Here is a 288358-nt window from a genome sequence, read left to right on the forward strand (position 1 = left end):
TATATATATATATATATATATATATATTTTGAATCTTGAATTGAGAAACTACTTAGGTACTAAGTATTACCATTAGGAATTTCACACTATTTCCTTTAGTCTTCATGCTAATCTCTTTTTAGACATCTAATATATTGTCTTATACTGCATTTTACATTGCCATATTTGTGCCTTTTTCCTCAAGATTACAAGTTCTTCAAGGTCAAGTAAAATATGAAATATTTCATTGTATTAAGTCACAAGGCTAAAGGATGAAGAAAGAAGGATGAGAAGGAAAATTGCCATAAAGAGTCCCTCCTAGATATAAAGTGGTATCTTGCTTTATTTTCACAATAGTCTCTGGTGATTTATCATACCATCCCCATTATGTAGATGGTAAACTGAGGCTCAGAGAGATTAGACTAAGAAAGCATAGAATTTGAACTCAATTTAGTCACTAATTAAATACTGCAGGGTGAGGAGAACATTAACCTGACATTTGAGATGAGAGTGGATTGGTAAACTTGACACTTAGGCTTTTTTTAGGGGGAAGGGATGGGGAGACTACTAATTAATCACCCACTTCTGTTTGCAGAAATAGGACATCCATTAGCTCATCATTCCTGGTCTCTTTCTATTCTCTCATAGAATATCCTTTCTTTGGGAGTGATGAGTGATTCACTTGATTGATGGGAAGAACTGAGTCTGCTCAGTAATCTTTTTCTCTTTTTCTTCAGGAGCTAGCTGCTTGCAGGAAGCATGCATTCTGCTTTGCTTCTTTGCTCTATCCGTTTTGTAGAGGCAGGTCCACCTCATAAGGGGTTGCTGGTGGGGTTCAGCGCTGCTTGTGAACAGGTGCACTCATCTAATTCTGGGGCTCTGTCTCATGAAAGTCATTGTTGACATAATGCCTACATCATATTCGCCACTATCAGCTTCATTAGCAAAAGTAACATTTTCATTTCCTTGTCTGTCTTTTCTTAATTGGTAGAAAAAACAGGAGCAAGTGAAACAGGAGTGTTCTTTAAATCTATCCCTTAAAACAGTGGTTCTCTAAGTGTAGTCTGGGACCAGCAGCTTTAGGAGCACCTGTGAACTGTGCAGTAGAAATACAAGTGCTCTTGCCCCATCCCAGACAAACTATCTGTGCTTTAGCCATCCTCCAAGTGTGTGAGAAGCTCTGCTATGGACAACGCCTTGGGTTTGGTCTCTTTCAACTCTGACACAGTAGGCAATGGTGATGTTCTTTTCTTTTTTTAATGTTTTTATTTATTTTTGAGAGAAAGAGCACGAGTCGGGAAGGGGCAGAGAGACCCAAACACGCAGAATCCAAAGCAGGCTTCAGGCTCTGAGCTGTCAGTGCAGATCCCAACGTGGGGCTTGAACCCATGAACGGCGAGATCATAACCTGGGCTGAAGTCGGTTGCTTAACTGACTGAGTCACCTAGGCACCCTGTGTTGTTTTTTTCCTATGCAGCTCCAGGCAACAGAGTCTGAGTCTAAGCTCAGGCATGAGTCGGTACAGGATGATTGCTAAGCAGACATGGATGGCACAGATTGACAAACGACTGTGGCTAGAGACATGCCATCTATCAGTTTTTCCTTCCAAGCTTTGATCAGAGTGGTTTCCGGATTTTCTTGTGCGTTGTTTCATTGTCTCATTCTTCTCTGTTGCTGTAGCACTTCGCTGTCTATCTAAAAGGCTGGGAGGCTTTCCCTTTCTTTCTATTTTACAGATAGCTGAAGAATAAGAAGATTATTATCTTTCCATTGTCATCCCTGAATAAACTGCCAGAAGAGGAGGAGGGAGGAGCACTTGATCAGGGGAAGGGGTGTCCACCTGTCTTCCTGAAAATTTACAGCTGAATTCAGCTGGGAACAGCATAGTCCAAGGCAGGGGTTCTCAAAGTGTGGACCCCAACCATCGGTATCATCTGGGCATTTATTAGAAATGCAAATTCTTGGCCCTAGCCCACAACTCTGAATCATAAACTCAGGAAAAGGATCCAGCAGTCTGAGTTTGAACAAGCCTGTAACGCACATTAATGTGTGAAAACCATAGTGGGGGCCTTGAGACTCATAGTGTGGTCTGGCACAATAGCAGAGGCGCAACCCGGGAGCATGTTAGAAGTTCAGATCTCAGGCCTCATGCCAAACCTATTGACCTATTCACAATCTGCATTTTAACAAAATCCTCAGGTGATTGGTTAGCACATTAAAGTTTTAGAAGCACCGGCATTGAGTCGAGGCTAATGCCATATCAGGGAAGAGAAGTGAACGGGATTTCAATGAGGTTTTTAGCCCAAAGTACAAACATGTAAGTTACTATCTAAGAAGTGAGGAAATGCATGAAAAAGTGGACAGAGGTTGCTGTGTGGAAATCTAAAAGTCCGAGGCACATATTTCAGTCTGGTTGCTCTCATGATCTCAGGCTGACTCATTGGTTAATCCCCCTTGTAACTTGCTTGGGCCTAGACAACCGCCACGGACTTAACTGTATCTTATTTCACTACAGGAACCTGCACTAGCCACCTTTTTAGATCTGCAATAAATTCCCAACCAAGCTTCTTTTGGAATTCTTCTCACAGCAGGGCAGCACCCCCACCCCCCACTGCCGATGTCCACAGAAGGTCATTTCTCAGCCCAAACAGGTAGCGGCCTGGGATCAATAAGGACCAAATCACCACTGAGCATTTAAACAGGTGGCTGGAGTGTGAATAAGTAGTTGGAGAAATTGTAAAAAGGTCAGGTAGCAAGTACTAGCTTTGTAACTAGCAAAAGTGCCTGTACAAATTTGGCATTTCACAGAACCTGCAGGCTGAGTTTGATTAGTTATTAAAATTATGGTCAGCCGGTGGGGAGAATCATGATAATTGGTACAGGTCATAGACAGTCAAAAGTGTCTCTCCCAGTGGGATGAAACCTATTAAAATTTGTTATTTAAATCTCTTTGCCATTTCCACATTCTGCTCACATGCAAAATGACTTGTCCCAATCTTGGTCTCCAAGGAAGAATGCAAAGGATTCCATTGTTCTTTGTTTGGTGCTAATTAACATTTTCAAGAGGATTGACTTAGATGCAGCTCTGTATACCCCAAAGCAATCACTCCATTCAACTTCCAGATCATAGCTTTATCTCATTAAAGAATTAGCTTTTAATATTCAGAATGCTTAGATTATTTCAACTGGTGTTTCCAAAACTTGTAATTACACACACATTATCCACAGCCTTATGTAGGCCACCAGGACTGAGGGGAGAAAGGCTTTTGGGAGAGGGCTATCCCTCCCTTTTAGTTTTGTGCTTTGGAATAATGCAACCTCAGTTCCTGAGAGCCAGCTAGACAACATGGACTGATTTGGTAGAATTTGGTAGAATTGGCATCTACCCCAATGATGCATCTAACCCAGAAAGTATTGGGATCACCTGGGGAGGTGTTAAAACTAAAGATGCCTGCTCCTCTCCCGAATACTCATTTATATAGTCTGAAGTAGAGTCCAGTCACCATTTTTTTTTAAACAGCTTCCAAAATTCTGGTGTCATTGCACAAATTACCTTCCTCTTCTCCACTCAGCCTTCCACAAACTTTGCTTTCATCACATCTTTGTTTGGACTGCTTGACTCTTTATCTTCCTAAATGGTCCTATTTTTCTTACAAACTGTCCCAGCTGCTCTACCCATTCCATTTTTTCATGTATTTTAAACATCTTTTTTTTTACAAAAGCGTATTTGATACAAAACATGGGAAAGCACAAAGGAAAATTCTAAAGAAAAATAACAGCCCTACCACTCAAGGATAATTATGGACACTATTTTTTTGTGTATGTGTATCTCTACACATTTTCTTTACCAAAATTTATCATGCTAAATATATTCCTTTGAACCTGAAATATTTTCCCTGGCACATTATTTAGAGTGCCCATGACAAATGATTCTTTTACCACAAGCATTTTTGAATGATCAGGGATGTACCATCATTGTATGCACCATAAATTAGTATACTAATCACTTGGTTTTTGGAGTTTTTGTGTTTTCAATATTTTTGCCATGAAAAGCAGTGTTGAGATGAATCTTTTTGTTTACATAGCGATGTTAACCTTGTCATTTTTCATGACTACTGATGGGGTAGTGGTCCTGAGGCACAGAGGACCTTGGTAAAAACAAATAAAGTAGTCCATTCTTTCTGGAAGCTGAGTCTTCATGAAAGACATGGTTTGCATGTCAAGGTTTTCCGCTCAGACTGGAAAATTCTCATTGACTTACTGGAGAATTTTGGATGCTTAAGGTACCTTTTCTCACAGGCTGTACTAAGTGAAAGTGTTCTGCAAGCACTTTCTGTTTGTTTACAGCAGTGATTCCCAAACCGTCTTGGTGCCGGGCCAGATTTTTAGTTGTTTCATTTTGTTTTACTTCCAATTTTTCATGGATATATACTTTCATAAAATAGTATAAAAATGAATTTCTAGAAAAATGAAATAAAAATGACATACAAAAAACAAGGCCCATTTTTTTTATTACTAGATTCAAGAGTCATAAAATTTCTTTGACAAATTGCCATAAATATTTTAAGGGCTTACTCACAAACTGTACAGTCAGTTTCATAGCAGGCTAGTAACTAACTTTACAGCTCCTCACTGATGGATCACAATTTGAGTGGCACCAGTTTAGAGCAAGTTCTCAAGGAGATGCATTAGCTAAATTAAATAACCCAGTGTTTGAATGGGGAAAAAGTTCCCTAGCAAAGTTGTTGTAGAAACGGAAAGTCAAAGTAATATTTTTGGTAACAGTAAAATAACCAAGGTAGACTGTAGTAGTCACGAACAATACTAGACACACACTTGGCTCATAAGTTCATGCACTATAGTTGGAATGATCCAGAGAAGAGAGCATTACTGCATGAGATAGCATGTAAACCCACGAAGAGTCCATATTTTTCCAAAAATGTGCTATTTCTTGACCTAGCAATGGTTTTACAGGTTTTTTCCTTAGAACTATTAAACATACTCATAAGCTTACGCTGTTCTATATACTTTATAATTACAAATGCTTTACATTTGCCTGTATGCTAATGTGTGCTGTGGGCTATCTGTGACAAATGCTTCTCTATCAGCACAACTGAATGCAGCTAAGTAACGGAAAATGTACCCTGTAGGTGACGTTGGTAACTTCACATTCAAAAAGTACAGTGTTTATGTCTCAGATTCCTTGTGATGGCCCTTAAATAAAAGATCTCATATTTACCACCTTTACAAAGAATAAACAACTGATAAAACAAAGCCAGACTAAAGACTTATTTTTACTAGTGAAGAACATAGTTTATTATTCTTAAAGGAAAGCTGTCAGGTAAGATGCATCCTAGAGGAATAATACTGTGAATGTGTGACTTACATCTAAATGCCTGAGACTGGGGATGAGAAAGGACAGTCTTACTGACTCTCCCTCCATCTCTGTTATTTATGTTTCAGTTGCTTGAGAGAAAGAGGGGACACTCCTTTACTCAACCTTTACTCTCAGATGGCCAAGAAAATTATTCAGAACTCTATGGTATATATGCATGCCTCATATATATGTTGTGATTAGCCCAGGAAATCCCTTTTATGTTTCGACTTGCATTTCGGGGACAATGTGCCACTGGTGAGTTAAGCTTTGCTTTTCTGATTTTTACTCATTTTAGGCTTAAATGATGAAGGGGCATGAGGTAGCTGGAGAAGGATAATAGCACCTTGCTCCTTATGATACTCATTTCCATTTTCATTTTCATCTTGTCCCTGGAAAATGCCTTGAGCACTTTGCTTTGACTCCTTATCTAAAGTTTTAAACCACAATGTGTCTCCTGGCTCCTTTGGAATCTGCTCATCAAATACAAAGGAAGACAGATGTGCTGGACATTTGTTCTAGCATTATTCTCCAGCCCACCTTCCACAGCCCTCTGGAAGACTTTCTCCTTTTCTCTGCAACCAGAATGGGCTCCAGACACATTAAGTCCAGACACAACAAGTCCTGGAGGCTTCTCTCTTCTGAGGAGAGATTGTTCATGCCTGAACTCTGTAGCTATGGGCAGGTCACTTGCCCATTTAGGGCTTCATTCCCTCATTTCTTTGACTGATTTTTTAAATTCCCTTTTAAAATTGCTAAAATATATATTGATTTTTCTGCCCTAGGAGCAGAGGAAGGAGGGGGGAAAAGACTGATAATGGGGTCAGAGCAAATGAATGAGTGAATTAAATGCACTTGGCTCAGCAAAAACAGAACCCAGTGGATGAAGCCAAAGAGGACTCCGCTCTTTGAGCCCCGGGGACATCTATTGAGCTATGTGTCACCGTAGTTATTTTTATTGGCATTTCACAAGACATTTGGGTAAAGGATCAGAACAAGAGAAAATAGGAGGAGAGAGAGGGAAAGAGGAAAGGAAATGGAGAGTGGGGAAGAGAGGCAGTTGTCCAATTTTCTTTGGTCAGTTTCCTTCTGGTGTAAAACAAGAGTCAGAAATAAAAGATAAAATGAAGACATAACACAAGATGACAAAAAAGTAGTCAAAGAAGTGACAGCAGGCACATCATCAGGGGCTTTCTTCTCTCCTGCTAGTCACCATTAGGAAGGCTACAGTGCTTATAAATCAAGGGTTGCAACTCAAGTGCTTCGAAAATCCAGTGACTAATACATTAATCTCCCCTTATTCACAATTTCACTTTCTTTGTTTTCACTCACCCCCTTCAACTGTGGTCTGGAAGCAGGTGATCCTTCAGGAAGTTAATGGTAGCCTAACCCCACATCACAGTGCTGGGGCCATTCCCCTCACTGCATGTCATTATGTAGGCATTTTATCATCTCACAGCATCACGAGAAGGATGAGCACAGGACAGCATTTTGAGAGTACTTTCACACCATTTTTATTACAGCTTATTGTTATAATGGATTGATTTTATTATTGTTGTTATCTCTTTCTGAATTTATAAAGTAAACTTTATCCTAGATATATATAGAAAGGAAGAAAACAGTATATACAGGGTTTAGTACTATCTGTGGTTGCAGGCATCCACAGGCATCCGTCTTGGAACAGATCCCTTGTAGGTAAACGGGGGGGGAGGGTGGCTACTGTATAAATAAATGAATCTCCTGCATCCTGACATAAGAAGGAATGATAGGAATTGTGTGAACAAAAGAGCATATTTCCCACGTGAAGGGGCAGTTACCACTCGGCTCCAGGGGGCTCCCGCATTGGTAAGTCAATGAGCCCAGTGTTGCCAGCTGTTGTGATATTTCAAGAGAAACCACATATCAGGATTTGTGTTTAAAATGTTCGGATTTTCAAAACATTCTTTAGTTGCTGTGGACATGTGTGTTTGTCCCTACTCCTAAGGAAAAAAGGAAAGAAGTCAAGAAATGGAAATTAACTCTCACATTAATTCTCGTTCGGTATAGTCAATAGTGCTTATATTATTTTCATGTTTTTCATATATGGACATTTTGCTCTTGGAGATTTAGAAATTCCTGAAGGGCAATCACCATGCCATCCATTTCTTTATGCTCTGTATGCATTCACCTACACAGACTAGAGTTCAGGTTTCATTAAAAAATGCCATGGAGCACCTGGGTGGCTCAGTCGGTTGAGAATCCGACTCTTGATTTTAGTTCAGGTCATGGTCTCCCAGTTTGGGGGATTGAGTCCCACACTGAGCTATATGCTGACAGTGTAGAGCCTGCTTAGGATTCTCTCTCTTCCTCTCTTTCTCTGCTCATTCCCTGCTCATACATATTCTCACACTCTCTCTCTCTCTCAAAATAAATAAGCAAACATTTTTTTTAAAAAATCGATGACTTAATTAAAATAACCTGGTAATGCCTTTCTTCTCTTTTTCTCCCTCTAGTGGAACAAAAAATCTGTTATTACATAGTTTATGTGGCCGTCTTTTGTCATCAAAGTAGAAAATGATGGTATGAAACAAATTTATTCTCCAAGTGTTTCTTTTAAAAACACTGGTTCCCAAGTCCCTAATTAAAGGCTTCAACATTTCAGAAGCGATTTCCAACATACCCCAAAAAGGAAGAGTAATGAGGTTCCATGAGCCAATTCAATTTCTGAAATTTACCTTAATATTATGATATTCCTGATAAGGAGTCAGCAAATGTCTTCTGTAAAGGTCTAGAGAGTGACTATTTTAGGTTTTGTGGCTCTGTGGATGAGCTACTCCACTCTGCTTTTATAGCACAAAAGCAGCCACAGACAAAATACAAACTGATGAGAGTAACTCTGTTCCAATATAACTTTATAGAAACAGGCAGCAGGCAGAATTTGGCCAGTAGGCCATACTTTGCCCACCCTCCCCCATAGGGAAAATCTTTTCTTAACCTTCATTCTCTGAATAACTGCTTCCATTTCAAATTTATTTCCCAGTGTAGACAGTTTCTTTATTTAACATCCTCTCCTGCTCCTGCTTAGAACTGCCCCCTTCCTGATAATCCTGTGCCAGTCTTAGGTCCAGTCATCCCTACCTCTGATATCTGCAAATCATGACTCTTTCCAATGACAAGTTCAACTACAATTCAGTTTTCACTGATTTTATCTCTCATTTGATTGTTGAAAATAGTTTCCAAATTGGTCTTTCTGTATCCTACCATGCCTCCAGTATAGTCTACTTAGATATACTGATTTTTTTTTTTACTCTGGAAGCTATAATTTTGTCACTCCTTGTTCAGACATCTTCTATGACTCTCTGTTGGTCACAGAAATAAGCTTCAGACTCCTCAGTAAGACATGCCTGCCATCAGAATTTTCTAGCTATGTACACATCCAATCATTGATCTTATATATCCTATACTCAGCCAATCCAGAATCTTTACACTGTTCTGTGCTTTGGTTGTGCTAATCCTTGTATGGATCCCAAACTCAGATAATTCTCAGTTTGCTTTAAGACCAGTTCAAATGCCACCATCTTCAGGAAGTGTCTTAGGTTCTTCTCCACCAGAGCTATCCTTTCTTTCATCTATATTCTAAAACTTTGTGCCTTAAAATGCTTATTACCCTCAGTCTTAAACTACATGGGGACAAGACCAAGAACCCATCACCACAAGAAACAAGACTTGAATCAGCAATCCTACTCATAGAGGACATCATTATCGAAAGCTAATATTTATCAACTGCCTTCTATTGGCACTATAAAACTTGGTGTTTTACATATTTATAAGTCTTCAATCATTTAATCCTTACAACCACATATTTTACAGTTGAGCAAACCAAGTATATTGTATAATGTTTATTTTATGGATAAGGAAGCAGTCACAGAGTTTCATGGCTACTTGGTTGCAGAGGATACCAAACTCAAAAGGGCAGCTTGGGAGCCTGAACTTTAGATTCTTCATTCAACCATCTCTCAAAAGATTTTTACAGGATATACATTTTACAGAATTTGAAATATATACTGCTGTTTTTGAATAGTGATTGTAATAATTGTATCTATGCCTTAGTGGCATCTCCTTGGTCAGAATTATGATGTAGAGTAAAACCTTGGTCTGTGAGTGTTCTCTAAGATAAGCAAAATTTCTAATAAATTTTAACTTGGAAAATGAGCGATGTCTTGCAATATGAGTAGTCCATGATGCTGAACGTCACACGATCACAAGTGAGCCAATGGCTCCTTTCTCTCTCTCTCTCTCTCATTGAGAAATTGTGGGTGACTATCTCCCATGCTCAGATGTTCTGTCTCAGGCCACAGTGTTTGGCAGAAATCAGTGATTTTTCAGAATGTTGGAAGGTGCCCACAACTGGCACTAGTGTATTTTTTGTCACTTCAAAGCACCAATGGACAGTCCTTGCTTTTCCATACAAGAGTGAGCTTAGGAATGCTTTGCTTCATTCTAGGTCAGGCTTCCTGCAGATATATACCCTTTCCTCTGAGCCTTATACTGTATTTAATGAAACTGGCAGTATGACAACAGTTTATTAATACTGTACTGTGTCAACTTCCGTTGGTGATAGTGAAAGCTATCCTACACAATAACCCTCTTCTCTCATGTCTCCCTCACACCAGCCACAAAGGTTTTCAAAGGTAAGTGCAGGTTAATTTATTTTTCTGTATATTTGTATTTTATTATTTGTATTATATTACAGTATCAGTGTACAGTATCATGTGTCATACGGTAATCATGTTTATATGAATATTTTTGGGTTGTGGAACGAATCATCTGAGTTTCCATGATTTCTTACGGGGAAATCTGCTTTGATATACAGGTGCTTTGGATTAAAAGCATGTCTCTGGAATGAATTATGCTCATAAAACAAGGTTTTACTGTATTTGATATGGGGTACATTTGTTCTGAAACAAAACCCTCAGGAATAGAATTTTTGTTGAAAACTACAATCTGTTCTATAGTGTTCTCCTTGATTATTCTAAAATAGTTATGTTTTTTCAAGATTTAAAAAATCCCATCTAACTGGCCTTTACTTTTATTAAACTTTACAAGTTAAATTACGTTTTTTCCATTTTCATCCAAACTTCAGGTTTGGATATGATTTTTTTATATTAAAGCAAAGCCCATTTAATATTAAAGCAAAGGTCCTCTCCGATTCATCTATAAACTTACATATAGTTTGTTCTCTTCATGGAGAGGGTGGGAAATCACTAGTAAGTATCATAGAACCCATCTATAAATAAAAGTTGGGTTTTGCCATGTTTCTAAACACAGATCTGCTGAGTGTTTTGGGCAATATTAACTTACCTACATTGATGTATCATGCCTTGATATAGAGACCACAAAAGCAAGTTCAAAAAAACAATTAAAAACCCTAGTATATATATATATATATATATATATATATATATATATACATATACACACATATTATACACACATATTATACACACATATATGTACACATATTTATATACATATATAGACACATGTATTTATATATATAATATATATATACACACATGTAGTTATATATATATAAATATATATATAAATATGTATATAATATATACATATTTATATATATATATAAAATCTTGGAGAGTCATCACATCTGCCTTGATCTGTATGTCACTGGACTGGGTAAGGTGGATTCCAGGTATCTCTTCTGTGTCCACAATATCTTTCCTTTTGATGGTGACTAGATCTTTCTTTTCCCTTTTGTCTTGGGCTGTTGATGCCTCAGACTCTTCCTTAATGCTTCGGTAGGTACAGAGAAGAGTCCAGAATGAATAGTGGGTGAGGACCAGACACTGATAAGGAGTGCATCATCAGTTTCTTAGGGCTGCTGTCACAAAGGAACATAGACTGGTGGATGAAAACAATAGTTTATTCTCTCACGATTATGGTAGACAGATAACTAAAATCAAGGTATTGGCAAGGTCATTCTCTCTTCAGGCCTCTAGGGGAGGATCATTCTTTGCTTCTTCTACTTCCTTGTGGCCTCAGGTGTCGCTTGGCTTGTGGTAGGATCACTCCTATCTCTGTCTTCACATGACCATCTCCTCCCCATGTGTCTCTGCCTCACATAGTGTTCTCCTCCTTCCACAGGAATGCTAGTCAGATTTCATTAGGGCACACCCTAATGACCTCACTGAACTTGACTGCATCTGCAAAGACTATATTTCCCAGTAGGATCTTATTCACAGGAATTAGGATTTCAACATACCACTGTGTGTGTGTGTGTGTGTGGCGGGGGGCGGTATTAAACTTAACATATAACAAAGGGTCAGACTCCTCTCCCTTTCTTCCTGCCCCCATAGGCCAACATGAGGAAGACAAAGAGGGTAGACTATCCTCCAGGAATTTTAAGCAAAAAACCCTAGTCTTTACAACTCCTTCCTCCTTGACACTGTCTCTTTCAGAACCAATCCTGCTCTCTATTTCTCTCTCAGCCTCTGCTTATTGCCCAGAAACCACCCTGAACTGCAAGAATAGTTATGGAAAATATTCATGTTATCCTTATTCTTTCTGATAACCAGATACTCCTCTATTATGCTAGGATGAGTATGGAAGTTCCTCAAAAAATTAAAAATAGATCTACCTTATGACCCAGCAACAGCACTGCTAGGAATTTACTCAAGGGATACAGGAGTGCTGATGCATAGGGGCACTTGTACCCCAAAGTTTACAGCAGCACTTTCAACAATAGCCAAATTATGGAAAGAGCCTACATGTCCACCAGCTGATGAATGGATAAAGAAATTGTGGTTTATATACACAATGAAATACTACATGGCAAATGAGAAAGAATGAAATATGGCCTTTGTAGCAACGTGGATGGAACTGGAGAGTGTGATGCTAAGTGAAATAAGTCATACAGAGAAAGACAGATACCATATGTTTTCACTCTTATGTGGATCCTGAGAAACTTCACAGAAGTCCATGGGGGAGGGGAAGAAAAAAAAGAGGTAGAGAGGGAGAGAGCCAAAGCATAAGAGATGCTTAAAAACTGAGAACAACTGAGGGGATGATGGGGGGTGGGAGGGAAAGGAGGGTGGGTGATGGGTATTGAGGAGGGCACCTTTTGGGATGAGCGCTGGGTGTTGTATGGAAATCAATTTGACAATAAATTTCATATTAAAAAAATTGGCCTGTAAAATCAGAGCTCTGTGTGTGTGCATGTATGTATGCATGCTGTCTGCATATATGCATGTACAATATTTTAAAAACCCTGTATGAAATACACCTTGCAGAACTACCATTATTAAAAATATCAGAAAATACAGAAGAGCTTATTGGTTGTCAAATGTTGTTAGATGAACAATTAAAATTTTTCTGAGTATTATAAAAAAACTGGTTACTGGTGTCTGGAAAGTAGCTTCTGTTGGTACAGAGGAGTACAAGCTTTGCCATCCAGGAAAACTAGGTTCTTATCCAAATCCTTTATTTATAAGCTCAGCATTTCTTGCCTATTTGAACTTCAAGTTCTTTATAACATAAAAATGCAGATAAAATTATCTTCTGGAATTATTGTAATGACAAAAATGCCGCAATATATAAAGTGCCTAATACCTAAGCATTCCTTAGCAAATTAACTTTTTAATTTGGAACTCTGAACAAATTTCCCAAATTCAAATGATGCCAGATAACCAGATTCTATAGTGTCATGAAGTCTATAGTGCAAGTGCAGTGTATGCTAAAGAAACCAATCCATGAAGGGAATGGATGCCACATTTAAACAATTGACCTAGTACGGAATTTTTGGAAAACAACCTGATCACTCCTTTGATAAGGGTTCTAATTAATTTAAGGCAAGACCTTTGCAAAGCCTGCCTCTGCCTCCAACATCATGCTTTCAGAATATGTTGTATTTTCCTTAGCTTTATCATTTGGATTATTTGGGTGTTGCCATTCTATCATTCTATATGCATTTCTAGATGCATTCTACCTCAGAATGAAAAATACATTTATTAAATGGCAGAGGGTAACTCAAAGAATCAGAAGAGCTGTGGCACAGCCTGATCATAGAAAAGATGGGAACATGCTATCTCAGAAGAGCCAAGCAGCAAGAGCAGATATACATCTAATTCATGATGAATGAATAACCTGGTGCCATATGAGGTATAATTTTGAGAAGAGATGCTATGTTTGAGCTAGCACTTCCCACCACTTGTCCTGGGCATGTAGAGCCCTTAGTTGGAGAGTCTCAATAGGACTGCGTGCACTGGAGAAGTTCCCCAAAGGACAAGCTGTTGTTACTAGAGAAAATTAAACGAATGTCTAGCAAGTAAAACTGACATATGTCTAGTGTGTTGTCATTTTAAGAGGAGATTTACCTTGACTTTCAATTGTCATTCATATGATTAATTAAATGCATTACCCGAATCAATGATGGCTTACCTTGCTCCTAAAAGGACTTAGAAAAAGGAGGACCAGGTAGTGAAAGCGATGTTAGGAAAGAAAGACTCCTCCAGCTAAATCTCTCGAAGAATTTCTCCTGTGAAAAGTCCTTTATTTTGATTAGCATTTATTTCCCTAACATGTAAAAAACCTGTTCTAGCATGCCAACTATTTGTCAGATTGTTGATGGAGGATTAAGTTACTTTGGTATTTTCATCCTGCTGGCAAAACGATATGATGAACCTCATCCTAGCAACAGGGAAGTAACTGGAGACAGGTAGGAGGGGAGGATGTGTCCTCTAAGTACAGTACTCTGGGAGATCCCTGTCCTGTGTTAGGGAGGTGAGGGCTGCAGGGATGGGCTCCTGGACTTCCACAAGTCACCCTGAGCATCTCACACAGAGAAGGAAGACTGAGAAGAGGAGAGGGAACGCAAGAGTGGAGAGCTTCCAGGGCAAGTATCATAAGTAGTAACGAGTCTGTGCCCCTCCAACAGAGGTCACAGATGTGCGGTTCACAGGCAGAGCATCCGCTGAAAGAGCAGGCAGTTACCTGTCCTTCCTTTCCATCTTAGTCCAGCTTAAATGTTCTATCCTACATTTCTATCATTTTCATTTTACAGACAGGGAAACTGAGATTCAAAAAAATAATAAAATAAAATAACTCTCTTATAAGTCCATACAGCTAAGCAGTAGTTGAACAGGAAGTCTAGAGCAGAAACGTTTAGCCCCCAGAGTTCCCCTTTTGACCCTGTGCTATATGGCCACACTGTTTCCCAGTCTTAATTTTCCCCACCTAGGGGTGAAACAGTTTGTCCCTTATTAAGATATTTAAGCAATCAGCTGAGAAGCTGTATGTCCTGGAGACTGGACCATAGTAATGGGGGGGGGGGGACAGTGGGTAAAAAGCTTCCTAGCCTTCCTCCAATCACCCAGGCAGGCAGCATGCTCATGGACTAGAGAGGTCTTTAGCTATAATTGCGGTTTTAATTCTGACTATGTACCAAGCACTGTGAGGGGTGCTTTTACATATTTTATCTCATTCTATCCTCACAAAAGCTTTGTCAGGCAAGTAAGACATGTGCATCACACAGCCAGGAAGCAGGCTAAAGTGTCTCTCCCAAGGTCACATAGCTAGTCCTTGACAGGGCTGAGAATATAACCCATGTCACTTGATTCCCAGTCTCACACTTTTGCACTGTCCCTGTGCTATCCTTTGGGACGCTGATAATTGCAAGTCACTATGTGACCTTCTTGGATGCCAGCCTTCTGAAATAAGAACACACAGATCTCCGGATTTCCTGAGATGGGAATAATGAGGCCTCCTATTGATTCTATCGCTCCACTGTTTTCTCCTTGAAGTCTTACAGATTTCCCTTTCCATCAAGCTTTCTTTACAAATAGGGCTTAGGAAAGGCTGGAGGGATGTTTATCTGTCAGACAGATTTCTCTCCTGCAGAAATGTTAGCCTTTTCACACACCACTGCATCCTGCCTTAAAAATGTGTTGTAAACTGAGAGATGTCTTCTGGGACCAGAATGATGGAAGAGACACCTTCAGTCAGAAACAAGTTCAGGCCACAGCTCAAGAACCCTCTATTTAGCTCAGGTGAGGGCAAAATCTTAGTGAATTTTTTCCTGCTTTATGGAAACTTGTCTGATTAAATTCCAACAAACCGAGTTAAATAAGCTGGTAATAATTAATATCTAGCATACTGTAAGTACCTATCCTAGTCATTGCTATAAGCAGAAAATAAAAAATACTCTTTTGTTTTACATTTTTAAGGTTGTAACAATTGCTAAAGATCATAACCATTTCTTCTCTACTACACATCTATTGCTTTTGTTAATCAATGTAGATGGTGACAATTATAGAGGTTACATTCATATAGGTTTCCATGTTCTATGTAATACTTAACACAGTTACTGTGCATTTCTGAGAGTTTCAGCAAACACTTATTGATTGAAGGACTGATGTAGTAGATAGTTATCCACCCTAGGGTTATCGCTAAAATAATCCCAAAATTCTGGGAGAGTCTCTCATGGCCTGTTTGTAAACCATGAAAAAAGTCTAAGTGATCAGAATACAGATGTATTGCACTAAAACGTTTAGGCTTTAGTTTCTAAGTTTGTACCATGTAGCACATAGCCAAAAAAAATAAAAATAAAAGGAAAGTTGGATATTTTTATTTTTAGACAGAGAGTGAGTGGGGGAGGGGCAGAAAGAGAGGGAGACACAGAATCCGAAGCAGGCTCAGGTCCCGAGCTGTCAGCACAAAGCCTGACATGGATCAAACTCACTAAATGTGAGATCATAACCTGAGCTGGAAGTCAGATCCTTAACTGACTGAGCCACCTAGGTGCTCCTGGATCACTTTTTACAAACAAATTAAGTCCCAATTCTGTCTAAGTAAGTGAAGGGGAAATTAATCTTGACCCAAATTATCAGTACTGACTCTTTTTCAGAAATTTATTTTCTAAATAATTACCATAAAATTTCCTGATTTTAATGAACTTTGTCATTCATGAAATCCAACATTCAATTTATCTTTCTAAATAGTATCCAATTATTTGGCATCATTAAGATATGTTCAACTAGTTATTCAAACCTTTGCCTGGATGTTCATGCATTTTCTCCATTCATTTATCAGATGCTTACCAAGGAGCAAGAATAAGTTAGGAACCATGCTAGGCAGTGGGGACATAGGACAAACAAGATGGGTTTTGTACTTGAGAAATTTACTTTTTAGGCTGACACAAAGGTAGATTTATCATAAGAGTATGTAACTGGGAAGAGGCATGAGCATGTTTGCAGTTTAGGAGGAGAAAACCAATAGAGGGTGACGTGTGATATTGCCTAGAAAGGGGCAGTTGAAAATGCAAAATCCCAGAGGAAATAGAAGAAGGTGGAGTCCTGAGAGTACATGAAGGGGGCTTGGACTGGACCCGAGACCCATCTTCCAACACAAGTAGGGAGAACAATATGAGTAACAGAAATCTAGAGAGGTTTGGGGAGGTAACGATAGCTGTGAGAGTAAACCAGGAGAAATTGCCCCTTGAAAGTTCCAAAGGCCCCTAATAATTGCTAATTGCTCTAGTTAATGACTTTGTATTTATCTTAGAAAAAAAATTGACTGTAATTTATGAACAATATTGTGTGCTCTTGTTCTCACAATTCAGGTTTTCATTTGACACCTCAAATCCTGAAGATGGTAGTTACCGTGGAAGCTTATGAAGAGACCCAGGATATTGCCCGCCTTTGATGGTGATGCCTGGTTATAAGCAAACCCTCTGTCACTCTTGCGAAAAAGCTGATTTGCTTGCACGTTAAAAAAGAATAAATCTCATAAGCAGAGGGGATGGAACCGATATGGTAATAATCATTATGGTTTATTATCGCTTAAAATAGAGAAATAAGGAGAGTGGCACCTGTCTCAAAGATTTTATATTGGACTCCTGAAACTTCTGGACCCTTGGCTTATTTTAAGGAAACCAAAATAGGGCTACCTAGCAGAAAATATTCATGTCTGCCTTTTTGCAAGCACTGGAAACTCTATGGTCCCAAAGCATGGAAATGTTCTAAAAAGTGGTGTCATTATTAAATAGCTCTATATTTTTCTGGGCCAGAAGCCTTGTTCTTCTTTTTTCTTTTGTTGTTGTGTTATTTTTGGATAACTGTAAAATAATACAAGGATGTTGCTTTTTATGGCAGAACTATGTCTCCCCAAAATTCCTATGTCAAAGCCCTGGCCCCAATTCCTTAGAATGTGACTATATAGGAGACAGCATCTTTAAAGAGATCTTTAATTAAAAATGAAGGCTGTTACAGTACCTCTAACCCAGTCTGGCTGGTGTTTTGTATGAGGATGAGATAACCAGGGATAGCTGTGCAGAGTAAAGGCCACATGAGGACCAGGGAGGGAACTGCCACCTGCTTGGCCAAGGAAGGGGGTCCTCACAAGAAACCAGACCTGCCGACACATTGATCTTGGTCTTCCATCTAGAGAACTGTAGAACATAAACTCTGGTAGTTTAAGCCTCCCAGCCTGTGGTATCTTGTTTATAGAGGTGGTGGCAAAGTAATGCATATACAGTGCCACAAAGATTAGTTATTTCTAACTGCTCCAAATACAGCAAAAATTCATAAGTACACTATCGTAATCTTCTTAGATATTTCCTGTGATAATTCTTCCTGGATCTGGGAACAAGTGGCTTAAGAAACCAATGTTACTAGAAGTGTGGTACCACAATGCCTTGTCCATTTTGTCTCAAGGAAAATTATTTCTATAGTTCTTCCTATGGAAGGAATGGAAGCAACTGAAATCTTTCTCTGTCCATGATTATGTCTGCTACTTATAATATTCTATTTGAAAACAGCAAAGTCAAGCCTTTCTGGCCCAAATGATAAAATAAGTTTGATAGTGGATATTATCACTACAAACATCTACAAATATAGGGGGTGCCTGGGTGGCTCAGTCGGTTGAGCATCTGACTCTGATCTCAGCTCAGGTCGTGATCCCACAGTTTATTAGATTGATCTGGCATTGGGGTTCTGCGCTGAGAGTACAGAGCCTGCTTGGGATTTCTCTCTCCCTCTATCCTTCCCCTCCCCTGCTCACACCTCACATCACCTCACTCTCTGTCTTTCCCTTTCTCTCAAAATAACTAAACAAACTTAAAAATAGATAGATAGATAGATAGATAGATAATAGATAAAGTAGGTAGGTAGGTAGTAGATATTAAGAGAGGGTCAGAGGGGCGCCTGGGTGGCGCAGTCGGTTAAGCGTCCACTTCAGCCAGGTCACGATCTCGCGGTCCGTGAGTTCGAGCCCCTCATCAGGCTCTGGGCTGATGGCTCAGAGCCTGGAGCCTGTTTCCGATTCTGTGTCTCCTTCTCTCTCTGCCCCTCCCCCATTCACGCTCTGTCTCTCTCTGTCCCCAAAAATAAATAAAAACGTTGAAAAAAAAAAATTTAAAGAAGAGGGTCAGAGAACCATCCTGCCATTTCTGGAGAAGGAGTGGACCAAGTCGTATTTACAAGGCTCTACCATCGATGAACATTTTGACTATCTGTCCCTTCTGAGGCTAGAAGTTCCTGAGCATTTAAAACAAAAGAATAAAACCTCTCTAGCAAAAGGCTGAGAAACCAGGGCTGGAAATAGATTCTCTTGTTTTGATATTATAATGGGTAGGAAATAAAGAGGTCTTGTTTTTCATTGATTTCTGTCTCTTCATATTAGTTCTAAACATTTTGAAAAAGAACCAGTTAATCATTTGGTCCTGGAAAAAAAAAAAGAACATCATCACCAGTGTTAGCCAAAGATCTCAAAATAAGTAGGATATCTAATCAACTACTGACTGATATTGAGGGAAGATGGAATAGCACAGCATCTGCAGAAGAACAGATAATGTTGGAGATGTCTGCTCTGAAGAAAAAGAGATGGGGCCAGAAAAGAAGTAACAAATCTGTGCAAAGGTATCCAGGGTGCAACTGAAGTTGGGAGCAAAACTTGTAGGGACTCAGAACCAGGCTTAAGACTTCATACCATCCCTGTTACTCCACCCACAGCCTACCTTCAAGCGATCACCAAGACCTGCATTTCTAGTACCTCTCAAATGTGTGGTCTCTGCTTTCTTTCTGCCTCTGCCTAGTTCACACCATCTTCTCCTTTATATGGGGGCAGTGTTATGGGGGTAAGAACCGGAGTTCATATCCTGACTGTAACACTTATTGGTTGTGTGACTTGAGCAGTTATTTAAACTTCCTAACAAGTTTTTTCTTATTTGTGCTTATTTTAACATTTTTATAATGTTTAATTATTTTGAGGGAGAAAGAGGGACAGAGCAACAAGCAGGGGCCGGGCAGAGAGAGGAGGGAGACACAGACTCTGAAGCAGGCTCCAGACTCTGAGCTGTCAGCACAGAGCCTGACACAGATTTGAACTCACAACTGTGAGATCGTGGCCTAAGCAGAAGTCAGATGCTTAACCACTGAGCACCTAGGTGCCCCAATGTTAACATATTAATGTGATTTTTTTTTTTTAAATTTTTTTTCAACGTTTTTATTGATTTTTGGGGACAGAGACAGAGCATGAACGGGGGAGGGGCAGAGAGAGAGAGGGAGACACAGAATCGAAACAGGCTCCAGGCTCCAAGCCATCAGCCCAGAGCCTGACGCGGGGCTCGAACTCACAGACCGTGAATCGTGACCTGGCTGAAGTCGGACCGCTTTAACGACGCGCCACCCAGGCGCCCCCATATTAATGTGATATTAATAGAACCTACCTTATGGCATTATTTCAAACATTAAGTGGAATTTGTGTAAAATTGTTGGTATATAATAAGAGAAAACTATTAGCTATCATTATTCACTTTCATATAGGACTATACTGAAAAACAAACAAAACAAGAAATGTTAAGTTATTCTTCCCTCAAGCCTTGTTCCCTTTTCAATCTATAGTATACTGTAGCCAGAATGAGCTTTCTAAAATACAAATGATACTGAGTCAGTCCTTCTGCTGAAAAAACTGTTAAATGGTTCATATCACATTAACATAAATAGCAAAGTCCTTAGCGACATTAATGAAATCCTTCTTCATGTGGCCCCAGCTTACATCTCTAATATGATCTTCCTCGATTTCACTCTCCCTCATTCCCTCTACTCTGTTCTGGAGCCATATTAATCCATCTGATTCATCAAATCTGTTATGTTCTTCCTTCCTTTTGGGATTCTACACTGCCACCTGCCACTGACTTTGCCTAGACTTCTCCCTCTTTCTCTCCCATTTCCTTACGCTTGGACTCAGTTTAAAGACCACTTCTTCAAGGTAGGCTTTCCTGACCTCAATAATAGGTCAATTGTCCCTCTTATGGATCATTGCCCACTACTTCCCTTCTCATTGCATGTCCTATGCTATGGTCTGTTTGTCTCAATTGGAATGTAAACTGAGAAGGTCTAGAACTAAGCTCTCTGGCATTAAAAGGTTTTAGCACTGTGAGGCACTCAACCATGAGAGCTTATCATCAAGAAGATCAGCCCTACAGAACTGTAACAAAAAGTATTTCTCAGGACCAAGTTCTTCTTGAACTTGGAATTTAATTGAAGTTAATCAATCCTAATAAGTGATATTAACATACCTCCAACAAGAAAATGTCAACTGGGTGCAGGGGGTAGTTTAGTACAAAATATGGACAAATCAGTCACAAAGGCAGAATACAATGTCCAGGGCAATAATGTCACAACTTATGAACCTGACAGGTTTATTTGACAAGTGTACCCTCATAGCAGAGATGGATGCACTAGGATATTAAAATCCCTCTCTAATTTCTTGTGATATAACATTATGTTCATTGAAGCACACTTCTAATTTTAATTTGACTCTCCAATTTAGATTCACCAGGAAGGCTACATGTGCATCAATCAGCTAAAAACTCTCTGGCTGACTCTTTACTTCTGCTGCTCATAGCAAATTGAATTAAAAAAAAAAAGTTGGTATGGTAAGTAATATTGATAAGAGTCTCTCATGATTTGGTTAAAAAGAGACTATCTCAGGGCACCTGGGTGGCTCAGCTGGTTAAGCATCTGATTCTTGATTTCAGCCCAGGCCCTGATCTTACATTTCATGAGATGCAGCTCCGAGTTGGACTCTGCACTGACAGCAAGAAGCCTGCATGGGATTTTCTCTCTCCCTGTTCCTCTGCCCCTCCCACACTCATGCTCTCTTTCTCAAAAATAATAATAAGCATTTTTTTTAAAAAGAGACCATCTCTAAATTAGAAAGAAAAGGAAAGGAAAAGATGAAAGGAAAGGAAAGAAGGAAAGGAAAGGAAAGGAAAGGAAAAGAGAGAAAAGAGAAGAAAGGGAAACGAAAGGAAAAGAAAGTGAAAAGAAAGATAACAGAAAGAAAAGAAACGAAAAGAACAGAAAAGAAAAGAAAAGAAAAGAAAAGAAAAGGGGAAATAAAGCCTGGCTGGCTCCGTCCGTACAACATGTGACTCATGATCTTGGGGTCATGAGTTTGAGCCCCACAGTGGACACAGAGATTACTTAAAAAAAATTTAGGGGCTTTTGGGTGTCTCAGTCAGTTAAGCGTCTGATTTCTGCTCAGGTCATGATCTCCACGGTGAGTTCGAGCCCTGCATTGGGCTCTCTGCTGTCAGCACAGAGCCTGGTTCAGATCCTTTGTCCCCTTTCTCTCTGCCCTTTCCCCACTGGTTCTCTCTCTTGATCTCAAAATAAATAAACTTTAAAAACTTTTAAATAAAAATAAATAAAAAAATAAAAAGATACCATCTCTGAAGGACGGAACAAGTCTGGATGCCATTCCAAAATTAATGTCATGGATCCACTAAATTAGATGGAACCTTGGAAATGTGTAGCCACACAAAAGGACTGCCCTTTCTTGAGGTCCTCTTAGAGTGAGTGGTCAGTGTTTGTCTGTGGTCTTGCTCTCTGTGGTTGTGTTGTTTTATTTAATGGATAACAGTTCCATTATCTACCATCCACTGTAAAACCACACAATTAATTAATAAAACAGAAATGTTTCTGGACTAGGACTTTAGATCAATGCCTATTAAAGTGGCAAAATTGCTTTTTCCAAAGTCCTTTATGCTTTTTTAGTGTGATTGACTTTTCACATCCAGCTTTTGTTTTCTTTCTTTTCCTGTTTGAACAGCTAGGTTGCATTATACTTTTATTATGCCTCTATTCTACCTGAGAACAATTAAAAATCATTTTCAGAGCTTTATTTCTCATTGTATGAGTTGTGAGCATTTCTGATAGAGAAAATTACTTTAAAATAACGCTATTTTTCTGAAAATTTCTGTCCTATTGGCAAGTAGGTAGAAATTCAAATGATGTGACAGTGGGGAGAAACTACTTTCTTCCTACACTCCACTGATTGTTCTGGTCCATTTCTAAGGGATTGCTTTCTTTCAGGTTACCCTTCTTTGACTACACTTGCTATTCAAACTCATTTATAACTTTAAGTTATAAAGAAGACCAACAGAATTGGTAAATCCTCCTATTACTTGAGGATTTGCCCCTACATTTCGAAATGCGGATTAAAAGTTGCCTCAACTCTATATGTTTGGTTCTCAACGATGAATATGTACTATAATCACCTGGAAAGCTTGGAATACCCAGATTTCTAGACTCTGTCACTAGAAAATTCTGACCAGTAGGTCTGGGGGTGGGGCTAGAAACTAGCATTTGTTAAAATTCCAGGTGGCTCTGATGCTGCACTTCTGGAGACTGACCACACTTTGGGCCTTTACTTTTATTTCTGATGGAAAGGACTTTAGCCAAAGGCCAGAAACAGTGCCTAGTCTCCCTCTTAGTTCTGGTAAGTTTCTGGGTTCATTGCATCCTGGAGGTGAAAGCCATACATAATTGGGCTGGTGGTGGGCACAACCCACAAAGATGCTCAGAAGTTTATGGGATACATTTTACCAAGACACATTTCATTTTTAGTGGTAAAGTTCTAGCTGCTACTCATAACCTACAAAATGGGTTATTCTTTCTGCAGATTTCCTTGGAGCCTTCATCTGGGTCTATTCAGTAAGCAGTACTGCCCACCTTCTGATTTTCAATTGAAAATGTATATACTTAAGGTTTTCCTTTTTGTTGATTTGTTAGGTACTCAGCAAGTATTTATTTTAAGATCTTTTCTTCATGAATTTGTTTTCTTCCCTTGGATCTCTTATTTTCAATGTTGCTTGTTGTTTCCTGTTTGCACATTTCTATATGAAGTTCTTGTACTATAATCACAGCCCCTCAGTCTTTTATCAACTCTGGCCCAAGGAAACCTCCCTTCCTTTATGAGTCTGGAGTCATGTGCCAAAAAAAATATACCAAAGATTACTAATGTTTCTTGTGAGTGGGCGGTTTCAAAGATTATTTCTCAACGAGGCTCAAACCCCAGTGAATAGTCTTTTTTGTAAAACTCATTTTAAAAAATACCTTGTCCACCTAACAGAGATTTGTCCTCAAAAACCCGTCCACCCCCCATATTTGATATTTCTAGAACCTAAAACTATTGAATGAAAAGCTGTTTGTGTATTTTCCTTCAGATGGAAAAATAGACCATTGGAGGTTTGTTGGAAGCAGAGAACTTAATCTAATCAACCACGTGATTTTTGCCTCATAGAGAAAGGTCAAAAGCTGGCTCAAGGTTATATGTCTTAGTGTCAGAAGCTGGGACTCTTTCCAAACACAGCCTACTTCTCTGGACAGACCTGGCTCACAAGAGTGACAATATTATCTCTGGACCATTTCTGTTTCCAAAGGAATGCAATGCTGCAATTGACAAGCCCTGGTTCATGTTCCCACCCCTGGGATCAGGTCAAGGTTTCTGACCTGACCTGGGAAGTCATGCCCTTTGAAAAAACCTAGGCTTATAATAAAGTCACTCTCCTAGATTCATATAACTAGAAAAAGGCACAGTTTGGAGACTCAGATGAGGTTGTGACTCCAGAGCCTGGAGTGTTCAGTCCTCCACTGCCCTAAGTTTAGAATTAAGGTAAGACATAAAAAGATGATCTTTGAGGGAAAGTGATGACTTTCTCCATCTTTTCCTCACAACTCCTCTGACATAATGAGGTCTTCATTATCCTTCTCCCTGCCTGCCTCCCATTCAGTCACCCTTCCACCTGAGTAAGACTAGGGAAAGATTGTCCAGTGCTAAGACTATTCCATACTGTGTTCTCAGACTTTAGAGGAATGGAAAAGAGTCAAAGGTGAAGACTAAGGATGAAAACCTGACCCTTATTTGTACAATTTCCATTTCTCTATTAGTACAAACTAGTTCTTGATCATGAGCAAATTTATCCCAGTGTCTTAATTTTAGCCTCTGGCATTGGATATTAGTCCTGCCTCACAGGATTATATGAAAATTAAGTGAATTGTGATGACAATGATAGACAGATAGAAGACACTCAGTAAAGAGTGACTCTCAGGGTGCCTGGGTGGTTCAGTCGGTTAAACATCCAACTTTGGCTCAGGTCATGATCTCACTGTTCATGAGTTCGAACCCCATGTTGGGCTCTGTGCTGACAGCTCAGAGCCTGAAGCCTGCTTCAGATTCTGTGTCTCCTTCTCTCTCTGCTCCTCTTCCACTCATACTCTGTCTCTCTCTCTCAAAATTAATGTTAAATTAAAAAAAAAAAAAAGAATGACTCTCACTGCAAAAATTTTTATTATTGGCATTATCACCTCAAAAAAAGGTGGTCAGAGTGACAGATCTTATCTTCCCTACTTAGAACTACCTCTGTCCCCTACTTGTAGTAGTCCTTTACTACACAAATCTCAAATAATTTGGACTAAAAAAGCTGACTGAATTTGTGTAGCCATCAGGGAATAACATGTTGGTTTTCCTAAGAGTGAATATTTGAAATCATCCATTAAGGAAAAATAACCCTGCCCCGTGCCCATTTGCAAGGCCAGCAGTGGACAGTGGTTTGGGGACTTGGGCACCATGTTGGCACAGGGACCCAGGCTGCCAATTAACATATCCCAGGGCTCCTTTTATTTTTATCCTTTAAAAACAACCTGCTGGATCATACATGACATCCAATCCTGCCTTATTAACTAGAAACTAAATGAGCATTCAAGAAATTTAATTGAAAGCGATACTCAGAATGCTAATAAGCCTCTGGTCAGGAGGGAGATTGATGTTCCCAGCTGCAAACCCAGCCTGGAGGAAGAGTCTCTGAAGATCTTGTCACCAGAGGCAGACTAAGCTTCTATTTGCTGCCACAGCCTTCCTCACAGGCTCACTTTCACCGCTCCTCCCAGCTGTCTACCTGCTACCCAAATTCCTACTTAATCAGTCTCCCCCAGAGAGGCCCTCTACCTACTGGCTCCATACCACGTCAAGCACGAGGCCAACAGTGTACTTTTGTTGGTAAAAATGAAAAAAAAGTTCCTCTGAGTGAGATTGTTAAGCAAATAGACAGGATGATGCTAGGAAAATGAGGGTGCAAACATTTGAATCCCTTCCTTCTCCATGCATAAAACCTAGAAAAACCACATATGTCCTCGTCTCTAAGAAAGAGCATTTTTCTGGAAACACACTTCAAGATAGACTGCGCGATTCAAACCGTGTGTGTATGTTAAAAAGAGGGTTTCCATTCCCAGCAATTAATAATATTAGAGGATCCTAATCACACTTTGGCCTTTAAGCACATCTTTTCATGATAAATTCCAGGAACAAGAATATTCTTGAATTTTTATTTTTCCTTCATAATTCAAAACACAGCTGACCTGCTTAAATCTTAAAGGTATTCAGAAATGTAAATGTAAATATATATTCATAGTCAGTACATTTTTGCTCTTCTATAATTGAAACAAAAAATCAAAGCAAAAATAAAGCAAAGTAAATTTCCCAATAGTTACAAAACAAATATTTCAGCACAGACAAAAATGGAGATAATGATGAAACAGAAGTACTGATTGGGAGGCCATGCTATTAGGTCTCACTTAAAATGTTTATTCCCAGTGGCTTTTGGAAACTTGCATTTAGCCGACAAAGAGGCACTGAAAGTATCACTCCGATAACAGATAAAAGTGTGAATCATATGAAAAGTTGAGGAGGTGAGTATTTCAAAGTATAAACGCTCCCCATAGCTGCTTGCCTTGGCCTGAACATTGATTTAATGAATCACAGCCTCATCTGAGGCACTTGACTGACTACTTTAGCTTTTCTCAAATGAATTGCAAGACTTTGCTGAAACCACTTCTGTTCAATTACGCACTGGACCCTCTTACAAGATAAAAAGAAGCTTTTATATTCGTATTTGTCGTTTTAGTTTAGGAGAGCAAAGGAAGTGTACTATGAGCACATACTCTGGGGAATGACTGATCTTGATCAAATTTCATCTCTAACACTGACTAACTGGGCAAACAAATCTTGGAAACAGTTTTCTTCTTCCTTATAAAAGGGATACTAGTATCTATTCCAGAAGACTATTTTAAGAGGTAGAGTATATACATAAAAACATCTAGTACAGTGGATCTGGTACATAGGAATGCTCAGTAAATGTTAGCCACATGTATCATTTCCATTATCAGATCAAATGCTTTAGATGCCATGAAGAGGAGTCAAGACTTTCCTCCATAGGAGATGTAGAGCAACTGAAGGAGCAGGTGCATCATCAGATGTAGCCTTTGAATCATGGAAACTGTGTGGAAGGTGGATGTAAGAGGGACTAGGCGTGGAGGCAGGAAGATCAAATAGGAGACTGCTTTACAGCTCCCGCTTGGTCAGGGTTGACCTCACAAATCAAAGTACTAGCTAAGCACACCAGAGGGAAGCTTTCACAATTGGGTGATAGAGGAAAAAGCAAGCAAAGAAGAGCCATAGCAGAGGAACAGACTTGCTCAGTCAGTTATGGTTGTCTGCACTCTCAAAATTGTGCTTTCAAATACTGGCAAAACAAGAGGAAATAGTCTATTCAAATCTTCCCACTGAAAAAGATAAAAACTTGCACATAGCCAAATTAAAAATTAAAAATTGATGTCATTCCAATGCTTAATTCGAAATAGCAAGATCTCTTTGGGAAGCTGTCAGCTTTGACAGCAACATCTTTTGTTTATAAGACTGTATTGGTAGGCCCTTGTTAGTTTTCCCAAAGCATCTTCACAGTAAATCTGCAAGATAAGTAGGGCAGACACTAGAGAAGAATTACAGATGAATGTATACTCTGGGAAGAGTCATTGGAGACAATCTAGTCTAACTTCTTCTATTATATGCATGAGGATATTGGAGCACAGGAAAAAAGCAGTGACTTCTTCACCTATGCATTGTCAGGACGCAAAAGATTATGCTATGTAACATATAAACCCCAACATCTCAGGGGTTAGCCTTTAAAATTTTTGCCTATACAAATCTGTTACAATTTGGACAGCTCACCAGGGCAGTGCTGTTCTAAGTCATGATTTTCTTCTAGACATGACTTTATAGACTTGTACAGTTTCCATTCTGGTAAGCTCATCATATTTTTGCCCTTTTAGAAACACTGTGCCAGATGAAGAGAGCTCATGAGTTGCCAGGGCTAGTCAGACAGACCCAGCTTAGAAATGACACGTGTAAATTCTGCCCATAGTCTATGCCAAACTAGTAACAAGGGTCTGGAAAATGCAGGTATGGTCGTGTGTCCAGAAAGTAGAGGAGAATCAGATATAGGTGGACATCAGTAATCTCTACCACAGAGTGGTCCAAAACTCAGTTTCCTTCTGGTGGCCTCTTTCTAATAGTATGTGGCTTCTGGGAATTATCCCTCACGGCAACAGGTGCTGGAAACTGGAGAAGACTAATTGGAAATTTTCAGAAACTCTAATGTTATCTTAACTCTAAATACATTTTTTTTTCCTCATAGATTTGAGGGAAATAACTTGTTTAACTTCATTCATTCAGAATATAACTGACTATCTTAAAAAAGAATTATTGAGTTTCCAGGGGATGGAATCTTTATTTTTTCCTTTTAATGCTTACAACAAGCTACTGAGATTTGCTATTGTTAGCCCCAGTGTAGATCAGAATTTTTTGGCGGCAAATAACAGAAAATAAAAGATTACCTCAAGTTAAAAAAAAAAAAAAAAAAAAACCTAAAAGGAGAAATTATATTGAAGAGGCCCAGGGCTAATGGAGACTCAAATGGGAAAAGTCTTAGGGAAACCAAACTTCCGACAAATGCAATTGGGTTTTATTCAAAATTTGCTGCTGCTTGCTCAGGAGCTGTCCTGTCTTCCGCAAGCAACTCTCAGCTTCTCTGAAGCAGTCTGTCTGGTTCTGTTTCTCTACAGGCCTGTCCTACATCCTCTGTCACTACCCACCTTTTTCTGCTTTTAGTTTCTTAGTGCTTTATCACTGCTCCTTGTAAATACCTCAAAATCATTCAGCAGGAGTCTCTGTTTCTTGGCCACCTGAATTATGGGTAGTCCCCCTCCTACTAACTGGCCTGGTCTCTTAACATTCCAGTTGCAAACTTCAAAATACTGTATACCTGGTTTATTCTAACGAACCAGGCCTTGTAATTCTATGTCATCAGCCCACTTAAGGATCAGCTGCTCTTGGATCCGGCACCCAACTAAGCACAAACCTATGCACCTGTGTCTTGGTCAAGAAGTTGGAGGGGCGCCTCAGTCAGTGAAGCGTCCAACTTTAGCTCAGGTCATGATCTCACAGTCTGTGAGTTTGAGCCATCGCGTCGGGCTCTGTGCTGACAGCTCAGAGCCTGAAGCCTGCTTCAGAGTCTGCATCTCCCTCTCTCTCTGCCCCTCCCCTGCCCATGCTCTGTCTCTCTCTGTCCTCAAAATAAATAAAACCATTAAAAAATTTAAAAAAAGAAGTTGGAGAAGCAGTGGTCACGGACACTTTGGGCAGGAGCAAGGACAGGAAGCTACCTACAGAAAGTGGAGTGGGCAGGCAGATAGTAATTGATACACCTAATCTTATGCAAGGTCACTGCTATGGTCTAAATATTTATGTGCCCCCTTACTACCACCAAATTCATATGCTAAAAACCTAATCTCCCAGAAATGATCCATAGAGTAATTAGGGCCTTTAGGAGGTGAGTAGGTTATGAGCATGGAGCCCCCTTGAATGGAATTTGTGGTCTTAAAAAGAGATTCCAGAGAGCTCTCCAGCCCCTTCCACCCTTGAGGACACCATGAGAAGTCTGGAGCAAGAACAGAGCCTAACCTAACAATGCTTACACCCTGATCGTGGACTCTCAGCCTCCAGAACTATGAACAATAAATTTCTGTTGTTTATAAGCCCACCCATTTCTGTGGTGTTTTGTTATATTAGACCAAATGGGCTGACTCACAATGCTACTAAATGTCGTGTGAGGTTTAAATGCAAAATTGCCTGTCACTCAGGATCAAACTGAATGAGGAAAGCTTAGGAGCAATACATATGCTGGGACTTAGTCTCTCCTCTTATTACCTCTTACCCTAGATCCTCAACCCTTAAACCAGTTACATGTCTAGCTAAATAGACACCTCAGAAAAGTAAAGTGTTTTGCCAAAGCTGAAAAAGTATTTTAGTGCACATTTAGAGATACTCCTAATTGAATCACCAAACACCAAGTCTGAATGACTAGATAAAAATATTTCCAGACTGGAACTTTGAATTTGGTCTCTTGGGCACACTCACCAATTTGAATCTGCCCAAGTGGGAGCACTACTTTGGTTTCAGGGCAAGAATTAATTTATATTCTTATTTCAAAATTTGTGAATGTGTGTCACTAACAATTCTGATGATTAAACTTTGTCACAAAATCCTAAGTGACATTACACAAAACACTTAGCCCCTTTGCACCTCAGTTTGTGCAACACTAAAATAAGAGGAACTGTATTTTTTTATTATTTTTTAAAAAAAAATTTTTTTTTCAACGTTTATTTGTTTTTGGGACGGAGAGAGACAGAGCATGAACGGGGGAGGGGCAGAGAGAGAGGGAAACACAGAATCGGAAACAGGCTCCAGGCTCTGAGCCATCAGCCCAGAGCCCGACGTGGGGCTCGAACTCACGGACCGCGAGATCCTGACCTGGCTGAAGTCGGACGCTTAACGACTGCGCCACCCAGGCGCCCCAAAAGGAACTGTATTAAATTACCTCCTAGGGTCCTTACAGATATAAAATTCTATGACTAGCTCACCTTACAAATTTAACATGCAAACGTCTACATCTACTGATTACAACCCGAGGCAAGATCATTTTCCTCAATGCTCATCTTAAATAGCACCCAAGAATCCTTGAAGAGATTTTCTTTTTCACTAAACTGCAGCACTGTCCAGTAGAACTCTCTGTGGCGATGGATAGGGTCTATATCTGCCTAATACAATGGCCTCTGGTCACATGTGACTATTGAGCAGTTCAAATTCAGCTAGTACAACAGAAAAACTGAATTTTTACTTTTACTTAAATTTAAAAATGTAGACAGCCATATGTGGCTAGTGGCTACCACATTGAACAATGTAGGACTGGAGGAGTGTATAATGTGAATGACAAAAGGGAAGTTAAGAGGTAATGATACTATTTTGATGTATAAATTAATATTTGAAAACCAGTCGGGCTTCCAATTTCACATGGAATTGTAGACTCCTTTTTTTTTTCTTAGATTTTAGGTAACAATCTATTCTGCGATGATACAGACCTTTCAGAAGCAGGGAAAGAGATTGATGATTTCTCAAGCTGTAGCTCTCTGTGTCAGAAGAGTGACTAATTCACCTAGATAAATATCAACACTTTCTTGAAAAAAAAAAAAAAAAGTAGCAATGGTCTCTTACAATATGTCTCATCAGAGATTTAAGATATTTACATAAGGTTCTTTGCCAAAGACAGTAGCAGGACAAAAGTGTAGATATAAAAGTCTTTAGCAACTTACTGGATTTGAAATTTGGAGCCCTGAATTTCAGTTTTATCTTTGTCATCAATGACTATTTTCTTTAATTCTTTTTTAAGAGAGCAAGAGGGAGAGGGGCAGAGAGAGAGGGAATGAAAGAATCTTAAGCCGGTTCCATGCTCAGCACACAGACCACCAAGGGGCTCGATACCACGAGCCTGAGATCATGACCTGAGCTGAAATCAAGAATCGAACACTCGGCCACCTGAGGTACTCAGGCACCCCAATGACTATTTTCTTTTATGCTAAATTACCAATTAATGTAAAATTCACCATGAATTTAAAAGCAGCTTTGGGGGAAGAAAGGTAGTGGTAGAGGAAAGACACCAGGTTTTCCAGCTAACTGACTGTAGCCTTCATTAAAGAGGCTACTACCTAAATTTCAGTAGCAACATTTAAGAGTATAAAATGTCTCCACAGGTACAATCTAACAAATCTCATAAATGATTTTGTCATTTGTGGGTCTGTAAAGCGCCATAAGGGAAAGCTGATTTTTTATTCTCCAAACTTAGATTAACTTCTTCAACCTCTTTAGAAGGGATGGTATAAGTGAGCAATAACAAGATTCCATCTTCATTTCCTATTTGTTGAAACTCTTACTTTCATTTATTTTTCTCTGATGGAATTATATATTTCTAAAAATTAAATTAAAAAGCTTTTCTTGAATACCAGCAAGACACTTTTGACAGATGTTCCATGCCTAAGTGATACTCTTTTATGACACATGGATCAATCACAAAACAGTCTGAGCTCTCTCAGATTTACTCAGATTTACGCCGAAGGATCAAGCACTTTCCACTGCCTTTGAGGGCTTCGCACAGCATGCGGCATGCTATCTACTTCACGTGCAATAACTTCTCATTGCAAATGGTCTCCCAATGAACATTTTTAGAGAAATCTTAGTGGTAAGTTAAGAGTATAAAATAAGTTAAGATTCTAATTGTTTGTGGTGATACCAGGAAAATTAACAGTGTGGATGATTGGATGGGCTTCCATGCATGGTTGATTCACAGAGACCCAAGCAGTCATGACTGTCACAAATCACTTTCTCTGTTTCTCAGCTGTCAAGTGGTTGTTGTGTTTTCAAATGTGTGTGTGTCTTATATTTGAATAAATATGGTAGTCATTATTTTAGGCAAGTCTCTTTAATTAACTGAGTCATCCATAAAATGGGATACATGAGGCCAATTTACCACTCTTTCCCAAAGAGTAGATCTTTATACTTCTAAAATACTATGATTTTTAGAGACCTTATGAATTGTCCACTTCAAAGATAAACTAGTTTAGGACATAGTCAAGATGACTGTCTTATTTTCATACAGTAAGACATTGTTTAAACAGAATGCTGAAGAAGAAGGATCTCCTAGTTAACTAAAATTACTACATAACTGAGGTGTGGACCATACCTCTCCCTGCTTGTATTATGTATGTAAGGCCTACTTCCTATTAACTGTTTGGTGTAAGGATAAATATTAGTTGTACAAGGGAAGACAACCTAGGATATTATGATCATTATTTTGGGGTTTAGATATGGAAGATTAAGAAAGAAATGATATAGTGTGTTAGCAGGACACATCCGAGGTCCATGTCTTCATGTTGACTGTACTTATTGTTTATACCAAAGAACAACAAACTTTGTCCACCAAGTGACACATAACCAAAACACTGGTTATGTCAAGCACACTTTGGTGTATAAGTCTAAGCAAGCTAGTTGTAACTCCAAATTCTTTTCTTAAACATTTTGTAGATCAACTGAGTGATAGGAGCAAATTTTTAGTAAGAGCATTAAGTGCTTTTATTATTTTTTTTAAAAAGATAATCATTTTCACTGGGAATTTTACTATTATCAGCACACTGTTTTTGATGTGTCTCCAGTCCAGTGTGAAAATCAGACATCTACACCATTTATTTAGCAACCTGTAACATGTTATTTTCTGTTTTCATCATTTGTATTTATCATGTCTATGATCATACTGTAAAATGGAATATTCTCTTAAATTCATTGTGTGTACTGAGTACTTAACGATATATGTGGATAGTGATATATTAATAATCATCTGTCAATATACCAGCCATATATATATATATATATATATATATATACATGTATACACATTCACATACATGTATGTGTATACATATGCATGTGTATCTGTATATGTACACATACACATGTATACATATATACACACATGTATACCAGCCTGTGTATGTGTTTGTGTGTTCAATGCTTTTGTATCACAATAAAGTAATTACTGAATTAACAATTCTTATTAGTTGCATTCTGATTAACAATAACCTTGCTCTACCAATCAGCTTTCATTCTAATTAAAAAAATAAATTAATGTTTATTTATTTTTGAGAGGCAGAGTGAGAGTGGGGGAGGGGCAGAGAGAAAGGGAGACACAGAATTTGAAGCACACTCCAGGCTCTGAGCTGTCAGCACAGAGCCCAATGCAGGGCTCGAACCAAGAACCACAAGATCATGACCTGAGCTGAAGTCAGAGGCTCAACCAACTGAGCCACCCAGGTTCCCTATCTTTCATTCTAATTTTTAACATGCCTTTTTTTTTTTATACTAGGAGTTTTAATATAAAGCTAGTGGTACATAGGTTCTAACATTTTTCAGATTATTCATAGTTAAAGGTCTTAAAAATGTTGTTGGCAGAATAAAATATTTGTCTTTCATGAGACTTGCAAAATTATTTCAAAGAAATATGGAAAAGAATATCTTAAACATATCAGTATTAGTTTTTTTTTTTTTCACTTTCAACCAAGGAGGATGGTCCTTTCATATTCTAACCTCTTCAATGAATAAAGCATTAATTTTCCTCCCACTGACAACTAGGCCATTAAGAGATTATACAACGTTCAAAAGAAAGTTGGGGAAGATTATTTATTATCAATACAAATTGAATTACTGAGAATTTTCCACTAGAGGACATTTTCTTCTCAATTGTTACCATCAGTTTGGTGCTTAATTACTCTCCTACTTTCAAGTGGGATCAGTGACTCTTACAATTCCTTTTATAGAGCACATTTTCTGCTCAGGGACAACAGAAAGATTTATAGTCCCATATATGTTTTTCTTTTCTGCTATCAAATCTCTACATGGTCCTCAGACCTCAGGTAGAGGCTAGAAGATGTACTATAATACTAATGCATTCATATTTTTTTTAATTGAAAGGCTGTTTAACAAATGACTTATCTATTCAGGGAGACTGTTACCATTATGGAATAAGATCAATTTTTTTTCTCTTTTTTATTCTTAGTTGTTATAATCTTGTTTGTGCCTTTCTTAGTTCTTACTTCCAAATTATTGCTGATGGCACATAGAGAGTAAAAGCTTAACATTTCAGAACACTCAGAATTCATTTTCTTTATTAGTGTAGTATAAAACAAGAAATAGAGGCTCATTCAGATTGCATCAACTAATAGAGATAATATCATCTCCAAATAATGGAGATTTACATCATCTAGGTCTCACAGAAACCCAAAGAAAACCTTAAAAATATCCTTAGAAAGCTAAACCCCAAAGAGGCTTGAATTTTACAGAACCTAGAACATAGTTCAGGAAATTTCAAGGAGCCAAGCAAGGCCTCTGGGCACCGAGACAGCTCATAACTTCATTCTTAAGGGCATTGTTTTGGTTTTTCTTTGATGCTCAACCATCAACATGCCAGAATTCCTCTGGTCTTTTCTGCTTCTCTCTGTGCCAGCATTGGGTATCATGAAGTCAAAGGGCCATCTCTGATATCATCACCTCTTACTGGGGTATCAGGGCTACATGATCCAGAACTTGATTATCTATTTCCTAGGTAATATGAAGTATAGAATTGTGAAGTGTTGCTTTGAAATTAATTTCTGTATTTTAGGAATTAGATTATATTTTTCTCCCAAAAAAACTTTGGCTACCACTACACTGCTGAGGATACTAGTATCCTAGGAATGCTTATCATATCCATAGATTTTGGAAGATTTTAGAAAATTCCTGGGAATGTTCCACATCACCTCTCCCCAACACACACACACACACACACACACACACACACACACACAGACACACACACCCCACAGAGTCAGAAACACACAAAAGTTACAGTTTTAACTTTAGCACCTAGCCCTACCATTTTTCTTTTTGAAAATTATGGGCACTAAACAAATGCCTATTGCTTGAAGGGATGATAGTTTGAATGATTTTATCTTGGATTATACAACCTTAGAAGGGGGATAGCATGCTGCCTTAAATAATTTGTATTGTTCAGTCCAGTGCCAAGTATAACCTGAAAATTAATAAAGTTCCTGATGACTAAGGTGGGAAACTATATAGATGTTTCTGTGTTACAAAAGGCCTTTAGATGAATTAGCATTGACTTCATGTGGTCTGTCTGGGAGACATATTTGTAGCCTTAAAACACTTTAATGGTTCAACCTAGCTATTCTACTTATAAGAATTCATCTTGTAAATAATCCTAGAATCAAAAATACATCAGCATTTTATTATAAAATTGTTTATAATTGTAAAAAAATGAAAGCATTCAAAATATCTCGTTAAATCTTATTGTGCTATAGACATAAATATATACCATGTGGATATTGAAAAATTTTTAATAAAAAACCCCATAAAACTCTTAATGACATGTTTAAAAAACTTGGAATTAAGATATAGTAGGAAACCATTTAGAAATTATATATGGGGGCTCCTGGGTGGCTCAGTTGGTTAAGCATCTGACTAAGCTCAGGTCATGATCTCATGGTTCATGAGTTCCGGCCCTGCATCAGGTTCTGTGCTGCTACGGCAGAGCTTGCTTTGGTTCCTCTGTCTCCCTCTCTCTCTCTGCCCCTTCTTGGTCATTCTCATTCTCTCTGCCTCTCAAAAATACACTAAAAAAATTAAAAAAGTAAATGTGTATGTAGTGTGTATATAAAAACACAGAGAGAAGTTTAAGAAGATATATAAAACATATTAATAATGGATATTTCTAGTGAATAAGATTATGGTTGACATACATCTTCTTCATGGTTTTCTAAATTTCTCAAAACTTCTCTGATAAATATGTAATGCTTTTATGATAAATGAGAGAAATAAGTATAATTTTATCTTTTATATAAAGTATAATACTAACACCTTATTATTAAAAGATGCCATGTGTTTTAAATGTTAACTTATAGTTAACTTATGTTAACTTTATGTGCCCCTGAGGTCACACCACATCACAGAAAAGAAAGACCTCGTACTCTGAAGTCAAGTTTTCCTGTGAACAGGTCCTTATTCTGTCTCATTCCTCACATGTGACTTGAGAGGATCACTTGAGTTTATTCACTTTATTTATTTTTTCTTATTTTTTAAATTTTTTTAACCTTTATTTATTTTTGAGACAGAGAGAGACAGAGCATGAATGGGGGAGGGTCAGAGAGAGGGAGACACAGAATCTGAAACAGGCTCTGGGCTCTGAGCTGGCAGCACAGAGGCCAATGCGGGGCTTGAACTCACGGACTGTGAGATCATGACCTGAGCTGAAGTCAGACGCTTAACTGACTGAGCCACCCAGGCACCCCATGTTTATTGACTTTAAAATGGGATCACAACATTAGCTTTTCTATATTACTCATAGAATTTCTATGAGTAATAAAAAGAGTTAATAAATACATTAAACCAACTTGCAAAACTAGTATGCAGTAGCCATTCAGTAAATGTAGATGACAATGATGATTATAATTTGGTTTTGCTTTTCATCACTCAATGGAATATTGCATATTTTCAAAGAAAACATTTTGGGACCTTTGAAAGAAGCAGTCCTGCATATATGGAGTAAGAAATTCCAAATCAAGTAAAGAAAGCATAGCATGCTAATTAAATTATAACTTCATGCTAGCTTGATTTTTCTAACCCTCAAGTGTTTTATTTAAAATATAAATAAAGAGCAAAACATTTCACTCTTCTCAGATTTGTTCACTCATCCTATGAGAGATATCTCAAAAGATTAAAAAAATGTGGGCAATTTTAAAGTACAAGCAAAGGGTCAGGCTGGTTCTTCTATTAATAAATATCACAAGGCATTTACTATGTTCCAGGCACTCACCAATTTAAGCACTTTGCAAACAAGCCTTCATTTTACCCTTACAACATTCTTATGCTAGATTCTATCATCATCTTCACTTTCAAGGTGAGGAATCTGATACACAGAAATGTTCAGTAAGTTCCCCCAGGTCACACAACTGATAAAGGGCAACCTAAAAGCAAGCCTAGGCAGTTTGAATCCTGAACCCATGCTTTCCAACTCCCAGCTCTCCTGAATCAACACTTCTGTGCATTCTTCTTGTACCTTGATTTGAAGATTTCCCCTAAAGCTTCTACTGGATTTCTATGGAATTCTTTGCTAGTGGGCCGAGCATGGGTGTATATAATACCTACTCACTACAATATAAACTCCCTGGAGACAGAACTATTTCCTGCCATGTTTATTGTCACACAGCACAAAGTACAGTGTCTGGAAGAGAGGATACTCACATATTGATGAGTAAATGGACAAATGGATTGATAATAATCCAAATTTGTTTTCCCCTAATTTTAATCTTTTTTTTAATCCTGCTTTCTTTGGAAGTATGTGAGGCCCAACAGGTAAATTTAAAGCACAAATCATAGTGCCTAGACCTTTTTTTTTTCTCTATATGCCTTGGAGGACTTGTGCCTTCATGATATGAAAAGAAAGCAAAATCCATATCCCCAATGTGTGGGCTCCACCTCAGTTGGAAGAAATTTATCTTCTAGAACAGTCCTTGTGTACATCTCTACTATGTAATGAATTCCTCATCTACACTATTTTCTTCTTCTTCTTCTTCTTCTACTTTTAAAATTTTTGTTGAATATCTAAAGTCTCTTTATTAAGTTAGAGTCTTGTTTGGGAAAGGATGGGCCTCAGAGACCAGGATGAAATCTGAAGAAGGGAAGTTGGCAAGCCAGCAGTGAGGCCATCAAGGTACCTGCGAGTGACTCACGAATAGAGCATAATGTATAAATTTGTCAAATCACTATGTTGTACACCTGAAACTAATGTAACTTGTATATCGATTATATGTAAATAAAAAATTAAAAATAATAAAAGAAAGAAAGGAAAGCTGAGTTATATAGAAGGAGGGGCTGGAGTTGACCTGGGGAGTTGGTGAGATGGCTTGAAGTGTATTATGGGAAAGAGTCTAGGTGAGACATGTTCCAGTACACTGATTATTTCTTATCTATGCTTTTATTCTACATAGCATCTAGACAGTACTTGGGACTAGTAGGTGCTCCAGAAATATTTTATCTTTAAAGGCAAAAGGCCAAAATGACTTTCATAAAAACAAGGGATGTATTCTATAGCAGAAGTTGGTTAACTTTTTCATAAAGGGACATTTTTGCTTTGCAGGCCACATTGCCTCTGCTGTAACTAAACTTTGCCTTTGTAACATGAAAGCAGCTGTAGACAAAAAGCAACTAAGTCCTAATACAACTTTATTTATAAAAACAGGGTGTGGGCTAGATTTGGCCCACAGGCCATAATGGTTTGCTAACTTCTGTTCTTTACTAAGCCCCACACTGTAGTTTTCTCTTTGCATTCTTCCTACATACCAAAGGGTAGATTAGGCAGGAGAGAGAATGAATTTATCTATAAAACTGTTCCCATTACTAGAAAACCTCAAGAGAATGTGTCCTCCTGAAAATATGTCAAATGCTTCATTTGCATATGCAAAGACAATACGAGGGTTTATTTTATATATCTTTCCCTGCATGAAATCTTTTCCTAAATTCATCTCAATTTTCCTTTAAAACTCTTCATCCTTCCAAACGTTTAAAAGATAATAAATAAAAAATTCCTATTAAAGATAATGTGCTTTCAGGGATCTCTCTGCAAAGAGGAAATGAAGGAAAATATTCTTATTAGGACCTATCACCATCATATAGATTGATCTCTGATTCACCAATTATAAATTGGGAGTTTGCTTTATCAATCAACTCCATCACTTTTCTTATAATATCCCTTTAGGATATTGGAAATAAAACTACTCCTTGGCAATTTCTTAAGGCAAAGGGGAAAAAGTATCTATATAGAAAAAAATCTTTGCTGGAAATAAAATTAGAGGCAGATGCAAAGCACCATGCAACTAAGTGGTAAAGTGTATTTCAATAATAATCACCTTTTTACTTCTAATCTAAACAATGTATTAATTAGCACCCAACCAGAGAAATAGAAACTTGTATTTAAATGAGGAAATGCGGGGATTCTGGGAAGATGGCGGCGTAGGAGGACGCTGGGCTCACCGCGCGTCCTGCTGATCACTTAGATTCCACCTACACCTGCCTAAATAACCCAGAAAACCGCCAGAGGATTAGCAGAACGGAGTCACCGGACCCAAGTGCAGACGAGAGGCCCACGGAAGAGGGTAGGAAGGGCGGCGAGGCGGTGCGCGCTCCACGGACTGGCGGGAGGGAGCCGGGGCGGAAGGGCGGCTCGCCAGCCAAGCAGAACCCCCGAGTCCGGCTTGCAAAAGCGGAGGGGCCTGACGGACTGTGTTCAGACAGCAAGCGCGACTTAGCGTCTGGGAGGTCATAAGTTAACAGCTCTGCTCAGAAAGCGGGAAGGCTGGAGGACAAAGGGAGGGAGAGCTGCGGAGCCCCCGGACGACAGAGCTCAGTTTGGTGGGGAACAAAGGCGCTCGCCAGCGCCATCTCCCCCGCCCATCCCCCAGCCAAAATCCCAAAGGGAACTGGTTCCGGCCGGGGAAATTGCTCGCTCCGCGCAAACACCCAACTCTGTGCTTCTGCGGAGCCAAACCTCCGGCAGCGGATTTGACTCCCTCCGGCTGCCACAGGGCCCCTCCTGAAGTGGATCACCTAAGGAGAAGCGAGCTAAGCCTGCCCCCCCCCACTGCCGCCGTGCACCTTGCCTTCCCACCCCAGCTAATACGCCAGATCCCCAGCATCACAAGCCTGGCAGTGTGCAAGTAGCCCAGACGGGCCACGCCACCCCACAGGGAATCCCGCCCCTAGGAGAGGGGAAGAGAAGGCACACACCAGTCTGACTGTGGCCCCAGCGGTGGGCTGGGGGCAGACATCAGGACTGACTGCGGCCCCGCCCACCAACTCCAGTTATACACCACAGCACAGGGGAAGTGCCCTGCAGGTCCTCACCACACCAGGGACTATCCAAAATGACCAAGCGGAAGAATTCCCCTCAGAAGAATCTCCAGGAAATAACAACAGCTAATGAGCTGATCAAAAAGGATTTAAATAATATAACAGAAAGTGAATTTAGAATAATAGTCATAAAATTAATCGCTGGGCTTGAAAACAGTATACAGGACAGCAGAGAATCTCTTGCTACAGAGATCAAGGGACTAAGGAACAGTCACGAGGAGCTGAAAAACTCTTTAAAGGAAATGCAAAACAAAATGCAAACCACCACGGCTCGGATGGAAGAGGCAGAGGAGAGAATAGGTGAACTAGAAGATAAAGTTATGGAAAAAGAGGAAGCTGAGAAAAAGAGAGATAAAAAAATCCAGGAGTATGAGGGGAAAATTAGAGAACTAAGTGATACACTAAAAAGAAATAATATACGCATAATTGGTATCCCAGAGGAGGAAGAGAGAGGGAAAGGTGCTGAAGGGGTACTTGAAGAAATCATAGCTGAGAACTTCCCTGAACTGGGGAAGGAAAAAGGCATTGAAATCCAAGAGGCACAGAGAACTCCCTTCAGACGTAACTTGAATCGATCTTCTGCACGACATATCATAGTGAAACTGGCAAAATACAAGGATAAAGAGAAAATTCTGAAAGCAGCAAGGGGTAAACGTGCCCTCACATATAAAGGGAGACCTATAAGACTCGTGACTGATCTCTCTTTTGAAACTTGGCAGGCCAGAAAGAATTGGCACGAGATTTTCAGTGTGCTAGACAGAAAAATATGCAGCCGAGAATCCTTTATCCAGCAAGTCTGTCATTTAGAATAGAAGGAGAGATAAAGGTCTTCCCAAACAAACAAAAACTGAAGGAATTCGTCACCACTAAACCAGCCCTACAAGAGATCCTAAGGGGGACCCTGTGAGACAAAGTACCAGAGACATCACTACAAGCATAAAACATACAGACATTACAATGACTCTAAACCCGTATCTTTCTATAATAACACTGAATGTAAATGGATTAAATGCGCCAACCAAAAGACATAGGGTATCAGAATGGATAAAAAAACAAGACCCATCTATTTGCTGTCTACAAGAGACTCATTTTAGACCTGAGGACACCTTTAGATTCAGAGTGAGGGGATGGAGAACTATTTATCATGCTACTGGAAGCCAAAAGAAAGCTGGAGTAGCCATACTTATATCAGACAAACTAGACTTTAAATTAAAGGCTGTAACAAGAGATGAAGAAGGACATTATATAATAGTTACAGGGTCTATCCATCAGGAAGAGCTAACAATTATAAATGTCTATGCGCCGAATACCGGAGCCCCCAAATATATAAAACAATTACTCATAAACAGAAGCAACCTTATTGATAAGAATGTGGTAATTGCAGGGGACTTTAACACCCCACTTACAGAAAAGGATAGATCATCTAGACACACGGTCAGTAAAGAAACAAGGGCCCTGAATGAGACATTGGATCAGATGGACTTGACAGATATATTTAGAACTCTGCATCCCAAAGCAACAGAATATACTTTCTTCTCGAGTGCACATGGAACATTCTCCAAGATAGATCATATACTGGGTCACAAAACAGCCCTTCATAAGTATAAAAGAATTGAAATTATACCATGCATACTTTCAGACCACAATGCTGTGAAGCTTGAAATCAACCACAGGAAAAAGTTTGGAAAGCCTCCAAAAGCATGGAGGTTAAAGAACACCCTACTAACGAATGAGTGGGTCAACCAGGCAATTAGAGAAGAAATCAAAAAATATATGGAAACAAACGAAAATGAAAATACAACAATCCAAACGCTTTGGGACGCAGCGAAGGCAGTCCTGAGAGGGAAATACATTGCAATCCAGGCCTATCTCAAGAAACAAGAAAAATCCCAAATACAGAATCTAACAGCACACCTAAAGGAAATAGAAGCAGAACAGCAAAGGCAGCCTAAACCCAGCAGAAGAAGAGAAATAATAAAGATCAGAGCAGAAATAAACAATATAGAATCTAAAAAAACTGTAGAGCAGATCAACGAAAACAAGAGTTGGTTTTTTGAAAAAATAAACAAAATTGACAAACCTCTAGCCAGGCTTCTCAAAAAGAAAAGGGAGATGACCCAAATAGATAAAATCATGAATGAAAATGGAATTATTACAACAAATCCCTCAGAGATACAAACAATTATCAGGGAATACTATGAAAAATTATATGCCAACAAATTGGACAACCTGGAAGAAATGGACACATTCCTGAACACCCACACTCTTCCAAAACTCAATCAGGAGGAAATAGAAAGCTTGAACAGACCTATAACCAGCGAAGAAATTGAATCGGTTATCAAAAATCTCCCAACAAATAAGAGTCCAGGACCAGATGGCTTCCCAGGGGAGTTCTACCAGACGTTTAAAGCAGAGATAATACCTGTCCTTCTCAAGCTATTCCAAGAAATAGAAAGGGAAGGAAAACTTCCAGACTCATTCTATGAAGCCAGTATTACTTTGATTCCTAAACCAGACAGAGACCCAGTAAAAAAAGAGAACTACAGGCCAATATCCCTGATGAATATGGATGCAAAAATTCTCAATAAGATACTAGCAAATCGAATTCAACAGCATATAAAAAGAATTATTCACCATGATCAAGTGGGATTCATTCCTGGGCTGCAGGGCTGGTTCAACATTTGCAAATCAATCAACGTGATACATCACATTAATAAAAGAAAAGATAAGAACCATATGATCCTGTCAATCGATGCAGAAAAGGCCTTTGACAAAATCCAGCACCCTTTCTTAATAAAAACCCTTGAGAAAGTCGGCATAGAAGGAACATACTTAAAGATCATAAAAGCCATATATGAAAAGCCCACAGCTAACATCATCCTCAACGGGGAAAAACTGAGAGCTTTTTCCCTGAGATCAGGAACACGACAGGGATGCCCACTCTCACCGCTGTTGTTTAACATAGTGCTGGAAGTTCTAGCATCAGCAATCAGACAACAAAAGGAAATCAAAGGCATCAAAATTGGCAAAGATGAAGTCAAGCTTTCGCTTTTTGCAGACGACATGATATTATACATGGAAAATCCGATAGACTCCACCAAAAGTCTGCTAGAACTGATACATGAATTCAGCAAAGTTGCAGGATACAAAATCAATGTACAGAAATCAGTTGCATTCTTATACACTAACAATGAAGCAACAGAAAGATAAATAAAGAAAATGATCCCATTCACAATTGCACCAAGAAGCATAAAATACCTAGGAATAAATCTAACCAAAGATGTAAAGGATCTGTATGCTGAAAACTATAGAAAGCTTATGAAGGTAATTGAAGAAGATTTAAAGAAATGGAAAGACATTCCCTGCTCATGGATTGGAAAAATAAATATTGTCAAAATGTCAATACTACCCAAAGCTATCTACACATTCAATGCAATCCCAATCAAAATTGCACCAGCATTCTTCTCGAAATTAGAACAAGCAATCCTAAAATTCATATGGAACCACAAAAGGCCCCGAATAGCCAAAGGAATTTTGAAGAAGAAGACCAAAGCAGGAGGCATCACAATCCCAGACTTGAGCCTCTACTACAAAGCTGTCATCATCAAGACAGCATGGTATTGGCACAAAAACAGACACACAGACCAATGGAATAGAATAGAAACCCCAGAACTAGACCCACAAACGTATGGCCAACTCATCTTTGACAAAGCAGGAAAGAACATCCAATGGAAAAAGACAGCCTCTTTAACAAATGGTGCTGGGAGAACTGGACAGCAACATGCAGAAGGTTGAAACTAGACCACTTTCTCACACCATTTACAAAAATAAACTCAAAATGGATAAAGGACCTAAATGTGAGACAGGAAACCATCAGAACCTTAGAGGAGAAAGCAGGAAAAGACCTCTCTGACCTCAGCCGTAGCAATCTCTTACTCCACACATCCCCAAAGGCAAGGGAATTAAAAGCAAAAGTGAATTACTGGGACCTTATGAAGATAAAAAGCTTCTGCACAGCAAAGGAAACAACCAACAAAACTAAAAGGCAACCAACGGAATGGGAAAAGATATTTGCAAATGACATATCGGACAAAGGGCTAGTATCTAAAATCTATAAAGAGCTCACCAAACTCCACACCCGAAAAACAAATAACCCAGTGAAGAAATGGGCAGAAAACATGAATAGACACTTCTCTAAAGAAGACATCCAGATGGCCAACAGGCACATGAAAAGATGTTCAGCGTCGCTCCTTATCAGGGAAATACAAATCAAAACCACACTCAGATATCACCTCACGCCAGTCAGAGTGGCCAAAATGAACAAATCAGGAGACTATAGATGCTGGAGAGGATGTGGAGAAACGGGAACCCTCTTGCACTGTTGGTGGGAATGCAAATTGGTGCAGCCGCTCTGGAAAGCAGTGTGGAGGTTCCTCAGAAAATTAAAAATAGACCTACCCTATGACCCAGCAATAGCACTGCTAGGAATTTATCCAAGGGATACAGGAGTACTGATGCATAGGAGCACTTGTACCCCAATGTTCATAGCAGCACTCTCAACAATAGCCAAATTATGGAAAGAGCCTAAATGTCCATCAACTGATGAATGGATAAAGAAATTGTGGTATATATACACAATGGAATACTACGTGGCAATGAGAAAAAATGAAATATGGCCTTTTGTAGCAACGTGGATGGAACTGGAGAGTGTAATGCTAAGTGAAATAAGCCATACAGAGAAAGACAGATACCATATGGTTTCACTCTTATGTGGATCCTGAGAAACTTAACAGGAACCCATGGGGGAGGGGAAGGAAAAAAAAAAAAAAAAGAGGTTAGAGTGGGAGAGAGCCAAAGCATAAGAGACTGTTAAAAACTGAGAACAAACTGAGGGTTGATGGGGGGTGGGAGGGAGGGGAGGGTGGGTGATGGGTATTGAGGAGGGCACCTTTTGGGATGAGCACTGGGTGTTGTATGGAAACCAATTTGTCAATAAATTTCATATTAAAAAAAATAAACATAAAACTAATGTTTTTAAAAAATAAATAAATAAAAATAAAAATGTGATGTACACACAAAATAAATAAATAAATAAATAAATAAATGAGGAAATGCAAGGCAGGAGATTGTGTACATATGTAATTAAGGAATTGACAAGCTAAAGAGGAAAGAGGCCATGTTACTAGAACCCAAAGGAATCAGGATGGCCCTGATGCAAGAGGTGGGTCACTGAGAAGCAGCCAGTGCTGAGCTTCCCCCAAGGCTTAGAGAGGAGAAATAGTCCTGGTTTCTCCCTTCGTGTCTCCCACCAATGCCTCCTGTTGGTTGACTCCATTGTAAAGAAGCTGACAAAACAGCCTGGGAAACAGCCCAAAGGGTTAGCTCCTTATGATAAGGGGCTAAGCAGAGAAAGAGGAAAGAAATGAATGTAAGGGTAACATGTCTGGAACAGTACAAAAAGAAAAAGGTGAGAGGGTAACTTCGAACAGACACATTGACATTGACTACAAAGTCCATGAGACTTGAGAAACCACATGCTCTTGACCTGTACAGAGGGGTCCCTCAGTAAATATTTACTGACTAAATGAGTTAGAGAGGAATGCTGCTAAGAATTTTCACCCGACACGGCATTAGCTTCAAATTCTCCCTGCTCCATTTTCTTGCCTTTCCTTCCTCCCTCCCTTTTTACACCACAACCACCCAGCTGTTCAGCTGAGCCATACTTGCAATTAAACTAAAAATATTGTTCATCTGAGGCACTGTCTCCTTGAAAAGTGAGGTGCTTAGTTTTCTGTCTCTGTAGTGTCCATTAGCAAGTGTCAGTGGTGGGGCTGGAGGAGGAACACTGGAGGTGGACACAGGGAACTATCACGTGCAAGGTCTGTGGATCCACTGCTCTGGCCTTTGCTCTTGGGCAACAGAGGAGTGCATTAAGCTGGGCTCTCAATTTCTGACCTACCCTGGGCTGCCAACCCATGGTTCTATATTCCAGCTACTGAAAGGACTCACAGTGCTCTCATGACCCATTTTTTTTTTCCCAGAGAGGTCCTCAAGCAAAACTACTGGATTCCCAAGCAGTGCAGGAGTTCTGTTAAACAAGTAGCCCCCAAAACTTGTAAATTGTATTTTCTTTTTTTTTGTAATGTTTTTATTTATTTTTGAGACAGAGAGAGACAGAGCATGAGCAGGGGAGGGGCAGAGAGAGAGGGAGACACAGAATCCGAAACAAGCTCCAGGCTCCAAGCTGTCAGCACAGAGCCCGACATGGGGCTCGAACTCACGGACCATGAGATCATGACCCTAGCCAAAGTTGGTCGTCTAACTGACTGAGCCACCCAGGTGCCCCTATAAATTGTATTTTCTTTGCAATGAAACATATTTGAGTTTATACTCCCAAAATACGTACATTTAAAAGACTATTGTCTCAAGACACATCAGAGACCCAAGATGAGGGTCACAACTAACAGCTGTGGATATAAATTCATGATATAAATAGTGCGTGACTAAAAATTTAGAATTTTGTTAGCTAACTGCTTTTCAGATCTAATTAGATCACCCTGATTTTACCTTTTAAGAGTCAATGCTAAGAGTGGAAGTACCAGCTCTTCCTATTTATTCTACATACTCATGCATTTTTAATACTATCTTCAAATAGCAATATTTCAAGGCTCTTGTTCATTTGGTAAGGGTCATTTTAGTTAAAAGTAAAAAATATTAATAACACTACTTAATGGGGCTCCTGTGTAGAACAATGGGTTACAGTACATGGAAAGCAAATAGATTAATAAAGGCCTGATTGTCAGCCCCTCATCAGTGTAGAACCTCTTTCCCTACTCAGGATGACACCCCCATGACATGGGCATACCCATGTGACCCACAGATCCAGTGAGGGTTATAGTGTTAATCTATATACTCAGTATGAAGAAATCTTTATTCCTTTATTACTTCCTTAAACAGAATTATAAAAATATTTTCTCTTTCTGTATTCAAGAAAAAGAAAAAAAATGATTAAATGGACCAGCAAACAGACTGAAGTATGATTAAAATTATATCGCTTTCCCCTAGAAGGAGAACTATGAGGCACTTTATAGTCCATACACTAAGCAGGTGGAAAGACTTGTGTTGTATCTGAAGAGCGAGGTTGGCCCAGGTGAGCAGGGCTTAGTGTAATGGTTCCATTCTCCACTAGATGGCGCTGCTTAGCTTACTGGGATGAATTGTTGTGGCACCTATAGGTATGTAGGCGCACGTGTGGGAGGGGTGAATATGGCGTCACCCAGCTACCCAGTCTCTAGTATCGGAACTCTGTTCTCCCTGGTCAGCAATCATGCACCTTTGTCTCCAGCTTCCATCTACTCCCCGCTTTTACACTGTCCATAACCAAGCCGTTAGGTTGCCAGGCAGCATCTCCCTCTTGAGTTTTAGCTCAGATGCGGCAGTGTTTCCCAACCCCTCACTTCTGAGGAACTGTGGCTTTGACCGAGAGTTTTGGGGGGAGGGTCTTGCTGAGCAATGGCCAAGTGCCCGCCTGCCCCCAGGAACATTCGGGAGACTGCGCTGTTGCCAATTCTCAGAGACTGCAGCTGGGTGCCAGCCCACTCCATAAAAAGTTCACGCGATAGCATTTCAGGGTTTATGGAAAAAATCACAACACGCATCTGGCTACAGGCTTCCCCCTTAAAGTCCTTGTTCCAGCAGCAGCGAATGTGGTTGCTCTCCAGGGCCCACTGGGAACTTCGCCTGTGGCGTGGTCCCAGAGCCTCTACTAAATGTCCCTCAGCAGGGGAACTGCCTCTCCCTGTGTGGCCCAAGGACCCTGTGGACCTCGCTTTCTGCTTCTGCAGATTCACCCTTCCTACCAGAGCACCACCAAGTATTGAGCTGTGGAGTTTCAGACTTTGCACTCCCCCTGTTTATAGAGTCTTAACGGAATTTAAACCCTATCCTTTCTCCTTTCTCCCTTTTTTGTTCAGTCCCTTGCATACTCTCTCTTTTCTCCCCAGCTTCTTTTGGGTGGGGGAGATGCTTTCTGTACTCTCCCCCCTTGTCTGTACTCTCTCCACAAGCAAAAACAGCTCTCTGCCGTCATGGCTTCTTTCTCCCCCACTTTACCTCTCCACACCACGTACCTGCTGAATTCTCTGGTTCAGGTTATGCAGATTATTTTGTTATTCGTCAAAACAGTTTTCTATGCATGCAAGATGGCTTAGTGTTGATCTGGCTATATTTCCAAGATGGGAGATGCAAAAAACAAACAAACAAACAAACAAAAAAACCCAACAAAAAACAACTTCCATGCTGTTCCACCATCTTGGCTTCTCCCTGTGACCTAGAACTTTCACTGATAGTTAAGATGATAGGAACCTTATGAGATTAGTCTGCACAAAGTTTAAAATATAACCTGTGTGTTAGTGTGCACCAGTCTATAAATTGACCTAACAGAGATGTTCTCTCCTTTCTCTTTGCATTAGATATTCGTGTCTAGCCTTGGAACCAATACAGACATTTTGCTACTATGAGAGAAGGCAGACTAAGGATAAAGCTAACACAAGGACCTAAGAGAATAAAATAGAAAAAGAGCTGCCACCTTGATCGAACCACACCTGAAGAATGAAACTTTCAGTCTTTTCAATAACTAGAGCATAAGAACCCTTATTATTTAAGTCTGTTTATCACTTGCCACTAAAAATATCCTAGCTAGTGTAACCTTTTATCTCTCTGATCCTCTCTGTTTCTTTTTTTTTTTTTTGTCACTTATAAATTCAGTAGTTACTAAGTCATTGTTGTATTGTAGGTCTTTGTGCTTCCTGGTTTGTTGGTTTTTTTGTTTTGTTTTGTTTTGTTTTGAAGTGTGTTATTCCCAAAGTTTGCCAAAATTTTCTTAGTATAAACATAACAAAATATATCGGTGTTTCCATTTTCTTTTGCCAAATGATACACTTTTTGATGATAAAGGAAAGTAAAATAGAAAGACAAAATTGAGTTATTAATTGTCGATAGAAAAGTTAAGACAGAACACAATTCTTCTATAGAAGAAGAATATATTGTGCTTTTTTTTCCTCAGAAAGTTATAAACATGAGGTTTAGAACCTCCTCCCCTAACATGATGAACTTAACATATGTTTATAGTCCCCTAAACATAACAAAGCTATTTATAAGGTATTGGGAAGAAAGATTAGGTCAGGATTGAAATACTTCCATTCTTGGATGCCTGGGTGGCTCAGTAGGTTGGGCATCTGACTTTTTCTCAGGTCATGACCTCACAGTTTGTGAGTTCAAGCCCCCCGTCAGGCTCTGTGCTGGCAGCTCAGAGCCTGGAGTCTGATTTGGATTCTGTGCTCCTCCTCTCTTTGTCCCTCCCATGCTCATGCTCTGTCTCTGTCTCTCAATAATAAATAAATGTTAAAAAAATTTAAATAGTTCCATTCTGCTGACAAAGTCACAGTCCTCTGGCTGGGTTCATGAAAGGATCTAGTTCAACTTGTCTTTTGATTTTGTGTCATTTTGTAATTGCTATTTGAAGTAATCCCTGATATTGGTGTGTTTGAGTTGCCTTGGTTTAAACACCAGAAATGTATTATCTCACAATTCTGAAGAATGGAAGTCCAAGATCAAGGTGCTAACAGGGCTTGTTCCTGCTGAGACCTCCCTCCTTGGCTTGCAGATGGCCACCTTCTCGCTGTGTTCACATGGACTTTTCTCTTAGTATGTACATTCCTGCTGTCTCTGCTTCTTCTTCAAAGGACACCAGTCCTATTGAATTAACAACTTCCCCCCGCCCTTTATGAGCTCATTCAACCTTAAGTACCTCCTTACAAGCCCTATCTCCAAGTGTATTCACATTGTCGATTAGGGCTTCAATGTATGAATTTGAGAAAGGACAGACTTTAGCACATAGCACCCCTCTTTTTTATTGTTAACTCTACCTCTTTGTCTTTCAGCCATATAATTTTGCAATCATCCTATGCATCTGTGCACACTTATCTAAAAGGAAAAGGAGGTATTTTAAAACCAATTTACAAAAGAATATTACCATTAACTGAGGGACATTGATGCTCCAAAGTTTTAGTCATAATGACCCTGCAAAATTTGAAATCAGTCAGCATCCTATTTTGAGACAGGCATTATTTGTTTAGTTTATTTATTCAGATCCAGTTTGCCCCAGTCAATCAAAGTACCCAACACACATAAACACACTGTCCATAGAAGATTAGGCTAAAATCTACAGAGCTCCATCACACCACATCTTTATCGCTGTTTCTCTACTTAAGATCATGTTTCTAAGGCCTGAAATAATTATTCCAGCTCTGCCCTTTAAAATCCTTCCCTTACTGTACAACTCACACTGAGACCTACTTCCTCTCCTAACCCTTCTGCTATTCCAGGCTACACTCATCCTCTCCATCTTCGACTCATTATTACCTGCACAATTATAGCTCAGTGTCTAATCCCATATTTGCTTGTTTTGTATTTATGGGCCTGAATTCTTTCTCTAATACATCATTCTGAGTGTCACCCTATTCCTAAATCTCATCACACCATTAAAAGACCAAGCCTTCCCTTGCTGCCTACATGGTCCTAAGCACTGTGTGGAGAGCTGACTAAAGACTCAGAAAAACTTGGGGTGTATTCCCACTTTGGAACAGCAGGAGGCAAAAGGCCTAAATCCCTTCTTTGGTATCTCCCACTCCAGGTCTTTCCCCTTATGGCTGTTCCCCAGATATTATGTAACTGCTCTGATTAACAGCACAGACACTGTGTTCGAGTCAATTTTCCCTCTTGCCATTGTAAACAATAAAGATTCAGAATTGAAAACGCTCCTATTAACCTAGCATCTAAGCAAGCAGCTCTTCTAATTTAAACATTTCTATTTTATGGAGCCAGACAAATATGCTTTATTAACAATATTGTCTAGAGGACTTTAGATTCAGGTATATTTATTATACTTATAAAACCAGTCACCGTTTCCATTTCCCATGGACATCAAGCTAAACTTTGTATGAACTTTAACAACGAATGAAAATTGATTAAAATCGTACATGCAGAATTATTTTTTTCCCAAGGATAGCTAACAATTTTCTAAATAAACTTGACCTTTTCACTTCCATTCATTTTAATATAAAGGTAAATGGAAATCACATTCAAACAAGTATATCAATCCACTTGGGCAAGCCTAGAAGCAAACTTATGTCTGTGAAAACAAAAAGTAATTTAGTCTTTTTATTAAGATGTATTGTAAAATCACAGTTGTGATCTAATGCAGATTTAGTAGCTTTGTACACCTATCTATGGTTTTTTGTTTTGTTTTGTTTTCTCATTTTTTATCTTTTAATGGTTTATTTGTTTGTTTCTCCAGAATGAGGAACATAGCTCTTCAGGAGAAAGAGATTTAGATATCCTTTCTTTGGGGAATAAATATTAAAAAAATAATAATAATAAGTAATTATTTACTATAAAGCCTCCATATAAATAAAATCATCTAACTTCAAATGTTAGCTCACTAATTAGTGCTTTTCAAAAGTGATTTCACATGGATAACCCACTTTAACCTCCAGAAAAGCTCATCAGTTTGCCATCCCCTTCCCCATCCTACTTACCGTACTCACTCCAGTGCAGAGACACCTAAATATAGGTCAGAGACAATATGGGCCCCAAACTGCTCAAAGAACAAAGGTAGTGGAGATTATGGCAAGAGCACAGATACAAGAGACTCTGTCTTTGTTGCACAATATCTTCCAGAGGCTTCCTTTGGATTCACTTCTTTCCTTTCCAGCCCTGCAGTTGGTTGATCTGGGGCTGCCACCCATTTTAGAGCTAGATCCTGCTATTAAGAAGGAGGAAGAATCCAGGATGGGTCCAAAGAGGTAAGGGATATATCAGTCTTGTAAGGCCTCTTGCATGCCAGAAGAGGTCCTGTGACTCCCATGTGAGTAGGCCACACCATCAATGTTTAATATGACAAGGAAATATAAGGCCAGGTTTCCAGCTAGCAATTAAATGGATATTTGCCTCGAAGTGGCCTCATGGACCAGGGAGAAGGAGCCAAGCATATGAGGAAATGGGGTAGGATTTAATCATTTCAAGATCAAGGGCAAACATCTTGAATCATATAAAAATGCTTATTGTACTATTTTCTAAGCTGAGGTTCAGAGAAGTTAAATGACTTCTCCGGTATCACATAATAAAATAAGTGTCATCTCAATAAAGAGCACAAATGGAGACACCTGGGTGGCTCAGTCGGTTAAGCATCCATCTCCCAGTTTAGGTTCAGGTCATGGTTTCACAGTTTCATGGGTTCAAGCCCCACATTGAGCTCTGTGCTGACAGTGCAGACACTGCTTGGGATTTTCTCTCTCCCTTTCTCTTTTCCCCTCCCTGCTCATGCTGTCTCTGTCTCTCTCAAAAATATATAGATAAACTTAAAAAATTAATAAGAAAAGAAAAGATCACAAATGTTAATTGTTCCTGCAGGGTACTTTCCAGGGTACCTCACAGTAACCTTCGAGCTGTGATGAGAACTTCTAGAATCTACAGTTTTCTGTCATTTGTGACAGCCTCTGGTACCTGTGCCCTATATGCAGGGCCATACCCAGATAATGATGGCCACCTATTGCTGCTGGACCAGGAAGATGTGGACAACAGAGACATTCACCGTGATTCTTTCCTGACACCTGGAAGTGGCTCACACTGTTTCACCCTCCTAAAAGATCTGCCCACATCACCTTAACCTAACAAAATCCTTCCTTCACTTCAAAACTTATATCCTCATTGATGGTTTCTCTGACCTTGCTCTCATAGTTGGAATGATGCTGGCGTGGTGCAGTAAGTTTTCACTAAATAACTAGCTACCAAGTACCACAAATTGGGATACGTTCAAAATACAACAATGTATGATTCTTAGTTACCCTCAAGCAACTTACAGTCTAGTGAAGTTGATTGGCAAAGAAATTGACAGTCACATCATACCACAGTAAAGTCACTCATAAAATTTCAGAGGAGGGGCTTCCTCAAAGAGAATAAATCTTGAGCTCAAATCCTCTCCCCCAAGTGCCTACATTTATAATTATTCATCCAATAGAATAATTAATCACTTTCAATCCAGAGATATCTCTCTAGGCTTTGCTGAATTGCTATTTAAATTTCTCATTTGTATTTAACTTTTCACATTATCTTCTTAGATGACCTCAAATAGCCATTCCAACTCTGAGATTTTATAATACTATATTTTACCATCTTGACAGTGCTGTAAATTCCCACAAGGCAGAGGCTTCTTTCCATAACTGCCTTGGCTTTTCCAACAAACACACAGCATCAATTCCTGGGATGTAGCTAACACTCTGCTTTCCTGTTTTGTTTTGTTTTGTTTTTACTGAAAAAATGTATGCATGCACATAGGAGTCAAGAAAACTATTGTTCAAGAGTGGCTCTAACAATTACAGATTATGCTTTTTTTAGAAAATTTGGTCATCTTTTATAAACCTGCATTTCCCACATTTAAAATGAAAATAACAAATCCTACATTGCAGGATTGTTGTAAACATTTTTTTTAATTCATAATAAACTATCTAGCTCTCTGCCTGGTCTACAGAAATCCTAAAGCATGATCTTTAACTTATCTCAAGCATTTAACTATAGTCAGAGAGACCTGAATTCAAATACTGTCTCCTCTAGCTACAGATAGTATGACAGTGGGCAAATTATATACCCTCTGTAAACCTAAACATTTTCTTTGATAAAATGGAAACAATAATGATAGAATCCACTTGCTGATGTTTTTGTAAAGATGCAATGAAATGATTTTTGTAGAACACTTAGCAAAGTGCCAAACACATAGAAAACACTCAATAGATGTCAACTTTTAAGATTCTTTTCTGTTAACTAGATTTAGGGACATAATGTGTGAACTCCCAAGATATAATATGGAATCACATCTTTTATCCAAAGATCCATTTTGGACACATTGTCCTGGAGGTACCTAAGTCCTAACTGAAGAGTAGGACAAGTCTCTCAAGTGGGGTACCTGGGTGGCTCAGTCGGTTAAGCATCTGATTTTGGCTCAGGTCATGATCTCAGAGTTCATGGGTTCAAGCCCTGTGTCAAGTTCTGTGCTGACAGCTGGAGCCTGGAGCCTGCTATGGATTCTGAATCTTGCTCTTTCTCTACCCCTCCCCTGCTCATGCTCTGTCTGTCTCTCTCTCAAAAACAAATATTAAAAAATTTTTTTTAAAAGTCAACAGCAGTAATATTGCACCATAACAAAAAAATAATATTGAAAATATTGCACCAAACATTTTCGACTGCTGCTTCACTGACAACTAAACCTACCAATGGTTGTGTGTTCACTAAGCAAGGGCTTAACAAGCTAAGAAGGCTAATGAATGTAAAGATGAAGAGGAAAGACACAAATCCTGTGTTTTTATTGCTCATGGTCTCCCTAAGGAGTGAGACATACAAAGAGAATACCAATATGTACTGATAGTTACAGGGCACTTAGGGTACAGAAGAGAGGGATAAGCTCTGTTCAGAAACAAAGCACAATAAAAACAAAAAAGAAGAAGCTCCACTTGAGATGATGCACTTGAAGTCAGTCTTGAAGGCAGAGTGAGGGTTTACCAGGCAGAACAGGTGGAAGAGGAAATGACATGCTTATAGAACCTAAGACCACAAAATGGTCCAAGAAGGCAAAGGGAAATGTTGGAATTGTTTTTGTGTTGGTCCTATGGATGTAAATTGGAGAGACACTAGAAGAGAAGAAATAGCCAACTTATCTAGGAACTCCACCTAAATTTCAGTGACTCCTGGTATTTTTGGAATTACAAATGTATTTCAATTTACAGTGAGTGTTATGCATCCTCTCTTTGGGAAGACACACACACACACACACACACACACACACACACACACTTCTATAAAATATCCTGAATACTGGACAAGGTGGGAAGTATAGTCTACAGCCAGGAAAACATTTTTTTTAGTCTGTTATAAAAGCACATTGAGTATCAATGGGATGAAATAGTAATGGGTATAGGGACTAGTTCTCCAAAATCAATCAATCATTTTTTGTTTTGTTTCTTTTTCCTGGGAGACTGGCCCAGTTCTCATTTCAACAGCTACAACTCCTCCATAGAACACAAAAGCGCTTTGAGAGAAAATTACTCAATCTTTGGGTTTACAGATAAGACATGTGGCTCCACTTTAAGATAATCATCAAAATCCTACCCTTTGGCCACAGTTATTGATTCAGGGGAGGGCATGAGACACATGTTTGACCAAGTGATTTACTGAAAAGTTTTTCTGAAGGCTTCCAGGAAATAAGCATCCTGGCTTTTCTGGGAGGGTTTCCAGAAACAAATTGCACAATCTCTCTCTTTTCCTCTATATGGTTAAGGACATAGTATTTCCAGGGGTTACTGCCAGCCATATTCTGTGAATGTGATAGGAAGTCAAGCTTTACAATTAAGCTGGTACCATGGAAAGAAGAATGAAGAGGTTGAAAGAAACATGGCTTTTATTGATACTTTTGAGTCCCATAATCAATATAGCACTGATATCCACCTACCACTGGGCCCTTTTGATGGTAGCCACTAAGTCCCTTATGTGGTTAAATGAAACTGAATTAGATTTTGATTGGTTGTATCCAACAGTATCCTAAACAATACTTTGCCAAAAACAAAACAAAAAAAGATAGATACTCTATTTGCCCATACAGAACCCAACGCAGTGCTTCCTTTGCACTCTGCCTTGTCCCTCTCTCTTTTGGTGCTTCTGCTCTGCCCACACTGCAGGATCTCAACTCTCAGTACTTAATTCCATCTGTCTCAACAGAGATGGGAGTGTATTAGGAGGGTTTTATGCCCTGCATTTATTCAGCTGTTTAATTTGTTTGTCTTAATAAACAAACCTTCCTCCTGCTAACACTAACATTCTCTTAAAACTCAACTTTATAAACTTCCAACTAGTAGATAAACAAGTCCTAGAGATCGATATGTAACATAGTAATTATAATCAACAACACTGTATTATAAACTTCAAAGTTGCTAGGAGACTAAGTCTTAATTGTTCTCAACAGGCACAAATAATAATTATGTGACATGATAAAAGTGTTAATAACACTACTATAGTAATAATAATATGTAAGTGCATCAAACCATCACATGGTATATCTTAAATCTATGCGATGTTATATATCAATAACATCCCAATTAAAAAAAAAACACAACTCTAGGGTTTACAATATTAATGATCTCTGCCTCTTTGCTCACTCATCAAAAACTGAGAAGTTTTTCTTCTTCATACTTAGATCTGAATCAAGAATCCCAGTGGAAAGTGAAAAATTCTCTCATAGGGATATGGAGATGGGGAGGAAAACATTCTACCATAATAATGTTTGCAATTTTTTCAGAGTCCCCCAAATGCCAAGGAACTTGTAAGAATCCCTATGTTTAAGCTAGAAATACTTGCATTACGTGTTGAGGAACTACTGAAGGAGTTTAAGGAAAGATACACCACAACCATATTTGTGTTTTTCAAAGATATCCATGGAGGAATGTTGCTAAAATACGTTCAAGTAGAACTCTCCCACATACGACATTTTATTTTTGTGCCTGGAAATTGACTTATCATTATTCATTCTTGTGAAAGACTTGTCTCCTCCCCATCCTTCTCCCTCTCATTCTCCCTCTCCCTTCCCCTCTATGTCTCCATGTTCATGCACCTTGGCCCATTCCTTCATAGTACCATCAACATGCATATAAAAGTTTCTTCTGAGTTTGACTACACCTGTGAGACAATTCGGTGGAGTATTGTAGATATATCACCACTTAAAGGTTTATACTTTTATCTGCTCATACTTAGAGCAGCCTGCATAGTAATAGGATCATACTACTAAAGTGGATCATAAGGTCCAGCTTATCCACTTGTTTAAAAATGACAAGCTATTTGTCTACAAAGAAGCACAATGCCTAGCAAGTAAGATCTAGGATCATTGAATACATCACGAGAGCATTTAAAAGTAGGAATTGCCTATTTCTAACCAATGGAACTTATATTTATGGCAGTGTAACATTAAACCATAGCCAAAAGATAGTAATCAGAAAATATGGCATAGAAGGGACATCCCTGACTTACCTAGACAGTATTCAGAATATGTTAGGACTCTCTTGCCTTCATTCATTGGAATGCACCAAGTTCACCTTTTATAAAAATGTTTGTTTATTTTTTGAGGGGGGAGGCAGAGGATTCAAACCGGGCACTGTGCCAACAATAGCAAGCCCAATGCAGGGCTTGACTCTCAGTCACCAAGAGATCATGACCTGAGATGAAGTTGGACAGTTAACCAACTGAGCCACCCAGGCACCTGGGAATGTACCGTGCTCACCTTTCTAAGTGCATGCTGGAAACATGCAGGAGCTAGTTACGCAGTTACACTTGTTTTCTGAGATTCATTCAGACCATAGGTCACTCCAAAGGGTCTTGATCTCAACTTTCCAAGTTTCCCTTCAACTTTTCTAAGGTCTCCTGCCTGATTGAGTTTTGTTCTCCTGACATAGTTTAATCAAGTCTTCTACAGAGGCTGTTACTTACTTTATGACTTTATATGTTGTGTGTATAGCAAGAAGCAGCCGATCCCTCAATCTCTCTGTATTACTTATTGCTGCATAGTAAACTACCTCAAAAAGTAATGACTAAAAATACAACATTTATTTCACACACTTTCTGAGGTCAGGTATTTGAAAGAGGGTCAGCTGGGTGGTTCTGGCTTAGAGTCTCTCATGATGTTGCCATCAAGGTATTGAATGGAGCTGTAGTCATTGAAGGTTTGCCTGGGGCTAGAGGATCCACTTCCAAGACAGTTCACTCACATAGCTCTTGGTACAAGACCTTAGTTCCTTTACACATGGGCTTCTTTTTTATGATATACTAGCTGGCTTCCTTCAGAGAGACCAACGAAGGATTATCAGAGAGAAAGAGAGGGGAGACAAGAGCAGGGGGTGGGGGAGCTACAGTGTCTCCAATACCTAATCTTTGAAGTAACATACCATCACTTCTATCATATTCTTTTGACTACACAGACCAACTTTAATCCAATACTTTAACACAGGGACCAATTTAATACAATAATACATACTGAGGGGAATATATAAAAATGTAGTCACCAGAAAACGGGATCATCAAGTGTTTTCTGGGAGCGTGACAGCCATATACCTTCAGTGGGTTCAGAAATCCTACTGCACAGGCCACCCAATTCCCTGATCCAATTCCCATTGCCCTGTGAGTTAAGGGGGAATGGAAATCTCTACCAGGTATTTTTCTTTCAATAATATCAAAATATACACGAAGAATGCATCCATATTTTCTGAAAACCATGGTGGAGTTGAGTACCAAAAAACCCAATCTTTATAAGAGGCAAAGCTGTGAACTTTCAATTGTGTTATACCAGTAGATAAAAAGCAGAATTGTAATTATGAAACCATTTATTTATAATACAAATGACACATCAAAATGCATTAAAAATGTAAGATGATCTATTCTTGAGATATGAAAGAAAGAATGACCGGGGCACCTAGGTGGCTCACTGGGTTAAGCATCCAACTCATGGTTTCGGTTCAGGTCAGGATCTTGCGGTTCATGAGTTTGAGTCTTGCATGGGGCTCTGCACTGCCAGTGCAGAGCCTGCTTAGGATTCTTTCTTTCTGCCTCTCCCCTGCTCTCTCCCTCTCTCAAAATAAGTAAACTTAAAAAAAAAATGACTAACTTATTTCTTTCTCTATTTTGGTATTTTTCAAATTTAAAATAATACATTTTTGTAATAAAATTAAATAAATAAAAAATAAAAGACTAAGTGGATAAAGGAGCTTTCTTTAAACTATAAATATACTATCATTAGGCCCATATGATAAAAAATTTGTTAGTATCCAGGATTCCTAACCATAAGATATATGAAGAGTGGGAGGAAAAAAGGAATAGTGAGGTATAATACCTTTAAAAAATAATGAAAGCTAGAAGATGAAACACATTTAAAAAAAGAATTGTTTATCTGGAAAAGAAAGTAAAAGAATCATAGAAGTGTGCATTAACAGAAAGAGGTGACAGTTTGACACCTTCTAAGCTGGATACTCAAGCAGACTAAGGTTTTGTGAAACCATAAATGGAGCTTTGATTAGATGCCTAAGACCATCATGTTAGACTGAACCCAAGAGGAATAGTGATACATCTTCAAAGAAAAGAAACAAGGCTCAAATGTTGACTGAGGACCCACATCCAGGCTCAGGTGAGAGATTTTGACTGAATTTAGTATCTGCAACACTCAGAACTTTGCATAGAATAAAGTCCATCTTTGGTAAAAGTCTATGATTCTTGTTCACTAGTTTACTTTCATTTCTCAGGGAAAACAACCAGTTTTGCTAAAGAAAGCTTTGGTTGGCTCCTGGGTACCAGTGGTGAAGCTGAGTGGTAACTCTTGAGTGTTTTATGTCTGATCATTAGGATAATGGTGACTATGTTAATGATTAAGAGCAAAGTCACAAAGTTTGACTCACTCTGCAGGACTATAATTGAATATTTTAGAAGCACATTACACCTACCCTCATGTTAAAAATGCCCCACTTTTAGGTTTCAGTATGAAATCTAGATGTGATTTTATAAAGTGAAATTATAAATACCTAAATAATGGTGAAGATGTAAAAACTAAACCAAAATCTGTAAGATAGAACTATATTTCTACCTATAAAATAGAAGTATATTTTGAAAAGGTCTGCCACTGCCTCTCCTGAAGGGGTTAGAATGTGACTTCTGGTTCATAGACAGCAAAGAGGTATATTGAGATTGAACTTACTGAAAAATTGTTGCTGGTTCAATTCTACTAGTGTCTTTGAAGTCTTATTCATAATATGAGCTCTTCTACCTGCATAACTTACCATAAACTTACTTAGATTGTTTTATTTCTACTAACTAACCTTAGTATCTTGCTTTTCTGACAAAGGTTTTCAACTAACCATCACTCAGTTGGGCAGTTACTGATATGCACCAAAGAATCTCTACTAGGGCTGACTAGTTTAGGCCCAGTATGGCAGCTTAGAAGGGTCATTTCTGGTGGCTTTTCTGCATATCAGTTATAACCGAGATATTGTATCTACACAAAGGCAGCTCAACTATACTCACTTGAAAGAGACATCAACCAAGGATCTGACCCATTACCTGAAGAGGTGGTTGGGGAAGATGGGGCATGCTGTCTTCATAATGTTGGTCTAGATAAATTTTGTTTTCCCAATAGCTCCATAATTGAAAGAAAGCAGGAATGTCATTTCTGAGTTCCAACAATGTGGAAGACATCTTTATACATGCTTGACTTTCATTATATTACTTGATCCTTAAAACCCTGTGTGCTATTAGTATGACCATGTATTTTTCCCTGAAGAAATTAATGCTCATAAATTAGTAACATAATAAATATGCCATAATCCAAACCCAAGCTTGCCAGCCCCCGAAGTTCATTCTTCCCTCATGACACCATGCTGTTTGTTCAAGCCAAGTAGCTTTGCCTCTCCTCTGATGACTTTTTGATTTGCCTCTCCAACTTGGCTTATGGTACACACATGCACACACACACATACACACACACACACATACACTGTTTATTAGTTAGCTAAGCATTATTTTTTTTTTAGTACCTGTTATTTGATTCTTTGCCAACGAACCACAAAACAAACTGTTTGACTGAATTTTTCATATTGCATCTAGTTTGCTAAATGATAAGGGACATGTAGTAATAAAATAATGTCCCAGAGGACATTTTCACATTTTACTTGCTGTTTCTCTTTTAAAATTTCCATCATTAAAAGTGCCAAACAGCTACAGGCTCTAGATATAATAGCCTCAGCTGCAAATAAAAGAACCATCTTTATGGATGGAAGGTGTGAAAAGGACTATTACATCAGTCTCTCAGCTACTCTCCCACAGAACGCTGTAGTATGTTCAAATAAATGAGGGCAGCAGTTAATAAACTGGTCTTTTAAGATTGCATAAGAATTTCCATATCTGGATTTCATATCATTTTAGAGGCAAGTAAGTGTTAATTTATTTTTTCTTTTCCCCTAATTTTTCATATGGACAAATTTAGGCACAGAGGAGGTAATGAACTTGGCAGAGGGTCAGGAGAAAGACACTGATGGAAAATGGGCACATACTACAGGATGCTGATTTTAGTGCTTCTCTCTTGCATTTCTCCTAATGGAAGCACAGCCAGCCTGTTACACTTTTATTTTATGGTTCACTGAACAGCCGCAATAACAAATTTTAAATACCTATCAAATGTCATAAAATGTCATTTAATATTGTTCTTGGTTTGTAAAGGGAAAATGAAAACTGATAAAGTTCATGTGTATTTTGTGCTGGTTCAATACCCTAAATACCATACTATGAGACTTTCAACAAATATATAGTCAATTTTAGTAATATGGTAATATTAAATAAGAGTGTGCTACATTTTTTCAAGAGAAAGCAGTCATATTAAAAAGGGTTCTTTTAATGATGCTCTAAACAATGTCTGTGGCTGCAACATGGCATAGGTTCAGTTGATAATAAAAATTGCCTTTGAACAGAGTACTCTAAATTTTTACAAGACTCCAATTCTCCTGTGCAATTATGGAATTTGAAATGTAATTCTCCCTGGAACCATAAAAGAATTAGACCAGAGAAACGCTGTTAAGAATAAGGCAAGATAAAAAGGAACTGCTTCAAAGATCCTTTTTATTTTGCTATTTCTTGGTGTCATGTTGTATTCCAAGTCACCATGTTGTTATGGAAAAAGACAACGAGAAAATCCACTTTAGGCAATTGAACATTTCTAAAATGTTGACTCAGGGATTTTCCCCCCTCTGGCTAATTACATATTAATTCACTATGGTCAGCTGTCTGTGAAATACACAAGGAATTTCCAGAGGGATAGGTGATCAGACAATGTATGACTGTGTACCAAATGTTTATTATGAACCCAGCACTGTGCTAGGCACTAGAGTCATACAAACGGTGTATAAGCTAGTCATACAGACGGTGTATAAGAACTGAGAATTGCTAATTCAAACTTGATTTCTATTATCTATTTCACATCCAATTAATTACTTAGTCCCATGGATTCCACATCCTTAATAATCTCTCATATATGCCCATTCTAGAACATCTCTAGTACCATTATCAACAACTATCAAAGTAAGTCCCTAGCTACAAGTCTCCAACGTTGTCCACTTTAGTTCACATTTATTTTTTTTTAATTTTAATTTAGAGAGAGAGAGAGAGAGAGCACAAGTTAGGGGAGAGGCACAGAGGCAGAGAATCTTAAGCAGTCTACATGCTCAATGCAGAGTCCAAAACAGGACTCAATCCCAAGATCTTGGGATCATGACCTGAGCCAAAATCAAGAGTTGGATACTCACTGCCTGAGCCACGCTGGTGCCCCTATGCTTTAATTTATTCTGAGGAATATTTTGGAAATAATGTGGCGATGATAACCTTCCTGCACTTCTAACTATTTCAGAGTCTTTATATTTGAAAAAAAAATTAATGTTTATTTTTGAGAGAGAGAGAGAGGGGGAGGGGTAGAGAGAGAGGGGAGACACAGAATCCAAAGCAGGCTCCAGGCTCTGACCTGTCAGCACAGCACATGGAGCTCAAATCCACAGTGAGATCATGACCTGAGCCGAAGTCGGAGGCTCAACCAATTGAGCCACCTAGGTGCCCCAGATCCCTTTTCTATATAAACTCTTAGCTTAGGTACTTATGTCTGATACTGTACCCAATGGTTATGTGGTCTTTCATGAGACATGTTATATCTTTAAAGATGATGATCATGTTTTACTCATCTTTTAGATTATTTTTTTAAGTTTATTTACTTTGAGAGCAAGAAAGTATGTGTATGTGTGTGGCAGAGGGACTGAGAGAGAAGGAGAGAGAGAATCCTAAGCTGACTCTGCTCTTGCCAGCACAGAGCCTGATGCAGGACTTGAACTCACAGACTGCGAGTTCATGACCTGAGCTGAAATCAAGAGTCAGATGATTAACCAATTGAGCCACGTAGGCATCATCTTCTAGATTTTTGACTTAAAATGACTCTGGTACATGGTTGTCAATTCGACAAAGGGATATTTATGGAATAAATGAATAAACTCAAAATAGAACATACATTAATTCCATCCTATTTATTCTTCACTCTAAATTATACCCAATGGTATCTGATTTTGTAGTATTGATTTCTAACATTTTTAAACTAAATGTTATGCTTCAACTATTAATCATATGTTTAATAATCCTGTGCTTCATCAACTATGAGATAAGACATCATAAATGGTAAGACATATTCCCTCCACAAAGATGTTAAAATTTTGGGGAGTGGAGAGAATGTGTGTATTAAATCAATGAAATAAAATTTCTTGAGGTTTTTCCATGTGCTTAGTCTGTGCTGTTTTATTTTATACTCATAATTCTTTTAATCCTCACAACAATCCTACGAGAAGGGCACTTTATTATTTTCATTTTAAAACATTTTTATTTTGGGGCGCCTGGGTGGCGCAGTCGGTTGAGCGTCCGACTTCAGCCAGGTCACGATCTCGCGGTCCGGGAGTTCGAGCCCCGCGTCAGGCTCTGGGCTGATGGCTCGGAGCCTGGAGCCTGTTTCCGATTCTGTGTCTCCCTCTCTCTCTGCCCCTCCCCTGTTCATGCTCTGTCTCTCTCTGTCTCAAAAATAAATAAACATTACAAAAAAATTAAAAAAAAAATTTATTTTTATTTATTTTTACTTAAGAGAGAGAGAGAGAGAGAGAGAGAGAGAGAGAGACAGAGAGAGGGAGAGCATGAGCGAGTGAGAAGGGCAGAGAGAGAGGGAGAATCTTAAGCAGGCTTTACACTCAGTGGAGAGCCTAACATGGGGCTAGATGTCACGACCCTGGGATCATGACATGAGCTGAAATCCAGAGTTGGACACTCAAACAACTGAGCCACCCAGGTCCCCCATTTTCATTTTAAAAAGTAGTAAGATTAGTTCAAAGCAACGTAGGTAATTTTCCCAAGGTTACACAAATTGTAAGTGGCAATGCTAGGATTTAAGTCTCTATCTTAATCCGAATGTATGTTCTACTGTCTGAAACATTCATGATATTCCTTTATTTAACTCATCACTAAGAGGAAACCAAAAATGGATGTATATATATATATATTACTAACCTTCACTCTATATTTTCTGGATATATCATACACAGACACACATGTAGAAACACAAATAGAGAATTTCTAAACAATGTGGGAGATATCTTTCTTTAAATATTATCTATTAAGAAATAAAATTAGCTTTGCATGTAAATTATAATATACATCTTGAAGAAAATAGATAACTCAGGAATTTAAAAAACAAAACAAACAAACAAACAAAAGCACTGAGAAATGAGTAGTATTCTGCACTGTTAATGACATCCCACACTTAAGGGCAGGTGCCTCCACACAAATGTCATCTTATTACAAATACATTATATACATATTTTACATTTTAAGATGAGAGTAGAAAATAAGTCTACCCAAATACTGAAGTGTGAATAATGCAAAAAAAATAAAATTCTAAATTTTATCATGCTGCAGGGGAATTGAATCAATAAGATGTTGAAATCAATATCATGGATTATGAAAATAATTTAACTCTTCTGGCTTGCTTTTAAGGGGTTTCAGGAGATCCAGGATCTCTGACATTAGAAAAAAGTACATACCTGAATCATTTTTGTCCTTTCTGACTGCTAACTGTTCCCCATTCTTCTATAAACACAAATGCACACGGGTAACACAAGTGTGCATGCACACATACACACATTTTCCATGCCCAATTACGGTTATCCATGTCTTAGTGTCAATCCTCTGGAAAACTACAGTTGAAGATAAACTTTGTCCAACTCATTTCTTTTTTATCAAAGTCCCCAGATGTTCAATGCTACTGTGCTATACCTGGCCAACCAAGACTCCTTTGTCCCTCCCCCTTCCCAAAGTTTGCTTTCTACCCGAAAACCACCATACAATTGATGGATTCAGAGTCCATTCTTGCATGGCTGCTCTCTCCTAGAGATAACTAGATCATCTCCCTGAACTGATAATATTTCAACAAAATATTCCTTTCAGTCACTTTTTATTTTTAACCAAGGATAAAGCTGGGCCAAGTCAAAATTATAAGGAAAACAAACTGCATCTTCGAAATCCAAAAATTTTAGACCTGATCCTTTATTCTTGTTCAGTAGAACCTCCTTTCTCTTCTCATCATTTAATAGCTTTCTTAGTCTCCCCAGAACTTTTTCAAAACTGGATCTCATATACATACATATTTTAGCAAAACAAACAGGGTAAAATATAACAGTTGAGTTGATGCCTACAGCTTTTTCAGCAAAGATACTCTGGGTTTAATTTACTAGAATATGTTCTTGATGAGGCAGGATCACCAAGTAGGTTTCTAATATAGGGAAGAATACATAAGAATATAGGTACTACTATAATTCTGTTTATTTACTTTCGTTGATAATGGTAACTATTAATACAGCATCCTTTATTAAACAGCCCAGAAATTACTTCCCTTATGAATCCTACCTAATTCCTCCTTTCTGACCCATGGCATCTTGTGCCCTTCTCTGTCATGGATCTTTTATTCCTACATATGCTTACCACAATTCACCTGGATTGTGGATTCCTCATATGCAGAGACTAGAGCTGGTTCACTTCTATACGCCAAGAATGCAAGAGAGGCTCATCATTAGTCTCCCTTTTCCCCCAGCTTTCCACACTAATCCAGTCATTTAGCCTCTTGGTGCCCAAGCAGAAGGGAAAACACTATTTTTTAGCACAGAATCTTCTGGGAAGTTTTTCCAACCAAGCACAGGCTTGATGTTTTTGTCATATTTCCTGCAAGAAGGTATGGCCTTCTCCACCTCCTTGGATGAATCACTACTGTCTGAGTCACTAGACAGAGCAGCAATAAGGAATATGTTCTAATCCTCAGGTGCATCTAGGTAGGAAAAATAGAGGAGAATCATTGCTCTGACACCTTAGAATCACATGTAAGTCTTTTAATGGACTGTGCCTCTGTGACTTTCCCCATGCTAAGCCCCATCCTCTTATCCATTTGACTAATTCCTACCAGCCCTTCACACTGAAGATCAATGATGACCTCTTCCATGAAGACTTCTAAGATCTCATTTTGCTTATTGATACATATTTCTCAGGATTCTACAAGTATCCTCCATTTACAGCCATTACAACACATGATCTGTTTACTCTAATTGTTCATTTTATTCTCTGTTCCACCCACTAAATTATAAGCACCTTGAGTTGGAGTACCATGTTTTTAATATTTCTATCACAACACCCTATCATAGTATAACAAGCAAATAATATTCATATAATAAATGATTACTGATAGATGAATAAAAGGGTGAATTAAATTCAACCTTGAACTGGGTACTGTAGAAAATAAAATAGAATTGCATAACATGTTCTTCCCTGTGAATTTCTTTGAGGTGATATGACTCACACATGGGAATAGAGAGTGGCATAATATATTATACTATAAAGTGCTAAATTTATCATCTTTGGGTGTTCAAGGGGAGAAAAAATGTTTTTGATAGAATTAGAAGAAATTGTTTTGTTATCGAAAAAAATGCCTTAATGGGAATAGGAAACTGTGACAGGTTAGAATTAATAGACAAGGAAGATCATTCTGCAAAGATGGGAGACTGCATATTCCCAGGTGTTTGTAGGAATGACTTAGTATCTGTGCAATAGAGCCATGCCAAAAAAAAAAAAAAAAAAGGCAGAAGTTTGGGACATGGCAATAGTCAGAGAAATGGGAAAGGTCTGATCCCTCATTATCACTTTCTGGCATATAAAAGAGATAATAATTCCTTCAACTGAAATACCCAGTTCTCAGGGATTCCTACTAGGATTTTGAGGCAGATGCTGGGTTGAATCTCTTAAAATGTATTTTATCAGAATGGGCAAAACTTATAGACTAATATTAAAGATAAAATGTTCAAAGTCAAGGTTTGGGTTTAAAAATTAACACTGAACAAGAATCCAGTCTTTGGTTTTTAAACAAAGGAGATATGTCCAAATAAAAAATACCCAAATCAAGTGGACAATATGGTTTATAAGTAATTGAATTACCAAAGAAATCCTATATGTTTCAAAGACAGACCTGTTAATATTTAACTTCTAAGTTAATAACTACCTCCTGTGACCATACCAAAAAAGGCCTGCCATGGAAGTACAGTTTCCAAGTAGTTTTTCCTAAAGTTCTCAGGTGTGGCCAAAAAGAATAATCTTCAGAAGTACTACAGAGGACATATGTGGAAGACATAAAGGATGACCAGTCATGCAACTGGAAGGGCTGGAGCCAGTCAACGGTTCCTCCTCACTGTCCAATAATATACCATATTTCCATCAAACAGGGACAAAGGTATGGAGATTACTGTTTCCCTTCCCTACATGGGAATATTGACTCATGTTTTACTGTTTGTTTCTTCACCAACACTGTGTAACAGGTATCTGAGGAATGGTTAAATATAGGTATTTTGCTTATATATTGCAAAATAATGAGTGTCCATCTATATATTGTTCAAATAATACACATTACAGACACACCTCAAATTTAGGGCAAGTTGCAGTAGTTGGACATAACTTTGAGTTCTCTACACTTTGAAAGAGTGAATGCACGTGTGACATATGAATTACATCAGATAGGGAAGCTTTGGAATGTTTTTTGGAGGGAGAGTGTGTGTTATATATTTAGCAAACAAGTACTTGACTACAGTAGCTACATTCTTTCCCTGCTCATGCCCTTCTAGGAATGGCATAACAAAGGAATAAAAAGCCCACACAGGTGGACATGTAATTTAAGACAAAATAATTCAAGGCCCAATGCTATCTACCATAAGGATGAGGCTAATGTTAAGACATGTGACTCAAGTAGGGCCAATCAGAGTTAGCATCTTAGTTTTTCTGCTGGGGCTAACAGGGTAAATTCTATCTTTTGGAATCATGGAAAGTGAGAATTGAAAGGAACTTAGAAGCAAAGATAAGAAATAGAGAGAAGGAGTAAATCCTTGGGTTATTATGTTCTCATTTTTAGTTCTTTCAGTCTATGGGTCTATCCTTGTTTTGGCATTCTTTGATTTTGTGAGGTACTATAGGTTTATTAATAAATTACTATATCTTGTTTTGTTGCTGCTTTAAAAAGTCCAAACAATAGAGAACATTACAAACGTATCTCAAACCGTTTAAAGCAGGCATTACTGGGGCGCCTGGGTGGCTTGGTCGGTTAAGCTTCCAACTTCGGCTCAGGTCATGATCTCACACTCTGTGAGTTTGCTCCCCATGTCAGGCCTGGAGCCTGCTTTGGATTCTGTGTGTCCCTCTCTCTCTGCCCCTCCCCTGTTCACACTCTGTGAGTGTCTCTCTCTCTCTCTCTCTCTCAAAAATAAGTACATATTTTAAAAATTTAAAAAATAAAACAGATGTTATTATTTTTATCTGCAAAATGGATAAGGAAATTGATAATCAGTAAAGGCAGATAATTCTTCCAAAGTCACTTGGCTCAGGAGTTTTAGAATTGGGAAGTAAGATCTTTCTATTATAGAAAGAACAAGAATGACATGATCCTCTCAACAGATGCAGAGAAAACATGTGACAAAATACAACACCGTTTCTTGATAAAAACCCTCAAGAGCCGTAGGATCACACCTCAAGATCATAAAAGCCATATATGAAGACCCACCACTAATATCATCCTCAATGGGGAAAAACTGAGAGCTTTCCCCCTAAGGTCAGGAACAAGACAGGGATGTCCACTCTTGCCACTGTTATTCAACATAGTATTGGAAGTCCTAGTCTCAGCAGTCAGACAACACAAAGGAATGAAAAGCATCCAAATCGCCCAGGAGGAAGTCAAACTTTCACTCTGTGCAGACGACATGATACTCTGTATGGAAAACCCAAAATATTCTGCCAAAAAACTGCTATAACTGATCCATGAATTCAGCAAAGTCACAGGATATAAAATTAATGCACAGAAATCAGTTGCATTTCTATACATCAATAATAAAGCAACAGAAAGAGAAATCAAGGAATCCATCCCATTTAAAATCGCACCAAAACCATAAAATACCTAGGAATAAACCTAACCAAAGAGGTGAAAAATGTGTACAATGGAAACTATGGAAAGTTTATGAAAGAAATTGAAGAAGACACACGCAAAAAAAATGGAAAAGAATATTCCATGCTCCTGAATTGGAAGAACATATATTGTTAAAATGTTGATACTACTCAAAGCAATCTGCATAATCAATGCAATCCCTAACAAAATAACACAATTCTTTTTAATTTTAATTTTTTTTAAATTTTTTTATATATGAGGGGAGGAGAGTGGCGGAGAGAGAGGAAGACACAGAATCTGAAGCAGGCTCCAGGCTGTGAGCTGTCAGCACAGAGCCCAACGTGGGGCTTAAAACCACAGACGGCGAGATCATGACCTGAGCCGAAGTTGGATACTTAACTGACTATGCCACCCAGGCACCCCAACACCAGAATTCTTCACAGAACTAGAACAAAGTATCCTAAAATTTCTGTGGAACCTGAAAACACCCCGAATACCAAAGCAATCCTTAAAAAGACAACCAAAGCTTGAGGTATCACAATCCCAGACTTTAAGATGTATTATAAAACTGTAATCATCAATATACAGTGTGGTACTGGCACAAAAACAGACACGCAGATCAATGGAACAGACAGAATAGTGAACCCAGAAATAGATCCAGAAACGTATAGGCAACTAACCTTTGACAAAGCAGGAAAGAATATCCAATGGAATAAAAACAGTCTCATCAGCAAATGGTGCTGGGAAAAGTGGACAGAGACATGCAGAAAAATGAACCTGGACCACTTTCTTACACCATACACAAAAATAAGCTCAAAGTGGATGAAAGACCTGAACATAAGATAGGAAGTCATCAAAATCCTAGAGGAGAAAGCAGGCAGAAACCTCTTTGAACTCGGCCACAGCAACTTCTTATTCAACACACCTCCGAGGCAAGGGAAACCGAAGTAAAAATGAACTAATGAGACCTCATCAAAATAAAAAGCTTCTGCACAGAGAAGGAAACAATCAGCAAAAACAAAAAGCAACCAACAGGGTGAGAGAAGATATCTGTAAATGACATATCAGATAAAGGGTTAGTATCCAAAATCTGTAAAGAACTTATCAAACTCAACACCCAAAAAACAAATAATCCAGTGAAGGAATGGGCAAAAGACATGAATAGACACTTCTCCAAAGAAGACATCCAGATGGCCAACTGACACATGAAAAAATGCTCAACATCATTCATCGTCAGGGAAATACAAATCAAAACTACAATGAGATACCAACTCACACCAGTCAGAATGGCTAACGTTAATAACTCAGGCAATGGCAGCTGTTGGCGAGGATGCGGAGAAAGAGGATCTTTTTTCCACTGCTGGTGGGAATACCAACTGGTGCAACCACTCTGGAAAACAGTATGGAGGTTCCCCAAAAAGTTAAAAATAGGATTACCCTACGTCCCAGCAATTGCACTACTCTGTATTTATCCAAGGGGTACAGGTGTGCTGTTTTCAAACAGTCCATGCACCTCAATGTTTATAGCAGCACTATTGACAATAGCCAAAGTATGGGAAGAGCCCAAATATCCATCAATGGATGAATGGGTAAAGAAGATGTGGTATATGTATATATATATAATGGAGTATTACTTGGCAATCAAAAAGAAGGAAATCTTGTGAATTGCAACTATGTGGATGGAACTAGAGGGCATTGTGCTAAACAAAATTAGTTAGAGAAAGACAAATATCCTATGACTTCACTCGTATGAGGAATTTAAGATACAAAACAGATGAACATAAGGGAAGGGAAGCAAAAATAATATAAAAACAAGGAGGGGGACAAAACATAAGAGGCTCAAATACAGAGAACAAACAGAGGGTTGCTGGAGGGGTTATGGGAGGGAGGATGGGTTACATGGGTAAGGAGCATTAAGGAAGACACTTGTTGGGATAAGCACTGGGTGTTATACATAGGGGATGAATCACTGGAATCTACTCCTGAAATCATTGGTGCACTATATGCTAACTAACTTGGATGTAAATTAAAAAATAAATTAATTAAAACAAAGAATTTAGTTGTAGACTTAAAATTACTTTCATACCACCACTTAGAAAATTTTCAGGGATGTAAATATGTCAAAAAATGTATGATTTACTGAAAAATAGAGTAAAAGAAAAAGGATATTTACTTTACCAATATATGGTTCTTGCATGGGCAGAAAATTATCACGTTTCTTTGAATTTTGAAATTTTCTATTTATTAATAACATGACTTAAGAAACATTATAAAAACATGCTTAATAAAAATATAGTCCCTAATTGCTTAAAATTTATGATGGTAACTGCAGTAAAAATATCTCTAAAGAAAACAAAAACAAAAACATGCCCTTTTATTTTTATTTATTTTTTTAACGTTTATTTATTTTTGAGACAGAGAGAGACAGAGCATGAATGGGGGAGGGTCAGAGAGAGAGGGAGACACAGAATCTGAAACAGGCTCCAGGCTCTGAGCTGTCAGCTCAGAGCCCGACGTGGGGCTCAAACTCAGGGACCACGAGATCATGACCTGAGCCGAAGTTGGACGCTTAACCGACTGAGCCACCCAGGAGCCCTCAAAATATGCCCTTTTAATACACTCACCAGGAAATTCTTGGTGACCTTGATAGGTACACTGCTTTGTAAGGAGAGGTTCACTAGTTAAGAATTCAATCACAGTCAGCCATGACCACTGACTGGGTTTCTGTGGGCTTCCTTAGGTAGAGTCTGATCCATTTTACAAAAATATTAAGCATGTTAAGAACATAGCAGAAATTAGCAAAAACTATGCCTACACACATGAAGCCAATATGTTAGCACAGATTTCTCATGATGGAAGAGATGGTAAGTCCTCTTTGATTCACCTACTGAAAAGGATAATCATTTTCTATCCAACACCCCCTTTCCTTTGTGGAACAGGTAACCTAGTGTCTGAAGCAAGCTGAACTCCACCAGCAAAATGTGGTGAACAGGAGAAGAGAAACACAGGACCCAGCTGCTGGCAGCTGGGTAAGACCAAAGGCTTGCTGGATGTTTGATATCCTCTAGTGCAGTCAAGATTCCTACCCAATCAGAGCCCTTTAGCAAAGTACTGAGGAAGGCAGCCACCCTGGTGTGTGAACATTGTGAAAGCAGCCCAGGAGGAAAGAAAGAAAACACTTTCATGTGCTGACCTCATCCTATTTTTCCCCTTTTGTCTTTGCTTTAGCCTCTGCCTTTTATATTTCTCTCTGTACTACAGGATCCACTTCTTTCTAAACTTTGAACACCATATGAACATGTCACATGGAGAGCCATAGTGAAGTACAGGTAGAGTGAAATCAATGCCCTGAACTTTCATTTCTCATAAAGTGGTCAGAGGGTGAAAAGGAAAGTCCCTGAGAGCTCTCTCTCTATGTAACTGCCAGGAAGGTCCACTTGACTTTTAACTCCCACAGGACTCAGCTCAGGGTTACCTGAGAAATAAAATACATTAAAACCAACTTAAGCTGGGAATAGACTAAGAAAAAATCTTCCCTACTCCAAATGCTATTAATAATTTATAGGGTTCTGGGACAAGGATTCTCTGCCCAGGATGGTCAGAGGAGATCTGGGGCAGCGGAACCTTTGAACCTATTATCACGGCTACAAGTAGCTTTCCTACACAAATATGAGCATTTTGTATTTGTGTCATGACACAGAAATACTAGCGCTGGTCACCTCTCACCTAGGCAGTGGGTTTGAACATTTCATGAGGGGACTTTGGGAAGTAAGAGAATCTCTGAGGTCCAGGAGAATAAATATTGAAAGATGGGATGTCACTGCTACAGGGGGCTGGTGTTTTGGACTCTCTGCAGGCCAAGGTAGTAGCAGCAGAGAGTCTAAGATAGGAGAAAACCTGCATTCTCATGAAAGAGCAGGATGAAGTCAGTTAAGCAGGGACCACATTAGAACTTCACTCATACTCACTGTCCCTATTACAGTCTTAATAGTGATGCAGGAAGGAACAAAAACGTTCTTTAAAAGACACAGAGTGTTGAACAGTTCATGCCTAGAGAAGGATGGACCTGTATATGGATTCTATATCCATCAGTTGTTAAATAGCTACATGATAACAAAGACCACTCTGGTTTTGCCTACCCATATATTCTTAGTGCTCAGCACAGTACTTGCCACACAATAGGCACTAAATAAATATTTGCCAATTAAAGAAAATACATACAAAGGAAAAAATAAAATAGGAAGAATTCATCTTACGTTGAGTCATTTACTTGAAATCTCATAATCTCGGTGTCCTCATCTGCAACAGGGGGGAAACTACGCACCTCAGTAAGGAGGGTCTAAGAGGATTCATGGAGAAAGAATATATATAATTGTACTTAGTACCATGTTTAGTCCATAAGACACACTTGGTAAATGCTAGCTATTGCAGTGATAAACAAAGCTTTAGACATACAGTACCCTTTAGCTTTCCAAACGGAAACCCTGACTAAAGAATGAAAACATGAGTCATACATAATCTGGAGAGCGAAGGTGGTTTTACTACAGGATGAACAGAGATAGCGTGTAATATATAAATGCCCTTTGTACTTGTTCCACAAGTAACATAAATATCCCCTGGGAAGATGGTATCATAAAGAAGGCTAAAATTTCCCAACTTAAATTTTATATAGACTTTTACTTAGTGAGGGAAAAAGTATGCCCAATTTTAAGGGCATGTCCAATACTATTTGAAAGCAGAATAATAATAATAATAATAATAATAATAATAATAATAGAATAACTACAACAACAATCTGACAATTGCAATTTAGAATTGACTGCTGGGTAAAAACATCTAGAACTGTGGGCTTAGGCAAAGTACAAGAAAATAATCTTCTACAATTAAATAGTTGAGAGTGGTTACCACATCCTGGAAGTATTATCAGATATAAAAGAAAAAAAATGGAAGGATCAAAAGTAAACTCAAATATCATGAACCACAGAATGTCAGGGTTGAATGAGTCTCTAAAACCATGTCTCCAATTTCCAGCTGGCACCTGAATCATGAGAAGATGAATGCCAGTCCAAAGTCTTTTTTTAAGTTTATTTTTTTGAGAGAGAGACAGAGAGAGAGGGAGAGATAATAGGGGAGGAGCAGAGAGAGAGGCAGAGAGAGAATCTGCACTGTCAATGTGGAGCCCAATGTGCGGCTCCAACCCACAAACCGTGAGATCATGACCTTGACCCAAAGCCAAGAGTCAAATGCTTAAATGACAGAGCCACCCAAGTGCCCCCAGTCTGAAGTCTTTCAGGATGATTTGGATTTGGCTAGATGGAAGAACAGGTCTAAAAGTATCTTACTTTTCAGAGAAAGACAAGGAAAGAGAGCAAGAGTAAAAAAGAGAGAAAGAAAGAACTAATTTAAGAGTTCCGCTGACTGTTCTAGGAAATGCTGTCAATTATACCATGCTGGAAATGAGTACAACAAGACCTAGGACTTGAATCTTAGTTTTCAGCACTCCTACTGAAGAAATGGGGCTGGGTCATAGAGAAATGCTTTACGTCATCTCTTCTAAGTTTTGCCACTGGGCAAAAACCAGGTCAGGTGTTTGCTAAATTTGCCAGACTGTCCATAGTTGGAAATAATGTAATCTTCCCTAAGCACCATAGTGCTATTTATCTGTTCTTATGATTTCAACATAATGCCACGGCTCTGTCTCACAACACAGATTGTAACAGGGACATAAAATAAAGCAAATTAATTGTTTCTCATGATAATAATGTTAGATGACAAAGAAATAAAAATAGGCTATCTTCTTTCCAAAGCATTTTAAAACCCTAACATTGAGTCATGCTCAGTCTACTCTGATCTAGCATAGACTTCACAAAATGTATTCTTTCAGAGCATTTGTTGTTGTTATTAATGCACAGATATTCCCTGCTGTTGCATAACAGTCAGCCCATGCAGAGCCTCCCTTTTTCCCACTGGAGGCAATTCTTTTAAAGGGACTTTCAGAAATCAGGAATACAGTCAGAACAATAAGCATCTCTGAACTAGATCTTACTTAATGAAAAGTAATTGTTATTTTGTTCCTCATGCCAACTTATCTGGTCCCCATGAAATAGATAGGTATTATTTTAGGAGAAGAAAATATCAAGAACAGATGAGAATGTCCATAAGAAAAAGCAAATGAAATCTGCAAGTGATTACAGAGTGACAGATTTCCCATTACACTCCAGATTCTTGGTGTCGAAGAATCAAAATGGAGCAAGAGAGTCATTGGGAATGTGGGACTGATCTATACATTAGACTGTAATGGACTTTGCACTAGGCAGTCTGATGGTGTTTTCCAAAAAGCTGTAATAGAGCAATTCGAAGAATGCAAAATGCTTGGCTGATATGACTGAACCCTGGAAAGACTTCCATTACTATGTAGCAGTCAAAATTCATCTCCTCTCCAAGTTCCTTTAATGTAAGGGCCATGTCTTAGTCATATCTGCTTTTCTGGGACTTAGCACAGTGTCTGGTCTATCGTTTAATGAAAATGTAGTTGACTGGCCCCAAAATGTATGTTTGAATTGCCTTTGTAAACAATATCTAAGGGAATGGATTTAACAAATTAAAAAAATCAGTTTGCTTTATTTTTTTCAGGGCTATATTCATCAGTATTTCATATTTTGTACCTTATACTTAAAAAGAATTATTTCACTGCATTCAAATAATACCAAATGTATTTTGGTTTGCACTAATGTTTTTACACACATTTTTATTCAACTGACCACTTATTCTAAGAAATGAAGAAATGCATCATTAGCTTTTAAAAAGAAAGACAAAATATTGAATTCTTAAAAGCTAAGGATTTCAAGAATAAAATTAGACTTCTAAGACAGAGTATATAATGTGGAACGAGAGTGGGTATTTCAATCTTCAATTTCAAGCCATTATTTCAATCTTTTCACAAACCTTTTATAACACAGGACCCAGGTGTACAAAACGGGATGAGATAGTTTTGATGGCAAACACACAGGAGATCAAAAAGGTCAGAAAGTAACTGTAGGCTGGAGTGATCACAAAATTATGGAAACCATGAAATAATGTATGAATTTCCCAAAAGAGACATCAGTGACAAAAATATTGAAAGTTCTTATTAAAACCTGCATGTTATCACTCTCCCTCATTTTAGATGTAGATGCTAATATTCATAATATTCATGATATTTTTTTGCCTGGACACTGATGTTACAGTATTTAGAAGATGTCCTCAAATATAAGCCTCAAGAGAAAGTTCCATAAAATATAAAGTACAGATGTGCCAACAGATGTGTTCTAGGTGAGTGGGCAAATGGATGTCCATCAATTACATCCTATTTTAAATAGGAGAGTTATTTTTCAAAAATACCTGTGGAGAATCCTGTCATGACTGCAGAGTCACTTCCTATATCGTACCACTTGTCAACATATTTCAATATGTTGGGCTTACTTGGCTAGGGGTAATCTACACTAACGCTCCAGCTCTTGTTCCGTGACAGACACTATAACAGAAATTAACTTCTCAATTCTTAAAAAAAAAAAAAAAAGGATTGTACAATATGAGAGTGTGAAGCATTCTTGCAATCAGCTAGAGAGCCTGAAGGCGGGATTTCGTAATCCTTCTTAAAAATGTATTCTAGCAGATGTATCTCCAAAAAGCAATTTACGATGCATTATCTAAAGTCCTCCTATTGTCCTAAACATTACTGGAAGTAAGACTGACAGCTTCCTCTTCTTCACTCCCACAAACTCAGAAATAAAATATACATAGGCACACACACACACACACACACACACACCCCTTCATCAACTCAGTAGTAGTTAGGTAGTTAATTTCTGCAATACTAGCTAATAATCTACAATCATGAACTATACTACCTATGACATATTGCAGGGGTCATGGGACAAATGTGGCCAACCATCTGTTTTTTGTAAATAAAGCCTTACTGCAGTAAAGCTATGCTCACCTGTTGATATATTGTCTATGCTATTACAATGGCAGAATTGAGCTGATGCCACCATGACCATATGAGTCATAGAGTCTAAAATATTTGCTATCTTTTCCTTACAGCTAGTTTGTTAACTCATAACCTATAGTATAAGTGTCATAATGCATCAGGAATTTATGATAACTTATAGACATAAAAACTGAGTATTTCTTCATTAAAATGATACAAAAAAAGTTCTGTAGTAGGAACACCTAGGGTTTGTTTTCAATCTAATTTTGGCAAAGTTGCAGCAATTATCTCTTAATACTATACCACCAATTACATACAGCGTTTTGCCATAGCAGAGTAAATCATGTCTATTCACATTTCAGTGTGTCAGGTATGGGAAGTTTCTTTTCTGTGTGTGTATGTATATTTATAATATATAGTCACAACTACTTAGTCAACTATTTCTAATTTACAGATAAGTAAAAAGAGGCCCAGATGGTTAATAAAAATTACCTGTTGACACGCAACTAGAATGTGGGGAATTGTGATTTGAATCCAGATCCTCTAGCTTTAAAATCTAAGTTATTCCTAGTAACAGAATAAAGACTTTCTTATTTTTTTAATTAATTAATTATTATTATTTTTTTTTAGCTTCTAGGACGTTAATTGGGCAAAATGCAGAGGCAACTCACAACCTAGATTTACTCACTGACCCAAGAGTCTTCTAATATTTAGTTCTAAATAAATACTATAATATGAACAAGAAGAGTCTAAAACATAGCAGTTAGTACCATTACAATAACAGCCAGGCCTTTTAGAGAACAATTACTCTATTATCATCCTAGGTAGAAAAGGAATAATTCCACAGACCATTTATGGTTCTCCCTGGAAGTGTTCTCTGCACTGGAAGCCAAGATGTTTTTTCACATTGTAACAACAGATCTCAGCTCCGCCTCTCTGTATTTCAATTCCTGCTCCAAGCAAATAAAATTTAGAATTCTCATTTGAGGTGTTCACAAATAAAATGCTTTGAAACGACTGCCCGGCATTAGAGTTTCATGAACCACTGGGGTGTAATCAGACCTTGTTTGAAAACCACATTCCAGCTCTGTGTACAATATTACCATGGCCACTGCTACTCAGGAAATCTATGCTCTAAACCAAAATGAGGGTCTCAGATTGTTGGAGGACAGAAATGGGTTTCTAATCATCAACAACCTGCTGAGAAAAGACTTCTTTTACAGAGATGCGTCCATGTGCCGATCCAAATGAAAATATAAGGAATTGCCTAAATGATTACTTTTATCCTGAAGAGTTCATTTCCTTAGAAATCATATCATCATGATAAATTTGAGAGTAAATATAGATAAGAAAAGGCAATTACCATTTTACTAATGTCTAGCCCAAATTATGGAAAGTTTGCTAGTAATGTTTAATCAATTTTCTGCATGGGTATTTAATAGTTATTAAGTCCACCAATATTTATTGAGCTTACTGAGTGCTCATCATGTGTGATGCCTGGAGATTCAAATATTAAAAAAAAATAGATGCTGCCCTCAAGGGCTTCTGTAAATAATAATTACAATATAGGAGCAGAAATGAAATAAAGACATGGGGGAAGAGAAGAGAGAAGAAAGAACCATTCGCTAGCAAACATGCAGACCTGATGAGCCAACATCTTCAGTTGGCAAAGGAGAAGAATCCAGAGTTAGTACAGCTCCAAATTTTTCCCATGGCTATAACATAGAACTCGTATGGGAATATAGGACTAGTGTGAAAACAATTTTCAGGAAGAATGAAACAGAATGACAATAACAACAAAAAAGTAAAAATTCACTCAGATATTTGGAAATTGGATCTAATCCAGAAATAGTAAGGCAAGCACAGGCTTTATAATATATTCATGATTTTATCATAAATGAGAAGTTAGTCATCACCAAAACGAGTTTTTTTTTCTTTTCTAATTTTCCTGCCTACTAGTTGGAAGTGAAAAAGGATTCCCCTTCATTGTAATTAAGCCAATTGTTTAATTCTTAGTCTCAAGCAGAAGGGCTTAGTAAGTAAAATGATAACTGACTGTAGCAAAAACCTAATCAATATAATGTGATTCATTCATCATGGCATGGTTTATTACAAATGCGAAGATACAGGAAGTGAAACACTCCATATCTTTTATTTTAGGAAGCTTTCACTTTCACTTTATAAATCACATGTAAAAATACTGGTGGCTGGGTGTGCCTTCTGCAAAATGTTACTTTATCTTCCTCACATAAATAACCACCCTCATGAATCTCAATCAGGCTAGAGTTATTGCAATGATCATCAGATTAAACATGCCTTCATTTGTTCCAAAATAAAAACAGATCTATTTTGCCACAATATATTACAAATTCATCTAATGTACTCCAAATTCTTATCTGCAGTTTATATAGAAATAAACATGATACTCCTTTAACTATATTGATTTACTAAGAAGACAAACACTGCCATTGTCATTTAGCAGCTGTTAATGGCAGGCATGTTTTTAACACCTTTATTTTTAGTTTCTTCATCTATACAATGTAGGGGATAATTTAGTAGCTTGTGATAACTGAGTGGCATAATCTGTGCATGAGGTCACTAGCATAATATGCAGTGCAGAATAGGAGATCAATAAAAGTTATTTTTCTATTAGAAGAAACGCCATAAGATCCATGCCAACCCTCAAGTAACTTAGCATTTATTTCCTTGGTTTCACTCATCCAAAAATAAAGATGGAGGTCAATCGTCATTTTCTGCAGAAGAAACTCAAATCCAGTTAGTATAAAAAGACTTGAATACAGAGGGAGGTGCTACCCAAATGTGCAATAACAATTCCATATTTTACTTTTTTAAATGTATGCCAGAATGATGTTAATAATTAATAGTCTTGCCTAGACAACTATTTTCAAGATCAATATGTAGCATGTGATAAAGTTCAAACACCCATTTTTGATCATTACCAAACAACAGGTTGAGAGGTCAGCTGAGGGGGTGGTAGGAGGCAGAGAAGCCAGGACAAGATTATATTGTTCAGTTAGATGACAGACTGTAAGACTCTAAGATAGCTGATTGGAACCAGATGAAGATAAATATAAACTCCAGTCCTGCCATTCAAACTGTGTGGCCTAGGGTGAAGGACTATTTTTCTCTAAGCCTCAGTTAAATGGGTATAATAAACAAAGTTATGTCTTTGATGTTTGATATTTAAAGTGTTCTGTCCTGGAAGGTTCAGAATACCTAGTAAATATATTTTTCAAGTGTATTTAATTATGAGAAGATTATAATGGGTCAATATCAAGAGAATGGTCCATTTTGTTGGATCTAGTCCTATGAGACAGATGTATACAGAGATAGTCTTGGAACCTTTTTACTCAAATTTTGGTCCAATTTAAAAGAAGTGGCAAAAGCTGCAAAACTTGTTGGGAATGCTGAATCTTAGGTCTCATTTCAGTCATAAGAATTGGAAACGTAACAGAAATTTTAGCAAGATTTTCAGGTAATTTGGATGCACAATGAACTTGTAGAAGCACTGATCTAGAGATGCTTTTAATGGTAATTGTTCCATGAGTGATGGCTATGACACAGTGTGTGTGTGTGTGTGTGTGTGTGTGTGTGTGTGTAAATAATTATGTATAAAATGTCATATACCCAGCGCACCAGTATTTGATTAGTTGCAGTGAAATCCTTTATAACTAGCAATTCTCACCATAAAACAGGTAAAATTGGCATGCTAAGTAGTTTTAGTTGTTATCTGCAGAAGTAGCCAATGTCTTACAGAGAAGTAAAAATGTTTGATGATATTAATCAGAAAATAAAAAGTAAAAATTAAAATTATTGAGCATTGCCATTCCATAGGATAAGATTAACTATCTCTCTTTTTTGTTTATTTATTTTGAGAGACAGAGAGAGCAGAGGAGGGGCAGAGAGAGAGGGAGAGAGAATCCCAGGCAGGCTTCATGCTGTCAGAGCAGAGCCCAATGTGGGGCTCAAATTCATGAACTGTGAGATCACAACACCAGCCCAAACCAAGAGTTGGGTGCTTAACTAACTGAGCCACCCAGTCACCCCTAATCTCTTTATATACCATTTCTTGTCTTTGAAGGTCAGCACTGTCTTAAAGGGCTCTCCAAGACAACTTATATCACAGTCACAGAGGCCAATTAAAAGTGCTAATTCTCAGATACCAAATCCCCAAATATGGTTAATCAGAATTCGTAGGAACTGAGAGTCAGAAGATGAGTTTCTTAGGATTAAGACTCTCAATCTAGAAGACTCTCAAATGACTCTCTTAGGATTAAGAGTCAGAACATGAGTTCATACTCATGTTTTCTCTTTTAGAAGGATGGTTAAAAAATATTAATGACTGGGGCCGAACTTCAAAAATTCTAATTTAATTTATTTGAGTGTGGGTTGCATACTTGGCATTTTTTAAAAGCTCCCCAGGCAATTCTAATGTGAAGCCAATATTACAAACTCCTTGTTTTCAATAGAGCTAATCCTCATGATTAGTATGAAGAATATCTCCATCAAGTTGTCCCCTCCTGACTGTGAACTGTAAACCCTGACACTAGGTTAGAAGGACAGATTGCACGGTAGGATCACAGCATATGCGTGGCTCTTTATATCCAAACATTTATTAGTCACAATCTTAAAGTCCTGATATTGGTCAGGACTCATAATACAAAAATATTTGCCATATAACTGATGATTTATCAAATCAACCCCTATTCAAACAGTTCTCCTGGCTACCACTGAGTTATCTCTTCCCATTTTGTTATTCAAAAAAAATGTATCCGATGTTTAAAATCCATGTGCAACTGGGTCAGATTATGGAACTTCACATTTCTGCAAATGATCTGGGATTTCACATAAGTGATGTTGAAGAACCACATGCAAAGCCATTGGCAAATAATTTTCCAACAGAGATAGATCAGTTAGCAGGAAGAGATCTGGGAAGCTGATATGGGAGGATCATAAAAAGACAGTTTCAAAGAGAATTACTTGAATTTCAAAAGATTAGGTGAGGTCCTGGGGAAAACTGCTGATGTACCAAAGATTTATATAAAAAGGACCCTGCTTGGGGCGCCTGGGTGGCACAGTCGGTTAAGCGTCCGACTTCAGCCAGGTCACGATCTCACGGTCCGTGAGTTCGAGCCCCGCGTCAGGCTCTGGGCTGATGGCTCAGAGCCTGGAGCCTGCTTCCGATTCTGTGTCTCCCTCTCTCTCTGCCCCTCCCCCGTTCATGCTCTGTCTCTCTCTGTCTTAAAAATAAATAAACGTTGGGAAAAAAAAATTAAAAAGGACCCTGCTTATGAACATGGTGCAGAAATCATCCCGAGTGAAGGATTCTGCTAACTTTAAACTTAGAAAAATATGCTGAAACATTTTTTTTTAGTTTCCAATAATCATACACAGTTGCTACTATAACCTAAAGTTGATAATAAACTAAAATTAATTGCTTTAAAAAAATTTAGTTCCATCTTTTCTAGAAGAAATTTCAAAGAGCACACTATACAATATGTGGTCTGAAATCTGATATTGCATTTTACTCGATCAACTGTCCTTGAAAATAACAACTTTTCTATAGTTTTATTTCCTCCATGGTATCTATCACAACAAGAGATATCTAAAGTCCAGAATCACTGCCAGAACAAAGCCATTTAAAAATTTATTACCTGCCAGGATGGGATCTTCTTTGCCAATACCAGCATGACTTGTTTATTTAAGAAAATAACAAAGTTGAAAAGCTACACTGCACAGATGGATCCTGTTACATACACTTGTTTATTGTAAAAGAAGATTTTTAGTCAAAACCTTAAAATACTTTTCCCTTTGCTCTGAGAATTTCACTTGTGGTAAAATACAATAATCTAAAATATATTACGTCATTCAATGGGGCATTGTTAATTGTGGTAAAAATGAGAAATCCATGTAAATGTACCATATTACGAACGCTTCAGTGAAGTAAACACATTCAGTTAATTGAATATTCTAAATCTATAAAAAATAATGTTATGAAGAGTTTACAAACATCAGAGAATACTTATGTTTTAATGATAGGTGAAATGAAAAGGATATACATTATCTTTTCAGTATAGTTTTAATTGAATTATAAAAACACACACATAACAAAAAACGCAACAGTGTATGTAAAACTTTTAATAGTATAGTGAGTCAGGATCATAAAAGTCATTTTTCTTCCACTTAAAATTTCCTTACATACTTCTAATTTTTATTTATTTATTTATTTTTTTATTTTTTATTTTTTTAATTAAAAAAAATTTTTAATGTTTTTATTTATTTTTGAGACAGAGAGAGACAGAGTATGAGCAGGAGAGGGGCAGAGAGAGAGGGAGACACAGAATCCGAAGCAGGCTCCAGGCTCTGAGCTGTCAGCACAGAGCCCGACACGGGGCTCGAACACACGGACCGTCAGATCATGACCTGAGCCAAAGCCGGACACTTAACCGACTGAGCCACCCAGGCGCCCCAATTTTTATTTATTTTTTAAAGAGACAAAGACAGAGCGTGAGCAGGGGAGGGGCAGAGAGAGAGGGAAACCCAGAATCTGAAGCAAGCTCCAGGCTGTGAGCTGTCAGCAGAGAGCCCAAAATCGGGCTTGAACTCAACGAATCAAACCACAAACTCATGACCTGAGCCAAAGTCAGACGCTTAACTGACCAAGCCACCAAGGCGACCCTCAAATTTTTTAACATATTCCATGAAATACTTCAATTATTAGAAAAATAAAATTAAAAAACTTGCAATTTAAAGTTCACACTAATGCAAAACACTTTTTCTCAGTTTTATAAGTTTAACTAATTCATTAGGATTCTTTGTTTCCTGACAGATTACAGTGGAATATAACTGCCATTCAAGAAATTCAAGTTCAAGTATTCATAGGTTCTAGTACTGACATGCAGTAAATTCACTAATGAACTTGCTTTTAATTAATATTTTTAAAAATATGATCTAAATTTTTTATAGCTAAATGAATGCATTTGATAGAATAGAAAAAATGTTACTTGTACGAAAATCAATGTTTTTAATATGACACTGGAAAAAAAATAACAAAAATAGAAACTAAACCACTAGTCACCAAATCTTCCCTATTGGACAAGTACTGAGTGGCAAATGCATGGCCTCAGTTTTTTCCTAGCACAGTCAGTTACCGTTATCTATCAAACTGAATCTACATGTGAATTACAAACTATTTGCCCATCCTATACACTATATGCAGCTATGGAAGGGGAACAGATTTAAAATCAACAACACGCTTCAGACTTGCAGGCTAGGTTGGGGGTAGAGAGGATGTGTTGACAGACACAGGAACTTACAAGGTGTAATATGTCAAGCAAATTAAGTGGCATACTGAGAAAGAGAATGTTACATCTATCTTCTTACCCTTTGTACCCACCTAATATAATACTTAAATCACAGTACTAAGCCAGTAGCAGATGGCTAATAATTCACTGAACAGCAGGTAATACAATAGAAAGATGTTATTGGAACTGGGAGGACCCTAGAACACAGGGGAGGGCTGATATCATTCTTTTTGACATCACTGTTGGGAATATCCCAGTACTAGGAATAAATGTAATTAAGAAAGAATCTGCATATGGAGAAAAGGTCTCAATATTTTTTGTGAGAGTATGGACTGGTAGATATTTCACAGAGCATTTAACAACAAGCACTAATAAATTATTTGTGGAGAGCTGCTATAAATTACAAGAAGTAACACATGCAGTTCCCAGAATCAAACAATCTCCCACAAATCCCCATGATAATTTTTGTGTTAGAAGAAAAAGAGTACAAAAAGTGTAACAAGAAAGGTCAACTGGGAAAGATATGGGTTCTCACTAGCTTACAAATTGAGTCTTCCAGAAAGCAATCAGCATGACATCCTCCCCATTTCTTTGCCTCATATTTCATCTGTTATCTCCTGAAGCTGGGAAGGAGCCTGTGATTTCAAATTTTACAAATGGAACATAATCAGAAAGTGTTGACATAAATATGCAATCACAGAGTATCAACACAAACAATTCAGTCACGCAAAGAACAGTTACCTAATTTATCCATCCAAACCCTCTTTGTAGGGAGAATGGGAGAGAGAGGTAAGAAGGGAGAAAAAGACAGACAGAGGAAACTTATATTCCAGAAAGAAAACATGATAATTCTATCATTTCCATTAACACTGTTTCTCTTTGAATGCTTTTTTGGTCTGTTTTTAAGTGTGACCTTGAATCCCAATAAATAGAAAATTCATAAATACAGATTTATATAAATTATATTCAAAAAATAAGATATCTATTTGGAAAATATAAGCTTGAATGCTTTTCACTCATCATACACAAAAATACACAACAATAGAGGGGTATCAGCAAGGCGGCCAAACAAGATGTCCCCCTCATGCATACCCTATGAGCAACAATAACGTGGCATTCATCCACAGATAAAAATGACTTCCTGGGTTTTAAGAGCCAGGTAGGAGAATGTGGAACCCAAGTGAAGGTCAAAACTGAGGAGAACCATTATGAGAAGGCAGATTTGCTCCCAGGTGGCTGACATGCCAAGTAAATTCGCAGCTACATATTCAGAAACAGTTCTATTTCCCTAAGGACTTCACCACACCATTATTTGTCTTGGTCCTGTCACTAGCACCACATGCCAAGGGACCTGGGAGGAGTTACCTCACTCATGTGTGTGTTGGGTAAAAGACGTTCAAGATTTGGTCACAGTTTTAGACCCTGAAGTGGCTCATGAATGAGCTTCAGCTCCTCTTGACCACAGTCTTGGAGCCCCTGGAGGTAAAGCTGCCAAATTTAGTCAGATCATAGATTCTGCAAGGGCCCTGTAACTGGGCTCCAAACTATCTCTGCCACAGTGTGTGAACAGTCCTTTTAATACAGTAACCTATGCCACTGGAGATCTTGAAAGGGCCCTATACTTGGTTCCCCTCACAACCAAAGTCTGACAGTAGACCTGCCAATCCAGGGACCCAGCAGGAGACAATCCCGTTTGCAATCCCAGAGATCCTGAAGGGGCTTAGAGTCAACTCAAGCCCCTCCAAGCCAACATTTATCAAAATCACTTAAAATGATAAACACCTACATTTAGGGAAAAAAAGGAAGATCTGAAATCAATAACCTAACTTTATACCTCAAGATATAGAAAAAATATAATCTAATCCCAAAGTAGCATAAGGAAGGATATAATAGAGATTAGAGAAGAAATAAATGATAAGACTGAAGAGACAACAGAAAAAAAAATCAATAAAACAAAGAGTTGGGGTTTTGTTTGTTTGTTTTGAAAAAAATAAACAAAATTGACTAACTTTTGGCTGTACCAAAAAAGAAGAGAGGAGACTCAAATAGATAAAATCAGAAATGAGAGAGAAGATATCACAGCTGAGAGGGCAGAAATACAAAGAATTACAAGATGTTATCATAATTATGAACAACAAAACTAAAAGAAATGGATAAATTCCTAGAAACATACAAACTCCATGACTGAACCTTGAAGAAGTATAAAAAATGAACAGATCCATAAAAACTAAGGAGAATGAAGCAGTTTTCAAAAAATTCCCAAAAAGAGGGGTGCCTGGGTGGCTCAGTCAGTTAAGCATCCGACTTCAGCTCAGGTCGTGATCTCGTGGTCCGTGAGTTTGAGCCCCGCGTCGGGCTCTGTGCTGACAGCTCAGAGACTGGAGCCTGTTTCAGACTCTGTGTTTCCCTCTCTCTGACCCTCCCCCATTCATGCTCTGTCTCTCTCTGTCTCAAAAATAAATAAACATTAAAAAAAATCCCAAAAAGAAAAGCCCAGGACCCAGATGGTTTCATGGGTGAATTCTACCAAACACTTAAACTCATGCCAATCCTTCTTAAACTCTTCCGAAATACTGGAGAGGATTAAACACTTCTAAGCTCATTTTACAAGGGCAACATTACCCTAATACCAAAGACATTTAAAGATTACAAACAAAGAAAACTACAGGCCAATATTCCTGATGAATATAAATGCAAAAATTCTTAACAAATACCAGTAACCTGGAAAGAACCTAAATGTCCATCAACTGATGAATGGATAAAGACATTGTAGTTTATATACACAATGGAATACTACTTGGCAATGAGAAAGAATGAAACATGGCCTTTTGTAGCAATGTGGATGGAGCTGGAGAGTGTTATGCTAAGTGAAATAAGTCATACAGAGAAAGACAGATACCTTATGTTTTCACTCTTATATGGATCCTGAAAAACTTAACAGAAGACCATGGGGGAGGGGAAGGAAAAAAAAAAGTTAGAGAGGGAGAGAGCCAAACCATAAGAGACTCTTAAAAACTGAGAATAAACTGAGGGTTGATGGGGGGTGGGAGGGAGAGGAGGGTGGGTGATGGGCATTGAGGAGGGCACCTGTTGGAAGGAGCACTGGGTGTTGTATGGAAACCAATTTGACAATAAAGCTCATATTAAAAAATAAAAATAAAAAAAATAAAAACAAAAAACAAATACTAGTAACCTGAATTCAGTAACACATTACAAAGATCATACACCACAATCAAGTGGGATTTATTACTGGGATTCAAAAACAGTTCAACATACACTAATTAATAGACATGACACACCACATTAATAGAATGAGGGATAAAAATCATATCATTCTCTCAAGAGATGCAGAAAAAATTTTTGACAGAATTTAACATCCTTCCGTGGTAAAATATCTCCATCAATTGGGTATAGAAAGAACATATTTCAATGTAAAAAAGGCCATAAATGAAGAACCCACAGCTAACAATGTACTCAACAGTGAAAAGTTGGAAGTTTTCCTCAAAAATCAGGAATAAGACAAGGGTGCCCACTTTCATCTCTCCCATTTAACACAGGATTGGAAGTCCTAACCAGAGCAACAGGACAATAACAAGAAATAATAGGCATCCAGACAGGAAAAAGAGTAAAATTGTCTCCGAATGCATATGATATGATCTCATGCAAAGATAATACTAAAGGCTCCACCATAAAACTATTACAACAATAAATGAATTCAGTAAATTTTCAGTATACAAAATCTGTTTTATTACTCTATACTAACAACAAACTACCTGAAAGAGAGAGAAAAAATACAATAATATTAAAACTATAAAATACTTATTAGGAATGCATTTAACCAAGGACGTGAAAGATGGGTACACTGAACCTGTAAGACAATGATGAAGAAATTAAAGAAGACAAAGATAAATGAAGAGCAATCCTGTGTCCATGGATCAGAAGATTTAAAATGTTTAAATTTTACATACTACCCAAAGTAATCTACAAATTCAGTGCAATCCCCATTAAAATCCCAAAGTCATTTTTCACAGAAAATAATCCTAAAATTTGTATGGAGTTAGAAAAGACCCTGAACAGTCAAAGCAATCTGGAGAAAGAAGAACAAAGCTGGGAACATCACAATTCTTGATTTCAAAGTATATTACAAAACTATAGTAATCCAACCAGTACATACAGTAGTGGCACAGAAAACGATACATAGACCAATGAAACAGAATTCAAGAGTCCAGAAGTGTACCCATACACATGTGGTCAACTAATATTTGACAAGAGAACCAATAATACTCACTCAATTGGGGAAAGGATATTTTCAATAAATGATGTTGGGAAACTGAATATCCCCATACGAAAGAACAAAATTGGACTCTTTTCTCACACCACCCTCAAAAATTAACATGAAATAGATTAAAGATTTAATTTAAGACTAGAAGAAAACATAGAGAAAATCTCCTTGATAATTGTTTGGATATGGCACCAAAAGCACAGATAACAAAAGCAAAATTAAACAAGTGGAACTACATAAAACTAAGAAGCTTCTATGCAAGAAAGGAAAGAATCAATAAAATAAAAAGCAGCCTGTGAAGTAAAAGAAAATATTTGCAAACCGTGTATAAGGTAAATGGTTAATGTTGAAAACACATAAAGAACTCATATAACTCAATTGCAAAAAGATTAATAATCACATTGAAAATGGGCAGAGGACTTGAATAGACATTTTTCAAAAGATAATAAAAATACGGCCAAAATGTTCATAAAAAGGTGTTCAATATCACTAATCCTCAGAGAAATGCAGATCAAAACCACAATGAGACACCTCAAACCTGCTAGAATGACTTCTATAAAAAGAGAAGAAATAACAAGTGCTGGTGAGGATGCAGAGAAAGAAAACGCTTGTGCATGTTGATGAAAATGTAATTTCATGGTTGCTATGAAAAACAATATGGAGATTCCTCAAAAAGTAAAAAATAGAACACCATATGATCTAGAAATCCCATTCTCTATCTATCCATGTATTCTAGGTGTATCTGAAGGATATGAAATCACTATCTCAAAGAGATGTCTGCACCCTAATGTTCACTGCAGTATTATTCACAATAGCCAAGACCTGGAAACAGTCTAAGTCCATCAATGGATGAGTTAGTAAAGAAAATATGAAATATATAGAGAGATGTAAAGAGATAAATATAATGGAATATTAATCAGCTATAAAAAAAGGAAATGAAGTCATTCAAAACAACCATGAGATGGACTGTGAGAGCATTATGTTAAGCAAGATAAGTGAGATAGACAAAGACAAAAAGCTGAACTCATAGAAAACAGAAAATAAAATTGTGATTGCCAGGGGCCAGCAGGTAGAGCAAATGGGAAGATATTGGTCAAAGGGGATGAAACTCCAATTATAAGATGAGTAAGTTCTGGGGATCTAATGTACAGCATGATGACTATAGTTCACCATTACTGTATTATATAGTTAGAAGTTACTAAGAGAGAAGATCTTAAACTGTTGTCACTACAAAAAATGTAATTATGTAAGATGATGGATGTATTCACTGACTTTATTGTGGTAATCAATTTTGCAGTGTATATATGTATCAAATAATCACACTGTATACTTTAAAGTTATACAATGTTATGTGTTAATTATATTTTAATATAACTGGTATATTTTTAATATAAAAAAATAATTTCCAGAAATAAATTAATGATCAAACTTTCTAAAATATATACACATACACACACACCAAAAATTCTCTAAATGAGAATTAAAGGAAATTATAGAAAAATACATGTATACCTTTAAGAATAAACAAAAATTTTAAATTCAGAAGCAATATCCATACTAGAAAATGTAAATAAATGTGCATGATAAAAAAAATATGGTTAAAATTTAAGTGAGAGACAGTTGAACATATTTTCAGTTATCTATACAAGATCTTAAAAAGTAAAATTCTTATGAACAAAATTGTTCAATTTCAAAAAGCAAAGAATATAAATGGTCTTATTATAGAATATGAAATAAAAATTACCAATGAAATATGCAAAGATATTCAACTTTTCCAGTAACCCAAACGTGAAAAACGTCTACAAAAGACATCTTTCTTTTGTGTGTTTTTATCTATCAGAATGTCAAATATACAAGTTTATTAAAAACATTTTTGGGGGCGCCTGGGTGGCGCAGTCGGTTAAGCGTCCGACTTCAGCCAGGTCACGATCTCGCGGTCCGGGAGTTCGAGCCCCGCGTCGGGCTCTGGGCTGATGGCTCAGAGCCTGGAGCCTGTTTCCGATTCTGTGTCTCCCTCTCTCTCTGCCCCTCCCCCGTTCATGCTCTGTCTCTCTCTGTCCCAAAAAAAATAAATAAATAAACGTTGAAAAAAAAAATTAAAAAAAAAAAAACATTTTTGGCAAATAAGAATTTATAGAAATAGCCAATTCTCATATTGTGATGGTAAAAATATAAATTAATATAGGCAATATGGAAGACAATTTGGTAGTGTCTACAAATTTTAAATTATGTACCTCCTGTGTCACTGAAATTACACTTCTACATATCTACCCTAGAAAACCATGAGACATGTGTCCAGAAGCCAGAAATAAAAAAATATTCACTTTGCCAAGAAAAAAACAGCAAAATAAGTTATTAAATGATAAAAATAACCCCAATGCCTGCTAATGGAGGAATAGCTGAATAACCTAAACTAATGAACTAAATAAATATTACAGTGGTTAATACTATGTAGCTGTTGAAATGATCAGATTTATATGTGTACCAATATTCTAACACTCCAAGATCTATTGTTTAGTGCAGAAAACAAGCTACTGAAAATTCTTGCATAATAATTCAATTCATGTAAAAATTAAAAAAAAATAAGGGCTCCTGGGTGACTCAGTCTGTTAAGCATCCGACTTTAGCACAGGTCATAAGATCTCACAGTTCGTGGGTTCAAGCCCTGCATTGGGCTCTGTGGACTCTGTGCTGACAGCTCGGAGCCTGGAGACTGCTTCAGATTCTTTGTCTCCCTCTCCCTCTCCCCTGCTTGCCCTTGGTCTCTGTCTGTCTCTCAAATAAAACAAACAAACAAATATTACAAAAATTAAAAAAATAAGACGAAAATAAAAACATGTCATACTATGTATTTTCTGTAAGTGAATAGGTATTTGAAAGGATTCATATTAACTGATAATAATTAATACCTCTTAAGAGGATAGCTTAAAGGTAGTGACCAAATAGGTTATCAGTCTTAATTGTAGTGTTTGATTTTTTTTTTTGCCAAGATAATGTATCTATTAGTACTAAATAAATTAACTACAAATTTGAGTATCAACTTCGTGACAGGCACTAAACTAGCCTTTGTTGAATAAATGGATGGAAGGAAGGAAAATGTTAGGCACGGAAAGAGGGAGAAAGAATGGAAGGAAAAAAGGATGTATGTGTGTAGTAAGTGGAGGCCCAGGCAAAGGTTTTGGACCTTTGGATCATACAATAGATGGGGACATATCAAAGGTTTTTCTATATTGGGGAACTACATGATCAACATTGTCCTGTGGGAGGCCAGCTGTCTGCAAGATGGGGAAGCATGGAGAGAGAGAGGAAAGGGACAGAAGTTCAGTCCTGAAAATGTAGGGATGAGTGATGACAGAGATTTAAGCAAGCTCAAATGCTTATGAAGAGTAGCAAGTAGAGAGGGAGCAGCTGATTCCAACAAAGGAGAAACATAATAGTGCAGGGCTCTATACTCCAGGGAAGTGCAGGAAAGAAGATCCTGAAAAGAGTGAAGATACTATCCTTACGCAGAAGAGAGGACACATCCTCCCTCATAGCAAGTGAAAAGAATGAACAGAAGGAAATGGAGATGCAAGGCACTGATGATGATGCAGTGGCAGGAACACAGAGCAGTATGTGTGCAGCCATGTGATTTTCCCCCGCAGGGCTTTGCAGGCTAGGTGCAGGTAGGAGATAACAAGATCTTGGACTCATCTTGGGGATGTGCCACGTGGGTACAAATATAGTCATATTTCAGAGATCCCCATATGGGACAGGAGTAAAATAAAAAGCCCCAAAGTCTGAAAAGTATATGGGAGTGAAGTAAAGAGGAAGAGCAAAGGATGGGGTGAAAGAAGTTTTTCTCTCTCATGCTTTTTTGTTTTTGTTTTTTTAAAGCAGTTATTTAATGGGAATGTTCTACATTCTGGGCATTGTTCTAAGGCTGAGGTGACTTAAAGAAAAGGCAGAAAAAAATTCTTATTCTTATGGACCTTATGATGTAGTGGGAGGCACAGAGATAAATGTGTAAACTAAATATGTAAACAAGAAAAAACCATGTTTTCATAGGACTAAAACTATGTAGGAAATAAAAGCTACTTGCTGGAAAGAGTGGTTAGTGAGTATTTTAACAGAACTCTGAGAAGAACGCATTTGAGCAAAAATCTAAATAATGCAAAAGAGGCAGCCAAGCAAAGATCTAAGAGAAATGTTTCAGGCGGAAGGAAAAAAAAATAGTACAAAAGCCTGAGGCTGGACTAAGCTTGGCCTCTTCAAAGAAAGGATATAGAAAAATTCCTGTAACTAGAGTATAGTGATTAAAGGGGAGGGATAGGAAATAGGATCTAAGAGGTCAGTAGGGAACAAATTGTACAGGGCTTTCAAAGAGTATAGATAATGTCCTATTGGCAACAGGAAGCCAATGGAGAGTTATAAGAAGGTGGTGATAGGATCTGATTTAGTCTCTAAGAAAAGCAGAGGAGCAAAAGTCAAGCTGGTAGCCAAATAAGAGAATACTGAGAGGTCCAGGTGTGATAAAATGGCAGCCAGAATGACTATGATAGTGGTAAAAGTGGCAAGTGGTGTTTGGATGCAGGGTAAGTTTTGGAAACAACACCAATAGGACTTGCTTATGCATCTGATATGAAGAAACAAGGCAAATAATTGAGAAAAAGATATAATTCAGTAGAGAGGTGGAAGGACAGGAAGTTAAGTAGAATGTGCAAATGTAAAATAATAGAAGTATCTGTTACATGAGAAAGAAAATTTCAACATGTTGTCATTGAGGAGGGTGATTAGTCTGAAATAATGATGAAGGCCATTGTTTAAGAGGTCAAACTGAAAGAGTGGGTTCTGTGATGAGATATCACATGGGGTGGTAGCAGGGCTTGGCATGAATAAAGGCAATAATTGAGAAGCTAAAATATTTAATGAATTGAGGGAAGAGGTAGGAGAGTGGTAGTTACCAGATGATAAAAGCCCCAGATAAGCAAAACTTCTTATATAGAGGTGAAAATTAATGAGTTATGTGTAGGAATGGGGAGTGGGTTTTATTCAAATCCTTACACAAGGTATATAGCATTGGGAAATCAGAAATCTTAGTGTAAGAAAGTACAGAGAAAGTGAGTCAGGCCAGAGAGAAATCACGTGGTCAGGGAAGCAGCTGAGAATACAACATTGGTTTTCACTGAATCTCTCAGTGGCAAGCAGTACTGAAATTCAGAGGGAGTCTAATGTGGACCCTGAGAAACTTAACAGAAGACCATGGGGGAGGGGAAGGGGGGGAAAAAGTTACAGAGAAGGAAGAAGGCAAACCATAAGAGACTCTTAAAAACTAAGAATAAAGTGATTGTTGAAGGGGGATGGAAGGGAGGGGAAAGTGGGTGATGGGCATTGAGGAGGGCACCTGTTGGGATGAGCACTGGGTGTCATATGGAAACCAATTTGACAATACATTTGATATTTAAAAAAATAAATAAACTTGGAAAAAAAATAAATTCAGAGTGAGAAAAATAGGATGCGAATTTGGTAGAGCATGTGGGTAGGTGAACACGCCAGTGGGTGGATGGTCCTAGAGATTTGTATCTTGCAGTGTGACTGAGAGTAACAGGGATAAAACAACAGTAAGTTTATCTGGCTATGATATTTACAAAACAATGTGAAGTCAGCTCTTAAGCAGATGAAAGTGCTTTTGCAAGAATGAAAAATGTCGTGAAAGTTATCCAAGGGATTGGTTTTTCTGAACCTATCCAAAAACCAGGGGCATCCATAGCGAGCCTGGAACTTAGGAACAGAGGAGCAGTGGCTGGGTGGGCAGGTTGCACTTGAGGGATGAATTCTGAGGCATGATGAACAATATGGTATAGTCATATAGTCACAGCTAGCAAAAGAGGGACATTTATAATGTAAATAGGGAAAGAGAATGTAAGGACAGCAAAAAAGAGAGTCCTGGAGGATAGCAAATTTGTTATCATGAAGAGGGGAGAATCTAAGCATGGAAGACCACCATCACTCTAAGGAAGGGAGAAGTTGGTAAAGGAACATAAAAAAATGAGATCTATGCACAAAGAGGTGTTGAGGAAAACAACAGTTTCAAAATGAGATACTTGGCAGAATCTGCTATTTCATCAAGGTCCTAATACTTTAGTATCACTAACTATTACATTTACAGAAGGTAAATGCACACCTTATGAAAGTCCCAAATGGCTAGTGCCTTGGGTAACCTCCTTTACTTTTGTTCCAGAGAAAGATGGAACATGCTTGTTTTGGCTTCAGATCCACACGGACTCCCTTATTCTGCTAAGTTAAAAAGAATGAGTCATGGTGGCATGCATGGCCAACACAAGGCAAAATGAGAAGAAATTTGAGACTATATTACACTGAAATCACTAATACCCCCAACTCCATACAAGTGACCTGGGATGGGGCCCAGGCCCTAGTAATTTTTAAATGTTTATAGTTTAAAAATTCTAATGGAGAGCCAGGGTTGGGAATGACTGACATATACGGAAAGAAATATTTCCAATTCTTTCTTACATAATCATAACAGTGCCATTAGGAAAACTGACAAGATAAGACCAAGAAAGAAAATTATAAACATCTCCAAATGCAAAATTCCAAGCAAAATATTAGCAAATCAGTTTTAATAGCATATTAAAGTTTCAATGAAATGTAACCAACAGAGGTACATTCCAAATTTGATTAGAAATGTGATTACTACTCCCTAAAAACAGTAAAGGGAAAAGTATATGGAAAATTGTAATAAATGCCTAATAAATTTTTAAAAATAATGTAAGAAACTAGGAGCTAATGGATTATGTACCTTGATAAACACATATAAACACATCTTACCAGCTGATACATATCCTGTTTACTGGTGAAATCCTAAAAGCCTTGCCATCAAAGTCAGGTTTAAGATACTGTTATTTGTGGGGCACCTGGGTGGCTCAGTTGGTTTAATGTGCAACTTTGGCTCAGGTTATGATCTCATGGCTCGTGAGTTCGAGTCCCACCTTGGACTCTGTGCTGACAGCTTGGAGCCTGGAGCCTGCTTCAGATTCTGTGTCTCCCTCTCTCTCTGCCCCTTCTCCGTGCATGTGCTCTCTCTCTCTCAAAAATAAATAGATGTTAAAAAAAATGTTTAATATACAAAATACCCTATCTTTGTGGTACATAAATAATAGCAGTTTAGAAATGAAATTTTAAAAATATCCCATTCATAATATCAACAGTAAAAAAAAAATCTTGAAAATGCCTTTACTGGATCCTGGGAAAATGGCGGCATAGGAGGACGCTGGGCTCACCGCGGGTCCTGCTGATCACTTAGATTCCACCTACACCTGCCTAAATAACCCAGAAAACCACCAGAAGACTAGCAGAACAGAGTCTCCGGAGCCAAGCACAGACGAGAGGCCCACGGAAGAGGGTAGGAAGGGCGGTGAGGCGGTGTGCACTCCACGGACTGGCAGGAGGGAGCCGGGGCAGAGGGGCGGCCTGCTGGCCAAGCGAGTCTGGCTTGCAAAAGCGGAGGGGCCGGACGGAGTGTGTTCCAACAGCAAGCGGGACTTGACATCTGGAAGGTTATAAGCTAACAGCTCTGCTCGGAGAACGGGAGGGCTGGAGGACAACGGGAGGGAGAGTTGTTGAGCCCCGGACGACAGAGCTCAGCTTGGCGGGGAACAAAGGTGCTCACCAGCGCCATCTCCCTCGCCCATCCCCCAGCCAAAATCCCAAAGGGAACCAGTTCCTGCCAGGGAACTTGCTTGCACCACGCAAACACCCAATGCTGTGCTTCTGCGGATCCATCCCTCCGGGCGGGTCTGACTCCTTCCCGGTGCCTCCCTCCCGGTGCCACAGGGCCCCTCCCGAAGCGGATCTCCAAAGGAAAAGTGAGCTGAGCCTGCCCCTCCCGCCCCTGTGCACCTTGCCGATCCACCCCAGCTACTACCCCAGATCCCCAGCACCACAAGCCTGGCAGTGTGCAAGTAGCCCAGAGGGGCCACGCCACCCCACAGTGAATCCTGCTCCTAGGAGAGGGGAAGAGAAGGCACACACCAGTCTGACTGTGGCCCCAGCGGTGGGCTGGGGCAGACATCAGGTCTGACTGCGGCCCCGCCCACCAATGCAAGTTATTCAAGATAGCACAAGGGAAGTGCCCCGCAGTCCAGCACCACTCCAGGGACTATCCAAAATGACGAAACGGAAGAATTCCCCTCAAAAAACATCCAGGAAATAACAACAGCTAATGAACTGATCAAAAAGGATTTAAACAATATAACAAAAGGGAATTTAGAATAATAGTCATAAAATTAATCGCTGGGCTTGAAAACAGTATAAAGGACAGCAGAGAATCTCTTGCTACAGAGATCAAGGGACTAAGGAACAGCCAGGAGGAGCTAAAAAATGCTATCATTGAGTTGCAAAATAAAATGGAGACAAATACGGCTCGGATTGAAGAGGCAGAGGAGAGAATAGGTGAACTAGAAGATAAAATTATGGAAAAAGAAGAAGCTGAGAAAAAGAGAGATAAAAAAATCCAGGAGTATGAGGGGAAAATTAGAGAACTAAGTGATGCACTAAAGAGAAATAACATACGCATAATTGGTATTCCAGAGAAGGAAGAGAGAGGGAAAGGTGCTGAAGGTGAAATTGAAGAAATCATAGCTGAGAACTTCCCAGATCTGGGGAAGGAAAAAGGCATTGAAATCCAAGAGGCACAGAGAACTTCCTTCAGACGTAACTTGAATCAATCTTCTGCACAACATATCATAGTGAAACTGGCAAAATACAAAGATAAAGAGAAAATTCTGAAAGCAGCTAGAGATAAACGTGCTCTAACGTATAAAGGGAGACCTATAAGACTCGTGACCGATCTCTCTACTGAAACTTGGCAGGCCAGAAAGGAATGGCAGGAGATCTTCAATGTGATGAACAGAAAAAATATGCAGCCGAGAATCCTTTATCCAGCAAGTCTGTCATTTAGAATAGAAGGAGAGATAAAGGTCTTCCCAAACAAACAAAAACTGAAGGAATTCGTCACCACTAAACCAGCCCTACAAGAGATCCTAAGGGGGATCCTGTGAGACAAAGTACCAGAGACATCGCCACAAGCAAGAAACCTACAGACATCACAATGACTCTAAACCCATATCTTTCTATAATAACACTGAGTGTAAATGGACTAAATGCTCCAACCAAAAGACATAGGGTATCAGAATGGATAAAAAAAAAAAAAAAAAGACCCATCTATTTGCTGTCTACAAGAGATTAATTTTAGACCTGAGGACACCTTCAGATTGAGAGTGAGTGGATGGAGAACTATTTATCATGCCACTGGAAGTCAAAAGAAAGATGGAGTAGCCATACTTATATCAGACAAACTAGACTTTCAATTAAAGGCTGTAACAAGAGATGAAGAAGGGCATTATATAATAATCACAGGGTCTATCCATCAGGAAGAGCTAACAATTATAAATGTCTATGCACCAAATACAGAAGCCCCTAAATATATAAAACAATTACTCACAAACATAAGCAACCTTATTGATAGGAATGTGGTAATTGCAGGGGACTTTAACACTACACTAACAGAAATGGATAGATCATCTAGACACAGGGTCAATAAAGAAACAAGGGCCCTGAATGATACATTGGATCAGATGGACTTGACAGATATATTTAGAACTCTGCATCCCAAAGCAACAGAATATACTTTCTTCTCGAGTGCACATGGAACATTCTCCAAGATAGATCACATACTGGGTCACAAAACAGCCCTTCATAAGTATACAAGATTTGAAATCATACCATGCATACTTTCAGACGACAATGCTATGAAGCTTGAAATCAACGACAGGAAAAAGTCTGGAAAACCTCCAAAAGCATGGAGGTTAAAGAACACCCTACTAAAGAATGAATGGGCCAGCCAGGCAATTAGAGAAGAAATTAAAAAATATATGGAAACAAATGAAAATGAAAATACAAGAATCCAAACGCTTTGGGATGCAGCGAAGGCAGTCCTGAGAGGAAAATATATTGCAATCCAGGCCTATCTCAAGAAACAAGAAAAATCCCAAATACAAAATCTAACAGCACACCTAAAGGAAATAGAAGCAGAACAGCAAAGATAGCCTAAACCCAGCAGAAGAAGAGAAATAATAAAGATCAGAGCAGAAATAAACAATATAGAATCTAAAAAAACTGTAGAGCACATCAACGAAACCAAGAGTTGGTTTTTTGAAAAAATAAACAAAATTGACAAACCTCTAGCCAGGCTTCTCAAAAAGAAAAGGGAGACGACCCAAATAGATAAAATCATGAATGAAAATGGAATTATTACAACCAATCCCTCAGAGATACAAGCAATTATCAGGGAATACTATGAAAAATTATATGCCTACAAACTGGACAACCTGGAAGAAATGGACAAATTCCTAAACACCCACACGCCTCCAAAACTCAATCAGGAGGAAATAGAAAGCTTGAACAGACCCATAACCAGTGAAGAAATTGAATCAGTCATCAAAAATCTCCCAACAAATAAGAGTCCAGGACCAGATGGCTTCCCAGGGGAGTTCTAACAGACGTTTAAAGCAGAGATAATACCTATCCTTCTTAAGCTATTCCAAAAAATAGAAAGGGAAGGAAAACTTCCAGACTCATTCTATGAAGCCAGTATTACTTTGATTCCTAAACCAGACAGAGACCCAGTAAAAAAAGAGAATTACATGGGGCGCCTGGGTGGCGCAGTCGGTTAAGCGTCCGACTTCAGCCAGGTCACGATCTCGCGGTCCGTGAGTTCGAGCCCCGCGGCAGGCTCTGGGCTGATGGCTCAGAGCCTGGAGCCTGTTTCCATTCTGTGTCTCCCTCTCTCTCTGCCCCTCCCCCCGTTCATGCCCTGTCTCTCTCTGTCCCAAAAATAAATAAACGTTGAATAAAAAAAAAAAAAAAAAAAAGAGAATTACAGGCCAATATCCCTGATGAATATGGATGCAAATTCTCAATAAGATACTGGCAAATCGAATTCAACAGCATATAAAAAGAATTATTTACCATGATAAAGTGGGGTTCATTCCTGGGATGCAGGGCTGGTTCAACATTTGCAAATCAATCAATGTGATACATCACATTAATAAAAGAAAAGATAAGAACCATATGATCCTGTCAATCGATGCAGAAAAGGCCGTTGACAAAATTCAGCAAATTTCTTAATAAAAACCCTCCAGAAAGTCGGGATAGAAGGAACATACTTAAAGATCATAAAAGCCATTTGTGAAAAGCCCACAGCTAACATCATCCTCAATGGGGAAAAACGGAGAGCTTTTTCCCTGAGATCAGGAACACAACAGGGATGCCCACTCTCACCGCTGTTGTTTAACATAGTGCTGGAAGTTCTAGCATCAGCAATCAGACAACAAAAGGAAATCAAAGGCATCAAAATTGGCAAAGATGAAGTCAAGCTTTCGCTTTTTGCAGATGACATGATATTATACATGGAAAATCGGATAGACTCCACCAGAAGTCTGCTAGAACTGATACATGAATTTAGCAAAGTTGCAGGATATAAAGTCAATGTACAGAAATCAGTTGCATTCTTATAAACTAATAATGAAGCAACAGAAAGACAAATAAAGAAACTTATCCTATTCACAATTGCACCAAGAAGCATAAAATACCTAGGAATAAATCTAACCAAAGATGTAAAAGATCTGTATGCTGAAAACTATAGAAAGCTTATGAAGGAAATTGAAGAAGATATAAAGAAATGGAAAAACATTCCATGCTCATGGAGTGGAAGAATAAATATTGTCAAAATGTCAATACTACCCAAAGCTATCTACACATTCAATGCAATCCCAATCAAAATTGCACCAGCATTCTTCTCAAAACTAGAACAAGCATTCCTAAAATTCATATGGAACCACAAAAGGCCCTGAAGAGCCAAAGTAATTTTGAAGAAGAAGACCAAAAAAGGAGGCATCACAATCCCAGACTTTAGTCTCTACTACAAAGCTGTAATCATCAAGACAGCATGGTATTGGCACAAAAACAGACACATAGACCAATGGAATAGAATAGAAACCCCAGAACTAGACCCACAAATTATGGCCAACTAATCTTTGACAAAGCAGGAAAGAATATCCAATGGAAAAAAGACAGTCTCTTTAACAAATGGTGCTGGGAGAACTGGACAGCAACATGCAGAAGGTTGAAACTAGACCACTTTTTCACACCACACACAAAAACTCAAAATGGATAAAGGACCTGAATGTGAGACAGGAAACCATCAAAACCTTAGAGGAGAAACCAGGAAAAGACCTCTCTGACCTCAGCCGTAGCAATTTCTTATTTGACACATCCCCAAAGGCAAGGGAATTAAAAGCAAAACTGAACTACTGGGACCTTATGAAGATTAAAAAGCTTCTGCACAGCAAAGGAAACAACCAACAAAACTAAAAGGCAACCAATAGAACGGGAAAAGATATTTGCAAATGACATATCGGACAAAGGGCTAGTATCCAAAATTTATAAAGAGCTCACCAAACTCCACACCCGAAAAACAAATAATCCAGTGAACAAATGGGCAGAAAACATGAATAGACACTTCTCTAAAGAAGACATCTGGATGGCCAACAGGCACATGAAAAGATGCTCAACGTTGCTCCTCATCAGGGAAATACAAATCAAAACCACACTCAGATATCACCTCACCCCAGTCAGAGTGGCCAAAATGAACAAATCAGGAGACTATAGATGCTGGAGAGGATGTGGAGAAACGGGAATCCTCTTGCACTGTTGGTGGGAATGCAAATTGGTGCAGCCACTCTGGAAAACATTGTGGAGATTCCTCAGATAATTAAAAATAGACCTACCCTATGACCCAGCAAGAGCACTGCTAGGAATTTACCCAAGGGATACAGGAGTACTGATGCATAGGGGCACTTGTACCCCAATGTTTATAGCAGCACTCTCAACAATAGCCAAATTATGGAAAGAGCCTAAATGTCCATCAACTGATGAATGGATAAATAAATTATGGTTTATATACACAATGGAGTACTACGTGGCAATGAGAAAGAATGATATATGGCCCTTTGTAGCAACATGGATGGAACTGGAGAGTGTGATGCTAAGTGAAATAAGCCATACAGAGAAAGACAGATACCCTATGGTTTCACTCTTATGTGGATCCTGAGAAACTTAACAGAAACCCATGGGGGAGGGGAAGGAAAAAAAAAAGAGGTTAGAGTGGAAGAGAGCCAAAGCATAAGAGACTCTTATAAACTGAGAACAAACTGAGGGTTAATAGGGGGGTGGGAGGGAGGGGAGGGTGGGTGATGGGTATTGAGGAGGGCACCTTTTGGGATAAGCACTGGGTGTTGTATGGAAACCAATTTGACAATAAACTTCATATATTGAAAAAAAAAAAAAAGAACAACCCATAAGTTTAACTCTGCTTCAATCAATAAATATTCAACAACTAGTAAAAAAAAAAAAAGAAATGCCTTTACTAAAAATATACAAGACTTATATGAATAAAGTTACAAGACTGTGGAAGCAAGAAGAAAAGTTTAAAAAACTGGTGAAATGCACATTCCATTTTGTATCATGTCAGTTTTCTATAAACCAATTAGTAAATTTAGTGTAAGCTCAGTGAAAATTTCAATGAGTATACATCTGTGTGTCTCTCTGTGTTTAAATTGCAATGTGTCAAAATATTTTTTAATGTTTATTTATTCTGGGAGAGACAGTGAGAGCTTGAGTTGGGGAGAGGCAGAGAGGGAGACAGAGAATCCCAAGCAGGCTCTGAACTGAAAGGTTCTGCTCTCCCTCATGTGGGGCCCTAACTCATGAACCGTGAGTTCATGACCCAAGCAGAAATCAAGAGCACACACACACATACACACAGAATAATGAAAAATAACTTATCCTAAATGATATTAAAACATATAACAAAACAACCAAAATTACAACAAGATCTTGTCGATGCAAGACTAGAATAACCACTGGAAACATTTTTTGGAAGTTTAAATATACCCAGGACACAATGATAATCAGAATACAGGAAAACAAGTATTTCAAATGGACAAGCGAAAGATGGATTATTCAAAAAGTGTTATTGGGATAACTTCCAGCCATTACGTAATAAGCCAGTGCTCCCTCACTTCACCAAAATAAATTCCACACGATCTATGATTTAAATATAAAAATATGTATAAAATATTGGAAAATGTGAGGAAAGGTGTGTGTGATATAAATCTTAAAACAAAATATTGACAGATTTCACCACATAAAATTTTTAAATGGCACAGTAAAAAGCACCACAGAAAATGTTAAGGGAAAACAAAAATGTAAACGTTATATGGAACAAACTGACATAATGATATATTTTTAAAAAGATGCCTTACAACCCAATAGAAAGACAAGCAAAAAATATGAACATAAGATGTAGGGAAAAAATTGAGAAGTAATAAATATATGTGGAGATAATCACCTTCATTAATTATCAAGTAATGCAAATTTAAAGTTTTTTTCATATATCAAACTTGAAGATATTCCAGAGATGATTTGTAAACCATTTTTTTGATATACAGAGAAAAGATGATTTTTATTTTGCAGAAAATATAAATTAGCCTAACCTCTCTGGAGAATAATTTAGTCATATTTAGCCAAATTTAAAGCACTTCGAACTCTAAGACTTTATCATATATAATTATCCATGTATGAAAACAATATGTGTGTGCCTACATATGTAATAGAGTGTGTATGTACATACATATACAAAAACATATATATACACACATATATACATGCACTTACAAATGTCCATTGATGCATTGTTTGTGAAAGCCAAAAGTGAGAGAAGACTGATTTAGTCTTCTTTGACTCATCCATACTATGGAATATTATATAAAAATAAGAGACGAAATAGATCTCTCTGCATTCAATGGAAAGATACCCATGGCATATTTGTTAGTCTGAAATACATTCTGCAGAACAGTATGCACAGCATGATCTGATTTATGTCCTAATTAATATTTACATGTGTTCTCCTTGATATACAGCTATTTTAAACTTCAATATGGTTAGGATTTTTTTAAGGACATATATTGATTTTAAAATGAGCTAGCAACAGAAATAGATTAAAAGGTGTTTCTTAACTTTGTCCCCAAAACACAGTCTAAATGGACTACTGTTATCAAAAGATTACAATGTACTAATAGACATTACACATTTAAACGTATATTGCATGGTTCAGATGGCATCTGTAGGGGCTTCAATGTCTTAAGTCAAACTAGTTTTTGCTGTGTAAGTCACTGACAATAGTACTGAAATGGATGATTGGGCAAGAGAAAATGTGTACGTACACAGAGGAAAAAAAATGAGTAAAATTATGATAGCTTCTATATTCTTTTTTTCTTTCTTCCTAACCTCTTTTATTTCTCTTTACTTCTGTCTCCCTTCCAATATTTATTGCATACCTACTATAAAAGTCAAGCCATGTGAAATAATTGACCTAACTGTTTTTGATGTATAACAAAATCCATTCCCTATGATTTGATCTCATAAATTTTAGTCAATCTCCATTATATTCCTATATGGTGAACATTATTACCCACATTTCTCTTTCTCCCTCTCTCTCTCTCTCTCTCATACACACACACACACACGCATACATACATGTGTATGCACACACATACACACACACACCATTGAGAAAGTTACTTAAGCTTCAAATAATTTATTTTGTATTTTATTAATATACTGAGTTTATTTCACATGTATATTTTTGTCTCCCCACTTCCATTTGTCTGACCACCACTGCTATCATAACATTCCACACATATTTAAAACCAAGCAAAGTAAAGCTCCATTTTGAAAAACTAAACAGACATTTTGGACAACACATTTTTGGCAATGGGACCTGGATAATAATTATCAGACATGGTATGGAAAGTTGACACTTTGCATTAGCATATCAACTGCTACATAAATGAAATAAGATGGGAAATTTTAACAAACTAAATAAAATATTTCCTTTAAGAGAGTTCCTTCACTGCCAGTGACCTTGAATAGCCTCACTGGTCAGTCATCCAGAAGCAACTCTCCACACAATTGATGAACTTGGCTTCCAGGTTAGGAAGACAGCCACCTTTTACTATATTTGCTTACATGTTTGTTTTACTGTCTTCTACAGAACTAAGTTCTTTTGGTGTCTTGGGAATGTTTTTGCTGTTTTTTGAAGGATTCTTCACCTTTTGATCTTAGTGTTAACGGTTTTGCATCTTTTTCATTCTGGTTTGATTTTTGTGCATTTTTTGGCTTGAGTATTACATATAGTATCGCATATACATTTGTTTGCTGAAGTTTTTGCTTCACTTCCTCCTTATCAAAATCATCATCTTCAATATCTTCATCAACATTATCAACTCCAAGTTTTGCTTTTTTCTGTGGAAACTTGCTACCACTTCCAGAAGCGGGTCATTTTCCAGATGTACTTAGGGGGTTCACATGACTCAGCATCTTCCTCTACAGCTACTGAGTCCTGTTCGCTAATATGCATAGACCCCAAACCATACTTAGCCATAAGACCACAGGTGGTGGTGTTTCAGAGCCCCAAGACAAACCAGTGACTGTACCAACATTTTCAAAGTTGTCAGTGAAGTACAATTGGACTGCCTTCACAATTCATTGCCCGTGCTTCCACAATGTACAATTCATCCTCTGCATAAACCCCTAAACTGATTGTTTTTAAAGAAAACTTGTGTTCATTTTCATCATTTCCCACTTTAAAGTCAGCTTTTAGTTCACAACAGTTCTTGGGGCTGGAAGTCCAAGATTGGGATGCCATCAGTGGGGGACCCTCCTGCAGGGTGTAGATGTCTCATTGTATCCTCACATGGTAAAAGAGGCTTATATTACAAAGAGTGTAAATTTCTTGCATAAGAATACACAAGTCAGTGCAAGAGCCCACATTAGAAAGAGAAGCTTGTGTGACACCAAATGACAATATTTTATCTTATTTAATGATGTGTTTATGTCATGAATGGTTTGCATTTCTTTGTATTATTGCAGATTATCACTATGTTGTTTTGTTTTAATCATTCACTCATTCTTTGTTCACTCACCATTTATTGAAAACTTTCTGATGGTATGCCAGTAAATGTTTAGTCACATGCTCTCTGGGGAAAAACTCTTTCCCTACCTAATTCTGTATTAGAAATACTCCCACCACGCCTAATGTCAAACTACCAATGCAACACCAAACAGCCTGAACAGTTCTTTAAAGCCTAACAATCAGCTCTTACACACTAGCACGAGGGAGACCCAGCATTCCACATATCACTTTCCATATACCACTATATTCCATATACCACTTTGTTTGGCATTAGGGAAAAAAGAGAAATAATGTGATTTCTGTCTCTGCATAATCCAGGATCTAGAAAAAGAAACCGATAATCAACAACACAAATGATAAATTTTAGAAAAATAGAATATTTTCAAGTCTGTTGTCTTCCTGACTTTTTCATCTTTTCAATGAGTATTTATAATAATGTTTCCAGTTGAAAGTTATTTTGATCCCTCTCAAAACTATAATATAGGTAATTAAAATTTACCCTAGAGTTTAGCCAGAAAAATATTGTAAATCAAATCTACTTCAAAGCCTTTTATTCATTTCATTTCCAGTGAGTAAAAATTCCTTAATGTTATTTCACCTTGTATATCCTCCCTAATGTGACTTTTACTAGCTCTATAATGAATTAGAAGAGAACTAAATAGTAGTAACTACCCATGCTACATGGGATAATTACTGTAATCACACCATCATGATTCTCTATATTGATGTATTTTTCCTTCAACACACCCAGAAAATTATTTACTTCGAAGATGATGAATGACTTACAACAACAATTCAGACAGGTATTATGATGATAGGTAATAGGGTAAACACAATTTTCCCTTGAAATAGAAACACAACATATTCTGTACGTTAGCATGTGTAGATTCTGTGTTTAAAGATACTCTACATTTTGCAGACATCAAATGGGGGCTCTGATTAGGATAAGCCTCATGACATTGACAAAGAGAGATGTTTTAAACGTGGTTTCTTCCTGAAACACACTATGTTCTTCACAATTAAAAAAAAAAAAAGAAACAACAGTTCATTTTTTTGTGTGTGAGAAAGCCTGTTTCACTTAGCAAAAATGTTCATGGCTTAAAGGCAGCCTAAGTGACAAATTACTAAGTAATTTTAAATGTGTCATTTTAACTACTTGAACTGAATTGTTTTCTTGTGTAGGTAAGTATGTTGAAAAAATAAAGTAGTTTATAAAACCTTTCACCTGAAAACTCTTTTCATTATTATAGTGTCAGCAATTCAACACTGAGTCTGATACTCTGTAATGTGAAAGAGACAAAGTTTCTGCAGAAAGATATAACTCATTCATTGATATAAGACCATCTTCCCAGCCACAATACCAAAGATCCTTTTAGAGCAGCATGTTGCTACAGATAGATATGTACACCAATTACTATAGGCTGAACAACTGGTGGTCTTAAACATACTTGTACTACTGGTTTTTAAAAATTACACGAATTCTGCTTGCATATAGCTTTATTTAAAGCCATCACAGTAATTAGAATGGTTTTTGGTACTGTTTTTGTCTCAAGCTAGAGTTATTTGGAGTTCAACTGTCACACTGAAATCTACAAAATTTTTGACTTATACATTAATTAGAATTTTAAAAATGGTAATCATTAACGATGGTCAGTAGGACAATTATGACCAGAAAGTGAATGCAATCTTGACATTTTTTTTTTTCAACAAGCACATCTTGAGCTATTTACTCTATTTTAAATCACACTAAGTGGTTGTTAAAATACAAAGAATAAGACTTGGCCCTGTCCTAGACAGAGACTTACAGAATACAGAAACATAAACAGGTACATATGAGAGAACATGATGACAATTCATTACATGTAACTACAAGTTGAGGTCAAAACATGGGAGAGTGAGTAGGAAATGAAAAGCATGACTTTTGAAACTTCAAACAAGATTTCTCCTATCAGAGAGGTGTAGAATGGTCCTCCAATACAGAAATGAAAGGTCAACAAATATTCTCCCTGTTGTTAAAGGCTATGGTTCTCAGTTTGGGGCACAGATACGTAACTGACCATTTCTGCGATGGGTCATATTCTTTCAATCTTCATTATATGTAATTTCACATGGGTTGAGTTATTTGTATAATCTATTAAATAGTATTAAAACAATAAGTTTCTCTTCTGTGAACCTGTCATTTACTGTCACACATATTAAAAAAGCTGTGCTCCATAACAAAATACATCAGCTCTGCCCATACCAATAACTAGTGGTGAGACTCATGAGCAAGCATCACATTTTGCTGAGTTTGGGTTTAATTTTGAAGTATTTGACTCACATTGTTATTCTTTTTTTTTTTTTTTTTTAATTTTTTTTTTTTTCAACATTTATTTTTGGGACAGAGAGAGACAGAGCATGAACGGGGGAGGGGCAGAGAGAGAGGGAGACACAGAATCGGAAACAGGCTCCAGGCTCTGAGCCATCAGCCCAGAGCCCAACGCGGGGCTCGAACTCACAGACCGCGAGATCGTGACCTGGCTGAAGTCGGACGCTCAACCGACTGCGCCACCCAGGCGCCCCTGACTCACATTGTTATTCTTATGATATCCAACAATTACAAAAGCATGAAAGATATTTTAAGAACATATAGGAAGAACATAATTATTATGGAAATGAAAGTTGAGATAATTAAATTTGAAAATAGTGAATTGACAAATATTTTACATACATATACCAGATAAATTATTTGTAAGTGGCAGTCAGAAGGTCAGGTGGTGACTCATACTTAGGCTAACCATGTGTCCTAGTTTCTCTGGGACAAGTCCAATTTACAAGTGTTGCCTTGATGCCTTTCTGATTTGGCATCTGTTCCAGAATTTTCGTTCTTAAACAATGCCATTTTATTTTAAATAGTTGAATTCAAATGACCTAGTGTAGGTCTGGGAGTTCTCCACTTTGTACTGTGAGTTTCTGTGATCTCTCTTAGCACATGGGACACTTAGGTTCACGGAACAGAGTTCTTGCTTTAACTGGTGGTTAAATTTAAAGATAAACAGGATCCATACCTTACTTCTTTCCCAATCCTTCTAAATGCACCACAACTTTAATTTAACTCTTTAAGCCAGAGCATGGCGGGCTTTTTCTGATAAAATGAGACACACTCAGAAATGCTTCAAATCTCCTGGGGAAGAAGCAGAGGAATTTGATACTACCCCCTGAGGACCCACTTGGGGCACCATTTGCTTCCACCAGGGCCATAGCCAGTCCCACAGTCCTAAAAAGTTCAAGCCACCCAAGGTATTAGTCAGCAAGACCAATGGAAAATGTAGGAAATATTGGAAGTGTATATGTGAAATCTGAGTGGGAAACAGAAGAAGCCCTGCCTTAGCAAGAGATACAGTATTCTGATGTGTGGTGCCACAACTGTTGTTTCCTCATTTTGTGGCATAAAATAATCATTTTATTTCTTTATTTCACAATAATCCACTTTAGGAGAAATAAATGAAAAATGACATGAAATAATGAAATAAATGAAAAATTACAGTTTAACGATGAGATTTCTGCTTCTCAAGAAAGTTGATAATGTAACTTGCACAAAATATATGTCATTAGTGATTATCCCCCATAATAATTGTAACAATATCACTGATCATACTAAAACTGGGGAACTCAAGTCTACTTAAAAACACCTCAATGGCCTTCAAATACTATACTTAATTTAAGATAACTATACTGGAAAAAAAAAGATTTAATACATGCAGCAACAAAAGACATATTTATATACCATTCTATGCAAAGTGACTTTTTATTTAGATCAAATTATTCTTCTTCTAAATTCATCTTGCTCACTTTTACTTCCAAGTTTTCATGTACAAGAATAAAATACAAAGTGATAGCTGCTAATTTATTGGCTTGAATAAAAGAACTTTGGAAACAGTTAAATGAATCTAGTTTTACATCAGTGTTGCTAGACTCATCAAACAGAAAGTTAATTTCAATAGTAGTTCCATTTTTTTCCTTTCAATTCATGAAATTGAAGTAGAACTTTACAAAGTTTATTGTTTGTACTAGGATTTTCTAGAGAGACATAAACAAAAGTACCAAAAGTATATATGAATATATATGTGTGTGTATCTGCGCGCGCGCACACACACACACACACACACACACATTCATGTATAAAGAGAGAGAGATTTATTTTAAGAAACTGACTCATAATTAGGAGTGAGTTTAGCGTATATAAAAAAGTATGCTCTCAAATAAAAATATTATGGTCTACAAAGAGCGTCAAATGAGGATCTCAATAATTTCAAAGTTATTAACCATAAAATGCAATTTTGAAGATTACATGTTTGAAGACTTCATATTTTTATGAAAAATAATTTAAATAAGACCATATTGCAAGTGAATATACATTCTTCAGAAATATACAAGCAATGAGGTTTGAAACAGATACAAATAACAATTGATTAAAGTATGAAAATGTGTACCAAGAATAATTAAGCTGCATATGCTATAGTTTTACTATCCAGATAATAAATACAAAGGAAGATTAATTTTGCTTTAATAAAATGTATATGCTGCTTTTATATTTTGAAAGAATTTTATTTCTGAAAATACATTTCGAGTTATACAGGTCTACAAAATCAATAAATCCATTGTATTAATCAATCAATCAATATTGTGATAATTGGGGCATTTAATTATTTTAATATCCTTTTTACTTTTACAAATGCCCCATTTGGTTGATGAATGATACAGCCACATATTATGTGAAGAATTCTACCTCTACACTAAAAGTCGCTAGTGATCGACTATGCTAAATGACAAAATAAATTAAAAAAAACGAAGAAAGATATTCAAGTTTCTGGCTCCAGGATTGTTAATTATATACAATGTCTTAGTAGTCAGCTGATAATTCAGGAAAAGTTTGGAAATTAATTTCAGAATAAGCACAAGGGCTGAATTGCTGCTTGAACTTTTGCTGACCATAAATATATTTTTGTTGGTATTCTTATTAATAGTTTTTAGTTTTTTATGAAAAGATACTTCCAAGTACCTCAAAGGCTTTACCTGCTTTTACTCTAGCAACCCTGTAAAGTAGGTACTACTTTTATTCACCTTTAGAGATAAGGAAAACAAGAGGCTTGGCAGCAATTCTAAGGTGAGAGGCCTGGGAACATGTGATGCAGCCCAGATGTGCATTCTCTCTATGTGCTCCTTGGAAGTAACACAACAGAGTGACTGGTGAGCAGTGAATGGGTAGCATCTTTTGCCAAAGATAAACTTTTCAATGTTAGAAGGATACAAGATGGTAAACAACATAAATCCTTAAGCAGGAAAAAAACTGTGCATAGCTTTAAAACACCATGGGACCTGCAGGCTTACCCTACTCTTCATCACGTTGAAAGAACTTTAAATTGAACTTACCTTTTTTTTTAATTTATTTTTTTAATTTACATCCAAGTTGGCATATAGTGCAATAATGATTTCAGGAGTAGATTTCTTAATGCCCCTTACCCATTTAGCCCACTCCCCCTCCCACAAGCCTTCCAGCAGCGCTTTGTTTGTTCTCCACATTTAGGAGTCTCTTACATTTTGTCCCCCTCCCCATTTTTATATTATTTTCGCTTCTCTTTCCTTATTGAACTTGTCTTTTGAGAACTAGCTGTGTCTCTGAGTATAAGTGTGTCTACAATATACTGTTCCGTTTTTAGGCATTTCATGTAGGATGGAAAGGATTTTGAGGTGGTTTTTCCCTCTGCTACCTAGACTCATCCAAACTGGAGAGCTAACGAAATTTCCATGTGGGGAAAGGCAAGCTCATGGCCAACATTTCTATGTTAGATTACTAAATTCCCATTGCACCACCTCCCATTGGGCAAGAGGTAATGTGTCTTTCTCTCAAACCTCAAATTACTGATTATAGGGCACAATTATCAGTGTATAGTTACTGAATATTTTTAAAACTCACAACATTATTTGATAAGAATTTTTGCCCAAGTTTTAGCATGTAGAACATCCTCTGGCAAAGCCATCAGAATGTTTCAGATTTGTACTTACCCCACTTCTACAAGGCGCTCCTGATTAAACTTAGATTGCATTCTTATTAGCACTCACACAATTTAGTCCTTTGTAAAAATGTACGTTTCTATTTGCACTCTTCTTTTCTGAAGTCTTATCTCCTCTCTAGCAGCATTTACTCAATATCCCTTGAGCACGCTTTGAGCAATAATAGTACACAGAGTGGGATTTGCCAAGCATGAATATTCCATAAGGATCACAAGGATTCTGTAGTTCACTGACTCCATTGTCTTTGAAGGCAAAATTCAACATGAACACGGAATTCTGTTCTTCCTTTGCAGAGCTAAACAATAGTAGTATCCACATATTTTGAGGGTAATTTATATTCAGTGAAAAATTATTATTCATATAGGCTCAAAGTTTCCTTACTCATTTGCATTTCTTCCTTCCCTAGATTCTCAAAGCATGTTGAAGGAAGGAGTCTACCTTTCAGGTTACACCCACTAGAAAGATGTCAACAAGATAAAGAGGAAATTAATTCATAAATGACTTTAATTTAAAAATAAGGCAATTACTATTATTTGGACTGGGATATAGTTGGACAGTAGGACCGGATTTTATTCACCTTTGTTCCCAGTATATAAACACAACACCTAATATGTAACATTTGTTTGATAAATGAACATTTGTTGAGAGAAGAAAACGGGGGTGGTCAAACTGTGGCCACTGAACTAAATCTGGCCATCCCTTATTTTGCAAGGTCCCCGAACACACTAATGATCATGCACTTACATAATGTCTATGGCTACTTTCATGCTGCAAAGACTTCCTGGCCTGTAAAGCTAAAACAAATTACTATCTGGCCCTTTAAAAAAATGTTTCCTGGAGCACCTGGGTGGCTCAGTGGTTAAGCGTCTGATTTCAGCTCAGGTCATGATCTCATGATTCACGAGTTCAAGCCCCACACTGGGCTCTGTGCTGACAGCTCAGAGACTGGAGCCTGATTCAAAAATAACTCCTGTGTGTCTCCTTCTGTCTCTGCCCCTCCCCTACTCATGCTGTCTCTCTCTCTCTCTCAAAAATAAACAAACATTTAAAAAAAAAGTTTCCTAACGCCTGCATAGGAGAATGCTTGAAAAATTCCAAAAAAAAAAAAAAATCACTAGTCATCTTTTATATGCTGTAATTTTTGGTAGTTACAATGGAATCATATATAAAATTTAGTACTTTACTTTTTATTTACTATATCATACACCTCTTTTCCATCATGGCCCCAGTTCATATTCTGTTGCAAAGATATGTTGTATAACTATTCCTCCCTGGCCCCAGTTTTCATGGGGGCGGGTAGATAAGGAGACTCATACATATAAACTGTAAGGTGCTTCCAAGTCCGGTTCTCTGGTTCTGTCTCCCTTCCACAGCTGTACATGTGACTTTAAAAGTTAAAATTAGGCTCATTTATTTATGGGGCACCTGGGTGGCTCAGTAGGTTGAGCGTCTGACTTCGGCTCAGGTCATAATCTCACCGTTCATGACTTCGAGCCCCATGTCAGGCTCGATGCTAACAGCTCAAAGTCTGGAGCCCGCTTCAGATTCTGTGTCTCCCTCTCTCTCTGCACTTCTCCCACTCATGTTCTCTCTCTCTCAAAAATAAATAAACCTTAAAAAAAAGTATTCTCATTTAATTCTAACATATCTGAGGGCAGTGGAGAGACCAGATTCTAAACTCTCCTCTTATAGTCAAAACTGGAAGCCTCTGGGTCTTTGATGAACACCCATCATATGGCTCCTATTCGGAGGTCTAAATATTCATGTTTTCATACTCAAAAATAAATAAATGAATAAAGAGTTTCCCACCTCTGCTAAAAGGAGATGACGACCCATTTTCTTCCTAGGTATTCTTTTTCATAGAAGCCAAATTATGTCAACTTTAGAAATAAAATATAATAGAAAATCACTATGTATGTGGCTTTTCCTGATTTTTACACTTTTAATCTGCTCACTGGAATGTTTATTTAAATGGAATATTAATTTTATAGTCATGTATTCATTCATCCACTTGTTAAAAAAAAAGCTAGGGGCACATGAGTGGCTCAAGTGGTTAAGCGTCCAACTCTTGGTTTTAGCTCAGGTCATGATCTTGCAGTTTGTGAATTTGAGCCCTGCCTTGGGCTCTGCACTGATGGTGGGGAACCTGCTTGGGGTTCTCTCTTTCTCCTTTTCTCTCTGTCTTCTGCTTATGCTGTCTCTCAAAATAAGTAAATAAAGTTTAAAAAAAAAGAAAAAAAGAAGCTAAATGCCTAATATATGTCTACTATTAGGTGATGCATTGGAGACAGAAATACAATTATGATAAATATCATACCGATGAAGTTCTTGGTGATGAGTTGAATTCTAAATCCTGAAGATAAAAGATAAGTCCCACCAATTAGTATTATATTTAAACCAAAACTCAGTATCATACAGGCCTAAAAATTTTTAGTCTTAGTTTAAATATAATACTGGTTCTGACCTGATCAGCTGTATATTATGATCTCCAATTATGTTCAAGTTTAATGATAGGTAGAGTCTCTGGTGGCCAGAACCATGAGGTTACTAGTCTAATTGGGTTGCTAAAGCAAAAATAACTCCCATAGACCCCATGACTGCCCCCAGGTTTAAAATTACATTGCTGAATAAATACAATGCAATGATTGATGTATGCGGGGGCAGCTGGGCCCCATCACTTCTCCAATGCGTAGTCTGTACAAGCCCATTGGAACAAGCACATTTTCTTGGGATCACAAGGCTTATATTTCTAGGAATTGTTGCACACCAAAATGCCAGGGCCTCTAATATCTATACAGATTCCAAACAAATTCCTCTAATCAGGAAACAGGAGAAATTTTCTGTAAGGTCTGTCTTAAACAAGTTAATCCTGTCATTCTAAAAGACAGCTGTCTTTCTTTCTTTGACAGATGTGAAGAAGCCACGAGTCACTTCTACCTTTGCTCAGAAAGCAAGAAAATGGCAACAGAGACAGGACTTTGCATCTGGGGAAGAATCTTGTGTTTTATCTCTTGTGGCAGTTGTGGGCAGCATCACAATCAAAACGATGATGAGGAAGATAAAAGGGTACATGAAAATCATAAGCTCATATCTCTTTGGGCTGAGATAAAGTGTGAGTGAGGAGAGGGAAGGACAGAGACATAGAGAGGCTGCTCTTGGTCAGGCTGTTAGGCGGGGGCTCATGAGAAACACACTTGTTGTCCTATCTCAAACAGTAGGACAACCACCTTCTTAACTTTGTGTTGGTTTCCGTAGTTAGTGGAGTCCACTCATTAGACTAGGTCCAAAAGGGTAAGGCATACAGCAACATTCGAACACTCCATGAAGCATATATTTTCTCTTGACCACTATGTCATGAAATATGGTGCTTATGAAATTATGGGAAGCCTATGCTATGTCACAGGAGTCTAGACTGCCTCTATAGCATCCATAGCATCCTTTGTCTGCCCTATGCTACTGTTCCTCTTCATCCCCCTGATTGTGGCTGGGACTACAAATGCTGCCAGTAAGATGACCATTCCCTAATCAGTTGTACCTTTGAGTCTCTCAAAGTTGTTATGACCCTTCTACTACCTCTACATTTATCCATATACTTCTTTAGTGAGAGAGAAGAAAAGGAGTTTAGAATTTCACTTCCATGGACTGCCTGAGCTCCACAGATCAGCTCTGAAAGAGCTAGCTACAGGTGCAAAAAATGTAATCAAAATATAGTTTAACATGCTCTGGGTTGGCCAACCACGAGAATCTCAAACTTGGTACCCTAAGTTTAAAATATTCAAACTGCAGATTCAACAGTAGAATTTTATATAATTGCTCCCTGGATATTTGCAGATGATACAGACTAATGTTCCTTCCCCCAAATTGCCTCTCTTACCTATCTTTAAACTCTCATTAATAATAACAACTATTATTCATCAAGTGCTTATAATGTTAAGGATACTGTTCTAAGGGCTTTACATGTATTAACTCATTCCTCAGGGGAAGGTCCTCTTATCATTCCCATTCTACCTTTTATGGCATGCAATCTGCAAAGAGATTAAGTAAACTGTTCAAGGTCACAGAGCTAGTTAAGTAGCAGGGCTGGGTAAATCCAGGTAGTGTGACTCTGGAGAGCCCAAGCTCTTAATGATTAAGCTCCTTTGTTAACCTCTGGGCTCATTATGCAGCGGGAATCTTCATTACTTTGTCATTATTTCATTGAGGAAGAGATGTTTTCATGGTGTTGCTGGACCACACATAGCAAAAATCTTACTACTGCCCACATTTTCATAAAGTACCATAACACTATTGAGCAACCAAATGCCAAGGAGTCCCTAGTGAGTTATAAATGCCCTGCATCTCTCTCATATTTTTAATGTATCAGTCAACAATTGATTTATACTACATTTGGGCAGAAAAATAAAATATATACATAGAAGAAACTGGGGGCCCTGAGTTATTTAGCTAATGAATGTAGGTAAGGTAAGATGTGAGAAGAAGACTAAAGATAGAGAAATGCAATGTGTTGACTTTATTGTCTGAATCCTTCCAGAGACACTGCTTCTTTTCCATTTTACCATACAAATTATGTAATAATACCCCCCATACTATTATATTACAAAATTTAGTTTCTTTTTCATTGATGCATTCATGACAATAACGCATATGCCTCAATTTGTGGAGTAATTGTCATGTATATTATGTACACGTATTACGATTTCTCAAGCAAAATCAAATTTGCTATAGGAAACTCCATTTACCTTGTTTCTGCCTCCATTTACCTGAGACTGCCACCAATATAGCACCCAGTATAGCAGCAGACCTAAAAAGAAAGCAAAACCAAGCAGCCCCACGTTCTTTCTAGAGTCCCCAGTAGTTAATCATATTCTGACACAAATCTACTGGAGAAGTTTTAAATGCCAAGTCAAGCATGACTAGACATCAAAGATTATAAACTTTCTTTTTTTTTTGGGGGGGGGGAATCCATATTAACATGGAAGAGTGGAAGCCATTTATATTATTTTAGAATTCTAGAACACTCATCTGACTTAAATATTTTTTTTTCTTTGAAAGAAAAGATGAATGGGCATATATCACTTTGGGCAGAATTCTCCAGAAAGTATAATCTACAAGTACAGCATTTATCTGAAACTCTATTTTATTTTAAAGGTCGTGGCTGTATAATTCTGGCTTTAGCAAGCAGAAATATTTTTCAAAAATGTGGTCTAATTTTATTGTTCATCTTTAAATATTCATTTCATATTTGATGGACTAGAAATTTGAAATTCAAATTACTGCCTTTCCCTTTATTCTTAGCAAAATCATCTAATAATAAGAGTTGCAGTTCATTTATAAGAAATACAAATAAAATAAGCTTTATAATTTAACAAGAGCTAATTAAAATTATTTGAAAGCCTGTGCTTACAAGTGAGTAAACTGTAAATTCTAGTTGCATAACTCAGATTTTTTACAAGTGATTTTAAGGAAATTGTTCATCTACTAAGTCATTGACTCAAGAAAGCTGAAAGGGATCTCCTACAAAACTCTCATGTAACTGATGAGGTCTGGAGAGTTTCCTTAGCAAGTACAAGGTAACTTTCCAATAAGTAACAAAGTCAAGAATTAAATTAAGGTCTACTGTCTCCAAGTCTTTTGACCTTTCTAAGAAGCATTTGGTTAAGTCATACTAGAAACTAAGTAAATGTTTCTAAGATTTCATGTCCAAGATCTAGCCAGAGTACCTTGTCTCAAAACCAAGTTCAGGGACCTTGTCTCAAACACAAATCAGGTGACAGTGGGTCACCTATAGGGTCAATGCTTTTTAGTAAGACACAATATTCACACGAATCTCCCTTTTTAGAAGATCTAACTAGAGGTCAATGACAAAGCCTAATTATTCTAAAAAAATCAAAACACAAAAAAACAGTGTCATAATTTTCTCCAGATGACACATGTAGGTGTTAATATTAAGTACATTCGATATGAAATCTCTTAACATAAATGTCCATTTACTGAAGATAGTGGTCAGGCAGGAAAGATGACATAGCCTACTCATGCCCTTCCCCTTTTCTTCACTCCTGTTATCAGTTCCCTAGAGGGCCTACCCTAATCCAGTGTAGCCTCATTTTTGCTTAAATGCATCTGAAAAATTCCTGTTTTCAAATAAAGTGGCAGTTACTGTACTGAGGATTAGCACTTACACACATCTTTTGGGGGGACACATATTATTAATACACTACAACTCCCAAATACATTATTTTCACTTTTAATAAAGGAAGCACTCCTACATGAAACAATGAATGGACGCTTGGATGACTGTTTTCTGAACCAACCATAAATGTTTGGCCAACTCATAAAAAATAAAAATAGAGTATCTGGATTTGATACCAAATGCTATTTTCAGGTTGATATGGGCATTTTTTAAAACTCAGAAATGATGGGGGGCGCCTGGGTGGCGCAGTCGGTTAAGCGTCCGACATCAGCCAGGTCACGATCTTGCGGTCCGTGAGTTCGAGCCCCGCGTCGGGCTCTGGGCTGATGGCTCGGAGCCTGGAGCCTGTTTCCGATTCTGTGTCTCCCTCTCTCTCTGCCCCTCCCCCGTTCATGCTCTGTCTCTCTCTGTCCCAAAAATAAATAAAAAACGTTGAAAAAAAATTAAAAAAAAAAAACTCAGAAATGATGGGACTCCTGGGTGGCTCAGTTGGTTGAGCGTCTGACCCTTGATTTCAGCTAGGACATGATCTCGTGATTTGTGAGCTTGAGTCCAGCACCAGGCTCTGCACTGACAATGTGGGGCCCGCTTGGGATCCTTTCCCCTCCTCTCTCTCTGTCTCTCTCTCTCTCAAAAAATAAGTAAATAAATAATCTTAAAAAAAACCAGAAGAATAACTCAGCAATGGGGCACCATCCCTAACATGTCAGGCCATGCACATCCAGTACAGAGATCAGTCAATAGTTCCAGGTGAGTAGGTCTGTCCATCACCCTTATTACAATTCATTGGAACATTCATTTTTGAATTTTGTGTTTTAACTTTTTACTTGCTAAAGCACTATAAACTATCCATAGTCTCCTCTTATATCTATTTATAGAAGAGGGACACTGAGACCCTCCAGCTATACACATTCCCTGGGCGAAAGCATCCGAACATGTCTGACACAAATCAGTGTTTGCTCATTTTCTAGAAGATTTAATAATTTCACCCAAGAGTAGGTATGAACACAGGGCATATGTGACACAAACTATGGGATACACATCTGGAGAGTGATGCTCATGTCTTTATACCTGTGATAAAAGCCTGCTTATTTCACTTTTTGTGAGCGATTTGCCATCATTTATGTGATTATCATATTAATATGATAGACTCTAACTTCTTCAAGGGGAGAAGTTGAAACCTGATCCATCTTAATAAGCTTTATAGCAACTAGTATAATGTTTTGCACATAACACAGGTTTAAATAATATTTACAGAGTAGTTATAAATGTATAAGCTTTTAAGCCCAAACTAATTACACATGAATAAATTTGTGCTTGAATTTCATAAAACACAAAGAAGCTGAACCCATTTTTCACATGCTAATACATCTGATGAAGGCATTTCTTAATGAGTTGGTCGCACATATCATGCACAAAGAAATTTTATCAAATTTTAGTAACGTGTTATTTGGCAAAAATAAATACATTGAATAATAATTACACCTTGCCTTCTCACGATGAGTTATCCTTAAACTATGTATAAAGACCACAATTATTTTTAGTTTATGACATTAACTTACAGAGAAAAGTTTTAAAAATTGAAAATAACTTGTATATAGATCTGACAGGCTGATTTATTTGAACAAGTGTTTAAAACTCCAATAATAGCAACTAATGACTAACATGGTAATATTGTAAGTTATCAAATTGAATTATGACTAGTTAGAAATAGGTGCACTGAAAAGTTTCCATTTAAAACATAATTGGAGGAAAATGCCTATTTCTGGCCAAAGTTAAGTTAAAAGCTGACAAAAATCCTTAAAAAAAATTTTTTTTAATGCCAGTTAATGACCACGGAGAAAGAAAGAAAAGAAAGAGCATGGAAATAGAAATGGAATTGAGTAGAGTACAAATTTTCTTACAAAATTTAAGGTGTTAGGACCTATGAAGAATTACTAGGAAATTGAACCTACACATTAATCTTCCAAGTTTGGAGGCTGGCAGGGCCATCTGGTACCAACTCCACTGGCTCATCAGATCCCTGAAAGGTCCAGTTTACAATCTTCCCATATGCACAGTCCTGGTTCCCAAGCTTTTCCACCAAGAGTTTGAGGCAAAAATGATGCTTATATACTCGTTTTTATCTTTTTTGTTTTTTGTTTGTTTGTTTTTGCTTGGTTTGGTTTTTGCTTTTTTTTTTTTTTTTTTTTTTTTTTGCTTTTTGTTTTTTTCTTAATTTGGTTTGACCACTTAGACCGAAAGACTTTGTTTTTAAGTCTTTAATCCATTTATTTTTGGAGGGTGTCATTCTATTCTTAAAGTACAAATATAATTAAGCTTTCCTGAGATAGCTTGTATGTTCTTCTTCTCTAATATAATTGTCTACTTTCTCATCTACTCCTTCCCACTATTCTTCTACATAAGTCTCCTGCAGTACACACACCCCCACACAAACACATTCCATAATTTTAAACAGAAATGTTGCCTTACTTGCTACATATCCTTATCACCATGCACAACACCACATAACAGGTGTTCCATTATATTTGGTTTCCTTTCTCCTTTTATAGGTTATGGGAACATACAGATTGCAGGTATTTACTACAAGATGGTTCACTTTAATAATATCAGTGATAAGCAATTTATGTGAACTTTATTTTTCCTTTCCCTGTTGTCTTTTATCTTCTTTTCTTCTGTAAATCACTCTTTCCCCTGCTCTAAAAATGAGTCCCTTTCTTTCTTTCCTTTTATTGATCTTGTTCCAAAAATTTTTGGACAAACTCATTACCTAAGTTTTAACAATGGACACATCCCAAAGGTCAGGAAGAAAATGAGTATTTCTAAGACCCCAAATCAAATTTTATAGTTATCAGATAACTTGGCCAAAGTTTTCACAATTAAAATTTTTGACTAGTTCAATGAATTCAAATACTGAGAATGTTTGCCCAAAATTACTCATTTTGAGAAGAACTTCAAAGACTTCACTAACACTGAATCACAACATATCTAATTATTCCTTCAAACAAAATATACTCTCTATATCAATGCACCTTTATGAAGCCCACATAAACATACAATATTATGTCTTTAAACTTAATAATCAGGACCTCAGAATTTAATTGGAAGTCTTAAGTTTTGTTTCTGACCACCAAATTTTAACAAGCTTCTCTCCTTAACAGAATTATGTCCCTCTTTCAGCAGAGTCAGAAATAATGGAATTGTTCACTAAAAATAATGAGATGCCTTTGTAATGAGTAAGTCCTGATCTATAGCTTCTGTCTGTAAAACAGCTTTTAAATGGAAAAAAAAAATAGATCCTATGGAGGTCTCACCTTGGGCTATACAAGGTAACCTCAAAACCACACTTAATTATGTCAACTGCACATTTTAAGAACAATCTTACCAAAAAGCAGATTGACTAAGAAGTTACTTTTGATACTCAAATGGATCTAGGGGAGAAAGACAAATAGAAAACAAGCAAGAGGACACTATCACTGTTTTTGCTTTCATGAGCCATCATAACACTTTTCTCTTTCTTTAAAAGAAAATTAAATGTTTATTTATATTTGAGAGAGACACAGAACAAAGGCAGGGGAGGCACAGAGAGAGAGGGAGACAGAATCTGAAGCAGCCTCCAAGTTCTGAGCTGTCAGCATAGAGATAATGTGGGGCTCGAAGTCACAAACTGTGAGATCTTGACCTGAGCTGAAGATGGATGTTCAACCAACTGGACCACCCAGGTACCCCAATAATGCTTTTTTCTTAAATAATTTATTCTGATGGAAAATGGAGCACTAGTCAGTGAAGGGTTAATCTCATTTCTCAACCCACCAGACACTTGTACTTTTCAAACTTCTAAACACACTTTTCTTGCTTTAACTGCTTCTTTCATGCTGTGAAAATGGAACATAATTTTTTACTGAAGCCATACAGAATTTTATCAAGCAATTTCTTTAAACACCATGCATTTTTTTTTCAAGGGCTAGCACAATATAGCAGTAACTAACTTTCCTATTATTTCCAACCATACTGGTTGCCTCAGCCATTCAACATCTTGTTCTTTGTTTGAACCCTTCTTATCCAAAGTCATTAATGACAAGTAATATCACTTTGTTAATAACAATCACAATAATAGCTCCTATGTAAATGTTGATTATGTCCCAGTCATGGTATGCACCTAAAATACATTGTCTTTCTTATTCAGTATTTATAAAAACCCTATGAGGTACATATTTTGTGTATGAGGCATTAGGGGTTCAAGAATATTAATCACATATCTAAGATACAACACAAAGTTAGTGACTAGAGAGTCAGGTCAGATTGTGAGGAAGTTGGGAAAAAATGGACCACAATTGATACTATTTTTGAATTACACATCTATTTCTTAAAATATAGGGCTCATATCTTACACCTTATTTTACGATTTTTTAACTTATAAACTTATTCAAGTCTTGGGGTGCCTGGGAGGCTCAGTCGGTTAAGCGTCCGGCTTCAGCTCAGGTCATTATCCCATGATTCGTGGGTTTGAGCCCCGCATCAGGCTCTATGCTGACAGCTCAAGAGCCTGGACCCTGTTTCAGATTCTGCGACTCCCTCTTTCTCTGACCCTCCCCCACTCATGCTCTGTTTTTGTCTGTTTCAAAAATAAACAAACATTAACAAAATTTTCTTAAAGTAAATAAAAATAATAAACTTATTCAAGGTCTCACACAACACCTCAGTCCATATGCTTCTCCCCCTTTAACTATGCCTGACTTCAGCGTGATTGGCCAAGTAGGTTTAGTGCCTCCATAACCCATTCCTGGCAATGCAGTGCTGCCATATCACCCAAATCTTCTCAAGAGAAAAATTCATTTTCTTAGGTAAAATAATTCTGATTTTTAAAAATCGGAAAAAATTTTCAGAGGCACATGTGCAGGTCAGACCTGGCTCAGAGGTTGTCAGCTTATATCCTCTGCTTTGCATTCTGCTCGAATACTTGAGGACTGCAAGATTTCTCAATCGTCTTCTCTATGGTTTAAGCCCCTGGCTTCCACAGGCCATTAGAATTTAAGTCTGCTCTTTCCTTCCTTCCTTGTACTCCATTTTTAAGTGATTACAAATCGTTCTCATTGGCAGATAGATTCTCCTTCTTTCCAAGCCTTGGCACTGAATATTCAAGACAATAATGGGAGTGAACTGTTATACAACTGGGTGAGTCATTTAGCCTCATGTAGCTTGTCTGTATCTACGTAGGCTACTTACCTACCTGAGGACCCAAGTAGGAGCAGGAACATTTAGAATCTTAAATCAAACGCAGTTTACTTGTATGTGGAGAAGTGGTGGGTCTTTGTTGGAATGGCAGTTGGGGTGGTAACGGCAGGGAAAAAATGGGCCATGTCAGAACTATTTATTTGTTTTTTATTAATTTCCTAAAATTACTTGAGAGGTGAATACTGATATTCCACAGTGAAACTGAACAACAGTGGGAAGACGTACTATATCACCACTAATAACATCAACCAGACTATGGGAAATAGACTTGGAAATCTGTGGATTCCCCTAGGACATTTAGTATCTTTCTCGCTGCCTATTTTATGAGAGAAAAAGTAACACAGGGAGGCTGGTGTAAGGCATTCCCACAGAGAATATTCTTTTAAATCTCTAGAATTTTATTTAGTCCATGGAGGTCTGAAGACTTTGGCTACAACCCTACACACAAGCACAAAACTGCTCACTGACCCAACCGCAGAGAATCCCCTTAGCTTCAGGCCTTTACAAGAAGCTTTAAAGCTTCTTTGGCTTTAAAGTTAGGATAGAAGTAAAGAAAGTCTCTGTCTTATTGAAGGGCTGCTGACAACCTGTTGTCAGCAGAAGCCCCTTGGGAGGACACAAAAGATGCATGGAAACAAAGTCTAAACAAAATGACCTTTTAGGAGGGCCAGGGAACTTTTCTTTTTTTTCACCTTTCCTGCTCACCACCCTGCTATTAGGAAGTGTATTCATTTTCTAGGCCTTCTATGACAGATTACCACAAAATGGTGACTTAAAAACAACAGAAATGTATTCTGTCACAATTTTGGGGGGCGGAAGCCTTCAATCAAGGTGTCTAAAGGAACAGCTTCCTCCAGAAGCTCTAGGGAGATTTTGGTCCTTGCCTCTTCCACCTTCTGGTGGTGCCAGGCATTCCTTCCTTATGAGTTATCACTCCAGTCTCTGCCTATCTCTTCACCTGACCTTCTCCTCTGTGTCTTCAGCTCTTCTCTTATGAGGGCACTTAGAATTGGATATAGGATGCACCACATAATCGAGGATAATCTCATCTCAAGATCCCTAAATAAAGTACATCTGCGAAGACCTTTTTTTTCCAAATAAGGTCATATTCACAAGTTCCAAAATGTGGAAATATCTTCTGGGAGACCACCATTCAAACCATCAATCGTAGAGAATACACACACACACACACACACACACACACACACACTCTCTCTCTCTCTCCTCTCTCTCTCTCTCTCTTTCTTCTTCTTCTTCTTCTTCTTCTTCTTCTTCTTCTTCTTCTTCTTCTTCTTCTTCTTCTTCTTCTTCTTCTCCGTTTCCCTCTCTCTCTAATGAGAGAAAAGAGGGAAGGCACCCATAGGCAGCAGCATGGATTCTGGATCAGTGACATAAAGAGGTTCCCTCACTCTATTCACATATTGACCATATTTCTGAGTACAATAGATTTAGGCTGAATCTGGAGATGGGAATTATCCTCTTCACCCTAAACATCTGTGAGAAAATGGGTCTTGCTTAGAATCTCTAAGGAATTACATTTTTTCAAATGCTTACTGTGAAAAAATGGATTAGGGAAAACATGCTTGGCATTTACAGAACATAAAATCTGACAGGCACTATCAATTAGACATCCACTATAGCACACCTTCAGATAGGTGTTTTGCAAATAAAAGTCAACGCAACTCAGAAAGCTGAAATATGTGCAGAGCGTGTGGTTTCAATGATTAAATGAATCTAATGCACCTGCTGCTTAGACAATCTCTGCTCATCAACTTGGTCCCCAAACACATTCTATGGGACTAATTTAATGCTAGCTACTGGGAATAAAGCAAAATCCTATTGTTTGCAATGGAAATTACCTTCTCAACTAAGACAACTAAGAAGATGGAGAAAGCCTATGGGCTTTAACAATCTCTCTCTCTAGGGCTTTCTTAAGACGTGTCACTAGAAGCTGCATTTGCCTTTTTGCTCACATACCTGCCTACTTAATGAGGTAGAAATGACATACTTAGTCTGGGACAGTTTCAGAAAAATTGAATGCTTTCTCCCAAAATTCACTTAAAATCTCAACCTATGGCTTTCAAATAGTTTCCTATGCAGGGAAATCTCCCAGCACACTCCCTTCCTTCCCACTTGGGAATTCTGAAAGCATCCCATAGGATGTGGGTCCTCCAGTCTTGTTTTACTTTCCCAGTCTCATCTGTCCATCTGTCTTTCTCATCCCTTGTTTGCCCCGACCCTGTTTTTTCATAGAGGCCTAAATTCTTCCCTAATAAGTGTGCTTCCTGGGCTGTAATCAGCTACAAGCTTGTTAGAACAGCAGCACCTCAAATACCATCCCAAATTTACTATCTGCATCTTAACTGTAAATACATCAAAGTGTGTGATGTACTCTCTAAGTCACACTTGCTTGCTAAGTTATAGCAGTTGCTTTGTTTTGGTCTGGCCTCCCAGCAAGTATCTTTCATGTTCAAAACTCCACTTCTTTATCCACTACAAGTATAGAGCAGTGGTGTTTAACCCTAGCTGCACATTAAAATTACCCGAGGAGTTGTGGTTGTTGATATTTTTTATTGTCATCAGAAAAGCCCCACCCCTCAGAGATCTTAATATAATTTGTATGGGATGGAGCACAGGTACAGTCTTTTTTGTTGTTGCCGTTTAACTTTCAGAAGGAAATTCTAATATAAAATAACATTTGAAAACACTGTTACAGGATAGTGGTTTAAAGTGTGTTTCCTGAGTTAGTAGTGTCAACATCACCCAAACTTGCTGGAAATGCAAATTCTTTGCCTCCCTCCAAGGTTTTCTGAACCAGAAATTCTAGAGGTAGGCCCAATAAGCTGTGTTGTGACAAGCTCTCCAAGTGATTTTGATGAGTTTTAAAGTTTGAGAAACACTGCCATCAAGTAACTCTTTCCACTTGCTCAAAATTCTGTGGAAGGCATGTAAATGAATAAAGTTTGGGGTTTACTCTGGAATAACAAAAATTTGCTTGGAGGAAACATTGAGTATAGACAGATGCAAACATGACACATACTTTCAGAGAGAGCCCTGTAATTCTAGTCAGAATGTGACTAAATACAAGCAAAGTGCATGTTAACAGGAAAAACAAAACAAAACTACTATTCCCAAGTGGAAGGATTTCTATGGAAAGAGTTAATTTAGGCAGGTAACACAGTATAAATAATAGGAGATAAAGGACATTTAGGCAATTAGGTTGATTTATTACGAGATATACCATACATACATACATACATACATACATAAGTAAGTGGTAGTCAAACTATGGAGGAATTTGAATGTCACTCTAAGTCACTGAGGTGTTTCTAAAAAAAATACCAGGAAAATATTTATTGTATGAGTTGCAGTTAGCTCAATAAAAAGGAAGGAAGAGGACAGAGAAATTTTCAGGCACTGAAAAGAGCATGTACAAAGGCCCTGAGACAGAAAAAGCCATGGTGTCTTCAATAGAATCTCATATCAGAGATCACAAAGTAGTCATTCAAAATGCAAGGTCTTAGTGCTCATCTGTATGGGTGATGTGAAGCTGATATTGCAGAGGACAGATTGATAGGAATTGTGACCTTGAAAATGTAATTTAATTCTAAAAGACTCCCTTCCTGGTTATACTTAATAAAATTCTCCCATCTATTAAGGTCTCCTTTATCTCTCATCCATCTTTCTAATTTCTTTATCTTAATGTAAACTAAGGGGATGCTCTGAATAACTAAAAAGTTGAAGGTAGGGAAATTTTTGTGATACAACACAACCTTGAAGGTTGCCATAGTAATAAAATGTTGAAAAGTAAATTTAATGATGGCTGCATGGCATTCTTCATTTGTAACTATAGCTTCTTTCTTGGACGACTATCATTTAGTATCACATCCTGGGCTGATTCCCAATGCCTTAAAAAGTAAAATGAAATGCAGTGGGTACTTGATGATTTTGGATGCTTCATAGATATTTTTGCTTTTTTGGGTAACAGAACTCCAAATTTTCCTTACCATACAGTCCTGACAGCATACTCTATCTACCAAAACCTTCTTTCTGGATCTCAATTATGTGCTCTTAAATGGAACTTCAAGAATAGAGCATGGAACTAAGGTCTGGGCAATTAGAATTCTACACTTCCTTGCTCACAGAGACTTAGTTTGAATGCCCCCAGAACACTAGATTGTAGAACTTAATGAGTTTATTTTAAATTTTTTTTCTGGAAAAGGAAAATAACTTGACCAAGAACATTTTAAAAAAAATGTTCCACATTAAAAAAAAATGTTGTCCTGTCAGCTATCATAATATCATATATACAGCAATTAAAATAGTGATATTGGTTAAGTAATAATCAAATAGATTAATGGAATAGCAGAGAGAACCCAGAAATAGAATCAGACATGTGGAATTTACATTTGTAAGAACATCACTTAAAAATTAGTAAGGAAAACAAAAATAGTTTTAGAAAAATGGAGGATTTCATAAATAATGTTAGAAAATTTGGCTATTTGGGAAAATAAGTGTTAGAACCTTACTATATAGCAGCCCAAAAGTAAACTCTAGATAGTCTAAAATGCTAAATGGAAAAATCTCACAATTTCTTTTAAATTATTGTTGCATACTACAATCATCTGGTGATCTTAAAAAAAATCTCAGATCCATTTAAGTAAGTATCTGTGAGAGTGGAACTCAAGTATTCTTAAAATTTCTCTGGTTTCCAATATGTATCAAAGTTTGAGAACCATTGCTGGTTAATAAAGAAATGTATTCCTCAGCTTTCTAGTAGTCAAAGCAAAGAATAGGTTAAAAGTAACTGGCAAAGTTTCATTTAAAAAAAAAAAAAAGGCCAAGGGGCACCTGGCTGGATCAGTCCACAGAGAGTGTGACTCTTGATCTCAGGGCTGTAAGTTCAAGCCCCAGGTTGGGTGTAGAAATTACTTAAAAATAAAATCTTAAAAAAAAAAAAACAAATCATTAAGATTTCCCAGTTTTCTTGGTGAAAAATAAGAAGAAATGTCATCATTTAAAAACTTAATAAATTAACAGTGCGTTCTATAAACCTGTTAAATTAACAGTGGCTTTATACAACTAGTATAAACTAGTTAGGCTTTTCTACCTTTAAAACTAGTTAGAAGGATCCTAATTGTCTGGCCATATAGTAATCAAGACAAGGATTGAAGAAAACTCGGCAAATTTATCCTCTGTAAACAGCCTGAGTAGTTATCAATTTGGATAAACAGTGACTTCACCGTCATCAAAAATAGTTAATTTCAAGTTAGGTATAAGTACTGCTCTAGTCATTAATTCTCCATATCATTTAGTACTGGGTATGCCTGACACCACAGTCTTAATGCAGAGTTTTGGATTTGAAACATCTAGACCAATTCTCCTTCCTAGCACTGTAGATCATATAACCCTTTCACCCTGAGTTTAGACATAACTTCTGAATCTATCATAAGCTCCGGGCTGTCACTATCAAATAATTATAATTGGCATATAAATTGAAATGCACCTACAGAAAATTTTCTGCTTCATTGTGACACAAGGAGGAACCCTTAGATGGTTAATACAGCAGGAAGTGATACTAGAAATATGGCTGAACCCTTAAAACTGGGAAAGGACGCTGGGGTGAAGATGGTGCAACAGGTGTTGATAATTGAGATCTAAAACCAAGGTTCCAGAAGGAAGAAATCAGGTGTCAAGAACTGTAAAGAGTCTGATATTTACCAGTCAGAAATTTACAAATTAGCTAGCTAGTCTCATAGATACTCAAAGAAGATAGGAGATTCCTGGATCAGAGACAAAGGACTCTGTTACTGAGAGCACAGGAGAGAGCATGAGGTTTGCCTTTGTCAAATCAATTGCCCTTGTCTTTCAAGTGCCATGGGGAGAGTTGGTAGGAATCATGTGGAGCTGGGCCTGGGGGTTGCTGTGCACACAGATTTATGCCATAGCTGAGGAACCCTTAGATTATAAAACACTCAGTCTATGAAGGGGGCTGGAAGCATACCTGTCCAACTTTTATCCTTTTATCATATGGTCTTCTGCCCTGGAGGGAGAGAATAATACCTCTATCTTCTAAGGTTATCTGCTACACAAATGTTCTTAGAAAGGTAGTCCAAGGAAACACCAAAAAAGTGAAGAAAAACCATGATATCTTAAGGGAGAGTTTGGGGTGTACTTGGTGTCTGATGGCAGCAGCTCCCTTTATTGATGCAAGATCATGGTCTGGTTTTGGCCACCTGGCTGGTTTAAACAAGACGTCTAAGGTAAACAGGCGGGCGGACATTGCTATCATCATAGGTACCCAAGATATTGTGTTTGCAGAAGTGGATCTGTGAGCAGGAGAGCAGTGTTTGATTTCCCAGCCTGTCTGCTTCCTTTGTGGAGCATGGCTATCACTGGAAAGGGACTCTGTGTGTGTATATGTGCATGTGTGTGTGCATGAACACTTAGCTGTCAGGCTAAGTATATATAGTGTATATACAGGCTTATATACAAACTTAGTACAGGCTAAGTATATATAGCTGTCAGTATATATAGTGCATATACTAGAAAAAGAGAAATTATAATAAATTAACCACCTTCTGGCCCCTAGTACACCCCCCTCCTCCCGCCCCCCTCCCCCCAAAGAAATACCATGGCAAATTCCTTCAGCAGGAGGAACAAGGGATAGCAGAAAGGACCTCAGAATACGAAAGGAATAAGAGGAGACAAAAAAAAATTAATCATAGTAAACACAATTAGCAGCCCACATTATATCTCAGTTTTACAAGGCTGATGTCTAATGAATTGGGTTTCCACTTAGAGAAATACTGTGTGAATTTAGGATGCAATAGGAATTTACACTATTAATATAATATCCTTACCGTACAGACTTAAGTCTCTGAAGGTAAAAACAAAGGTAAAGCATTACATGTTTTTACCTACTGCACATGAAATTCAATAGATTTGCTTCCCAAATATACTTCAATTTTCCTTTATGGATTTCATTACAGGTGTACAACCTACTAAGAACATAGCCAAAGGATATCATTATTATCTGATGCCTTACAACTCCAATTAAATTAGTCACTTTAAGAATGTTGAAGCCATTGGGGAAATTCCCTGACACTAAATGGCTCTGACATTTTCAGCAGTCTTGGTTTGTTCAGCACAGAGAACAGCTGGAGAGGTAAGGGTACAAGATGTGCTGATTGCAAGTCAAAGAACTTGAGGAATGTCTAAATTAAACACACTCACTTTCCGCTTACTTTGAGGGACAGCCAATAGGAAATGGGCCCCCTGAGACAGGGAAAGCAGTAGCAAAGATGAAATAGAAAGTTGGACACCTGGAGCCATCCCATAAGCTTCCCACAGACTTTCTCCTCATTCACAGCTGCCCTGATTGGGTAGTATGTTCAGCTTGCTTGCCCCAGGATGCTACTGAATATGTATCATGAGGTAATAATCACAGATAATTGAAAGATGTCATGCCATGCAACACAGTGTAGAGAATATCATCTGTGACTAATTGGTTAGAGGGTCTTAGACAAAGCTCTCTTCTGCTTTGAGTCTCACTTGTCTCCTTCATGAAATTAGGCACTCACTACATCTATGATATTTAAAATGCCTTTCTGTAAAGTGGTACAAGTCCAAGGAGAAGCTTTAAGGATAACCTGGTGAAGGGTAAGAGAATAGGTTGAAGAGAAAGACCAAGAAACCAGGTTTCACCTTTCCCTTCAGCCAGCTCAGATGGTATCATTTTACATATTTAATATACCTATAAATTTTAATTTTAGGTAAATATCCTATGCCAAAAAGAATTTAATAAAACTGGAATAAAAAGCTCTCTGCTCCCACCATTAATAATCATTTAGTTTTTCAAAATTTTATCCTAGTGATAAACCAACAACAACCCCCCCCACTCTCCCTCCCCGCCCCCCACACACATGCACACACACTGGAGGCCTTAAGTCTTCAAGGAGTCATAGTTTCATACAATAAAGGAAAACTCCCTTGGGAAACCCAACAAGACTCAGTCAGAGATTCAGATATAGAACCCTGAAAGGGAGTCCACTTGATGCCTCCTGGGAAATAATATATAGGCTTTAGGTGGAAATGAATAGTGTTTTAGTGTGGTCTCCTTGTTCGTTTACCTCTTGGGAAGGGAATTTAGCAGTAGATAATGCGGTGATAGAGCCATATCTAAGACAGAGCCCGTTAGATTAATTTGCTCTTGGGGAGCTCTTCTGAATTACAGAAGCAGTGAGACAGATGAGAGTGTGTCTGGACAAAAGTTCCCAAGACAGTCTGCTTTCAGGAGTTTCATCACTAAAGCAAAGCAGGTGAAACGTCTCTCATCATTTTTGTACTTCAGCCACTTTGACCCCCTCTAATGTTTTCGATGCTCATGTTAGTTCAATGCTTTCTCCATTCATTTCTTTTTTCATCCATTTGCAAAAAGACGGGAGGATGGGAAAACTGCCTGGTGTCACTAGAGAGTTCTGTGCCACTAAGGGCTGGCTTGATATGTCACTGCCCACACATGACTTTGAATGAGTGCAAAACCAGCATTCTCACTCTTTCTTCAGAGTTTCTGAGAAGGCCTGGATTTGGAGTTAAGAAGATATTTTGATTTGTTCCACAGCATAAAATCTAGAAATATTGAAGATTCTTCAGGTAAGGAAAGAATTTCCGTATTAAAAACTCTGCCCCAGTGAACTTTAGTGGGAAGATCAGTGTATAAAGGCACACATTACAGGGTAGAATCTTCTGTTCCTTATGCCATGAACTTGAACTCAGACCCAAAATGTTGTGACTGTGTGTCCCAAATGTCAAAGACAACCTCAAAATCAACCTGGAAACATTCTAATTGGCTTTTGCTGAGAGAAAAAATGGATCCAAAATAAGCTAGTCACCTTATGAGAGAGGTATGATATACTGTCAATTCTCATGATATAACCTGAGTGAGAACCACTGATGGAGAAAATTCCCAAGAAATATATTTCCATGAAAAAATTTCTTAAAAATCTATGTCCTGTCACCTCATATAGTCTTCAGCTGTCTTGGCTTGTGCATTAGACTAATTCATTTTTAGGGCTTACCTCAGGAGACTTAATTTAGCTGTGAAAATAATAGATGGGTAACAAAAACAAGTATACTATATAGGGAGCAATAAACTGTCTCAGTAGAGTTTTCAACCAGAAATATTTTGGAACAATTCACTTACAAGAATAAAGAATGTACCCTGCCACATTCAAAGCCAGGTTAGTACACCTGTTAGATGAAGTGAGTATCTTGGACTCCTTCATGTCACTCAACACATTTAAAGTACTTCTTAATGACTTAATTTGGCAAGGTAGGGTCTGCATCTCATTTTGAATACTTTACCCCAAGAGTTTGTACAGCATATGTTAGGGCCTTAATTTGCATTTATGACAACTGGATTTCACCAAGAGAAAATAGAAGGTGGAAGGGGAGCTTTGTATATTTTTATATCTATACTTAGAGAATCAGTAAGCAACTGACTTGTATTTCCATTCACTCAGTCAGGAATCAGGAAGAACTACCATTGTCACCCTACGTTAGGCAGGGAATTTAATTTGTGTTGCTTAATGAAAACTGTTGCCAATAAATATTGACAATAAATGAAGAAGATAGGCAATTTTTTGAGTCTAGCATTGAGACTAATCAACAGGACATTCCAAAAGGCTGAAACTGAGAGCCTGCCTTTACATTAAAACCAACCTCACAACTTTTGAGAAATACTGATTTCAGAGCCCTTCACCCAGAGACCTTGATATGGTCAAGTAACAGTAATTCACTGACTTAGCCCTATTGACAATGAGAATTAATCACCAGTGCCACTTCATGGAACTTGAGATTATAAGTGATGAGGTTTAACAATCAGGAGACAAGAACCTCTTTCACAGGGAGGTATTTAGAAATACACAGTTGGTAGCAAATCACATACACACATACATACATATATGTGATTAAAAACTATATACACACATGATCATGTGGTTATGTATTTTGGGAAAAATTCTGTTACTGATGTAAGTAGAACATACTGTATGAGTAAGTTTAGAAGAAATGAATTTGATTAGTAAAATATAAGCAAATTAGTGAGAAGGGCAAAGAGTATGGATCATCAAAAAAAAAAAAAAAAAAAAAAAGAGAGAGAGAGAGAGAAATAAACCAGAACCCAGATGGAACTTAACCAAGAACAACACAGGGTATGCATATTACTCAGCACTACAGAAACCACTCCTGGTTTCTCTGACTATAGTGAGTCTGGCTCAAAGTAATAATATTACCTGAGAAGAGTCACAAGCCAATGAATAAAAAACTAATCAGGTTAGAAATAATGATGGTCTGGTGAACTTCACCTTAGAGGAGGGTTTGCGATCGGGTTTTGGAAGGCTTAGGCAGAAGGTAAAGTACAAGCTACACCTTGGATCATAACTAAAAAGCTTTATCTGCATCCTGCATTCTTAAGAGATCCATGAGAATGGTTAGCAGCATGCCCTGTTCTTACACTGCCAAAGTACCAGGATGAATGAACTAAATGTTCAACGGCATTGTCTATTTGTTCTATTAGGTGACAGTGATATATGGGACAGAGGATAATGCCTTTGTCAATGGGGGACTGTGTGAGCTTGCTCCTGGAGTGAACTCGTGCCCCTGGCTACCACCTAGGAGTCTGGAAACCCCTCCATAAAGGTAACTAGGAAATCAGGACTGAAACTGTTAGAATAACAATGTGACTGGAACACTACACATTCCAAGAGTTTTGTGTCCTAGAACCAGCATGGTGTTTGGAAAAATGACTGTGGTAAGACTGAAAGCCTTTGAATTTATACTACAACTTCTGTCTTCACACTCAGTGTTATACAGGAACAAGTATACTATCCATGTGAGGCTACCAGTGATCCATGGGCCCACTGTCAACAAAGAATGTGAGAGAGAAATAAAGAATATAAAAACATGATAAGCTAATTGCACTTGTTTCCAAAGGTGATCCAAGCAGGTTCTCTGCTTGGGTTCATGAGATCAGGGTTGTTTCCAGTTTTACTTATACAAACAAACATCTACAACAAAGTCATGATGGTTTCAATCTGTGTTAAGCAGATGTTTGCTTAAGAAACACACTTGAAGTGAGAAAGGGTGTTTTTCTGAGCTAGATGGAATTCCTAATGGTGAGGCTTTTACTTCCTCACTGTGCTCTCCTGGTGATTTGTTCCTGTTGCTCTCATGACAGCCATTTATTTTACTGTGGTTTCCATAGCTGCTGACATACCTACAGCCTGAGGGCATGTGCACTGTCTTAACTCACCCATCTGCGATGTCTGCCAGGAGCAATGCTGGCACCTAGTAGCTGCTTAATGATGTAAAGAGGATGTGTTTGAAAATACAACCCTACTTAGTTCTTGGTTTAATTTTGTTTTGCTTATTTCCACTCATAGGAGGGAATTGCAGTCTAGATAAAAAACAAACAAACAAACAAAAGAAACAAAACTTGAATTGCAGTCTAGACAAAAGAACCTGGGCTTAAAGTCAACACGTCTGGATTTGAATCTCAGTATAGTTCAGGAACTTGAGAAAGACACTTAATTTCTTTGATTTTGAGTTTCCTCTCTTGTAACACAGGGATGATTCTAACTCTATGCTAGCATCTTATCTTGATAAGAAAAGAGTTCTTGCATGTTAAGGAAATCAGTAAACTAAAGAGAATTTGGAAAGCATTATTTTAAATCTCAAGCCATAAACATGATTATTTCTTATATACCAAAATATTGTCCTCATTGTAGAAGATAGCAGGACTCTCAACTGCAAGTGTATTTCAGTTCTGACCTAGAGGCCTATGTCTGTGGTTATCAGCGAGGCAGAGGCTTAAAACTACCCAAAAGAGTAGCTAAATTTAGTGATCATTAAGAAAGCTAATACTAAATTATAATGCATTGAGGAATGTAAGTGAAAACAATACAATCTGTGTCATCACTCTAAAGCTAGAAAACATTTCTCATTACTTTCCACACCTGGTGAGGGATGAAGTTGGTTTTATGTTTTTGAACCACTATGATTTAATTATGACCTATAAGGAGTACCAAAAAAGAAAAAAAAATGTAATTTTATCCATTTTAATCTTTATTTTTTGTATCCATTCTTTTTTAATCATTTGCTTCATTGAGCATTTACATGGTTAATTTCACTGCGTTATTCTAACTCCTGAATTGTGGGCTTTTATTGGGACTTTATAAAGTTCCTCATTAGAGAACACTAACAGTTTAAAATGGAATTTAGTTGTGGCCAGGAATCTTTATAAAATAGCTAAATGGCATTGACTTCAAGTTATAAAGCAAGACCTTGAGTTCATTTTAAAATTTAGAATAATATTTCTGAGAACACTTTTAAGTACCGCCCACTTTGGCAACATCCAGCAGGTCATTTCATCTGTTATTACCATAAGTGTGGGTCCTTTGGAGGTGGCCTCTGTGAGAAATGCCATTCATGACTTCTCTACTGAGAAATCCCGTAAGAAAAAGCTCTTCATTGCCTTACACATTTGGGAAGGACACTGCTTGTCATAAATATTGAAAGCAGTGACAAGAACAAAGTGACCTATCAGGGGGGAAAAAAAAAGTCTTGAAAAGAGAATGAGAAATGAAAAGAATATAGTAACTAATGGGATATGGACAGAAAAATGAGAACAAAATTTGAATTTACACAGACTTACTAGGAGTGAAGTCTTGGGAAAACAATTTACCTTCCCTGAGCCACCATTTTGTTATTGTTAAATAGGGATTATAGCAACCATTGTTGAGAGAGTTGAATGAGCCTTTTTATGTAAAATGTACTAGATGCTTATGATATATTTAATCTCTTCTAGCTTTCTCCTCTTCAAGACAGACAGAAAATTAAAATCAGAGAATGAAAGAAACCCTGACAGAGGTATACAAATTGCCAAAAACCTTGAGGCTTCTACAATGCTTGGCTCTTCTGGAGTATTATTAGGACAGAGGGGCACCTCCTTCGTCTTCATTCTGAAACCAAGTTGACTTGGTACTTTGTCTTCTGCTCCCCCTTCCCTGTGGCACACCAATAAGGAAAGTCAAGAGGAAGAAAAGAGACACCTGGCTCATGGAGTCAAGGGATTCCTTAGGATAATTATTTTCCTTATTCTCTGTATGGCTGACTGGTAGAAATGCTTTCAAGCTGGAGCTATCCTAGGTGTTCACAATGCAGTGGAGCAAGTGGTCACCCTGAAGGTGAAGGGATGGGGAGGATAGAGATAGGAGGGTCCAGAGGATGACTGTTACAATCAAAAGGCCATTAGGGCTTTAGATAAGGCTGCGTTGCTGAATTAAGGCATGGCTTGGTATGTCCTCTTCCGCTACGCGTATTTATGCTACAGATGAATCAGAGATACTTCTGTGTCCACTAGGGTTGGTTTAAGTTATTTCTGAGTCATAGGAAGTAATGAGAAGTCAAAAAATCAGATCAGTTTGTCATCTAATAAAATGGGCAAAGAAGACAAGATGTTAGATTAAGAGAAGGCATTCTGAGGTCAGAGAGAACGTCAAATAAGGTTTGATATTCTCTGGGTTTTCAGACTGTTTCCAGTTTCCCAAAGCCCACCAAAGCATATTTCAGTGACTGAGCCCACTGTCGGATATGGTGTCCAGTCCTCCACCTGTTCTCAAAGAATCTTGGATTAGGGAATCATGTGCCAATTACTTTTTCAAAATTCACTTGAGATCACAATCTGCTAATGGCAGAGACCTCAGTAGAATCTAACAACCATTCTATACAAACCAATGTTCTGATTACTACAGTGCAGTATACTTGTCCCATTTTTCCCACTCATTCTCATTCTTTCCATAATTCCTTAAGAAATAAAGACAGAATTGGCCAAAATATTTTGGAATCTTAGGCAGACTGAATCTCAGTACCTTGAGCAAGTTTTCATTCCAGACATTAACTGATTTCAGTACAAGTCCATTTGAAATCTCATTTTGTTCTCCAAGGAGAAATATTTGCATTTACAATCATTTTGCAAATAAGAAAACAATCAATGGTGGGATAATAATTTGAAAAAAGAAAAAATAAACACACACACACAAAACATTGCCCAATATCTTTAGAAGAACCCAAGATAGAATAAAGTCCTTGAACCTGAAATGTTCTTTGCATAATTAACCAATTACTTCAGTGTGTTTTCTACTAGCTGTTTGTCACTGATCTTTCCCTGGGCAGCCTGTGCTACATTATGCTAAACTAACTCCTGTATGGACTACAGAAAGTAGTAAAAGTAACAGACCAGGTGATCATCTCAAAGTCTTCAATGTTGTAAGAAGCTTGCCCTAAATAAAAATTCCCTTTAACCCAGTAATGGTCACCTACATAACACAAAGAACTTTAAAAACATCATTATCAATATTATCAATTTGTTTACCCCTTCATTTCGAGGCTAATTTTTTTAAATGTTTATTTATTTTTGAGAGAGAGAGAGAGAGACCATGAGATGAGGAGGGGCAGAGACAGAGGGAGACAGAGGATCCGAAGCAGGCTCTCTGCTGATAGAGCATGGATGTGGGGCTCAAAGGCACAAACCATGCGATTATAACCTGAGCAAAAACCAACAGTCTGATGCTTAAGTGACTGAATCACCCAGGTGCCCCAAGGCTAAATATTTTAAATAAAACCTGCTTGCTTGCTTGCTTGCTTAAGGATCTTAAAACGTGAGAAATGAAAATTTCACCCCAGACTTAGGAAACATCCTTTTCAAACTAGTCAAAGGAAAACAGTATCTTTTAAACAATGAATAAGAAGAACTTAAGCAAAGTACAATGTACATTAATTCACTAATGGTTCTTCCCAGGTATTTATCTCTAGTTGTCTTTCCAAATATAAGCAGTTGCAAAGTTTCTTCCTACTAAAGCTCATATTAATCCTCAAATCCTCAAAAAAAATAAAAACAAGGTAAGTAATCTGTATTTTTAATTTCTTTCTAGGTAATATGCAGTTTAAATAACATTTTGAAAATAAGAATGGAAGACTGCATGAGGTACATGTTTTAGTGTCTCCAGAATACTTTGTTTCTGCCTTGAATGGAAGGGTCAATCCTTAAGAAGGCAGCAGGACCATTTGATGTGTCCTCATACCACCCCCCAACTGCACTCTTCTGGCTTGGATACCTGGAATACTGGTACTGTAAATAATCAGCAGCAACATCCTTTTCTCAACACAGATCTTCAAAACAAAGGTGACTGGTCTCTACATTTATAACACCTGTGTTAAGTTATAAAGTATGTGACCTCAGGGTCCACTGGTCCTCAAGAGCTGAGGCTAACATATGAAATCAGACTTTATCTGAGTATTAACTCACAAGAGCATTCACTTGTTCTAAATTTTTAAAAACAATTTGCAATCATTACAGTTTGTCCACTCTCTGCCCCCAAGTGATCTGGCAGAAAAATCTCATTGAGATATTCTCTCTGTTGTATTTGTTCATCTGTTTGGTGGTGGCTGATGTGTGGCTAGAGTGAAGAGAAGGAAAAGGACATGGGCCAGGCCAGGATGGACATTCTTGGACTGCCCACAGTCTCACCGTGCATATGGCATCATAGAAAGAAGCCCACCTTTCTTTGTAAATGTCATCTCTGCCCCAATTCCAGGACATCTAGGAAGACATGGACCTAACCATAGTGCTTTTGAAGTCTGGTTCACAGACCCTTGGGGAGGCCATAGACATTTGTCAGTAATCCACAGAGTCAAAAGAGTCAAAACTATTTCCATAATAATTATAAGACATCCTTTTGCCTTTTCGTTGCATTGACATCTGTACTAATGATGCAAAAGCAATCATGAGTAAAACTGCCAGTGCCTTACCATGATTCAAAGCAGTGACACCAAACTGTACAAGTAGTCATTGTACTTTTCAATGCTACTCACTTGCAGGGGATTAAAAAAAAGTGCCAATTTCATATTAAAATATGTTTGTTGAAACCAGAGAAAATATTACAATTTATTTACAACCTCTGATTACATAATTTTTAATATCTTCAGTGAAGTGGGGAGTTTGTATAAACAATTCTGCATGGTGGTTATTTCAAGGAAAAGCACATGTGCAGTTGCTTGAGTTTTGAGATTAACAGGTTCTTTTTTTTTTTTTTTTAATTTAACATGATTCTGACTTGAAAGAATTATCAAAAGCTATAGTTATTCAGATTTGGGTATTTAGCAGACACTTTCTCAAAAATAAACTACTGAATCTGTCACTTCAAGAAAACATCAGACAGTTTGCAGGCCAAAAAAAAAAATCAAATTCTGGAAAATGTGCATCTGCCACCCAGATACTGACAGCTTTCTGATGAGAACACTGTGATATAAGCAAGTTCAATTTTCATGCATTTTATACCGAAGTATGTCAACATTTGGAAGATCCACATAAGTAAATGAACATATATTTTTCATGAGCACGAATGATGTTACGTAATCGTGCATGAATAAGAACTCCATTCAATGTGTAATGAGTGTGATAAGTTCCCTGATAGGGTTTCAGATATTCCACTGCAGCTACTCTTTAGTAAAGTGCCACTTGTAGTCTACAACCCTGCCATCCTGAACGCTTCCGATCTTGTCTGATCTCGGAAGGAGACTGCCATTTGTAGAGTTTGGGTGTCACATTAAAGAAGAACACCAACAAATTATCTGAAAAGGCTAACATACTCCTCACTTTCCAAGCCAAATATCTAAGTGAGGCTATATTTTCTTTGTATATATATACTTCAACCAAGGCAACATATCACAACACATTTCATGCAGAGAAAATTAGTAGAAACTGGATGTCCTCTAAGAAGTCAGACTTCAAAGAAGCTTCCAAAATTGTAAACTAAGGTCACTTTTTTTCCAGTATTTTTTGGCAAATGTAGTTATGTTTTGCTAAAATATGCTATTTATATTCATATATAATGGTTTTGCTATTTTAAATAAGTTAATGAATATTTTAATTTTATTTTCAATTTTAATTCCTCCTATGGTGAGTATCATCGATATAAACCTACATCAGTGAAAGCTCTTTGAAGCCCTGGATAATTTTTAAGAATGTCTAAGAGTCTTGAGATAAAATAATTTGAAATTTGTTCCCTTACTGCAAATCAATATGCTCAATCTACTATTATAAAGTTCAACAACATAACAAACTCTCTAACGCAGGGACCAAGACATTTACTAATGTCAGAAAAAAGTTGGTGGGTGACCTTTGGCTTCAGAAACAGTCACTAACAGTTTTATTCATATAGCTTTATATAAATTATGCTAGTAACCCTAGTAAGCTCAGTATGTTTCATTCTGTAAATCAATGATTACCATCAAGATAGCAGTCATAATTTTCATTCATGTAATTTCTGATAACAATATCCAATTATCACATCCATTTTACGTCCACTTTGTTAATTTCATGTTAAAAGAAATCCAATAGTGCTCAATTACGTTTGCCTTCAAATTAAATTAGCATTACATGAATTTAATGGGTATCTTAATTAGACCATGCTATTAAGAGGATTTTATACAAATTAAATTCCACCTCTGCATGGTTCAACCTTTTTTTGTGTTAAACACAGGATGCAAATTCTTTAAAACATAAGAAGCATAAAAAAAATCTTCTATTACAAACAGAGAGGGACAGCAATGAAAAAAAATTAATACAAAATTTAAATAAGACTCATTTCAGCAAGAAATTACTCTATTGTTTGTATAGTCCTTCTAGTAGTAGTGAACTTTCTTTTCCACTAACATATTAAAATCTCTATTTTGAAAATGAAGCCATACAGCCCAAACCTCTAAAATTTGTGTAACCTTTTTGAAGTCATGAACTACTAAACCCAGACTTGCTTGCTTTTTGTTCTGTTTGTTTTTGGCCCAATAATCCCCAAATTCACCAATTCTTAGGACATTTTAATTTTATTAAATACAATCATGCAATCAGATCACAAAATGCAGTCAGATCACAATGTACTTCATCGACAGCCTAACAGTAAAAAATTTCTATTGTCCTTCTGTATGACTGGCATTAATTTGATTTTTCTAGTTATAACAATGGACAACGTACAATGAATAATTACTCTATGCTTAGCAATCTGATGATAATTTTGTGTAAATTAGGTCTAAATCTTGTTACATTTCTGCATAGTTGGTTTTATTATCCCTAATTCATAACAGGAAAAAATGAAGCTCAGAGAAGTTAAAGAACTTGCCCAAAGTCACACAGACAGTAAATCAGATAACCTATTGATTTTAAAGCCTGTTTTTTCCACAGTGTTACTTCACTATGGCCTTTGCAAAGGAGTGGAATATTCTGCCTTGACAGACAGACTGCCCTGGTTTGATTCATGGCTCTGTCACTCTGTGGCTAATGTATTTGTGCAAATAAATCCTCTGCCATTGTGACCAATTCATGACAGTAATAAACATGGATAAATAAGAAACTAAAAGAAATGGCTCCCTATGGACAATGAGGTGAGAGGGACAGAGATGAGGGTAAGCTTTTTCTGAATATACATTTTATAATGTTTTAACTTTTGAGCTGTATAAAGGATTTGCACATTTAAAAATAAAATATCAAAAATAAAAAAATTGCAGATGCTAAAATTTAACACAGAGACAAATGAACTTAATTGCTAACAAAGTCATACAGATTAAAGAATTTCTTCAAATATTTCTTCAAATACAGTGTTACTACTGTATTTTCTTGGTAGAGTATCTTTAAAGTACTGTATATCTGTTAAGTGTACCTGCCAAGAAATTGTAACCAAATTTCAGTCAGTAAATTTAATAATAACACACACATAAACACACACAATTAGGATGAAGTAAATTATAACCCATTAATATAAATTAAAATCCATGAAAAATGGTAAGAGCCAAAACTTTCAGTGTAATAAAAAAATTAACTAAAGTAAATATAAATCTATAATGTTAAATTTGTAATGGAAATATCAATGCAAAGTACTTCATTTCCTTTTCAAAATATCACTTGTCTTTGTCCACTCAAACGACCCATATGCAATGGTAGCATGGCACCATGTGAGCAGCAGTAAGCACACCCAGTACCTAGATTTTGCTTTCTCATGATCATTTCCCATGGAAAACAACCAGAGCTCTTTAGAGAAAGGGCTGATTCCAAAGTATGGTTTCCAAAGTATGAGGGGATTCTGGCACAGAAGTAATAAAGTAGCTATTGGAGTCATGTCACAAATAGATAAAGGAGCCAGCTAGAAGGAGTACCCACTGTCATATATGCAATAAATGTAAGAGCAAAAATAATCATGACAGCATTTAATTGTTATCCATTAATTTAAATTAAAATCCCTAAGGCCATAGTAATGTTCAAACAAAAGAAAAAAAAGAGAATAAAAAGGAAGACTTTTTTTAAAGAGGAAAAAAAACAGCTAATAAATATAGAAGGAAAAATATATTTACAATTTTGTAAAGCCATAATACTGTAATTGGTTTAAAAATGTATCACCATTAGTTGAGAAGTGGTTGGGAAACAGGATTCACACATTTCTTACTAATTATTAAGATAAAACTAGAACATCACAATGGATCAATCACAATATTAGCCAAGTGATTAAATTCAGAATCTCTAATGGGGAGGGGGGGGAGAGGAAAGTAGGAGGAGGAGGAGGAGAGGAGAAACATTTAACCTGAAGGTAATTTAGTTAAGCTTGCCACATTGGTCCCTGGAGAACATGAACTATGTCCTGATAGACTTGGGACATTCCAGCAGTTTATTTTCACTGTGGCAAATCTTTGTTCTGGATGAGAGCAACTAGCCAGCCACCATCCCTAGCTTTTCTCTCTCTCAGGAATCAACTGGGCATGAATGCACCAACATCCCAGCTCTAAAGAACATAGATCAAGCATTCAAATAGTCTCTGTGCAGCCTCTTGCTTTAGACGTGAAATGAGGGGAAAGCTTCTCCATCCCTCATCCATGATGGGGAGGGGCAGGTACATGGTAGGGGAAGCACACAGTAGTCTGATAAATCTTTTCCCAAATCTTCTTACTTACAGCAAATTTCCTCAGACTCCCAAATCTCTTTAATAGACGAGATGTAGTTGGTCAGCTAAGGGTTGCAAAACTGGTGGTTGGCCACCTCACTGACAAGTTCTGCTTAGTTGACCTGACACTATGTGCCTCTTTGGCATGAGGATATAGTTGGCAGCTATTCTCTCAGGATTAAACCATTCCCGAGATCAGAAGATACCTAATAGTGTATTTTTCATCATCATATGTTTGTCCTTTCATTTAATTTTTAATGATGAAATTAAAATGGAATGGGATGAAGAGGAAAGACAATGGATAGTTTGACTTAATAAACTGACCTTTCCAAGACAGCCTCTGCTTGCCCTATAACTTTGAAATTATTTTAGGTTTGTGAGTATTGGTCTGAACTAGACAGAGTAAAAAACGCTGCCTTAGTTAGGATTTCCAGTTGTCCTTCTGAAGCTTTTAAAAATCTCGATATAAACCCTTAAGAGGTCACCAGCACATTTTGAAATAGTATACTTTCCTATTAGTTATGTCTAAATTAGAGAAATTTTAAATTATTAAAAATTTAATTAATAATGTGCTTGAAAATTTTAGAACCCTATTATAAATTATAGAGGAAAAGTAGCATCACCTCTGAGGGCATTATTGCTAAAATGTTCATTTATCATCTTCCAAATTTTACTATTTATGTTTAGATGTATATGTACACACACACACATATACATATACATACGTGTTATATGTATACATATATACATATACATATGTATATGTGCACATATATACATATGTATATAGATATACACACACATACATGGTTTACAGCACTTTTTTTCTACTTAATCCTCTATACCAAACATCTATTTATATAGGTAAGAACATATCCACATTATTATTTTTTATGGCTATGTTATAGTCTCTTGAAAGGATATTCAAAAATTTATTAATTGGTGGCCAGTGAGGGTTTTTTTTATATTTTGAATACTAAAAAATATATATATCACTATAAAAACCCTTTTACAAACCTTTGTATCTGAAAAAACTTAACTAATCTTTTGTTAAGAGCCATTATTAAAAGTATACAAAAAGCATTTCTTTCAATTATGTTATCACTTGGATTTTGAATGATCTAAAAGTTTTCATGTAATCAATCTGCCCCAGTGATCCACTGACAGAGTGTTACATAATTCAGCAAGGGCAGAGAGGCAGGCTGACAGTTGACTGTGAAGGCAAGAATAGAGGAATTTTCATTAAAAAAAAACCATCAATCTTCTAATCTAAAGCTTTTATTTTATAAATTAGGATATATTTATTCAGGTTTGTTAAATTTTAAAACTCAGGTCTCAGTTTATACAGTTTGTTGTTGCCAGAGCCAGGACTTATGACCCCTGTGTCATCTCTCCACTAGCCAGTTGTTCTCAAATTTGGCTGCACATCCAAAACACCTGAGGAGCTATTTAAAATAACCCGTGGGAGGAGGCAGCACTTGAGCTACCATCTGTCTTGTGTGTTGTGATAAAAGAATTATAAACCATTATCCTGAATAAACCCTTAGGTTTCCTCTTAGCTGTCCTTCTTAGGGGTCTTGAAAAAAGTAAAATTTTGTATCTGACACAGACAAGAATTAGAAGATTCCCAATCTCCACTCTTTGTCTCACCAATTTTTCCATGTATTTCAAAATGTGATGTTAAGAAACGGCTCCACAGAAGGATAAAATGGCTTCCTGAGCATCGTGAATTAGTCAAAGAGCCCTTCCTGGACTTCTCAACACATTTCAATGTCACTACTACTCTCTTAGGGTAAGATTTCCTCAGCAGCTCAGATGGGTGAAGAGGCAGTACACAGGTTATCTCAAGGGAGGAGAATTTCACTTAGATTGGAGAATTCATGATGAGAGGCCGTCAGTAAGAATGCACAAGTTGTTAAAGGCCAGGTTAATGATTAAGGTTGGCAAAAGACCTCACAAATGAAAAATTCTAGCTAATTATTTTAGCTGAATAGCTCTTTCTCTCTTGGTTTTCATGTCTTAATGAAGTTGGTAAAATTTCCAATGAAATAATATTCCAATAAAATGAAGAGACAATTAGACATCTTTCATGACTCATATGACTAGGGCCCTACCCATTTAAATCTCAGCAGGAACTATCTTTGTTGAAAAAATTGCTCCCTGCATAATATCAATGTCTAATTCAAAACATACGCACCTTTTCTGGTTTACAAAGAAATTAATCTTGGAGGAATTAAGCACAAAACATTCAAAATCCACAATTATACTATTTAGAAAAAATCAGCCTCACTGTATCTCAAATATTAGTTTTTTAATTTAAGTCAAGGTTCAATGTGAAAAAATCATGTCACCTGTCAGACTTGCTTTATAACTCTCCAGAACTCTAATAATGCCACTCTGAATTTAAATGACAAACATGGCTAACAAGTTCAATGAGTAAATTTTATTACTCTGCCTGTACTCACTTATATCTTCAAAAATCCTCTTCGCCAGTGGTCTGCAAAATCCAAGCCCCAACCAACTATGGTAACATCTCTAGGGATGTCCCATATGATCCTGAAACCATCCAGAAATTAACTCTCTGAAGCCATCATGGTTCATCTTCTGAGAGGCATTCTCCATCACAGCTCTGCCTATGGTTGATTAACTCCATTTCCAAGATATTCCTAGTCCTGTACCCTAAGAGCAATAAATGTGCACAAATTCTGAACTCTGACTTCAATCAAATCAAGGGTGGTGCCCAGGAATATTGCAGTGTCTGATCATTCCAACATCTTGCAACACTCCATCTCCTGTACCCAGGGATCTCGGCGTCTCCTAGCTTCTATACACTTAACCCTATGACTCCATATTTTCCTCTTCCTGTGCTCTTACTTTCAACTACAGAACATCCCCAACTTGTTCCTTCTATTTGCCTTCTTGACTGCTGTACAATTATTACATAAGACCACAGAGCTCTTTTGGGATTCAATGCTGGGGCTGGTGATTTTAGCAGCATATTTGCCAGGTTTGGTTTACCCCAACAGAAACCTAGATCTGCAACAGGATCAGCAGTCAGTCATGGGTTTTTAGCATGGGTGTTTGGCATGGGTGTTTCAGTGACGTAGCATACAGCATAATCTGCAAGAGGAGAGACTGATGAAAGTACATTTTCTATGGAGCAGAGAAATACATAGAAATCTTGAAAAGAGTCTGATGTGGTCACAGAGGGCAACTTCAGGTCAGATTTTTAGATACTATTGGATTCCATTTGCTCTCTTAGCAGCTGATACAAGATACTAATGTTTTTACTCCACCTTGCATTCTAATTGGCAAATATTTCTTCTAATTGGCAAACAAGACCTGGTAAAGTATTATGTGCCCAGATGATAAAAAATACTACTTGCTACTGCTGTCACAGCTGAAGACAATGTTGAGATTATGTTTTAAAATGATCACATATTCATTCATTCATTCATTCATTCATTCATTCGAAACTGCCTAAATGCTCTAGAACAATACAACAGCAAATTAAATTAAGCTCCATCCACTAGATGGAATAGTGTGTAGCCATTAAAATAATAATATGAAGAATATTCTGCAACATGGGAAATGTTTATGAAAGAATATCAAAAAATGCAGAATCTCAAGTTATAAGCAATCTCTTAGGGTCAGCTCTATAACAGATACAGTAGTAGGAGATTGTGGCTGATATTTTTACTTGATTTCCCAATTTTTAATAATATTACTTGACACTTGGTGTACTTTTTCTATAAGCAAAAGAGATCTGAGCAATTTCAGATGTGTTTCCACATTGTTACTCTACCTCGGTCCTCAGTGCCAGCCAGATCTTCATTCCTAGATGAGAACTGGTTCAAGATGAGTGACCCCTAACTAAGCCTCTTCTGAAACTAGAATTAAAAAGAATTTTGCATCCAGCAACTGCCGTCAAAATTCTCCTGGTGAAATGAGGCAAGTCAAAAAACATATCTCATGTCTAAATAGCCTGTGGTTTTTGAATATACTTTGGAGATTTGGCATTGAAGCCATGTGCACATTTTACATAATTATAAAGTATAATTGAGATTTAAAAAGAAATCCATAAATTTTAAAAGGAAAACCTATCTCCTTACCTAACTTGCAGCACTATTCTAGAGAGGGAATGACTCCAAATATCATAAAACATGGTGTGTTTTTGCTGTACATCCATAATGATATATACCCTAAGGGTAAAATTATATTTGCAAATAATAAGTTATAAACTGTTTTCGGATAATCATATTGTTAGTGATAGTTTTCTAGTATGTATTTTTTATGTAGTGTTAGCTAAAGCAAATGAGTAATTATATTTGTTTGTTGAAAACTAAGACTTTTTACATGGGAGTAAGAAGGAAAAAAAAGGGTTGGTGAGAATAAATTAAAATCCTATAGCCCTGAATTTGAACTGGTCATCAATATAAATTTGTATGAAATTTTTTTTTAGAAAATCTCTTATGCTTGTTCAATGAAAAGACATACAAATAATGACTAATTCAATAACAAAACTATTCTTAATTCCTAGATCTTACATTCTAGAGAAAATTCTGTTTTCTAATGAAAGCAACCAGTGTTTCTTGGAAATATGGCAAATTCCAAGGCTGCAACAGGAAATACATGAGATGAGCCTGAAGTACCTTATATGTCAGAAAAGAAGCTCCTAAAACTATTGAAGTGTCAACTTGAATCATCTCCCATGAGCACAAATGTCAACATTTGAGCTTCAGTAAGGTTAGCAAGTACAATGATTTGAAACACATCAAATGTTTCTCAATCCATTTGTTCATAATGCCATTTTCTACAAATCCAATGATTATGTTTGGAGACTATTAGGGTATCTACTCATGGTTTTGAAAGCTGATAAATAAAAAGCTTCAAGCATTTATCTTGTTGTATCTTAGAGTAACCAACAAAATAGTTGATAAGGAGAAGTTTCTCTTTACAGAAATATATCTACATAAATGAAGAGGGAATTATAGGATTATATCACCACCCTTTTTCAAGTCTTAAATAATGGTTACCAATGACTGATGATATCACAAAATGAAAGATGAAACAAAATATAACACCTGATAGACACACACAATGCTGTCTATAAAATAATCTTCCCTAAAACAGCATGTGTAAATCTGATCCAGCCTCTTTATCAAACAATTGATAGAAAATACTGTAGCCTGAAGATGTTGTTAAGACTAATGCAAAGATGCAGTAAGCACAATCCATAAGGTGGAAAACTAGAGGACACACAACATGGTATCTTCAACAATTCAACAATAAGATAATGATTACAAAGTCGCAAAAGAAGCAGATAAAAACATTAGACATAAATAAAAAAGAATATAAGCCTTATTTGAATCATGATTCAAACAAATTGAAGACAATTGGGAGCACAACTTGGATATTTGGAATTATTATAGAATTTTTGTTAATTTTTTATGTGTGATAAGGGTATTGGGATATATATATATATATATGTATATATATATATATCCTTATACATAAATTATATATATATATTTCTATTTCTTAAATACACACACACACACACACACCCTTATCTCTTGGAGATGCATGTTATTTACAATTGAAATTATGTTTCTTTGACATGTGCTTCAAATCAACGAAGTTGAGGAAATAAATGGGAGTATGAAAGAGACAAGATGGGCAAGATGGATGATGGGGTTCATTTCTATTCTGTTTTTGTTTTGCTTGAAATTTTTGTTCTTTAAAGAGTTTAACGAAGTCTCATATTTGTTAATTCAGCCAACAACTTTTAACGTGGACATAAACATATTAATTATCATACTGTACATAACACTTTTATAGTGCATATGTCTTAATTACTCATCACCATATGTGTAGGAAAACACCACATGGTACCTAATATATATGGGGGTCTATAAATTTCATTTTAAGTTAAAATCTCTGCAATAAGAACTATTTTTTACATTTTTAAAATAGGAAATCACTACGTAGCAGATGGGTTTGGAACCAGACAATTCTGACTTCATACCATGCTATTTCAATAACTTAATATTCAAATGACATTCAGGGGTATTTTTTTTTCAACGTTTATTTATTTTTGGGACAGAGAGAGACAGAGCATGAACGGGGGAGGGGCAGAGAGAGAAGGAGACACACAATCAGAAACAGGCTCCAGGCTCTGAGCCATCAGCCCAGTGCCTGAGGCGGGGCTCGAACTCACGGACCACGAGATCGTGACCTGGCTGAAGTCAGACGCTTAACCGACTGCGCCACCCAGGAGCCCCATTCAGGGGTATTTTGGAAGTGAAACTATATTATACCTCTAGTCTGCAAAAAAAAATTAAAATTAAATAAATCAATTATCTCCTACACTCCAGAGGATGAAATTTAAGCACCCTTTCATACCCAATTGTCTGCTCATCATTCCCTGAACTTACCAAGCATTTCTATGGCTCCAGAATTTTAACCCATCAGTCTTTCCCTGGGGAGCCAATTTTTCCATTTAATAAGCTTCTACTCATCCTTAATGATCTTCTAAAATTATCCCTTCTTACAAAGACTTCTCTGGTCTCAAAATAGAACTAGTCATTCCCTTTTGAATGCTTTCATAGTTCTGTGAATGGATATATTCACAGGATATATCTATTCACAGTGTAACAATAACTACCATTTATAGAATATTTATCAGGCACCAGTCAGTGCTTCAAGTGCTTTATCTACATTAAACTAATTTATTCATCCAAGAATCTGAAGTATTACTACCATCAAAGTTTGACAAGTAAGGAAACTGAAGTTCTTCCTTAATGGATCAAATCCATTTGCTTTTATATTAAAAAAAAATGTATGTATATGTGCAAGGCACCTAAGAACTCCTTAGTAACTTCTGGGTTGTTCAAATATTTTAATTACTAACTTAAGTAATTTATTTAAAGAAAAGCTATTTCTCAGCAGCAGTTTTTAGACAATGTAGAAAAAAAAAAAAAGTTTGGACTGAATTAACTCCTGTGATGTAGATCCACCTGCTGGAATAGATTGATACCTTGACTCTTCTCAGAAGAAAACAAAAGTAATTATTTATGCTATGAAGCTCTTTATTTGAACTATTTGCTTGGTTATTTTCGCTGTTGTAAAGCTTTTTACAAAAGATTTTTTTTAATGTTGCCATTTTTTGGTGGAATAAGGTCATGAAAGATTTTGACCAGACTGTTTCTCAAAATCTCAAGTGAAAATCAGTTTTAGAAAAAGACCTCAAATTGCAAGAAACTAGCAGTGTATCTTGATTGACCACAGAATACAATTTGAACAAATAATGTGCTTTCTAGTTCATCTATGTTATTTTTAGAATGTATTTGTCTTGTAAGATGAACTATAGTGCTGCTAGCAATTGTATCATTTTGGAGAATGTTTTAATATGCAGAAAATATTGGCTGTTTCTGTAAGTACAATTCACAAGAGATTTCCTACTTGTGATAATGTGACTACAGTTACAGCTTCCTTTTTATCATAGATATATGATGCACATTATTTCTACAGTGCATTTTAATATTCAGTGTATTTTTGCTATGCTCCTTTAAATGTCAGTACATCAGCAGCCTAGGTCAGTCAAATTCTCCTTTCCTGTGAGAGGTGAAAGCTAATGAAAAGGATTTTGACTCCTCCTGTCTCCTACTCAGTATCTCTACTTCATTTTAGCTTTACATCCTGAATGTATTTATTTAAAACATGCCACTTTCCTTATTATAACCCTGTTTCATCTTGCCACATCAAAATTGTCAACCATTCTCATAATACCTTCTGCGTCTGTCTGGGTTCATTTGGTTTTATACAGCAGAACTTCAAACCCAAGTGGTTGAGACAAAAATTAAGTCACACATGCCCAAGCAAGCAAATTCCTGGTGCTCAAGTCTTTCTGTTCTCTTTTACTTGACCCTTGCTTTCTTTTCTAATGGTATCCTTCTCAAATACCTTCTCACTTTTGGTAGCAATATGGCAATTAAAAACCATGAGCTTCTATTTTTGGAGCTTAAATCCTTAAAATAAAGATGACCTTGGGGCATCTGGGTGACTCAGTCGGTTAAAGTCAGACTCGATTTCTGCTCCGGTCAAGATCTTGCAGTTCATGAGTTCCAGGTCAGCAATGGGCTCTTTGCTGACAGTGGTGGTGGTGGGGGGGGTGCTGCTTGCGATTCTCTCCTTCCACTGTCTGCCTCTCCCCTGCTCATGATCCTGCTCTCCCTCTCCCACTCTCTCAAAATAAATACATTATTAAAAAAAGAAAGTACAAGATGACTTTTCTATCCCAATACACACAGTGGCCATTTATACCATCTGAACTAATTACTGTGGTCTGGGAAACGGATTTTGTTGATTGTCCAGACCTATGTCACATGTCTATCTCTAGAGTTGACGGAAAGATGTCAGCACTACCAGAAGGACACACACTGAGCGTGGGGGTAGGGTAATCTCTCAAAAAAATATATATATATATATATATATATGCATGCATACAAGAGCTGTCACCAAAAAGGGCAATGGGTCTGGGTAAGAAATAGTAAATATAACCTATGCAGTATAGAACAAACCTCGAGACAATTATAAGGTAATGCAACAAAACAAACAGTAAATATAGATTCAGATTATATGGGGACAATGTACAAACCAAGAAGTTACAGTATGGTTTTATCCAGTTGATTAATGCCTTGTTTTTTTTAATGTTTGTTTGAGAGAGAGAGAGTGTTGAAAGAGAGAGAAAGAATATGTGTGTGTTTATGTGAGCAGGGAGGGGCAGAGAGAGAGAGAGAGAGAGAGAGAGAGAGAGAGAGAGAGAATCCCATGCAGGCTTCCTGCTGTCAGCACAGAGCCCAACACAGAGCTTGATTTTAGAAACAGTGAGATTATGATCCGAGCCAAAATCAAGAGACAGACATCCAACCAATTTAGCCATCCAGGTGCCCCAATTAATTCCTTTTGAATTTCAGTTTCCTTCTCTGTAAAATGTGCAATGACAATGCCTCCTTTATGAAGAGCAAATGAGTAAGCATACATCAAATGTCCATGTATTTGCTTGCCAAATAGTAGGGACTCAGTAAAAGCTAGTTTTCTTCAAGACCGAGCATAGGTTCATCTCATATAGGAAATTATCCTCCACTACTTCTGTCTTTTCATATGTATCTGCTAAAGTCCTACTGGTATTGGAGCCCATTGCACATTTTAGCTCTTAATAGCACATAGTAAATACAGTCTCCATATGCTGGTGTGCAAATGCCTTGTCTTACTGACTCATTTTCAATCTCTTTATGGGATGAGATAAATTCTTTATGCCCAGTCCTAGCACCCAACCCTGGATAACCACTCATTCTGCACAGAGTAAGAGAGGCATTTTGCATCTTGGGACTGACTATGGTATCAAATCTCATTTTGAAAATACTGGATTACATATAAAAGCATGAACAAGCAGAAGAAATAATAAATATAGAAAAAATATAGAAATATAGAAATAAATATAGAAATATATAAAAGCATGAACAAGCAGAAGACATAATAAATATAGAACTGGGGAAAGCTGTACCTATGAAATGAAAGAGACTGTGCATTTATTTACATAGGGAATGTAAAAGGAGGAAAGTTTAGGAGGAAAGAAAGGGTTAGTGCCACCCTGCTGAAACTGTGAGGATGGTCTGAGTGCCTTTAGGAGATACCTTCTAATTCCTATGAATTTCATCATATTCAGTGGGATTACCTGCATGTCGGAAAAAATAGATCTTAATATGTATACTTAATGATCCATTAACATATAAAACAGAAATTAAGAGGTTAGATTTTGGATAGATCAAGATTTGAGCCCAACATCCACCATTTAGAATCTGTGTGAGCTTAAGCAAATTACATAACTTTTTAAGCCTTACAGAATTTGTAGTTAGGGACCTATATGGGAATGTGAATATTAAATAAGATGGTGCAAATAAAGAGCTTCTTCCCACACAGTTGGGAAAGTAATAAACATTAGCAAAGATCAGATCTTTTGTTATGTTATTTGGGAATGTATAAAGCATAAATGGGCTTAGGTTTGATTTAGAGAAATTCAAAACCTAAGCATTACAAGTGAACGGCACACACGAAAGCATTTGCCTAATGTCCAGATGGGTGAGTCCAATGTTGATTCTTGCTTCATTTTCAATCCTATTTACATTGGTTTATTCTCAGTGGAGAGAAAAACCAGATGACAGCTGGGACCAGGTTCATCTCTTAGAAGCCCACAAGATTTCTTATCTGTATCCAAGTTTTGGCTTGTATTTACTTGGACCTTAACAACAACAACAACAACTAATAATAATAATAATAAACATTAAAAATATAATTAAGTTGCTAATACTCCCTTGGTATAAATATTAGATGCTCATTTTACCAATTCCACAATATTTGGGAAACATCAAGTAATTACTGCCAAAAACAAAGTTTCCATGATATTCACAGATACATATAGAAAGAGGAATGAGAATATCACCCATATGTCAATAAGGGGCTGAATATTTGTTCATCTCGATGAAGAGTCCATTTTAAGAATGGATAAAGGAGGCTTTTGAAGTGGGTGTGAGGGACAGAGACAATATATGAAGTTTTCATTTTGCCCATTAATTGGCCTAGTCTTTCCTCTGAAACCTTCTGAATACAATCTTTAAAATACAGGCATAGGGGCGCCTGGGTGGCGCAGTCGGTTAGGCGTCCGACTTCAGCCAGGTCACGATCTCATGGTCCGTGAGTTCGAGCCCCGCGTCGGGCTCTGGGCTGATGGCTCAGAGCCTGGAGCCTGTTTCCGATTCTGTGTCTCCCTCTCTCTCTGCCCCTCCCCCGTTCATGCTCTGTCTCTCTCTGTCCCAAAAATAAATAAACGTTGAAAAAAAAAATTTAAAATACAGGCATAAAACCAGAGAGAACAAATGGTTTTTTGCTCTGTTGATTGGAAAAAGAATTTCCAGATAATTCTTGGGGTAAAGGTGGCAGGCATAGGAATTTTAGAATACTCTAAATAGTTTTTTTTCACCCCTAATTAAATACTAGATTTCCTTGTTTAACCTTAATTAAACCATCACAATCTCAGCCCATTATAATCAGTTAAATTAACGTTCTGAATAGGAAAAATGATTATTTCAAATAAGGTAATAATTAGCCTATAAACATTATTCTAATGGCCACCTCAACTCCCTTTTTCTTTTGAAAAACTGGTCCACTCACTGGTAGTCCCTGAAAATGACATACCCAAGCCCACCAGTGTTCCTTTATTTTCTTTGCCTCAAGTTTCGTCTTTATTTCTTGTTGTAGCTAATTCTCAAATAGTCCTGCAAAGTGGGTCCCTCATATGCACTCTAAGGTCCTATAGATCTAGGAGAGAAGTCCTGCTCATCTATTCTGTGTGCAAATGTTGCTTTCTCTTCACTACATTGATAAACCTTTGAGGTCAGAGGTTTACCTTCTATCTTGTTTTTCAAGTTTTTTCATATAAATGGTTGCTGATTACTTGTTCACTTATATAACATGCTTTCCTAAATACTGGCTGGGCACTGGGGAGGAAAAATTAACAACACACAATTTCCATCATTGAAAGTTCATAGTCTAATAGGAAAAGATGAGCATATCAACAACTAAATTTAATATGATATGATATTGGAGGAGTTGTGACTTGAGCATTAACAGACCTTTTTTTTTTTTTTTTCAACGTTTTTTTTTTTTTTTATTTTTATTTTTGGGACAGAGAGAGACAGAGCATGAACGGGGGAGGGGCAGAGAGAGAGGGAGACACAGAATCGGAAACAGGCTCCAGGCTCCGAGCCATCAGCCCAGAGCCTGACGCGGGGCTCGAACTCACGGACCGCAAGATCGTGACCTGGCTGATGTCGGACGCTTAACCGACTGCGCCACCCAGGCGCCCCTAACAGACCTTTTAAAATAACTGGTGAACAGTCCTAAAAGGGATTTTTTGAAATAAGGATTTCATTTGGGCTACGATGGAAAAGAATAGGAGAAAGCTGGTTTAAATAGAAAAAGTAAGCTATGATCATGACTCCAAGAGGAGTAGAGATAGAGCTAGCAATGACAGGGGTGTCGATGCTGATGTAGTAATAAAGTTAATATTTACAAAAATTCTTCTGTAGATCCTTTAATCAGAGCCGCATACAGAGGCTACAAATAGAAACTGAAGAAAATGTATTCACAAGGGTCTAAGGGAATCTTATATTGACAAGCACGTTGGAATAGGTTCCTCTCTTGCAGTCACAGACCTGATGTGCTAAAGGGAAACTACTGTCATTTTTTTTTTTTTTTTTAGCTTAGCAGTAACCTGATGAAAGCAATTCTTTGTCAATTCATTCAGGGAAGTGGATTGGAGTGGGAAGAGATAAAGTAGAATTATTTTCAATGGATGAAGCAAAATTGTTCAAATATTTAATGTTTGGAAAAATTTTAAGAGCATTCTGATGTTTGTATTATCACCTGGCTATTTGGAAATTATATTAATGTTTTTAGATTATTTAAACTACATTTGGCGTTCTGCCAAATATTTCCATGCTTACCGTTAACTATATGTGTATTTTTTCAGTGTTTCTAAAATGCAACAAAATAATTTTCTTCCTTACATTTTTTAAAAATATTTATTTATTTTGAGAAAGAATGCACATGAGCAAGCATGAGTGGGGATGGGGCAGAGAGAGAGGAAGAGAATCCCAAACAGGCTCCCAAGCTCTGCACTGGCAGTCTGGCAGTGTAGAGCCTGACATGGAGCTCAGTCTCACGAACCATAAGACCATGACCTGAGCCAAAACCAGGAGTCCAATGCTTAGCCAACTGAGCCACCCAGGTGCCCCCTGTTCCATTTTTCTTAAATTTTGCTCTCATTACATATATGGATACATGTATATTCTCCAGTCATTCTTATGATTATTCATCATAATCCATACTGTTCACAATTGCTATAACGTTATCTCATTCCTAATTACAAGCTCTGTCTTTCAGCCAATTTTATTGACAAGGAATAAATCCCTGCCAATATTCTACAACATTATCTTTCCTTTCCAATCTGCTGATCCATTGCTTCCTTGCTACAACTTCTTTCTAATCAGTATCAATGATTCATGATAATGCTTAACCTTGAGCCCTCAAGCTTGAATCTATACATTTAGGAGTAATATAGAAATTGTGGCTTTTATCTAGACAATTAAAAAATAAATAAACAGCCCCTAAGCTCTTGTTTCACATATACAGAGTGCTATATTTGGATTTAATTCTTAGAATATTAGACTTAATATAGCACTTCATTTTATACTGATTATATTTTATCTGCTGCTAAATTTGCCTAATGCCACAAAAAAAAGGTCTTTCATATAAAGCTTTAGTCCACATGACACCAATGTACTCATCTGTTACTTTGTTTCATTATGTTTTCGTCCCCACCAAGACTACTGTTATTTAAAGTAATAATATTGTAAACATGCAAGACTTTTGATGAAACTACCCCCTCCCCATTACCTATTTTTTTGAGAGAGACAGAGAGAAAGTGAGCATGCCAGCAGGCAGCAGAAAGTCAGAGGGAGAAGGAGAGGGACTCTAAAGCAGACTCCATGCTCAGTGCCCAGCCCAACGCCGGGCTTGATCCCACGATCGTGAGATCATGACCCGAGCTGAAATCAAGAGTTGGATGCTTAACCCACTAAGCCATCCAGATGCCCCTCCCCATTAACTTTATAAATACTTTTAAGAAAGAGTAGTGAGAAGAATGTGTCATTTAGATTCAAGAAGTCCTGAGTTCTGGTGTTCACTTCGCTTTGAACAAATGTTCTTTCAGAATTTATTTTCCATTCTACTTTAGTTTTCCTATGTGTAAAAGAAGGAACAGGAAATAGTTTATTGATCTAGTAGGGTTTTAATAAGAAGATTATAAAGAATATAATCTGGGGTATCTGGTGTGTTTCTGGGGATCTAGCCAGCTCAAACTGAATGACTGCATCATCATCTTCATTATTAATATTTTGAAAGAGATTATAGCCACATGATAATGACTATCACTTTTCATCTTTTTTAGAAAGGCCTCACTTTTCTGAGCTCTCTGTTGCTATAAGAACAGAGAAATCTTTATTCTTGATATTAATAGATGAATATGGATGGCTAATCACTGTATGAAAATTACTATGCACTCCCTTTTTAAAAATTTTCAGTCGGTTGAGCGTCCGACTTCAGCTCAGGTCACGATCTCGCAGTCCGTGGGTTCGAGCCCCGCGTCGGGCTCTGGGCTGATGGCTCAGAGCCTGGAGCCTGCTTCAGATTCTGTGTCTCCCTCTCTCTCTGTCCCTCCCCCGTTCATGCTCTCTGTCTCAAAAATAAATAAACGTTAAAAAAATTAAAAAAAAAATTACGTTTGAGGAATTTGCAACACTAGTCAATCAATTCCAGTATCTTGCCAATTACAAGTATGAGATACTTGATTAGAAGATTTTAAAAGCTAATATAGCTAATCTGTCAATATTAAGGTGATGGTCACCTTATTATTACTGAAACATTGTTTCTTGATACCTGTTTACATCATAATCCTCATTTCAAAACATATTTGTCCCATGATAGGAACCTGGAGAAAGAAATTGTGTAGACGCAATAGGCATTTAAACACACAATCTGTTCCCTTGCTTTCTGTATTAGCTGACACAGAGTAATCTCAGATAGTTGTGGTGACTGATAGCTCACTAGCTTAAACCAGCTGGTTGCCTGGCCCCACTAGTGGTTCAAGAGGGCACTGCTTAAACTGATTTAACCAACTGATTAATTAAACTGATTTAATTCCTAGGATGAGAAGCCACATAAACATAGACTGTGCTTCCACTAATAAGGGCAAGGAAGGGCAATATTCAGTTGATAATGTAATAACCAATAATAAAAAGAAGGTTCTTTATATCATCTTTAATTGAGTGGCTAATGTATTTACACAAATATCCACCAACTGCTTGTGCTAAGTGAAAACGAGTGTGAAACTTGGTACTGATCTTTATGTAGCTTATGCATGTCTTCTGCATACAGGTTTTCAACAAGTAAAATAAGTAGAGGACACTAAATCAACAGTAAATTGAGGACCAGACTGCATAGACTGACATCCTAAATGATTTTACCCTGGGTTCTAAGCACACTGTCAATGAGGTATTTTTATTAAAAGAAAAAAAGAATTAGACATACAGAAATTTAGAAAGAATAAAGTCATATTAAACCTACTGTTTACTATTAAAAGATATTAAGCATCTTTTCCCCCCCAATTTAATAGGCATTGGCATTTTGCCATAATTATAACATCTATTTTTAAGTAATTTCAAATCATTTACATATGACCTACAAACTGTAAATAGTTCAATACATATCTTGAAAAGTTGAGGGGTGCCTGGGTAGCTCAGTTGGTTAAGCATCCAACTCTTGGTTTCAGCTCAGGTCATGATCTCACAGTTCTTGAGTTCCAGCCCCACATCGGGCTCTGTGCTGACAGCATAGAGCCTGCCTGAGATATTCTCTCTCTCTCTCTCTCTCTCTCTCTCTCTCTCTCTCTCTCTCTCTCCTCCATTCTCTCAAAATAAATTTAAAAAACTTTTAAAGAGAAAAGTTGAAACATTTTTCTACCTAACTACAGTACCATTATTAAAACAAATAAAATTAAAAATAATTTCTGAATAAGATCTAATAGCCAGTCAATATTTAAATTACCTTACTTGCCTCCAATTGTCTCTTATAGCCCAATTTTTCAAACCAGGATACAATCTAGAACCACAACCTGCATTTAACGGTTCTGTTTTTTCTTCCTACTTCTCAGTTTTTTCTCTTTGAAACATTGGCTTGTTGAAAACACCGGTCAACTGTCTTACAGAATGCATTGTACTGAATTTTGTGATGTTAACTCAAGGTACTATTGAACTTCTCCCTCTATAATGTGTATTTTCTGCAAAAGAAAGGATTTCAGGGTTTACTAACTTCAAGTTAATCACTTTGGAAAAAAACACTTCACACGTCATTCTGAGGAGTATATCTGCTACCTGATGTGGTGCATTATAGTGTCTGGTTGTCCAGAAATTTGAATAGCACACAGGTTAAGGTAATGAAAACTTGACCTCTCCATCGAATCTGGATTTGTTCTTTTGTGCCCAGAAAGAGATCTGTGGAGTCATGTAAATACTCATTTCCCCATCTATCGTCCATTAAATAGTTTTATTGCTCATTGATGACCATTTACTCTATTAATAATTTCATTTGGGCTTACAAAAAGGTGTCTTATTAAATAGCTTTTTTATTTAAATATAAGACTGTTGTATAACAAATGACCTCTAAATCTCTAGAACCTACATTAACATTTATTTTGTGCTTTTAGGTGCGTCTGAGATTCAGCTGGTCTAGAGTGGGGTTAGCTAGGTTGGATTAGAATCCAGGCTTTGGGGAGCGCCTGGGTGGCTCAGTCGGTTAAGCCGCCGACTTTGGCTCGGGTCATGATCTTGCGGTCTGTGAGTTCAAGCCCCGCGTTGGGCTCTGTGCTAAAGCTCAGAGCCTGGAGCCTGTTTCGGATTCTGTGTCTCCCTCTCTCTGACCCTCCCCCGTTCATGCTCTGTCCCTCTTTGTCTCAAAAATAAACAAACATTAAAAAAAAAATTTAAAAAAAAAATACAGGCTTTGGGTGGAGTTCAGTCAGCGACATGTTTCTTTGTTTCCAATATGGCTAAAGAGCAACAGCCATTTGAAACATGGTCTTTTCTGGCAAAGGGTAGGAAATCTAAGGAAATTGGCAAAAAAATTTCCCAGGAGTCTTTAAGGCTCAGCTTAGAACTAGCAAAATGTCTTTTCTTACCTTATTCCACTGGGTAAAGCACATCACCTCACTTAAACCAGCCAATGGAAGAGGGATGTGCACTTTGCCAACTTTAATGGGAGGCACTACAAAGTCACATGGCAAATAAAATCAATGTATAGTTCTTCCACATAGGGATTAAAACACTGCAAACAATTATCCAATCTACTATAGTCAACTTCTAATTCTTTATTTACTGTCTTTCTTCAGATTGCTAATAGACATACTATCCTTACAATGTAATTCACTTGGATTTATCATGAGATTCCAGATAGTGTTTCAAACACATTGGAATTCAGTTCTCTCTTCTACCCTCTGTCAGATAATAAGCACCTATGTAATGCCAAACTTGACTGTGTATCTCTGGTGCCCAGGACAATTGTTACAGCATACAAGGTGCTCAATAAATGTGGGATAAATTATATTTTAGATTAATCCTTGAGTTTTTTGAATAATTTCCATTCAAAGAAATTTATGGCATATCTTTCCTTTTTCCTACCCATAAATACAATTATCTTTGTTGCCCAGATGGAAATAATAAGAAAATAATAGGGTAGGAAGCATGGGTTGCCCAAGGCTAAACTGTAAATCAAAGACAGAGTAGGGAAAATAATTCAGTACTTTGGGTTCTTTCTCTGTACATCGGACAGCATGCCACAGTGCTTTCAGTTTTTAAATGTTTATTTATTTATTTTGAGAGACAGAGAACACACATGTAAGCAGGGGAGGGGGACAGAGAGAGGGAGAGAAAGAAACCCCAGAGAATCCCAAGCAGGCTCTGTGCTATCAAGGAAGAGCATGAAATGGGGCTTGATCTCAGCAACTATGAGGTTATGACCTGAGCTGGAATCAACAGTCAAACTGATTGAGCCACCCAAGCACCCCAGTACTTTCATTCTTTATCATACCATTCATTGTTCCTGTACATAAAGCAATTACCACCGAACATTTTCACTATTAGTGATAAATTGAAAACATTGGAAATAGAGGATTTTTATACATCTCTGAAACAGAGAGAGAGAGACACAGAGACAGAGACAGAGATCCAGAAATAAGTCAAGCTGCTTATTCTATATTAAAGCCAAAGAGACAAAGAAAATAAATCAACAGCTCAGGGAGGCTAAAGGAAACTATAATCAGAGTCAACAGCAGAGACAATCATACTGCCCATTGTGGACAGAATTAAATTGCATTCATATTAATTTTTAGTAACGAGTAAGTTAGTAGAATAAGGAAAGAACGCTGGCATGTGAAAAATGCAAATTATATGATTGAAAGTAAGTTTACTCTCTGGTTGGAAATAAAAGTGGCATGCAAAACTAAGAAAAGGATAAGTGGTAGGGAATAAGATTTACACATGTAATTGATTATTTTAAATCTTAACCATCCTATTAAAGACACACAATTAACAGCAACCCATAGATTTTGGTAACAAATTATATTTTCATGACGATAAAGCCTGACCTAAAAATACGTGCATATTTGTGGGCTTGCCCTGAACTGAAGTATTTGGGGAGGTTTCTTTCACCACCCCACTTGTTTTAGAATATCAGCTCTGTCACTCTGCAGCCTTATTGAGTAGAAAAACAAGTAATTAGAGCTGGCTGGCTATGTTGATAATTTATGCACAATTAATAGAAAGGCTTTTGCCATCATTATGAAATTTCATAGACTACTTATACACCCTAGTGGGAAAAATTGGTCAAAGCACTTTTTTTCTGAAGAGAAAAATCAAACAAACAACACATAGGTATATAGCATTTAAACATTACAGTGATGTGGGAACTCCCCAGAGTGTCCTGAAATTGTGTAAGCAAACTGATATAATAAAATCTGACATAAAAAGCCACTTAAATCACACTAATGAGATGGATAATAAAAATCAAGCAACTATTGAACTGCAAGGCAGTCACATAGACAATTAAAGGTTAATTAGATGTGTGAATACAAGTTCTTCCTGCCCTGGGATTTATTCCTTAGATGTTTTAGACAGATTCATAAGGGAGCTTGACATACAGCATAAAAAATCACCTGGGATTCGCTTCAGTGGAAAAAAAAAATAGTACTTTCAATAAAACCAAGCTTTAGGAACTGGGGGAAGGGTGGGTGGGGAAGAACAGCAATAATTAATAACAATAATGAAATACCTGGAGACTCTTGGCAGATTTGACCAATATGTAATGTGAATTTAAATTTAAATTTGTCTTTACTGTAGATACATAAATAGAATTTTGAAAGACCCAGAAACTTCCAATGGTGAGAGTAGCTGAGGCATTTCTAGTGAATATGCAGGAATCCTGTGTGGGATAAGGGAGATAAAGTTTGAGGACTGGTTCTAATCCCAATCCTGCCCCCTCTCAAATATGGGTCCTGGCAATTTATGGGACATACTTGGCCCTCAGTTTCCCTTCTTAAAGATTAAATCTAATCTAGGTTATTTGATCTTTAATGCCTCCCCTATTAACTTAATGTCTATAACCTAATGATTTTCTTTCTCTACTATTTTCATTGTCATGTAAAAATGCTGATATGTGTGTATAGAATAGATTGGATGCTTAAAAAATGAAATATCAAAGCCTCTAAAAATTTACTCCACCATAAATTTGATTCAGTTTTATTTCTGAGAGCTGAACATGTGCCAACCAGATTTCAATAGAACCTTTTTATGTGAATCTTCTATAAAAATAATAGCTGACAATATTCTAATAAAAAGCTATTTATTAAGTGATAACTATATGCCATTTATTTAAACAGCACAATTTTAAGAATTAGGAAATATTATTTCCATGTAAACAGATACAGATGAAATAGTTTACAGGCTCACCCAAGGCCACCTAGCTCATAAGAGACTGAGCCAGGAATTGAAGTTAGGCTTTTTTTTTTTTTTTTTAACCAACTACCAACTGTTTTGCCGTTTGCCTCTTGGAGACACATAGTCCAAGTTGTTGGGCTTTTGGCTGGAAAAAATATCAAGAGACATAGTGATGAAAAAGGAAATAAAATGCTGATATGCAAGTGTAATTTTGCTAAAATAATAAGGAAAAAAATCTCTAAATATTCACAATCAGAAAGTTTTTATCTTTTTAATATTTTTTTAAAAGTTTTTTTTTTTTTTTCAATTTATTTTGAGAGAGAGAGAGACAGAGAGGGAGGGAGAGGGAGAATCCCAAGCAGACTCTGTGCTGTCAGCAAGGAGCCCAATGCAGGACTCGATCTCACAAATAGTGAGATCATGAACTGAGCTGAAATCAAGACTCAGATGTTTAACTGACTGGGCCACCCAGGTGCCCCTAAGTTTATTTATTTTTATAAAACTGCTACAATACAACCTTAATTATTTTGTCCATGTGTGTTTGACTATGAATGAATAGGAGATTGAATGACAATATATACATATATTAACATAAGTTTTATCTGAACTGTGGGGCCACAGATTGTTTATCTATATGCATATTTCTATGTTTTTCATATTTTCTGTATTTCATTTTATATAGAATGAGGAAGAAAAACATTACAAAGGAAAAAATAAGGGGAGGAGTGACTGACTGAAGTGTGGACAATGTTGTCAACTGATTTCATTCCCTGTGTGCACGTGAAATCAGATTGTCACCATTCTCTGCTTTTTATGGCAAAATGAAAAAAAATTAAATCCTGGATGTGCAGATAATTAAAACTTGTACATGCCTATCAAAGCAAGGACACTTCAATTCCCATTTTGTCTTGGTGTCTGAACTTTGTCATGCCTACAGGTTTTCTTTCAAAACATTTAATAGAGAATGAGAGGCCATCCCTCCCCCTTAAGTACAGTGTAGGCAGCGGATGCTGAGACGGCCTTTATAATTATACCTGAAGCTGCACGTGGAGTGCAATTGTGTGGCTGGGAAATTGTATCTGATTATGATCGCTCAGTGCCAAATGTCAGAAAATAGCTGCCCTGCTCAAAAATAGCTTGTTCGTGTGTGGGAGGGGGGTGGGAGTTGTGGTGGGGGAGCTATGGATTCAGCGGTGAGGGGAGAGGAAGAACCCAGATGCAGACTGGTATGCTGGCAAGGCTGGGCAGGGATACTGCAGGGCAGGAAGAGCGGTCTGTTCTAGGACTATGCTGACTGCCACCAAAACACAGAAACCCAGCTGGGAGAAGCTTTTTACTTGTTTGCATGTTGGTTGGCTGGTTGCTTTAACGAGGATGAGAAAACTGCCCTTAGCAGGCTTTCCCAATTGCCAGCCTCTTGGTCTGTGTCTGATTTGCCTTGAGTCACATGGACACAGTCCCTAATCCCCAGCAAAGTCATTCTTTCCTAACTTGGCCCTTAAAGTAAAAGTAAGCAACTCCACATATAAAACTCCTTTCATACGCGTTTTACAAAGAAGAGTAGGACCATCTTCTCTCCCAACCCTTGTTCTGAATAGTATATATTTGTTTCATGCACTTTAAAGGTATATTCACTGTTTTCAGTCTGCCCTTTTGATTGTTAACCTTGGATTTCCAACTGACCCTCTGTGAAATATAATCACATTGCAGAGAGCTGGTTTCTTAGCTATGGAAAGCTGAATGCAGCAGGTTTGAGGTGGGGCTTAAGGCTCTATAACTTTAACATGTTTCTTACATTATAGTAATGTAAAACCAGGGTCTATCACCCCTCTTCCAGAATATTAATACAGAAGGCAAATATAGATCAAAATCAAAATATACAGCTGTTATATAGAACACAGGGACAATATAAGATAGCAAAGAGCACTCCCTTTCCCCATCTGAACCTCAGTTTTATCATCTGTCAAATGGTGATACTATTACCTACCTTACAGTGTTGTGCAGGCTCTGGCACAAAGCAGATACCAAACAAATATGAGCACCACTTTCCTTTCTGGAATATGTTCAAGTACATTTAAGAATGCCAACATGTGAGGCACCTGGGTGGCTCAGTTAGTTAAGCATCTGACTTGAGCTCAGGTCATGATCTCACAGTTCATGAGTTCCAGCCCTGCATCAGGCTCTGTGCTGACAGCTCAGAGCCTGGAGCCTGCTTCAGATTCTGTGTCCCTCTCCCTCTGCTCCTTCCCTGTTCACACTCTGTCTCTCTCTTAAAAATTAATAAATATTTTAGAAACTTAAAAAAAACCAATATGTAGCTCAGATCTCTACTCTGTGCAAGGGACAAGGGCATCAAAGGCATTCGGGATTGAAGAATGTGGTTGACTAGTTGAAGACATGCCTCTTACTTCCCATTGTCCTGTAGTAACTTAGTAAGAGTTTCTTATTCACAGCTTTTCTAAAATTCTTTTTGACACTCTAAAATTTTAGTCTATGTCACCCTGTGGGTTAATGTCTGAAAGTTTTCAAGGTAAGTCTATCAATAGTTAGTAACTGAGTATTTGGAGAGAGCAGTTGAGACTCTCTGTGTTAAATTTTTCTTCCTATCACTGACTGCATTTTAATCTTCTTTTTAACAGGACAAAATACTTAGCTTTCTTTCTGAGCCTCAGTTTTCTCCATCTGTAAAATGGAGAAAACAGCAAGGAACTAGATAGCACTTTTGCATCATTTCAAGTCCCCTGGCCTCATCGGTCTTAGATCGCTCATCTCTGGGATCAGACCAACTTCGTATGGGCACAGGCTGAGAGTGCCTCCCCAGCTACCCCTCCTGTCCCATCCTGAGGCCTCCATACTGACTGCCATGGCTCTTGTGCATGGGCACCTGGGATGATCATTGGGGGAGAACATTAAAGCCATGAGGATAATTTCTGATCACGGGAAACACAGGTCATGGATAAATTCACCTCCCTGGTACCCCCTGGAGAAATGTCTCAGACGCAAGGTTTCTTCTCAGGGGGACTGTACTGTTGATCAAGCAATCTGTAACCCTCAGTCATGACCACCTTGATAAAGCATGCTCATCTTGGCTTCTCCTCCTTCTCTGTTTCATTTTCTTGTACCCTCACTGCTATCCCTGGAGTTGTATTCTCAATTAAAGTAATGGTCCATAAAACCTCCCAGACTCTACATTCTGGATAACCTTAGGCTAACACACATAATATTTATTTCTTAGAGTTAATGTGGAGATAAAATGAGATAGTTCATAGAAATATGTTATACACTGGATTCAACAAATGTTTAATTGCCATTATCATATGTCCTAATTTGTATTTCTCAAGCTGCAAGTTATTTATCATCCCCATTGCCTCCTGTAACCTCTCTCTTATGCCTATCTTTTCCCGCCTCTTCTGTCATCATTTACGGCTGCTGCTGTTGTTGTTTTTCTGAATTTAGAGAAATAATCTATGCTTGGTGTGTTAATGATGAGCATCTATGCTTTGAGCAAGGATTTAAATGGCACTAGTCACATAAACTACCTGGTTATCCTCTGTTAGTCTCTTATTTCTTGGTGTCTGCTCAAAATATTGGGACTCATTACAGAGAAGGGCTCTCTCACCTCACTTAAATACCCCACAAACCAACTCCCTTAGACGTACTAAATACCTATATTTGGAGAGTTCCAGAGTGATGGTCAAGATTTTAGGGGAGATGGTCCTATTTGCATACAGGGCTGAAAGCCTTCATGAAATGGATGGTAGACAGAGACTTTGGGGGGCACGACCAGTTCACAATCTTGGGTTCCATAAACTATCATGGAGTAAGGTCCTTTCTTAATCCCTCAATCAGTGCACTGGATGGACAGAATTCTTCCCTGGGGTAAAAGACCATGACAGGCCCAGGAACAATAGTTTGGGGGTTGAGCTGGCACTCGGACTGACATTGCGTCCAAATCACCTAGGAGGAGTCTGCAAGTCTCTATAAAGCAATAAAGCAAACAAAAGCACATCACTGCATATTCTAAGAAGAAGAAAACACAAAGCAAAAAAGGGTAAACATTTCCCCACTCAAGGTTGATGTCTATAGGAGTAGCCTATCTTGTTTAATACAGTGCCTTGTTCACTGCATACTCCCAGTGCCTGGCAGAGTTCTTGGCTCATGAAGTGCTCTATGGGAATTTTTGACCACTAGGGAGAGATGATGAAGTGAGGCTCAGATAGCCAGTAAACTTTGCATGAGAATAGATGATGAGGATGATAATAAGAACTATACAAGGAGGACTTTTGCATGCACAAGCTGGAGTTCTTTATCATCAAGAACAAGATTTAAGGCTCATGGATGGACAGTTTTTGTGGAGGCAGACATAATTCATACTTAAGTCCAGTCCATTATAACCCAAGGTCCCTCTTGAGACACACACACACATACACACACACACGCACACACACACACACACACACACACACACACACACACACACACACACAATGTATCTCTTCCTTCTTATTACAAATTGTTTCTTCCCTCAGTTGTATCCATCCATCAAAACAAGAATAGCAGTTTATTCTTTGGATCACACTTTATCTTTCCCTCGTGCTATCTTCTGCTTTCAGCATAGATAACTGGATAATGCCTAGACATATCATTTCAAGAGATATGTCTTTCTTTCCTATAAGAGCCAGTGAGAACTTTGTTCTTTATTTGACCCATCTTAGGGTCCTTCTTTTTTGAAAAAAAGACAAAGTTCCTAAGAGTTAATATTCTAGGAAAAAACCTTCCAATTAAAAGATCACGTGACCAAAACCACCTACCACAGTCTTCATCATTCTGATGTCTCCACCATCCTGTCAGTGTTACTCCAGAGCTTTTATGGCCTTTGCATCTTAGTACCACTTTCATGGATTTTGTGGGCCCAGAAGCAAAGAACCCAGGGCCATTCTCAGGATGTGTAGACTATGGTCCCACCTTACCAACAAATTACCTGATCTTGTTGCTTAGCCAGACTAAGTATTAATTATCTGGCAACATTTTGTGTCCTTTACAGCTATGATACTTAACTAAGAGAGTCCAGGTTTAAATGAACATCAAAATCTGCCTTGAAATGAGACAGAATTTATAAAGTGTGGCATACCTCCTAAAAGGTATGCGAAGAGGAAACATGTGGGAGAGGCTAGGTTTCTATTGTGCTGATGATGTGGAGGTTTTGAGTCTGATTATGTGGACTGTAGTTTCTCTGGGAAGCAGCTGGTAGGGCACCTGTGTTCTCTTCAGATCACCACTACCACTCCCTATACCCTAAATTCGTGCAAATATATGAGTTGATGGATAAGATCCTTCTCTACAAGAAATGAAAAGTCAAAAAATTAACAAATGACTTCCAAAGTATTGTTAAAACTTGGTCTGGTATTGGAGTAGCCCTAGGAGATGCAAATCCTTTGAGGAAAAGGCAGAAACTGAATTCCTAGCAGCATGGCAGTCTCAGGCAGCTGAAGAAAGAATGCACAAGTATCAAGGGTGGTGAGAAAGGGAAGTCAGAAGAGGGCTAGAAAGACCTTTCTAACTCTACAATGTTGCCAAGGTCCAGTCTGGGTGCTAATAATCAAGCTCATAAAAGTGCAGGCATAAAACAGAAACAAAAGGCATCTGGGCCTTCAAGTATATCTTGTTCGTTACTTAAAGGTTTATTAAGTGCATAGATCATGGGACCTGTGTCTCAGATTTCCGATGAGACCTGAATCAATATATTAAGACACAACATTAAGGTAAAGGACTGCAAGCTTTATTGAATACTAAATATCTTTTATAGTGGGATGTCTCTATAAAACTAACTCTCCTTCCCAAATGGTTATTTCAACATTTGTGAGAGAGTGAACAAAACCTGAATGAGTTAAGCCTTATTCATGATAAACAGTGGCTTTTAAATAGATAAGACACCCAGTTACTGGAAAACTTATATTCAAATGAGAGAAAAATTTGTGTTATAATAGGCTGTACTTAGACATCAAGAGATTCAAGCCCAGTTCTTGGTAAAATAATTGGATCTCTGTCTTTGTGTTTGACTCTGTCCCTCATTCACTGGTTCATTTCTGAATATGTCCATCCCATCCTTTACATCTCCCCATACTATGGATTTTGCGTTCTTTTATATCTCTCCTTACTATGAATTTTGATTTGATGAGTAGACTTTCTTGGGTCTTGATCATTTTACTAGTTTGCAATGATCATTAGATGCTGTTAGTTTCCAGTCACCCTGGAATAGTTGACCACCCTACTCTAGCTCGGGCCTCTCAAACCCCACCATAGCAATGACCCTCTTGGTTATAACTCTCCTGGGCTTCCTGTTGCTGCAAGGGGTCATAAAAGCAAGGACTGTCTGTAATTGGACTGAGGCTGCCTAACTATTATGACTTTTTCTATGAACTGACTTTTATGATACTAAGTTGATTGTACAGAAAGGACGCTCACTCAAGAAATAGAACATCAGTGTTTGGGTCCAAGTCTTTCCAACAGATTTCCATAATATGGTTACTTAACTACGAGTCTCAACTATCTAGTCACAGTCTTAATTACCTCCTAGAGAAGCTTAGGGAGGAAAAACAAGACAAACATTTAAAAAGGGAGAGACGGGGCGCCTGGGTGGCTCAGTCAGTTGAGCATCCGACTTCAGCTCAGGTCACGATCTCGCGGTCCGTGAGTTCGAGCCCCGCGTCGGGCTCTGGGCTGACGGCTCGGAGCCTGGAGCCTGCTTCCGATTCTGTGTCTCCCTCTCTCTCTGCCCCTCCCCCATTCATGCTCTGTCTCTCTCTGTCTCAAAAATAAATAAACGTAAAAAAAAAAAATTTAAAAAAAAAATAAAATAAAAAGGGAGAGACACACAAATGTAAATAAGTTACTAAAAGCCTACAAAATTCCAAGTATAAGATAAATTGGTATCTTATGTAAGTTTTCTAATCACTACCAAATGGCAGAAACTAATGCAGAAGTCATCCAAAGGTTTTGTAAAGCATTAAAAAAATCTGCTGTATGTGCAAAGAACTACCCAAAAGAAGGCAAACTGGATTATTTAAAGGATTAGAGAATGAAGAAAAAATTAGGGTCCGCTGTAGCACAAGTCACACAATGTGAGACTCTCCTAGAAGGCAGCTGTTTAAAGTTGAGCAGGTTATTCAGTACCCAAAAGTATATAACCAAAGAGACAGGTGAGAACAAAAATCCATCCACATCCTGTTTTCCAATTCCTATGTCTTGGCATAGAACTGTGTCTTCGTCAAGAAAAGAGTGCCTTTTTATTCAGGTAAGAAGAAACATAGCCCAGGGGCGCCTGGGTGACTCAGTTGGTAAAGCATCCGACTTCGGCTCAGGTCATCATCTCAGTTTGTGAGTTCAAGCTCGGCGTCAGGCTCTGTCCTGACAGCTTGAAGCCTAGAAGAGCCTGCTTTGGATCCTGTGTCCCCATCTCTCTCTGCCCCTGCCCCACTCACTCGCTCTCATTTGCGCTCTCTCTCTCTCAAAAAATAAATAAATAAACATAAAAAGTTTTAAAAAGAAACATAGCCTGAAACTATACTAGCAAGAGTTACTACAACCTGAGCAAGCCTCAATCTGCTATCTATACAAAGACCTACTTGCAAAGTTGCCCTTGCCTGCAGTCTAGGAACTGGGATGTCATGGGGGTTCCCAGCATTCCCTGATAAGAATGGCTAACTTCACCTAGACTGTTTATGCAAATAATGTGATTTGTGCTCAACACCTGCTTTTCTTTGAAATGTCTGCAATTTTGATACATTCCAGGCAGAGGGTGCCTGTGTGAACAGTTCCTAATAAAGTCCCTGGGAGTTTAGTCTCTAATGAGCCTCCCTGGAAGGCATTTCTCACGTGTTCTCACAACTCGCTAAGGTTAATGGAGCATGTTCTGTGTGACTCCACTTGAGGTAGAACTCTAGGAAGCTTGTGCCTAGTTTTCTCTGGACTTCACTCCATACACCTTTCCCTTTGTTAATTGTTTTGTGCCCTCCCAGTGAATCATCGAAACTGGGGGTCATCTTTGGGACCTCCAACACACTTTTCTCCTCATATGAGGAGGCCATTTGTTCACCAAAATGTCTTCCACAAGGCTGTGTCAAGCCATATGGGCAACTGAGGTTCTGCTGGGAGGAGAGGAGGGTAAGGAAAATGCATAGGCTCCTGCCTCCACCTATGTCTTTAGCTTACATGGAAAATCACTGGTCATAGGTCCCCTTTTCCTCACTGAATCCAGAGTGAACACTGCCTGAGGTTAATATTAACTGCATTTACACAAGAGGGTCCTAGGAATACAAGTAGGAGGGACCAATATTGCAAAATGCTCTTCTATGTTCTAGGTACTATGTTTGGGGTTTTACATGCATCGCTTAATAAATTATTATAACAGAGAACAGTAGCTAGCAATCCTTTGGTATGCTTTACGAACCTGGGATATATAAAGGTTAGGTAACTTTCCCAAGATCACACAGTGAGTGGTGAATCATGCATTGAAATGGAGTGTATCTGATTCCAAATCACAGGTTCTTTCCATTATATTACATGGCCCTCATTTTCAGGTCTTTAGTCTTAATGCTTTTTTCATCTGAAAACTACAACTATCTTGCTGGGTTTTAATTAAAATAAAGTGAGAGGGGCACCTGGGTGGCTCAGGCGGTTAAGTGTCCGACTTCGGCTCAGGTCATGATCTCGCAGTTCATGAGTTCAAGCCCCGCGTCAGGCTCTGTGCTGACAGCTCAGAGCTTGGAGCCTGTTTCAGATTCTGTGTCTCCCTCTCTCTCTCTGACCCTCCCCCATTTATGCTCTCTGTCTCAAAAATAAATAAACATTAAAAAAAATTAAAAAAATAAAATAAAATGAAGTGAGATATGCATGTTAAGTGTATAGTATAGGATCTAGTATGCAGTTATATTGAAACAGCCATCATTTTTATTATTACTATGGCTAAGATCATACTTATAGCAGAGATTTGTCTGGCCTCAGACTCCTATGGCTGCTCTGTTTGTGGCCCTAAGAGCAGAGGATGGCAAGATAGACAATGAGGACTATCTAGGACATACTATCCTGGACACTTATTTTTATGTTTAAAATAAAACACATTAATTACACATCTCATTAAATACGCATTAGACTGATGTTGAAAGTTTTATTTGAATCAACTCCAAAGTGATATGTATGCAAATATCAATTTCTTCTATTGTTTCTGAAGTACCTTACAAATCTCTCCCAAACTTAAAAGCAAACAATAATAAAAACAACCAAAATCATTGTCTTGGAGTGGTCAGATTTGTGTTCTCAAGCACATATTGATGTATAAAGTGATTTTACTAATTATTCTCCCATACACGACTCTGTATCCATGAAATTGAGCAATAAACTTCCCCAAATGTGTAGGACAGTACACATTTGCCTTCTGTTGTTAACAGTTTAAAACACATCCCAAGTACTGATTTTGTTCAGATCACTACTGGACACACAATGTGGAGTAACAGAAAGCTTAGCTCACAAACATTTATTGAGAGCCTACTTTGTGCTAAATAGCTCTTAGCACAGCATCTCTCTGGTAAAGAATAAGACAAAATAACACACACACACACACACACCACATATGCACATATTCACATATATGCATACCAGATGCATACTCACAAACACATCTATGTAAATATTATATCCAGGTATAGGATTGAGTCCTTTATACCTCAAGCTTCCTATGAAAATCTTCAATTTCATGAATTTACATTAGGCATGCTGATCCTGTATCATCTTTTTTTCCTTTTTGAAAATTCAACTTTTCATGGCTGTGCTTATATTAACTACCACCAAAACATAGTGTGTTTCCTCCTATTAAAATATGCTCAGCACTTTATATGATTACTTTTAAGCCCCATATTAATAAACTCAGCTCAAACAACAGAATAAAAACATCCTTAAATATAGCCCATACTATTTCCACAGGCATGTATTACTGCTATTGATTTTCTAGTCATCTACTTTTAAAGCCAGGTTGAAAATGATTTTTAAGTGCTCAATCTCATTTATTAAAGCCTTGAAAGTTGATTGCCTTAATTTTCCCCCAATCAACAAGATAACCCTTAATTTTAAGGTCTGGATTAGTGGCACTCCCAACTATGAAGTAATGATGCCATTTATTTACATTAGAATCAACATGAGTTCAGAACTTAATGCCCTTATCAATTTTCCAAATAAAACTGCAGCTGTAGCGTGGAACAGGTGAAATGAGGTCTGTATTTCTCAGATGTAACATAGCCAAGAGCTTAACCCAGGCTTCATGAAGTTTAAAAGCAATAAAGTCAAAGTTATTTCAGCCCTGCAGCATACTTATTTAAAGAGATGGATGTTATTGGCTGTCTTTCAATATCCTGCTTATACTATCATTAAAACTTGAAATGGAATCTACAGTATTATATATATGGAATACCATACACTGGTAAGAGTCACCTTTCTCCCCAATCTCCTTAAAACAGAAAGATAAAACAATTGCAACGCTACATCTAGAGTACCATGATATCTACAGAATCCTATTTTCATCCTCATTCTTTACTGATAAAACAAAAGAAAACAAAACCATGAGATTGCAAGGAATCAATGGAATAAGTAGAAGAGATAGATGCATCTGTCAGGATCGCTGACAAGAATTGGGAACCAAAGGTGTTTCATTAGACCACTTAGTGGCAACTACACAACTGTCAAACTAAGAGCATGAAAGCATATACTAACGCACCTCTAAACTCCCTATGTTAGGAACCATGTCTCTCTCTACTTATTATAATGTCTATTAGAAAGACAAGCACATATCAGCTCTCTAGTGAAAACTGAATTAATTAATAGATAGATGCTGTATAAGAACAGCTAGGTTCCTCCACGGTGATTAATTGCTCTGAAAAAGTTTCCAACAGGATCTATAAAGAAAATCTGAGTGCTTTACTGCAGCACAAATTTTTCTAAAGTAGAAAGGCAAGTTGGAAGATGAAGAGAACAGAAAAGAGCATCTTCTCTGCGTAGGTTTCTATCTTTGCTGATGCCCTTTTAAAACATCGCTAGTTCTTCCTCCATTATTCTACTCCTAAACATGTAAGTTCAACACATTCTGTCAAAGTAGCATTTATTCAATGTTCAAATACAAGTAATTAGAATCTTTGCTTTCATTGTCATGTGTAATTATAGTTTTCCATTCCCTGCCATAATAGCTGAGGTTTCTATTCTATACTAATTTAGGCAATAAATACTATTGCTATTATATTAAAAACTAAATTGGAATTAGGAATATCAAATTTACTTGGGACTATGTCAAATCAAATTAAGATAATATTTATGTCACAATTACCATGACAATGAAATCCTTTAGTTTCTTCCTAACCAAGAGAAAAACTACCCAATGGAAATAGTTCCAAAGAAACCACACAGATTGGAATTAACAGGGATTCATAACAACTATTATGTGTATGTTCAAGGATTTTGAAAAAGGTAAATATAATATATGAGCAGGTAGGAGTTCTCAGAAAATTAATGGAATCCATATAAATGAATTTGAGAACTAAATTCTAGAACTAAAAAATACGATGTCTGAAATATAAAAATATCTTATTGGTTAACAGATGACTGGATACTGGAGAAGAAATTATTAGTAAACTTTATGACAGAAATATAAAAATTATAAATTAATACAAAGAGGGAAAAAATTTTTTTTTTAATTTTTTTTTTCAACGTTTATTTATTTTTGGGACAGAGAGAGACAGAGCATGAACAGGGGAGGGGCAGAGAGAGAGGGAGACACAGAATCGGAAGCAGGCTCCAGTCTCTGAGCCATCAGCCCAGAGCCCGACGCGGGGCTCGAACTCACGGACCGCGAGATCGTGACCTGGCTGAAGTCGGACGCTTAACCGACTGCGCCACCCAGGCGCCCCAAGAGGGAAAAATTTTTAAAAAATAGAACTGAAATGACCTGTGAGACAACATCGCATAGTCTGACAAATGTGTAATTGGACTCTCAAAAGAATGAGAACTTGGGGAAGAAACAAATATTTGAGGAAATGGTGGCTTAAAAATTTTCCAAATTTGTCTTTAAAAATTATTAAAGGAAGCTAAATAAAACTCAACCTGAATAAACAGCAAGAAAACCACATTGAGATACACCATAGTCAGATTCCTTAAAAGAGGGAAAGAGGGAGGGAGAAAAAAAAGGGAGGGGCAAAAGAGAGAGACAGACGAAAGAGAGGAGAGAAAGGAGAGAGAGAATTCTTAGAGCAATTCAATACAGAAAGAAAAGCCTTTTCAAATATTTCATGGATGCACATTATATCCATATAGGGGAAAAATGAGCTTCTACGGCCAACTATAACTGCACACAATAATTAAGTCCATAATGAATAACAGATCTAAACATAAGAGCTAAACTATAAACTTCAAAAAGAAATACGGAAATTTCTGGCTTGGGTATGTGAAAATTTCTTACATAGCAATATCTGTACAAAAATGTTTATGGAAGCTTTGTTCATAAAAGTCTAAAACTGGAAACCGAAAGAAGTGTCCATGAACACATGTATAGATTTTAAAACAAAAAACTGTAGCATATTCTATACATTCAAATATAACAATAAACAAAACCCAAACTACCAGTGCATAAAACCACATAGATAAATCCCAAAAACATCATTGTGAAAGAAGACAGAGACAAAAAATGTATACATAGTCTGACTTCGGAAATTTAGAATAGGAAAAACTCATCTGTGGTTATAGAAATGACACAATAGCTACTTTGTGTGTGGGGAGGTGGTGATAAAAGGATTGCCCACAAAGGAAGAATGAGGGAAATATATTTAGTAGAAATTACCTATACCTTTAAAGGGTTTTGAATTAGATAGGTGTAAGCAATTGTCAAAATTTATAAAATTTCAAAATGTCTGTACATTTATATTTGGGTATATTTTATCTCAATTTTTTAAAAAGGGAAAATCATCAATCTAACTCATTCTTTTCTCTTTTAAGCCACATACTCTTTCAATTTCCCCATTTCTCTTAATGTCATTTTTACCCTCAGTCAAAACTATAAAGTTATTTTTACACCTGTTACTCTTTTCTTCAATATTTTATCATTTTCCAAATTTAAATAATTCAACTGTCACCATGTTTGAGTATTGAGGTCAAGAAGAGGTAAAGTTTGGGGCACCTTGGTGGCTCAGTTGGTTGAGCATCTGACTTAATTTTGGCTCAGGTCACGATGCCAGGATTGTGGGATCAAGCTCCACATTAGGCTCAGTGCTGAGCATGGAACGTCAAGATTCTCTCTCTCCCTCTGCTTCTCCCTTGCTCATGCTCTCACTTGCTCTCTCTCAATAAAATAAAATAATAAAATAAAATAAAAGTAAAACCATTTATTTAAAAAAAGAATAGGTAAAGTTCTTTTCATCAAATAATTCACTTACAACCTCATTTATTCTACATACAGTCTCATTGGCTTTCATTTTCTTATCCATTGTAAAGAAACTAAGGTTCAGAAAAGTCTCGTCACAATTGGGCAGTTGGGAATCCGGATTGAACACATATCTACCTTCAAATTATTACCATTTGTAGTTAACTACGAAACCTCTGTCAGGTCTGTCTCACTTTGCAACATGACCCTTAACCAAATTTAAGCTGGAGGCTGCCCTCAACCAAATTGCAAATAAGCTAACACCATTAATGGCCTCCATGTTACTAATGCTGATGGTTATGCTCCAGCCCACATCTTATTTGACCTCTTGTCTGTATTTAGCATTTGACTTTTTTTATACCTAGAGCCTGCCTCCTTTACTCCTGTTCATATACAAAGTATTCTCTCCATTTCCCTCCTTCTTCTCCAGCCACTCCTCAAGTTAATTGAAGTACTCATGCCAGCCCATTTGGGATTAAAGTGTTACTGTTCCTCAAGATGAGGTTATAGATGTTGTGCTCCTTCTACCTTATGCTTCCTATTCCTGGGAAATCTTACCCATACATTGGTCTATAAACAAAGGAGTTAGCATCAGTTCACAATCTATCTTCTCCCTCTCTCCACTTCTTTTCCCATCCTCAAGAACAACGGCATTCATTTCTTAAAGTGTAGTTTGATCCTTTCATTTCTCAAACATCTTCACCTCCCCGCACTGCCAGCCAACCGAAACTAAGTCTCCTCTTCCTGATGTCAAAAAAAAATCTTCCACAGTGTAGAAACAAGTTAGCTTTCTTAGCCTTATATCACACTGTCCCTTTTTATACCATTTGTGATCCAGTCACACAGGGTTCTGTGCCTTTTTGTCATCCATTTCACATTGTGCTATTGCTTATATTATTTATTCGACCCAGGAAATCTCCCTAGACCCCAGTGGCTGAGCATTACAGTTTCACTTACATAAGGAAGAGCGTAATGATAGGACATGCCTTTACTGAGATCTTTCCCTTATTTCCAAAGTCAGAAGTATACTTTTTGTTCTGCAAACTCTCACAATATTGTATCATATGGGTTGACCACAAAGATATTGAAGTGGCTGAAAACCGTGGGGGAACTGAGGTGAAAAAGAGGCCAATGGTCCAACTTCCAAAGTCTTTTGTAACTATGGGTTTTAACTAATAAATAAGTGACAGACAATGAGGAGAAAAGTGGATTAACTTGGGAGTCATGAACTTCAAAAGGAATAAAATATATGGTTTCCTTGACAATACAAATATTTTCCCCTGACTTGAAAATACTGTAGTGTAGGAGAATGGAGACTGCAGTCAAGAGGGCTTCAAAGAAAGTGGTACTCTTGGAGAAGGGGAGAAAATTTCTGTCATTTATGGAACTGGGGTGTTGAACAAAAACTTTATCTCCTCGATAGACAAAAGATTTTTACCATATTTCTAAATCCAGCCAGAACTTTTCATTCCTAACATCTGATGACCTATTAAATGAGATGAAAGAAAACTCTATTGAACATGTTCTTCCCAGTAAAACAAAACAAAAACTACTGAATTATTTTCTTGGGGAAAAAAAAATATTGCTGCCCTATAATTACTCCAGGTAGGACTTGTTCTAATCATACCCCTGCTTAAAATTCTTCTCATGGGTCTTTATGACCTACAAGAACAAATCCAACTTGTATGACTGGATTATAAGGTTCTTTTCTTTCTTGTTACCTAATCACCTTCTAGCCTCATTCCCACCTACACACTCATTGTGACCAAACCATAGTATTATTCTTGGCTTTTGCTCTATGCTATTTCACCACTAGATGCCACTGCATATGCTTTCCCTTTTTCTAGAAGGTCATTGTCCTCAATCTTCTGCCAGACCAACCCACTGAACGTTCTGGGGCAGCATAAGGTAGTTAATCTTTCCCTGATCTGAGCCTCCTCCAGTTAACTAGCAGTCACTTATGTTATTACGTATACTACCTTGCACTACATTCACTTGTTTGCTCTTCTGACCTGCCTCCTAGAATATGAGCTCTGTTTACCTAGGACCTGCTTATTCATCCTGTAACTTGAGTGACTGGAACAATGGCTACCTATGGCAAATGTTCAATAGAGTTTATAGCACTTTGCTGAAATAATATGATCAACAGGTTTAAGAGAAGTATAGTGTGACAAGAGCAGAGAAAAATGCCTAACAAGCCCAAAATGGTAGTTTGGCATATTTATATCAAATCGTGACTTACTGATTTTGTGATTTTGTGAAGTTATTTAACATCCCTCAACCTCCATTTTTTTTAATTTTGAAAGAGAAAAAGGGTAAATGAAAATAATAATTCTTTGTAGAATAATTGTAAAGCAATGATTTGTGTAAAGTGTATGGCATAGTTCCTGTCATGTAGTGAACACTCAATAATTATAGTTGTTATTATTTGCATTGCTTCAAAATTAACACACAGAAAGACTAAGAAAATACTAAAAGGATCCATGATATACCCCTGGGCAAAGAAGTCCATATGTTTTTCTTATCACTGAGCTTTCAATGCATACACATTTATGTTTACTTGTGGATGTAACAGTAGATTTAGAGGCCATGCAAGCCTCTAAAAATATAGACTAAAGGATACCTAGGGTTTTTTTTCCTTTCAAAGACCCTGGAAATTCTCATTTCCTTTAGATGACCAAAAAGTGAAAACTGCCATAATGTCACCATGTGTATACACAAGGATGAAAGGTATACCTATGGCACAGCTTGTAGTATAGAGGATAAATATAAAATAGATATAAAAATGTACATAATTCATGTAATGGGCCCAGTAAAAAGTAGAAATTTGTCCACAGTTTTCAAGAAATAGCTCAGTGAGAAAGCAGTAGCTAAAAAAAGCCTGCATATTTTCAGTTGGATTTGACTCACAAGTGATTTTTGGATGTGTTCCCCCAAATTCAGGCGAAATTGGGTGACTCAGGAGCTTTTACTGAAAGGTGGGTAGTGGAATGCCTTTTGGCTTTGTGAATACCAAGGAGCTTCATCCTCAGATGACATTTCTAAATTGATTTTCTACTAATAGCAACCCCTGGCAAATGGCTCTGGGCCTACGAATCACTGATTAAATCTCCTCCTATCAAAATCTAGTTTAAAGTAAAGATAATGATCCAGAGTCATGTGGGGGGACATGGAGGTCACCAATCTCTCTAGGTGTCTGAGGTAGCATACTTGACTCTTCTTGGGTCATAGAAAAGCTATTTGTTGAGACTACGTTCTCCGCTCCATACAGAAGTGCTTTTCCTGAGACTCATTTGGGATGCATGCCCCAGCATGTAAAAACTGCCTCATGTGTGACTGCTGGAAGGTCACTAAATAGACAGCTTAATCCTCCCCATACTGTACCTCAGACCACATGGGTTGGCTTTTCACCTTTTGTGAAATATTACTAAAAATATTACTAAAAATCAAAACCATCTGCCATTAAAATAACAAAGATTAATCAGAACAGAATACAGTCAGGTAAAAATACTTTTCTTGAGGTAACAATTATTTCAGTAGCATTGTCATGGGCTCCACAAGCCTTTCTTTTCTACAATTTCTGGGCTATTTTGCATATGTCCAGAGATATCTGTCCTCACAAAGTACAATTGACAACGGGTCTGTGGTCAGTTTTCAGATGACTAGAAATAAATCTCAGCCCCCCACCCCACCATCAAATGGAGTAGGGTTGGGTAGTAAGTTCCATAGGAAAACTTTTACAAATACTTCAAAAAAAAATTAGCCATTTCAAATAGGTTCTTCCTCTTCCTCAATATTTGGTCTGTGCGTATACTATTTGTTGTGTATTTAACCACCAGAAGGAGGGTAGAGGGAGTGGTGAATTCAGCTGAAAGTTTGACCTTAGGTAGACTGAGAAATGAAATCTGAATGCAGCATGAAAAAAAAAAAAAAGTAATAGTTATAATCATTCTTTCCCTCCCTAACCAAATGTATTAATTACAAAAGCACAGAAAAGCCAGATTTGCATAACAAAGCATGGAGAAGATACAAAGAAAGAGATCATCAGGAAAGAGATGGTAAGGGGGGGTGAGGTGGGGGTTAGGGGAAAGAGAGATAGATTATCAGACAAAAGATACTGGTGGAGAGAAAATGAAAGAGAGATCAACAAGTACCACATTGCCAAAAGACTAAAGTAGAGAGAAGGACGGAGCACAACCCAACGAGAAAGAGAGGGCCCAATGGTGAGAGCAGATCAGTAGGAAAATGAAAGAGGGCTATAAGGAAATTTTAGATATTTGGCTGAAGGATGAACAGATTAATCTGCTACTCTGTATCACCCAAAGACTTTCATGGTCTTTCAATATTCCTGCAGTAGATTTGTAAGCCCTGCCTCCATCCCCTTTCCAGGTGTCTGTGTTAAGATGAGGCTTTGGGTAGCTCTACCTCCTCCTGATACACTCAGGACATGTGCCCTTTCTGCTTATGCACAACTGCAGTGAAAAGATGAAGACCTTGACAGAATCAAGACCTTAGAAAACCTTGGTAACCCAGCAGAATTCTTTGTTATAAGTGGGAATGAAACAAAATCAGGGAGGGAGGCAGCTGGGAGGGGAGATTAAAATGTATCTAATTGCTTCAGTCATCCACCCTTTGCTCCAGTCTCCCTGGAGCTGAAAAACTAGATTCCTTTGTTTCCTAGGCTACAGCAAAAGGCAATGGGTATGATGGACCCTGGAATCCAGAGACAGATTGGGATGAGGAAGACACCAGGTAGGTGACAAGGTGACAATCATTTCCTTTGATCCAAAGGGGTGAGCACTACAAGAAAAGCAGCCTCAGACACTCCTTAGTGCATATACCTCAAGCTGCTCGGGAAATCAGGTGTACATCATACATTACAGTCCCACATGGTATCTCATGTGAAAAGCAACTCAGCGGTAAGTCATTAAAACTCACGGAACTGTTCAAGGCTCTTGCCCTTTGACTGTCAAGCCCAAGTGGGCCAATTTTGTAGCTCTATTGTTCCATCAACAAAGCTCCTCACCGTTTCTATATACGTTCCAATATTCCTGTCATGATCTACACTTATTACAATTTATTTTCTTGTGCTCCTGACTCTTTGTCCTTTTAAATGTCCTTGATTTTGTTCTAAGCTGCCTGGGATGGTTTGGGGAATGAACTGGATTAATAAATGTTTTTTAAACGCTGATGGAATTTTTATTACTAAAAGCAACAGGAGGCAAAAGTGTTCTTTTTGTTTCATATCATTTGGAAGAGACTTACGTATGACATATTAGACAGAAAAAAATGAAATTATAAATAAGCGAATCAGAAAAAGAAGACCATCGAGCCTGATGCGGGGCTCAAACTCAAAAACTGAGATCATGACCTGAGCCGAAGTCGGATGTTTAACCGACTGAGTCACCTGGGCTTCCCAGTATTCAACTTTTTTGTGTGTATGTTTTTTGTGGATTTTGGGGGGTATTTTCCTTCCTTTTGATGACAGTTTTTTGATAAGGTTTGTTTGTTCATTTGTTTGAACTCTGAACATGATGGCTGCAGCATTTTTCAGCTCTGTAACCATATTCCTCAAGAAATTCTGCAACTGGGAAGCAGAGCTTTATTAAGACTGAAGGCTAAATTCAGTCATTTTCAAATAAAAATCTCAAGCCTTATTTTCTTGCTCTCATTCCATTACCAAGGCACCAAAATTGCCTAGAAATGCTGGCCTCCCCTAAATAAATTCAGGTGTCCAAGCAGTTTCCCCACATGCCAATGTTGCATATTCCTTTATCAACAGAACAGAAACAAGAGGCAAACAAGAAGGTACAGATGTCTAGAACATATGCAAGGACCCAGAAGCCTCAAGTTATAATCTGGAAAATGCCCCAGAGACAGGGCTGCTTACATTTCTTCTTTTTGTCACAAGAAGCCATAAGTCTTTCAACTCTAACTTAAACTTCCTAAAAAAAAACAAGCAAGGTCTGGCATTCTTTGAAAAGAAAATTCATCCAATTACAAAAGATTAGTATATGTTTGTGCTACATACATTTTACATAATTAAACTAAAAAAATTAAACTAAGTTTCTGAGTAAGTTTCTTAACACTGCTTGCCTGAATTACTATCATCACTGAGGCAAACACGTTTAAAGTCTCGAGTATCACTTTCCCTAATGACATCAACAAATATTGCTGGATTTGAATTCTCCTCCCAATTTGGAGGTATAGTCAAGTTTCAGTTAACAACCTATCTGTGGTCATCACTCCATAAAGTTACCATAGATTAGGAAGAGTTTGGGAACATTTGAGCCTTCTCAGTATGAGTAGGTAGGTGGAAAAAATCCTTTAACTGTTAGGGACTGAATCTGGGATTTGCTGAGGAGAGAACCAAATTTGAATGAGACACTAAAAATGAAAACGTGGGGTTGCTAACCAAAGACAAGTGCAAGGATCCACATCAGCGTTAAGGATACAGCTGTGATGGGACCAGGATGGCCTTCCTGCCTGATGACTCTGCCTCTCTTCCATCTTCCACATTACCACAGTAACAGCTGTTCCAAAATGCAAATCTGAAACATCATATTGATTGTAAAGCTCCTTAAAAGCTGTCAATCACAAGAGGAAATTTAGACTGCTTAGTTTGACCTGAAAGTTCCTTCCCAACCTGACCTCTGTAGACCTCACCCCATATTAATCATAAGAGGCTAGTGCAGGTCCTGATGTATGCCTCCCACCACTGACATTCTACTCCTCTGCATGGGACACTCCTCATTGCACTTCCCATGTTACTTGACTGGCATCCATTCATCCTTCAGGACTAATTTACTGATGGCCCCAGTAGAAATAACCACTTTTTTCTTTATGGTTCACTCTACCTTTAGTAGCTGTCACATGCATAGTGGTAAGCTAGAACTGGCCCATATAGGTTCACAAGGGCTGATGCTTAAATTTTAAGGAATCTTGAGCCAGCTGTTAAACATAACTATTATTAAAAAGGTAAATTCTATACACTTACAATTAAATAAATTAAAGGCTAAATTAAAAGCTCATCACTTCCTAGTAATTTTACTACATTTTACTATTTTGTATATTTTTGAAGTTCTTTATTTCTATTTCACACGTATGGTCAAAACACTAGCAGTGATGTACTACTGTGAGTCTCTTCCCATCTGCATGTTCAGTGACATCCTGTTTGTAGGTTGAAGTCAACCATGATAGAAATATGTACATCTTCAAAATTGACAAACATCACAAATTGTGGCTTCCATGATGTCATAGGGATCATTCAGACTTAAGAAAATGGTTGAGAAAATGTTAATAGAACAGATTAAACTTAAAATGTATGGTTTCTAGATGCTGCATTATGAATAGCACAAAAAATGAAAAAAATAGTAGTTCAAGATTTGAAAATTATTATCCAGCTGACCAAAGATGCTCTGTCATGATGAATAAGGAAGGTTCTGACATACATCTTTGCTGTTTCTCCTTCATCTTACTTGTTAACATAAACAAAAACATCAGTTGTTATTCATTTTGGAGCTATACCTGTTTGTCAATTGCAACCATTAGTTAGCCACAGATAATAAGAGTTCAGCCAAAAAACCACTGAGAGCATTCTTTGAAGAGCAATTAGCTACATAAAATTTACAATAAATAATTTAAATTATGTGTGTAACACTTTATTCATATCAATAATATTTATAATAAACATGTGCATATATCCATTCATATTTTCCCTCAGAAAACTGGTACTTAAACATTTACTGGTATGTCACTTCATGAGCCCACCTCTCCCAAAAGAGTAGTAGAACATTTTGTATGTTTGAGGCTTTTTAAGAGTCATATCTGAATCACCATGAAGTTTTCAGCAGCCATTTGATACCCAGTTGGTACTTCATAAATGCTTACTGAGTTAAAAGAAATCTCAACTATTTAGATTTGTAGGATATCTCCAAACTCAGAGATATTGGCACGTTTCTCGCCTGGGGTAGGGTGTCTAGGGAGGTAGAGACTAATCATGATGTCTAATTAGACAGGGATGGAGGAAGAGGAAGAGTATCTGGCTAAAGCATCAACATTCCAGAATGCATACCTATATATAACTCCTCTTTTAAATTGATGTTGGAAAGTTGTGTCACCAGAAGACAACTATTCAACATATTGGTTTGATAGACTGAAATTATGTTTAGAATCTGTAGTAGGTGCACTTATGTCATGTTCGAGGATGTTCTCCATCCATTCCCCAATACCCATAGATTTATGTACATAAACATATGTTTAACATTAATACCTACTGATGGGAAAAGAGCTGAAAACATATTCATGCCGAAATATCATCAATGGTGTCACCTAAAATTCTAAGTTTCTTTTACTTGCACATTTTGTCTCATTTGGCTTATTTGTCCTCATTTGGCTCATGTCAGAAAACAGAAACCACTCTTGTATTTTCAGCAGAAAGAGGGTTACTATAGAGCATTAGGCACTTATAGCATAACTGAGGCACAGGTGGATCATTCCATATGCTGTGCCTTTAATAACGATCCGGAACTACATAGAACCGACCTACTTAAGGGGATGTTTGCCTCCTCTGCTACAAGTTACCACTCAGATTTAGACTTGTATGGGCATCTGGATCAAGAAAATTCCACTGCTCTCAAACTCACAAGATTTACAGAATGCTCACTAGTAAGGTACTACTATAAAATTTTACATCTCCACTTTCTGTAAACAGCCAAAAGAAGCAGGAAAATGACCTCTCTCTTACTTCAAAATAGCAGAGAGGTATATCTAACTGTCAGAATTGAATTCACAGACTATTCACATCAGAGTCATAGCTTCAAGGGAGAAGGAAACGTGAGTTTTATCTTCCACACATCTATACATTGGAAAGACACAATAGAAAGAGACAGGGTTGGATCTGAGTACCAGCCCACAATATACAACACAAGTCCCTAACTGTACAGTGTCTGCTTTTAGCCAGGTGTTTATGGAGACCTTACCTACATCCTTCAAATTTCACCACGATGCAACCAACCATGGTGCCTGTTGTTTTTGAAATAATGTCTGGCTGAAATAAAATAACCAATAGCCTCTTTACTTAGAAAAAAGGTTCTAAAATAGAATTATGATAACTGGAAATATTGCATCTATTTTGCACTCTGCTGTTCTTTCCATTTAACATTATGCTCTCTTTCACCAAACCACTAAAAATTCTTCACATTTTCAAAGGCTGCCTAATATGCCATCTTACGATTATCTTATAACTTAACCACTATACTTAACCATTTCTCTTTTGCTAGTCATACAGGTAAGTTACAATTTGCCACAAGTGCTAATGATGTTGTAACATCTCTGGATATAAATATCTGCCATCCTCTCCAATTATTATTATTATTTCTTTAGGATAGATTTTCAGCCCTCTCTTCAAAATGAGTTTTATTTGCTGGCTCACCAGATGAAGGTTTTTTTGCCTGTTCCCTAAATGAGACAAAAGTAGATCCACATTGTTTTAGAATAAATGGGTGTAAAGTCAGCAGTATATTATATTGTGCTAAAACAGCACAGCTTCTAAAACACCTGGGACCTTGTTTAGAGGCATTACATAAAAGCATAGAATTCAATGTTGTTTCATTCTGAATGGTGTTTTAAGCCCCTAATCTTGATGTAATAAATCAATATTTTTCTTATTTAAAATGATATTTCATCATTCGATACTGGTACTAGCATATACTATTGCTTATTTTCCTAAGGACAATACCTATTTCTAATATTTTTAGTTTATATCAATTCACTAAGTATGTGCTTCCCACTGTACCAAATTCTGGTGAAATAAAATACGTGTAATATAATGTACCTAAACTCCAAGAGCTTACAGTGTTTTGGGGAAGGGAGAAAACTCTTTTATTGCTCTATTTTAAAACTGCATTATGCTCTAAGGTTTTCCCTAAATCTGAGTAGGAATGGAGTCAGGTGAGAGAACACAAATTATTCCCTTTAGAATCTATAGGCTGTAAATGCCTCAAGGACTAGGGAGTTCTTATTTAAATTGGTATCTCCATTGCTTAGTTTGCAACTTGATAAATATGGGTTGGCCATTGAATGAACAAATGGACAGTAAATGAATGAATCCACTCCAATCCTATTCTCAATGATGGAAAAGCGGTTCAAAAATAGCCAAAGACTTATGTGGCTTAGTAACTAGATAAATAATACTCAACAGAGAACATGTATTAAACACTTAACTAAAGTCTGTTGTAAGCCCTTTACATATTGTATTTCATTTACTATTCATGACTACTTCACATGGTTGGTCCTACTATGTTATCCAATTTACAGAAAAATAAAACTAAGATTTAAGATTAATTTGCTCAAGTCATACACACAGTAAGTAAGAAGTGGGGATTTTGAATCCCAGTATGTTCTTTATCAAACTATATTGTCTCCCATATGTTATAGAGAAAATAGTAAGAGTTGACATGGGGCAAGACCCTGCAACAAGTTAATAAAACAATGTTTAAATGCTGTGACTTCCTACATGTATTTGTAATGCAAAGAGTCACATCATTTTCAAATTTCTATGTATTCTTTTGACAGGAAGCTCACTATCACCTATTGAGGCTCTACCAACCCTGAATTGCCCCAAAATGTGAAGGCATACTCTATGCCAAAGAAGTCAGACCTCATAGCAGTAAAAAGCTGAGAGAAAACCTAATTCTGATGGTAATTTCTGTCTTTGCTTTTAACTAGTATACTGTGTTACTGCTAAAATGGTTTAATTTTTGATCTGGCCATAAATGTCCACTCTGCAATGATGCCTCCTTGATCTGAATAAGCTGTCAGCTTGACAGATTGCTTGAGTGTGAGTTTACTGCTCAGGGGTGGGCAGAATTCTAAACGGTCGTCCAAATTCTTCATCTCTGATGTATACATACCTAATCCTGGTTATTCAATTAGCACTAATTTAGGTGTTGCTATGAAGGGATTTTATGGATATAATGTAAGTCCCAAATAGTTGACTTTAAGATTAAGAGATTATTTCTGTAGAGCTGGGTTAATCACTGGAGCCCAGGAAGTCTGAGTCTAGTGGTCAGAAACAAGTCAAAGAGGTTAGAAGAATGAATGATTCAATAAGAGGGAGATGAAGGTGGGTGGAAACACAATTCTGTGGATATGCCGAATGGGCCTGTATGTGGCTTCTTCCCCAGAGCCTCCAGAGAAGCCAACACCCTGACTTCAGCTATCTGATATCCTAAACAGAGAACTCAGCTATGGAGTGCCAGACTGTGAGCTAATAAATGTGCACTGTTTTAGGTGCAATACAAACCTAATACAAGTTCTCTTAGTTCATTCTCTAAATCTGAAAATTTGTCCCCGCAGTCCAAACACTGAAACTTTATCCTGAGGGACTTCCATTGTCATCCACTTGGAGATTCAGAATGTCCTTTATTCTATAAACCTTCAACTCTTCATGCTGAGGCTAGGGTTCTAGCCTATACTCTTTCAGCATTCCTGTTGAATTTCCATTTCTTCCTCACAAAAATGAACTGCTCTTCATGCCTAGGAATAAAGCCTAAAACCTGCATTTGTGGGGCTACAATGAGTTCCAAAGCAGTCTCTTTACCCAAGTCACTGGCTACCTATTATTAAATGATCTTTCGATTGAAAGAAACAAAGAAAGAAAGAAAGAGAGAAAGAAAGAAAGAAACGAAAAGGAAGGGAAGAAAGAAAGAGAGAAAGAGAGAAAGAGAGAAAGAGAGAAAGAGAGAAAGAGAGAAAGAGAGAAAGAGAGAAAGAAAGAAAGAAAGAAAGAAAGAAAGAAAGAAAGAAAGAAAGAAAGAAATTAAAGAAAGAAAGAAAGAAAGAAATTAAAGAAAGATATGAATCACATGATCTGAGATTATCAACTCTAGGCAAGAAGTTCATTCCTCAATAACTCCTGCATTTAAGTTTGCAATAACTATTACATTACCAAGCCATGACAGGTATACTCTTACCTATGAATTGTTTTTGGTAACTAGGTAAAGAAAAAAATACACACACATGCTCATACATATGCATGTTTCTTTTTCAGCCTTTGTCTCAAAGCAAAATCAAAATAACCTGCAAAAAGAGACAAATGAACACTCACAATGTCATCTGGGAGTACTAGAGTGGCAACCTGATGTTTTCAAAATAAATAAGCAATATTTATTTAAATCCTTTATGATTCTCTTTTTTTTGTTTGTTATTTTCTTTTTTTCTTTCTTCACCAGACAAATATCTTAAAGTCTTAACACACTAGGACTTTTATATGCCTGCACTCCAGAAGAGTTGCTTTCAAAAAATTTTATAGTGAGATAAAAGAAAAGCCTAGAAGGAAAATGAGAATTGTATTAAACAGTGATTCATAACAGTTGAACATCAATGAGAAAAGAACAAAATGCTATCTAGAGGTTACTCCATATCTCATCATCTTTTGAAATATGTTATCTTACACCAGAGAAAATAGACTTTATTCAGCTTTGTAGATCTGTTGTTTTGGATTTATTTAAAATAGCAGGTAACTCTTTAGCGAAAAGACTCAGACTTATGGTATAATACACCCACCTTAAATATTGTCAACTGTTACCTCAGAGAAGTCCAATTTAAGGAGTCAAAGTTCACTTAAATATCTCCAGATTTCTCTGCAAAAAAGCTGTGATACTGAATTTTAGAACAAGACAAACTCATCTAGATTTTAGGTTAGGCAGATCTATATTCAGTTTGAAATCTGAATATACACATTCTATTGTAGCCTTAATAGATTATAACTCTGTGGGTAAATCTATGAAACTTTGTTTAATTTCATTGGTCATATCAAAATGTTTTAACAGTTCTGTTTAAAAGGATAATAGACAGGGATGCCTGGGTGGCTCAGCAGATTGAGCTCCTGACTCTTGATTTCAGCTCAGGTCATGATCCCAGGATCATGGCATTGAGCCCCGTGTCAGGCTCTGTTCTGTGTGTGGAGTCTGCTTGAGATTGTCTCTCTTTCTCCCCCTTTGTCCCTCACTCCTACTCCCTCACTTTAACTGAGTAAAAATTCTTCAGTTTTACCTTCGTTGTTAAGCTTTTAGAAGAATAATTCTAAAGATCATGTGGTTGTATCCCCAGGCACCATTGTCCATCTGGTAGTGTTCTATTAACTAAGGGTCTTTTAAGAGATAAATGCATAAAGAAGATGTGGTACATATACACAGTGGAATATTACTCAGCAATAAAAAAAATGAGATCTTGCCATTTGTGACCACATAGACCTAGAGCGTATTATGCTAAATGAAAGGCAGACAGAGAAAGACAAATGCCCTATTATTTCATCCATATGTGGAATCCAAAAAACAAAACAAGCAGAAAACAGAGATAGAACCATAAATACAAAGAAAAAAACTGGTGGTTTCCAGAGAGGAGGTGGATGGGAACGGGTGAAATAGGTTAAGAGAATTAAGAGGTACAAAGTTCCAGTTATAAATAAATAGGTCACAAGGATAAAAAGTAAAGCACAGAGAATATAGTTAATAATATTGTCATAATGTTTTATGGTGACAGACAGTAGCTACACTTACTGCAATAGGCATAGGGTAACACATAAGAACTGTCAAATCATTGTTCCACACCTGAAATGAATATAGCATTATATGTGAACTATAATTCAAAAAAATATATATTTATATATAAAGCTAGAATTTAACAGGCAATAAACATTCATTTGAAAAGTCACCTAGAAAGCACAATTCCAAGCTATGATTACAAACACATGCACTTAAATAGGTAATTGTGAACAAAATGTAAGATACAAAATTAGACATTAAAACAGGGTGATATAGAAAAAGAAGAGGTTGAAGAAATTTAACCTATACTAAACAGAGAAGACACTATGATGTCAGTCTTCTGGTAGATCTCAACATTGTCTAAATAGTAGAATCACCAACATAGAGTTTCAAAAATATCTATACCTGGCAAGCACCTTCAGAGAAACTAATTTACTGGTTAGAGCAACAGTTCCCAAAGTATAGTGCCATCATGGGAACTTGATAGAAATGCAGACTCTCAGGCCCTGCCCCAATGTAAGAAATAAAAATTGTGGTGGTGGGATCCAGCAATATGGATTGTAATAAACTCTCTAGTGAGTCTGTTGCTTACATGATTCAAGACTCATGGGTCTGGAGTAAGGAGTACTGAAGCTAGACCTTTATTTTTTGAAAGTTCTATAGGTGGGGCACTTGGGTAGCTCAGTCAGTTAAGCTTCAGACTTCAGCTCAGGTCATGATCTTGTGGTTGAGTTCAAGCCCCATGTCAGGCTCTGTGCTGACAGCTCAGAGCCTGGAGAATGCTTCAGAGTCTGTCTCCCTCTTTGTTTCTCTCTCAAAAATAAATATTAAAATTAAAAAAAGAAAGTTCTATAGGTAATTCTAATATACAACTGATATTGAAAACGGAGTTAAAGCATTAACAACTGAATAGATATTAAAACTCAACAATAGGAAAATGAACAACGCAACTAAAAAATGGGACAAAGATCTAAACAGATACCTCATCAAAGATGATATAAGGTAGCAAATAAACATATGAAAAAGTACTCCATATCATATGTCATCAGGGAATTGCAAATTTGCAAATTACAAAAAAAAATGAGATACCACTACTCACCAATTCAAATTCCAAAATTTAGAACACTGACAATACAATGATTTCTGGAAGCATTTTAAGCAATAGTGAGGATATAGGAACTCTTTATTTATTGTGCGTGGGAATGAAAAATGGTAGAGCCACTTCAGAAGAAAGTTTGGCAGTTTCTTACAAAACTATGCATATGGGCCATATGGCCCTACAATTGTACTCTTGTATTTACCAAATCAGTAGAAAACATGTCCATACAAAACCTGCACTCAGATGTTTAGAGCAAATTTGTTCATAAATGCCAAAACTTGGAAGTAATCAAAATGTCCTTCAGTAGGTGAATAAATAAATAAACTGTGGTACCTATGGATAATGCAATATTATTATTCAACGTTTATTTATTTTTGGGACAGAGAGAGACAGAGCATGAACGGGGGAGGGGCAGAGAGAGAGGGAGACACAGAATCGGAAACAGGCTCCAGGCTCTGAGCCATCAGCCCAGAGCCCGACGCGGGGCTCAAACTCACGGACCGCGAGATCGTGACCTGGCTGAAGTCGGACGCTTAACCGACTGCGCCACCCAGGCGCCCCGCAATATTATTATTCAAATAAATGTATTACCAAGCCATGAAAAACATGGACAAATCTAAAATGAATATGGCTAAATAAATGAGGCTGATCTTAAAAAACTAATATACTGCATGACTCTAATTTGTATACCATTCTGGGAAAGGTAAAACTATGGAGACAGTAAAAAGGTAAGTAATTGACAGAGAGGGGTTGGGAGAAGAGAGATATGAATAGATGGAACACACAGGACTTTTAGGGCAACAAAATTATTGTTTCTTACTTCCATTTTTACAATTTTGGTAAAACACAAACGACCTGATACATAGTCGTGGATATATATCATTATAGATTTGTCAAACCCCATAGACATTGAACCTTAATGTAATTTATGGATTTAGGGTGATTATGATGTGTCAATGCAGGTTTATCAATGTAACAGATACACCACTATGGTGCTGGATGTTGTTAGTGGGGTTGGTTGTGCTTATGTAGGGGTAGGTAGTACAAGGGAACCATCTGTAATTCCCAATCAACTTTACTGAGAACCTGAAATTGCTTTTAAAATGGGTTGATGACATTGAAGGATAATTTTCAGAAAAGATAAATCATGAGTACTGATACAGATATAAAACAAACGTATGTCAAAAAAAATTGTGTAACTCCTTAGACAGTAAGGGAGCTGAAAACAAACACCATGACATTTCAGAGGAGAATCCACACACCAAACTTACAAGGTCATCAGAAATGCTGAAATAAATGTGTTTGATAGAAGCAAAACCAGCTTATTCCACAGTATGGGAGGAAAGTAAATTGAACCTCCAGTGAGCAGAATTTATCTGCATGTATATAGAAAAGTATCATTTCTATTACTATGCATTTTTACAAGTTAACATCTCACTCTAAAAAGATGTATAATATCTCCAAAACGAAGACATGCACAAACCACACAGAATCAAATAACTCAGAGGGTGTGCTCTATGCAATATACATAATCTCTTTCCTGAGGTAGTCTAATAATCTTTTGGGTCATTTTAAAGTTATCTACAATTTTTCCTAACAGAAATAGGTGGAAAAAAGGCCAAGGTCAGGCTTAGTTCAGTAGGAACATGGCCAGCTGAGATGACTAGGAGGTGATAAGCTTGGGAGATCAGAGGATTGGAATTGAAACATCAACAAAAAGGGTCTGTCTTTTATCACAGGATCTTAAGTGCCATGCTGATGATTTTAATTATTCCTAGTATATTAAGACAAAATTGTTGCAGGTTTCTGGAGAAAAATGTGATATGATTAATACAGTACTTTAGGGATATTAATCCAAAGCAAAATGGATTAAATGCCAGAAATGATTGGAAAGCCTAGGTGGAAGCTAGTAAAATAGTCCAGAATTAAGGTAAAACAAAGTTTTCTTAGCCAGAGATTTCTTCTCTAAGAATTTTTTTGGAGACAGGCACTCTTCCAAATCAATCTTATTCTACAAAACTCACAAAACCAGTGTGTTCACTCGCTCTCATGGCCTTGCTCTCTAGTAATATGTTGAAAATAGAGACCCATTTTTCTTTCCAGACAGGGTGGATAGTTATCTGGAGTGAAAAGTTACATTTTCCAGCATTTTTCATTGAAACTATCACCTGATAATTACACTGAATAGAAAGTAACCATTAATCACATCTTTAATATATCAATTCATCAATGTCTACCTTGTATGAAGCAGAAGAACTAAAATTAATCAGTCAAACAGAACCCCATCACAACCAAATACCAGGGAGGGCGGAGGCCAGAAGGAAATCCTTTTAAATGGGGAAAATACATTTGCTTCCACCAGCAGGAGGACCGAGACCTCAATGGTAACACTACTTTCTATCATCATCAAAGGTGATTTTAATCTCCATCCTTGCCTGGTTTGAGCGACTTCAAGTTTGCTAGAAATTTAAAGCTCATAAATGTTATCTCACCCACAAGGGAAGGGAGTGGGTTAGTTCCGTCATCCCCCATTCACTGCACATAATTTTGTTAATGAAAAGCTTTTAGAAAACAAATTCACATTTCAAATTGCAACAGCTGCCTTCTGTGTCCTTGTCACCCCTGTTTCTCGACTGATAAGTCCACTCTGCCAGATGGCCAACTTAGAGACCCCTCATTCTATAGCTCTAGGAAAAAAGGTGTTTTTTTGGCTAGATGTAGTCTGGCTCTGAAGACTTCTGGTAATGAATCAGGCACATGGGGAACTATTCATTTGTTACTTATCATCCTCTACTTCTTGACTTGTGTTGGTGCCAAGAAAAGAAACGGGTCTCATTTCCCCAAGTAGATTATAAACTCCTTCAAGATAGCAGCCAGGTTTTATACCTATTTTTGTTAAGTCACTTTCTAGACATGGCGGCTCTTACATACTGGCATAATGAATAATTTGATGTCTGGCTGGTTATGCATTTTTATAAGTTGATAGATACATAGATTCTGTAGGAAGCTGAGGAATGTAAGTATGTATGTATGATACATACATAGATTCTGTAGAAAACTGAGGAAGCACAGCAAGGGTGGGGAGGGTTCTCTCAGGGGCTGAAAATGTCAAGGTACTTTACTTCTAAACTTCTAATCTAGATTATAGCCTTTATTATATTTTACATAGAGAAATGAGATTTGGCCTTTTTTGAGAGACACACTTTAAGACTTGCAGTGATTGTCATTATGGTACATTATTTCCCCTTATAAAATTCAGGAAATTAAAAATTAATGAGAGTCAAGGCTGTGGCAAAGCAAAAAACAAGCCACTGAGCTGTGGCTGCTGATCAGTCAATTCCACTCCCTCAGCAGAAAGGGGCTGCCCCTCTCAGCCTGACTGTGCTTATGTCACGTTTGCACCTTCTCAAAACTGCAAAGGACTACATATTAACAACCTGTGTGTTTAGTCAAAGAAAGAAAGAGACAAAAGTCATTGCGGGTATTAGCTAGATCTAACTGAAACATCCAGGACACTGTCTCAATTTCTAATTGATCACTGTGTGAACTGGTTTACAGTCAATGTGTTGAATGTGCTGACAATTTAAGTTCCTTAACTTAATTATTGTTAGCCATTTGAACAATCCAATGCTAGAACTTTACTCCATCTTTAAATGAGAAAAGGGAAAGATATTTTAGAATAATCAGTAAGAAAAATATGGAGAGGCTCAGTTTCCTAGAAGGAAATAAACATATATGTCACTAATCAAGAATATAACTGAAGTAAAAAGAAATGGACCATATAAGTGAGAATTGTTCAATGTAACAATAAAAATAAGCTACCTATATAAACATAGTGACAGCAATAAAATTAATGCCTTACTTTGAATAGCACACAGCTTGCAAAGTACTATCACATATGGTATCTCATTTGATTCTCAGAGGTTTATACAAAATATATTTGCACATCATACATATTCGTATAATTGATTTTCAGCATTAAAGCCAACTCCTTTTATACGGATATTGGCAACTATAGTTCTTATAAGTAATATTCTAAACGCCCACTGTTTTTCTTTCACTTGTAATTTCTCTTTTGGATCTTCTACCTTATGAAGCCTTATGAACCAATTCTTCTTAAAACACACTGACAAATTTACAGGTTGCATTTATGGGTTGAATTGTATCCCCCCTACCTCAATTCATACTTTGAAATCCTAAACCCTAGTACTTTAGAATATGGCCCTATTTGCAATTAGGATCATGGCTAATTCAAGTAGATGAGGTGAGGTCATTAGGATGGCCTCTAATCTAATACGACCTATGTCCTCATAAACAGGAGAAATGTGCACAGAGACTGGAATATAGGGAGAAAATCATGTGAAGATAAAGGCAGAGAGCAGATCAATGCTTCCACAAGTCAAGGAACACCAAAGATTGTCAACAAACCACTAGAAGCTACAGAAAATCCATCAAACAGATTCCTCCTATCTCAGAAAGAACCAATACTGCCAACACCTAGATCTCATGCTTCCAGGCTCCAGAACAGCGAGACAGTACATTTCTGCTGTGGAAGCACCCATTTGTGGTACTTTATTAAGGCAGCCCCAGCAAATTAATATGGTTACTATGTGCCTGTCACTTTAAGAATGGAGACATGTCAAGTATAGGGTTATGGGTTTTTAGAAAAGTATGGCAAAAGAGAAACCATCATTCAAAAGCCACAGAACTTTAATGAACCACTGTAAAAGGGTATATCCTATAGTACAAGTAATTTGTTGGAAGCTGATGGACCCACTTAGTCCCTCAGGTGTGTGATATTGACCCATTGTGCTTTCAATCCATACATTGGGCTGAGACCTCTTCCCCAAGGTCTGGCCTGTTGGCCAAGGGAATTGGCAATAGGAGGTTGGTCTCTACCTTTGCCTATTGTCAACGTGTGTTCTTCGACAATTCTTTAACTTCCTCATTCATAAAGTGGGGGATCATGAAACTTATCTTACTAGGTTATTGTGAAGTGTAAATGAGTTAATTCCCATCAATTTTTCCAGACCTTTGATCCTGAAGGTCTTTCTGAAGTGCTGAAGGTCTTTCTCTCTTTTCTCTTAATAATATGCCATAACATTTTCCTGTAACATTAATTTGTCTGTTCTTCCTCTTAATTTCTATTCTTTCTTTATACCATGGCATCCCCATTAGCTTTGTCTTTCTGACTTTCTCTTATCTAACGCAAGAAATAATCTAAGGCATTGTCTTCTCTACTCATCCCTTTCTGGAAAAAGCATTTTTCTCCTACCCATGGGTGGCTACAGAATTTCTGCATAGGATAGCTTAGAGGCAGTAATTTTGTTGGAAACGCATGCTAAAGGACATGGCTTGAGTCTGCACTCACTGAGCAGGTGCTGTGTTTTTGTTTGGTGTTGTTTAATTTGGGGTGGCTCAGGGAGAGTAGGCGTGCTCATTATCTCATGCCTAATACTAAAGCCCCTGTGCTGGCTTTTCTTGTTTTCCACTGCAGGTCTCTTCCCCACCCTCTCCACCCCACTATGTGCCCTAAGAGGGGCATCTCTATGGACTCTACCCAAGCTATCTTGTCCTGATGGGAGATCACAGGGTTGAATCAAAGAGAAGTAGGGGTATTGATCCTCTCCATCTCCAGATCCCTCTATGGCTAGTTATGGTTTTGGCAGTGGCTATGTTCCTCTAAGACTTCTTTTCAGCCACACCTGTTGTAAAGCTATAGCTCTTACTCAATTCTAGAGATGCCAAATTCCAGTAATACCATTCCTTCCCCTCCCTTTTTCAGGACCATGGGTAGCAACATAAATAAATGAAATAATCTTTTTTTCTCTTTAATACCTCCATCCATTAAAAACTTGAGAGACTTGCACTATTGCTCATCCCTATGAGTTTCATTATTCCTTAACTTTTCCTGCACCTGTGTAAATAGTCCATTCATTAAAACTCTCCACTTAAAGCCATGGAGCATGCTCTTTCTTTCCTTTAAGACTTTAGTATCCAGCTACCACATCCGTCCTGGCATAGACAGCTCTCCCCCTAAAAATATCACACTGGGTGTAACCAGTAGATTGTTAATAATAAATTTCTACTTTAACCCAGTTAATCTATATGCCAAATAATTTGAGTATATTTTTAATATCACAACCACTAACTCATCTGCTATAGTGCTATTATGCATTTCTGATATTCTTCAACTTTTCTTCCTCTTTTTACTGCCTTCTTCTTTAAGCCTCTCATCTGAAGGCAATCTGGCCCAGTGGAAGGAGTAGGAACAATAAATCGTCCAAGTGACCAGGCTTGGAATCAGATGTTTAGCTATTATGAGTGTATGAGCACTATCTCATAACACCCACAAATTCATGATAAAGAACAAATAAAATAATGCAAGTGAAGGAAATAGCACAGTGTAGTGGATTGCTATTAGCCCCTCTCTTTAGTTAAATAATGTGTGTGTGTGTGTGTGTGTGTGTGTGTGTGTGTGTGTGTACAGTTGACCTTAGAACAACATGGGTTTGAACTCTGTGGGTCCTCTTATACATGTTTTTTTCTTTTAATAAACACAATACAGTACTATCACTATATCTTCCCTTATGATTTTCTCAATAACATTTTATTTTCTCTAGCTTATTTTATTCTAAGAATACAGTATATAATACATATAACAAAATACCTATTAATAGACTATGTTATCAGTAAGACTTCTGGACAATGGCAGGGTGTTAGTCAAGCTTTGGGGGAGTCAGATTCTGTGTGCAGATTTTCTACTGCACAGGGGATCAGCACCCCAACCCCCATGATGCTCTAGGAGCAACTATGTGCGTATGTATGTGTATGAGTATGTGTATACGTATCTGTGTGTGTGTGTGTCTGTGTGTGCATATACGGTATATGGACAGTTCTCTTTTGTCTGACCCTTCCTACAGACACTACTGCCTTTGGCCTAAAAATGTCCTGGGACTTTCATCCCTTCCTTGTCAATGCATTAAGTACAGTTTTGGGGTCCACTTGAAATAAAATGCCACACTCTTTAATCAGTTTCTTCTCCACCAGCTCTTGGCACTTATCAAGATTTTCTTCTCACCACTAAACAAATGAAATAATCGCTCTTTGATGGCTCCACCCCTTGGAAAAGTGAAGATTTCCTGGAAAAGGGTCATTTCCATCAGGCCACTTTGAGTAATGTTAGTTGTGCAGCAGACTACTGGAACCGAGACCACAATGACTTTTTATTTTATGTAAATTACTTCTTATCCTCTGTCTCATCACTATTGACACTATCAAACAGTCAAAAATTATTCACTGCATTCATTCCATGTGTGAGTCTGCTTTCTCCCCAGGGTTGTGGTCTGAGATGACAAAGACCATTTTCGTAGAAATTCTCTAAACTCCCTTAGAACTCAGGAACCAAGTCAGCAGGCCTGAGAACAGCTTCCCTTCCTAAAAGAGTATTCAGTCTTGTTTCACTGGGCTGAGAAGCCTGCTTGTGGAATTTTTTTGCTTCTTTCCATAATAGCTTTTGACCATGTTCTTACTCCTTTCCCTGTACTTTCTTGTTCCCCAAACCTACCTGTAAAGAACTCCTCCATTAGCCACAGTTGTTCTTTCAGGATCATCTTTCCAAATCCCCTTTTTATTAAATAATCCTATTAGTGCCTTCTCTTTATTTCTTCCATACTGGCATGCATGTAGGTGATGACCTTATTTGATCTTGGTCTAATGTTTCCTTGATTTTTTACCTATCTCCTTAATTCCTAACATACAAATTCATTTATTTGTTCTTCGAATAATACAGTTTCCACTTGTGTGTTTTCAGCTTATCTTTAAATTCTCCAAGACGATAGAGGAGAAGGAGCACAAGTTTTGTAATGGACAGTGTGTGAAATTGATCTCACCTGGACCCCCAAAGTTCAGTTTCTTCATCTGTAAAGAAGAGATGACCTCATCTGCCAGTTGGACCATTTGGAGGACTATCACACTTTGAAATCTTATCACAAGGTCTGAAACATTGTGTCCTCTCAACAAATGCCAGTTTTCTTTTTTCTTCTAATTAAAAAGTATCAGGAGACAGTTATCATTTGCCATGGTTTTACCTTTTCACCTAAAAACTAGTGCCAAAGCTCTCACTCAGCACATGTCACCAGCTCTGGACAGACTGAATGGGTAGAAAGGTCTGATCATTTTCCCTACATTTCTAAAACTTTCATGATCTAATTAGGAATCTATTTATCTTCTTCTTGTCAGCATAATCTCTCTGCAATTTTGAGGAATTGATTTTGGTTATTGGTACAGAATGATAGATATTATTTTTGTCTTCTATTTCACAATTTATTCTCTTTTCTAGAGAAAAATGTCCAAAGTCTACTTCATGTAGACTATATCATGTTTCAAGCCTATATCATGTTTTGTTGAGTTAGTACCACACTGTTAGGTTATTTAATTAAGCCCCTGAAATTCTATATGAAGAGATTAATTCAAGTATTTAATCATACAGTCACAATGTCACCTCCAATTCTATTATCTTCATAAAATTTAAGCTATTTACAAAGGATAGTGCTTATTTTTGTAATGGAAAAGATCCCCCAGCCTTCAATAATGTTAATTTCTTCCTTCTGTGTATGTGGATAGGAGAAAAAAGAGTGGTAATCATATGGTATAATATGATATACGGTATATATACCACACTATAATGTAAATGATTTATGTTTTATTACATCTCATTATCCAACTAAAATATCATCTATTTTTCAAAATCTACATGATGGGTGCTAAATGGAAACTCTGTCTCTGGATGATTTTCTTTAATAAACCCAGTTCTTTGACAGCAATACACGCACGCACACGCACACACACACACACACACACACACACACACACACACCCCTAGTGTATTTACCAGAGTTTCTTGGGGGAAAAAAATTGCATTTGGTCTCTTTTCTCTCAGAATCCTATACTAAGCAACATTTTTAAAAATTTTTTTAATGTTTGTTTATTTTTGACAGAGAGAGAGAGAGAGACAGAGCATGAGCCGGAGAGGGGCAGAGAGAGAGGGAGACACAGAATCCAAAGTAGGCTCCAGGCTCTGAGCTGTCAGCACAGAGTCAGATGCAGGGCTTGAACTGACAAACCCTGAGATCATGACCTGAGCCGAATTGTTGGACATTCAACTGACTGAGCCACCCAGGTACCCTGTAACATTTTAATAAATATCTGAAGTGAGAGTCTCAAGCATGTGAATATCTGGAAGAATATTCCAAGCAGAGGCAATAAAAGGATAAGTGCCCTAAGTTGAGATGACCATGCCTAGAAAGCTCAAGGGGCAACAAGGGTGTTTGTTTTTCTGCAGTGGACAAAGTATGAGAAAGAGAAGTACAAGAGAGAATAAGAAGATAACAAGGGTGTTGGAATTTAGGGGAGGGCAAAGATTTTATAGGGTCTTATAGACCACTGTAAGAATTTTGGTTTTCACTGAGTGAAATGAGAGCTCTTGAAATTTAATGAACAAAGAAATTTCAGCAGCCATGATCTGACCTTGTTTTAACAGTACTGTTATGTCTGTGGAGTGAATAGTCATAAAGACAAATCAAGGAAGCAAGGAGAACTGTTAGGAAGCTTGTAATAATGTGTGTGAGAGATAATGCTGGCTGTAATCTGAGTAGATGGGGTGAAAGTGGTGAGAAGGGTTCAGACTGTAGGAATATTTTGAGGGTAGAGCCAAGAGGATTTGCAGATGGGTGTCTGTGGGATGTCAGAGAGATAAGGCTGACTCCAGATTTTGGAGGAGTTGCCATAAACCAAAAGGAGTGAAGATACCATATGAGTACATTTGGAGGGGACGCCTGAATGGAAAGGAGAGAAGGCAGCAGGATGTGTGAGTCTGGAGGACTGGGGAAAGATACAGGGTGGTAACAGAAGCCATGAGAATGAGGTCTGAGAGAAGAGACTGAAATATAATAATCAATTAGATTAAAGAGAAAAACAGGAGAGCCGGGTGTCCTGGAAGTAAAATGGGGGAGGGGGGGAGGTGTTTCAAGGAATTGATCCGCTGAACCAAATGTTGCTGACAGATCAAGTAAGATGAGGGTTAAGAATTGTCATTAAATTTAACTACAGAGGTTACTGGTGTCCTTGACATCTAGGTGGATCAGGATAAAAGAAACCCCAATTAATTTGGTATTATGAGAGAATGAGAAAAGGGAGAGAGGAAAGAAAAATTTTTTCAAGGAGATTTTCTATAAAGCAAAGCTGATACGGAATGAAGACAGAATTTTTTTAAGATGTAAGAAACTGCCAAATGTTTATAGTAATCCAATAGAAAAAAAATGAAGAGAAGAAATGGGACAACTTCTGGAGTGATTGAGTAGCAGAAAGCCAGTAGATGAAGTGCTTGGGTAGAGGGCTGGCTTCAGAGGACCACTTTTTCCACAGGAACAGAAGGGAGAGGAGAGCATATGGACACAGGTGCAGGAAGTTATCCAAAAGAGGGAGAATGCATGGACCACACAAATATTCTATGATTGCTTGTTAGTGTTGTGGACATAAGTTAAGGCCATAGTTCAGTCATCAGGACTTTAATGTGCAACAAATCAACAGGATAATGGGCTTTTCTCCAGCCAAATTGGGCTATGCAGGTGTAGCCATGAGGAAGTGAAGGGTTGGATGCTGCAGAGTGGTAGCCTTGCTAAGAAGTATGATGACGTGAAAGAGGACTCAGGATTTGAATTGTCAGAAAGGAAGTGATTATGCTAGAGGACTGTGGGACTGAAATTGGACCATAAGCAAGCAATAGGTATAGGACAGATCGGTTGTAAGGTCTGTGTTATTTAAAGAACTACAGGTTTCCCTCGCTACCCAGAAATTCACATTAAGTCACTTTACTTTTACACAAGACCTACATTAGTTCCTGATTTCACTAACATAAAGAAATCTGAACAGGATGTTTGCCATATGAAATGGTATTGCTTCTTTATGACATTACAGTTTATGAAAGATTTCATGGAAACTCTACTTTTGGATATTGAGGGAAATCTGTATTAGAACAGGGGCACCTCAGATTAATCTGTTTAATTAATTTTGTTTTGCTTTGTTTTGTATATTCCTCTTCAAATACTGTCTTCCTGTTGTATTTCTTCACCTTCCCCGTTCATTTCCTACTATATTTTAGTCCATACAAAATTAGAATTTTTTATTTTAAATTTTCTCTTTATTTCTTCTGAAATATGGCTTGTTGGTTCTCTTCCCATGTGTCCTATGAAGTTGTCTCTTCAATAATGGAAATATTCTATATCTATGCTATCCAATAATATAGCCAGCTAGCCACTTGCAGGGAGTGTGACTAAGGAACTAAAATTTTTAATTTTATCTAATTAGAATTAATTTATACTTAAGCACATGTGGCTAGTGGCTAATCTATTAGATAGTACAGTGAGCCTATGAGAAATCTTTATATCATTTGGTGATATAAATTTCATTGGCACTAAAATCATTTTTCTGATCTCCTTTTCACTTCTTCCTTCTAAAGTTAGTTCTCTTGTGTCTGCCTCTTCCCAAATTATTCACAAACATTATGGAACATTAAATCTATGCTAGTGCCAGTGAGAAGTATTAGTGACACAGAGACAACAAAGGGTGCCTGTCTTCAAGAAAGGAGATGAGTCAAGAAAGCAATGGAAATAGTACAAATGCGCTGTGTGCTATACTCAATACAAGTACAAAGAGAGGTAGGAACCCAGAGGGAAATGGGCAAAAAAAAAAAAAAAATATATATATATATATATATATATTCTTCAGCATCCTACCAGCTGAGGCTGGAATCCTGGCTTTGTCACTTCTTTAATGAGTAACCCTCCTCGCAGCATAGTTATAGGAATTTTAAAATTTGGTGTATGCATAAAGTACTTGGCTCAATGCCTGACTTTAAATAGAATTGATTCTCCCTTGGGAAAAATGCACATTTTTTTTTCATTACAAAACTTATCTGTATTTTTTTAAATAAAAATTTATGCTGTCCTTGTTCTCCATTCTCAGGATTGTGTGAGTGAACTCAATATTCAGTTGATTCCTTGAGCCACATGTCCAGCATAGTTAGATTGTTCCTGTGTCCAGTTTAATCTGTACCTGAAATGGAGCTTCTCTTTCCTTTTAGATCACAATATGTTGCATAGTTATCATCTGGTCCATTATTTTTCTTGAACACTTACTGATCCAAAGACTTTTAAAACAAAATTCGATGTCTTTTGTCCAGAATAATTATAAAATATTAGAAACTGAGAAATTTAAGCATAGCTACATTCATGCCAGAAAGTCATCAAACATCTGCTTAAACACCATGAGTGACAGAGAGCTCACTACCTACCAAAGCAATTCATTATTAGAACTTTCATCAATAGAAAGTTCATTTTTCTTTTCTTTTTAAGTTTATTTTGAGAGAGAGAGAGAGAGAGAGATGAAGGACAGAGAGAGAGAGTGAGAAACCCAAGAGGTTCCATGCTATCAGCACAGAGCCTAATGTGGGGCTCAGACTCAAGAACTCTGAGGTCATGACCTGAGCCAAAACGAAGAGTCAGATGCTTAGTGTACTGAGCCAAACAGGCATCCTGAAAGTTCATTTTTCTGTAGTGATGTAATCTACCACTCCCTGGTTCCATCCATCTGTTCTCACTGTGTGCTCCGCCTCTACAACATAGCATACTATTAGGGAGGGAAATGGGGTGAGGTTACACATAAGCTGAAATAACACATTACCCAAAAGCTTTCTTAACTAAGCAGTAACCAGCTAGAAGTCATCTTTACATGGATGTAAGTATTGTTCACTACATGAGTCCTGATAAAAAGTGTCAGAACGACCAGTCTACAATAGAATGGAACAAGTTTAGTTTGTGTCCAAATTGAATTTGTTCCTGTCTGTGACAGCCTTGCATGTATTTTCTATATCCCACCCCCCCAAGAGTCTTTCCTATTCCAGTCTAAATATCTCTAATTTCTTCAACTACTCTTCATAGTATGATGTCAAGTTTCCTCATCATTCTCCCTCCTGTGGACCTACTGCCAAGGTCACTCACTAAAGTGTTTTGTGTTGGATTCTTTTGAGTTATATCTAAATATCTAGTTAGATGGTTGAACACCTAGAAGTATGCTGGTTGGATTTAAGGGTCTCCCAGTGATATTGACATGGGAGAACCTTTCTGTCCTACCTCCTCTGATTGAGCTCGAATACCCAAGCTATACCCCTAGGTTTCCTGACTTCAGTCCACACATTTTGCTTTCCAGTACATGATAAAGAAAGGGTTTATTTGCACCTGGAAAGTCTTTGGTGACAAACCCAGTCTCTCACACATATTTTAAATACTTTTCATAATCCTGTTTTCAAACTTAGCACCTGGCTTTGATGAGGACACAAAGGGATGAGGGAGAGGGGATGGCTGAGAGTAAAAAAGAGAAGGAGACAAACCTCCTATCCCCAGTCAGACTTTCTTGGCATATTCACCTTGTTTGACAAAAGAAATATGAAGACTAGTTTTCCTCTTTTGATTTGCTTCAGTTCAAATATGTCATTCTTCTTCTTTCCCCCTACATGGTAGATACCTAGATAATCAACAAGTAGATGATAATTGATAGGTCACTGATACATAAATAATTAATAGATACTAGATAATTGGCTGATAGGTCTAAGTGTGTAGTGTGTCATTTATACTATTTTATAGTCTTGCTCTTTCACTCTTGTTTCATTTTGCATTTTGTTTTGTTTTGCATTTTGTTTCACTTCTTTGTTTTGCCACTTTTTCTTCCCCATTATATAGCTTAAAAATGGCCAGCACCTTTCAGGGGAGCACTAATGCACAGTACAATGGAAAATGTGTTTTCCCAGGGGACAATGATAACTTGATAGGTCCTCATTGTGGGGCAAGGTCAAAAGAGATGAGAGTCAATTTGCATTCCAGCAAATATCAGTCTGTCATGTCCTTGCTGTTGTCTTAAAAATAGTTCCCACATATTAGGACATATTTTAGAGCTAAGTTAAAAGCACATTTGCTTGTTCAGAGCATCTCTTATGGGGCTAAAAATGCTGAGGTTGTGGAAAGCAAAGTGGGGAGTATTTATTTGTAACCTACAGTTACTCCAGAATTCCCCCAGGGAATGACTTTGCAGCAATTTAAGCCCAAGTTCAGAGCGAATAGAAAAATGGGTGCCTTTCTCCATTCTCACAGGATTTGTCTTATACCTCCTCCCCTCCCCCCATCCATAATAAGGAGAGAAGAAGATGAATTAGCAACCACAATCTACACTTTCATCTTCAGTAAATCTAAGAGACTCTCAGTCAGTGGTAAAAGCACATCTAAACCAGGCTTCTGTGCCTCAATTACTCTATTCCCATATATCCTTTCCTCCTTGGGGGTACTCCTCAGATCACGGCTATCAACACATAATAGGAGAAAACACAGTTGAATTCCCCTTTAAAAAAACAACTTAGTCATTCTTACCTATTTGTGTGGAGTTTTAAGAAATGTATATTATTAATATATTATAAAAACATAAATTATATATTCACATTAAAAACAAATTCTTTTTATGCATCAAATGTCAATAAATATGCCTGCTACAAAACCAAGAAAAAGACTGGGGTGGAGGAAAAGACATGGACTTAGTGATATATAGACAAATACATAAGAACAGAAAGGATGCAAAAGACGAAAGAAAAGATGGAGATGGACAGAGAGACAGACAGACATGCACACAGCAGGGGTCATGATGCCCTCCATCTCAGTTCCAAGGATAATTGGATTCAAAACTAAGTATGATCATGTGTCCCCAAGAAATCTTCAATAGTCTAAGTTGCTATAAAATTGCATGAGATTCTTGTTCCTCTGGTTTAGGAGTCAACCAGATCAGAACTGAGCATGGAAGTGTAGGAATAAGGTTTAAGGAGGTTCTGGAATGGGTGGAGAGAGTGCAGGATGGAGAGGGAGTGAATAGTATTGCACATTGTTGGGTTCACTATAATACTAACACATTGGATACTACTTGCGTGTACTGAACATTGTATTCCCCATGTAGTTTCTCACATTTTGCAAGAAACCTGTGGGAAGGCCCTTTTATTACTTCAGTGAAGCAGTATGACCTAGTAATTATCAATTCAGGTTCTGAATATAAGCTACCTGGGTTCAAATTTAGATTGCAACACCTGCCGGCTATGCAATCCTGGACACATTTTTTTTTTTAACCTCCATGAGTGTATTAGTTCCCTACTGCTGATGTAACAAATTACCACAAACTTAGTGACTTAAAAAGACACATATATATTCTTTTACAGTCTGGAACCTGCATTCCTTCTGGAGGTTCCAGGAAATAATGTGTTTCCTTCCTTTTCCAGGTACTCATGGCCTCCTACTTTCCTGGGCTGGTGGCCTCTTCCTGCCTCTCCAAAGCCAACAGCATAGCATCTTATCTCCCCTCTGACTTTTAATCTCTCATTTACAAGGACATTTATGATTACATCATGTCCATCTGGATAATACAGGGTCATCTCCCCATCTCCTGATCCTTACAATTATCCATCTGCAAAGTCCCTTCTGCCATGGAAGGTAAGCTATTTACAGGTTCTGAGAAGTAGAGCAATAACACCATTAGAAAGCCATTATTACCTTGATAGGTAAATGGGGGAGAGATAGTACTCACTTCATAAGACTCTTATGAGAAACACAAGTAAAACACTGAGAAAAGTTCCTTTTTTATTGATGGTCTTAGCCATTAGTTCCTAATGAGTGGAACAGGTGTGGTGGGTGGGAGAGGGCATGGATGGAGGGTGGGGTGGATGTGGAGGCAGAGGCAGCTCTAAAGTCCTCTAGAACCCAATCTGATTTCCCAACAAAACCCTGCTTGGTACTAGGGAAATCAGTCACATAACTTACATGTTCCTGTATTTGAAGACTCTGATGCCATGATAATGCCAGAAAAGGAATTTAAGAGGTTACAGTTCTCTTGGAAATCTGACCTAAATTTCTAAATTTTATACAGGAGTTACCTGCCTCAGATCCAGAGAGAAAGTTGTCCAAGGAGACAGTTTGTGGCAGAATTGAAATAAGAGCCTAGACCACCTGCCCAGAGTTCCTTCTACCATGTTGGACCCCACTTAAGGAAGACTCAATGGCCTAACTACTGTTTGCCAACTGTCTTTCAACTTTATTCCCATGGTACAAGGGAATAAAACTTAATTCACTGAATACCCGAGTGTAAAATACTGTTTCTCCTAAATGTAATGTCATATCCTGGAACAGAAAAAGGATGTTAACAGAACAACTGGTGGAATCAGAATAAAGCTACTTTCTTAGTTTTGACAAATGCACTGTGGTAATGCAAGTTAACAAAAGGGGGACTGAGTGCGCAGTATATAGGAACTCTCAGCACACTCTTCGCAACTATTCTGTACATCTAAAATTATTCTTACATTAAAACATTTTAAAAGTACGTTTTTTCCATTTCCTGCAACAACGCCAAATTGCTTTAAAGAGAACCTTTCATTGAGTAGTATAAAGCCCTGTCACAGTCATTTGGCTTCAGCCCCACTGCTCTTGCTTGCCCACCACTTTGCTTAAAATACTCTTCCTTCAGTCACCAAGATGGCTTGCCCCACCTCTGCCCTCGGGACTTTCTGCCCACATCACCTTCTCGGTGAATCATCTCCCCATTGATGTATCTAAAACGAAGAAGGAAGGAAGGGAAGGAGAAAAGAAGGGAGAAAGGAAAGAAGAAAGGGAGGGAGGGAAGAAGAGAGGGAGGGAGGGAGGGAAGGAAGGTAGGAAAGAAGGAAATAAGAGAGGAAGGAAAATCCCCACTCTTGAGAACTGTAACAAAACCTGTGAAACTATCTTTATCCCTGCTTCGTCTGTCTTCTTAGCACTCATTACTTTCAAACACATGACGTATTAATTTATCTTATGCGTTGTCTACCTTCATTACCATAAAGGCTAGTATATTTTATTTTTTGTTCATTTTGCTCATTGTCATATCCCTAGCAACCAGAATAGTGTCTGGTATACAGAAAGTACTTCGCAAATATTTGTTGAGGGCGCCTGGTTGGCTCCTGAGGGAATCTGGTTAAGTGTCCAATTCTTGATTTCAGCTCAGGCCATGATCTCATGGTTCATGAGTTTGAGCCCCACATTGGGCTTTGGGCTGACAGCACAGGGCATCCTTGGGATTTCCTCTCCCTCTCCCTCTCTCTCCTCCTCTCTCCTTCCTTCCCTCCCACTGCCTCTCTCCTGTTCATGCTGCTCTCTCTCAAAATAAACATTTAAAAAATTATATTTGTTGAATAAATGAATGAATGATTGTAATTGCTCTGAAAGTTGAATGAGCCATGTGTACACAGCACAGTGCCTGACCCACTTTAAATATAAGGAATCCTATGGCACTAGGAAATTAAATTATACACCAAGAAGTCACATAGCTTAGAAATGGCAGATCTGAGATTAGAATGCAGGCCTCCTGATAAATGGAGACATTTTACACATGACAATTCAGCATGTTAAGCTCCATACCCAAGGTAGGCACACGTCATTCCATTTGCCTCACCGTAATTTTTATGGCTGCTTTCACTTCTCTAAGAGAACCATGGCTGATCTCACTAAATAACCTAAGTACACAGGAGAAATACATTTGTACTGTTGGTTTCCTAACAGCTATTGGTGCTAAGCTTAACTAAAATCCATTTCAGGAAGCCCAATCCAAAGAAGGTGGCTTGTCTCCATAACTCAATAAGAAGACTTTAAGTACTGAGGACAAAACAAGAGAATAGATCAAGCAAACACTGTGGTAACACAGAGCTATTACTCCATTGCTTCTTGCTTATTCAATTCAATCCAATTGAACAATTATTTACTGAGGATATATTTCATGCCCTATACTATACTAGGCATTTTGAGGATGACAAGAGAGACCAGTAGCTGCAACACAATAGAGAACACAAGACCCAGGGACACCTGGGTGGCTCAGTCAGTTAACGTTCAACTTTCGATTTTGGCTCAGGTCATGATCTCCTGGTTCATGAGATCGAGCCCTGCATCAGGCTCTACAATGACAGTGGTGAAACTTCTTGGGATTCTCTCTCTCTCTCTCTCTGTCTCTCTCTCTCTCTCTGTCTCTCATTTTGCCCCTCCCCTGCTTGTGCTCTGTCTCTGTCTCTCAAAATAAATAAATAAACTTATAAACAGATAGATGAATGTATGAATGAATGAATGAATGAATGAATGGAAAACACAAGACCTAATGTTATAACTTGGTCCACTATGGTAAGGAAGGCAGTGACAGACTCCCTGTCTTGGCAGAACAAGAATCCAGGCAGGAGCACCACAACAAAGAAGGCCTAGCGCAGAGGCTTACACACCTCTTGCTACACGCCTCTTACATTCTTGCTCTCATTCTTGCTACATTGTTGCTATTATATTCCCAGATGAGGTCCTACTGAATGCAGAGGAGGTTGACACATGAGACGCACTTGGGTATATCACTCATGTGATGCATTTTGGACCCAGGGCAATGTTCCTTGAAGGCAACAAGAGCACCTTAGGTCCACATCACTCTAAGTGATTGAAATTGAATGAAATTATTAATGGGTGAAAGAAGCGAAAAATTATCTTGTGAGTGAAAATCTTTAAGTCTGTCTCTTCTTCACTGGGATCAAAAACAACAAAAGCAGTTCATCACAGTCTGAAAGCAGTAAATAGTTATACAAGTTTTTCACAGGGTGGAACAGAAATTTCCTAAGGAATTCTTTCTCCCTCCCTCCTTTGTCTTTTCTCCTTTTTCCACCTTCGATGTGCTTCATTTATTCACTTCATTTCTCCCCTGCTTTCTTATTTCTGCCTTCCTCCTGCTTACCGTGTTGGTGTCGAGGGAGAACCTAGGATATTGAGAGCAAAATTGACGTCCTCAATTATTGATTCATTCATTTAAAACTTGTATGAGGGTGTGCACTGTGCTAAGTACTTTATGTCATACAATGTACAGTTTTTATATAAGCATTAGTCGTTAGTGAGGAATAACGTAGTATAAGGGGAAAGAGTAGGAACTTTGCTATCATATCACCCTAGGCTTGAATTCCATCCTGCTACTGTCTCAGTGACCTTCGAGACCCCTTAACCTCTCTAGGGGCAACTTTCCTCATCAGCTAAATAAAGAGAATATATTTACCTTCCTGCTGTTGTGAGAATTTAAAAAAATATATGGTATATAATGTGGCCTAGTATAGTCTAGAGAAGCGGCCCAAAGTACAGTTCCTGTTGACGGAATTCAAACCAGAAAATTTACACTGTTAGTTGAGGAGAGAAGATGTAAAAAGTGTTAATAAAATAACACTTCGCTATCACTTCAGAACTATGTGTAAACTTTACACATAATACCTCACTTAATTCTCATAGGAAGCAGCACCAGAACCATTTTATACATTTGGAAAAACTGAGGAACAAAATAGATTACCTGAGTTCATAGGAGAACTTAGTGGCAAACCTCAAGTCTCAGTATTTCAAACCCAGTTGTCCTTGCATCCACAGCAGATCCGCTGAGAGATCCGTCCCACCAGTTAGCAAGCTGACTGAATAAGGCTTCAAGAATATAGCAGGGGGCCTGGGTGGCTCAGTTGGTTAAGTGGCCTACTCTTGGTTTCAGCTCAGGTCATTATTTCATGGTTTTGTTTGTGGGTTCGAGCCAGGTGTCGAACTCTGCACTGGCTGTGTGGAGACTGCTTGGGATTCTCTCTCTCCCTCTTTCTGTCCCTCCCCCATTTGTGCTCTGTCTCTCTCAAAATAAATGAATAAACTTAAAAAAAAAAAAGAACATAGAAAAGAAGAGGCTTACAAGCAGAGGGCAGACAGAAGATATGATGTCAGATGGGCACCAGGGAAAGTGAAAAGAGTCCCCAGATACATTTCATTCCTTCTCTTTGTTCCCCTGACTTTTGTGCTGGCTAATGTCCAGACTTGCTCATTTAGATTCTGGTCTTCTGACGTGTGCCACCAAGCAAACTGAAGAAAACATAAATAAATAAATAAAGTCAGTGTTCTATGACTAGGAAAAAACAATAAAGTAAAACTTAGGGTTGCTCCTCTTCCCATATTGCTAAGGTGCAGGAGAAGTAGCAGAGATTGATATAATACTGTTGGTATTTGCTAATTCCTCTAATTATATTTCTAACATTTTTAAATTTTTTTTTAACATTTATTCATTTTGAGAGACAGAGAGAGAGAGTGTGAGCAGGGAAGGGGCAAAGAGAGGGGAAGACACAGAATCTGAAGCAGGCTCCAGGCCCTGAGCTGTCAGCACAGAGCCCTACGCAGGGCTCAAACTCATGAACCCCCAGATCGTGACCTGAGCCGAAGTCAGAAGCTTAACAGACTGAGTCACTCAGGCACTATTCTAATTTTTTAAGGGAAAATGGCACCCCAATTGCTTTAATTATTATTTTCCAATAATAAAGACAGGGGTAGAACTTTCACTTCAATTTCTAGAAATCTGGATAAATTCAAAGCATATTCATTCTTCAATCCATCATTTTGGAAGTCTGAATTCACCTTTCAGAGTGGAATGCATCTGTTAATTTATAATTGAAAGTTTTCTATATTCTTAATGTGAAAACATTTGAATTTGAATGAGAAACAGTAATATTAATTGTGATATAGCACTTTCATTTTTAATGAGCCCTGTAAATGTTATTGCATATTTCCGGGAATTCAACTCAAAAAAATTAATATAATTAAGCATCCATGGAGCATTTAAAAGTCTTATAAAAATACAGGAGGGAAATAAAGAAATCCAAAAATACCAAATTTTCCTTTGTAACAATTTTTCCTTAATAATAAATCAACTCAATTTGGAAAGGTTACATATACTTAAGCACATGATGCCATATATAATAAATCAAGATAAATGGAAAACATATAATTCCTTTTTACAGAGTATGATTTCAATACTTAATTCATCATCCACCCTTTTGACAGAGAGCTTCAATATGAATCTAAGCTCCAATACACAATGCATGAGCTCCAGCTATTTATTACAATGTTGTGTCATTTGTCACTTTTATGGAATTCAGTGTATTTTGCAGGCTGTAAAATGGGCTAGAGTGATTCAGAAATGATCTATGCCATCATTATTCCTCATTTCTAGTACTTGAATTGCATCTACTCTCCCCAATAGGCTTGATTTATTAGGTGAATAAATAACAATATGCTTCAATAATGTATATCTATTGAGACTTCATTAGCTGCCCAGGAGATGCTATCCTGATTTTAAATAATTGAAACACACATGTGATGGAGTCCAATGGACTTGAGATGATTGGGTATAAATATTTACTAAAACAGAGTGGTGGCAGGAAGATGCTTTCAGAATAGATGGGATTTGAAGGGAAACATTCAAGTGATTTCACAAAGTGTTCTTTGTGAAAGTATAGAAATTTAGAGGCTGCTTTCAAAACAAAACAGGCAAGTTAAAGTGGGAGGTGAGATTTGTTTATTTTCTCTGAATCCCAAACAGACTGTCCTCTGACTTTAAGGTGACTAACTCTTAATCATGCACCTGTAATGCTAGTCAAGTCCATCAATGACTAAATTTCCAAGCCAACCCAGCACTGAGCCTCATAGTGCCATAAAGGAGGGCCCAAGGAGTGGGATAGATTTCTTTTCTCAAAGCTAAAACTCGATCTTCTGCTAGTTGAGATTATGCACTTGCTAGGTTAAACGAGTTTTGTGCTCTTAATTAAACAACTTCCAGCTCTCTGTCTGTAATGCACAGGTGATGAAATAAGTTAAAGTCAGTAGGCAGAAACTCTTCATTCGGTGCTGTCTCAGAAAATTCTAGAATAGGTTTATGTCAGAAGCCATTTATAATAGGTGAAGCTTTGATCATTTATAAAGACAAACCTAGTACAATTTCTAACTTTCCCCCAGCTGGCATATTTTGGCTGAAAAAGCATTTTGGGAAGAAGAGTATTTATTTCTCCTCTAAAATAGACTTAGAAGCTCCTTACTTCTAATTAGAAAAAAAAAACTGTCTCACAAGTGATGAATAGATGCTAAAGGAAGATATTTATTTCTTCTCTAAAAGCAAACTGGAAAGCTCCTTTTCTGTAAATGGAAGTGAGGAGGAGGAGTCTGAAATGTGAGAGATGGTTGCTAACGGAATGACATATCTACAGCAAAAAGGTGGGTGTATGTGTGCATGTGTTTCACTTTGGGGAAAAGACATCCACCCTTTGTCTCTTAAAAACAAAAACAAAATTCTCCTCCTCATTGTTCTAATGACATAAGGGCATCAAGTTAGCTGAGATTTCCTGTAGACATCTGAATATGGAATCTAATCAGACAGGCCTGGAATGTGGCTGGCGACTGGGCTTTAGGAGGCAGTAGGGAGATAGATCCCATAGGGCTGGTAAGGAACAACTTGAGAACCGGAAGAGCAGACAGAGCTGGGCCAGGTAGGTGGGAAACTCCAAGGCAGGAGAACAGTGGTACTGCAGAACTCCTTAGAGCATCCTTAGGATCTCTGCTGGACAGCTATGAGACCACAAACGTTCAGAAGAAAAGGGTGGGGCTACTGGTGACAGTACCATGACCTGAAGTGTGAGGCTCCTCACCAAAGAGTCCATGAGGATAAATGTGGTTAATCAAACACCTCCCAACACTAAACCATTTATTTGAAGCGCCATAGAGGACCTGCATTAGCTATATTATTTTTCTTTTAGAAATCTTGGAAAATTTATGTATTCATTAATTACCTTGTGTCTCTGTAACCTAGTAAAATACAAAATACTCAGTAATACTTTGCTATCTGAAGACTGAGGCATGTTTGAGAAAGATGGTGGAGAGAAACAATAGGTGAGCAATTACATAAGCATCATCGCAGGGAGCCTTGCCCCGCCCTGCCCCATCACTGGGCCCCACTCCCTCTCATCCTGGGCCAGTATTAAGCCTATGAAGATAAAGAGTGTGTACGCTCTACCAGTAAAGTTCTTCCTATCGGACACTAGTCTAAATCTACAACTTCCCCCCTTAAAACCTTTGGTTTCTGTTGGCCTGATAACTTATGTCCTGCTAATGAGGTCCTGGGCACATGCTATCCTGGGAAACTTGAATAGCATGAACCCTAGTCTAATCCTGCCTTAGATAAATCACTTAGACTGAAGAACCCACCTCCTTTTGATTTGGTCTGTTGCCTCTGAGAATATTATATCTGTGTCTGTGTCTTCATACCCAAGATTTTTTTCTTGAGTTCCCTAAATTCAACAGCTACCTGGATGTTCTCAACATGTATATTGAAAAACCTAGTACCAGTTACTTTCAGCTCACTACATACCAAGAATTATGTTAAATGATTTATAGGTATATTATTTGTCATCTTCACAGCAGTCATATGCAGTAGATCACCATCTATTTGAGAAGAATCTATTGAATACCTACAAAGCACGAAGCACTGTGCTAGATACTAGAGTACAAGTGTAAAAAGATTGAGTCCTTGCCCTCATGGAACTCACATTTTGATGCAATTATTAATCTTATTTTATTAATGAAGAACTAAAGCTCAGAGGGACTGATGGGCCAACGAATGGTCCCAAACTTAGTAAATGGTACAGTTATGACGTGTTCTCATGTTCTTTACACTATACTGCACTGACAAACATGTATTACATTCTTATATGTCAGGTGTTGGCAACGATTTCTGTAAAGGGACAGAAAGTAAAAATTTCAGGCACTAAGGACTACACAGTCTATCACAGCTGTCCAACTCTGCCATCAGAGAAGGAAAACAGTCATGGACAATATATATAAGTGAATACACAAGGCTGCATTTTCATAAAGCTTTACCAATAGCGGGAGGGCCATAGCTCATTGACACATGTTCTAGATGATTCCTTTTACTCTAAGGTTTGTGCTTTTTCTGTTAAAATTACTATATCCTCTAATTACATATGTGAAACCTTGAATTCATCTGCACATGCTCCTTATATTTCACTATCCCCCTCTTTCTCCCAACTTCCACAATATATTCGGTGTTCACCACCAACAGCTTTTTCATAATGCCAATCACAATATTGGTTGGATGATTTTTGAAGTCAATCGCATAGTATTCTAAATCATTGGGGGAAAAAAATTATCCTAAAAAGAAAACCTATGATAATAGAATCAAATAAGGTTAGCATTAAAAGAGAACTTAGAGGAAAACATCCTACAGCATTTACATATGGCACATGAATTAAGTACAGGCTTGGAGGGGACAAGAGTATCAGAGAAAGACATAGTATGGTCACAATTTACTCCTTCTTTCTTTCCTTCATATCCTCCTTCCTCCCTTCTTTCCTTCCACCTTTTGCTTTCTCTTTATAATCCATGACAGTGTCTGTGATTTTCCAGGAAGAGAAGTCTGCTTTCCAACAAATTGGGGGAGGAGTTCTATCCCACTTCCTACACCCTATCCCTTCTCATTACCAACTCCAATCACTGATGTTCTTCTACCAACCTCTTATCTACTTCCTCATGAACGATGCAGATTAGTAAAATAGTCCCACTGTCTAGAACTCCCCTTCTTGACATGCCAACGAAGTCAATTAGGGAATTTCCCTAATAGGGAGTAGGGGATGAAGACAACTAAAGTAAGTTTGATGTGAGGGACTAAGTATACATTTCCTGTTCCTTCTGTAACAAATTACCACATACTTAGTGGCTTACAACAACACAAATTTATTATCTCACAGTTCTGGAGGTTATAAGTCCAAAATGGATTTTACTGGACCAACATCAAAGTGTTCGTAAATTATATTCCTTGTGGAAGCTTTAAGGGAGAATTCATTTCCTTGCCTTTCCAACTTCCAGAGGCTCTCACATTCCTTAGACAGTAGCTCCCAATGAGCAACTGGTTCTGGAGCATCAGTCCCTACCCGCGAGATGCTTATAGTATGGGAGGAAAGGGTGTTCAGGAAGTCAGCAAAAAAAATCTGAAATGTATCTTTGAGCATATTATATTCTCCACAGAACTCATATTTGCCATTTTGCTTAACAAATATTTATTGAGCATCAACTTGTGTCTGGCATTCTGTTGGGCACTCGGCATACAGCAGGAAGGATGAAAATTCCTACCTTGAAAGAGGTTATAGTCTGATGGAGGAGATAGAAAAATGAATAAGGAAGTAAAAATGTTGAAATAAATGTTATGAAGGAAATCAAAGTGACATAAATGGAATTGCTTTAAATTGATTGTCCAGAGGCAAACTCTCTGAGCAGAGACATTTAAATTGATGGCAGCAGATGAGAAATCACCAACAATGCATAGGGCTTGGGGAAGAGTGTTTGAGTAGTAGAAGCAGAAAGTGCAAAGGCCCTGAGGCCAAATAAAAGCTTCATGTGTCTGAAGCCGGAAAGAGGGTACACTTATCTGGAAGAAAGCCATGAAAGAGATAGTGATAAATTTTAAAAATTATTTTCGTTGACTTAAAGTGAATCTAAGCTTCCCAACCAATCACAAGGTGGGCTGAGGATGCGTGCTTTACATCGGCTACCAACTTTGGAAGTTAACAAATACTACGTGGAAGAGTTCACTGTTCTTGGAGCTTTTCCTGATCCGCAAGTGGTTCTCAAATATTTCATGACCATGTTCATGATTTTCTATTTCACCAACTGGAGTATGGAAGAGATTTCTAGGAGAGAGGCTCTGCACCTGTAATGAGATCAGGTGCTGAGGGATGGGCAGAGAAAGAAGAATGGACACTTGGAAAGAGAACTCAAGACTGTAATCAAGGTCAAAAGCACATCCCATGTGAAGAGCTCCCTGAGATTTGGCTCGGGGATGAAGCTCCAGTTAGGAGACTCTCATGATTATGATCTGAAGGAACCCCAAATAGATCAACCACTAGACAATTACCCACACTCTTTCCTTTCAGGTTTTCAGACAACATAGGACCAACCCTCTAGAAACAAGGCACTGTATACTTGCATGACAATGTATTGCATGACAATACATTTCTACTCATAGAAGGCTGACTGCAAGTTCCCTATCCCTAACTCCCTCCCAGGCAAAAGTATATGAAGAGAACACACATTGTGAATAGCTGAATATACCAAGGTGGATTCTGTTTGCAGACTTGTTACATAGGAGAAGAGGTAAGAATCTGATGGGCAGACTCTGGATCTTCAGGCTCTTGGAATCATTTTTATGGAGAGATGTCCACTCCTACTTTCAATTTGCCTCTTTCAGGTCCAAAGTCACATTTAGGACACTTTATTAAATACTTGGTTTTTAATATGCGCCTGTCTATATTCTATTCTACAAGTTAGGAATGCCAGCTTTCTTTCTCTTGGGGACCAACCATTATGCTCAATACCTCTGAGTAGAAGACAAGCCAGGAAAACTAAGCCCATCAGCATTCTGAAGGAACCTTCCCCACTCCTGCTAAAGAAATTGTGTTTCAGACTAATGAAGGGACCAGCTCTAGAGAGACAAAAAAAGCCTCAGAATTCAGCCCCCTTTGTTCACCATTACACATCCCTCACAGAGCCTATTCTAATTCTAGACCCTGAGTATAGATCCAATAAATAGCTCTTCTCTCTACCTCTCAGCAAAATTCTTTTTTAAAAAAGTGAAAAAAACCCTTTCTATACCATCTGTTGACACCCTCTTATTTCAATTTTTCCTTCTCAACTCACTCCAGTTGCTTTTTGTCCCCCTCACAGACTCTCTAGAGTCACCAATAACTATAAGTCTGCTCACAAAAACAAACAAAAAAACAAAACAAAACAAAACAAAACGCTTAATTCTCTGTCCTCTTACTTTTTAGCACCATTTACCACAGATCTAGAATGTCACTATACAACACTTGCTCAGTCTTCGTCCTATCTCAAACCCTACTTCTTCTCACTCTTCTTTGCTTGGACTCATGTATTTAACCTCCAGATCCTAAAATGTCTCAAAGCTGAGTCCTCAAATTCCGTCTCGTCTCTGCTTATACACTTTCTTTAGTTGGGCTCATCTCTTCCCTGGTGTTAAGCACCATCTTGACACCATGACTCCCAAATGCCAGCCCCACTCCCTGACGTTCTAGTCTTCTATGTCCTTCACACCCTCACCTGTATACATTTTACAAGTCAAACTTTGAAAGGCTGATAACACTGAACTATTTACCTATCCCCACTAACTTTTCTCCTCACCACACAAATTCTCCCTCTCAGTAAATGGCACCAACATCTATTCAACTCTTTAGGCCAAATCTAGGGAACAACTTTAATTTCTTTCTTTCCTTCCCAGCCTGTGATGCTGTAAGGTCTACATTGTGTATATGTGCTACATAACCATTATACATACATTATACACAGACACGTATCTATTTCTCACCATTTATCTGCCAAACCCTAATCTAAGCCACCATCTCTCCTCTAGACCTCTGCAGCAGGCTTCTAAAGGACCTTAACTCCCTTCTTGCATCAAGGAAATGCAACAGCTACCAAAGAGAATTTTTTAAAACCTGAGTTGTTTCTCACCACTGCCCTCCTCCCCCTTCAATGTTTTCCATCTTTTCCTCTGGAATTGACCCAGTTTTTTTGTTTGTTTCCAAAACTTCATATTCCTTCCATGCTTCCCTGTGACACAATCACACAGGACATCTGTGTGCCTTAAAGATGATATCCTGTCTCAGAGCCTTGTGCTTTGACCCCTTCTTGGGACACACTGTTCCCAAATTCTTAGGTGACTCTGCTCTCCCAATATTAGAGTTACAACTGCGCTTATTCACAATGTTTACTGTATAATAAAACACTAAGAACAATTATAATGTACACGTATTTATCAGTTCTATAAATCATTAAACATTTATATACCTATTGGGTAATAATTATACTTTGAACTTAATTTTTTCTTTGTCTCCTCTTGGTAGAAGAATGCTCCCTGATGTGAGGCTGTTTAATTTATTCTCTGTTAAATCCTTTCATCCTACATAAAGTCCTGGAGCGTAGAAAGTATTTAATAATCTGTGTTGAATGAATGAACTCAAATAGTCTACCCCTCAGAGATCAAAAGGAACACAGATATCCATTATCTACAGCAGATCCTTCAGGGTACTCACCAATATATCTGAGACTGTCTATTTGTTTGTTTGTTTTTACCTAGTTGCCTATCTATTTATTTCCTGTCTCTCCCTCTATAATTTAAGCCCTTTGTAGGCAGGGATTTTTGCTTGTCTTCTTCATTGCTGAGTCCCTTTTGCTGAGAATAGGGCTTGGTAAGTAGTAGCTACTCAATGGACACTTTCAGTCAGATCAATCTTGATTTCTGACATAACCAAGAGAAGCTGACATGTCTAGGGAGAGCCACTCTGGACAGCCCAGGGTGGTTTCTCTGCACATAGAAATACACTGCTACCATGCTTTAAGTGGATATACTATACTGTGTTCTAGATGAAGAAGAAAATTATCTAAGAGTTTCTTTTCTGCACCCAGGCCAATCCCAGGAAATATTGACAATGACTAAACTTGTCATTGGTACTTCTGCTTCCATTTTTCAGTACTTTCTCAGCCCTCATGGCCAGGTCCATCATGTTTATTGACTGCCTGGCTAGGGGCAGCAGTCCATGGACACTAGTTGTGCTCCTTGTACCTCATCTCCTCTCTTTATTAATACTAAACTCTTTGAGTCCTTTTTTTTCTACCTGTAATGCTTTCACCTGAGAGTGAAAGAAAAGAGCTAAATCAGAAAAGGAAAATTATGTGAATGCTCCAGTATGCAGGGGGGCATAGGGTGCCCAATTTATAAGGTAGATTTAAAATCTTCCAAGAGTCAAGGTAATGGCAGGGTGTGTGTATTAGGGGTGGGTGGGTTTTAAAGCCATGAGGTGGACAAGAATGGAGGTGATTTGAGGACATGTCATCATACTACCCATTTGAAGGAAGGTACTCTATTACAGGTGGCCCCAGTACCCACCATGTCAGATCTACTGTGGGGAAGCCAAAGGGACTGGGTAGCACTGACAGCCTGATTTTGATCCCTCATGTCAACTTTTGCTCTCTTTTTTCCTCTCACATAGACTATTTGTTTAAGATAGTATTTGACCTCCTCCATATGGGGCCACATACAGCATCTCACCTAAGTGACTCCATGAATGAGGACCTAAGCACAGAAAGGGGACCAATATACCCAAGATGATTATATACCCTTGGTGGTGGGCCATATCAGAACCCAGTTCCCCTTGCAGCTCAGAGTTCAACTCTTAGTACCCCTTACATCTGGGGCAAGGCCTGGCACCTTCCACTAAGGCTACAATGGACGTTGTTGACATTTTAAGGAAAAGTTCTTTGGGGTTCCTAATCTCAGGATGGTTATTGGGAATTGAAGTGGGTCAGAGAGGAAAGTTTAGGATTTGTATAAAAGAAACAGGGGTATCTACACACTTGGTCCCAATTCAGGATCTATCAAATTACTTAAGTGTCCCTAAGAAATGGTAGATTCACAAACATCAACTCTCCTATAAGAATTTTTTTTTTGGCCATATCCATCCAAGATGGCATTACATTTCCATTTTATGTTCTTCCTATTATATTGAAAATTCTCTGATTTCTGTGTTTTCTTGTTATTATAAGCCTTGTTTATTAGAAAGTCAGCGCCATGAGGATGGGATCTTACATATTCTATTGACCCATTATTCCTAATCCTGGAATAGTGATACATACTTGATAAATATTTGTTTAATTAACTAATGTTGAATAAATCAAAGGTATGTCACTGCCTTTGGTGCCATGGAGTTCTTAAACAAATACATTTTGAATGAATGAACCTATCATTTGATCTCCCCTTACTTTTACTGACTGAATCTAAGAACTCAAATGTCTCTGCTCTAGGAAAGTAATATTCCCTCTATCTGAAATAGCAGACAGCCTAGATGGCTGGCCAAACATTTATAACTCATTTGCTGTCCAGCCCACATTATCACTTTATCTAACTCATCTCTCATAAAATGGCAGAAAACTACTGAAAATCACTCCTCTCTCTTAAATCCCCCTGATACATGCCCAGAGTAAAAAGGTACAAATATTGCTCTCCACAGGGGGAAGAAATCCCCACCCTAGTTACTATCAGTTGCAAGGCATTATAATTCCTAGGCACTGGAAATCTGTCATCTTCAACTTTTCCACCTACCCAGGAACAGACTGTGGTAATAACTCTAAGGAACTGTGTTTCAACTCCAGCTGTGGATCCAATTTCCACTTATAAGATTTAACCTGGAAATTATCAGTGACAACCACAGAGAGAGAAATGAACAGCTGATTTGGGAGGTACAGTGGGAGAAGCTGGCTCAGCCTGGCAAGAGGAAAAGGCAAATGATACACAAGGCAGACCAGAATGAAGGATGCCCTTGTGGGAATGAAATGTGATGTACAGTTATTCCGACTATGAAGCCACCAAACAGCCTATTCACAAATAAGTGGTTTGATGTGATTATAGATAAGACAAGTGAAATTAAAGAACATCACATGCAATGAAAGCTGCATCTGGGAGCTTTGACTGAGAGCTGCTGAGAGGTCTTAGCAGCAGGAGGAGATGGCAGCTGCATCCTGCTGTGAATGAGGAAAATCAAAGGAAAGGTGATACACAGGGAAAAGTCTATTTAATTGGGGTGCAGATGGAGGGGGCGATTAGTTGTCAATTCTAAAATTTTATTTTTTTATTTAAATTTTTTTAATGTTTATTTACTTTTGAGAGAAAGAGACAGAGCGCAAGGGGGAGAAGGACAGAGAGAGGGAGACACAGAATCGGAAGCAGGCTCCAGGCCGAGCTGTCAGCACAGAGCCCGACGCAGGGCTTGAACTCACGAACTGTGAGATCATAACCTGAGCGAAGTGGGGCGCTCAACCAACTGAGCCACCCAGGCATCCCTAAAATTTTAAAGAGAATTATAAGAATTTATAGTGGAAAGTCAAAGAAAGTCAGCATCATTAGCTGTATGGATTTTATTTATTCAATAAACATTGTTAAACACCTAAGCGCCAGGCAGTGTGCTAATCCCTAGAAGAAGATTAAAGACATCATCTCTTCCTTCAAAGAGACTCAATTCTGGGGACAGACAAGGCAGCTGAAGAATACAGGAACAAGAACAAACTTTGTAAGGGGAATCAATGCATTCTCCCCTAAAAGCTACACTTTGCATTAAAGAACAAGAATGCCTTGATGCATTTTTACTTACTTTTGCATATATTTTGTCATTCAATTTTCACAACACCCTCTGAGTTATGCATCGCTGTCCCCTCTTCATAGTGGCAACAAAACTGAGGATCTGGGACATCACACATACACAGAGCTGAAGACTAAAGACGCTGTGATTTGAACCCAGGGTTTGCTCCAAAACCTGTGTTCTTTCCAGTTATCTCTGTGGATACTTAGCCAAAATGATGCTTGGCAAATCTATAAGCTACACATGTTGCCCCTTCCCTGGGCTTTATTTCCAAATGAAGCGTCCCCATCTTGCCTTCTCAAAGAGCAGGTGCCTTTCAAACCTCACTTTGCAGGATCAGAATTGTATTTATGATCTGGATAGCTGGGGATAGGGGAAACAGAGATTTTATTCTTCTCAACAGGATTTGAATGTTACCATATGCTGCAGTGTAGCCTTAAGACTGAAGAATGAGTAAAAACCTCCAAATGGCAATCATGTCAGGGATTGGCTGAGAGGGAAGAAGGGAGGTATTCAAGGTAGGAAATGAAGTCTCTGAAAACTCCACAGAAGTCCCACAAATAGCACAGAGAAAAGCAAAGAGTCAGCCATAGGGACCCACTCCAGGACGCAGGATGGCAGAGCCCTCTTGGCAGTAGAGGAGTCATCTGAATGAAGCTGTCCCCAGGATCAGTAAGCTGTGTCAGTCTACTGTCCACATCAGTGTTCTTCAAACCAGAGGGTGCTGACCAAGCTGGAGCTCAGAGAAAACCTCTTAGCCTGGAGCCTGGCCACAACACTAGGAGGCAGCAAAACACCTGGGAAAGGAACTTTAGCTCTGGAAGTATTTACTCTAGTAAACTCGTGGCATTCTGCTGGAGTTGAATGTAGTAATGGACTAGAAATGATAGCCCTGACCATTTGAGGGTGTATAATCTCACTGAGGACATAAGATTAAAAAAATCCAGTCAATTTTTTAAGATGGGGGGGCCAAGTTGGGGAGTGTTGGGAGTGTCCCAGAGATGGTGACACTGAGGGTATGTTTTAGCAGCTAGATAAAGAGAAACCAAAGTTACTTAGATGAGGAAAGCTTTGTGGAACAGGTGAACTTTGAGACATTTGTGAAATGGGAAAGGGGAAAATCTTTGATGGAGAACAAGAGTCCCGATGATAAATGAACCTAGAAAGGATGGAGGTGGGGTGCCACCAGGCTGAGTCAATAGAGGTACATCTATTATATGACATTCTGGGGCTATAGGTTTATAATCATTGTTTAATTTGACACACAGTAATTGTGTTACAGAAAGTACATTATTTAGCCCTATTATTAAGAGAATCTCAGAGATAATGTAATTTCTCTAATATGCAAGAGACAGAGACAGAAATTGAAAGATCATTCACACCATCTTTCATTCAAGTGTCTAAATGCAAGTGAGACAAAGGCAATTCCTCTCCCTAACCTCAAGGACACACAACTTATTTTGGGGGGTGCAAAAAAAACTAATCAGGGATTGCAATCTGATATAATGTGTCATGGCAAACAATTCAGACAAAGTTTTGGTTTATAGAAGACCCTGTATGGTACTTGAAGTAAGCCTTGAAAAATAAACAGAAGACAAGCCATAGACTGGGAGAAAGTATTTAAAGACACATCTGGCAAGGAACTGTTACCCAAAGTATAAAAAAAGTTCTTAAATCTTAACAATAAAGCAAATAATCTGCATTAAAAACTGGGCCAAAGGCCATAACAGACCTCTCACTGAAGAAGACATAAAATGAGCACAAAAGATGCCCTGTATCATATTTCATCAGGGAAATACAAATTAAACCAATAATAACATACCAGTACACTTATTAGAATGGACAAAATCCAGAACGCTGACACAACCAAATGTTGGCTAGCATATTGAGAAACAGAAACTCCCATACATGCTGGTGTGAATGCAAAATGTTATGACCACTTTAGAGGACAGTTCGGCAGTTTCTTTCAAAACTTAACATACTCTTACCGTACGATCTAGCAAGCATCATTCTGGATTAAAAAAAAAAATTCAAAAGCTTCGGTGCACACAAAAACCTGCATGTAGATGTATCTAGCAACTTTATTCAAAACTGCCAAAACTTGGAAGCAACCAAGATGGCTTTTAGTAAGTGAATGAAAAAATAAACTGAGGTACAGCCAACAACAGAATATTATTCAGCTCTAAAAATAAATAAATATTACTAGTTGAAAGAAGCCAATCTGAAATGACTACATCTGTATGATTGCAACTGTACTATATTATGGAAAAGGAAAAAAAACTGGAAACCATCAAAAGTCAGTATTTTCTAGGGGTTCATGGGGGAGGATGGCATAAACAGAGCACAGAGGACTTTTAGAGCAGTGAAGTTACTCTGTATACTTTGATGGAAACATGTTATCATATATTTGTCCAAACCCACAGAATGTACAACACCAAGAGCAAACCCTAACATAGACTTTGGATGGTAATGATGTGTTAAGGTTGATGACTCATCAACCTACATCTCCAGGCCTGTTCCAGGGAGAGGAGCATGTTTCTTGCTCTTTCACTGATCCCCACAGTTAGTGTGTTAGTAGTCATCAGTTGCAAGTTGATCAGTTCTAACAAATGCACCACTTTGGTGGGTGATGTTGATAATGGAGGAGGTTCTGCTGTGTAGGGGCAAGTGACATATGGGAATTCTCAGTGTTCTGCTCAGTTTTGCTATGGATCTAAAACCACTCTAAAAAATAAAATCTATTAAAAATAATAAGGTGATAATAATAAAATGATAAATGAAGATGTCCAGACAAAGGAAAGAGCAAGGATATCTTCAAGATGAAGGGCTAGCTCGCATATGATCCCAGAGGTGAAAAGGCCCTGCAGTTCCAAAAGGAAAGTGTATAGCAGCAGGTCCTAGAGGTCAAGGGCATGGACTCTAAAAAAGCAGACATCTAGCCAAAGTCTTGTTAGCTGTGAGCAAACATTCATTAACCTCTCTGTGCCTCAGTTTTCTCATCCATAAAATAGGGACAGAAATAACACACGTCTCATAGATTGTTATGAGGATTAAATGAGCTAATGTTTTTAGTTAACTTACAATGGTACCCGGTAAATACATAATGTGGTGTGACGGGTGTCTTAAAAACAGGTCTGGTCACATACGTCCTTCTCTATTATGCTAAGGAACTTGGATGGATCTCTGCCATTCCACATGAGTCCACCTACCACACTGGGAAATTTCCTTATGTGTGAAATGAGAGCATTCCAGGATATAATCTACAATTGGCCCTTCTAGCTCCAAGAGCCTTTGTGTATCACGTACAGGAATGAGTCCAGTTATCTCTGACGAGTAGCATGGTAGCCATCCTTGCCTTCTTTCTCCTATTTATACAGACACATTAATGGTCTGCTTAAAAATGAGGCTTTAATGTGGCAGTCTCCTCTCAAACTAACACATGAAGTCCCCAGATATGGGACTTGATCATTGCAAATGGCTCTCCAAGTGGAGTTTCATTCTTCCTGCCACACGTCACTGATGAAGAAGTCACTGAGCAGATATGGGCCGCCAAGAGTGATTTGCTGCTTCTGCCTTATCAACCCATGACTTTTATGCATGCGTACACCATTAAGTGAAAGTTCCCTGTAAGCCAAAACAGTGACCAAATGAAAATTCAAAGCATTCCCAACCCCTCTCCTTCACCATACGCACCTAACATAAAATGAATTTAGTAAGAAAATCATATATGGTACTTGCTTTGATTTGTATTTCTGTATTTTTATGTTCTTTTGCTTAACTGGTATTCTCCTGCCCCTCTTTTAAAGCCATGTCAGAGAATTTTAAAAACTAAACATGATGTTTCTTATTGCATTTCCTCTTTCTTAGAGTAAGCTTTTATATCTGTGCTACAAAAGAAAGGAGTTCAATTTCTCCTTCACTCATTATAAGCAACTGGTACCATAGAACATTCAAACATTGAGAAAACGGATGTCATTTCATTCTACCTGTTGGGGGTCACTTTCCCCACAGGTCCCAGAGTGAAAACACCCCACAGCCACCAATCGTGTATGTTTTCAACATCATTTGAAAAGCAGCTCAGAAGTGAAGTAGGAGATACTTAAAAACAATGTTATGCTTCAGAGATTCATCAGCCTAGATCTCCAGGCCTGTTCCAGAGAGAGGAGCATGTGTATAAAATCAGTTTCTTGCTCTCTCACTGATCCCCACAGTTAGTGTGTTAGTAGTCATCAGATTTCAAAGATGAATAAGGGAAGGATTAGACAAAGTGAGTAACTTGCTCAACTGTTCTGCAGAAATATGTCAGGACGAGGATTAGAACCCAAGTGTCTCCATGCCCTTGATCTTTGTATTACTGATTTTGAGATTATGTCACTGGAATTTTGTTTTGTGCGTTAACATAACATCACCACTTCTAAGCAGTTGATGGTGTGAAGAATCAAGAAACAACAAAACTTTCCTCACTATCTGAAAGCAAATTTGCTACAACTTCTCCAAAGAGATAAATAATAAGAATACTAATAGCAAACATCTCTGCTTCTATTCAATAGTACTACTTTACAGCCATAAAATATTTTACAAATTTTATGCAATCCAGAAAGCAACCATATCAAGTCAATCTAGCCATTCTCCATCTGATGCCTACTGGCCTCCCTTGTCACCCTGCTCTGGCACTAGGAGGCTGATCTCTGTGGATCATATCAATGGTGCTCCCTGCAGTGAGGCTTCTGGTCCATTCCTCCTGGAAGACGACACCAGCAGGAGAGAGGACAGGAGAAGAGAGAGGTCAGTGGATGTGGTCACCAGCTCCCTTGCCCTGCTGGGTCAATGCATGATAATAGCTATGTTCCTTGAAAGAGGTGATGTCTCATGTCTAGTGGCCCATCTCTGCCCTCTTCTACAGATACAGCCTCAGAAAATTTAGCATTCTGATGACCATACCCTCCCCTGTTGGTAAAGGTGTACCACTACTGTAGGAAGAAGCCAAATAATATCTAAAGGTTCTTATCTTTGTTATTTATGGATGCATGACTCATACACACACACACACACACACACACACACACATATATACACACACACACCTGTATATGTATATACATATAAGTTCATTATATAGCCATATATATGTATAAATATATACATATATATACATGTATATATCCATCCATATATATATCCATACATATATCTTTATATATATATATATTCATCCATATATATATCCATACATATATCTTCATATATATATATCTCCATATTTATATCCATATATATCTCCATATATGTATCTCCATATATATCTATCTCTATATATATCTCCATATATATATATCTATCTCCATATATATATATTTATTTATCTCTCTCCATATATATCCATATTGATATATATATATCTCCATATATCCATATATATATAGCCATATATCCATATATATCTATATATATCTCCATATATATAGAGAGAGGTGGGTGATCCATATCCATATATATATATATACTATATGTATATATATACACACACACACACACACACACACACACACACCCATATATCCGTATCCATATATATCCATATATCCATACCCATATATATATATATATCCATATATATATATATATATCCATTTATATCCATATATCCATATATATGTATCCATATATAGGTATCCATATATCTATATCTATATCTATCTATAAACACACACATCCCAGTGCTTTTCTGATTGAACCCTGAATCTTAATGATATACAGAGGCTCAGATGGCTGAGGAACTTTTCCACAGTCACACAGCCAGAGCCAGCTACAAAATCTGCAGTGCCCAGTGAGAAATGAAAATGTAGATCTCTTAATCAAAAAGCAGGATAAAAAAAAGCTCTTTCCTTTCTTTTGTGGTCTCTGTCTTGACCTGTTGCAGTATTTATTTTATTTGGTATTTAATGTGGTACTCCCTGGGAGCAAGTACAGACTCTCATGGAACCCAGCAGCCAACTCTATAAGTCGGCATGTCAGACATGTGCTTTCAATCCCAGTTCCCCCCCCCCATACCTGCCCCCAGGCCCCTAGAGCGGAGAGGACAGCAGTGGTCACTGGCCAAGAGTAAGGAGGTGGCAAGGTGGTACCCTTGGGAGGTGAGACATGATGGGAAGTGAGAAGGCCAAGGAGCAAAGGCATGTTCCAGTGATCTGTTAGACTTCACTTACAAAACACAAGTTTAAAGATAAAATTATTAAGAATTTCAAGATGGCAGCCATGCGGCATTAAACCCCCAGAGCAGGGCACCTTTTGCTGGGGCCCTGAGCTCCTACATGCCCAAGATGGTCACTGTACATTCAGAAAATCTGATGGTACCAGAACTTGGGGTGTTTCTCACTCTCAGACAAAGCCAGTAAAGAGATGCCTCTCAGATCTAGTGAGAAGCAGAAGGACCAGGAAAAGAACATACCTCAAGAGACAAATCACACCTTAAATTTCTCAATCCTATAACCCATCTACATTCTCCATTTTGTTAGCCGAGGCAGGGGTGGGGAGTGTTTAGCTTTCTTTTATAATTAATAAAACAAGGTTGAGCCAGACAATGTTTCTAGTGACTTTCCTACTTCTAATCTTGGTGGCAAATGCACGCTGAGCCTCCATTAAGTGCACACACCTAGCAGAGGTGGCAAATCACTAATTAGAACATTCTGCCTTAGGAGATATGGATGTCACCAACCACTTTAAAATTGAACACTGCGTTTCACCATTCTTGCTGGTGGCAGAAATCTCAGTTGAGGTGAAATATGGAATGTGGGTGCTGTTTAGCGTCGGTGGAAGCATAGGAAACAAACGTTGAATCCCTACGAAGGAAAGAAACAAAGGAAAGAAACCACCAAGATGAGCCAGCAAGCCAGGAATCCATTTCCAAGTGGAATTTGTTTGTGGATTTTTCATACATCATACAAGGCACAGGTGTCCCAGGTAACGAAGTGGAAGCATCAGAAACAAGATGCTCATTGAGAGTCTTGCATGTGAACGATTTGTGCCATAGGTTGATGTACAAAGAAATCCAAGACTGGACTGAGTTTTCTTGCAGTTGAGACCAGAACTACTTGACAAAAGTACTTTATAGCAGCTGTGCCATAAAAAGCTGTTTATAGCAGCTGTGCTTAACATGTGTTGAATGAGAAATGAGCACTATGAGGGACTGGAGAAGAAAGGATGGACTTTATGGAGTAGGTAAAACCTGAACTACTTTTCTCAAGATGAGATGTCACACAAATTGATATACTCGCTAAGAGATCACAAAGAAGTCCAAAAAAAGTGTCCAAATCCCCTGCATGAGAAGTACTCAACAGGTTATTAAAAATAAAGTAAGGCATTTGTAGAAGATAGGTTGTTGACCTCAATAAACTCAGCTTTTTCTCCTCTATCATCTCCCTAAGTGTTGTGGGGAATAGCAGACAGAAGGAACATAGGGCTTTCTGGGAGGTGACTGCCTGCTATGACTGGGTTGCCCTGGGGCCTGAGGTTGAAGGTTCCCTGCTCTGGTTCTATGCTGGTGGTCTACCTAGGTCTGGTTCATACTGAGAGGTAAGGGGCTGCGAAACCAGACATCAAGCTTGGTGAATCTAGACCAGCGCTGTCTGACAGAAACATAATGTGAACCACGTGTGTGATTTAAAATTTTCTAGCAGCCATATTTTAAAAAAGTTAAAGAGTTGAAATTAATTTTAAAAATATATTTTAGGGGCGCCTGGGTGGCTCAGGCGGTTAAGCGGCCAACTTCGGCTCAGGTCATGATCTCATGGTCCGTGGGTTCAAGCCCCGCGTCGGGCTCTGTGCTGACAGCTCAGAGCCTGGAGCCTGTTTCGGATTCTGTGTCTCCCTCTCTCTGACCCTCCCCTGTTCATGCTCTGTCTCTCCCTGTCTCAAAAATAAATAAAACGTTAAAAAAATTTAAATATATATATTTTAGGGGCGCCTGGGTGGCTCAGTCGGTTGGGCGTCCGACTTCAGCTCAGGTCACGATCTCGCGCTCCGTGAGTTCGAGCCCCGCGTCGGGCTCTGGGCTGATGGCTCAGGGCCTGGAGCCTGCTTCCGATTCTGTGTCTCCCTCTCTCTCTGCCCCTCCCCCGTTCATGCTGTGTCTCTCTGTCTCAAAAATAAATAAACGTTAAAAAAAAATAATTAAAAAAAATATATTTTATTTAGCTTAGTATATCCAAAATATAATCATCTCATCATGTAATTAAAACTGGTGAATTGTTAATAGGTTCCATTATTTTTTATAGTCCTTAAAATCCAGTGTATAGTTTATATTAACACTTTACACTGTCCACATTTAAGGGCTCAATAGCCACATTTGGTTGGTGGCAATCATATAGGACAATGCAGACCCAAACTTTTTCTTAAGCATTAAAGTCTGTTCCATCAGTCAATAAGAATTTAGGCAGCCTCTCCTCTGCTTAGTGCCCCCTGCAAGACACCTTGAAACCAGTCATGGATGGATTTCTAAGACAGTTCTTTGTGACCAGAAGCTCCTGGAGAAGAAAGATTATGTGCCTTTTTTTTCTCCTGTGTGATCAGTGACCCGGCCAGTACCATGCATAAATAGTTCATGATGAATTAATGAATGGTGAATGAATGAATGAATGAATGAATGAATAAGTGTCACTATGGACTACTAGTAGAATTAACAGGGAATAAAAAGGAAGGCAGTAGAGAGAACAAAGATATATTGCCACAACTTTAAACTGAACCTGGTATTCAAAGATTCTCCACATTTTATTTTTTATACCCACTTTTAATCCTATATGACATTCCCCATTTTAGGCTGTAATAAAACTAACTCCAGAATCTACTCTGCACAAATGAAAAAAGAGCACTCTATCAACTGTCAGATCACACACACACACACACACACACACATACACACACACACACACACACACACACACACCACCCCTACTTGGAGATTCACAATACACACCAGTGCTGTGATAAACACAACCGAAAGAATTTATTTTTTAGCAGGACTTCTCAGAGCCTTTAACAGGCTGAAATTTAATAGTTCTCTTTCTACCACACCTCCCCACATAAATGGGGAGGCTGCTGAGGGCAGGGATCACATTCACTGTGCCTTTATAACCATCAAATGGCCTTTTATTCCTGCTTGCACTCTTGCCCCATTCTCCAAACACTGTTAAGTGTGGCCTTTTACAGCATAATCTAATCACATCGCTACACTGCCACAACACTCTGAAATCTCACCACACTTAGAATGAAACAGATACCCCCTCCCATGATCTACAAGGCTCTATGTAATGTGGTCCCAACCTATGACCTGAAACCTGATGGCTTGCCCCAGCAGTCTGCAAATAATGGCCCTGGTATCCAATGCAGGGTGTTTTTGTGAATAACATTTTATTGGAATGCAACCACACCCAATGTTAAGTTCTGTGTCTGCTTTAGACACAATGGCAGTCTAGTTACCATGCAGACAGTATTGCCTACAGAACCTAAATTACTGACCGGTCCTTTCTTTATAGAAACCAGACCCCTGACACACCCCTCACCTCTCCTCTCAGACTTGCAGCTATTTTCTTTCTGAATCTGACTCTTATCATACCCTTTTTGCCTCGGGAATTTTGATTCCATCATTTCCTCTGCCTGGAACATTGCTCCCACATTACTGCATGACTGGCTCCTTCTTACTGTTCAGATCTCAGCTCAAATGTTACCTCCTCAGCTATCTCTCCTAACTATCCAATGTAACATGGCTCTTCCTTCTACATCCAGTTACTCTCTCTCCCCTTACCAGGTGGTTTGCTGTCGATGTTTCTTCATAGTACCTATCACTCCCTGAAACTACATTATGTATGCGTGCTTACACATTATCTGTCTTCCCTGATAGATTGCATACTCTCAAAAGAGCATTCTTCACTCTCCATCCCTTTCACTGCTGTAATACCAGAATCTAGAACTGTGGGCATCACACAGTAGCTACTCAATAAACACATATAAAAAAAAGACTTTGGGATTAATTAATATATATTGCACCTTCCATATGGCCTCAAGGAAAAAGTTCAATGGCTTCATTCAGATCAGAACCATAAATGGCCTTTAAAGGCCATTTAGAACAAACTTTTCATGGGGACTCAAGAGAGGATGTGTTCAGTTTGAATTCAGGTTGACTTATCTCAGGCTCAGGATACCTTGACATCCAGACTATCACTGCCTCAACTGACTGTCTACAAGAAACTTGATTTAGAGCAGCCTTTTCCAAGGATTCCACTGATCAGTATGTTTTAGAAGTTCACAAAGTAAAATAATGTCTTTACTGAAAATGTCTCATGTCCTTTAATAAACTATTTGTTGCAGAGAATCTTTAAAAAGGGGATGTTTTATCTAGACCATCCTAAACAAATTTGAATCCATTTTCCCCACCGTAAAAATCTTACTGTCTCTGTAATTAGTTGTCTATACTCTATCCAATCATGTTTACCAAATGCTGCCAAAGAGAAATGACTAGCTGTGTTACTTTCCCCAAATCCATTTTATGCTCCTATAGCATTCTGAAAGCATCTTAATAAGGATTCCACACCATTCTTAGCATCACATAACATGCCTATCTCTGTTTTATCAATAATCACAGTAAACTGAAATTGCCTATTTTCGGTCTGTTTCCTATGCTAGACTATCAGCTCTTTGAAGGCAAAAAAACATCCTTGATTCATCTCTGTATCTACAATGATTAATACAGCCAAAAATTAAAAAAAAAAAAAACATTCTAACAAATGTGTCCTGATATTTTCTACCACATGGCCTGGAACATTCTTTCCCCAGGTAGATTTTTGGTTCTCTCTCTCACCTCCTTCAACTTTTGACTCATACATCACTTCTTAATAGAAGCCATTGTTACTGCTTTATTTAAAATTTTAAACCTCTACACTTGAACTTTCTCACCTCCCTTACCATTTTCTATTTTTTCCCCAAAGCACATACCACATTCTTTTTCTTTTTTTTTTTTTTTTATTTTTTAAAAAAAAATTTTTTTTTTCAACGTTTATTTATTTTTGGGACAGAGAGAGACAGAGCATGAACGGGGGAGGGGCAGAGAGAGAGGGAGACACAGAATCGGAGACAGGCTCCAGGCTCTGAGCCATCAGCCCAGAGCCTGACGCGGGGCTCGAACTCACGGACCGCGAGATCGTGACCTGGCTGAAGTCGGACGCTTAACCGACTGTGCCACCCAGGCGCCCCAGCACATACCACATTCTAATATACTATACACAGAAATTTATAGGGGCATCTGGGTGGCTCAGTCGGTTGAGTGACCGACTTCGGCTCAGGTCATGATCTCACAGTCTGTGAGTTCGAGCCCCACATCAGGCTCTGTGCTGACAGCTCGGAGCCTGGAGCCTGCTTCAGATTCTGTGTCTCCCTCTCTCTCTGCCCCTCCCCTGCTCATGCTCTGTCTCTGTCTCAAAAAATAAATAATAACATTAAAAAAAATTAAAAAAAAAAAGAAATTTATACAGTTTACTTACTCTCCACCCCTCTTCCTTCTAGACAATAAGCTCCAGAAAGACGAAGATTTTTGTGTTGTTGTTGTTGTTGTTGTTTTTAATCTGCTATATTCACTAATATGTCCCTTGCACCTAGAATGGTTGAATGCCAGGTGGTCAAGATAAATCTGTTGAATTAGAAAAATGAATTCATGAATTAATAAGTGAGGCCAAAAGAACCAACCTATATCCCCAGGCTCATCTGAGATAGGCCAGCAGACTAGCAGACTCTTCTGTAACAAAGCAGATGCTGGGTACTGTCTTCTCGATCCAGGAAGAAACAGGAGTTCAGACCAGCCATGTTTAAGAGCAGCACTGAACAAATAAAAGTTAATAGCCCATATGGGAGAGGAGTTTGCCTTGCTTAATGACTTGGCAGCACAGCAAGTATGGGGAGTGTTTGAAGAGATCTGAGACCTTATCTTTCGTCGACTCCCTGCTCCTACAGCCCCCAGGAGCCCTGAGCAATATTTCCAAAGGACAGCAAAAAAAAAAAAAAAAAAAAAAAAAAAAAAAAAAAAAAAAAAAAATCTAGGCTTGTTCAACCACCAGGAGGCAGAGTGAAGCATTAGTATCAAAGATAAAAATAACCATTACCCTCAACTGATTTCCACAAAGGAATAAATCTACTCAGAAAGAAATGAAGTAGATTATACCTTTTACCTGTGGCTGTCTTCTGCTTATTTTTCAACTTTAGCTCCAGGGCTGAGAGAGATTGAGGGTGCTGTCAATATGGGGGTTGAGAATAATAGAAATTAGCAAGGTGGCAAGAGGCTTTAGGTGTGAGCTTAGGTTTACACTTGGCTGAGCACCGAAAACAAGATCACACCAATTCAGGGATGACAGAAAGCAGGAAACAGAAAGAGAAGTTAGATGAATTAAGTGACTTGTTTTTATAAAAGAAAAATGTTAATGGTAAAAAAAAATGAAACCTTTGTTTTTATAACAAATGAATTTTAACGATTAATACTGTTATTAACATGCTGTGGTCTCCTCAGGTCTCATTAGGAAATGGAAAAAGCCTCTAGCAAAATTCACTTAGTCTTTGTGGATAAAACAGAGTGTAAGTTTTATTCTATTAACTTGGAAAATAAAACCCACTATTCTCTTGAGCAAAATCAGGGCTTATTTGAATGAAGACACAACTTCTGTTTTGTTTTGTTTTTCTAGATTTTTATTTATTGAGAGAGAGAGAACGTGAGCAGGCAGGTGCAGAGTGAGGGAGACAGAGAATCCCAAGCAGGCTCTGGCTGTCAGCAAAGAGCCCGATGTAGTGCTCCAACTAATGAACTGTGAGATCATGACCTGAACCAACATCAAGAGTCAGGCATTTAACCTACTCAGCCACCCAGACACCCCAGGACTTTGTGTATTCAAGATTTCAGGCATGTTTAAAGAACAAGATGTGAAGCCAAACAGACTTAAAAAAAAAAAAAAAAAAAAAAAAGGAAGAAGAAGAAAAAGCCCTCATCCTAAGAAATGACAGGCAGGGGCACCTGGGCAGCTCAGGCAGTTCTCCAACTCTTGGTTTCAGTTCAAGTCATGATCTCACGGTTCATGGGACTGAGCCCTCGAGTTAGGCTCGAGATTGAGATTCTCTCTCTTTCTGCCCCTCCCCCATTCTCTCTCGTGCACACATGCTCTCTCTAAATAAATAAATAAATAAACTTCAAAAAATAAAAAGAAAGAAATGACAGGCCGACTCCACTCTTGATAAAACCTGTGCCACCAGAATGAAAGCATGAAATAATTATGAGTCAGAAGAAATAAAGTAACTATCCCTTTTTGAGGACTTACACTAAGATTTTCTTTAACATGGATTTCCTCATTTTTTTCCTACTAGAATAAGGTAGCATTCATTACCCTTTACAGATGAGGAAGCTGTGGTTTACTGACCGAGGTAGAGAGCCCAGGGTCACACAGCCAGCAATCTGTGGAGTCAACCACAACTGAAGCTGATGTGATGCCAAAGCTCTTTTTCTGCTACACAAAGAGAAAAGAGGGCCAGAAACCATGTAGCTCAGCAACACAGAGGATGCTGGAGAGCAGAAATCCAAAGGTGTGGATGTATTAGGTAAGACTTACATAAATCCAGGTCTAAATCTCCCAGCGTCTCATCCGGAGACAGCCTTGTGGAAAGGCAGAGGCTTGTGAGACTTGCACACTGTTCCTGCCAAACAGCAGAGTAGATGGAAGTAGATAAAGATATCCAGAGAGGTACACACACACACACACACACACACACACACACACACACACACACAAGCAGGAACTGCTTGTTGAAAGTTTCCCATTGGCAATTCATTCCTCTCTCCTGTGAATACCTACATTTTCTTTTCCTCACGGCAAAGATGACAGAGGGATGTTTCAATAATTAAAATAAAAACCATAATCCTGTGACACAAAGGCAACTATTTACTTTTTGTCTTTTTCTCTGATGTTTTAAATACTGTTCAACATCCTGTGCTTTTCATCAGACTGCTGCATTTGCTCAACACAGGACAAATGCCTATTTTTGTCTTAAAATCCTACAAGTTTAAAATGTTTAATAGTTTTGTATGGCAAAAAAAAAAATCCAAACACTTTGCAAATGTGATTTTTATATCTAAGTAACATGCCATCATGTATAGTCACCTAATTCCCAAAATGCTAGTCATTTAAATTGTTTCCATTTATTTATTATGAGTGACAAAGATGAACTTTTAAACCTTAGCATTCTGCAATTTTTCAAATGCCTTAGGAAGTCTAGGATATAAAATCTGATGATCTGAGATCTGATGATAGTGAGAAGAATTTGCCAGGTGTTTTCTTAGAAGCAGGTTTTAAAGGGTGTGTGTGTGTGTGTGTGTGTGTGTGTGAGAGAGAGAGAGAGAGAGAAAGAGAGAGAGAGAGAAAGAGAGAGAGAGAGAGAGAAAACAAGAGGACATGGAGTGTCTGGCAGATGGAGAGAGAGAACCACCCCAGGGAAGCAGGTGGCACAGAAGGGAGAGATGGGGCTGACAAAGGCACCTTCACTGTGCTGACCACCCAACGTGTACCTTCACACAAACCACTAAATTCAGTATGAATGATTCAGTCCCCAAAACCCAGACCTCTGGAGCACATCTAGGGTGTGTCAGGCTAATCCTTAGTTCGAGGAGAGGCAACCAAGTAGATTCCTGTAAATTAAAAAAAATAATAATAAAGTGGTTGAGAATAACTGTGACCCAGCCCCTATCAGAAGTCACATCATCCACCAGAGAAGCTATTTCCCAAATGGGCAAAGAACTCCATCAAGAAGTTTCTGAGTTCTAATTGGAAACATTCTCAAGATATGTACTCACTCCTCAGAGATGGAGAGGACACAAGGTATTTGTAAGTTCCAGGAGAATATTTCTGGGTGCAGCCCATGGTCTTTCTGAATGGATAATACTATTTCATGTCTGGTCTTAGGAGTGGGGAGGTGGGTAGGGACATACTCAGAGATAAGGGAAAAGATTGGATGACCTTCCACAGAGCTGTTATATAACAAAGTGTTTGCAAAGCTTCTCAATTTATACTCCTTTTTATTTAATCCACATAGTAATTAAATCAAAGTCAGCAATAACAAAATATCATAAACAATTTTAGTGTGTAATATGTGCTGACAAATGTCATTAAGGAGATGGCTATAGGAAAGAGGGGAATATTTAGTGTGACTCCATCTGAATGTTCTATTGCTAAGGAAACTCAGTATTAAGTTTTACTTTAATTATCTCCATGAAATGACTTCCTTAATAAATTTAAAACCATGACCAGTACTGCTTAAGAAATTTCCAAAATGCCTTTAACGAGGATTTGCTAACTTTACCAACTTTACGTAAAATAGGCATACCCAACTTCCAATGACTTTTTTTTCTGTTGAGTTCTGACTAGATGAAAACCATCTGTCTCAGATTTTCCATGACAGTTATAATTACATATATTCCATGTCATTGTCCTTCCAAATCATCAAATTGCCCCAGATATGTCAATATAATGGTGTCAAAACTACTCTTTATTAGATGGTTCTCCACACTTGTAAGTGGCACAAAAATCCTTCGTAAGACCATATTTGAATTTTTATTTGAAAAACATTGTCATTCAATCAGTTCTATGAAAAAAGCTGAATTGGTGGTATCTTGCTCTACAAAAATGTTCCACATTCCTTCTGTCACTCAAACCTTAGGTTTCTGCCCCTCTCATGTACTTTAACATTCAAAAAACTTATACATTGACAATGTTCAGTAGACAGGTAAGGAATGCTAAATACTTAGAATGAGTAACTAGAAAATGAGCATCATTATCATAATATTACTAGAAACTTCAAATACACAGTTACTCTTCTAAGTGAGTCATCTGCTCTGGCTACATCATTATGTTTTTGACGACTAAGTGTAGTATTGTTTAAGGGAGGATTCTGTTCATTCATTCCTACATGTAATCATTTCACAAATATTTATTATCTTCTTTGTGCCAGGCCCTGTAGAACGCACTGAATGTACAATGGAGAACAAAATAGCCACCATCTATACATGCATGGAACATGCAGTTGGTCAAAGATGACACTGAGGCTGAAACGTTCAGGATGCATAAGAATTAGTCAAGAAGAGAGAAAGCAGAGTGTAAGCAAGGAGAGGAAACAGCATGGGGAAGACTCTGAATAAAGAAAGCACTTGAAATATCCAAGAACTGAAAGAAAGCAAGTGTGATAAAGTGAAATGAGTTAAGGGGAGAGTGGCATGAGAGTAGAAAGGGCCAAATTATACAAAGCCTTATAGGCCTTATGAAACAGGTTGGGTTGTATTTTTTTAATGTTTATTTATTTTTGAGAGAGAAAGCATGCATGTACGAGATGGGGAGGGGCAGAGAGCAAGGGGGACAGTGGATCCAAAGTGGGCTCCATGCTGATAGCAGAGAGCCCAGTGCAGGTCCAAGAACTCATAAACCACAAGATCATGACCCAAGCCAAAGTTGGACATTTAACCAACTGAGCCACACAGGCACCCCTAGGTTAAGTTGTATTTTAAGGTGATGGGAAGGAAATATAGAGTTTCCATAAGAGCTGTGAAAAATAGAATTTATATTTTAAATGTATTTTCTTGGCTACTCTATAGAGATTTAAAGGGTTAGGTTGGTAATCATCTCTTGTGTTTGTAGGCATCTGTTTTCTTCTGAAGAACAAGGGAGACAGTTATTTCCCAGCATTTTTGCACTTCGATTGGTACAAGGGACCAAACTGGTCAATAGCCCTTGAACAAAAATGATGTGAAGCGCTTATAGACCCAAGCAGAGAGATCGATGTCAGTCTTCGGTGTGTAATCCCTTCTTGCCCCACCGAATGTGGAGGTATGTGCTCCATGTTGGAGGTCTACCAGAAGTTAGAGACCCTCTCAGTCTAGGTCTATGATGACTTTAAGGAGAAGAATACCTCCTTACCCAACCCATCTGTTACCCACTAATACACACTAGATGGAGGCAGGAGAAAGAAATAAATCTGTGTTACATTAATTACCCTGAGATTTCATCATTGCTCTCTCATCAGGCTAGCCTAACTTATCCTAACTAATACATGTGGACAACAGCCCTCAATTTTGTAGATGTGAAAGGCAAAAGTAATAAACATGTAAGTATACATCACAGCAACAAAGGCATAGCAGATGCTAAGAAAATGGTAGATATCAACTATTATAATTGGCTCTTTTGATTCCAATCTCAGCTGTGTTGTTAACTAGCCCTGCGGACTTCTGGTAACCACTTCAGCTCTCTGAGTCTCAATTTCCTCTGTGTTGAATGAGGAGTTTGCAGTAGATATCCAAAACTCTGACAACTCTGGATTTTAAGCTGATGCGATAACAAATTCAGGGGAGTCCATGATAGCTGGAAGGTCTGGACAATACTATCCCTTCCTTTTCTTTTATCAAGAAGATTCTTTGGATACCAGATCAATAGATGAATGGCCCAAAGAGCCAGGACACTAACACTCCTTTATGTTCTTCTTTGCATAAAGAAAAAAGTGAAACAATTCAGAATTCGTCAAAGACCACCAAACAAATCCTTAATTTCTCTCTGGGACTTTACAAGCCCAGCACCTAACCTGGGAGAAGAAATACACTAATTTTTCTGGCTAAGATGGTCATGGGAGTCAAGGAACTACTGCTAAGAAATCTGTCAGCTTGCATGCCTGCCTTCTTCCGAGAACTTCCAGGTGAATCTGAAAGTCTCCAGAGCCACTGGCCCAGACTTTCAAATGAAAGGGAGATTTGGGCTTCTTCCATATCCTAGGCATTTCTGTGTACACACAGTGCATATAATCCATTTATGTGACAACATTTCTCAAAAACTCTGGGCTCTGGATCCAATGTTGCCACTAACTAGCTCTGTGATTCTGGACAAATAACTCTACACCCTCTGTGGCTCAGGATCCTCATGTGTAAAATAGTAATAATAATACCTACCTTATGTACCTTCTGAGGTTGTCACAATGATCAAATGAGATGGAATAGAAGTGAATGTCCTTTGAAAAGCATACTCTGCCCCATGGATATATTTGAGAATCACTGATGCATTGTTGTTATTATTGCTATCATGATCTTTCCTGCTCCAAGGAGATTCATCTCGAGGGAACTTCCTTGTGCACATCAGGGACCAAAAATAAATAAATAAATAAATAAATAAATAAATAAATAAATAAATACATAAATAAAAGCTTCCCTTTCCCCTTCTCTGTTTGACGCATGGTGTAGCTGTGAAGGGAGTTTGTGGAATTGAAAATGTAAACAACCTATTTCTACTGAGATGATTTTCCTTATACAGACAGGAACAACTGTGTTGTTGGGTTTTTTTGTTTTTTTTTTTTGTTTGTTTGTTTTTTTATTTCTGAGTGAGTACCCATGAATTCCTGTCCTACTGAGATCCTAACCGCTTTATCTCTGTAATCAGTTTATCTGCCTATATGTTTGTTATTCTCTGAATAAAGTTACTAAAATAAATATCAATTCCTCAGAGCTCAAGGGAATCTAGCTCACTGTTTTCACCCAACTCTTATCCCCAGGGCCACTGTTTGAAATAACAAAAAGCCAAAGGAACTGGAGACAATGGTCTATAGCCATAGGAGTGACCTAATTGCTATAAGGTCAATTAGTTGGTAAGAGGAGAAGGGTCATTGTTATAGTGGCTTTGTCCAATAGCCTAATTAGCACTATAAAATTCCCCCTTCCTTAGGAAGTTTCAGTCTTTCAGGTTATAGGACTTTTTAGGCATCTAGAGTCCTGACTAGTGATGCAACTACTTTGGGGAATATATTTGAAATTATTAGCTAAAACCATGGGTTGACTTTTGAGAGCTTGCTGATAATACACTTTAACTTGCAGATACCAGAACATGGGGGTGGGGAGAGACAGAAAAGGACAGAGGGAATATGACAAAGATAGAAAATTTAGATTTGAATTATAGAGATCTAAAACAAATAACTATCACAATGACATAATTGTGGACCAAAGAGGTTAAACAATTAATTAGGAAAAGAACAAAGTTACTTTAATCCCAGTCCAGTGAGTGAATTTTAAATCAAAATGGTTCAAGTAATGTGGAAGTGGATAAAATATCCCCGTAAGGGGGAAAAACTCATCTGTTGGAAGCCCTCAATTTCAATATCATCATAGCAGGGAACATTCTACTATTTGTCAGACAGTATGTAACGCATGTGGGATACAAAAATAGGGCAGATTTAATGCAGCATGGAAGTTTGGGCAATTCTTGTCAGTATAGGTTACAACAATAGGATAGGGCAGAGTACTCTGGAAGCATGAAGAAAAAAGTTGGAGACCAGATTTGGCAGGGTTGGTGAGGGATTCCCAGAGGTACCCACGCTTGTCTTGAAGGATGTGTCCAGAGGAGAAGGGGCAGAGCACAGGAGCAGCATTTAGAAAGGCACAGCAGCACAAGGTTGCTTGGTGTGTGCCATGGAAATTCACGAATGCCTTTGGTCTTACTGAAGTTCCATATGCCAGGAAGGCCACAGTAAAAACTAACGACAGGAGACTTGCCCAGGGGGAGTATCCTTGAGCTCTCTCCATGCACTAAGTTTGGACTTCAATAAAGCAATGACTCATTTGGGAGTTTTAGAAAGGAAAGTGATGCAGTCATGTTTGTATTTCAGAAAATTAAGTCTGGTAGAAAAGAGGGGATGGATGTGAGTGATGTACAACAGGAAAAATACAGAAGAAACTGATCAAGTTAATTTGTACATGGGGACCCACAAAATGGGAGTCGGCTCAGTGACCTGGCCCAGCCACAAATCTAAATCTCAGTCAGCCTGTACTTACAGGAAATGCCTGTCAAGGAAACTTGACATACACCAGTGATAATCTTCCAATTCAACTTTAGCTAGTTCACCTTACCTGAAGTCATAGAATCTGCTAGGCTTATGAGAAGATCCCTGACCTCCTAACCAAGCATGCTTTGTTTTCCACAGTGCCTTCTCTAATGCTCTGAAACGTATACTCTTGACAAAATACCTGGGGAACAGTGTTTCGCTGTTTATGAGACACTACTTATGAGGCACTGTACTCCTTCACAAAGATTGTTTTCCCTTAAATAAAGGACAACAAACTCACTACAAAATTATTTTAGTTTTTTTGTTTGACAGAATAAGCACAGAAGATATTCATGAGCTAAAAATCATCCAAACTTAGTGGATGACTGAATGGGGGAGTGATGACATAGGGAGTCATTAAGAACAACCCCCTGCTTTATTAATTCTGTTAGTGTTAGAGGAAAAAATCAGAATATGGGTTGGGGTTGCACTAGAATTGATTAGCTTAGAGAATATTTTATTTTGTCTGTATCATATTATAACCTGAGGGGGAAACTAATGAGATATGAAAGAAATTAAGAAGAAGAGAGATGACCTAGTTTCCCCCAATTAACTAATTATCATTTTTGCCCAGTGGTTTTAGTGCTAGAAAGCTCAACTATCCTCAGTAAGGGAAGGGGATCTTAATGGTACAGAAAATAATTCTGTAGCATTTATGGAAACAAGATGGTGTTACCCTTCACTTAACAGGAATCGGAAAGTATTTGTATAATTAAAATTATACCAGCTGAGGGGTTCCTGGGTGGCTCAGTCATTTGAGCATTGGAGTCTTGATTCTGGCTCAGGTCACGATTCACAGGTCATGGAATTGAGCCCTGCTTTGGGCTCACATTGAGTGTGGAGCCTGCTTAAGACTCTCTCTCTCTCTCTCTCTCTCTCCCCCTAGTCGCTCTTCCCAGCTCCCTCTCTCACTCTCTTAAAAAAAAATTATACCAGCTGAGGCATGAGTTAACATGCATTAATGTTGTTCCCTCATGAAACTCACTAAGTTTCTAACAAATTATTTTTGTTTGTAGTCTCAAACCCACATAAATGGGGACAACAGGAAAGGAGATTAAAGAAACAAAATTTGGAAGCTGAAAACCAGATGAGCAAAAGTCAACTTAGCAGAATTGTAAAGTTGAACCCAAAGTCAGTATTGAGGAAAACTTAGAACCAACACAAGTTATATCATAGAATCCTCAAGGGGATTAAAAGAAAAATCCCAGTCCTAGGCAATTTTGGAACTGCATGGAGGTGGGGAGTGGGTAGGAAAAGGGTAAAGTAGAGGTTTGGGTAAAAATGTTTGAGAATGAAGTAGATCACTACCTGCCATTCTCCCCACCCCCACGATGCTGGCAGATTTCTGCTACAGCCTATAATTCTTGAGGCTTATTCCCTTAAAAAAAGAAAAAGTAAAAGTATTTAACAGTGGAAATACCCGGTACAGTTGAGGGAATAGATTCCCAACTAAAAACAAAGCATATCAATGATTCTGAACAAGAATGCTGACTGATGAAACCCCACATCAGCTCTTTCCCCAAGAGCCCTACAGTCAGACTTTAGTATTACAGGAGCAAGATTGGGAATGTGTTTTCCAGGAAATGTGACCAGCAAAAGAAGGACGTCCCAAAGATGCTGTGTGTTCTATAGAGGAGCTAAAAATTGACAACCTACCAGGTAACCAGAACTTCACATAACTTTTTAAGTCTCCAATTCTTACTCATGAACAGGCTACTAAGCTGACCAGCCATCAGAGTTAAAGGAAAGCCTATAAATTAGAGAAGACACTTGAATGTGGAATACAGAGACCAAAGTGGCAAACAGAATAAAAGCAACTTGGAGGAAATACAGACCATACCAAAAGAAGAAAAAGAAAGAAAAGGAGGGGCACCTGGGTGGCTCAGTGGGTTGAGCGTCTGACTTCGGCTCAAGTCATGATCTCACAGCTTGTGAGTTTGAGTCCATGTGGGGCTCTGTGCTGACAGCTCAGAGCCTGGAGCCTGCTTTGGATTCTGTGTCTCCCTCTCTCTCTGCCCCTCCCCCACTCATGCTCTGTCTCTCTCTTTGTCAAAAATAAATAAACATTAAAAAAAAAAAGTTTAGGGGCACCTGGGTGGCTCAGTCGGTTAAGCATCAGACTTCAGCTCAGGTCATGATCTCGCAGTCCGTGTGTTCGAGCCCCGCGTCGGGCTCTGTGCTGACAGCCCAGAGCCTAGAGCCTGTTTTGGATTCTGTGTCTCCCTCTCTCTCTGCCCCTCTCCTATTCATGCTCTGTCTCTCTCTGTCTCAAAAATAAATAAACGTTAAAATTTTTTTTTTTAAAAATAAAAAAAAGAAAAGGAAATGATTATTTATTGTCTCAGAGAGATAAGATAATGCAAACATGAAACAAACACAAAGAAATATACTTTGAATAAGTTTTTGGAAATTCAAAACATTAACAGAGAAATAAGATGGAAATCTCAACACAAGAGTTATGAGAAAAGGGGGACATACTAGAAAGTAGAGCAAAAGACGAGATGGAAATAGAGAAGTAGAAAATAAGTTGATTATATCTAAATAATAGATGTTCTACAAAGAGAGATAAGAGAACAGAGAGGGAGAAAATTATCAATAAAATAATTCAAGAAAATTTCCTGGAAATGGAGAAGAATTTTTAGATTTAAACTGTCTTTTGAGTGCCTAGCAAAGTAGAATAATAAAACTACAGGCTTCAAAAGAGGGAGAAAGAATAGACTTACACAAAGAACACAGTACTGAGATGGCTTCAGGATTCTCCAAAGTAAATCTGGAAGCAAACAATCTTGGAAAAATGCCTTTAACTTTCTGAATAAAAATAATGTCTAACTATATCAAGGCAAAGTATCAATTAATATGATGTTATATTAAGATATTTTCAAATATGGAAGCTTAAAAAATGTCCTTCCCTCTCATCCTTTTTCCAGAAGTTACGGGAGTCTGAGTTCTCTCTCCAACCCACAAAAAGAGAGAATGAGAGAATAAATGAAAAAACAAAACAAGATGATGCCATGGAAAATAGATAATCCAACAAAGGAGAAAGGAAAAGGGGATCCTTTAGGGAATCAAAAACTACTGTCTCAGTAAGACCGCTGTGCAGCAGATTTGGAGGGCTACCAGTATACTTTGGACCAGTACATCCCAAAGAGACAGACTCAGGGAGAACTATCATTACTAAGATGCCATAAAATCTTACATACTTTTTAACCAGAGAATAAAATACCCTGGTAAGCCTGACCCTTATGCATACCTGGGCTTTATCTTGACGATGTGCTGAAAAATTTCCTGTTTTTCATCCTGCCCTGCTTCCTGAATCAATTGAAGACACTCATTTTGTTTCATAGAAATGTTTATCTTAGATGTCTTCTTGAGAGCTGTAGTGAGTTTAGAAGCAGAAGATACAGAGCTACTCATTTCCCTAGTCATGTTCCTACAGTCATACGATTATTCACCTTGTGTTCTGTTTATCTTCTCTCAGGAGCCTTCATTTAATAGTTGTAACATCACCCCTTCCTGACACCCAAATTTCAAAATTAATCTATGTATTATTTGTAGGTATATACACTGGTGATAATATCATAAATAAAAAATAATTAACCAAAAGTGAGTACTTAGGGAGGGTGGAAGAGAGATGCAATAAAAAAAGAGGCAAGCAGGAGGTTTCTAAAACACTGGCCCTATTCTAATTCTTAAGTTGTACAGTGAACGGATAAGTGATTGTGTTGGGAAAATAAGTAAAGTTCTGCACCATAAGATGGCCGAGGGGACTAAAACAAGCTCTAGTTTCTAGCTTAGAGACCCCTCTCCCAGGCTCTTCTTCCTGCCCTGCTTGCCGAGTCTGCTAAATTAATACTAATGTGGAATGCAAAAGTAACAGACTATAAATTGCCTCCCATGCTTGTGCTCAGGGCTCAGACCTTTGGAGAAACAGTCTCCACTGAGCCCGCCGGAGTTAAATAAGTCTCTAAATAAGATCTAAATAAGATCTAAATAAATAAGATCTCTAAATAAGATCTCCAAGTGCCGCTTGGTTTTTCCACCAGCCTTCCAGCCTGGTCTCGTAACAAATGCTTTATTATTTATAAACTGTGTGTATATCTTATACACTCTTAGATATAATATACATTACCAAGTGTAAAAATAAAAATAAACACCATATACTTTTCAAAGCTCTTTGCTTTTTGATCCAGTTGATCCTCCATGAACCTCTATCTGTGTCTGTTTCACATAATGTATTAAATAACTATTTGGTCACCATCATCAAGAAAGAGGCTATGTGTGGCATAAGCAGCCACTTTTAGAATTCTTCATAGAGATTTCTGCAGACAGGAACATTTAGGGAAGGCTTCCAAAAGTGAGTTGAGTCCAATTTGAAGGAAAGTAGAGTGTGGTTGTCCTCTCCATGCAAGTATCATAGTTGATTCATTCCTTTTTCTTTTCTTCACCAGTGACAATTACAGGGCTTAGGATAGAGTAGGAGCTCGACAAATATCAGATGACTGGATGTACGTTTGAATAAAAGGCATTCCAGTCTGGCACAAATGCAGTCTTCTTCAAAACTATAGCTGGTCTTTTTGCTTCCCCTGTGGGCCACCTTTATCCTCTGCTTCCCAGAATGATTGAGTCAAGAGAATTCCTATAGTGAGGTCTCAATTAAATAATTAAGTGTCTGTTTTCTATCAATTGACCTAAGTGATTCTGAAGAGATATTCACATGATGTAAAAATGAATAATACAGATTTCTCTGGTAGCTCTCACTAGCCATCAGTAGTTTCCTCACTATATATCTAAACCTGATGATTCAAAAGACTATTTTTCTTGTTTTGTTGAGTCCACACAACTTAAAAATTAATACTGTAATTACAGCCTTAATTTCTTTTTGACAATCTTATTCAAGGGCAAGAACTGCCACAGATGCTTCTGCTGTGATCATATGAAAGTGAGGATCTGAGGTCAGCAGATTGACTTGGAAGAAACTCTGGAGGGGATTTGAGCGGTTGAGTTATTGGCTTGTGCTCTGAGGTTTTATTGTGGATGCTCATGAAAAATGGAATTAAAGACCTGCCATTGACCTGAGAGCAGCTACATGTTTTTGAATGAGCCCGTTTTCTCTGACTATGGCCTATGTTTATTCCCAAACTCCTGCACTCAGTTTTTAGCTTAACTCACAACAGACTGTTTAGATAATAATCACAGAAGGCTGCTTTCACTGTTATTGCTTCTCATTCAACTGTTATTTGCTTTTCTTCTGTTTTTTGTTAACTGAGTAGGCTTTAGATAGCGATACTTTTTTTTTTTTAATGATTTGCCCAACTAGTATTTTTCAAACCACAATTATTTACCCTGACCTTTGCAAAGTGCTACAGTTAAAATGGCAAGAGGGGCACCTGGGTGGCTCAGTCGGTTGAGCATCTGACTTTGGCTCAGGTCATGATCTTGCTGTTTGTGAGTTTGAGCCCCGTGTCGGGCTCTGTGCTGACAGCTCGGAGCCTGGAGCCTGCTTCGCATGCATTCTGTGTCACCTCCTCTCTCTGCCCCTCCCCTACTCATGCTCTGTCTCTCTGTCTCTCAATAATAAATAAACGTTTAAAAAATTATAAATAAATAAATAAATAAATAAATAAATAAATAAATAAATAAATAAATTTAAAAAATGGCAGGGAACAACACGCACCTCCTCACACACTTAAACTTATTTTATATCAATAAAAAATTACATAAATATTATGCAATTATTTTATATAAGATATGATGTATACTATATACATAGAATACATAATTATACTTCATAGTAAGTGCTTTGAAGCAAACATAAAGTCCTATGTTCTGAATGCATCCTGTATTAACTGGAGAAGCAAATTCATGTGGCAAGAGTGGAACGAAGTGTCAAGAACAGCTTCCCTTGAGAAGGAAACATTTAATGTAAAATTGCAGGTTAGGGATGCACTGAGGGGGCAAGGAAAAAGAAAACACTTTCCAAAGAGAGGAGAGAATTCAGGAAAATGCTTACAGTAGGAGACCAAGTGGCAATTTCAAGGAACTGAAGAAGAGCAACACAGTGGGTGCCCAGTGAGTGAGAGAAAGTAACAATGGAGACAGAGACACAGGGAGGGGCCAGAATGCTAGGCTGTGGGCCACAGTAGTTATTTTTCTTGATCTTAACAGCAACAAGAAGCCCTTGAAGAGTTTTAATCAAGAAAGTGACTCAGTCAACTTTGCACTTAAAAGATCATTCTACCTATGATATGGAGAAGGTCTGAAGTGGGCAAAAGTGAGGGAAATAGTGGATCATTCAGTGTTCTGTGAGAAAACTGGTGGCTTATTCAACCAAGTTTGCCTGAAGAAAATGTAGCAAAGGGATTGTTTACACTGATGGCAGCAAAATCAAGACGAAGAAAGGAATGGATAGCCATTGAGATCCCTCAGCTTGAAAGGACAAGGGGGGTTTGGGGGGGCAGAAGTTGACCAGAAGCTTGTAAGGGTAAGAACAAAAAAACAGGGCAGGGATAGAGAGAAACATTCTCATATTCCCTTCCTAAGACCTCTCTCTTGCCAGACCCAACTGGAGTACCTAAGTCATGATCAAGGCAAAGCATGAGAGATAAAGGCCAAGAGTGGGTCTTAGGAGAGGAGCACAAACGAGAGTAAGAAGTCCAAATGGTTACCAGTTTCCTAACCACATTTAAAGATGGACCAAGTGAATGATTTGGAAACCCTTAGGAGGTAAATTCAATAGACTTTGATTATCAATTGTTTGTGGACATGAAGGAGGAGGAAAGGATTTCTTCTCAGATTCCACCTACTGCAATGATGGTACAATGAGATAGATAATGATATTCTTCACAAAGATAACAAATCCTAGAGGAATAAGGGGAGGGCAAGCTGGTGTTAAGAGGTGAGTTTAGGGGCGCCTGGGTGGCGCAGTCGGTTAAGCGTCCGACTTCAGCCAGGTCACGATCTCGCGGTCCGTGAGTTCGAGCCCCGCATCAGGCTCTGGGCTGATGGCTCGGAGCCTGGAGCCTGTTTCCGATTCTGTGTCTCCCTCTCTCTCTGCCCCTCCCCCGTTCATGCTCTGTCTCTCTCTGTCCCAAAAATAAAATAAACGTTGAAAAGAAAAAAAAAAAAATTAAAAAAAAAAAGAGGTGAGTTTAGCTCTCAACATGCTGAATTTTAAGTGTATTTGAGATCATATAGTGTAGATATGAATAACCTTTCACTAATCTCAAATCCATGTGGACCATGAAACTACAGTGAGTTCCACAGGTGCAGCCCTTGACCATGGCTGATCATGCCACAAATCCAGAGCATCAGTGACTAGGGTGCTGGGAGAGAGAACACAGATATATTAGAACCTACCTCTCATCCTAGAGTTTGAGGTGAGTATCTAGCCAGGAGCAGGCAGCCCTATCCCTCACCTAGAATGAGGCAAAGAGTAGCTAGACCCTTTATGGGTAACGCTCATTCCTACAAAGTGATTGAAAGTTGATATTCTAAGTTTTTCTGCCTGAGAATTGAGTCTTAAGCACTTCTGACTGACTACTGAGCATTAAAAATAATCCTATCCCAATGCCTATGGAATCCACTGGCTTGCATTTCCATAAGATCACAGTGTACCCCTGATCCACTAGCCAGTGTCTCCTCCCTAGCCACTTCTCTGTAGTGCTGGTGCTTGTGGCCTATATGGGAGATGGCCATTCCGCTGCCCATGCCCTGGGATGAGGATGAGAGGGATGAGAGGGATGAGAGGGATGAGAGGGATGAGAGGGATGAGCGGGATGAGAGGAATGAGATGGATGATGCTTGATATGCCCCTCCTTTCTCAAGTTTATCATCAAACAAGCTCCTGATTTGATCCCACACTGCCTGCAATATTCCACTTTCTGTCTCTAAGCCTTTACTCTTCACTGTTTGAGATTAGTTTCTGATTGCTGGTCTTCAAACTAGGACACCCTGTGTATGTCCAGAATTTCTGCTAATATCTTTCTAACTCCTCCTGGCCCAGAATCAAATGTTTCTCTTTGTGGCATGATGTCAGCACCATAAAGCCTGATACACTAATTTCTTCCTTATAATTCAGAAATGAAATTAATGCATAATTGCCATTACTGAGAAAAAAAATTACACTGGACAATAATCTCACCCTCCTACCTCCCCAATGAATTTATGCAGGACATTAGGGAATATTTTCATTTGTATTAGGATTTTCATAAAAGGCAGGTTGGTGGAACATAATAGGATATTTGTCTGCTGTAAACCCCAAGAATTCTGGGCTTTAGGAAACTTAGCTTTTAACATTTTTTAAAAATTTTTATCACTTTTGAGGAAAAAGAGAAATTATTGAAAAACTACCTAGGTGAAAAGAAATGCTTCCAGAATTTAGTGACACAAACTTTACACAGAGTTAGTCATAAAGTAGATGATCAGTACACTTTTGTCTCAAGATTGATCTCATAACCATAACTATATCTCATTCCACATGGTAACAGCTATGACAAAGGTGATCACAGAGTACACAAGAAGCCTTGAAAAAGGGTCTTGAACTCAAACTAAGGAAAGAGGAGTATAGATTGTCTACCATTTCCCAGAGGAAACTTAAAAGGTAAGCAAATGATATGACATCAAAGGAGGAGTGTTACAGGAAAAGTGAAAAGCTACCAGCTATCTTACAAAAGATAATGGCCCCAATAGAGCTCAAGATAATACTGACCCATTTCTGAAACATAAAGGCACAAAGGTGTTTTCCATGGCATATCTTAGATTATCACCATACTTGTACCTTGAACTTACCCTTGTGGTAGCAGATTCCTAATGGTTTCTGATTTTTTGTCTTCTCCCCACTTTTAGAAATCCAGAGAATGTGAAATGGAAAAAGATCATTTAAAAGTACCCAGAGAATTTACCCTTTTGGATATCATTGTGTAACCTTTCCCCCAACTGTCAATGAAAATAGGAGAGAAGATAAGCAAAGAGCCCATAGTTTCTGCTTGACCAATATAAACTACATCTGCTTTGGTGATTTTCCACAATGTAACTGATTTTCAGGAATGTAACTTAAGGCATATTAGGTCAGCTGTCCCCTTGGCTGGCACACCAACCATTGCCCCAGAAATGATGAATAAGCATTGTTCACAATCAGATTACCATCACAGTTTGCCAAAGAGCATACCTCTCAGGCAATAAAATATGACTTTGTTTTCAGTGTCAGACATGATTAAGTTAAATGTGTGAAGATTCCTAACCTTATCGATTTCCTTGTATAATGTTCATATTTCTCATGTGTTTCAACACCTTATAATAGAGGTAGACTTTGAAAAAACAGCTTTAAGGTAGGCTTAAAATAGAGGTAGACTTTGAAAAAACAGCTACTATTTAGGAATCAAAGAGAATATTGGCAGGGAGATATGAAGCAATGCTTCATGGAAAAGGTATACACGTAGATATTGAAGAGTAATAGAAAGACTCATGATTTTGCCTTTTTCTTGGATTTAACTATTTGCTAAATAAATACAAACAGTTCCAAGGACATGAACAGAAAAATCATACAGGTAGACCAGACCTGAGAAGTTTAGCTAACTTAGCTTCATTTTACAGATGAGAGACTGAAGTTCAATACAATCTCATGCCTTGTTCAAAAATCACATGGTAAATGATAAAATCCAAACTGGAACTCAAGCTTCTTAATTCTGAAACTAGGTCTCTCACCTGGTCTTGTACAACTTTAATACCTCCATGCCTCAGTTTCCTCATCTGTAAAATAAAGATAATATCATATATCTTATAGGGATGTTTTGAAAATTGAAAAATCTTGATATATGTAAAGTTTCTTAACACAATGCTTTTCATGTAGTATCCAATAAGTATTAGCTTTTATTATAGTACACGTTGTTTTTTTAAGTTTACTTATTTATTTTGAGAGACAGAGAGAAAGAGAAAGATCACAGGGAAGGGGCAGAGAGAGAGGAGAGAGAAAATCCCAAGCAGGTTCTGCACTGTCAGCATGCAGCCCCATGCTGGGTTCCATCTCACAAATCATGAGATCATGACCTGCACCAAAATCAAATCAGACTCTCAACCCACTGAGCCACCCAGGCTCCTCTAGATTTATTTACATATTGTAGTATGCTCTTAACATGTGCTTTTCTTCAATATTTTTATTAGGAGCTGGCCTCATATGAAGTCAGCAATCATATGTATAGTGTGACACATACTAAAAAAGACCCCTTTATCAAATATGTATTTTTCACTAAGATGCCTAAAATTTTTCCCTTAAGGAATTTTTCTTTGGGTTAAGCATTACTTAATTTCCAAAATACACTTTTAGGTTCAGATCACATTTGGATTAATGCACTACTATGTGTGCATATGAGATTAACAGATTCTTTTTTTCCCCCAGTACAGTATGGAGCAAGACAGAATGGAGCTTTTAGAGGCCTAGAAAATGATATAAATAAATAAGGAGCAATTCAAAAAGGGGAAGATAGGATAGTGCTAATATACTGAGTTGGTATAAGGAAATCAACAGGGACTTAACTTCTGTAAAGTCACTGGTCTGAGGCAAGGGTTAAAACTTTTCATACACTTAAGAGACAAATACCTCCTTCTGGAAAAGAGAACAAAGGAGAAATAACAGCCACCAGGGAGTAATGGTTGTCTGGACAAAATGTGAAGCACCAATTTAGAGCCTGCTTGCACAAGTATTTCTATTTTTTCAGGAACCCTGAAAGAATGTTGACCATAGAGAAAGGCATCCTGGGATTATCTTGTGTTCAGTGAAAAGTAACAACCAGTAGATAATGACCATGGGACTGAAGGATGCTTCCCCACTCCCAGATCCTCAGGAAAAGTGCCTTTATATGCCCTGGAAGATACCCTTCTGGGGAGCACATTCCTCTTTCCTGGGGCTCCCTTGTAAACAGGCTATCTCTAATAAGCCCCACTTGCTTGCTTTCTCTCAAGTTCAGTGCTCATTTCTATAATATTGAGACTCAGTGGGACTTGGGGTCCAGTAACAATTACCAGCAAACCTTCCCCACACATGCCAGGTACATTGCCCTCAAGCTTGGCCCAAATCATATCACAAGTGAGACAATTGTCAATTCTAGAAGGTCACCTTTGGAGAAAAAAAAATGTTGGAAAGCAACAAAATCTCCAGAGGAGGAAGGAATGAGATAGATTAAAAAACTTTATAAACCATATAGTAAGATAACAATTTGAAGAACTGATGTGTATTCCAGGGAGGGTAGGATTTGGGGGGATAAGCTGGAGAAGGGAAGCCAGGATGGATATGATTACCCCCTCATACGGAGGAAGGATTATTCCATAAAGCCACCATGAATTCTTTCAGAACACCAGGCAGTCATTCACTTCTTACTCTAAATTCCCTGTAATTTTTCTTTGCTGATATTTATTATCATAAAAGCTGATTGTTTATGCCTTATTTTTCCTCATTAGATTTTAAGCTCCTTGAGAGCTGGAACCATGTCTTTCTTCCTGACCTTTGTATTCTCACTTTTAAAACAGCACTTGGCATATAAACCTCATTGTTGAGTAAAAAAGAAAAAAGAGAAAAAAAAAAAAAAACCTGCCCTGCATAACATCAAAGAACAGAATTAACATCATGGGTACAATTCTCAGAGAGAGATTTCAACTGCATAGCAGGAAGATCTCCTTAATGCTTAGATTCATGTATCAGTTTATAGTAGCGGTTCATGGAAGAAGGAGCCTAAATGGCTCTCCCATAAGGAATGTGGGACCCTGCACTTGGCTGGGAGGTTGTATTAATGACCGTTAAGATTAGTTCAGGCTTTTAACATTTTTACTTAGAACAAATTAGACCTAACTGGCCTTCCTGACATTTTCTTCCCTCAATGATCTATCCTCCATATTTCTTGACAAATTATCTTGCTAAAGCAAAAATGTCATCACCTATACTTCTTCAAAAACCACTGGGTCTCATTGACAACACCAGCATTTGCTAAAGAAAACTTTTGTAGAATGCTACTCTCATGGTATGGTAAGCAAATAATGGGTCCCACTGTAAAATAAATTTGCAAAATGCCACATCTTAGTCTTCTTAGAGATTCACAGTGCTCCTAATACCTGTTAACAGAGACTTTGGTATGTCTCAGATAAAGGGCAATTTCCAACTAGCTCTCCCCAGTCTCGTCTTCATCTCAGACCATGTTTGCCTTTTTATTTCAACATCACTCATAAAGTGCCCTTGTTTCTCACCTACTGTTTTGGGGCTAAAATGTTTCCAGACTGTGTATTTGAGAGGCAGCATCTCAGATGAGCTTGATCCGTGAGGTGTGTGGGGATTGGGATTATGAGATGAGCTGGAAGAGACTGCGGCAGGCACCAGGCAACACTTGATGGCTGACTAGGCTGACCATCTGAGGTTGCTGTGACTTCACATCTGGCAACATGGATAAGAACCTGATGCTAGGACAACTCCCACAAAGCTCACGGGTATGCTCACTTCCAAAAAATCTAGTCTTCTCCACCCTCCCTCTTCTTTCCAGAGAAGACCTTTACTTTCCTCCTCATGGTGAAATGCATCTCCTAGACACCAAAGCTAGCATCTGTAAACCATAGTAAAAATAATAAAGGAACATTCACAACAGGGAAAGCCAACATAAGTAGAACTATCAACAAGTGATAGGTGACACTGTTGGGACCCTTCCCAGATGTCCTTTATCAATCAGGTGCACCCAACCCCCAGCTGCTCTGAGTATTGGCTGCCAATGGCCCACAGTTGTCCTCTTTTCTAGAGAATTACCTTCTGTGGAAGAGGAGCCACCTAGCTCCAGAGTTAGGCCCCTCTTTGTTCCTTCCTCCATGTAGCCAATGACTGACCAACACAAGAGGTATAAAAGACCAGGCCCTTGCCTCAAGGTGGGGCCAACTCTGGTGTTCAACTTATGCTCCAGGACTTTGTGTAGGACCAACTAAAGCCGAACTCATATTGGGACCACATCTTTGTTCAACTTCATCCCCATCTTGCTCTACCCACTCAACAAATCCAGCCCAAATCCCATTTCAGGCTCTGTTTCTAAAAAGTCCAACTGAGGACAGCTCCAAAAGACCAGTTAGAGGATCCAATTCTCCTCAAATTCTGGATCATTAAAAATAATTCCTCATGGTTCTCCCTTTTTCCATTTCTGTTATATATCTGCCTTTATCAACATCATATCTTATAGAGAAATGTTTATTGTATTTCTATATAGAAAAACTATGCCAACCTTCTCAAAATAGAACCATCTTGTTAGAGTATCTTCCCACCTCACTGCTTCTCCCAATTGCTGTTGAATATTTAAGTATTTGAAATTAAAATATCAATGTAGCAATATATTTATGATATCTTTATTTGCTCCTATAATCATAATTCCCAGGGATGTTTTTAGCCTTATGTATACATGTATAAATTTTTAGCTACCATGTATAAATAGATTCAATACTGATGTAATGAGCTCTCTAATCCACAGTTCTTTATTTATCTTGTATGGCTCTGTCCTTTCATCAAACATTATTATGTGTTTTTTGTGTGTTTTTGTTTATTTGGTTTTTTTGAAGACAGGTCATGGGTGTTATATAATCTTTGCTTACTAGTCTATAGTCTATTTGGCTGGGTATAAAGACCTTGGATAATAATTTCTGTCATTACTCTATGCAATTTATCCACTGTGTTCTGGTATTGAATTCTGCCATAAAGAATTTTAGACCAACTTGCTTTTTCTGCCTCAACACCCATGGACACTTTGTTTTCACATCAATTTTTTCAGGAACACAAGAGACCTCCTCTTCTTAACATTGAGATTCCGGTATTAACTGATTTCAAAACATTCTTCTAATGGATATTTGAATTTTTTCCTATGTTATTCTCTTTTCAGGAATATCATTTATTATAATTTGTATTTCCCTTATCTGACTTCCATATCAATAATATTAACTATACATTTATAATCACTTTCACTTCTAATGGTTTTTGGTTTCCATTTTTTTTCTCTGTGATTATACCAAGCTCTCCTTCTGTATCATGAATGTTGTTTTCATCCTTGTTTAATTCTTTATATTATTAGTATGGTCACATTTTTTTTTAATTTAAATTCAAGTTAGTTAACATATACTGGAGTATTGGTTTCAGGAGTAGAACTTAGTGATTCATCAGTTACATGTAATACCCAGTGCTCATCACAATAAGTACCCTCTAGTTAAGAATTTCTTATGGTTCGCTTCCTTCTCTGTTTTTATCTTATTTTATTTTTCCTTCTTTCCCCCTGTGTTCATCTATTTTGTTTCTTAAATTTGACATATGAGTGAAACCATATGGCATTTGTCTTTCTCTGACTTGCTTTGCTTAGCATAATACATTAGAGTTCCATCCATTTGTTGCAAATGGAAGATTTCATTCTGTTTGATCACTGAATAATATTCCATTGTATATAAATATATCACATCATTTTTATCCATTCATCAGTCGATGGACATTTGGGCTTTTTCCACAATTTGGCTATTGTTGATAGTGCTGCTATAAATATTGGGGTGCATGTGCCCCTTTGAATCAGCATTTTTCTAATATTCTTTGGATAAATACCTAGTAGTACAATTGCTGGGCTGTAGGGTAGTTCTGCTTTTACTTTTTGAGAAACCTCCATACTGTTTTCCAGAATGGCTGCACTAGTTTACATTCCCACCAACAATGCAAAAGGGGTTCCCTTTCTCCACATCCTCACCATCTGCTGTTTCCTGAGTTAATTTTAGCCATTCTGACAGGTGTGAGGTGGTATCGCATTGTAGCTTTGATTTGTATTTCCCTGATGATAAGTGATGTGGTCACATTTTGGGATAGATTTATTCTTGCATTCCATCTTTTCTTGAGACTAATTTCCCTCTCAATGTGATGTGTCGCTTTTATGTGATATCTTTTTTCTAATAATTTACATCTCCTTTATCTAAAGCATAAAGAATTTATTTTTTCTTTATTTTTCTTCTTCAATTCTTTTTCTGATACATCATCAGATTTGCCTTTTGTTTTCTGTATTCCTTTCCTCTATAGATCTTATGTTAGTTTCCTTCTGCTCATTGTGCTTCTTGGATTGAGGAAAGTTCTGTACAAACCAGGGATTTGTCCATGAACAGGAAGCAGTGTGGACAAAGTGTGGTCCAGAGAAGCCAGCAGTTTCCACCTGAGTATGTTGCCTCAGAACACTTCTGTACCAAATCAACTCCATTGTCTGTCGTGATGCCTGGGTACCCTAAGGTTTCAGCACTGCCCTTTGGCTCTGCTTGGTTGATGGCCAAACCCTCTTATCTCACAATCCCCTTTCATGATTTGCGGTTAGTTTTCACCTCTTCAAAGGACTCTAATAAGCAGGTTCAGAAAACTCATAATATTTCTCAAGGTGGAGAAAAGAATGGAATGGCTTTGGCATGCTTCTGTGAAGAAGACCAAGTTTCTTCTCTTTTTCTTCTTACTAGTGGATACTTTCATAAAGGGAAGCAAGTCCTATATTTATCCAATCATCTCTCTTCCTAGAACTCCACTTTCTGTACAGTGGCCATACTTCACTTGCTATTCTTTTACCATCCTTTTCATTTTTTTTATTACCTAATGAAGATCTCTATTTACTTTTGGTCATTCTTAGCTACATTTAGCTATCAGTTTATGAAAATTTCTATAAACCAAAGCAGCCGGCATTCCTGAATTAAGTGTTTCGCCTTTAGGCAGTCTCTGTTGTGAAGCAGTCTCTAGCAATGCATTATGTACAAATTAGTAGCCATCTGTATTTTACTTTGTTCATTTGCTCACCCCTTATGCTTTCACTAAATATCTATGGATTGCCTTTGATGTGTGTTGGCCCAAATAGAAATGCAGAAAAAAAAATACACTTACAGGACTTCATAAATCCTCTGGAGATAAACAGAAATGTTTTAAAGAATTTGATGATAGTTTTAGAGGCCAATTTTATTTAGTCTGCATTTCTATCACCCATAAATATTGTTAAGCAATGATTATCTGCTTTGTTCTTGACCAGGGAAATTGAATTTTATGAGCTACTGATGAGATTGATTTTCTAAGAAAAGAACATTGGTCAGTTGTTTGAGAAGATTTTTCTTTTCTCATGATGGTTACATTTTGAAAGGGGAATATATGTACTCCTGAGAAGATTTAAAGATTTTATTATTTTAATAATAATCCCACCACAATACATGAAAGAGAATGTAAAATGACTTTATGTAATCCCTTAGGTGAACTAGTAAGGATGTATTTTGTAGGCTTCTAAAACAAATCCTTCAATTTCCTGAGTTCTTTGGAGAAAATATGCCATGTAAAGCCAATAAACATATAAATAAGTAATAGACTGATGTAGCTATCAGATGGAAAATATAAAAATGGGTGATGGCTCCACACTATGGATCTGGGAAGAACATTTGATGCTGCTTTGAGGAAAGAAGGAACCACATTTAGAATTGGGCTATTAAGGTGCCTTCTTTGCAGAATGCAGACAGATCTGAGCAGGGAACATGACTGCAACAATGACTGTTTCTGACTCAGGGACTGAGTTGCAAAAGGTGCCAAGTAAAAATGATCTGGGGAGTTTGGTCATCTTTAGCTCACCAGTGTATATAGGACTGGAAATTGCTTTGGCAGATGTACACTGAGTGTCTCAGACCTTTGAACTCTTTTAGATCATTCAAGCTAAGTAAATGGCACTGGCCAATGAACGCTTAAGGGCCAGACTGCACCCAAATAACTAATACTGATAAAATGATTAAATAAAAAATAGTTATTATGAAGTCCCATAAACAATTCTCCTGTAGGGTCAAAAAGGGTAAAGCCAGACAGTTATATGGCTAAGATTAGAAAAACAGTGGGGAATTCAGTGACAGGCAGGCTGAGCCTCTCTTTCCTGCTCATGGAAACTTCTAGAGGCAACTAAACAGTCAGTCTCAGTACTTGACATGGGAATATGAAAAATATTTTTCATATCAATGAGTGCTATTATAATTCGAGAAAATTTAGCCATCCAAATTACTTTAGAACTCCTCAGGGAAAGTCGGCCCCACATTTTCTTCATAGGCAAACCTTTTGTTCAAATGTCATCTCATGTTAAAGCCTAATGGATTAAATTAATAAAACTGGAGTTGCTCAGGGTTCAGGTAGAAGTTCTGACCTCATATTTGGCCTCTGAATAATCATAGCTGAGCTGAGAAAGCTCCGAGGAACACAGTTTGAAGAACTGAGTTGCCTGGTATAGGGCCATCTAGCTCGACAGAGGCAGTGCTGAAACTAGAAGTTAGGTAACCTGCTTTGATGCCCATACAATTTATCAATAATTTTCAAACTTTAATGAGCACATGTATCACTTAGAAATCTATTTAAAATGTAGATAATGATCCAGTGGGTCCTAGAGGGTCCTGAGATTCATTCATTCTTTCTTTCTTTCTTTCTTTCTTTCTTTCTTTCTTTCTTTCTTCCTTCCTTCCTTCCTTCCTTCCTTCCTTCCTTCCTTCCTTTCTACCTACCTACCTACCTACCTACCTACCTACCTACCTACCTAATCTACCTATTTACATCTTAGAGAGAGAGAAAGCACAAGCGGGGGAGAGGGGCAAAGCAAGAGAAAGAGAACCCCAAGCAGACTCCATGCTCAGCACGGAGCCTGGCATGGGGCTCGATCTCACGACCCTGGGATTGTGACCTCATTCAAAATCAAGAGTTTCACGCTCAACCGAGTCACCCAGGTGCCACCTTAGGTTCTGCGTTTCTAACAAGATCCTAAATGATGTCAATGCTGCTGGTCCAGGGAGCATTCTTGGAGAAGCAAGGCTTTCTACTATACCATGTTGTCATGAACTGAGAGAGGGAAATGGAGACAGAGAGAGATGGAGAGAGATGGAGAGAGACTGAGAAAAAGAAAGGATCTACAAATGAATGAGTGAAGAAATGAAAGGCTTAAAACTGCCCCTAGAAGCCTTGACCAATGGATGAAGCTAACCTCAGAAGTCCTCCACAATCCCTTTGGCTCCCTCTTTCTAAATACTCACCATCCCTGAGCCTCCCCCTTGCAGTCTGACACTCACCTCACCAAGTTGGGTTTGCCAAGCTTTCCTATCAAATGTCAACTGTTCCTGACCCTGCAGTCAGACTTCACATATATGAGGCACCTGATCAAATAATTTGTGGGTTAAAAATAGCTTAATGCGTTTTTATTTCAAGACAGTATTTGGATTCACCTAATGACCTTAAAAACTTTAATACGAATTAGTGACAAAAACATGAGTTTCACAGGTTTTCTTGTAGTCTTTACTATCATACCATGAGGACAGATACTGATTCCTTAGTGACAGTCTCTTACTCGTCCACGAAATGGAAAGACCCTATAAAAACAGGTTATACGCCCCAAACCCTAAGAACTTAGATATTACTTGTGTTATCAAATCCACAATGGGAACTAAAGTGAATTGCCATGTAATAAAAATCGCATTAAATCAATGACAAAAATACAGAATGCCTTAAATTAGTTGGGAGAAGAGCCATATTTTGAGAAGTTGATGGAGAACTGATTGTATTGACTTTATTCACCAAAGTTGCTCTGAATACAGTAAGAGGAAGTCTTTTTGCACCCATTGACAATTATCTGTATGTAAATCCATCACACAGCTTTCAAACATTCCTAAAATACATTCTACCCAAAGACTTTTTTCCTTTTAGTGCTAATATCAGCAGTTCATGAAAACAGAACAAAATGTTTAAAAGTCCTATGATTTATCACAAAATCATTCTAGTCCATTTATATTTTTAAATGAGGCACTCTCTTCTGAGTTTAATGTGGTAATCCAGTTTAAACTATTTAGAAGCCAACATTGGTATTGCTTTTCTTGTAATTTGGTAAAGTACAAGCAAAACATTTGAATAATGAAATAAAGGCATTTTCTCCTCAATACATTAAGTAAAAGCAAATCACTAACTTATTATCCCGTTTCCATGAGAACCAAAGTATAGAGCCAGTCTTTTACAAGGCGTCTCTCCTGCTGTACACATTTTCCCCTTCTTTGAATCTACTTTAGATTGCTACCGAAAGGCTAAATAGTTAGCGTTGAGAACCAAATGATTATCTTTGCTCATCTTTCCCAGGCTGAGAGAGCTGAGGAAGTAGCTAAAACAGGATATAGTGGCACCTGATCACACTAGGACTGGAGGAAGGGCTGGCTGGAAAAAAGGGACTTCGAGAAAAGCCAATTGCCTTAATGAATCTGATTGGCTTGAGACTTGGATATTAAATTTCAACCTCTGAATTCCATCTCCAGTATTTCTTCACCTGTGCACAGAGCATTGCCTCTGTATGGTGTGTTGGGTAGCCTGGTACAAGGCAATGTCCTCCTCCGCCTTTACCATCTTTAACCAGAGTAGAATCATTTAAGTGCCCCCCCCCCCCACTATGGAACAGCTGTTCTCCAAGTGTTGTTACTGGACCAGCAACATCAGCACCACACAGGGACATGTTAAAAATGCAAATTATTGGGCTTTGCCTCAAATCTAATGAATCAGAGTCTTCAAGAGGGGTCAGCAGCATGTTTTAACAAGTGCTCTGGGTGGTTTTAATATATGCAGCAGGATCACCAGTTACACAACTGTGAGGACACATGCACTTTAAGTTGAAGCTAAGTGACCCTCAGCTGCAGAGAAGAGTGGCTGGAATTCATGTCTCATCCACATCACCTACACTGATAGGTGTCTCTAAGGTAACTAAGTATCCTGGCAATATTTAATAGTTAACAATGGATAGGAGGTGATGTGAGGGGTAGGGTTGTGTATTAAGGTTCAACAATGTAAAAAAAAAAAGAAGGAGGAGGAGGAGGAGGAGGAGCAAACTATTTCTTACATTATTTTGGACTTTGTCTTTCAATGAAGTTGGGTTGGGGACAATCTCTGGCTCCAAATGATAACTAACTAGACAATCACCTGTGTATATAATATTTGAATTTAGACTTTCTAGGGTGCATGCTGTACTATTTTCTATCTATCTGTGGAAACAAGACTCCTTGATTTGCATCTGAATCAGCATTTTATTTTCAGGAAAAAAATAGTATCAAAATGCATTGCTCTTTTTGTGGATTATGTATCTTTAATAAGCTGCCTACCTTTGTAAGATACCCTGGTTCTCTTGCCTGCTCTTGTTGGAACACCACACCAAAGCTAAATGTCCATTGCAGAGGTGCTAGAAAGGTGCTCTCCAGCAAACTACAAGCCTGGGCCTCACGACCTCACAGGCTCCTTGCAACACCCAAATCCTCCCCCTTTATGACAAAGTGGGCTGCAAAGGGACACAGGGCCTACCATTCTCAAATGTACTCTCATCAAGAAAAGCTGTGGATATAGAATGTTGCAAAATAAAGCAGACCCTAGAATACAATTGGAAGTTGTCTTAGAGTTAAATCCTCACTTCATGCATATTTCTAATCTCTTGCCTCATTCTCTTCAACAAGCATGAAGAAAAAGATCTAATGATTTGAAATGCTTGCACCTAGAGTCCAGTTAATCAAACATGTGGATTATACTGTGGCATGCTGTATAATACTGCTTACGCACAGTTTGCTTTTCCTTATTACCAGCAATGAGTGAATGCTCTTGAGTATTGTTGGGGAGCCAGGCTGTGATACTTGGTAACTCCTTTTACTGTTACAGGGAATTAGGGCACATATTCTGATGATGACCTGGGCCTGTTTTTCCCCTACCTTCACTATGGAACATTTATATCTTCTATGGTGTAGGGACAAAGGGTAGGCGGCCCCAAGATGGGCCACTTTGGCATGAAGATTATTTTGAGCTAAAAAAGCAATCAAAACTCAGCAGATTACAGAAAAGCTAATTACAAGCCCTACAACCACCTGAAAAGAATTTAGATAAAGGAATTGCCCTAGGAAGGGAGCTATTACCATAAATGCCTACACTATACCATGAAGTACGTATGGCAGGCAGAGAAGGTCCCAGCAAGGCTTAGCTGATCAAAGTCCTATGTCCCATTGTTACTGATGGGGCCCAGCAAACATTTGTTTACCAAAAATTGACTCTTTTTCATCTTCCTGTGAATTACATTCCTTATCTTTGAAGTCCCAGATTCCTATAATTTTCTCTTCATTCAGAATCACATATACACCTCATTTTCCCTGTCTTTGGAAAATCTAGGTCTGTGTGTATTCCCCCTATGTACAAAATTAGATTTTTCCTAGTTAGTCTGTCTCATGTCAATTTGATTCTTGGTCTGGCTAGAGGGACCTTGAAGGGGATAGGAAATTCTTTCTCCCTGGCAATGGAGATGGAGAATACAAATGCACCATAGCTATTTTTTCTAAGACAAAGCCACTGCATTTTTTTTTCATGTAAAGTATCTACATTTTTCAGAGTCCAGAGTGCTGACCATTACACTATGGGGCCAGGCATCTACATTTTTCACCTGAGGGACAAGTAACATGCAAACCCCAAGTCTTTGCCAGGGACCCTGAAACCTTGCCCCATGGAATGCAAGTACTCCTAATCTCTTTAGGGAAGGGTGTATCCTTTTATTTAAGGCCGTGCTGCTCTCCCTTGAGCAACTGATAAGAGCATTCAGACCTAGAGAGTCTCCAATATATGTCTTAATCCTACCTATTCTCTGTTCCCTCAATCTAGGGAAGGAGCAAGAACACCTCTACCAATGGTTGTAGCTGATGGCTTTGAAATTCCCTGAAGATGCTTGGCTCACAGCTGTGGGCACACCCTTCTGTCTACATTCCCATTAAAATGGGCCACATCAACTTGAGCCTCAGGACCATGCAGGAAACTCAAGTTCCCCATATTCAGGCAAATACCTGAAAGCAATGCAGATGATGCTGAACTCCTATTTGGGCACTGTATTTGAGAATTAACAACATTCTCAGTAACAGGTTTTTTTGTCTTGGTGTCTGAAAATCCTCTCTCATGATGAAAAGGACCAAAGTCTTAGACTTACTTAAATCTAATCAGGTCAAAAGAATATTGCTTTCCTCCTCCTCCTGCTCTTCCTTCTTCCTTCTTTATAAGGCACCACAGACAGTGAAATGCAGCTCCTTGAACAGGCAAATATTCAATCAATGATTGGCCTTTTACATAACACCTGTCTCTCTAACCTTTCTGCACAATGACATTAGAGATTGGCCAGAGGTGCAGTTAATCCTCAGGGAAGAAGTACTACCTAGCCTCCGGTTTCCATGCTGAGGAAATGCCTGCACAGGTCTGCTGCTGGTAACTGGAAAGTTTGTATGTCTCTGAACGAACTCAAAACCCAGCTCTAAAAATGTTCATGCTTTGCTGGTGGTAAATTAATATTCTCAGCGTCATGTGTTAAGGAGAAAATCCTAGCTAACTTATGATATACAAAGGGAAAATAATACACTTGTTAATGTGCATAGCATTGTTTTGAGGGGAAAAAAAAGGACTTTTTAAAAAATGTGTATTTATTATGAGAGTGAGCATGGAAAGGAGGGGCAGAGAAAGGAAAAGAGAGAATCCCAAGCAGACTCCATGTGGTCAGCACAGAGCCTGACTGACACAGGGCTCTATCTCACAAACCATGAGATCATGACCTGGGCGGAAACCAAGAGTCAGATGCTTAACTGACTGAGCCATCCAGGTACCCCAGGAGAAAAAGTCGTTTATCTGTACCTATGACCCTCTAGGGATTGTGTTCATCACTTTTATAAAAGTAGCACAATTAATCCTTATAGCAATTCTCCCAATTTTACAGATGAGAAAACTGAGTCCACAGAGTTTGTGCATGCAATCAGGTTTGTCTAAAGTACACTGGGCTCTGCAAAGGATGAATAAAAGCATAAGGTGCAGGTTCTGGGTTACCACGTCAATGAGACAAACTGACACCCTACTCATGCAATTGTTAAGTCCTAAGGTGTGTGGAGACAGTGGGTCTGGGGATATTTTAGAAGCAATCAGAAGTCAAAATGTAAAAGGAGATGGAAATGGGTGGGCCTGGCAGAGAAAGAATCTTCCCTGTCCCAGGTTACTAAACTGACATCAGGGTTCACTTGTTCACAATAAGATCATCTGGATTATGTTTTACAAAAGACTGGAGCTTTAAAAAAGGCAAGAACAGCCTCTATGCTCTCTACTTATTTCTGTCCTGTTTCCCACATAAAAATAACTCTATACCATTGATGAGTTGAAAGACCACAGTGTCTTCAGGGTAATTAGGAGTATCATCTCCACAGGTGCCTGGAGATCTTTAACACATAATCCTTCTTAATTGCTACCTTTAAAGTAGATGACAGAATATAACATTTTCTAGCAAGGGAGAAAATGTATGCAAAGCTTGTCATCTGGAAACAATGCAGAGCAAGAAGCAATTAGAAGCTCCCAGACCCTGTGCCTGGATGAAGTGTCATACCTGGCCTCCCCCTTGTTGGTTCAGGATCACCTTGTGGATTAAACTCACAGAACTTTGAATTATTGGGAATATTTTAATTATTATTAAATTAATTTAAATTGGGCACCAATGTGTGTTTTGAGCTGACGGAGGTGAATCCTCCTTTTTCTCTACTTACCACCGATCATTCTGCAGTATTTACACCAATAATTAAGTTTAATTTCACCTGGAGTGCTCCACAGGCTGCATTCAGTTCTGGGTAATGTCCATCCCTAAGATTTATTTGGGCTTCCATAACATCAGCTTCATTCATTTACATATGCTTTACTCCTGCTGTATTTCCAGAGGATTGTGCTCAAAAATAGCCAGTCATTTCCTTTCAACTGTTTTTAAATTGCTTGTTTTAGTGCAAGAATAAACAGACAATTGTCAAAGTCTGCTCTGACAGTTCTCTTGGTCTTTAGCATAAAAACGTTTTGGGGGCCGGGCACCTGGGAGGCTCAGTCGGTTAAGCATCTGACTCAATTTTGGCTGAGATCATGATCTCCCCATTGGTAAGATAGAACCAATGGGCTCGTCCCTGACAGCATGGAGCCTGCTTGGCATTCTCTCTCTCCCTCTTTCTCTGCCCCTCCCCTGCTCATGCATGCAGTCAAATGCTCTCCCTCTCTATCCAAATAAATAAATACGCTTAAAAAAAACATTTTGGGGGCCCAGTGATGGAACTTTTGACCGTGTTCCTTAAGCATATCTTCATCAACATATGGCTTTCTTGGACTCAGTGATTTTATGCAGTCTCTTTGCACAAAAGGACATTCAAGGCTAAATATAGAAAGCAGTTAATATATATATATATATATATACACACATATATATATATACACACACAAATCACTATGCATCACAAAAATATCTCTATATAAATATATCCATGACATAATTAAATATATATATTTATTACGTTTAGTATATAAGATAAAATGGAATCACTAGTCCCTACTCTCAGTCTCTATATTGTCTGCAGGAGGGACCATTCACTAAGCCTCATGATCCAGGCATAACTGCCATCCCTGAGCCACAAAAAGACCGAACACTCTTTGTATCTAACGATTTAAACCACATACTCAAGCGCTTTGGCACCTACACCTAAGAAGATGCTTTGATAAATTTAAATTAATAACCACCAAGAAACCTCTGGCCTATTTTTATCTAGTTCTGAGTATGAGAGCAAAAGGGTGACCCCATTACAAGCCATGACATAATATTCTCCACCGTGAACCTCTTTGATTTTCCTAACAATCCTAAAGATAGAGAAAATCATCAAGGTAAATAGCTGAAAAACTAATGAAAGTCTCCAACAGTAGGAAGCAGTAGTAAGAAACATACTCTTCACTGAGCACCTGCTATGTGGTGGCAGGCCTGGTGCTTTATTTGCCTCAACCCATTTCATTTTTACAGCAAGCCTGTGAAGTCTAACAATCTTCCTTTTCAGATGTTGCGACCACAGCTGAGAAAAGACCAGCAAATAGTCAAAGGCCACAGCAATTAGTGGCAAAGTCTGTATTTACATACAAGGAGCAAGGTTAAGACACATTCTTTCGCCATTCTGCCATCTGCTTCTGAAGTACACCGGGCCAAGGGAATAAATGTGGCTGACTTGGGAGCGCTCCCTCACACATCCTGAAGCCCTTACCTCTCCATGGTCCCCTCCCTCCTTTCCTGTGGCTGACTGCACTTCCTTCATTCCATGCTTTTTTGCCAAGTCCTTACCCACCCACCCTTGTCACTTCCAAAAGGAACAGAAATAAAGTGTTTCAGCTTCCAAAAATCATACATGTCCCCCCCCCCATAAAATAAACAAAAGAACAAAGAAGCAACTATGCCATCAGGGAATGTTTATACTTCCCTAAATTTTAAACATGCGAAACACAGCCCTTGTGTAGTACACATGCTTATAACTTCTCTGCATTCCTAAATCAGCACTCTGTAGCTTTCCCAGTGTCTTTCTTCAAATATCCCATACTATATCTGCCCTCAGCAGGAGTAAATCATCTACATTCATAGAGAAAGTGGAATCCACAGACAGGAACTTCCTCTTAGCCTATTACTCCATTCACTCCCTCAGAAATGTCATTGGGAGATCCGGAAACCGGGGTATCTTTACAGAGCCTTAGGTCACCTCCTTCACTTCATTGCCAAGGGCCCAATTGGGATCTCAGGTACCAACAGGGACTTTAAAGAAAAGAAGGTAAGAATTTAGGCTGGGGGTCTGCTGTTCTCCAACTCCATGACCTCATACAAATTACTTAATTTCTTTCAATTTAGGTTGCTTCATTTGTGTAAAAGGAAATGCAGGGTTGCAGGGATGTTGTGGTAAAAATTAAGGGAGTAATAAAGACATTACTGTTATTAAAATAGTTGGTTCATAGTTAGAACTCAGTAAATCATTCCAACAATTATGATTTGTCTCAGTCAGGAACCATTTGGTTGATACGTTTGTCAAAACCAAAAGCCCTTTGAACCTAGTTCAGACTGAAGAGAGTTCACTAGAAGACTATCTGAGCATCTGGCAAAAAAAAAAAAAAATGCAGAAAGGATTGTTTGGCATCTTGGAACACTGGAATGTGGAGGAATGGATGAAGCTTATACCTCCATCAAGTCATTTATTATTTCCGTGTCTCCTTGCTTCTCTGTTGCCACACACACACATCATACACACACACAAACACACAGGGTTTCTGCTCTCTCAGTACTTAATGGAAACTGGCTTTTCCAGCCAAGTCCACCTTACCTCTAGTTCAAGCACACGTACTCAATTAAACCCAACAAAGCCCCTGTTTCTGAAAGCCCTTATTTCTGAATTTCACATTCTCAGAGGGGAATTAACCATTTGGCAAGTTTGAGATGTCTGCCCCAGTTCAGTGAGCACTGACTGGGCTGTGGGCAGGGTAATTGGCTCAGCGGAGGCTGTGGGAGCAGCTTCTCTGAGAAGGGGATTAGGCAGGCCAGACAAATAAAAAGGCATGCCTACTTCATTATTATTATTATCGCATCACTGGCAAAGACCAGAACAAAGCTGTTGTGATTCGGGCACAGTGTGCTATGCTCTCCCATACAATCCTGTATCCTCTTCCTGGACATCAGTTCACACAAAGCCTTGTATTCATATATTTATTGCAACATCATTCATGAAGCTAAAAGCTGAAATAACCTAATGCCTATCAGGTGGTGAATGGATAGACACATTTTGATATATTCATACCATGAAACACTACTCAGCAATAAAAGTAAATAAAATATCATTAAACGTAATAATATAGTATTACTAAATTAAGTAAATCTCCAAAACATAATGCTGAGGAAAAGATATCAAATGTACAAGTCTACACACTGTAGGGTTCCATTAATATGGAATTTTAGAAATGGCAAAACCAAGGTGACAAAAAACAAATCAGTGGTTGCCTGGGAATAGGAATACAGGTGGAGTGTGTTTTGATGGCAAATGGACATGAAGCAGTATTTTAGGGTGATGGGACTCTGTTATATCTTCACTGCAGTGTTGCTAACCTGTCTGCATGCAATCACCAAAATCCATCAGTGAATTTTATTGTACATAAATTATACTTCAATAAAGCTCTTTTAAAAACTAAGAGGAAGGAAAAGAAAGGAGAGGAGAGGAGAGGAGAGGAGAGGAGAGGAGAGGAGAGGAGAGGAGAGGAGAGGAAAAAAGAAGGAAGGGAGGGAGGGAAATCATCTACAAATTCTACATGTCATTTTTTTTCAGGTGGGTCAGAATATATCAAATATTACCTTTAAGAAATATATCGCTGCAGGGTGCCTGGGTGGCTCAGTTAAGCATCTGACTTGACCTCAGATCATGATCTCAGGGTTCATAGCTTCAAGCCCCACGTTGGGCTCTGCGCTGACAGCTCATAGCCTGCAGCCTGCTTCAGATTCTGCATCTCCTTCTCTCTCTGACCCTCCCTCACTTGCTCGCACTGTCTGTCTCTCAAAAATAAATTTAAAAAACATTAAAAAAAGAAATATATTATTGCTACTAATAAAAACTTCTTATAAAGCAATTACCATATGGCAAAAAGTATGCCATGTAATTCCTTTATATGTATTACTGGATTTAATTCTCACAACAACCCACAGGCACAAAGGAGTGACTTGCTCAAGTAACTGCAGAGTAGGTGTTATTATCCCCATTTTAGATATTAAGAAGTGGTTGTTCATATAAACGGCCTTTCTTGCTAAGATTGCCCCATGGTAGAGATGGGATTCAAATTCAGGGTCTGCCTGATTCCCGAGCTTCCGTTCCCAGTGGCCATATATTAAGATTGCATCCAAAAAAAAAAAAAAAAAAAAAAAAAAGATTGCATCCAATATTAAAACCAGACATTTTCAAATTGTGATCATAATATTGGTTAAAAGAAAGGTAACTCAGCTAAAACACAGTGAAATTGAGTTTTTTAAAGCCAATATCCATGATTTCAGGAGCATGTACTGTCTAGTGCCCAGTAAGGAGAATCTAAGGTAGTTAAACAGTGTCTCCTAGAACATAGACTGTAATATCACAAATGGTGGGATTTTCTGATTTGTGTGATATGTTGTTTACATGGTAATAATGTTTTAAAAAGTTGTGTCCAAAAAATGTTGAAATAAAAGCAAATAAGTCAGATCTATTGGAGCCCAACTCAGAAGCCAGTGAAGAATGCTAGTTAACTATCACCTGACCTGTGACCTACTTTTAGATCTCATACAGGAAATTTAAAACACTTTACAGTGTGTCACTAGATTTGAAGGTACTTAGTCAATATTGCCAGAGTGAAATACAAAATCAAGACAATTATTATATAACTGGAGGGGAGGAGTGTTGCCTTTGCATGATCTATCAACAACAAATGAGTATTTAATGAGTTTCTGCCATGAGCTGGGACAGTATGCTGTTTTGTAAGAAAGTAGAACAAGGTACAGAACTCATTTTAAGATATCCTGCTACATAACTGTTTAGAAAAAAAGAGCATGCATAAAATAGACACAAATAAATAATATACTTTAAAATTCTGAATAAAGGTACCATGTAAGCTCATAATGGAGAAAATCAGATGAGTTGGATGGCTCTGGGGACTGAGCAGGGTGGCCAAAGAGTGTGACAGTGGAGAGAACAGAAAGAAAAGTCAGGAGTCTGGTTGTGTATCCCAGTCAAGTGACTTAATAGGTGTGCTATTAGGCAGTTCCTCCTCTGTGCCTCAATTGCCTTGTTTGTAAAATGGGGATGCAGAATTACCTTATAAGATTGATTCAGAAACTAAACAATGCTGGGCACTGGGTGGTTCAGTTTAAATGCCTGACTTTTGGCTTCTGCTTAGGTCATGATCTCACAGTTTTGTGAGACTGAGCCCCAAGTTGGGCTCAGAGCTGGAAGGGCGGAGCCTGCTTTGGGATTCTCTCTCTCTACCTGTCCCCTGCTTGTGTTCTCTCTCAAAATAAATAAATTAATTAAAAAAAAAAAGAAAGAAATTAAACAATGCAATTATGACAGGTGCTTAGAACAGTGGCTGGCACATTGTCAGGGCTCAGTGTGAGTTAGCTGTTTTACTACTGTATGAGTGAGAATCAAAGTGAACTTAAAACTCAGTAAGATTTATGAGGGAAAAAGAAGGCAGAGTGAGTGCTCTAGGGAAAAGCAGTAGCATAGGGCATGGCATGAAAACTACAAAGGGCGGGGGGGGGGTTAATTGGTCGGGGGAGGATACATTTCACGTAGAGGATGGGCAGGAAATTAAGGTGAGATCAAGTGGAACAAAAGTGAAGATGACCTTGAATTCTGGAAAGAGAAATACAGATTATACATCAGAGCACGAGAAAAATGGTTAGGTTCTTCAACAAGGAATGACTCAAAAAACAGTCATGTTTAAAGAAAATTTGTCTCATAGCAACACATGAGTTGGAAATAGGAAGTGGCAAAAGAAAGAATAAATAGAAGGCTATTGAAGAAACCTATGCAATTCGACAGAATTCTAAACTTTAGGCCTGAAATGAGAGAGTCAGAAATCCACAAAGTAAACAGCACCCACACCAATCCTAAATTAGAGGAAGACTCTACTTAATCCAACAGTGGGGAGGGCGTAGTGCCTGACTCTGTAACAAAATGACAGAGAAAACAGGAGACTCACTTTACTACACTGGGTTAAACATATATGTTTCAACAATCAAAGTAAATTCCTCACTTCTTCTCATTGTTTCCCCCCTTAAAGCCATGCTAAGATATATTAGGAATATTCAACAGTCGCCCAAAGCTATACAAAAATAGAAAGGGATGAATAATTGCAAAGGAAAAAAAAAACTTTCTAGTATTTTACATTTCATGATGCAAAATCTGGCAATATCCAGCATAAAAGAAAATAACAGAACAGGATAGCCCCACTGATCCCCTCAATGTTTACAATCACCTGCAGCATTTTGAGACTGTCCCAATCAAACTCATGTTTCTGTGTGATTCATTTGCCTTATCCTACACCTGCTTCTCTTCCTTTCTTACACTGATCTAAAACAATATATTACTTGGGCCTCCAGACCCTTCTCTCCCTTGCAAAATATGTTTTCTTCTCAATACCAGGGTATTTGCTCCAGTATCAATGTATATTCTGTAGTGTGAGTCGCAATTTAATATTCTAAAACCCAAAAAGTGCCCTTCCAAGGTATAATATATCAGTGTTAAGGTGTTTAAATTTCTCAACTTTTTTAAAGAAACCAAATAAATTATTATAGTTTATCAAATCTCCCCAAGACTAAACTGTGGCTATCTAATATACAATTATATATTAACAATCAAATGAAGCCAGTTTTTCACAGTCCTTTTCAGGACAAACTCCTATGTAAAAGAAAGCCACTGTTGCAGTCATTTTTTTACCCCAAATCAAATGTCACCAGATGTACTGACTTGCATATGTCCCTCCTTTTATAAAGTCAGACAGGTCTAAGAGCATTGAGGACATCTGTGAGGCAGCATGTTATTGGTGTTTTTCCAGAGTCATGGCAAATGGTGCCTGCAGCCAACGGCATCTTAAACAGATGGGCTGTGCCAATTAAATTTGTTGAGGCTTTTAGGCATCTATTTCTAGAGCTGAATTTGGTCTTTTTATACTACACACACACACACACACACACACACTCACACTTTCACATTGACTTTTGTCTTTCAGAAGCTCCACACTATGGCAAGAGCCGTGGGTTTACCATGTTCCACGCCCTCTCTCTTAAGCAGAATTCACATTTCTGTTTGATTTCAATTTGGAAAGAAAGGATGCATTTAACATTTTTAAAAATTCACACTAAACTACAGGGCATCGGATGATGGGTTTCACCCTCCCAGTTATACTGAAATTCTAATACAGGCTGCTATTAACCTGAATGACTTTCTACTTGGTAGAATGTGTGGGGAAGATATTTTAATTGCACTGTTTTTGTAGACTTCTCCACAAGAGAACCCACATGAAAAAAAGAGGGGGCAGTCAGTTGGCATTCCAATTCTGAAACAACTCAAAATATAGATTATTTAGCTAATTCAGTAGCTTTGTTGAGAATGATGACAACTGGTTTATTATTACTTACTCATGGCTACTTTGGAGTGTCTCCCTTCAGTTTTGCCATAATCTGTAACTGAATAGTTTAAAAAAACATTTTTAATGAAAACCAGCATATGTCTACATACTGGTACCTCTCTTTATGTAATAGATATATTAATGAAGTTTTATCTATATTAAAGTTTTATAAATAGCAATCTGGCTTAAGTGCTTAAAAAATACTTTTCAAAGAACTGTCTTGAATACAGAATACACACACACACACACACACACACACACACACACACACACACTCTCTCTCTCTCTCTCTCTCTCTCTCTCTCTCTCATAGGGATTCACCAAAAAGTTTCATACAATGTTGGTCTTACTTTTTTCTCATATCAATCGTATCCTCACTTTAATGGTGTTTGACCAGATGGAAAGACACCTTCTTCATCAATTATTTCCCACTATGCTTTAGGAGTGAATATGTACTTCTGAGTAATATTTTATCATATGACACCTGAGCTATAGCTTCATGAGCATGAGAGTTGCAAAATGAAATTGAACCGCTCTAGCACCAAAGCCATAAGCAAGATGACAGATATTGATTGTGCCCTAAGATGTAATGTAGGCACCTAATGGGGCGTAGTAATGTACAATGAATCATTAGAATATTATTTTAAATTTTCCATTCACCTGGGGGATTGCTAACGGGGTATTTCACCTTCAAGTCACTCCCCTGCCTCCCCAGACTAGGACAGCACTTGATAAGGTCGTTTAGAATATCGTGGATTTTTATCAGCTTTGGGAAAATTAGTGAGGATTTTCTCAGTCCCAGAGATCAGATGCCCATATTACTGAGGATTAGGAGTCTCTGAAAAGTTTTAAAAATGCATCCTTGTTAGTCAAAACACAAAGGTAGAAGAACACCTACCAGAACTGGACCCTAATTATAACAACGATGTGACAAACAATGAGCATTTATTGAACACTTGCCAGTAATACAGGGATGAGGGCTTCACATGAATTATTTCCCTCATGGTCCCTATAACACTCTGAGGGGAATGCTATTTACTTTACAGAAACTGAGGCAGATGGAAGTTAAAGAACTAGGCTGAGATGGTCACAGAGTTAGTAAATGGTAGCACCAAGATGAAAATCGAGATTTTTTTTTTTTTTTTTTTGTATACAGGCAGACCACCTACTCTTAACTACCATATAATTCTGCCTAAAGAAATGCTACGGAACCTGAAGTCATTCATCAGGTGGTTAAATGACTGCTCATCTTGTAACTATAGTTTTTACTCTAAAGCAAGTTGCCTAGGTCAATGTCCCAGTCATAGTTACCAGGTGCATGAAAAATCTTTCCAATGCCCTTTATTTGGCTCTCAATTCTGAGACATTCATTTTTGCTCTTTGCTGCCCTTACCCCACTGACAATCTCCTTTGGAGAACCTCATGCATCAGATGGATTCCTGCCTTGATATTCCTCCCCACCAAATGACTTGTCATGGAATCCTTTCTTTTATATACTCCAAAGACAAAAATGTTTCGGATTCAGAAGTTTTTTTTTTTTCCAGTACATAAAATCTATTTTCTTTTCTGTCTTTCCCTCACCCTTTATTTTGTCTATTTTTCCTGGATGCTAGAGACCAATAAATACCTTACATTGTTTTTTAATAAATACCCTACTTTCGGGGCGCCTGGGTGGTGCAGTCGGTTAAGCGTCCGACTTCAGCCAGGTCACGATCTTGCGGTCCGTGAGTTCGAGCCCCGCGTCGGGCTCTGGGCTGATGGCTCAGAGCCTGGAGCCTGTTTCCGATTCTGTGTCTCTCTCTCTCTCTGCCCCTCCCCCATTCATGCTCTGTCTCTCTCTGTCCCAAAAATAAATAAACATTGAAAAAAAAATTAAAAATAAATACCCTACTTTGTTATTTGAAAAAGGTAGTGTGACAGGGTGGATAGGTCATTACTTGTTGGCCTTAGGCTGACTAGGTCCAAATATGGTTTGTGTGTCTATGTAGCAAAGAACTGGGGCTAATCTGACCAGATATATAGGTATGATACTTCCAAATTAACATTTTATCAGGGCTTTCAAAGACTTAGCCCAAATAATTAAGTGGTGGGGACTTGCAAAAATTGCCAGATAAATATCTTAATACCATGGAATCTTTGTTGTCATATTTCATCATGTGGTTAAAAGCATATTATACTCACACAAAATGTGAGTCTGACTGAACAATTTTCTCCTGGGATTTGTTCAATAGGTTAATTAAAAAGCTAGGGATTTCATCAGGGTTCCTTTTAGCCAGTCAGTGGAGTCAACAAATGTCAAGGCCTGCCTACTGTATGCCAAGCATCTGTTAGCTTCTAGAAATTCAGCATTGACCAAGGCACAGTTTCTGCTTCCAGGACCCCTCCATACTGTACAGAAATAGAATGGCTTACACTATAATATAAATGTAAAAAGATCTCTGAAACATAGATGAGGGTACAGTCTCAAAAGTTCAACAGAAAGCAAAGGGATGAACAAACTCCTCCCAGAGGAGGTTATAAGAGGTTAGTTATAAATTCGGATTGGGAGTTGGCTATTCAGAGACTATAGGATTATATGAACACTAACAGAATTTTGAATTGACAATCAGGAAGTTCTATAGGGATAGAGCATTGCTATACATCAGGCCTCTTTTAAAGACATTCAGTTTGAATAATCCCCACAGGAACTGATCTGCAGGATGACAAACTTTCATTCCATAAAAGGCAGGGATGTCAGATCTATCCTTGTATCTCCCCTAGAACTTCTCTCCAGACCCTACTTAATCATGTTACAGGTAACACCAAAATACTTAAAATAATCAATATTGGGGATTACTTCCAGGCACAAAGAAAACTGTGTATCCCCAATGTCCTATCCTGGCACTTTCCCCCACAATCCAGCAACCTCCTTTCCACTAAAATTGTCTTTGCAAAAACTTATTGTGCTGCCATGTTATTGGGGAATGCAATCCCATGGCAGCAAGAGTGATGGAAAAAAGAGTGTAAGGGGAGAAAATATAAGAATGTGTTACTGAGCTAGCCAGAATTTGTGACAAGTTGTCTGCTCAGCCTCGCAGGACATCTTCAGGGAGGCCACATGAAGTTTAACCGACTGAGCCACTCAGTCGTCCCGACATTTAAATGTTTCCATAGCTCCTATAAATAAAACTAAGAAGTTTTTAGTTTAATACTGATTGCTTGCTCCTCTCCCAAATTTCCTGACTACCATTTGAACTAGAGGACATGGATTTTTTAAAAGACCTAAAATACCTCATGAAGGCTCTGATAGGAAACATCCCCACAGAAAACAGATCATTTCAATATAAAACACTTTCCAACGGGGCGGGGGGTGGGGGGCGCCTGGGTGGCTCAGTCGGTTGAGCTTCCAGCTTCAGCTAAGGTCATAGTCTCATGGTTTGAGTGAGTTCAAGACCCAACATGAGTTCAAGACCCATGTTGGCCTCTGTGCTGACAGCTCAGAGCCTGTTTCAGATTATGTGTCTCCCTCTCCCTCTGCTTCTCCCCTGCTTGTGCTTTGTGTGTGTCTCTCTCTCAAAATTAATAAACATTAAAATAATAATAATACAACTCTTTCCAAAGACCCCAGCACCGCCTACCTATGATTTACGTAGGAGGGCCCAAAGGGAAACTTTTCTTTTTCTTGTCCCAAACTCTGACCCATCTATCACTAGCACCGAGCCTTTTGGAGTACATTAGACCTACTATTATCTAAAAATACAATCTTTTACCATATTCTTACAGAGAACACTGACCAAATGGCACCAATAAATGAACATCCAACCAGAATACAGTTATCAGATCCAGCCTCCTCCAAAGCCATGTTTGTCATGTAATTCCCTTTTGAGAACCTCCAGCATTTTCCCATTATTTCACAGAGTGAAGTATAATGTGCTCAGTAGCTATGACAGAGCTCTCTAATCCTTCCAGTAGGAAACTCTATAGTAGAAATTAATGCCCTCCATTATTCAGTCCTGGTTTCTTTCTACTCTAGAAAATGGCGTGACTGTCTTCCATCCACAGCTGCCAAACTCATACTTCCTTCTTTCTTTCCTACTGTTTCCCTGGTCTGGAATCTCTTTCTAAATCTTTCTACCTTTAATATGTGACTCACATTATTTCCATCTCTAGTGAAGCTTGGTAGCAATTCCATACTCATGGGTAGGGCTTCATTATAAGCAACTCTACGCATATGGACTTATTTAATTAATTATTTAAAATTGCCATTTTAGTTATTTGCGATTTTATAGATGAGAAAGCCGAGGCACAAAAAGTTGAATAACTTGCCCAGGAAAGCTGGACAGAGCCAGGATTTGAACTCATGTAGACTGCCTCCAAATTTCAGCTCTCAATAACTATTTTTTACTGGTAGATTATGTTTTTGGCCTTATTTCTGACTACTTTAATCTACCACTGCTCTCAATTCTTGCTTTATACCTTCACTAAAATAGGCAGTTAAAGCAGTTAGCAATGTGAAATATCAGGTTACATTCTAGAGCCCATAGAAATATAAATGAGGGGGCACCTGGGTGGCTCAGTTAATTAAGTGTCTGACTCTTGATTTTGGCTCAAGCCCAGGATCATGGGATGGAAGCCCACATTGGGCTGGGCTCTGCACTGACCATGAACCCTGCTTAAGATCCTCTCTTTCCCTCTGCCCCTCTCCCCCATTCATGCACTCGCTCTCTCTCTCACTCTCCCTCTCTCTCCCTAAAATAAATTTAAAAACAAAAGGAAATATATGGGGCACCTAGGTGGCTCAGTCGGTTAAGCATCAGACTTTGGCTCAGGTCATGATCTCGCAGTTCATAAGTTCGATTCCCACATTGGGCTCTCTGCACATCAGGCTCTCTGCTGTCAGTGCAAAGCCCACTTCAGATCCTCTGTTCCCCTCTCTCTCTGCCCCCTTCCCACCGTGTCTCTCAAAAATAAATAAACATTTTTAAAAAGGAAATATAAATGAAACTATTTGTTTATATGCTATCCACAGATGAAGTAATTGAGGCCCAGAAAAAGCACGCTACTTCAAAAAATTCACCAGAATTTCACCAGAAGGCAGGTCTCCTGATCAGACCTCTATCTACCACAAGGTTTTTGCCCTCTTCCATGGCCAAAGTGGGAGAAGGTAGCTGCTTTTCCTTCTCAGGTGGAGAAGAACCTTTAATTTGTCCTCTCAGCAATTCTAATATGTAGCATTGTATCCTCAATTCAAACTAAAATTAAAGAACCATCTTTTTCACTGTAATTCATTTCCCATGTTCAATTTTTGTACAGTAATGAGTGAATCCTCTAATCTTTTTATGTCAGAATTACTAAGATGGTCTCCCGCTACTTTATTGCATTTCATTCCCCATTTTGATAAGTCCCATCTTGTCTGATTGAAATTTCCAAACTTGTTGGTTGAGAGATTTAGGCAAATTTCCTTTTCTTTAAGGGCTTCAATTTCCTCTTACTGGGTCCAGCACTAAAGTAAGCCCTTTTCTTCCATCCCTGCCCATGCTACACCCCCTTCTGGGCAAATCGCTATTCTGAATTCTGAATCTCTGTCCTTTGAATTACTGTAACTCCTTTGTCTTCAATATACTCCAGAAACCCTCACTTCCCACTATCTGTTACCCTTGTTCTCCTTGCCCTCAGACCCTTTCCTGGGTTCCACAGCAAAATCTGGCTTTTTCCATTTACCTCAGTGATTTCAGGCAAGCTGACACCACATGGTTCCCAACCCCCCACACAAGACCTTTCTAGTCAGTGTGTGCTATTCTGCTCTCACCTGTTTTAACTTTCCCTCTCAGCATCTGCTGCTGTACCCCACGATTGATGGTTTCTCCAGCTGTGATACTCTGCCTATGATAATACAATGCACAACAGCAAAGGCCTCCTTGAATTTCCAATTCCCTCTTAATACTTCCCTCATTGTTTTAAAGATTTATTTTATTTATTTATTTAGAGAAAGATACAGAGCTGCAAGAGCGGGGGAGGGACAGAGAGAGAATCTCAAGAACGCTCCGCACTGTCAGCGTGGAGCCTGAGGCGGGGTTTGAACTCACGGATCCTTGAGATAATGACCTCAGCAGAAATTGAGTTGGATACTTAACTGACAAAACCACCTAGGCACCCCACTTCTCTCATTTTTCACAGGCAGGGAAAGATTCTGCCCCTACCATGCAGTGAGCATCTCACATACTCCAGAACAGTTACACAGAAATCTACACTCAAAATAACAGTAGCATCATCATCACATTGGCTAACTTTTGTTGAGCACCCACAATAGACCAGTCACTACGCCAATTCTCAGACAAATCCTCTCATTCAATCCCCCTGTCCCCAAGTGATTTTTCCTGTCATAGCCCCATTTTACTGCTGAGATACAGGCCTGACCATTAAATGATCTGCTAAAGAACAAAGGACTTGCAGGAACTGTGCATTATTTCTCATTTTACCAGTGTGGCTATGCTAGTATCCATGGGGACTCCATCTCTGGAGAACCAGCATCATGTATGTGTTACTCATGCCTGTAACCTCAGGGCTTAGCATGGCATCTGGGCACAAGGTAGATTCTCAGTAAACATTTGTTGAATGAAGATAGCACGCAGTAGTCTCTCCACTCTTATCTGCAGGAGATACATGCTAAGACCCCCCCAGTGGATGCCTGAAACCATGGATAGCACCAGACCCTATACAGAAATTTTTTCTCCTATAGATACGTGCTTGTGATGAAGTTTAATGTATAAATTAAGCATAGTAGGAGACTAACAAAAATAATGAAATACAACTATTATAACAACACAACACAACACAAGTAATAAAAAAAAAAAATTAGTGGTAACTGAAACCACAGAAAACCAGGCTAAAGATCACAGGGAACTGCTTTATTTCCAAAAATAGGAAGCTACTTCTCCACTTCAAGTTGTGGCTAGTGGCTCAGCCCTAACACAGAGTCACACTCAAGTATGTTCACTGCTGCTACTATTGTGATTCAATGTGCTAGTTAATACTACACGATTAGATATTATTACTATAATTAATTGTCTTTGGAAAGCAACCCCTTGCTAGCTTATATTTAAGACAAATATTCTTTCATTTTATAGGAGGAAAGGAATATATATTGAAAAACAAAGTATTTGTTTCTAGAAGTTCTGGGGAATATATGTATACGCATATAAACCTTATTTATCTTATCCTTTGAAATCAAAAGGCATTTTCTTTTTTTTTTTTTTTTAATTTTTTTTTCAACATTTTTTTATTTATTTTTTGGGGACAGAGAGAGACAGAGCATGAACGGGGGAGGGGCAGAGAGAGAGGGAGACACAGAATCGGAAACAGGCTCCAGGCTCTGAGCCATCAGCCCAGAGCCTGACGCGGGGCTCGAACTCACGGACCGCAAGATCGTGACCTGGCTGAAGTCGGACGCTTAACCGACTGCACCACCCAGGCGCCCCTCAAAAGGCATTTTCAATACTAAATGATGCTTGTTGCATGGTTATTATTTTGCAATTGCACGTGTGTGTGTGTGTGTGTGTGTGTGTGTGTGTGTGTGTGTGTGTCTACCATTGTGGTTACTATTATTCAGTTGAAAGAAAGTTAAGGTAGTTGGTTACGTGATCATTGATAACCTAACCTTACTGGCTTATTTTACAGTCCCACTAAAGGCTCTTAACATTTCATAAAGGTGCTTGAAAATGGCAAATTAGCTTTGGGGATAAAACTGTACAATATGTCACTTTGTCAGAAAGAAGAATTTCTCAAGTGATAGTTCCTATTAAAGAACCACTGAACAATTGATATATGAATTAGAGATTTTTAAATAATCTTTGGGCTAAGAATGCACAAGCAGTTACAACAAATTAACTGATGTCCCTTACCCAGAATAGACGTGAAAAATGTAAGACACTATATAACTTGTGTGATAAGAGAATTTGTAAAGGAATGTTAATCCTCCTTAATTCTTGATCAAAGGCTTATATTCATTCTTCATTCTGTTTTTAAGGGGGTTTACAAGGGTTTTCCATCAACACTAGATTGCTCAGAAAAAAGAACAGAGTAAAAAACACAAGTATGCTCATCAGTTCTTAGGAAAACCCTTTTTGTTTCATGAATACTCAATCTGAGAACATTCATTAAATCCATCTTCAAGGTGATCTAATTAAGTTCTGGAATTACATATCTGAAAATTAATTCTCCCAGAACTTACCTGACATGAATTTATTTATCTTGAGATCATTTATTTTCCCTTCAGTCAATAAGATCTTCTCATCAAACTGAGTACAACTTTCCTAAGAAAATGCCATGTTTGGTGGAAGATGTCCCAGGTAAGTTGCCAGTGGAAATGAACAGTAAGCAAGGAAAACAGCACTTAGAGTGCTACAGAAAAAAGAAAAAAAAACTGTACAACAAAATGAGGGTCAAGTTGGGTTTTTAAACCTATAAATGCAGGAGACATATTCTCCTTCCTTCCTGGAGATTTAAAGTAACAGAGTCACCATGGAGGCTGATTTTTTTTATACAAGTATCCCCACTGAAGGTTTAATCATAATAGTGGAAACTTGGAATGGAAAGAATACCCACCAAAGAATGGTGACACAAATATATGTTACCCATACCTTTTTAATAATAAGAAGCCATTAACAATATTTTCAAAGAATATGTGATGAAGGAAAATTTTAAGGAGGGATAAATTACTTGCTATGTTTCATTCCTTCATTATATTCTCTAATTTCAATTTTTTGAAAAAAAAAAGTACCTTAAAAAGTTTTAACAATCTCTTTGGTCCTCAGGAGAATAAAAATAATTTTAAATGGAAAGAATTACATATGCAGGACTCCATCAGGTAATAATTGGTTTCCTTGGTAAGACAAATTTCTTAAAATTCCTTAAAGCATCCCTAGTATAAATTAGATGTAAGAAAAAGGACAAAATGCTGAGATATGAGCTTGCCAGGGCATAGTTAGGCACTTGAAAATACCTTAATGATAATTATCGTCCTGATTTGATGCTTGTTTTATATCAGGATTCTACTATATTTTCAAGCACCAACAGCTTTGCACCATTGATAATATCAAGATTTAAAACTTACATAACCAAATATGTCCAGGGAAGTCTTATCTATAAAATTCAACTGATTTTTATTAAACACCTCCTCAACATTTTCTGAGTCTACATGACCAGCCCATATATACATCATGGATTAACCAAGGCTCAGAGTTCTTTTAATATCTTGCCCAAGATTACACAGTTAGAAAAGCAAAGCAATGAATCAAACATAGACCATGAAGTTCCAAATCTAAGACTTTGACCAATGCTCAGGAGAATTCTTTCTCCACATCTTCCTTCTCTTCTCTGCATTTGCTACTTCACTTAGACATATTCCAACAATTCTTCAGATCTTGCCTCCTGCACAAAGCTTTGCAAGACAGGCAATTCACAGTGGTGGCCCTTTCTGAATACCTGTGCAGTCTCCTGGGACCAATTATGGATTTGCAGCTCTTTTGGGCTCCCTCTCAAGGATCCTTTTCCTCCCTCTCCATTCCCTCAAGCTGGCATTCCATGCAAGCTGGCACAACAGTGGAAAGAGCCTGTTCAGAGTAATGAAAACAGGAAGTGCAGGACAAAACCATCAAGAGGAGGATCATTTGACAGGGTTTGTGTGAATTGGGAGAGCAAGGGGGGAGAGCTCACCAAATGCAGAATGGGACCAAAAGGGCAGGAGGTACTCTGGGCAGAGAGTGGCCAGAGTTTGAGGAATTAACTCTTTAGAAAAACACATGTCCCAAAGTGTTATTGATGTAAAAGAGATCTAGTTAAAAGGCATTCATTGATAATCAATCTTTGGTGGAGAAACCATGCTGACCTGATTAAAAAGAAAAAAATCCCTGGAACAATAGGGGCATGTGGATAGCTCAGTTGGTTAAGCAACAGACTTCCGCTTAGGTCATGATCTCACCATTCTTGAGTTCAAGCCCCAAATCGGGCTCTGTGACTACACCTCAGAGCCTGGAGCCTGCTTCAGATCCTGTGTCTCCCTTTCTCTCTGGTTCTCCCTCACCCAGACCCTTAAAAACAAAAATAAACATTAAAAATTTTTAATTTTTTTAAATCCCCAGAACAAAAATAGAGTAACACTTCTCAAGATTTCACTATGTTCAGACATTTGTTAAGGATTTTATATACATTATCTCTTGCAATCCTGACATCAGCCCATTGTGCAGGTGACAGAACCAAGTCTTTGAGGGGTTAACAAAACTTGCTGAAGGACACAGCTAACAGATACTAGAGCTGCATTCAGACTCAGTTCCACATGACCTCTTACATAATCATAAGCCTCATATTTTACCACAGAGACTGCTGATCAAAAAATAAACACTTGTTGTCTACAGTCCAAGGTACTTTATCTCCAGGAGCTTCCAAGCAACCTCATGTGTGCCCAAATTCAGACACCCTATTCTCAAAGTCATGGTAGGGGATGAAAGACAATTCTCTGATCAGACCAATGGTTAAGTGAAAAACTAAAATGTAATATCCTTGAGTACTGTCGTAATGGGATCAAGGTTCAAAATAGGGGGGTCTGTGCTAATACCCCTCCTGGGAGTTGATGACAGTATTGACAATTTTTGTGAAAAAAGTATCGTTTCCCCATTGAGTGTGCTTGATACTTTTTTAATTAAGAATCACAAGGGTTGGATGCCAGGACTCTAGCTATAGCAAATGTAGCCCTTCCTGCTCATCTGAAAATGATTGGGAAGCTTCTGTCATTTGCCTCATGGGCCATGGCTGTTAGACACAGCAGAACTTGGCCCATGGGGTATGCATCTATTGGCAGCCCCTGAGGAAGACTGTCTCTGTGTTTAATATTGGTTGTACTCCTTCCTAAAGAAAAGAATGGGATGGATATCTAAAAAATAAAGATGCAGGAAAGAAAGATACAACAGAAACATTATAAATACATGAGGGATTTGGACTTGAATGACATTTCACAAAGCCTTCCGAGGAGATTTGGACTCTGGTCAAACATTTAAAGCAGCTTCTGATCACGCTTTATTTTGAAAACAGATTCAAATAGGATGGAAATATTCACATGTAATCCAAAGGGTGTCTGAGGAACAAATGCTCCAAATGTTCTTTCTGGCAGAGGTCTTGAGAGAACCAAGAAAAATCTGGGACTGAGTTAATGTGTTAGATGGTGTAAAATTAGTTAGCATGATCAATAAGCGCTTATTATATTTCTACCATGTTTTACCATCTGCTAAATCAGCCTTGACAACGAACATGAAGATACGACTCCAGACATAAAGGACATAGGCCAGAGCTGACACTGAACCTCAGAAAAGACTTTTTCATTAAAAGGATGTGCAGAGTCCGGTTTAGTCCTGGGAATGTCAAGAGGCTAGTGTTTCTAAACTATATTCTGCAAATCAGTGTCCACATGACGTCCTTGGACCAAAATTAGCATCCTATGGCTATAAAAACTTAGGAAACACTTTACATCATGCACCCTTCTCCCTTAGACATTCACAATGCATATTAATGACTATTAGCATTCTGTAATTTAAAAAGCCACTTAATTCACCCTAATTTGAGACTTATCATTTGATCAGGGCCTCTTTTTTATGTACTACTATTCCTTCTGGTAGTAATAGTAAAAGTGAGTAACATTAATTTAGTACTTACTATGTGTTGGGCATTGGTCAGAAGTGAAATAGAGGTGTTAACTCACTCTTCACGTCAGTCTAAAATACAGTAGGCATTGCCACTATCGCCATTTTATAGATGAGGAATCTGAGGCACAGAATAACTTACCCAAGCTCATATATCAAGGGGCAGAGCCTAGCTTAAAATCGAGGTGATTCCACACCTCGCTCAGTCTCTTGACCATAAACCAAAGTCACTCAGCCAAGTCAACAAATGAGATACAGGTCAAGTGTGACGTACTGATGGCTAAATATGTAAGGTGATGGTAAAATTTGTGAAACATTCAACATTTAAAGCCACTTTTTTAACCATTTCAAAATTAGGATGCATGGAATTATGCCTGAACACTATTTGTACGTAACTTTGTTAAGTCAGCAATTACTACGTGAACAAATGAAGACTTGATGGGGATAATATGTACAGCATCTTCCTATTGAATCACCCCAATTTGTGATTCATTTCTCAAGAATAAAGCTTTTCTGGGGCACCTGGGTGGCTCACTCAGTGAGCATCCGACTTCAGTTCAGGTCATGTTCTCGTGGTTTGTGAGTTCAAGTCCTGAGTCTGGCTCTGTGCTGAAAGTCTGCTTCAGATTCTGTGTCTCCCTCTCTCTCTGCCCCTCCCCGACTTGTGCTCTGTCTTTCTTGCTCTCAAAAAGAAAATTTTTAAAAATAAAGCTTTTCAGTTTGCCAGTGCATGCAAAACATTTCCTGTTCTTTGCCTTGAAAGTTATTTTCATGATTTATCTACTAATCTAGAAGTTACATATGATTATTATCATTTTTCGTATTAGATATTGATATTTAAAGCAAAACTAATGTTGAGGCACCTGGGTGGCTCAGTTGGTTAAGTGTCTGTCTGACTCTTAGTTTCAGCTCAGCTCATGATCTCGATGTGTGTGAGTTTTTGCCCTGCACTGGGCTCCACGATGACAGTGCAGAGCCTGCTTGGGGATGGGGATTCTCTCTCTCCCTCACTCTGCCCCTCCCCCTGCTTGTGCACTTGCTCTCTTTCTCTCTCTCTCAAAATAAATAAAGTTAAAAAACAAAATAAAACTAATATTAATTCTCTAGATTTTTATCTCTTGATTTACTTACATTTTATTAGCTTTTGATGTTTAAGATTAGTCAAAGTCTGTTGAAGGGAATTTGGTAGTAATTACTGTTTATACAAATTTTTATTTCTGATAAAAATAATTGAACATAATTTGTTTATAGGCCTTTACCATTTAAAAATCACATTTTATAAAGTTTAAAATTTTTTGCTATTAAATTAAATGAAACTTAATAGTCTAATAACCAGAAAATCAATTTTCTGAAGCTATAATCATCACCATTTCTCTGGAGAACTTTGTACTTAAATGGATTTAATTTTTACTTGACATTTATTTTCCCACCATAATTGGTATGTTTTTGATTAAAGCTGAAGTCATCAGATTTATAAGACAAACAACGAATTCACCACAAAAGAAGCTGACATGAACAATTAGGCAACATGACGGTTTTCTCAAATTTCTATTTGTGTGCCTAATACTTTTCTTCTTCAAAATTTATGACTCATTTGCATGGAAAGTTATTAAACAAATCACCACAAACAAATGGTTGTTACTGGGGGTGGGGGAGAAACGGCAACATGTCAGTCAAAGGGTACAAACTTTCCGTTACATGATGAATGAGTTGGAGAGATCTAATGTACTGCACGAAGCATGGTGACTATAGTTAATAATTCTGCACTGGCAGCTAGCTACAAAATGGGAAAATATATAAACTTTAACTGTGTGCAAGGGCAAACTATGAGACAAAGGTTTTCTATAAGATTTTTTTTTACAAAAGTAGTAGCTGGAGCTGAAGAAATTATAAGAGCACACCATTATCACCAAATTCAAAGAACTTTCAAAGTATGGTTTCAAAAACTTAATCAAAAAGTAATACTAGAACTACCATATTATTCAGCAATCCCATTTCTGGGTATATATCTAGAGGAAATCACAGAGTACCTCAAAAACCTCAAAAAGATTTCTGCACTCCTCTGTTCGTGGCAGCGTAATTTACAGTAGCCAAAATATGGAAACAGCCTAAGTATCTGCTGATGGATGAAAGGATGAAAAAATAATGGAGTATTATTCAGCCATAAAAAAGAAGATCTTGCTATTGTGACCATGGATGAACCTGCAGCACATTATGTTAAGTGAAATAAACCAGACAGAAAGACAAATATTGTATGATCTCATTTTTTTTTATTTTTTAAAGGTTATTTATTTACCTTGACAGACAGAAGGTAGGAGAGGAGAGGAGGAGAGGGAGAGATAATCCCAAGCAGACTCTGCTGAAAGCAAACCATGGGATGACGACCTGAGCCAAAATCAAAAGTCAGAAACTTAACCAACCGAGGCACCCAGGAGCCCCATTTATGATCTCATTTATATGTGGGATCTAAAAAAGTTAAACTCCTAGAACCAGAAAGTAAAAATGGTGTTTGCTAGGGGTTGGGGGGTAAAGGAGAGGGGAGTGGGGATGGAAGAATGTTGGTCAAAGCACACAACATTTCTGTTATAAGATGAATCACTTCTGGATATCTAATGTTACAGTATAGAGATTAGAGTTAATAATAGTGTACCATATACTTGCAAGTTTCTAAGAGAGTAGATCTTAAGCATTCTCACCACACACACGGAGTTGGTGGATGAGTTTTTTAACTTGATTGTGGTAATTATTTCATAACATTGTAGACCTCTAAAAATTACATTGTATAACCTCAATATACACAATGTTTACTTGTCAATCATACCTCAATAAAACTGGGGGAAGTGGAGGGACATGATTTACTTCTCTTACATTTTTTGAGCACTGGGATGAACTTAGCCAAAACTACAAAGCAGATTTAAAATTATATTATTTACTGTGAAAACTTACAGATTCAAAAGACAATTCAACTTAGAAAAAGCAAGTTAAAATGGTTCACTAATAATGTTTAATCAGTATTTTGTTGGAATACTGAAGGCAAATTATTACTACTAATAGATCAGTATCTG

General features: G+C 38.0%; 1 pseudogene; it reads right to left on the reverse strand.

Annotated features, from left to right (window-relative positions):
- Positions 1 to 102629: 102629 nt before the first annotated feature.
- LOC115519828 lies at positions 102630 to 105940 on the reverse strand (annotated as a pseudogene).
- Between the last annotated feature and the right edge of the window lie 182418 nt (positions 105941 to 288358).

This window comes from Lynx canadensis, chromosome C1 (genome assembly GCF_007474595.2).
Source record: "Lynx canadensis isolate LIC74 chromosome C1, mLynCan4.pri.v2, whole genome shotgun sequence".
Taxonomy (NCBI): domain Eukaryota; kingdom Metazoa; phylum Chordata; class Mammalia; order Carnivora; family Felidae; genus Lynx; species Lynx canadensis.